General features: G+C 46.4%; 3 protein-coding genes across 6 annotated transcripts in view; 2 read left to right on the top strand and 1 right to left on the bottom strand.

Moving 5' to 3' along the window:
- Positions 1–27,606, top strand: part of LOC115098233 (dual specificity protein phosphatase 10-like) — a 42,096-nt gene extending 14,490 nt beyond the window's left edge. For 2 of the 4 annotated variants that reach the window (XM_029614691.1, XM_029614690.1), the window contains exons 2-4: positions 13,495–14,711; positions 25,015–25,308; positions 25,757–27,606. In XM_029614691.1, the coding sequence (XP_029470551.1) occupies positions 13,508–14,711; positions 25,015–25,308; positions 25,757–26,022 (1,764 nt within the window). In that variant the 5' untranslated portion in view covers positions 13,495–13,507 and the 3' untranslated portion in view covers positions 26,023–27,606. Of the gene's footprint in view, positions 1–5,997; positions 6,250–7,411; positions 7,929–13,494; positions 14,712–25,014; positions 25,309–25,756 lie in introns of those variants that run through there. The other 2 variants (XM_029614692.1, XM_029614689.1) reach the window with 2 other exon arrangements.
- Positions 27,607–83,089: 55,483 nt separating this feature from the next.
- LOC115098231 (spindlin interactor and repressor of chromatin-binding protein-like) lies at positions 83,090–245,591 on the bottom strand. Its single transcript, XM_029614688.1, has 10 exons — positions 245,510–245,591; positions 235,612–235,654; positions 181,684–181,861; positions 151,166–151,528; positions 143,437–143,550; positions 142,660–142,806; positions 142,219–142,326; positions 121,628–121,702; positions 95,622–95,752; positions 83,090–83,799 (listed from the first exon to the last, which is right to left on the bottom strand). Exons 3-10 carry the CDS (start codon positions 181,838–181,840, stop codon positions 83,320–83,322), a joined length of 1,575 nt encoding a protein of 524 aa, XP_029470548.1. The 5' UTR covers positions 181,841–181,861; positions 235,612–235,654; positions 245,510–245,591; the 3' UTR covers positions 83,090–83,319.
- A 14,375-nt stretch (positions 245,592–259,966) lies between these two features.
- On the top strand, positions 259,967–280,300 carry LOC115098230 (uncharacterized protein C11orf95 homolog). The gene is made up of 6 exons (XM_029614687.1): positions 259,967–260,091; positions 273,605–274,126; positions 274,591–275,037; positions 275,268–275,792; positions 276,708–277,145; positions 277,868–280,300. The coding sequence occupies exons 1-6, from the start codon at positions 260,019–260,021 to the stop codon at positions 278,398–278,400; spliced, it is 2,538 nt and encodes an 845-aa protein (XP_029470547.1). The 5' UTR covers positions 259,967–260,018; the 3' UTR covers positions 278,401–280,300.
- Positions 280,301–288,358: the final 8,058 nt, after the last annotated feature.

Genomic DNA, 288,358 nt, shown 5'->3' with positions numbered 1-288,358 from the left:
GCGTTGAGTCGGGCCGCTATGTGGTCCAACTGGGGAGTTCCCCATCGGGCACAAATGAGGTTCCACGCCTCTCCGGACAGCTCTCACTCTCCTGGGTCCAGCTGTTGTCTGCTTAGGAAGTCCGCTTGGACGTTGTCAACACCCGCCACATGTGAGGCAGCAATGCCTTCCAAATGGCGTTCAGCCCAGTTGAAGAGGAGATGGGCTTCCTGGGCTACGGCTGGGCTCTTGTTTCTTCCCTAACGGTTGAGGTTTGTCACCGTGGTGGCATTGTCCGAAAACACGCAAACCATCCGCCCCTGTACCAGATCCAGAAAAGCCTCCAAGGCCCTGTGGACTACCCTGGCCTCCAGGCGGTTGATAGACCAAAGGCGTTACGATTCCAACCATTCACCTTGTGCCGCTCTGCCTAAGCTCACCACACCCCAGCCTCGCAGGCTGGCGTCCGTGGAAATCACCACCCAGTCCGGGGTTTCGAGGGACATTCCTTTCTGCAGATTGGCGTCTACTAACCACCACTCCAGGCTGGATCTGGACTGTGAGGTCAGGGGCAGGCGCACCTGATATTGCTCCATCACTGGACTCCACCGGGACAGGTGAGTCCGCTGCAACGGTCTCATGTGAGCAAAGGCCCACGGGACGAACTCTAGTGTCGAAGCCATGGATCCCAGAACCTGCAGATAGTCCCAGGCCGTTGGAGTCTGCGGTCCCCGAAAACTGGTCACCTGCTGTTGTAGTTTGCCCTCTGGTCCTCCGTTAGAAACACCCGGCCCAGGTGAGTGTTGAAGCGAGCCCCCAGATATTCCAGGACCTGAGAGGGGAATCAAGTGACTCTTGGGAAGGTTGATCACCCAGCCCGACTGCAGCATGTGAGTCACATGAAAAATAGTCTGCTGACAATCTTCCTCCGACTTTGCCCGGAGGAGCCAGTCGTCTAGGTACAGGTGCACCAACACCCCTTCCTGCCTGAGGGCTGCCGCCATGACTATCATAACCTTGGTGAAGGTGCGGGGCGCCGATACTAGACCAAAGGGGAGCGCACGAAACTGGAAATGCTGCCCCAGGATCAAGAACTGCAGAAACCGCTGATGATTGCTCCAAATCGGGATATGGAGGTAAGCCTCTGTTAGGTCCAGGGAGGCGAGGAACACTCCCTTGCGCTCCACCGCAATCACCATGTACAGGCTTTCCATTCGAAAACGTGGTACCTTCAGACACCGGTTCACTTGCTGGAGGTCCAGGATGGGGCGAAAGGTTCCTTCTTTCTTTGGCACTACAAAGTACACGGAGTACCGACTGGCTCCTTGTTCCGCCCCTGGAACTGGAACAGTGGCCTGCAGGCTTAACAGACGGCGTAGGGTGTCCTCCAATGCAGCATGCTTGTTTCGGGAAGAACAGCGCGACACCAGGAAAGTGTTCCTGGGAGGGTGTGAAAATTCTAAGGCGTAGCCTGCGTGGATCACCCGGAGAACCCACTGGTCAGTCATGGTCCTTGCCCACTCCTCGTAAAACTGGGACAGTCATCCTCCTACTGCTATTTCCGAGGAGTGGGTGATCCTAATTTCATTGTGAAGCTTTTCCGGCCCCAGAGCCCTGGCCGGCACCTCCCCTTGCCTCTTGGTTGGCTCCCCGAAAGGACTGTTGTCGCCTCTCGAAAGGTCTGGATTTATAGGAAGAGGAGGAGCCCCCCCTTCCCAACTTAAATCTCCTGGAGTCTCTAATCCGGCTCCTTGGGGCAAATGCTTTCCGGAAGGGCTTTCTATCCTCCGGGAGCCTATTGCCTTTGGACTCTCCCAGCGATTTCACCAGCTGGTCCAGGTCCTCGCCAAACAGAGGCTTCCCCCTGAAGGGGAGATCGTACAAGCGAGCTTTAGAAGAAGAGTGAGCCGACCAATCCCGGAGCCACAGCAAGTGTCTTCCCGCAACCGAAGATACCATGGAATGCGCCAATGTTCGTACCAGGTCATACAGGGCATCTGCCGTGTATGCCACCCCTCGCCTCCAGGCGAGCCTTCTGCGTCTGGGACATGATCCCTGCGGAGGCCAGGTCCTGTGGCTGCTGGATCCAACACAGGCAGGCGCGCTGCATCATACTGGCACAGACCGCCGCTCTGAGGCTCAAAGCTGAAACTTCAAAAAGGTTCTTCAGGTGGACCTCCAATTTGCGGTCCACGCACCTCCATGGCTCCCTCGTGCCCGAGGGCCCGGAGAAGGTAGAACCTGAGACTTCAGATGCTTGGCCTGAGACCTCCTCTTCGCAGCCTTCCTGGCCAGGAAGGCTTCATGCATTAGTAGCACAAACTCCAGGGAGAAACCTCAGGGACCCACATCATCACTACTGAAAGCTGAAGTTGTATCCTTCAGGTCTCCCTGGCCAGGTTTTACCACTGCCGGGGAAAGCAGGGGGGGGGGGGGAACACTTCCTGACCTTCCTTTCCCTGGGTATCCATCGACCCTGGGGGTTTACCTTTTCTTCCTGATTGTCCCCCAGGCACGCGCTTAGGCTTTCTGGGCTTCTTGCCCTTGGCAGATTACCCCTCCCCCCCCCCCCCCCCCCCCGCAGCTCATGAGGCACAGAGAGAAGGAGCATCCAACTCTAAAACCAGGCCACAGGCCCTACAGACCTCCACCAGGGCACTTTCAGACATGGCAGTCCTTCACCCAGCTCCCCTGGAGTCCCAGAAGGAAGAAAATCGGTTGGGCTGAGCACTTGCGCGGGACCCGCAAAAAAACAAAATGGCGCCCGTGCCAAAAATAGCCTGGGCTCAGCGCCCCGCGGAGGAGGAAGGAAGCAGTTAAAAATGACTGCAAACCTCCGATTTGACTGCCTCAGGACGCCTGCCCTGAGGCCAAAAATGCCCAGGAGCTGCTTCCCTGACTCGAGGAGGCTCTGGGCACTAGGATGCTCCTCCGCCCCCCCCCCCCCCCCCCAGCCGAGCACTGCTTGAAATGGCAAGCCTCAAAGAAAAGCCCCTGCAGAGAAAAAAACTGAAGGCAAAAATCCTTTTTCCCTCTACGGACCCGGTTCAGTTCAGGACAGCTGGGTTTTGCTTCCCCTCCAGCAGATGGAGACAGAAAAAGACTTCGCGGACTCTGTCCTATACTCCTGAGGTGCCACCTAGTGTTTGCCAGTATTTTTCTGTCTCCAGCTGATGGTGGAGGTGCAAAGCCTAGTGTCTGGTGTTAGGTTTGAATTTGTCTGATTTTGGTTTGGTTGGCACAGGTATTTTTCAGAGGAAAGTTTAGGTTGCTTTAGCCTCTCATCTGGACGTGGCACATTTTTTAAGAGGAGCTAATCATCTACATCCTCTGGTTAGGAGCCCTTGTCCCTCATGGAAGTTGAATTTGGTGCTGCGGGCACTTTGTAATGCCCCTTTTGAGCCTTTGAAGCGAGTGACCCTGAAGGATCTGACCTTGAAGACAGTTTTTCTGGTGGCTATTTCATCCGCGAGGCGGGTGTCCGAGCTACAGGCCTTGTCCTGTAGGGAACCTTTCTTGAGGATTTCTGACGCAGGAGTTTCCTTGAGAACAGTTCCCTCCTTTCTTCCGAAGGTCGTATCCTCTTTTCATTTGAACCAGTCCGTGGAACTCCCTTCCTTCGCAGGTTTAAATTCTTCATTTTCCGAGTCTAAAGATTTGAGGAAGTTGGATGTGAAGAGAGTGTTGTTGCGTTACTTAGAGTTGACCAACACTTTCCGACTCTCGGTTCATCTTTTTGTGCTGTGGAGTGGACCCAGAAAGGGGCAGAAGGCTTCCGGGGCCACCATCGCACGCTGGTTGAAGGAGGCTATAGTGTCGGCTTACTTGGTTCAGAGTCACCCGATTCCATCTGGTCTTAAGGCTCACTCTACTCGGTCACAGGCGGGTTCTTGGGCTGAATGTCAGCAGGTGTCGCCACAGGAAATTTGTAGGGTGGCTACCTGGAAGTCTCTGCATACCTTTGCCAGACATTATCGACTGGATGTCTGGGCCCCAGAGCCCGGTTCTTTTGGAACCAGTGTACTCCGAGCGGGACTCTCTCAGTCCCACCCTGGTTAGGAAAGCTTTGGTACATCCCAGCTGTCCTGGACTGATCCGAGTACGTACAGGGAAAGGAAAATTGGTTCTTACTTGCTAATTTACGTTCCTGTAGTACCACGGATCAGTCCAGACGCCCGCCTGGGGGCAAAATGGAGAGTCTGCTCGGCCGGGAGCTGATCAGTTTTACTGACACCCCCTCCTTTTTAGGGAAAGGTTTTGGGCATGTTTCATTCATTCATGTCGTTTCAGGTGTTTTCATCTCCTCTGCTGTTCAGGGGGAGGTTGTTTTCTGGTTGCCGTTATGGTTTATATAATTTCTGCTTGAGTACAGTATAATACTGGCACTAGGTGGCACCTCAGGGGTATAGGACAGAGTCCATCTTTTTCTGTCTCCATCTGCTGGAGGGGAGGCAAAACCCAGCTGTCCTGGACTGATCTATGGTACTACAGAAACGAAAATTAGCAGGTAAGAACCAAATTTCCTTTTTTTTTTTAACTCTGTAAGTAACAAAAAAATCCCCACAGGGGTACTTTCCTTTAGGAGGCGCTGGAAGAGGGCTTGGGGGCATGTAGGGAACCTGTCCCCTGGCTATCCAACTCCCCAGAATACGAGGGCTCTATAGTCGGAGGTGTCCAACTCCCCATTCGCCCTCCTCCACCCAAGGGATGGCCTGCGATTGGAACCTCACACCTCGGAAAGCCCTGCTAAAACTCAGTCCAGAGCTGCAGGATGCACGACCACCATCTGCTGGAGACAGAGAAATACTGAGGAGCTGCAGGTGGCACTAGTGGTATATAATAGCAGTGCCTTGAAGTTTTTTTTCTCTGCCTCCATCTGCCGGTGGGAGTGCATAATCCACTGGTCTGGACTGATCTGGGTATGTTCAGGAACTGAAGTTATTCTATGGAAACCTCAAAATGATCGTTTTTATAAAATTATATACTGCAGAAACTTATGAGAAGAAGTGGGGAAGACTCAACCAAGTCACAAATTTAAAAAAGCTAACACTTCTCCCCTTTGAAATCTCCAGTTTAGAATAGTTGTCATATCAGGTTGTTCCACAGGCTGGGAGGGGGGGTTGATGGAGAGATGTGGGCAGTGCTGCCCAAGCTGTGGAGAGGGACCACAAGGAGTGAGCTGCAGGGTTTGATACAGAAAGAGTAAATAGAAGCAGCGCATTTCTAATGTTTTATCAAAGATGTAATTAACAGTTTCTTTGGGTGGATTTTTTAGGCTGGGCTTCCAAGCTGAGGCCAGTGGCGGATTATTACATTTTGAATTGTGGTCCCTGGAGTTTTGCATATTTCCTCACTGGTTCTCATTCATTGACAGGCTTCCCGCTCCAACCCCTGCCTGGGGATCTGTGTCCCCTCCCTTGCTGGCTCTCGCTCACTGACAGCCCCCCAACCCTCTAGGGACTCCATGTCTCTCACCTCTACCTAATGAGTGTGTCCCTCTAGGGCTCTCACTCACTGACAGGCTTCCCGCTCCAACCCCTGCCTGGGGATCTGTGTCCCCTCCCTTGCTGGCTCTCGCTCACTGACAGCCCCCCAACCCTCTAGGGACTCCATGTCTCTCACCTCTACCTAATGAGTGTGTCCCTCTAGGGCTCTCACTCACTGACAGGCTTCCCGCTCCAACCCCTGCCTGGGGATCTGTGTCCCCTCCCTTGCTGGCTCTCGCTCACTGACAGCCCCCCAACCCTCTAGGGACTCCATGTCTCTCACCTCTACCTAATGAGTGTGTCCCTCTAGGGCTCTCACTCACTGACAGGCTTCCCCCCAGGGCACTGCACTCCTCACCAGCTCTCACACACTGATGGGCTTTCTCCCTCTCTCCTCACTTGCTTTCATCACAAATTGATGGACTTCCCTCTGTGCTACACCTCTCCTCACCTGCTCTCACTCACTGACTGATGGGCTTCCCTCCTCCCCCTGACTCATTTTATTTCTAGGGGCCTGAGAAACACAGGTCAGCCTAACTTCTCACAAGCAGCTATGCACCATAGCTCTGCGTGGTCTGCTGTCCCATATCCCTGTTTTGGATTGGTTTTCTCTCACTTACTAGGACAGTAGAAATGATTGGACATTTTGCCAGTTTTATTATTATTGATCATATGTCGTACAAGGGCTAAAACTATCCCACAAATATAACTATCAGACATGTGGCAACAGGGTGAAAGGAAGGTGAACAGCATTGCTCTTTCATCTATAATTTGCAGTCTCCAGGTATGGTCCTATGCAGGGCTTAATTTGTGGGGGAATGGGGTGGAACACAGATCCAGCACTTCTTTTCAGGCTAGAGAGGCAGAGCAGCAGGGGTATCCTGCTCCAGTCCCTCGCCTCTAGGGAAGAGAAGGGGGAGGGGTTGAGCCTAGAGCACAAGAGAAGAGAACAGCCACTCTGCTCCCTTATCCAACCCCCTCCCCACCTCTCCTGTATTGCAGGGAAGAGAAGGAGGGAGGAGTTAAGCCTGGAGCACAAGAGAAGAGAACAGCCACTCTGCTTCCTTATCCAACCCCCTCCCCACCTCTCCTGTATTGCAGGGAAGAGAAGGAGGGAGGAGTTAAGCCTGGAGCACAAGAGAAGAGAACAGCCACTCTGCTCCCTTATCCAACCCCCTCCTCTCCTGTTTCCCCTCCCCCACCTCTCCTGTATTGCAGGGAAGAGAAGAGGGGAGGAGTTAAGCCTGGAGCACAAGAGAAGAGAACAGCCACTCTGCTCCCTTATCCAACCCCCTCCTCTCCTGTTCCCCCTCCCCCTCCTCTCCTGTATTGCAGGGAAGAGAAGGGGGGAGGAGTTAAGCCTGGAGCACAAGAGAAGAGAACAGCCACTCTGCTCCCTTATCCAACCCCCTCCTCTCCTGTTCCCCCCTCCCCCTCCTCTCCTGTATTGCAGGGAAGAGAAGGGGGGAGGGGTTGAGCCTGGAGCACAAGAGAAGAGAACAGCCACTCTGCTCCCTTATCCAACCCCCTCCTCTCCTGTTCCCCCTCCCCCACCTCTCCTGTATTGCAGGGAAGAGAAGGGGGGAGGAGTTAAGCCTGGAGCACAAGAGAAGAGAACAGCCACTCTGCTCCCTTATCCAACCCCCTCCTCTCCTGTTCCCCCTCCCCCACCTCTCCTGTATTGCAGGGAAGAGAAGGGGGAGGGGTTAAGCCTGGAGCACAAGAGAAGAGAACAGCCACTCTGCTCCCTTATCCAACCCCCTCCTCTCCTGTTCCCCCTCCCCCACCTCTCCTGTATTGCAGGGAAGAGAAGGGGGAGGGGTTAAGCCTGGAGCACAAGAGATGAGAACAGCCACTCTGCTCCCTTATCCAACCCCCTCCTCTCCTGTTCCCCCTCCCCCACCTCTCCTGTATTGCAGGGAAGAGAAGGGGGAGGGGTTAAGCCTGGAGCACACAGAGAAGAGAACAGCCACTCTGCTCCCTTATCCAACCTTCTCCTTTACCTCTCCTGTATTGCAGGGAACAATTTTATGATTTTTTTAATGCCTCTTATTTTTGTTTTATTATGTATGTTTTTACTGTAATCCGTATTGAACAATATGGAAATTGCAGAATATAAGATGGTTTAAATAAATATAGAAGGGGTGATACTGAAGCAGACTTTGCAGAGCAAAGAACAGACTCAAAAAAAGTCCGGTTCAAACTTGATAGTACCAATTAATAAGGCCTCAACCTTGCCTTGATGGTGTTAATGCTAATAACTTTCAAATTTGTGCAAATTCAGCCCCTTTTTATGTTCAATATTGAGAGCTTACTTTCTGTCAGAACCGTGTTTTCCCAACTTTTTTCTGGGACCCAAGAAATCAGAGCAGAGCCAATAGTTACATGGAGGAAGCAGAGAAGAATAGAGAGTGTTGGAGCTGCTCACCCTAAGACAAGGGCTGCCACATGGCTTTCATTCAGGTATGTGTGTGTGTGAGGGAGTTCGCACCTGGCCCTAGTCCTGCCTTTTTGCACAGGTCACAATTGACCCTGGCCCCACCCTTCTCCCCTCCCCAGTTCCATTTCTTTTTTGTCTACAAATTAAGCCCTGGTCCAATGCAAGATGAGTTGCACACTCACTGGTCTCACGTGACAAAATGATACCATGGGCAAGGATTGATTTTTGGTGCCAACTCCTTCCTTCCCATCCTTTTAAGGTTCACAGACTGACTCAAAAGGGCAGTGTGGTTATCCCCTCTGGCTTGGTGCCTAGGGTCATCCTTGCTCATCCCTTGGGACAACCCTGGTACCTTGCCTGGGAGCTTACTGGGTAGAATCGAAGTAACTTGCTGAAGGTCAGGCAATGAGTGTGAGGCAGGAATGGGATTTGAGCCAAATTCTTTGCCATAATTAGAAGGCATTTTAAATAGATTTTTGAGTCTTTCCCTTGCAGCAGTTTTATCTTTGTCCATTCCCTGTACATACCAGGATCATTCCAGATGGTGGGTTATGTTCCCTGTCCAGCAGATGGAGTCAGAACACAAAATTCCCAGGCGAGGAACCATATAACCACACCTCCCCTGTAACAGCTCTCAGTAACGTTCTGACTCCAGCAGATGTGAGCAGGGGACTTGTGGTCCCCAGCTTGTTAGCTTAGGGCTACCTCCTCAGGGGGATCAAGTTTAAAAAAAAAAATAAAAAAAAAGGAAGTTTTAAATTTACAGTTTAGGTCACTTTGCTAAGGCTCCTCTTACAGCAGGGGGAGAGCTCTCCGCTGGTGCTGGCTCATCGCTCTCTAGCCTGGTGACTTGCTGACAGGCTGTTGCCTGTTTTCTTTCTTTCTTTTCTCATTTTCCTCACTGAGGGCTCAGTTGGGGTAAGTGTATTTTTGTTTCATCTTCTTTTTCAGCAGAAGACTGCAATTTTTGGACTCCGTTCGGCTCTCTGAGGTGAAAGTCGGTAGCGCCGGCCTCTCCCTCCTGACCTAGGTTTTCCCCCCCTCCCTTTTGGGGAGCGACAGACGTCCCGACCTGCGGCCCCGCGAAGCACCATTCCCTGGGGCCGCCTGCTGGCGGGAGGTTAATTCCCCGTCAGTTCTTCTTTAAGTCGGTGGGGGACCGCGGCAAGCGTCCGTTGCCGGGTTGGCGCTCATTTTAGGCGCGAGCCACCTGTAGAGCCTCCCCCCTCTCTCTCTCCCTGCGGCGATGCAGTCCGCGGCGCCTTGTGAGGGCTCTGACAGGGCCGTATTATTTTCTGAAGAGGGTCTGTGCTCAGGCTGTTTCCCCGAGGTGGAATGTGCGCCAGCTACTAGCAAGGACGTTCGAGCTGCAGACCGCGTGGGAAGGAAGCGCCAGGCCCCGTTCCCTCTCAACGCGGGAACGGCGGCCATTTTGTTGCAAGATTCTGATGCCGCGCTTTCTGAGGAGGACACGGATAATCCGTTCCCCACTTCTAGGCCTGTTTTGGACCCTTACTCCGAGTCTAATCCTGATAGGCAGAGGGGGGGATCTCCCGGGGGGGTGACCCCTCAGGATGCCAGGCCTTTTCCCCTGAATTCATAGTCCTGATGCACAGGGCTTTTCTTCAGAGCAGAGACACGACCTTCGGGACCTGGGGACCCTCTCCCCCCAAGATACCATGTCCTGCCCCCCTCCTGGGTGGGACCCTCCCTCAGGCTCGCCCCCCCTTTAGTAGGCGGGGGAGCGGGGACATCTCGTGGCCCTACCGGGACACCATCGATAATACAGACTTCGCCGGGGGAAGGACAATCCCAGGACCCTGACGTGGACGACCCCACCATGGTGGCCCAGGTGGAGGGCGACGACCCTAGGGTCCTCCGCATCTTCCAAGCGGCGGAGTTAGACGACCTCATTCCCTACATCCTCCAGGAAATGGATATTGTTCCTTCTCTGGAACCGGTGGGGCCTGACCCGGCTCTCAAGAAGGGGGACCCCCTCCTAGCAGGACTGCGGCCTCTAGCCAAGACTTTTCCCACTCATCACAAGATCTTGCAGTTGATCACTTGGGAATGGGATTCCCCGGAGGCCAACCTTAGGGTCGGTAGAGCCATGGAAAAATTGTATCCTCTGCCGGCCGATTTTTTGGAAATTCTCAAAAGTTCCCGCCGTAGATTCTGCGGTATCAGCGGTCACAAAGCATACCACTATTCCTGTCACTGGAGGGACGGCGTTGAACGATATGCAGGATCGGAAGCTGGAGGTTTACCTCAAGCGTATCTTTGAGGTCTCGGCCTTAGGGATGCCGGCGGCTATCTGCAGTTCCCTCGCACAGCGAGCGGGTCTTCGGTGGGTGCAGCAGCTTCTCACCTCCCAGTCCTTACCAGACACTGAGGCTCACCAGGCGGACAGACTGGAAGCCGTGGTTGCCTATGGAGCGGATGCTTCATATGATCTTTTAAGGGTCCTAGCCCGAACCATGGTGGCGGCGGTCTCAGCGTGTCGGCTCCTTTGGCTTCGCAGTTGGTCGGCTGATGCCTCTTCCAAGACACGTTTGGGGTCCCTTCCTTTTAAGGGTAGGTATCTTTTTGGTGAAGACTTGGATCAGATCATCAAGTCCCTTAATGAGAATGCGGTGCACAAGTTGCCCGAAGATCGACCCCGTTCGTCAAGATCATATAATTACTCCAGAAACCGTTATCGTAACCAGCGGAGAGTGCGTCCTCAGAGGCAACAGCCACCTTGGGCTCCCTCTTCTCATTCGCACTCCTGGAACCGGCCCTTTCGTGGGCGCCGCCAGGGTAAGGAAGTGCAGGGTGCTGGTACATCCGCTAAATCTACCCAATGATGCCAGACGGACCCTCGAGGTGGTCCCTCGACTGGGGGGTCGCCTTGCTCTCTTCTACGAAGAGTGGGTCCAAATCACGTTGGATCAATGGGTTCTGGATATTCTAAGACGCGGTTACACTTTGGATTTTGTTTGCGCTCCTCGGGACCGGTTCCTGTTTTCCCCTTGCGGGTCCTTAATCAAACAGGGAGCCGTGTGGCAGACCCTTGATCGGTGCCAGCCGCCGAACTGGGCCGGGGGCATTATTCAATCTACTTTGTGGTTCCCAAGAAGGAAGGTACTTTTCGTCCTATCCTGGATCTCAAGCAGGTCAACCGGTCCCTCAGAGTCACTCGTTTCCGCATGGAGACACTCCGTTCAGTGTTAGCGGCAGTTCATCCGGGAGAATTCTTGGCTTCGTTGGATCTCACGGAGGCGTATCTCCACATACCAATTTGTCAAGCTCATCAGCGTTACCTACGCTTCAAAATTTTGGGTCAACACTTCCAATTTCATGCTCTTCCCTTTGGCCTGGCCACAGCTCCACGGGTTTTCACGAAGATCATAGTGGTAGTGGCGGCAACCTTGCGCAAGGAAGGCATCCTTGTGCATCCTTACCTAGACGATTGGCTCATCCGTGCAAAGTCACGAGCGCAGTGTATCCTCACAGTCGACAGAGTGGTACAACTTCTCCAATCTCTGGGATGGATTGTCAACTTCACCAAGAGCAGCCTGGTCCAGTCCCAGTCACTGGATTTTCTGGGAGCTCACTTCGACACCAAGAATGCCAGGGTTTTCTGCATCCGGACAGAGCTCATTCTCTGCGTCAGCAGATTCAAGGATTTATGGCACTCGAGACGCCCACTGCCTGGGACTACCTGCAGGTACTGGGGACCATGGCCTCGACCATCGATCTGGTTCCTTGGGCATTCGCGCATCTGAGGCCTCTGCAGAGATCCCTACTCTCCCGGTGGCAGCCGGTGTCGAGAGATTTCCAGGCAATCCTTCCGATTCCGAGAGGAACTTTCATCAGTCTCCATTGGTGGCTGGAACCGCGGCACCTAGCTCAGGAGGTGTTGCTGGAGGACCCGGATTGGGTGATTATCACCACAGACGCCAGCCTCACAGGCTGGGGAGCAGTCTGTCGGGACAGCTCAATCGAGGGTTGATGGACGGAGGAACAGTCGAAGTGGCTCATCAACCGCTTGGAGACCAAGGCGGTCCGTCTGGCGTTACAGGGTTTCTTCCCCATAGCACGCCATCAAGCAGTCAGGGTGCTATCGGACAATGCGACTACAGTGGCGTACATCAATCGCCAGGGAGGCACGAGAAGTCGGTTGGTCTCTCTGGAAACCGACAAATTGATGGAGTGGGCAGAGCTTCACCTCCAACGACTAGCGGCCTCGCATATAGCGGGAGTGGACAACGTACAGGCGGACTTTCTCAGCCGACAAAATTTGGTTCCCGGAGAGTGGGAGCTCTCGCAGCAGGCGATGCGGATAATAGTACGGCGATGGGGGACACCGCACGTAGACCTAATGGCAACCGCTGGAAATGCAAAGACCTGCGTAGACTGGATGTACGGCGGTCTCTGATACGCTATCTGGAGGTGACTAATGATTTTCGGCTCTCCGATCATCTGTTTATCTTCTGGTCTGGACCCCGGAAGGGTTGCATGGCCTCCAAACAATCTATAGCGTGGTGGTTGAAGGGAGCGATCATAGCAGCATACCTTGGCTTAGGTAAGTCCCCTCCACTGGTTGTCAAGGCTCATTCTCTTCGAGCCCAGGCGACATCTTGGGCGGAGAGCTCCTTCGTCTCCACTCAGGAGATTTGTAGGGCGGCCACCTGGAAGTCGATCCATACTTTTGCGAGAATTATCGCCTGGACGTCGGTGCTCCGTCGGGCGGTCAGCTTGGAGACAAGGTAATACGAGCAGGACTGTCTGCGGCCCACCCGTGATGGGAAAGCTTTGGTACATCCCACCGTCTGGAATGATCCTGGTATGTACAGGGAAAAGAAAATTATTCTTTACCTGCTAATTTTCGTTCCTGTAATACCATGGGTCATTCCAGACACCCTCCCTTGGTTTGGGGGTTTTCTTGTGGGACATCCCTGCCTACCTCTCTTAACAATCTTTTACTCTGTATTTCGAATACTGCGCGTCTTTTTGTTCACGCACTGCTGTTTGCAAATTCACTGTTCAGAATTTAGTTGCTGTTTATTTGGACAGCGGTTATTTCAATTCCTTCTTTGATTACTTGATCCCTCTGTATTTGGTCTCTCTTTTTTGGGCTTTGTTAGTCTAGTTACTGAGAGCTGTTACAGGGGAGGCGTGGTTATATGGGTCCTGCCCTGGGAATTTTGTGTTCTGACTCCATCTGCTGGACAGGGAACATAACCCACCGTCTGGAATGATCCATGGTATTACAGGAACGAAAATTAGCAGGTAAGGAATAATTTTCTTATTTATCTCCCTGTCCATGTCTCTCTTCACATCAGATATCAATTGTGCTTGGCTTCTCTTGTTAATTGAATTCCGTCTCGGCTTTCACTGTGGGGTCACCAGGTTTGGCTTTCAGAATTCTCTTTGTGTAAATGCAGGTGCTGCAGCACCCTCTGGTGGCAGAGGGAGAAAGGTGTGCCTTTATAGCACTACTTCCAGTGCTGCACTGGGTGGCAGGATAAGGGCAGTGCCTGGTGATAATCAGGTTTTTTTTCAGAAGCTCTCTGGTCCTGATAACTTTCTCTCTTGTTTCTGCAGCTCTTGCCTTCCAATGCCACCCTCACCCCTGGAAGATCGCATTGTGGTACTCCAGAGACCCAAGACCTTGGCCCTGCACCTCACTCCTGCCTTTGCCAGAGAACATCTTCCGTGTCCAAGACCCAGGAAGGACCACCACCAGGACCCTTGGGAGGAGACTGACAGTAGCATCCTGCAGGAGCAGAAGAACTCTGGCCCAGGTCACAAAACTTCCAATCCTCCCAAACATCTGCATGCACGAGATGGACTGACACTTCGTACTGCACAGGGGATTTGCTATGAGCGTGGGCACTCTCCACAGTTGGAGCCAAATCAAGGGGGCCAGCAAAGAGGTGTGAAGCAGAAGATCTCTGTATGCCAACAACTCAAGTTTTTTCCATTTCAGCCCAAGGTCAAGAAGAGTTCCTCAAAGGAGAACACTAAGCCATTATACACCCAAACTCCCCCAGTTGATTCTTCCCAACTCTCTAGTCCAGGCATTGGCTGCTTCAAGGACACCATGCACCCATTGAAGTGTGGCTGCAGAGGGTGCTGGAGGTTGGTGCATTGTGAGGATGTAAGCTTGGCCAGCTGCTTTTCCTGTAAGCCCAGCCTTGGGTCCCTGAGTTGCTTCTCATTCAAGCCCAACCTCAGGTCCCCAAGCTGCTCCAGCTGCAGCCCTGCATCTGTGAAGAAATGGGGGTGGCTGCCATGTACAGCTGTTTTGAAATCCCTGGCCTGTATTGCCTGTAATCCTTCCACCAAGTCTATCAGCTCTTCCTGTAGCTTCTGCAGTAGTGATCCTATTGTGACCTATGATCCTCGGGGCTCCTCATCCAGCTGTAATTATGAGGATGACTACAGCGTCCGCACTATCTGGCCAGAGGAGCTGGCCAAGAAGATAACCAAATCAAAGGTCCACCAGCAGGCCCCATTGACTCTGGATTGTCGGAACCTGATGGAGTACACCAAAAGTCAGTTCCAAGGTGCCATGCACTTCACCTACTCTGATGGTGCAGGTAGGCGGCGCCTCCAGCAGAGCAAATTGGCTGTCCTGGATTTAATCACATCCAAGGAGAGCAGGGATTCCCTGAAAATGTTCTGTCCCAAAGAGCAGACGGATGGCAGTGATACTGCTGCTCCAAGCAGTGACCTCCAGGCAGCCCCAGCCAGTCAAAACCTGCAGTTCATGCTCAGTCCTTTGAACAAGGGCTCGGAGGATCCACTTCCAAGAAAAGGTAAAGTTACAAAGTTTATTTATGCTTTTAAAGAACTTCAGAGAAAAGGTAAAGTTACAAAGTTTATTTATGCTTTTAAAGACGCCACAAAACAGATAAGGCACAGTCAGTGGCAGTGCAAGCTTCACAAACATACCCTTACCCTCCTCCACTCCTACTCACCACAGCACAAATAGCACAAGTTTCTCTCATATACACACAGGTTCAGCACAGGCAGCAGCAAAATCTTCATACACTCACGTGCATGCACATAAACAGCCCCACCACAGAACATACAGCACGGATATCTTCAGTGTAAGCCTCTTCTACCCATGCCCACTTATTGACAACATGGACAGCAGCAGTGGAAGCTTCACACACTTCCATACACATAGAGCTCCAGCACAGAACAGATACAGCCCGAGCAGCTGCAGTGTAAGCTATGCGCATGCACAAACACATCTACTTAGTACAAGCACACATATCCTCGCCCCCCCCCCCCCCCAACAGGTACAGCATGAGCAGAAGTACAAATCCTGTCTGTCAGCTGGATGTGCTACCCCAAAGAACATCTCTTTCTGATTCAGTTTCCAAATAAAGTTAAGTAACATGTAAGATGCCGTTTCACATCCTGACTCAAATTACTGAGTCCTTTCAGTAAACTGTCACCGTCCTCCCTTTATAAAGAATGACACAGTGAGGACCATGAGCCTGATTCAGTCAGGGACATTCTCTCAGAATGGGGTAATCTGTCAGAAGACCAGGACTGGAGAATGCTGTCTTCCTTGCATGGAAGCCAGGCAGAGCCATGAGGCTCTGCTTCTCCATATGTGATTTCAGCTGCCAGTTATGCAGCTGAGGAAGGCAGGAAGCCAGCCAAAGGCATTTCAGTGCTTCCTGACTCTATTCCCTGTATAAAATAGTGTGGTTGCCATGTAAGTCCACTTAAATGCACAGAAATATGTCAACAAATAGAAACAAAAAAATGAGGTCCCTTTTTATTAATTTAACACATTTCTTGACTCACTTTCGGGAAGTCAGAACAGAATGAGAAAAAGATAACATTCCCTATGAAAGCAATAAGCAGACTCCCTGGGGGTTCAAATCCTGACCCTGCCATTGAGTCTGTGTGATCGTGGGGAAAGAGACATTTTACTCCTGCTTTCTCAGTTCTAATCCCTAGTTCTGCCATGGTCTCTTTGCATGTGATTCTGTTGCAAGTCACTTTGTCTCCCTCTGCCTTAGTTTATCTCTCTTTAATTTTACAGTAGTTACAGTAATAAAGCAGAGTTGCTTACCTGTAACAGGTGATCTCACAGCACAGCAGGATGTAGTCCTCACATATGGGTGACCTCATCAGGATGGAGCCCAATCACGGAACACTTTTGTCAAAGTTTCTAGAACTTTGACTGGCACTTACTGGGCATGCCCAGCAATGCACTGACCCAGTATCCAGGAGGGGTCCCCCTTCAGTCTCGTCTTATAGTAAAAAGTACATGCGAAAAATAAAATAAAACGTAAATGAACCCAACTCCGCGGGGTGGCGGGTGGGTTTCTTGAGGACTAACATCCTGCTGTCCTGTGAGAACACCTGTTACAGGTAAGCAACTCTGCTTTCTCACAGGACAAGCAGGATGGTAGTCCTCACATATGGGTGAGTACCAAGCTAAGGATGCCTGAGCAAAGCACCAAATGCACCCAAAGATGTGCAACAGGCACAGCATCTGGGGTGGAAATTTGGTTAGGAAGGCATCTTGAACCCTGAACGGGTTGGTGGAAGGATGTTGGGTAGTTAAACTGAAAACAAGTTGCATAGAACAGACTGGCCAAAGATGGAATCTTTCCTGCCAGCCGTATCTAAGCAGTAATGGGCTGCGAAGGTATGGAGAGAACGCCAGGTAGCAGCCTTACAAATATCAGCAAACGGCATCGAACGGAGGTGCGCTACTGATGTTGCCATGGCCCTGAGCGAGTGTGCTTTTACATGGTCTTGTAGCGGAATGCTTGCTTGCTGGTAGCAAAAAGAAATGCAGTCCGCTAACCAGGAGGAGAAGGTCTGCTTACCCACAGGATTTCCCAATTTGATGGTATCAAAAGAAACAAACAATTGAGTGAAATTCCTGTGGGCAGACGTGCGGTCCAGATAGAAAGCTAGAGCACGTTTGCAGTCCAGGGAATGCAGAGCCTGTTCCCCTGGGTTGGAATGGGGCCTGGGAAAAAAGGTATGTAGGATAATAGATTGGTTAATATGAAATTCTGACACTACCTTTGGCAAAGATTTAGGGAGCACTACCTTGTCATGCAGAATCTTAGTGTAAGGTGGGTAGGTAACTAATGCCTGTAATTCACTAACTCTGTGAGCAGACGTGATCGCAAGAAGAAAAACTACCTTCCAGGTGAGATAGCGGAGATCACAGGAGTGGAGAGGCTCAAACGGAGGTTTCATGAGCCGTCCCAAAACCACATTAAGGTCCCAAGCAGGGGCAGGAGGGTGCAGTGGAGGTTTTAAATGGAGCAAGCCTCTCATGAAACGTGATACTAGGAGTTGCGTGGAAATGGAAACATTACCTATACCCTTATGGTACGCAGACACTCACTAAAATGCACCCTGATAGAGGAAGTTATTAGACCTAATTCTGACAGGTGCCAGAGATAGTCCAGGAACATTGCAGTGGAACAAGTGAAGGGGTCTATGGACATGGAAGAGCACCAGACCGTAAACCTCTTCCATTTAGAGCGATAAGACCTTCTCGTTGAAGGCTTTTGTGAAGCCACCAGGACTCGGGATACTGACTCCGAAAGGTTAAAAGGTTAGAGTATTAACCTTTCAACATCCAGGCCGTCAGAGACAGAGCTTGGAGGTTGGGGTGACAGATGCCCTTTGTTCTGAGTGATTAGAAGGGGATGTTTCCCCAGAAGAATGTGTTGGCGTACTGATAGGTCCTGGAGGATTGGAAACCACACCTGGCGTGGCCAGTGGGGAGCTATCAGAATCATTAATCCCTTGTCCTGTCGGAGCTTCACGAGAGTCTTTGAAATGAGAGGAAGTGGAGGTATGCATAAAGGAGACCGCTGGCCCAGGAGAGGGCGAAGGTATCTCTTGGTTGTGAGTGGTGACTGCGAATGAGAGAGCAGAAGTTGTCTACTTTGTGGTTGTGGACCAACGCAAAGAGGTCTATGCGAGGGTAACCCCAACATTGGAATATCGTGACTGCTACCGCAGGGTTGAGAGACCACTTGTGCGGATGGAAATTGCGACCAGCTTGTCTGCCAACACATTGTCCCCTCCCGGCAAGTAGGTTGCTTTGAGGGACATCGAGCGAGAAAGGGCCCATGCCTATATCTGTGCAGCTTCCTGACACAGGAGGTAGGAGCCTGTACCACATCGTAATTTGATTGTCGGTTTGAATCAGGATGGCTTTGTTTGATAGCAGTCCTGAAAGGCCTTGAGGGCATATCTGATCGCTCGTAGCTCCAGGAAATTTATTTGGTGTTTGGCTTCCTCTGGAGACCAGGTTCCCTGAGTCTGCAGGTCGCCTACATGTGCACCCCACCCAAGGTTGGATGCGTCTGTTGTTAAGATAATTTGAGGATCTGGAGCCTGAAATAGAAGGCCTTGAATGAGATTGGAGTGGTGCATCCACCAGGCTAGTGACAGACGGAGCTGTTTGGTCACCTGGACAATGCTGGACATTGGCTGACAAGCTTGAATCCGCTGGCCTTTTAAGGTCCACTGCATTACTCTCAGGGCGAGGCGAGCCATCGGAGTGACATGCACCGAGGACGCCATGTGACCCACAGTATGAGGAAATGACGAGCAGTTGAAGACACTCGAGTCTGCAGTTGATGAGCCAGAGATGTTATGGCGAAAGCACGATCCTAGGGGAGGAAGGCTTTCGCCTGTACAGTGTTTAGGTCGGCCCCTATAAAGGATAGGGTTTGGGATGGAACTATCTTGGATTTGGGATAGTTGATTAGAAACCCTAAGGAAATCAGGGTGTTGATAGTGAGATGCAGGGAGGTTAGTACGCCCTGCTGAGTTGGAGCCCTTATCAACCAATCGTCGAGATAAGGGTAGACATGGACATCCTGATTCCTGAGGAAGGCTGCGACCACCACCAGGCACTTGGTGAATACTCGTGGAGCGGACGCCAGGCCGAATGGTAATACACGGTACTGGAAACGACGGGGGCCGACCAGGAATTGCAAGTATTTGCGATGAGATGGAGTAATTGAGATGTGTGTGTAAGCGTCTTGGAGATCTAGAGAGCATAGCCAATCTCCTCTTTGTAGAAGAGGAAGTAGAGAGCCCAAGGTTACCATTTTGAATTTTTCTCTCTGCAAAAATGTGTTTAGGGCACGGAGGTCCAGTATCGGACCTGACTTTTTTGGTATTAGAAAATACCAGGAGAGATCCAAGATGGCGATTGAGCACTAGCACTGTGAGCGTGGTGCTTTTCTTGAGGTTATTCTTTAAACCTTTCTTGCTACAATGCCCCATTCGGCTAGGAAAAGCCGTGCCCGAGAGAAAGCCTTCCCTGGGGCTATCCAGAGACGCCAAAAATCGGCCCGATGGACGCCCACGTTACTCGAGGAAGCCAGTACATTGGGAGGAGAGTCGCGGGAGCAGGGAACAGAGAGAGAGGAGTTGAGTTCCCTGCCGGACTCTGACACCACACTATCCCCGATGCAGAAGGAGGTACCAAGGAATCCAGCGACGCTGCGAGACCCAGATGGTGACCCGGAAGCCCCGCAGGATGAAACTGCCAGCGGGGAGAGCTGGCCAGGGAGCCTACCTCCGGGAGAAAGCGGCTTGGAAGAACAGCCCGGAGGGCTTGAAACGCACCTTGGCAGCCCAGACGGAGGAGAATTGGAGTTGAGATATCCGGAGAACACATTCACGCTGCAACAGATAAGTTTAAAATCTTATTGTCCACAAAAACCAAAACAAATAACCTTAGAATCATTATGGGAAACAATGGTTGAGCATGGTAATTTAATGATTAAACAGACTGAGCCATTAAAAATAAAAACTGAAGACCCTGAAGTCAGAATTAAATCCTTGGAAAATACTGTGAAAGTTATAAATGGCCAAGAGACTGAGAGAAAAATATTTTTCGACTTGGTGAAATATAAGCAAGAACAATTGGTCAAAGATAACCTGGCTTTGTTAAACAAAGTTGAAAATAAGGAAAATTTATTAAAAAATAAGAATCTTTGAATAATTAATTTTCCCAAAGTCCCTCACATAATGCCAAGAGAGATGTTTAGTAAATATATACAGGAAATTTTGAAAATACCTCTGGATCAAATTCCATCACTCACTTGAGTATTTTATGTACCAGTGAGAGATGAGTTAAAAAAAGCTTCTGGAGGAATATTTGGTCTTCAGAAAGAACCATCTAAGGAAAAAAATGGAACTGCAGGATTGAATCTTACGGACTTTTTGGAGTCTTCTGATCAGGCCCAAGCTGAACCAGCTACTTTGATAGTAAATTTTGCCCTTGAGATGGATAAGGAATGGATTTTGAAATCATACTTTAAACATCGCCTTGAGAAATTTATGGGGATGCAAGTGAGAATGTTCCCAGATGTGTCTAAATCCACGCAGAAAAGGAGGAAGCAATTTCTGATATTAAGACCCCAGGTCCTACAGATGGGGTCATCTTTCACACTAAGATTTCCTTGTCGTTGTATAATTAAGTTTAGAGATAAATCTTTCCTCTTTTTCTTACCATCCCAATTAACATAATTTCTGTGTGAAAATCCAGTAACATAGCATGCCTGTGCACCCATTACTTAGCTCCAAATACCTTGGAAAGTCTGTGTTTGTTCTACCTCATACATTAGATAGCTCCTGCCAGTGCTAAGTTTAATTTAAACATGATTTAAGATTATTAGATCACTAAGATCTTATATAGTGGACTTTGATTGTATTCATGGTTTCTTGATTTTTGTGTTTCTTTTATGAGTATTATGAATGTATGCAATGATTTATTGTCAAGAGAATTTATCTTGATATGAATGTTAAAAAAATTAATAAAGATTAAATTAAAAAAAAGAAGAAAATAGCGGGAATAAAACCCTTGCCCCTGCTGGGAGAGGGGCACTGGTTCTATTGCTCGGGACTTGAGGAGGAGTGAGACTTCCTGTTTGAGCGAGGGAGAGTGGTCGGACGTTCCCCACGTCAGCCGTGGCGGAGAGTCCGCTGGAACAGTCAGGAAATTTAGGTGGTAACCCTGAGTGGCTACTGCCAGTACCCACTGGTCTGTGGTGACAGTATGCCAAGCGCTGTTGAAGTGGCAGAGCTGACTGCCGACCGGTATGGATGGAAGAGGAGGTTGGCTTACACTCTCTAGGAAGGAGTCAAAACCCTGACGCTGGTCCAGGCTGAGACTTTTGAGGCCGAGTCTGCCTGGATTGACCTTTTTGGTAAGGTCTAGAAGAGTGTCCTCTAGAAGCCGGAGGATAAAACTTCCTTGGCTTGTAGGCCGGCCGCTTAGAGTCACGTCTGAAAGTTCTCTTAGGGGCAGACGGGAACTCAGACAGAACAGAAGAAAGCTGGTGCAGAGTTTCATGGTGGTCCTTCAACTGCGCCACAGTCCCTTGGATCTTTTCCCCGAAGAGATTATTGCCCACACAGGGTAGATATGCTAACCTGTCTTGGACTTCTGGTCTTAAGTCCGATGATTTGAGCCAGGCCCATCTTCTGGCACTAATTCCCGCTGCAGACACTCTAGAGGCCGTGTCGAAGATATCATATGCAGTGCGGACCTCATGCTCTCCAGCATCCAGACCTTTCTGAGCCAGAGCATGAAGTTGAGTCTGGAGTTGCTCTGGTAAAGAATCAGAGAAGTCCTGGATCCTTTTAAAAAGATCTCTGTTATATTGTGTCATGTATAACTGGTAAGATGCGATGCGAGATATGAGCGTGGAGCCATGGAAGACACGCCTGCCAAAAGCATCCAGGGATTTTTGTTCCTTCCCTGGAGTTATGGAGGAATGAGGTTTTGAACGTCGTGCCTTCTTCTGGGCTGATTCAGCAACCACAGAGCGATGATCCAACTGTGATTTTTGGAACTCCGGAGCTGACTGCACCAGATAGGTGGCATCTGTCTTGTGGTTGACCGGTGGGACCGAACATGGGTGTTCCCAGTTTCTCTTCAGGAGATCAAGCAGGATTTCATGAATGGGTATAGACATGATTTTCTTAGGGGCATCTAGAAATTGGAGTACTTCCAGCTTCATATGCCTAGAGTCCTCTTCCGTCTGAAGCTGAAAAGGAATGGTTTCAGACATTTCCTTGATGAAATTAATAAAAGACAGACCTTCTGGTGGAGAGCATCATCTTTCATCTGGGGGAGAGGGCTTTGATGGTAGATCATCCGAATCCTGGGACGAATCATCAGTCCAAGGATTGTAGGGCTGATCTCCAGCACCTAGTGGGTCTCCCTCAGGGAGAAATGGTGCTAATCCTGAAGGACCAGGCCGAGGCACCGACGGCATGGATGGAGGAATCGATGGCACCGGTGATATCAATGGACGAGTCGGTGGTAAAATTCCAGACGGCAGAATGGGTAACGGTGTTTCCTCATCATCCGATGATATTGGAATCGGTGTGGAAGGTACTGGACCTACCGGTGCTCTTGGTTCCATCGGTGGCAGGGCACCGATCAATGATCCAATCTACCAAGTAGTGGTGCGAGCGCTACGGGAATCGGATCGGTGACCGGCTCGGGGACCGGTACCGGTGTCGATGGAGGTTGGAAACCCTGAACTGCTTTTCCAATGGCCTCTTGGATCATCTGATCCAATTCCTCGCGGAAGCCTGGGGCATGGAACCCCGGCACCGGAGTAGGAGGCAGCAGTGGCGTAGCCGGAGGGTCCACCAGTGAAGGTGGAATCACAGATCCCGGCAACACTGAAAGTGGGGAACGCCTCGGTGATCCGGTCACAGAAGAGGATGGGGCCTTTTCTGGACGGGGCTTCTTTGTCGGTGGCTCTGTCGACGTCGATGCCAAGGAAGTGCCTGGATCGACAGACTGAGCCTTCCGATGCCGGTGTCAACGCTTTTCACGATGTTCTCCTCGGTCCTTTTCTTGAGGAGGCAATCGACACCTTTGGCATCGTTGACGCCGGTCGAATAGCAGTGGTGGCCCGGTGCTGGCGAGAAGTCGATGGCACCGGCTTGGACGATGTCGAAGCTATTGATGGAGTCAGGGTTTTTAACTGAAAGAGAAAGTCCATCTTCTCTAAACGAGCCTTACGTCCCTTAGGTATCATTTGGGCACATTTGGTGCAAGTAAGGACATCGTGGCCAGGCCCCAAACACATAACACAGACCCCATGCAGGTCAGTGATGGACATTGTTCAAGTACAGTCGGGGCACCGACGAAAACCCGATGCCATGACTCTGACAAAAATTTAGCTGTGGTACGGTCGATGGCCGGTAGGCCCCAAAGGGATAACTCGACGGGAATCGACCCCCTTTCGACCGCGGAGTATGGATATCGATAGGGGGACCCCTATGGGGTAGAATTTTTTGAAAATTTTTGAATGAAGTTCCGTGAGGAAAATTCCTGTCAGGAATCTCCAGAGAGCTCCTTAACCCGTGTGGCTACTGCTGTGCGGAAAACAAAAGACTGAAGGGGGACCCCTGCTTGATACAGGGTCAGTGCATTGCTGGGCATGCCCAGTAGGTGCCAGTCAAAGTTCTAGAAACTTTGACAAAAGTGTTCCGTGATTGGGCTCCATCCTGATGATGTCACCCATATGTGAGGACTACCATCCTGCTTGTCTTGAGAGAAAAACTTAAATCTTACTTGACCGAACAGCAGTTCCATGTCATTCAGTGCAGTCTGCTCTGCTATGATGTCTACTATGTTCAATGGTTTTCCCTGTCCTTGCGTGGATTGGGGCAGGGGCTTTAAAATTATTGGTTTATAAATACAGGCAAGGTTTCTCTACTGGTTGCTAACAGCCTCTCTCACCTCTTGTCATGTTCTTGTTCCAACTATCACATTTGCTGTCTTCAGATCAGCTTTATTTTAAGTGTATGTGTGTGTTGGGGGGGGGGGGGGCAGTGAGGTAGAGAGGGAAGGGTTCCCTCTCTACCTCACTGCCCATGGGTGAGGAGCCCTCCCCCCACCCATGGGCCTCTGGTGTTAGCCCAGATGGAAGGTCTGCTGCTATGTACTGCTCCTTTGCCTTTTTCTTCCATGCCTGGAACACATGCTTAGTGTGATGGCTTCAATCTGCCAGAAGCAGAGCAACAGATGCTCCCAACACAAAAGATGTGCAACAGAGGGGTGGGGGCGGGAGGTAGGATTCTAAAGTGACTGGTGAGTGGAGAGATGTGGGTGGGTATGTGGCTTCTATTGAGTTAGCATTAACTTCCACTTCCTGTTGGAGGGGTGGGAAATCTCTCTGGGGAGAACGGTGCATTGCACCACCCAAACTGTGCCCTTGTGGCATTAGGAGTGGGAGATCCCCAGAGAGTCCCCTTTCTCTTCCATTTTGGTTATGCATATAAGTTTCACACAAAACCCTTCCAAGTGGATCTGAGTCCTCATCATGTTCCTCCTGACATATCCTGAAAATCTGGTGCAAGGACACTACACAAAATATTATTGAGGTTGGGGACACACGCACTTTCTTTTCCATTTGAAAACAGGCTAATAAAATGGTATCCTGAGGGCTCAGAAGCCCCCTGCTTGCATTGTTTGGCATAGATTTGAAGATTTAGGACAGGTTTGATGGCCCCCTCAAGAACTGAAAATGCTACAGGAAAATGCAAAGATTGCAGGCAATAGAAATGCAGAAGTAGGAAGGAATGGTTTACATATTATTAAACTAGATTTGTTCCTTATGAAATGTAAGTTTGGGATTCATGATTTGCCAGCTACTTGCTGTATCCCTCTTTTGAGTTTCAGGATTTACTTTGTTGGGTGGTTCAGACTAGTGTGGGATTAGCCCTTCTGTAACTCAACCTGCAGCCTTCTGACTATAGGACTGCAGCTAATTTCTCCCCTTCTGCATGTAGATATAAAATAGAGACCGGGCCATAGACAGAGTGTTTGCAGCTCGTGTAATTGTAGGCTTGTCCTCCGCTTGCTTCTTGCCTTTTTTGACTGGGATCCAATTGCGGAATCTGTACAATGTATTGAGAGTGGTTTCTTCTTGGCCTTTTTGCTGAGATTGAGAACCTGAACAAAATGAATTAACACCCTTCCACTAGACCCCATTGAGGATATGATGATGTAATGACCAAAGGGGATTAAACCTACAAAATTAAAAAAAAATGTTTTTGCTCTTATTGTTGAAGGGTTTAGCTGTGAAGCTGTGGAGGAGCAGCAGGAGGGCAGCAGTGGTGGAGCCAGAACCCCAAACCTGGAGGATGCAGAACTCAGCACTATCCTGCCCTTTCTCTTTTTGGGCAATGAGAAGGATGCACAGGACCTGGAGCACATGGCCAGTCTGAACATTGGCCATGTCATCAATGTAACCACACACCTGCCACTGTACCACCCTGGCACCCTGTGCTACAAACGACTGCCTGCCACAGACAGCGGCAAGCAGAATCTGCGCCAGTACTTTGAGGAGGCCTTTGAATTCATTGGTGAGTGTTGGGGAAGTTACAGAACATGGTGCAGGAATGGGGCCAACTACGTTATCTATACTGCCAAGAAAGTGAAGGGTGGCAGTGGGGTGTTTAAAAAAAAAAAAAAGCAGGTGCTTGTTTGAGATCCAACATGCACTGCTTCTCCTCATACTCCTTTCAATCTGGCTCTCTTCAAGGTTCCATCATGACTTATCTTCTTCCACTTGGCTATTATGTTCAATTTTCCATCTTTTGTCCCACATTCTCCCTTATATCATGCACTTAGCACCCTTATGAGTACAGAAAATGGCCATCTCGCTACAGAGTGACTTCAGCAGTTATTCTTTGACAAGCCAGTAAGGCCAAGACTTCCCCTTATGTTCTTCATTGCTGTCTTTCTTAGACTTAGGTAGTCAGATGCTCAATACAGACCAGTGGTACTAACTTTTTAATACTTTGGTTACAGAAGAGGCACACCAGTGTGGGAAGGGTGTGCTGATCCACTGCCAGGCGGGTGTCTCACGCTCTGCCACTATTGTCATCGCCTACCTGATGAAGCATACACTGATGACCATGGGCGACGCTTACAAGTATGTGAAGGGCAAACGGCCAGTTATCTCCCCCAACCTCAACTTCATGGGCCAGCTGCTGGAATTCGAAACAGACCTTAACTCGGGTGTCACTCCCCGCATCCTCACGCCCAAGCTTACTGGGCTGGAGACGGAAGTGTAGGGGAAAGGTACAGCAATAGTGTCAATATGACTGATCTCAGGGTAAGGGAAGGGCAAAAAGGTTTCAATTGGTATTTTTAGTAGAGGACAACATGTGCAATATAAGAAAACTGAGCCATCTGACACTCCCACCAAAGTTAGTGACCAAGAGTGCCCACAAAAGGGCCAGAGCTTAAAGCTCAATCCTCCCCAACCAGGGACGGAGACTCTGTTCTGCAAACAGCTGCAAGTGGGACTCCAGGAGACAAAAAGGAATAATTGTTCCCAAGTACTGACCCTTCCTTACAAGGGCCAGTCATCTATAAGCCACCAGTCTTTAAAATTATCAACCCCTGCATTTTGCCAGTATCTCCTCGGGCATTTTCAGTGCTCGTCTCTTCTGGAGTTCTCAGCATTTGAGATGCCTCCTTTTACTACGTCTTCCAACAAAATATGAAATCTTCCTTGAAGGCTCCAGCAATGCACTGGTTGGGGTATATAACAGGGAGTGGACTAGTTATAAAGTGCTGCATTATCTTCCGTCTGTGTCCCTGTATTGGAGTTGGATGCTTTTTGGGCTATTGCTGCTGCTTTCCTCCTTAGTCCCACAACCTACTCTGAAAACTGCAGGAGAAAAAAAAAGTACTGATTTGTACTGTACTCTACAGGACTACAATTTCTTCCTGAGAACACTGTGGACAGCAAATGGAGAAAATCCAGATAAGACTGTATGCCTGTACAAAACGGAGCACAACCACAACGACCTCTTGCTGCTCTATGCCCTGAAATGTTCTGACCGGGGACAGCCTGTGAATATTTTCTTGCCTTGTGGTTGGGGAGCAGTGGGGTCTTAGAAAAGACCTGGGGATTTCTATTGTTAATATTCATTTTTTTTCCAGAGCCAGGGTAACAGATTATGCAGACCCAGCAATAATCCTTATATAGAGGAGAGAAGTGGTTTCCAGGATTTGGGAATGTGGATGGACTGTGGCTTTAATCCAGCCCCTCAGACTAAAGAGGCTACTGGGGTATCAGAACAAATGGCTACTGGTACTACCAGGTGAACTAATCCACGTCACGCCATTCACACTGCCTCAAGGACTGGGTGAGCCTCTTCCTCTTACCCACAGCTATACAAGGCCCAGGGAATTTGGGGGAGGGGATACCAAGTGCTAAAACTTGTCCTTTTAGAGAACAGGGAAAAGCACAATGGAGGACTGGTGAGTAATAACTGCAGCAATCTACATCTGGTGAGGACTGGCTTCAATCAGCCCTCCCCCTCATCCCCCAAATTCAGAATGTCACTCAATCGGAAAACTACCCTGCTTCACTGCTGGCCTCCCGCTTTAGCTGACATTAAATGTATGGTAGCAAGGGGGTGGGTAGACAGAACTTGACTGTGGCAGGCCTCTCCTCCCAGGGTCACACACTGCCCTTCTTAAATAAATGACCATAGAGCTCTACCAACCCGAGGAACCAACCTCTTCTTTATTTTTTCTGCTTTTAAGGTATCTTTGTGTTTGAAAACTCTCTGCTATTTATTGAGCAAACATCAGTGAAACAAATCTTATATTCAACTAATAAAGAGCCCTTTTTTGTACTGTAACACTATGTGGTGTGTGTGTGAGCCTTGTTTTGCTGACATTTGACAGGGTAGATGGGGCAAGGGACTTGGAATGGAGTCTGTGTGCAGTGGTTGGAAAGTTCCCGAATAGCCACGGTTCTGGATAATGTTGTTGCTAGTCCAGTAAACAGGATCCTGGCCATAAAAATGCGAACTCCAGATAAGAGATGAGCAGAGGGAGCCAAGCAGGCAACTACAAAAGCAAGGGAGCTTGTCTTGCTTTTAATTAGGGGGGTAGTCAGGCAGTTTTCCACCTTACACCAAGTTCATTACAGACAACCAGTAAAAGCAAACTCTGTTAATGAAACTACTCCATTTTTGACCATGAAACTGGTCATGAAAATAATTTATTGCAGCAAACAGTACAGGCAATTCCACTATGTTAGTACATGTATTTGTTTTGCATTCAGTTTATTAGGTGAACTGCTCTGATTTTCTGAAAGGCAGTATATATAGCAAGCAGCTGCAGCCTAGGAGGCTGCCTGTGCAGACTTTCGGAGGCAGGCCCTGGGGGGCCTCTCTCCTTCCCCTCTTCCCTCCTCCAAAGCTTTGCTTAGGTGACATTTCAGGGATGGGTCCAGATTAACTTTGTAATAGAAGGTTGGGGGAGATGGAGAATGGAGAGGCCTTTGTGGCCAATGTTCCTAACCCGCCCCCAAAAAACTTGCACACATCACAGATCAAACAATGACATGAATCAGTGTTCCCTCCAAGGAGTGACTAGATGTGTGCACATTTTTGTTCATGTGAGCAACAATTTTTTTAAACCAACAATTTTTGAGTGCCAGTATTAGCGTTACATTTCTGTATATAGCACAAAGAAAAAATGTGATCGACCATTTAAAACCTGTGAGCGACGCTCCGAACTGTATGAGCAATCGCTCACATGCTCAGCTTAGAAGGAACTATTACAAGAATACAACTTAATCCTGTGGATCAGGAAACTTTCACAGAATGGGAACAGAGGTAAGCCTGGCTTGGGTTCAACGGTTACAAGTGTTAGGGGAGGGAATCATATAGCCCCTCAGTGGACCAACACAGCTAAGAGTCCACTGAATACACAGCACTTGTGACTCTCAAATTTTTAAGTTCTCAGTTAAAATTTTATGATTTTCTTGAACAAAAATGGTTTGTCAAGTTGAACTCCACTGCCCTGTGCAGAAAATCAAGCACCAATGCTAGCTGCATCAGGCCCCTGAACTAGAGGTGGTGTCAGTGTCTGGGTGAGTGTGTAGTACACAAGTATATAGTGCTGTATAACAGCAAAGAGAAGGCAGCCAAGGGCCCCAGCTGTGGCTCCTGGTCTTTGGTTGTATAGAGTGGGGACCTGGGGGATAACAGCAGAAGCCTGAATGAACATTCACTGTAACAAGATTATATTTAAAAAAAACCCCAGACAAAATCCTTGTACTATTAACCTTTGGCACACATGGCTGAGCCAGAACAGCTTTTAAAATTGGTTCAGTGCAAAGCTGCCAGTCGGATCAGGAGTCGCTGTAAAGGCATCACTAGCTGGAGCCCACCCACTGTCCTCCATGTCATAACTTTTAGGTTGGCTATAATTATTGTCAAAGCCAACCAGCCAAGACTGCCAACAAGTATCTGTGCCCGGACAGGCTGAGCTAGTTCTGGTTTTAGCCCCCTTTTCATTTTATGCTGACTTGGTGCCTGCCTTTCCTTCAAGAAAGTGGAACTGTAAGCATACAGATATTATGGTAGGGAAAACCAGGACTGGCTTGGCTCAGGCTCTCACTCCTGTCCTGGAGCTTGTAAGCCACCCTACATGTGAACAGCAGCATTAATGACTCTGAAGTTTCTAACCTCCCACCCTACAGCATGAAACAGGAGATGTGTCATCTAGGCACACACATTTTTCAAAAGGAGAGAAAGAACAAGGGGTCCAACATTGGCACTGTGCTGAAAAGAAACACCAGGTCCTTGCACAAACACAAACCAAGTGGAAATCCCTTTAGCGCATAGGACAAAATACTTCTAAATAGTGAGCTAGTTGCCTGAACAGAAGAGAAATGGGAGATCCCTGAAGAGGTGCATAAGTGCCTTGCCATCAGCAGCGCAGTTAACTCAGTGAAGGCACCTCAGTTAAGTGAGTAGGGGTCATTTTTCCGCAGTCGAGCAAACACCAGCAGATGTGACGCAGGCTTTTGTTGGCTGCTGCAGTGCTCTCCCCGTTTTAACTCCCAAGCACAAATCAGTGCATGCAATGAGGTGAAAACCAGGGCAAGCTTTACCCATCCCAAGTGACAAAGACTTGCCTGCAAACCCAGGACCCACAAGGTTATTTTATAAAACTGTTAACATTTTTCAGTTCCATTTAATTTAATGGATCCCCTTTGCAAAAATGTGGGGGGAAAGGGAAGGGGGGAGGGCTGAGCCACATTGTCAAAAAACCCCAAACCCTTTTTTCCTAGCGTGTAGCAGATGGACTCAGGGGTATAGTGTACTCCTGATAGCAGTTGGAGACAGATCAGATTTCAATCTGACGTCAGCCCTAGTACATATACCCCTGCAGGAAGAGCAGCTCTCCAGTATTTTCCTTCTCCATAGCAGTTCGGGACTCTATGCACGCTAGCACAGCGTTAGAGTATTTTAGCAAAGAAAACCAAAATAAGAAGAAATCTTACCTCCACATACGAGCCCCGCTCTCCTGTGGTGACACCCATTGGGTCCCTCCCCCAGTTGAGAATTCCTGAGGTGATTTCCGAAATCCCTCGGAGGTAAGCCTCGGCCGGCGGCCGACCCTCGGCGGGTACCTAGCCCCCAACATCGGGTGAGACAGAGGCAGTGGGTGCAACTTCGAGTGCGGCGGTGAAGGTATTTTCCTTCTCCCCCCGCAGCCGGAGACCGCCCGGAACGAGACCAGGAAGCGCCGAGACAAGGTAAGGTAGAAATCTATTTAACAGTCTCCGGCCTCCGAAGCTCGAGGAGTCGCACAGGTCGCCAGCCGGGACCAGTGCCACCGGGTTGATCCGCCCCAGCAGGGCTAGACCCCGGTCAGATCCGAGGGTCCTCCGAAGCTCGAGGAGTTGCACAGGTTGCCAGCCGGGACCAGTGCCACCGGTTTGATCCGCCCCAGCAGGGCTAGACCCCGGTCAGATCCGAGGGTCCTCCCATGTGGAGACCCTATGAGGTTGCCATATTGTCCACGTGGTCGCCGGCACCATTTTGATCTGTTTGCCGCCCCGTTCGCCGCCCCAATCCGTGCGCACAGAGGCAAGCCATGCATACAAATACCTTGTGCACACAACGTCGTGCACCCAAGTACCATGCGCACAAGTGATGCGCATAGCCACCTGAAGATTCCTTGCTTCCGCATGGAAACCCTACGCTAGGTAATAAGGGCGATACAACCGGGAGAGTTCATTACATCCCTGGATCTGTCAGAAGCCTACCTACACATTCCGATCCATCAAGAGCATCAGAGTTTTCTACGCTTCACGATCCTGGACCGTCACTACCAGTTCCGGGCACTACCATTCGGGTTAGCCACAGCACCCCGGACGTTCACCAAGATCATGGTGGTAGTGGCAGCAACACTGAGGAAGGAAGGAATCCTCGTACACCCTTATCTAGGCGATTGGCTGTTCAGGGCGAAATTCCCAGAGGAAAGCCACCAGGCGACCAACAGAGTCAGAACTCTACTGGACAGCCTCGGGTGGGTGGTCAACACAAACAAGAGCTGACTGCAGCCCTCCCAATCTCTAGAATACTTGGGAGTCCGGTTCGATACCAAACAAGACAAGGTCATCCTGACACCGACAAGGAGATCAAAACTGATAAACTAGTTGCGAACCCTGTTGAGCGAGCTTCACCCCACGGCATGGGACTACCTCCAAGTCCTCGGCCTCATGGCATCCACACTGGAAATAGTGCCATGGGCAAGAGCTCACATGAGACCCCTACAGCGCTTACTACTATCAAGATGGAATCTGCTGTCCCAGAACTACACCGTATGTCTTCAGCTCCCGGGCAAAGTTTGGACCCAACTACAATGATAGCTACAAGAAGGCCATCTGAGCCAGGGAGTGAGACTATCTTCACCAACCTGGATCCTGCTTACCATGGACACCAGCCTATGAGGATGGGGAGGACACTGCCAAGAGCTAACCGCCCAGGGGCAATGGAACAAAGAAGAGTCGGGATGGAACATCAATCGCCTAGAAGCCCAGGCAGTCAGACTAGCCTGCCTACGGATCGGTCACAGACTCCTAGACAAATCAGTCAGAATAATGTCGGACAACGCCACAACAGTGGCCTACATCAATCGTCAGGGAGGAACCAGAAGCCAACAGGTGTCTCTGGAAATAGACCCCCTAATGTCATGGGCGGAAGCGAACCTTCAAGAGATCTCGGCCATACACATCGCAGGGAAAGACAACATCACTGTGGATTACCTCAGCAGAGAAAGTCTAGACCCAGGAGAATGGAGGCTGTCAATCACAGCATTCCAATTGAAACTGTTGGGGAACACCAACCACGAACCTCCTGGCAAACCGGTCCAATGCCCAAGTGCCCAGCTTCTTCAGCCGCAGGCGGGAACCCCAGTCCCAGGGAATCGATACCCTGGTACAGACCTAGCCACAGGAAACTATTATACGCCTTCCCACCGTGGCTCCTATAGGGCGCAATCATCCACAAGATAGAACACCACAGGGGACCAGTACTTCTAGTGGCCCCGGACTGGCCAAGAAGACCGTGGTACGCAGACATGCGAAGGCTGCTGACAGGGACCCCCCTCCCGCTACCTCCACACAGAGATCTGTTCCAACAAGGATCCACGAGGATCCAGCTCTATTCTCTCTTACGGTCTGGCCATTGAGAGGACTCGCCTGTGGAAGAGCGGATACTCAGGGGCAGTAATTGACACCCTGCTCTGAGCACGCAAGTTCTCCACATCCCTAACATACATAAGGATTTGGAGAGTATTCGAAGCCTGGTGTGAGGACTGCAACACCATTCCACGCTTGGTCAAAATTCCTGCGATTTTGGAATTCCTGCAGAATGGACTACAGAAGGGATTGTCTCTCAACTCCAACAAGGTAAAGGTAGCCGCATTGTCATGCTATGGAACCAAGAGCGAGAGTGGCAGCAAAGCTTCTCACCCGGATGTCTCCCGCTTTCTGAAAGGAGTCAAGCAGTTCCGACCACCCCTAAAGTGGCCGGTGCCTCTTTGGAACCTCAACCTGGTCCTAGATTTCTTAGCAGGAGCCTCCTTCAGACCTCTTTGCGGCCTGTCTCTCAGACTATTAACATTGAAGATAGCCTTCCTGGTGGCAGTCTGTTCGGCCCGTCGTATTCCGAGCTACAAGCACTGTCCTGCAGGGAGCTGTTCCTCAGACTCACCCCGGGAACCATTCAGTTACTCGTGGTCCCGTCCTTCCTCCCCAAAGTGGTTTCTCACTTCCATCTCAACCAAACCATCTCGCTACCATCGCCAGATGAGCATAAGAATTCGGAAGAGTCTCACAGTCTACGCCACCTCAACGTCGGCAAACTCCTAGTCCGATACCTGGAAAGGTCGGAATCCGTACGAAATCGGACCATCTATTCATCCTTCACAGTGGGAAGAAGCAAGGGGAAGTGGCTTCGTGAGCAACCATAGCCCACTGGATCAAAGAAGTCATCAAGGCAGCCTACGTAGAAGCAGGCAAGCCACCGCCTTTACAAGTCAAGGCCCATTCCACTAGAGCCCAGGCAGTGTCCTGGGCAGAAACCAAGATGCTGTCACCCGCCGAGATCTGGTCCTCCATCCACACCTTCTCCAGGTTTTACCGCCTAGATGTTCAGGCTCGATAGGACACAGCATTTGCAAGGGCAGTACTAAGTGAGCCACGGGCAGCCTCCCACCCGGTTCGGGAGTAGCTTTTATACATCCCATTGGTCCTGAGTCCATCTGCTACACACTAGGAAATGGAGAAATTACTTACCTGATAATTTCGTTTTCCTTAGTGTAGATAAATGGACTCAGCATTCCACCCACGACTGCCGTTATTCATGGAATCCTCGAGTGACATCCCCGAGAGTGAGTGATTCACGGGTAAGCCATGCTTTCCTCCAGCTAGGACACCCATCCTTCCGGGTGTCGACATTTCTCGGTTGAGGGCACTGGCGGTCTCCAGCTATAACCAATTCAACTGGTTCAAATTAATCAAGTTAGCCAAGTTATAAAATTAATCAAGTTATCCAAATTATTCAGTCATACATATATCCACAATTGCTTTTCGAGGAGAATACTGAAGAGCTGCACTTCCTGCAGGGTTATCTGTACTAGGGCTGACGTCAGATTGAAATCTGATCTGTCTCCAACTGCTATCAGGAGTACACTATACCCCAATGGTCCTGAGTCCATCTGTCTACACTAAGGAAAACGAAATTATCAGGTAAGTAATTTCTCCATTTTATATATATCTATATATATCTATATATATATATCCACACAATGTATACCTACAATTAAACATGAACACTCGTAACAAAATGCACTAAATTTAATACAAAATATCTTAATGAAATTGTACAAAACAAACATACTGAATGAGAACAGATAATAAAATCTAATAGTCCTTAGAAGTTTCTAGCAAAGCAAAATGACCTAGAACTCTGGAAATGTGCATGCAAATAGTCCAATCCACTGTTTGAAAATCTAGATCAATTGCTGCCATGCACATGAACATCTCAATAGTACTCTTACAGTCTTGTGAGCAAAAAACTCCTCCCTCTGTTGTAAACTCCATTAGTTCTTCAATACCAAAATGGCTGCCGTGTGAGAGCCAAAGGTGCAGGTGGGCCGATTTAAGCTGGAACCCAAAACAACATAATGTCCACCTCTATATTATTCCAATATATACTTATGCCACAACTTGATGCCTCAATGTGAATGACATCAAGAAACCAGTTATAGAAACACTTCCCACTTTATATTGAGATCTAACCTGGCATTGTGAGCAATTTTATATTTATACCTGACATACTGTACGGCCAGCAGGCTTAAATCTCAATATAGAGTGGGAAGCATTTCTCTAATTCGTATTCAGCTTAGATTGCCTTATACTGTGGAATATTTTTTGGGATTTAGTAAGAGGCATCTTGTACATTCTATTATTTAAAGGCTGTTAAGACAGCATTGTGACAACCAGACTGGTTTCTTGATGTCATTCACATCGCAGCATCATTCAGGAAAAGTGCACAGTACCTTCCATCAGCTGCATTTATGCATACTTACAAATACCGGTTAGATCCTGTCCTCCTGAGCCTCGTTACTGTGTTCCTGTTTGAAACACCGAGGGAAGGCAGGCTCAGGTAACGCTTGTGCGATTGAGTTCATTCCCTTTCTTAGTTTTCTTTAGCTTGCTTTTTGAGCTCTTTATGGATATTTATTTTATAAATTTTAGAATGTACTGATTGCAGTGCTTACTTTTAGGTTTTTGTTTAAATATCAAAGAAGAAATCTCATACATGCTATGATCATATACAATGTTGTGGATAAACTGTTTCAGGGACATAACGGTAGGTGAGCTACGTATGAGTTTATATAATAGGTATTTATTGGAATAATATAGATGTGGACTTTATGTTGTTTTGGGTTACAGGTAAAATCAATCCACCTGCACCTTAGGATTTCCTTCTGATGATGGAGCCCATATGTGGCAAAACAAGGAAACCTTTGTCAAGGGGAGATTTTCACACAGCAGCCATTTTGGCATTGAAGAACTAATGGAGTTTACAACAGAGGGAGGAGTTTTTTGCTTACAAGACTGTAAGAGTTGACTATTGAGATGTTCATGTGCATGGCAGCAATTTATCTAGATTTTCAAACAGTGGATTGGACTATTTGCATGCACATTTCCAGAGTTCTCGGTCATTTTGCTTTGCTAGAAACTTCTAAGGACTATTTAAGATTTTATTATCTGTTCTCATTCCGTATACTTATAAGTTTGTTTTGTCCAATTTAATAAATAAAATATTTTGTATGATGGATTAACTTTAGTGTATTTTGTTGTTCAGGAGTGTTCCCGTTTAATTGTAGGTATACATTGTATTAGGATCGAACAATTAAGCATACATTTTCTAGACAACAGATATATATATATATATATATATATACACACATATATATGTGTGTGTGTATATATATATAGTAGAGATTAAATCAAAAAATGGGAATCTGGGGGAAGGGGAAGAAAAAGGGCTAATTTTTGGGGGCTGGGCAATGTTGTAGAGCCCATTTACCACTGCCACCTTCTCACTTTACCCAGAGGACACCAATATAGTCCCCAGAATTCTTTGTGAGGAAAATTTAAAAGAACTTTACCAAATACAGAAAACAGTCAGAGCTAACTAGCCATAGGGTCCATGGGTTCTGTGATTCTTCAGATGGCAGCCACACTCTAGCCTGAGACAGTTTAGGGAGCAGGAGCCCATGCTGGAGCTGAAATCCAGTTCACTAATCTCTATAGTGCTCTCAGTTTGGGAAGCATCTCTCTGGGTCCTGTGCTGCCACAGAACTCTAGCCTTTACCACTAAGCACCAGCTCCTTACATTTCAGTCTAGTGCTGTTCAGGGGTCTCCCATGCCCTTCCCATCCCTAGTGCTAGATAGCAGGTGACTGGTGTCCCCACTCAGGCATTTCTCCAGCAGCTGCTGCTTCTCTGTGATGAAGGTCAGTGAGCTGGGGTGATGTCTCTGGGCATGGTGCTTGATGGTATAGATCCTCATGGAGCCCATAATGAAACCACAGACCAAACAGACCATCCTGTCACTATGCCAGTCATAGTTCACCAGGTACCGGATGCATGAGAGGTCTTGAAAGTAGCGACGGTGGAGCACTGAGGGGGTTCTCGGCTGCGGGCTCGCCTGCTTCAGTCCAGGGATGCTTTTCTCTTTCACCCAAGTTCTATCAAGTGGGTGCCTCTGCTTCCCTAGAACAAAGGACATGTAAGTGTGGACTAACAGCAGCATAGACCCACCCCTCCCAGGAGAGCATTAGCACACTCTTTCCCTCTACATCTCACTGCAAGACCCTCCAGCCACCCATAATGTAGGCTACCTCAAATGAGTAGACAAGGTTTATTCCTCCTTTTGCAAAGGGCAGAGGTCTCCGGTATTACACCATATGAAACCATGAGCACTAATGGGCAAGCTCAGGGCTCCACCCTCTGCCACAACAGCTGATACTAAGGGCCAGATTTTCAAAGGGGTATGCGCGTAAGATACGCGCATACCCCCCGAAAACATGCCCGAGGTTCCCCCTGCGCGCGCCGAGCCTATATTGAGTAGGCTTGGCGGCGCGCGTAAGTCCCGGGGCTTTCCTGGGGGGGGGGGCGCGTGTTGGGGGGGGGATGTCGCGGCAGCGCGTCATTTGGGGGCGGGGCCGCGGGTGTGTTTCCGGCCTGGGGGCGATTCGGGGACGTTGCCGAGGCCTCCGAAACGGCTCCCGGACCTGGGAATCGCGCGCCGGCGGCTGGCCCGGCAGGCGTAACTTGTGCAACAAAGGGTAGGGGGGGTTAGGTAGGGGAAGGTGCGGAGGGGTGGAAGTAAAGTTCCCTCCGAGGCCGCTCCGATTTCGAAGCGGCCTCGGAGGGAACAGAGGCAGGCTGCGCGGCTTGGCGCGCACAAGCTGCCGATTTTGCACAGCCTTGCGCGCGCCAATCCCGGATTTTAACAGATACGCGCGGCTACGTGCGTATCTATTAAAATCCTGTGTACTCTTGTTTGCGTCTGGTGCGCGAACAAAAGTACGCGTGTGCGCAAATTTGTAAAATCTACCCCTAAAAGTAGGGAGGTGAACAAAGAACATAGGATGGCCCTAGCAGTTTCTCCTCCATTCTGGGTCTTCCTCAATTAATATGTGGATGAAACAGGTTTGGATTTCTGTTCCTGTATAATGTAGAACTAAAAGCAAGCACAGAAAAATGCAGAGAACTCCCTTATTACTGTACCTGTTCTCTTAGGCAAGGCCTTTCTGTCCGTGGGTCTCTCAGCAGCTGGGGCCTCTGCAGCTTCCAGCCCTCAGGCTAGCCTAGCACACCTGCTGGGGCAGGCCGAGGGTGTCCGAGTAGCAATGCAGGATAAGACACTTCATGGTTGCCAGGCGCACCGTGACCAGTGTCTTCTCGCACACAATGCACACCATCTGGCCTGTGCTGGTGTCATAGTCCATCAGATACTCCTCCTGTCAGCTAGAATTAAACTTCTCATGAGGTGCCCACTTCTATGGGAACTTTTCTCCCTGCCTTTTCTCTGTTTCAGAGCTTCTGAGGTGCCATGCAATGCTGGTCACCCTCCCTGTTGTTGCATTGGGGTTTCTAAGTTGCTGTGCAAGAAAACCTTTTTTCTTTCAGTACCAGAGGCTCTGTGTCACTGTAAGATGGTTCTTGTAGCCTCTGCATTGAAGCCTCTGCATCATCATGTGACTTACCTCTTTCTCCTCTTCCATATAGAGCTAGAGACTTTGTGTTGCCATATGCAGTCTTTTCCCATCCCATTTCTCTGTGCATCAGAGATTCTAGATCATTGTGTGGTCGATGCTCTCCTTCTGGCTGTGCGTCAGTGCATGCGTTTTACTGCACAGCTGCCACACACAGTTCTGGGCAAGAAGCGAAGCTTGGCATAGGTTCTTGCCATGCTGGTGATTTGGGACGATGCCACGAGTTTTCCAGTATCTCAGGATGTAGTGGATGGTAGAGGTTTTCTGGCGCAGCGTCTGTGCAATGCTGCAATAAGAGTGCCCCTTTAGGTGCAGACAGACCACTCGAAAACCCACGTTAACTTGACAGGAGTAAGCCGTCCTCTTATCTGCAGCAGGAGTAGGGGTGGAGGTAGTCAAAAGTTCGTAGTTGGAATGCTAGAGTTGTTTTTACCACCACTAAAGGTTTCTAGCTTGCTACAAAGACCTGTGTTTTTTTTGTTTGTTCCATGCTTTTCCAAGTCCTAGTGCCTGATTTTTGCTAGTTAAATAGCACCTTTATTTTAACCCCCCTAACACAAAATGCTCTGCATTACAGCAGAGAAGGAATAACTTCTGAAGCTCAAGCTGTGTTTCCTCTCTGTCCCCTACTCACGACACCATCAGGCTATCTGTTGATAGTAACAGACAAGACAAAGAAAAGTGAAATAAGCACTGCAGATACATGAAAGTTTAAAACAAAATGAAAAAATTAGCATATATACATACATATATATATATATATATATATACACACACACAGTATATAGTAAAAATATACAACAGCAGAAAAAGACCAAGTTGGCCCATCCAGTCTGCCCAATTGCAATTCTTCCACTTTGGATAGATGAGCATATTCATTTTTCTATGCAACACAAAACTGGCTCCACAGTCCCCATGTTTTTTACCTGAACTTTCAACTGTTTCCTCCTACTGTCCTCCTTAATCAATCCAAGCATGTCCAGGATGTGCTAAAGTGCTGGCTTCCACCACCTCCACAGGTGTTATTTTATTCTACAATTTTCACAAGATTGACAATAAATCCAACAACACCCAGATGCCCTTTCACGTTTTAGTTTAAATCTGTTTGTTTATAATTGTTAAAATTTCAATAAAGGGATCGCATACAATTGGTCCTTTTACACACCATACAATATGCAGCATAATCAAGTGAAAATACCTTGTATCACTTCCCACCCCTCTTTTCCCCTATTATTCTGTATCACAACCAATTAAATAGGTAGTTAAAAGTAAAAAAAAAAACAAAAAACCAACCCTAAAGAGAAAAAGAAACTGTTAGGAGAATAAGTCCAACAATGCAAAGTACAACAAAAAGTTGTTTAGGATCTGACTTCTGGTCACTTAAAGTAACGAAATATAGCGGAAGCCAAATAACCAAAATCATCTTTCTGCAAGGATGTAAAGATTTACTAGACATCTGCTCCATAATTAATAAACGATGTATTTTGTTTTTCCAAAAAGTAAGCGAAGGCGAAGTCGGTTGCCTCCAGAAATGTAATTTGTAAGTCTAGCCAACAAAAGAACTTTCTTAATCCAGGACCTCTGAGGAGTAGTGCAAAGGGAGGAAGAGTGAATATCTCCAAACAATGCAGAAGAATCATCAAAAACCAACAATAGTGAAGTAATCTTTTCCAAGTAAGAATACATCTTCCTCCAGAAGGGACGTATTTTGGAAAAAAACCAGAAAGAGTGTCTAAAATTTCCCACTTCAACATTTGATACATATTTCTGAATCTGCTATATGTGCTAAGAAAGTTCTATTTAGAAATGTATATTGTATTTCCTGTAATTGTACATGGTTTGATATCTTAAATACCTGAGCAAATCAATCAATAAAATTTTTATAGATTTTTGCATATGTAATTCTTGTTACCATTTATTCCACAGTTTTGTAAAGTCCCATTTGTCCTCTAGTCAAATTACAGATTTATATAGAGAGGATAGAGTAGACCTTCTGGGATCCTCGATATCAAACCATTCCTGTAAAATTGTCCATTTGCCCATAATTCATTCAGAACGATCCAAAGCCCCACATAATAGTCCTTTGCCCTTTCCCCGAAAGGGCAAAGGACTCCTGAAGTGTTACAAAAGAAAGTATCTTCCCAGTCTCATCCAGCAACTATCCCACTAATGTTAGCTGAAGTTCACAGGTTAGCCAGTGCCATATCCTTTGCGAAGGGACAATTAAACAATGATCTTTCAAATCTATAGGCAACTGACCTTTAGTAGCATGGATAACAAATGGTAAAGAAATAGGAGAAACCAACATTGTCTCAAATGGAAACAATGTATAATAGTTTGTCCCTTGAAGCCAATCATATATGTGGTATAAGTCTCAAAACAGCTCTTATCCCAAGGTTTCATAAGTTGAGAAAATGGAATCCGGGATCTCTTACCTCTCCATAGATATTTCCTCACCTCTCTTGAAAAATGTACTAGTGAAGTTTTATCTAAATAAAGAGGAAGAATCCCAAAAACATAAAGCCATTTGGGCAAAATAACAATTTAAAAAAATATATTCTGCCAATTAAAGAAAGAGTTAAAGGTAACCATACTCTCAAATTTAATTTAGTGGTATTAGCAATCTTTGTATATTGACAACATAAAGAGACCCCTCAGGTCCTTTGATAATAAAATCCCCAAATATTTTATAGCCTTAGCCCACATAAGAGGAAATTCTCCCATCCACATATGTGATTGCCAGTCCCTAACTGGAAGGCCTCAGATTTATCAAGATTCAACTTAAACCTCGCTACTGCTCCATACCGCAAATGCTGATAATTTAAATTGTTGGGATCCAATATTTATACCTTGTACATGATTACTGTTAACAATAGCTCATAACAGAGGATCTAGAGAGAGGAAAAATAGGAGGGGAGACTATGGGCATCCCTGTCTAGTTCCTCTAAGTAAGAACTCTTCAGATACATCTTCATTAACAAAAATTCTGGTTCTTGGATTTTTATAAAGTGTGTCCAAAAACTGTAAAAATGGACCTTCACAAAAAGGATTGTTCAAGGATTCAAATAAAAAAGCCCAGTTTACTCTATCAAATATTTTGGCGTCGAAACGAATAAGCAGAGATTGCAATTTCTGTCACAAAAACCTGTTCAATAGTTGCTAAAATCTTTCTAATATTCACGACAGGAACTCTATTTTTAACAAACCCTACTTGTTCTGCTGATATCAAGGAGTCCAAAAAAGAAGCCAACCAATCTGCCATTATTTTAGCAAAAAGCTTGACATCATAATTTAAGGATATGAAGCGACAAGAACCCAGGATTGTAGCATCTCTTCCTGATTTGGGAAGAACTAAAATAGTAGCCTTATTAGACCCAAAAAGCATTTCCTCAATCTGTGTGAGAGCCTCAAAGACCTTCCCTAAAGGGTGACATGCTAAATCAATCAAAATTTTATAAAATTCTCCCAGTAAACCATTTGGGCCGGGAGAGAGAGTTTAGATAGCTAGCTCCCCAAATTTCCTGGGTTTTTAAGGGGGAATTTAAGACCAACAACTGGTCCGCAGTGAGTCTGGATAATGATAAGGATTCTAAATATGGGGCAGATTTTCAAAGGGTTACGTGCGTAAGTTACGTGCGTAACCCCATGAATCCGCTCCTGCGCACGCCGAGCCTATTTTGCATAGGCCCGGCGACGCACACATGTCCAGGGGCTGGAGCCTTCAGGCACAGCGGCCATTTGCCACTGTGCCCGGAGGCAGGCGCAACTTCTAAGTTAAAGGTAAGGGGGGTTTTTAGGTAGGGCTGGGGGGTGGGTTAGGTAGGGGAAGGGAGGGGAAGGTGGGGGGGAGGTGGAAGGAAAGTTCCCTCCGAGGCCACTCCAATTTCGGAGCGGCCTCGGAGGGAATGGAGGAAGGCTGCGTGGCTCGGCGCGCGCAAGTTGCACAATTGTGCACCCCCTTGCGCGCGCATGTTATAAAATCGGGCGTAGATCTGTGCGCACCGGGTTGCATGCACAAATCTACACCCGTGCGTTGCCGGGCCTATGTGAATAAATCATTAACATTATTTACCTCAGCAGTGCACCAATTGTTATAAAAACAATAAAATATATTGGGGCAGATTTTCAAAGGCTACATGAGTAACATGAGAAAATATGCCCCTGTGCGCATGCATGCATGTCCCGGGGCTTGCAAAAAGGGGCATTCCGGGGGCAGGGCTGTGGGCGGGGCGCCAGCGCAAGGGCGTGCTGGGGGTGGGACCGAGGCCTCCGGCACAGCCGCCTTGCCGAGGGATGGCGCGCCGGCAGCTGGCTGGCGCGCACAAGTTACACCTGCCCATAGGCAGGCGTAACTTTATTTATTTTATTTAAGAACTTTTACTATACCGACGTTCGTAGGGCACATCACGCCGGTTTACAAAAAACTGAAGCAGGTAGAAAATACATTGAACAAGGGGGGGCGGGTAAGGGGAGCAGGCGAGAAAAGGGAAGAGGGGGTAAGGGATAAAGACAGCTGGAATTATAGAGGCAGCCCAGCGAAAAATGAACTTTCAAGATAAAGGTCAGGAGGGGGTTTTAGTTAGGGCTGGGGGCGGGTTAGACAGGGGAAAGGAGGGGAAGGTGGGGGGGGGGGGGGCGGAGGGAACGGGGAAAGCCATCGGGGCTCCCCTAGGGCTCAGCACGTGCAAGATGCACAAGTGTGCACCCCCTAGCGCGCACCGACCCCGGATTTTATAACATGCGCGCGGCTCCGCGTGCATATTATAAAATCCGGCGTAGATTTGTTCGTGCCGAGTTGTGCGAACAAATCTACGCTCTCGCGCTGTTTTTAAAATCTGGCCCATTATTTATTTCTTTAGTGGAATGTGGAATGTGCCTGTCTTATTTCTCACTAAGGGCTAGATTCATCAAAATATTGCATGCGATAGGAAGAGGGGGCGTGCTTTATGGTAATAGCCTATTTATCACAATGTGCGTTATCTTAGCGCTTCGCAATAATACCACAATTATACCACCTGCAACCAGAGAGAGAGAGAAAGAGAGAGACTGACTGACTATCTATAAGGCCTTTGTAGTCGTTAGCTATTTATGCTACTATAGGAGGCCCACCTAGTAACTCGAGGTGAGGTTTAGGTAGTAGTGTAGGGGTTAGGGGCCACTTTGACATGCAGAGTGAGACGTACGAACAGAACAGTGTACTCTTGTGAAGGATTTGATGTCCTTCCGAGTGAGGACTCACACAACGATGAGATTTGTACAGTGTTCTCTCAACCTAGCTTGATGGACTTTCTATCTGGGTAACATCACCTCGAGTTACTAAGTGGGCCTCCTATAGCAGCATAAATAGCTGCTTACTATGGTGCCACCTCCAGAGGCGCTCTCTCTCTCCCTCCCCTCCCCCTCTCCCCAATCTCAGGCCCTTCCCCCAATCCCCTCCCACATCTCAGGCCCTTCCCCAGCCTAAAAATGCCCAAAACAGATTTTGTGAAAAAAATCACAATGGGCCAGATTTTCAAAGGATTTACGTATCTGTATCGCTCCATAGTGAGACCCCACCTTGAATACTGTGTACAATTCTGGTCGCCGCATCTCAATAAAGATATAATTGTGATGGAGAAAGTACAGAGAAGGGCGACCAAATTGGTAAAGGAATGGAACAGCTCCCCTATGAGGAAAGAATAAAGAGGTTAGGACTTTTCAGTTTGGAGAAGAGACGGCTGAGGGGGGGATATGATAGAGGTGTTTAAAATCATTAGAGGTCTAAAACGGGTAGATGTGAATCGGTTATTTAGTCTTTCAGATAATAGAAAGACTAGGGGGCACTCCATGAAGTTAGCATGTGGCACATTTAAAACTAATCGGAGAAAGTTCTTCACTCAACGTACAATTAAACTCTGGAATTTGTTGCCAGAGGATGTGGTTAGTGCAGTTAGTATAGCTGTGTTTAAAAAAGGATTGGATAAGTTCTTGGAGGAGAAGTCCATTACCTGCTATTAATTAAGCTGACTTAGAAAATAGCCACTGCTATTATTAGCCACAGTAGCATGGAATAGACTTAATTTTTGGGTACTTGCCAGGTTCTTGTGGCCTGGATTGGCCACTGTTGGAAACAGGATGCTGGGCTTGATGGACCCTTGGTCTGACCCAGTATGGCATGTTCTTATGTTCTTAAGTATTATCCACTATGATGCCTAGATCTCTTTCCTGGGTGGTAGCTCCTAATATGGAACCTAACATTGTGTAACTACAGAAAGGGCTATTTTTCCCTATATGCAACACCTTGCACTTGTCCACATTAAATTTCATCTGCCATTTGGATGCCCACCACAAAAGATCAACAATTTTGCGCACGTTATCCGCCGCATGTGACCAGGGATAAATCCAGCTTGATCCATATGTACAAGATCTGATAAAACCTTGGTCAGCCTTTCTGCTAATACTTTGGCTAAATTTTTTTGGTCTAAATTAATGAGATAGGACGATATGAACTACACAGTGCTGAATCTCGACCCGGCTTCACTAAAATAGTAATACCGGCAATATTAGTATTAGCAGGTAACAATTCGCCCTCCCCTAAAGAGTTAAATACCTCCTCAAAGGCACTACTAATAGATGTGAAAACTTCTTATAGTAACCACTAGAGTAGCCGTCCAGTCCCGGAGACTTTCCGGCTTTAAGTGTTTTAATTACTTGGAACACTTCCGAGGTGCTGATTGGACTGTCCAGAAATCGCTGCTGGTCTGCACTGATGCTAGGCAAGGGGGTTTGATCCAAATTTAAGACTATTTCAGGGTCCTTTATAGAATTATTGCAAGAATATAAATTAGTATAGAACTGAGAAAAACACTGTCTTATTTCAGTGGAGCTAGTAACCAGCTCCCCATGTAGGTTTTTAACCTTAGCTATTATACCCTGAACTATCCAGGCCTTTAATCTCCTAGCAAGTAATCGTCCCATCTTGTTACCCCCTTCAAAAAAAACCTGCCGAGTAAAGTCTAAATTATGTGCTAATCGATCGTCATCTAATGCGTGTAGTTCAGCTCGGACTTTAGAGAGTTGGTGAAGAGTATCCCCTGAGAGGGATAGCATACGAGACAAAGCTAGCTCAGCAATTCGATCTGTCAACTGAATTTGGTTTTTCTCTTTCTCCCTCTTGCAAAAGGCCACATGTGAAATAATCCCCCCCCCCCCCCCCCCCCGATAACCGCCTTAGGGGCTGATGCAATACAGTGTGCTCAGCCGAGCGCACTGTATAACCCGCACTCGGACGCGGGTTAAATAGGTGCTAATCAACCCCCTAATGCAATAGGGGGATTAGCGTTTATTTAACGCGCGTCCGACGCGGAGTGAATGCGATAGCGCTCATCACATGCAAATGCATGTGAATGAAGCAATTACTCATTCACTCCGCATTCAAAAAAAAAAAAGTGTGCTCTCAGACGCACATTTAGCTCTCAGATATTAATGCCTGTCTGGAAGCAGGCGTTAATAGCTGAGCGCATGTAAAAGAAGTACTGAAAAGCAGAAAAAACTGCTTTTCTGTACTTCTTTCCTTAAGTAAAAAAAAAAAACAAACCTCGGCAGACCGCCGAGTTATAAAGACCGACGCCGGTAAACTCGGCGTCCGTTTTCATTACTGGCAGATGGCTGGTTATGAAAACCGATGCCAAGTTTACTGGATTTGGTTTTTGTAACCGGCAGCCGTGGCGGGGTTGCGTTAGCAAGAAGGCGCTAAGGTCACACAAGCGACCCTAGTGCCTCCTTGCTAGCGTGACCCTCTAATTTGTTTATAGCATGGCGCCCCCCCTTGCGGGCGCTGAAAATTCAGCGTGCACTTTCCGCGTTTAATATTGCATCGGCCCCTTAGAGCATTCCCAGAGTAATCCTCTAGAGATAGATGGAGTAGCGTTAAGAGAAAAGTATTCTCGAAGCTTATCCTGTACTGTATGACAAAAAGCCTTATTTTTAAGGAGGCTTTCATTTAACCGCCAATCTCTCTGGCCTATATCTGTTTCAGAGAGGATTAAGTCAAACCATACCGGCACATGGTCTGACCCTGTGATGTTACCAATATCTGTTAGACTTACTCTATTCTACAGAAGCTTATCTATTAGAAAGTAATCTATGCGTGAGTAAAAATTGTGGGGAGGAGAAGAAAATGTGTAAACTCTGGAAGTAGGGTGTCTCTGTCTCCAGATATCTACCAGGCCCCATTGTGATATTATAAAAGAAAGCGCATTCCTCACCCCTTCAGCTGTGCTGCAGCCCGGTTAGAAGAATCTGGTTTAATATTCCCGGGGAATCAGGGTTCCCTCCGCATGTGTCAATATTAACTTCTCTACATTTTGCAAAAAAGATACTTGTTCCATATTCGGTACATATACATTCACTAACAACATAAATCCTTGAGTCTCAGAGCCTTCTCTTCAGCAGGTCCAGCTCTGTGGAACTCTATCCCACCTGATTTGAGACAGGAGCCATGCGCTCTAACATTTAGGAAAAGACTAAAAACTTGGCTTTTCAAAAAAGCATTTCCAAGCCTTGAATAAAACCTCCACTCATCAACACAAACTCGTATGCAATAACTGGATCTAAATAAGAATCCACCTACCATAAACTTACACTCATTATTACCTGCTGAGTTTTTATCATATCATCACCATGCACTACTGTGTCATATTTATTCTCTTGGTTACTTATTTTACCGTTTCATATTTATGTACCGTCACATTTATTCACATAGGCTTATTTATTTACTCTGCTATACTATTACATTAATTGGATGAAATGTAAATATTGCATTGTTCAACCTCTCCCCTCTTCCAGTTCCAAGTTAATTTTCCCTGTTTTATTGTAACTTTCTCACACCCTGTAATTGATTCACTGTATTTAAAGTTCACAGTTTTATTGGGAATATTGTTTATTACGTTATGCTATGCTTTACACACATTGTTATTTGTAAACCGGGTTGATGTGATGCCTGTCATATAAATAAACAAACAAACAAACTATATTAAATATCTCTCCCCCTCCTTTTAACTTGAGAATAAAGAATCTCCCCTAAGGGTCTGGTACCTGGAGGATCTTATCATAAGTTAAATGTTTGGAGATCAAAATTCTCACTCCAGCATATCTTCCCCACCCCTAGTACTAGCTGCTAGAAACTGTACTGGAAAATCCTTGGACATTAGAAGCCTTTCATGCCTTTTCCTGAGAGGTTTCTCCTGTATTATGGCTATTGACGCATTTAGGTGGACTAGCTCGCGATGGAGAAGATTACGCTTTCTATGAGCATTAAGGCCCCTCACATTAAGAGATAATATCCTAATCTTCATTGCTGCTATATAAAACAACGAAAATGACTACTATATTATGTCTCTTAGCTGCTAACAGCAGTAATATCCATATCATCAAATACCCCAAGCATACCACTCCAAGCCAGTAACACCACCTCATTTGAGAGAGTTTTACCACACCTATAACATTTTAATATTAATCACCTCCCCATCAATTGTGATCTACTAATCCCTCTAGTAGATCTCTCCTCCCTAAGAGGGAGCTGGTAAACTGGCATGAATGGGGACCCCATTGCTCCCCCCCCATTGTAGTTTTTCAAAACCAAATAGTGCTTCCCTGTAGCCTTCTCAAACCTGTAAATATATTATCCAAACCCCAACACTAATAAACTGTGAGGGCCAGATTTTATAACATGCGCGTGCTGCCACATGCATGTTATAAAATCCAGGGTCGGCGCGCGCCGAGCAGCCTGCCTCCGTTCCCTCCGCCCCTTCCCCTATCTAACCTGCCCCCCAGCCCTAACTAACCACCCCCCCCCGACCTTTATTGAAGAACTTACGCTTGCCTCCGGGCAGGCACAATTTGTGCGCGCCGGCTCTTCATTTCCCGGCCCGGTGGTTGTTCTGGAGGCCTCGGTCCCGCCCCCGGGCCAGTGCCCCGCCCGCAGCCCTGCCCCCAGAACGCCCATTTTTTCAAGCCCCAGGACTTTCGTGCATCCCAGGGCTTGCGTGCGCTGCCGAGCCTATGCAAGATAGGCTCGGCGCGCGCAGGGGGAGGCAGGGGGAGATTTTTGGGGGTTGAGCGCGTATCTTACACACGCAACCCTTTGAAAATCTACCCCTGTATGTTTACTACTAAACAACCATCATCCAAATGACAATAATGCATTTCTTTTCCACCATTTGTAACTCAAACCCACAGCTCCAGCAGTTTATCCTTCCATCTAAATAAGTTCAGTGTGCCTTCAGCCTTGATCTGAGAGAGTAGCTCGCACTTCCTCTGATTGGCGCCTCAACCTCTTTCTGCTCTTCCTGGCGCGCCTCCATCTTGGCTGTGTTTCCATTTTCTGGTCTCCTCTTGCCGATTTGGATATTGCGAAGGGGCACTTATATTAGCCCATTGAAAAATGTCCGCAGCTTCCGCCAGAGTTTTTAATTTGTAGGATACCCCATTCCTGGAGAACTGAACGCTGAAGGGGAAGGCCCATCTATATCAAATATTCTCAGCCCTCAGAGCAGCTGCGTCTTCCTTTAACTCAAAACGTTTGTGCAGTGTAATCGGAGCCAAATCACTGTATATATATATATATATATCATATGACCCTCCCATTGCCATGCTTGCTTTTTTCTGGCTGCAGTGTAAAACTGCTCCTTAAGGGCATACTGTTGCGGGCAAAAAAATTATGTCCCTAGGTCGGCCTTCTTGCCACGGGCCAAGAGCTCAGTGCGCCCTTTCAATTTCTATATCTGTAGGATTTGAGACTTTCAGCGAATTGTCTGCCATATCTGTGTTCAGTATCATCTCGCAAATTTTCCGAGCCATTTGATGAGCGTCCGCATATTCAATTAATTCAAGTACGCCCCTCACCGCAAGTTATAGCATCTGGAGCGATTTTCCAAATCCTCCAGTTTTTCTTCTAGCAGCTCTTGTTTTGATGTTCTGTGAGCGAAACGGTTAAATCTGCCTGCCTGTCTAGGCGCATGTCTAGGTCATCCACCCGCGATCCCAGTGCAGCCAAATCCTCGCGAATCTTGGTGATTGTTGCCAATAATTCTTGCTTATATTGCTTCATGTTTGCCCTTAATTCCAAAAACCCAACCTCTCATCTAGTCCCGGGAGGGCAAGTCCACCGTCTTATTCCCATGCAGGGAAGCGGGCTGAATGCTTCCCAAGAGCAGATCTTCTGGCAGTTCCGCGGCCTGGTTGCCATTTTCCTCTGCCGGGTCCATGGAGGTTTTATTATATGAAAACTGCCATTAAGTCCATCATTTTCCTTTTATCCGCCATAACTATTCAATATTATGGTTATAGATGTTCGGATGGCTGAGCTATCAAGCGGATTAGATGGGGTTGTTGTGGGAGCTCAGCAGCTAAGCATCCTCTCCAGCTGGTGACATCAGCACCCCGAAAAAGATAGTCATTTTAAACAAATGGACACTTTCATAGAGGGAAAGGGATAAGGGCATCTAGCTTCTCAAGCAGAATCATGAAGCTTATAAATATTTACATCATAAAATTTAGTTAAACCACCTAGCCACAGAATACACAGGCATTTTATGAACTCCCCTGCCCATTTGAGGGGGAAATATCCTTCCCACTCCCTATTATGCCAGTTGCCTATCGGCAATGTCTCCAACTTGTTGAGATTTAATTTAAGTCCTGAAAGTTGTCCATAATTAAGAGATCACTTGCAAAACAGCTCCGAAGGAAAACTATCTTGAAACACTGATTTCCAATAGGAATCCCCTGTACATAGCAGAGTTGCTTACCTGTAATAGGTGTTTTCCGAGAACAGCAAGATGTTAGTCCTCACACATGGGTGACATCATCAGATGGAGCCCTGATACGGAAAACTTATGTCAAAGTTTCCAGAACTTTGACTAGGCACATTGAACATGCCCTATACCACATGTCCACATGTGGTCCTTCTCCAGTTTTGTAATATACAATTATGATTATAATAAAAAATAGGAGAAAGCCAACTCTGCGGGATGGCGGGCGGGTTTCATGAGGACTAACGTTCTGCTGTCCTCAGAGAACATCTGTTTCAGGTAAGCAACACTGCTTTTCTCCGAGGACAAGCAGGATGGTAGTCCTCACACATGGGTGAATCCCTAGCTAGGGGCAGCTTCCCAACTCCAAGGGGACCAAAAGACACCCAACCAAGTGCCAACGGGCACACCACCACTGGTGCTGTTGGTAACAGAGGGGGAGACTGCCTGAACCCAACCATGGGCCCTAGGTTGGGTGAGTTGGGTTCTATACCTCAAATAGGTTCCAAAGGACAGACTGGCTGAACCTACTGTCGCGTCGGCCATCCCTATCCAGACAATAATGAGATGGGAATGTGTGGAGAGATCTTCTCCATGGGAATTGCTCACAAGTGGGCCACTGACGCTGCCATGGCTCTGACAGAATGAACCTTGACATGACCCCCAAGATGCAGTCCCATCTGGGCATAACAGAAGGAGATGCAATCTGCTAGCCAATTTGAAAGTGACTATTTGGCAATGTCCAACCTATTCTTGTCAAAAGAAATAAAAAGTTGGGTGGACTGTCTATGGGCTTCTGTCAACTCCAGATAGAAGGCTAAGGCTCACTTGCAGTCCAAACTTTGCAGTCACTAAGGCGTGGAGCTCGCTGACCCTGTACGTTGAAGTGACCGCCACAAAAAATTTGACTTTCCAGGTCAGGTACTTCAGGTCACAGGTGCGCAGAGGCTCAAAAGGAGCTTTCATCAGCTGAGCTAACACCACGTTGAGGTCCCAAGACACAGTGGGACACCTTTGGGGAGGCTTCAATTGAAGCATGCCCCACATGAAGCAAACAACTATAGGCTGTACAGAGATGGGCTACCCTCTACACCTTGGTGGTATGCGCCATTTGCACTGAGATGAACTGTAATGGAGTTGGCATTTTATTTATTTTTTATTTATGCATTATATCAATTACATATCAAGAACAAACTTGATTAAAGAATATGTTCAGAGGTACTAAATAACATTACAAGGTCATTACATAAATCACTCACCGGGACGCCCGAGCTAAGACCAGGCAAGGCCGGCCCTCTCTCCATGAGAGGACCGTCCCACCGCTGATGCCACCGCCAACGTTGTTTCCGGCCCTCCTCCAGCCTTTAAGGCAAGGCCCCGACCGCAGGCGATCCTCTTCCTCGCCGGACATCACCCTCGCCGGACTTCCTCCACCCGTGGTCGACACCAGAGCTCCGCGCGGCCGGCGCAGAGACCCATCGGGGTCTGGAGCCCTCCCCGCGGCCCTCTGCCTACTCACCGGGATGCCTGAGCTAAGACCAGGCAAGGCCGGACCTCTCTCCACGAGATGATTGCCCCACCACTGACGCCACCCCTGACGTTGTTTCCGGCCCTCCTCCGGCCTTTAAGGCAAGGTCCCGACCGCAGGTCATCCTCTTCCTCGCTGGATGTTGCCCTCGCCGGACTTCCTCCACTTGCGGTTGACACCAGAGCTCCGTGCGGCCGGCGCAGAGACCCATCAGGGTCCAGAGCCCTCCCCGCAGCCCTCTGCCTACTCACCGGGATGCCCGAGCTAAGACCAGGCAAGGCCGGCCCTCTCTCCACGCGAGGACCGCCCCACCGCTGACGCCACCGCCATTGTTTCCGGCCCTCCTCCGTCCTTTAAGGCAAGGCCCCGACCGCGCGCGACGCAAGGAGCCTGCCCCTTGGTGCACCCTTTGAGCACCCCACCATACTGTCTCATCGCTGTACGAAAGGGCCTAACCACTGTCTCCTTCCGATTGCTCTCTGCACCCCACGGTCCTCCAACCTCTCTGTGAAACCAAACACCTGCACAAGGTAACCTTACTCTTTCAGCGACAAGACTTCTCTCTTTCAGCAACAAGACTTCACGACATTCCTTGTATTACAGCTAATCTTTTTCTTGCCATTAGTGTATGCATCTCTCTAATTTTGTTCCTGACTTCTTGATACCTGTGACATACACCTGATACTGCTGTGATTGCTATGACCATTGATACCACTGTGTTACTCCTATATACCGTTGTGATTGCTTATTTCCCCTGCCACCTTGCCCCCGCCTATTTCTCCTCCCATGCCTCCTCAGCCTTCACAATGGTCAGCAACTCAAGCCTCCCCATCCCACGTATCCATTACCCATCCTGCAGAGCTCATCACCCCACCCTATTCAGCCCTATCACCCAGCGCAAATCCCTCCTCCCCATCCTCATTTCCCCACTCTCTCAGTTCCTAGGACTCACTACCCTATCTGTCGTGCTTCCAAATGCACAGTCCCTATCTAAAAAAACTGTAATACTGAATGACTTACTAGTCGACTGCAAGCCAGAAATCTGCGCCGTCATAGAAACCTGGCTCAAAGATTCAGATATTGTCCTTCTCAATCAGCTCCCCACCGTTACCTATGATATTTTCTCCATCCCGAGACCCAAGAAACGAGGCGGAGGCCTCCTCTTAGCTGTCAAAAAGCACATGAATCTCAAACTTGTGAAAACCGACACCCCACACAAACTAGAGATTGGGCTATACAAATCCCAGGAACTCCAGATCTGCCTAGTTTATGCCCCCCCTCCCCCTGGCACCTTAGAACATAACCCTTCCCCCCTTATTGAATTCATTTCCAATAACATCAACAGTGGTGCCCCTGCCATTATCCTGGGAGACTTCAACCTCCACATAGACGTCACCCCCCGCTCCGCATCCTGTGAAGCCTTCTTCAGCGCACTCGATGCAATCGGCTTTACCCAAATAATCTCATCCCCCACCCACAAAGCAGGGCACACCCTGGACCTCATCTTCATTAACTCCAGTATCCACTCCTCCACTAAGTCCTCCTGTACTCCTGTCCCATGGTCTGACCATGCCATCATTAAATCCTCTCTCTCCATAAAGACTCCCAAATTGTGCCACCCCCCCCTCCAGCACCTCCATTGTTTACAGAAAATCTTGCCCTAGTGAGGACCTCACCTCAGCCTTTGCCAGTTGTTCGATGAAACTCGACTGCTCAACTCCTAACTCAGCCCTCGAATCTTGGAGCAATATCACCTTAGATATAGCAAATAAACTGTGCCCCATCACCAGTCGAGAATTTAAACCATCTGTGAAAAAGCAAAACCCATGGTACTCCTCAGATCTAAAACAAATGAAAAATTAGCTCAGACAAAAGGAACGGACCTGGCGTAAAGACCCCTCCCCTCAAAAAGCGTCCATATTCAAATCCTCCCTACATCTCTACAGGCTGGCCACCCTCAAAGCTAAATGCGACTTCTACGCCCTAAGAATCCATGACTACAAATATAACCCTAAAGCCCTCTTCTCCTATGTGTCTACCCTTACTAAGCATACTTCCCTCCCCATTCCCGACAGCGAACTGGCGCGCTATTTTCACAACAAAATCGCAAACATTCTCCTCAGATTTCCCCCTATACCCCATTCGCTCCCTGTTACCACAGGCGCGATCTCAACATCGGCCTCCTTTAATGAACTTGACCTTGTCTCATCCACAGAAATTGCATCAATCCTTAAAAAGATTAAACCGGCAACACACCCCTCAGATACCATCCCTACCAAAGCCCTCCTCACCATAGCTGACACCATCTCTAAACCCATTGCTGATATCATCAATTGTTCCCTCTCCTCAGGCATCGTCCTCGACTCGCTCAAGCATGCTGTGGTTAAACCACTGCTCAAAAAATCCTCACTAGACCCCAAAGACCCTGCCAACTTTCATCCTATCTCCAATCTCCCTTTCATCTCAAAAGTCATGGAGAAGGTTGTCAACTCGCAAGTAACAGACTTCCTTGAAACTAACAACCTACTCCACTCCTCCCAAGTCGGCTTCTGCAAATATCTCAATACCGAGACTCTCCTTCTTTCCTTAACCGACCACCTACTCAGGGGTATGGATCAAGGCCACAGCTACATCCTTGCTCTGCTGGACATTTCGGCGGCATTCGATACTAAAATCACAACCACCTCCTTTCCCACCTAAGCGACATTGGCCTCTCCGGCATGGCCCTTAAGTGGTTCTCATCCTCTCTCAACAATAGGCAATTCACTGTGAAGATAGGCAATGCTGAGTCAGCCTACTATGCTCTCTCCCAGGGAGTCCCTCAGGGCTCCTCCCTTTCCTCCACCCTATTTAATATCTACCTTACCCCTCACTCTTATCGGAACTCGGCTTCAAATTCTTTCTCTACGCTGATGATGTGCAAATCATCATACCCATTCAAGGCTCTCTATCCAACGCCCTTGAATCCTGGGAAAACAGTCTTGCCGCCATCAACACCTTACTTACCAATCTCCATCTGGCTCTAAACACTACCAAAACTGAACTGCTCCTCATCTCCCAACATCTTCCTATTAATCCTTCACTCACAAATGACCCCGCCTACAAGACTCTTCACACGCAGCACTGCGCAAGGAACCTTGGGGTTCAAATTGACCAGCAATTGAACCTCAAAAAACATATCAACGCTATACTCAAAGAGGGATTCTACAAACTAAATGTCTTAAAAAATCTGAAACCATTACTTCATGCCAGTGACTTCCATACTGTTATCCAGGCCACACTCACGTCCAAGATGGATTACTGTAATTCCCTCTTTCTTGGCTTACCCTACTCCTCCATAAAACCCCTCCAAATGCTGCAGAACGCAGTAGCAAGAACCCTCTCCAACGTACGCAAATATGACCACATCTCCCCGATCCTTAAAGACCTGCACAGGTTCCCCATCCCTTCTTGTATCCTCTATAAATCCCTGACCATTATCCACAAAGCCTTATATACACACAATTCCAACTGGCTTGTCAACCCTCTCTGCCTCACATGCCCGAATCGGCCCACAAGGACCACAAACAAAGGGACCCTCCATGTGCCCTCCTTAAAGAAAGCACACCTCACATCTACGAGAGAGTGGGTGCTCTCCATTGCTGGACCCATGCATTGGAACTCACTCCCGACCCACCTCAGATTAGAACCATGCATTATAAAATTCAGATCCCAACTAAAGACTTGGCTCTTCAAACAAGCCTTCCCCCAAAACCCTTAACAACCCCCGTAAAATTGTTATGTTATAATGTTTTGAACTGACTCTGCTTTTGTCATCTAGGCTCTCAAGTTCACCTGTTGATTTGTTCCTGCGCTTTCCTTGCTTTCCTATTGGTTCATTGTACCCCCTCCCCTCTTGTTTGTAATTTCCTTCCTATAGTTCGATATAAACCGATATGATGTTTCGACTAATATCAGTATAAAAGACTCTTTAAATAAATAAATCAAAGTAAACCATACTTCGAAGCTTTAAGTCCATAATTAGAGGGTCCAATACCACAATAATATAATATACACAACAAATACAATAGGTAATAATATACCTGCACCTCTACAAGGGGGTTTTAATTATAATAAGGAGAGGTTAATTACTCAACATTATCTTGAATGGAAACATTTACTACTTTATCACTTAAAAATTGTACCAGTTGAGATGGCAAAAAGAAAAGATATGAAGCTTCTCTATACTTTATGTAACACTTGCAGGGGAATTTTAATAGGAAAGAGGCCCCTAATTGCTGGACCTTAGGTCTAAAAAGTAAGAATTGCTTCTTCTTCTTCTGTGTCATCTTAGATACATCAGGAAATATCCTAACCTGCAAGCTCAAAAACGATTCTAATCTATGTCTGTAAAATAGCTTCAACACCCAGTCTTTATCAGGTTCCAATGCAAACGTCACTATTAATGTCGCTGAAGTAGCTTAAGACGTATTCGATATCTCCAAAAATTCTGAGACGTTTAAAGCTGAAGTAACAGGCTCCACCACATGCTCAGGTAGATTTGCCTTGGTAGTCTCCATCTTATTTTGTTCCAAACTATTTTTTTAAAGAGGCAAATAAAATGCTAGTGTCAAAGGTGGGACAGCTTTTTCAGGAATATTAAGAATTTCTGTAACATATCTTTTAAACATGTCCTTTGGTGGTATATATGATATGTTTAGAAAATTCACAAAACAAAGGTTTTAACCCTTCACAACATTCTCTAAATTTTCAATTTTACTTAATAACAATGAATTATCTTTTACTAAAGATTCCTGAAACAGCTTACTAGACAACAGTGTTGAATTAACCTACTTAACAGACTAGATGAAATAGGATTAAGTAACAAAACTATCAAATGGTTTAGATCTTATCTAAGTAACAGATATTTTCAAGTACAAATCAAAGAAGTAATGTCAGAAAAGATAAACCTTCAAACAGGAGTACCACAAGGCTCGGCCCTATCGGCCATACTATTCAACATATATCTCTTACCACTATGCCACCTACTGGCGGGTCTGGGCATCACACATTACATATATGCTGACGATATCTAGTTAATACTACCTATTGACGACACAATCGAAAAAACATTAAAAATAGCAAATATGTATCTGGATATCATCAAACAACTGCTAAACCAAATGGAGTTAGTAATTAATAGGGATGTGAATCGTTTTAGGACGATTAAAATTATCGTCCGATAATTTTAATATCGTCTTAAACCGTTATGGAACACAATACAATACAGATTCTAACGATTTATCGTTATAAATCGTTAGAATCGTGAGCCGGCACACTAAAACCCCCTAAAACCCACCCCCGACCCTTTAAATTAAATCCCCCACCCTCCCGAACCCCCCCCAAATAACTTAAATAACCTGCGGGTCCAGCGGCGGTCCGGAACGGCAGCGGTCCGGAACGGGCTCCTGCTCCTGCATCTTGTCGTCTTCGGCCGGCGCCATTTTCCAAAATGGCGCCGAAAAATGGCGGCGGCCATAGACGAAAAAGATTGGACGGCAGGAGGTCCTTCCGGACCCCCGCTGGACTTTTGGCAAGTCTCGTGGGGGTCAGGAGGCCCCCCACAAGCTGGCCAAAAGTTCCTGGAGGTCCAGCGGGGGTCAGGGAGCGATTTCCCGCCGCGAATCGTTTTCGTACGGAAAATGGCGCCGGCAGGAGATCGACTGCAGGAGGTCGTTCAGCGAGGCGCCGGAACCCTCGCTGAACGACCTCCTGCAGTCGATCTCCTGCCGGCGCCATTTTCCGTACGAAAACGATTCGCGGCGGGAAATCGCTCCCTGACCCCCGCTGGACCTCCAGGAACTTTTGGCCAGCTTGTGGGGGGCCTCCTGACCCCCACGAGACTTGCCAAAAGTCCAGCGGGGGTCCGGAAGGACCTCCTGCCGTCCAATCTTTTTCGTCTATGGCCGCCGCCATTTTTCGGCGCCATTTTGGAAAATGGCGCCGGCCGAAGACGACAAGATGCAGGAGCAGGAGCCCGTTCCGGACCGCTGCCGTTCCGGACCGCCGCTGGACCCGCAGGTTATTTAAGTTATTTGGGGGTGGGGGATTTAATTTAAAGGGTCGGGGGTGGGTTTTAGGGGGTTTTAATGTGCCGGTTTTTCGATTTTTCGATTTTTCGATTTTTTAACGATTTTTCACGATATTTTACCCCCCCAAACGGCAACAATACGATTCCCTCCCCCTCCCAGCCGAAATCGATCGTTAAGACGATCGAGGACACGATTCACATCCCTAGTAATTAATATTGAGAAAACAGAATTTATACATTTAGAACGAAAAAAAACGGAGATCGTTCGAAACCCAATTATACTCAATAACAACCAGAAAATAGAGTTAGCAGATAAAGTACGGAACCTAGGCGTAATAATAGACTCAGAACTAAACTTAAAACAACATATATCTCTAAAAGCAAAGGAAGGATACGCCAAACTAATGGTACTAAGGAGACTTAAACCGCTTCTAACAACCACCAATTTCCGATCAGTACTCCAAGCGCTGATATTTGCGAGCACCGATTACTGTAACACCCTGATGCTAGGCCTACCATACACGTCACTAAGACCGCTACAGATATTACAAAACACAGCTGCTAGAATTTTAATCGGCAAAAGCAAAAGAGACCACATAACAGAAACCCTAGCAGAATTACACTGGCTACCCATTGAACAAAGAATTCAGTACAAAACACTATGCACCATACATAAATTAATACACAATGAAAAAGCTGACTGGCTGAACACAGCCCTTCGTGTACACGTCCCAAATAGGAATCTGAGATCTGCCAACAAAGCCCTCCTCACTATTCCATCGGTCAAAACAGCCAGACTCTCACAGGTAAGAGAAAGAGCTCTATCCTTGGCAGGACCCATACTTTGGAACACCATGCCCACACCATGCCTACAAAGCAACAACAAAACCTTCAGAAAAAATCTAAAAACCTGGCTTTTTAAAAGAGCTTACCAAAAAGAAAAAGGAGAATAGTACTCAAGGGAAAGAAGGTACAAACAAACAATTGAACAACAAACACATAACCAAAATCAATGTGTGTAATTTTAATCAGATTAAGTTTCATCCTTTTAAAAATCAGCAAAAGGGTGAAAGTACAATGATAGAGGTAATCTAGTAACCTAAACTGTTAAAATGTGAATTGGAAATGACTCATTACACTTACCATTTGATATCATTTACAAACTATGTTACCGACCCTAAAATGGCACCTATGTAACTTAAGATACGTTAGCATCATTTATGTGCCTAAATGTAAACCGTTGTGACGGTTCTCACCAAACGACGGTATAAAAAATGTTAAAATAAAAAAATTAATTAATTAATCTGAGTATTTGAATTTACAAAATTATCTAATATTTGTAAACGTGTTTCATGATCATTACTTCTGTCTACCAAGGAGTTTAATTGACTTGAAAGCAATGAAAGCAAATCCCCCAGGCCTTCTATAGCCTCCCACAAAGAATCCCCCAGGCCTTCTATAGCCTCCCACAAAGAATCCCATTTTGGATTCTTTGTGGGAGGCTATAGAAGGCCTGGGGGATTTGCTTTCATTGCTTTCAAGTCAATTAAACTCCTTGGTAGACAGAAGTAATGATCATGAAACATGTTTACAAATATTAGATAATTCGCCGTCCCTTCCCAGTACGAGGCTCCCTGCCTGGTGGTTACTGATGCCTGCAACATCGGTAGGTGTCATCATCAGATTCCCTTCTGGGTTTCGGCATGTGGCAGGGTTTGCTGGTGCTTCTCTCCAGATCGGGGACAAAGATGTTTCCGAGTCAGGCAGGGAAACCTGCATCTCCTCAGCGGCTCCTGGCTGGAGTGACTCCTTTCCCGACTTCAGACCCCCTCAAATCACATGCATCGGGCCAGTTACCGATGCATCCGGGGGAAGCCCAGGGTAAGCTTTCTCCCTTGCTCATCTTTTCCTGGTTGAATGGGGCATTTGAGGCAATTTTTTGCAGGAATTCTTGAGTAAGAAAAGCCACGGCATTCAGATTGAGAGAGTAGGCACCATCTTGGATCCCCCTTGCCATGGCGTTCAGATCAAGAGTGCAGGCGCCATCTTGGATCCCCCCCTATGGGGTTGGTATTTAAGCCAGCCTCTGATAGGTATAGGAGATAGTCAGTTTTTGTGAGGGGCAGGAGAACGGATCTAGGGCCTTCTGCTCACACCACATGGAAAACCTCCTCCACTTCAGTCTATAGGACTTTCTAGGGGAAGGCTTTCTAGAAGCCACTGTAGGGGGATATGTCCTGTTTACCAATCATGTGCCTATTATGAATTATAATAGCATGTACAGGCCAAATTCTGACAGGCTCCAGGCACTGTCACATACAGCAAGAGAAGGAATTTTGCCCAGGTGAACTTTAAACCTTGTCACTGTGGAAAATCAAGAGGCCTTGTCCTGATACACTGAAGGATACCTTATCAGATGTGCCTATTTGACAGTTCCTGTGCAAATACAAAGCAGACAGAGAGGAAACTACTTAAGATCCTAAGCAAGTGTCAGGAACAGCAAGCAAGCAGAAAGATCCTCATCCTTAGAGGGAGGGGCAGCCTGAGAAGGAGGAAAACATTCTCACAGCTTGGCATTAGGGATGTGAATCGTTTTTTGACGATTTAAAATATCGTCCGATATATTTTAAATCGTCAAAAAATCGTTAGGGCCACGATACAATACCAATTCCCCCGATTTATCGTTAAAAAATCGTAAATCGGGGGAAGGGGGAGGGCAGGAAAACCGGCACACTAAAACCCCCTAAAACCCACCCCCGACCCTTTAAATTAAATCCCCCACCCTCCCGAACCCCCCCCCCCAATGCTTTAAATTACCTGGGGATCCGGCGGTGGTCCAGAACGGCGGCGGTCCGGAACGGCCCCCTCAATAGAATCGTGTTGTCTTCAGCCGGCGCCATTTTTCAAAATGGCCACCGCAAAATGGCGGCGGCCATAGACAAAAACAATTCGACGGAGGAGGTCGTTCCGGACCCCCGCTGGACTTTTGGCAAGTCTTGTGGGGGTCAGGAGGCCCCCCCAAGCTGGCCAAAAGTTTCCTGGGAGTCCAGCGGGGTTCCGGGAGCGATTTCTTGCCGCGAATCGTTTTCGTACGGAAAATGGCGCCGGCAGGAGATCGAGTGCAGGAGGTCGTTCAGCGGCGGTCCGGAACCCCCGCTGAACGACCTCCTGCAGTCGATCTCCTGCCGGCGCCATTTTCCGTACGAAAACGATTCGCGGCAAGAAATCGCCTGAAGTTGGAATCAGGGGTAAGTAAGTTAGCCATACGTATTAATATCTTAAGCAAGCTAAGGTTTATGACATGTGTGAAACTACCCATGATACAGAACTTAAGGGAAAACTGGTGCTTAGTGGCCAGGATGTTAAAGATAGGAATTGTTGTTATTTTCTAAATGCTATGACCTGCCAAATCTGATAAATAAAAAAGTCTATTTCTGAGGAGAATACACATTGTCTTTTCCCTGACTTAGGATCATAAGTAAGGTGGGGGGGGGGGGGGGGGGCAGCTGGCAGTGTCTTGTAGCAGACAGATCCCTGCACCCCTAAACCTGCTTACACTACCAGGACCCGAGACACATCCTCTGAAAGGTCAAGCGGCTGTAAGATTAACCTCTCAACATCCAGGCTGTGAGTGACTGGATCTGGATGTTGGGGGATGCCACAGCCTGCCTTGATCTTGCCTGATGAGATCTGGTGAAGTCCCCAGACTGATCGGTTTCCGGATGGACAACTCCCATAGAAGTGGAAACCAGACCTGACTCAGCCAATGAGGGGCTATGAGGATCATAGTGCCCCTGTCCTTGCAAAGCTTCAAGAGAGTCTTTGCCATTAAGGGAATCGGAGGATACGCATATAGAAGACCCTTATCCCAATGACGGGTGAGGGCATCCGAGGCTAGTTTGCCGTCTGACCTGTACAAGGAGCAGAACCGAAACACCTTCCTGTTGCAGGGGGACATGTCGGTGTGAATCAGTACAACTTTGTTGGACAGCCGATTTCATAAAGCCTATAGCGTGTACCTGATCGCCCGAAGCTCCAGGAAGTTGATTTGACACGAGCATTCCTGGGTGTACCACAGACCCTGAATGCAGAGCCTATCTACATGAGCGCCCCACACCAGGGTGGATGCATCTGTGGTTAGGACAATTTGGATAGTGGGACTTTGAAACTAGATCCCCTATTCCAGATTTGAAAGTACCCACCACAAGGACAATGAGTCCCGGAGAGACGGAGTGACTTGGATGCAATCCTGGAGGCTCTGAGTGGCCTGCACTAGGGATGTGAATCGTTTTTTGACGATTTAAAATAACGTCCGATATATTTTAAATCGTCAAAAATCGTTAGGGCCACGATACAATACCAATTCCCCCGATTTATCGTCAAAAAATCGTAAATCGGGGGAAGGGGGAGGGCAGGAAAACCGGCACACTAAAACCCCCTAAAACCCACCTCCGACCCTTTAAATTAAATCCCCCACCCTCCTGAACCCCCCCCAAATGCCTTAAATTACCTGGGGGTCCAGCGGCACACTAAAACCCCCTAAAACCCACCCCGACCCTTTAAATTAAATCCCCCACCCCAAATGCCTTAAATTACCTGGGGGTCCGTAGCGGCGGTCCGTAGCTTAAATTACCCCCGGGTCCGTAGCTAAATCGGGGGAAGGGGGAGAGCAGGAAATCCGGCACACTAAATCGTGGTGTCTTCAGCCGGCGCCATTTTGCAAAATGGCTGCCGCAAAATGGCGGCGGCCATAGACCAATACGATTCGACGCAGGAGGTCGTTCCGGACCCCCGCTGGACTTTTGGCAAGTCTTGTGGGGGTCAGGAGGCCCCCCCAAGCTGGCCAAAAGTTCCTGGGGGTCCAGCGGGGGCCCTGGAGCGATCTCCTGCCGCGAATCGTTTCCGGACGGAAAATGGCGCCGGCAGGAGATCGACTGCAGGAGGTCGTTCAGGTCCTGCAGTCGATCTCCTGCCGGCGCCATTTTCCGTACGAAAACGATTCGCGGCAAGAAATCGCTCCCGGAACCCCGGTGGACTCCCAGGAAACTTTTGGCCAGCTTGGGGGGGCCTCCTGACCCCCACAAGACTTGCCAAAAGTCCAGCGGGGGTCTGGAACGACCTCCTGCGTCGAATCGTATTGGTCTATGGCCGCCGCCATTTTGCGGCGGCCATTTTGCAAAATGGCGCCGGCTGAAGACACCACGATTTAGTGTGCCGGATTTCCTGCTCTCCCCCTTCCCCCGATTTAGCTACGGACCCGGGGGTAATTTAAGCTACGGACCGCCGCTACGGACCCCCAGGTAATTTAAGGCATTTGGGGTGGGGGATTTAATTTAAAGGGTCGGGGTGGGTTTTAGTGTGCCGGGGGTGGGTTTTAGGGGGTTTTAGTGTGCCGCTGGACCCCCAGGTAATTTAAGGCATTTAGGGAGGGTGGGGGATTTAATTTAAAGGGTCGGGGTGGATTTTAGGGGGTTTTAGTGTGCCGGTTCACGATTTTAACGATACTCTAAACACCCAAACGGCATCGATACGATTCCCTCCCCCTCCCAGCCGAAATCGATCGTTAAGACGATCGAGGACACGATTCACATCTCTACCTGGCACCAATGCGACCTTAGGGTCCATTGACTCTACGCATGCATAAACGTGCCAAGGGAGTGACATGGACAATTGCGGCCATATGGTCCAGCAACCTCAACATTTGCCAGCCTGACACCTGCTGGCTCTGTTCGATCTCTGCTGCGATTGTCTTCAAGGTGATGGCCCTCTGGTGAGGCAGGAGGGCCTTGGCCTAAGCCATGTCTAGCAGGGTTCCTATGAAGTCCAATTGAAATGTTGGGCTGAGATGGTATTTTGGGTAGTTGAGAATGAACCCTAGTGTCTCCAACACCCGGATGGTCAAGTGTATGGACCTAGTGGCCCCTGCCTGAGACGTGCTGTTGACCAGCCAATCATCCAGATGTGGGAAAACATGCACTCCCAGCCTGCGGAGGTGCATCGCCACCACGGCCAGGCATTTTGTTAAGACCCGTGGGGCTGACACGAGCTCGAAGGGAAACACCCGGTACTGGAAATACTGTTTTCCCACAAAAAAATCAGAGGTACTTCCTATGACCGGGGAAGATCTCAATATGAGTGTATGCATCCTTTTGGTCAAGGGAGCATAGCCAGTCCCCTTTTTGCAAAAGGGGGATCAAGGTGCCCAGGGAAACCATCTTGAACTTTTCTTTTCTTAGAAACGTATTCAAGGCCCTTAGATTTACAATGGGACAGAGTCCTACTGTTCTTTGGAATCAGGAAGTACCTGGAGTAGAATCCCCGCCTTCTTTGCCCTGGTGGTATGGGCTCAACCACTCTGGCCATTAAGAGAGAGGAGAGTTCTCCTAGTAGTACTTCCTGATGCGCTACCAGCCCCCAAAACAGGCACGGAGGGCAATTTGGTGGGACACCCAATAGGTTCAATTGGTACCCCTGATGGATGATGAACAGAACCCACTTGTCCGAGGTACGGGCAACTGGTGTACACTCCCTATGACCCAGTTAAAACCCCGACACTAGAGTTGACTGAGGAGCCGGCTGGAGCTTGGGGGCTCTCTGCTATCTAAGACCGCCACAGGAGCCCTGATGGAGTTGACAAGAGCAAGGCAGCGAAGGATACTATTTCCTTTGGCGAAAGAAAGACTTCCTTGGCCCCAGTCTTGCTGGCCTCCTAGAAGAGGATGGGTCCGGAGTACTGGCAGAGAGTTGTTGGAGGGTTTTATGGTGGTTCCTCACCCTATCTCCAAATCAATTCTCTCCAGTATACAGCATGTCAGCGAGTCGTTCCTGTACCTCTGGTCAGAGATCAGAGGCCCGCAGCCATGCCATTCTGCAAGTGCCGATTTCTGCTGCAGAGACTCAATGCAGTCTCAAAAACACTGTAGGTTGCACAGACCTAGTGTTTTCCACCCTTATGCGACATGAGGGTGTCCTGCTGCTGTTGAGGCAGCTGTGTGGCCACCTTCTGCAACTGCTTCCAGATGTCCCTTGCGTACTGGCTCATGTACAGCTGGTAGGCACCATTGCTCTTCCCAAGACCATCCATCGCCCTATGGTCCTTCCCCAGGGGCGCCAAGGAATGAATCTGAGCGTGCTTGACCCTCTTGAGGGCAGATTCAACCACCACTAACTGGTGGGGCAGCTGATGCTTATTGAATTTAGCAGCCTTTTGGACAAGGTAGACCTTGTCCAAAAGTGCCTCTGTCTTATTAATCAGAGGCACTGTGAAGGGGTGTTCCCATATCCTCAGCAGCAACTCCTTAAGGATCTCATGTACTGGGACCACCACGATCTCCTTAGAAGGCTCATGAACTGGAGTACCTGAAGCATTTTGTGCCTGGCATCCTCCTCCATCAATAACTTAAACAGGATGGCTTCCGCCATCACCCTCACAAAACCTGCAAAGGCTAAGTCCTCAGGCAAAGACTTCCTTTGCTCCTCTGGAGGAGAAGGTTCTGAAAGGAGACCCTTGGAGCCTTCGGAGGACTCCAAAGTGTCATCCACCCAGGGGTCATAGGGCTCCTAATCCTCACTGGAAGCCACAGGAGATGGATCCCTAGGAGCTTGGCCTTCATTCAGAAGTGCAAGCACCGCTAGAACTGGATAGGGGGTGGCAGGCCTCTGTGGTGCTTCCTCCTCCTTGGAACCAGCAACGACCACATATCAGTAGGAGTCCTTGGTGCCCTGCCGTGCACTGATGCTGTCTCGGAAACCACAGCCAGCTGGGTCAGTAACGCACCGATGAGTACATTGAACTTCTCCAGAAACAGTACAAAGAGGGCGGCACCTTAGAACACTGAAACACCCTGTAGTGCCACTGGCCAGAAAGCTGTTAATATTGTGTGCCCTGATTGGCCCCAGAGAGAAAGATCTCACCCTGAGGGTTTTGGAACTCTCTAGTCTCGGCTGGAAGTACAGAGGGAGCAGATTCATCTCCTGTGTTCATCTCTTGTGGACAGTCTTTTTCCTGACCTCCCCAGGCACTATTAAGTAGTGAAAAGTGTTTAGCTAGGTTCTGCTGTTTAATCCTTGTTGTTTTACCTGTTTCTGTTTGCAATTTAAAATGTTTAGCCATTCACTGTTCCTACTTTTTCTTAATAAATGTATTAGTTTGTTAGCTCTGCTAGTCTTGGACTGACTAATGATCCTGATATTGTGTATATTTGGTCTGAGGTGTATTTCTAGGAAATGGTGACCCTTGGCTGTGAAGGGCCTCAGTGTCCCTAGAAACCACAAGGGGATAGCTTGCGGGTGGGGAACATGCCCAGAAGCAATCTGAAACCCAGTTGGCGGGTGGGAGGTTGCCAGTGTAGAAGCATGTGTGCAGTGCAGGCGGCCTATGCAGTGCTTTGTAGGACCCTCCAAGTGGCCACAGGGTTACCTTGCATGGGTATTAGGGGTTGCGCTGCAGTGTTGCATGACATTTATAATATAGGAGCCCTTTCTTTGTTTTTTAATCAGCAATGTATTTAAAGATGCTTGTGTCACAATAAATTGTGCTTTAACTCTGAAGGATGTCTCCCATAATTTTATGTATTTTCAACTGTTTCGCCAACAACAAGATTTCCCTCGCCAACATTTGTTTTTTCCTAGTCAGGCAGGCTACAATGTCACTCTCTGCTGTGCTTTAGTACTTGCCCAAAATAAGGGATCCCATTTATGTAATGCATTACACTCTTCATACTCTTTCCATTTCCCCATCAGGTAGTCATGAAATTTCTTATCCTGATATAAGCAGGTTGGGAATCTTCAATGATCAGTAAGGTTGTTTGAGGAGAACCCTTCCACCGTAACCAATACTGGTGCATGGTCCGAAATTTCTAAGGGGCCGATCTCAGAACTCTCCACTTGGAAAAAAACATGTATCAGATAGCAAAATTTAAGCAAGGTATGAGAACCATGGGTCCTTGAATATGTGTATAATCCTGCTCCATAGGATGCATTCTTCTCACATCAATTCCACATAAATGGAATACCTTGCTGATTATCAAAAGAAGTCGGGGCCTTAGCCGGAAGTCTATATTAGGAGCTACCACCCAAGAAAGAGATCTAGGCGTCATAGTAGATAATACATTGAAATCGTCGGCTCAGTGTGCTGCAGCAGTCAAAAAAGCAAATAGAATGTTAGGAATTATTAGGAAGGGAATAGTTAATAAAACGGAAAATGTCATAATGCCTCTATATCGCTCCATGGTGAGACCACACCTTGAATACTGTGTACAATTCTGGTCGCCGTATCTCAAAAAAGATATAGTTGCAATGGAGAAGGTACAGAGAAGGGCAACCAAAATGATAAAGGGGATGGAACTGCTCCCCTATGAGGAAAGGCTGAAGAGGTTAGGGCTTTTCAGCTTGGAGAAGAGACGGCTGAGGGGGGATATAATAGAGATCTTTAAGATCATGAGAGGTCTTGAACGAGTAGATGTGACTCGGTTATTTACCCTTTCGAATAATAGAAGGACTAGGGGGGCATTCCATGAAGTTAGCAAGTAGCACATTTAAGACTAATCGGAGAAAATTCTTTTTCACTCAACGCACAATAAATCTCTGGAATTTGTTGCCAGAGAATGTGGTTAGTGCAGTTAGTGTAGCTGAGTTCAAAAAAGGTTTGGATAAGTTCTTGGAAGAGAAGTCCATTAACTGCTATTAATCAAGTTTACTTAGGGAATAGCCACTACTATAAATTGCATCAGTGCATCAGTAGCATGGGATCTTCTAGGTGTTTGGGTAATTGCCAGGTTCTTGAGGCCTGGTTTGCTCTCTGTTGGAAACAGGATGCTGGGCTTGATGGACCTTTGGTCTGACCTAGCATGGCAATTTCTTATGTTCTTATGGTGGGGTCTGAAGCAATATTAAAATACCTCCCTATAAGTACTGGAACATAGAAATATAGAAATTAATGCAGAAAAGGACCAAATGTTCCATCAAGCCTGCCCAGTAAGCTTATGGTAGTTTGTGCTGTGCCGTGTAGGTTACCCTATGCTTATCTGTTTCCCAGACCATAAAAGTCAGGGCCCTCATTGGTTGCTGTTTGAATTCAATTCCCCATTACCCCTGTGCTTATCAGTTTCCCACACTAGCCCTCGTTGATTGCTGCTGAATCCAATTCCCTATTATGCCTTTCCGTTGAAGCAGAGAGCAATGTTTGAGTTGCATCAAAGTATCAGTTTTATTGGTTAAGACGCCAGCACATCCACCAATTTAGTGAAAAATGTATGCATGTAAAGAATAGGAGCATAGACACTTCCAAGTAAAATAGATTTAGCAAATATTTGCTCCTCCACAAAGACATAGCTGCCCTCTGGGTCTTAAACCTTCTTAAAATTGGCAGCCTTATGTATTAATATGACTACCTCCGGCTGGCTCGAAGAAGCAAAGAACACCTCTCCTACCCACTGCCCTGTAATTTGGATGTTCCACATCATTTAATTGGGTTTCTTGTACCAAAGCAATATCTGTGCAAAACCCATTTATAGCTTGGAAAAGCTTGTATTTTATGACCACAGTTAACACCATAAACATTCCATAAAGAGACATTTCAATTGTTTACCCCTCTGCACAAGAATTCTGGAACAATTGAACTAAGATATAACATAGTAACATAATAATGATGGCAGAAAAGGACCAAACAGTCCATCCAATCTGCCCAGCAAGCTTCTTATGATAGCATCTGCTGTGCAGGATACCCCCATGTTTCTCTTAAGGGTAGCAACTACCGCTCTGTAAGATTATCCCTAAGCCACATGATAAACCATACAAAAATTTACTGCTAGCAATATTTTTATTGGGTGATGAGCCTTTTTGAAAATTCAGACAGTGCTGCTCGACATGCTTTGCTCATGGACTTGGCCGTAGAAGCAGTGCTGTGCCTTTTCTCTTATGTCTGCATATCAGTACCCCAAACCGTGAAAGCCAGGGCACATGTTGGTTGCCATTTGAATCTAATTCCTTCTCCCCCATCCCTGCCTTCAAAGTGGAGAATGATGTTGCAATTGTGTTAAAGCATCAAGGTTTCTGTTAAGGATAATAACTGCTGCTCTGTGCAGGTTACACCCATGCTTATCAGTTCCCCAGACGTAAAAGTCAGGGCCCCTGGTTGGTTGTTATCTAAATCCAATTCCCCTTTTTCCCCTGCCACTGAAGTTGAGAGCAATAGAGAAATTACCACTTATCTGATAATTTCCAGTCCTCTAAGGAAGGCAGGCTGATCTACACCAGTGGGGTAGGTACTCCTACCAGCAGATGGAGAAGGAGTTAAATTAATTCGCCATCACTGAAATATAGCCCTGGTCCAACATCAGCCTGCCAGTATCTCTAGAAAAGCCAAACTGTGGACAAACTGATTATACTTGAACTTGACTATTAACTGTCAACCACTCATGCATCCAACCAAACGGGAAATAGTGAGATCTGCAAAAAAGTTATCTTAGGGACTGGTTATTTCATTTACTTCAAACGAATCAAAAGAATAATACTGCATCATCCGCAAAGGTGAACTAAATGCAAGTAGGCAGCCCAGGGTGGGTTGTGGATTGGCTTACCTTCCTTACAGGAAAGGAAATTATCAGGTAAGTAGTAATTTCTCCTACCTCTGCTCTCAGACAGGCCAATCTACACCAATGGGATGTACCAAAGCTACTCCCAAAAAGGGTGGGAGGCAGCCTGAGGTCTTGTGAATATCGCACGTATGAAAGCAGAGTTCTCCTGAGCCTTAACAGTCCAAGCGGTAATGCCTGGAGAAGGTATTTAAAGATGACTGTGATGCTGCCCGGCAAATCTCGACAGGAGACAACAACCAAACCTCTGCCCAAAAGACTGCCTGAGCTCTAGTGGAATGTGCTTTGACCTATCTAGGTAATGTTACATCCGCATCCACATAGGCTGCCGTAATGACTTCCTTCACCCAATGGGCTACCATTGCCTGAATCGCCATTTCCCCTTGTTTACTTCCATCATGGAGCACAGACAGATGATCTTTCGAGAGGAGCGAGTAACCTTCAAGTACCGCACCAGATGCCACCTGACATCCAAGGCATTGAACAGACAATAACCCTGCTCATCGCTATCCCTGTCCAGAGTGGGCAGGGAAATAGACAAACTCCAAAACCACTTTCAGTAAAAAGGAAGGTACAGTCCATCCCCCTGAGTCATTCACAGAAATGGCTCACTGCAAGAAAGAACCTGTAGCTCAGAGTTTCATCGTAACAAACAGATTGCCACCAGAAAAAACATTTTCAAGGTAAGCAGCTGTAAGGAGAGATCACATAGCGGCTGAAATGTAGGACCCGCCAAAAAACCCAATACAAGATTAAGATCCCAAAGAGGCAATGGTAGACATAAGGGCAATGTAGATACTAGACTCCCTTCAAGACCCTGGACACATCTAGATTAGAGAACAAGGGTCTACCATTGACCCACCCTGTATAGCAAGCGAGAGCTGCTACCAGTACTTTCAGAGTGATAAGGGTATTTAACCAGCCCTACCTGCAAAAATTCCAAAATCAATGGAATTTCAACTTTAAGAGGGTGAGAACATCACACCCCACACCAGCTCTAGAACACTCTCCAAACCCTAATTTATTTTATTTGAGTGTTTTATATACCATCATTCCATGTGAAAATCACTAGATCATAACGTATACATGTTTAACATTCACAGACAAAGGATGAGTTACAAAGGCAGGCATACATGCAGGCAAACATTCAAGGTAAACATTCCAAATCTAAGGGTATACTTCAAAGACAGACATAAGATGCATATAAGCTAGAGATGTAGAATGCTTCCTGGCACAAAGCAATGTGGAAATCACTGCAGAAGAATTACCATACTTCAAGTATCTGAGCCCTCTCAAGGGCCAAACCGTAATATAAAACCAACCCGGATCATTATGTAGTATTGGCCCTTGATGTAACAGATCCTTCCCGAGGGGCAACCTGAGAGGACTGTCCACCAGGAGCTACTAAAGATCGGTGTACCATGGTCTCCGGGGCAAATCTAGAGCCATCAGACGTATGGTGTCGGTCTGATTTGCAGTCTTCCAAAGCATCCTGCTGATCACTGACCAAGGCAGGAAGGCGTACAACAGCCCTCTCTGGGGCCACACCTGGTCAAGAGCATCGATTCCCAGCATTCTTGGATCCCTTCTGAGACTGTAAAACCATGGTACCTGGGGGTCACGTGATGTGGTGATCTCAGTCAGACGTTCGTTGACTGAGCTCCAGCCGTCTCAACCTATTATACAGCGTGGTGAGTTTTTTTGCGGACTTTATCGATCTAAGGTAGCAGAGACTTAAGCTTCCACATCTCAGCAGGCTGCTTTTTACGGGCATAGCGACTCAATGGCGACTAAAATTCAAAGAAAAGACAAAGAGAAAGCTGAGCAACCTGAACCTAAGATGGCGCCGGTTTCCCCGGACGTCGCTGAGGGTGTAACGGAGGAATCGTTGGAAGAACGGATCTCGCAGGCCGTAGTTCTGGCTTTAGACGGGAGACTCCATCAAATTGCGGAACAAATTGCTGAAGTAAGATCCTCCTTAGGGGAAATCGATAATCGCGTCAAGAGAGTGGAAGGCCGCACCACCCTTCTTGAGGACGACGTCGGCGCGCTGGAGAAACGGATCATCGACCTGGAAAAAAAATTATAAAATACAAAACGAAAAAGTGGACGAACTGGAGAACCGTGCAAGGCGCAATAATTTGAGATTTGTAGGATTCCCTGAATCGATTTTGGATGTCGATGTGATGAAAACGCTAGAATCATGGTTGTCAGCACAGATCTCGGCTCTGCAGAGTGTGTCAGGGGGCTTGATGGAGCGCGCGCATCGCATAGGCCCCAAACCAGCAGAGGGTGCAGCTCGTAATCATTGCTCGTTTTTTGAACTACGTCCACAAGTCCCTTGTTTTACAGCATTCGCGTAAGGACAAGGATCTAAAATATGGCAATCTCAAAATCCTAGTTTTTCAGGATTTTTCTGCGAATGTTTCCAGTTTGAGGAAGACATACACTCCGATTTGCTCGGATCTCGACACCAAGAAGGTTCGTTTCTCGCTGTTATAGCCAGCGAAGCTGAAGATTTGGCACCAAGGAGGGCAGCAAACATTTGATAATGCCTCGGCGGCTCGGGAATTTGTTGACAAGCTCCCGCACTCTGTGTCAACCATGAATGACTGAGTTGTTCTCGGTTCCGCATTGTTCGTTGTTCCCGGTTGGTACCTGGATCCCGGATGGGAATTTTTGTACTCATAACCATATTGCGGATGGGCTTCTACTCACTGGTTTGCGGGAGCTCCATTGGATTAAGGACGGGACACTTGCCAGCACGTTATCCCCTCGAGCTTTTGCCTTACAGAATGGATTGACGGTGCGGTGCAGAGTTTTCCGGAGTGGGTGATAGTAGAAACTCGTACTGTTTCCCCAAGGTTTTCTTTTTTTGCGCCCAGATATCGGCGACCTTTCTTTCCAGGTTCTTCTGGTGTTTGTACAGTAAAGTCCTGCTTGTGAACTGTTTCTCTTATTACTGTTTGCCATGTCTTTTTGGGGTTTTTTACCAGTTGCTCCTCGTTTTTTCTGTGTTGAGACGGCTGTACACGTCAATAGATGACCACCCAGCCCTTTGAAGGGGTTCTGACCCTGCAGGGGTGTTTAATCATATATGGTGGGACGGGGTTTCGGGAGGGGGGTAGGGATGGGACTGGTTTGGGAGGGAAGGGGATGCTGAGTCGTTCTGGGAATCAAAGGGATCCTGCTGTTTTATTTTCATCAATAAGCATAGTGCAGTAGACCATCCATCTAAAGTTCCATTCAGTTTGTGGGGGGCCTTTTGTGCTGGAGTGGGGAGGGTATGTTGTGTCTTTTCATATCTGTGTGCTCTATATAAGTAATCTCAGATGGCAGGAGAAATAGTAACATGGAATGTGGCTGGTCTTGGTACACCCATCAAACGAGAAAAAGTTCTCACCCGTCTCACTAAGTTAAATGCCAGGGTAATTTTTCTACAAGAGACACATTTAGTGCCCAAGGAAATTTGTAAACTTAAAAAGAAGGGCATTGGGCAAGTATTGGCAGCGGCAGGTACCTCTAAGAGTCGTGGTGTGGCGATATTAATCCACAAATCTTTTGATTTTCAGTTAAAAAAACAAATTGTGGATGCTAAGGGGCGGTATATCATAGCACATGGTATATTGATGGGAATGAAGGTGACACTTGCCTCCGTCTATGCGCCGAACCAATACAGTCACCCCTTCTTTTTGGAATTGACAGCTCACCTTTTTGAATTTAGGGAATATCCGTTAATCATTGGAGGTGATCTAAACTGTACTGTGGATCCAGCTTTAGATAAACAACCAAGTCAATCAGGAAAGCCCATGGGCGAGAACAAGGGCCCGCCATTTCTTTGCACACAGTTGAGCCTGTTGGATCTTTGGAGAACTTTGAATCCTGGGAGTCATGACTATACTCACTTGGCTAGGGCCCATGGCACTTGGTCCAGAATAGACTATCTCCTGGTTTCTGAATCTCTGTTTCCCAAATTTTCCAATGCACAAATTTCTGAGTTGCTCATATCTGATCACTGCCCTGTGACAGGGCATTTGGACATACTACCGCCCTCTGGGCCAAAGCAATGGCGACTGCCGGTGTCTCTCTTTTCTGACAAGCAGTTCCCCAGATTTTTACAAGATAAATGGGCGGAATACGCTGGGGAAAACAAACAACATACTCATCAGCCTATACTTTTCTGGGAAACCGCTAAAGCGGTTTTGAGAGGCCATATAATCGGCTATGTGTCCCACAAAAGGAAAAGCCAAGATGCCCAGATTATTAATCTCACTAAGATTCTTAAAGATTCAAAAAGAGCGCTTAGTGGGCTCCCCAATGACCCCGCGTTGGAGGAATTTAAAGCAACTCAAATGGCCTTGAATAATTTACTTCATGAAAGAGCGAAGCGGTCAATACAATATTATAAATTTCACATGTTCCATCAGGCTAACAAGGCAGGGAAAACACTAGCCAACTTGTTACGAAGCCAGGATTCGAGTAAATTTATACCAGCTATCAAAGATACTCTAGGAGAGGTACACACACATCCTACTGATATTGCTAATATTTTTTCTCACTTCTATAAAACGCTCTACTCATCTGAAAATCCATCCCCGGAGTGCATAGCAAGATTTCTGGACCAGGTGTCATGCCCTCAGATTTCAGAGGATCAGCGACTAGTCTTAAATCGTGACATAACTGACGAGGAAGTGAAGGAGGTAATACAATCTCTCCCGGCACACAAAGCCCCGGGGCCGGATGGCTTTGATTCCACTTTTTACAGGGCATTAAGGGTGGAAGTCTCGCAGGCTTTAAGTAAAGTCTTTGTGGAAATGAAAGACAGTGGGTCAATGCCTGAAACCATGCGAGCTGCTCATATTGTAGTCTTGCCTAAACCTGGTAGGGACCCTCTTTCCACGGGCTCCTATAGGCCAATATCTTTATTAAATTTAGATATAAAAATTTATGCGAAAGTCTTAGCTAACAGGCTTAACAACATTCTGCCTCAATTAGTGGAAAAAGACCAGGCTGGGTTTGTAAAGGGTCGTAGGGCGACTGCGAATATTCATAGGGTATTATGTGCTTTAGAAGCCTGTGGGCAGCGCAGTTTGATAGACCCTCTGCTCGTAGCCTGTGATGCCGAAAAGGTGTTCGATAGGGTTGAGTGGCCTTTTTTGAAACAAGTATTGGGGAAGTTCGGAATTCAGGGAGACTTTTTCTCTTATATTATGATATTATATAGTAATCCTTCAGCAAAGATTATGGTGAATGGGTCCCTCTCTGAAGCGTTTCCACTATGTAGGGGTACACGGCAGGGGTGCCCGCTCTCTCCTCTTTTATTTATTTTAACAGTTGAACCCCTGGCTATAGCTCTCCGCTCGCACCCAGATATAGAGGGTATCCCGATAGGTCATCACACACATAAGACCCTGCTTTTTGCAGACGACTTATTACTGCTTCTTACCAATGCTCGGAAATCGCTCCCGGCTGCTATCCTTCTTTTTAATGTATACCAGGAAGCGTCGGGCTTCAAGTTGAATCTCGATAAGACAGAAGCATTGGACATCTTGGGACAGCTGACAGCTGGCTGGACGGATTTTCTGGTTAAATGGGCGGGAGATAAAATCAAATATTTGGGCGTCCTAATTCATAGAGACCCGAAATTATGGTACCGGATTAATTTCCCCCCATTATTAGACAAGATTCGGGGGAAAATGGTAGCCTGGCAACACTTCCCTCTATCGTTGCATGGTCGAGCGGCCGTAATTAAGATGGTACTCGCACCCAAGTTACTTTATTTATTGCTTATGCTGCCTATGTATTTGTTGGGCAAAGACCTAAAGCGGCTTCAAAAAGATTTTACATTTTTCTTATGGAAGGGTAAGAAGGCACGTTTGACATATAAGACATTGGCTGCCCCAAGAGAAAGAGGAGGTTTGAACCTGCCTGATTTTAGACTTTATGCTTGGGCGGCGAACCTCCGATTTCTAGGGGACTGGATTTATGGGTCATCAGAGTTCACTGATTATACCCTAGTATAAGATATCTGCCATCCAATAGATCCCAGGTTGATACTTCATTTACCAGAAAGGGAGGTCCTAAGATTTGGGATTAAGTCACAGCTGATTTCTGTAACACGTCGTGCATGGGTGACGGTACGGAAAGCCTTGAAATTGCCTGTCCATTTTTCGTCTCAATATCTGATCTATAAGAATCCAGCACTCCCTACATTTGCTCACATTTATAAACAAGTTGGCCCTTCAAGGGAATATCAGACATTGGGGGGGTTGCTGGACCCTGTTTTGGGGAATATGAAGTCATTCGAAGAATTGCAGACACAGATGGGTTTGACATCCGCACACTTCTTGTCATATGCACAATTAAGTGCCTTTGTATCACGGTTAGTGCCACAGTTGACAGGAGCAATGGATTCTCCGGTCTTTCTTTTTCTCCTTAAATTGTACCAGGTGAAACAAGGATCACTATCCTCATTGTATAAATACTGTCTCAATATAGCGCAATACTCCATTTTGGAGAGTCTGGCCCATAAATGGCAATCTGATATTTCAGAAGATTTGGACGACATGCTGCTTCGTGATGGGTACATGTCCAATTTCAAGATCACTAATAATATAGCCTTGAGGGAAATGCAAGGGAGGATTTTTCATAGGGTGGTTTACACTCCACAAACTGCATTTCATATGGGTTTGTCTTCTGTCAATGTTTGCTTGAAATGCAAGCAGGGTCCGGCCACTCTTATCCATGCTCTATGGGATTGTCCCTCCATTCAGTCCTTTTGGGAGGAAATTCGGCTATTAGTGTCTACTATGTTTTCTCTGCAAATCCAGTGGTCTCAGGCTTTTTGTTTGTTGAATGTGGAAAGTGGGGACTCCTCGGTAAACCATGATAATACTGTGTTTTTTTTCTAAAGCTTGTTTAATTATAAAAAAATGTATTCTTTTAAAATGGGTTGAATCTGTTCCCCCTGAGAGTTCTCTGTGGGTTTCCCAAATGTCCAATTTATTTCAAATGGAATATGGCTCTCTGTATATCCCTGCGTCCAACAGAAAGAAAAAGCTCTTTGGTGATATATGGCAAGTCTTTTATGTCACCCTTCCAGAAGGTACACGGAACCTATTCCCCTTACCTGGAGTGGTTGCCGAGAGGAGCGCAGGAACGCTATCATAGGTCTTTACGTTCGTTTGCTTATTTTTTGTGGGTTGCCGCCTGCTCTCTTCGACGGGATGGTGGGTTGGTTGAACTGTCTATCCTTCTCTGTATGTGTCTAATTTACAGTATAAAATCATGTGCAGGAGACCCCTCATGAATACGTATATTTATCATCTTGTTGGTAGGAACGACTCAGCATAGGGGAGGGAGGGAGGATGGGAAGGTGGGCGGGTAGGGGGGACTGTCCCTGGGTCACACTTTAGGGGAAAAAGGTAAAAACATGATGACAGACGATGTCGTTGGCAGTGTTAACGAGGGGCCTGTACTGTTTATTATATTCACGTTTTCTGTATAATAGATGCCTTGTTGAGATGTAATACATATCTGTCCAATAAAATATTTGTAAAAAAAAAAAACCATGGTACCTGCTCATTTTTGGGAGTTTGCCATTAAATCCAGATATGGTCAATGCCAACGCACCACTTAAAGTCGAAAGGCCTCGTCCACCACGTTCCACTCTCCTGGGTCCAAGAACCATCTGCTGAAGAAGTTGGCCCATATATTGTCCTTCCCGGCAATGTGGAAGGCAGATATATCCTGAAGATGTTGCTCTGCTCATACTATGAGCACATCTACCTCCACCAACACCAGTTGGCTTCTGGCTCCACCTGAATGATTTATGTAGGCAACCATCATGGTATTGTCCAACATTAATCTTACCACTTGAGATTTCAGCTGCTCTGTGAACGTAAGAATGCCAAGTGAACTGCCTGTGCTTTCAAGCGATTGATGGTCCACTGCCGCACCTTGGCACACTGACTCTTGACAGTAAGCCTTCCAACCCAGACGGCTCGCATCTGTTGTGAGCACCAATCAGTCTAGTGTCTCTAAGGGTACTCCCTTCCTGAGACGATCTGCTTGCAATCACCACTGCAGCTGGACACATCTCCAATGGCAAGTGGAGTTTCATCCTGTACACCTGTAACTGTGAATTCCACTGGGAGAGCAACGTGTGCATGTGTGCCCTCGCCCAGGGAACCACATTCAATGTTGCCGCCATAGACCCTAGAACCTGCAGATAAGACCACACTTTTGGGTGAATAGTCTTCTTCAAGAACTGAACCTGAGTCACCAACTTCTGAATGCTACTCTCTGGCAGAAACACTCTGCTCACTCCGTATTGAATCACATGCCGAGGTACTTCAGGGTGTGAGCCAGCTGTAACCTGCTCTTGGCTAAGTTCACCACTCAGCTTAGCTCTTGCAGCAAAGAGATCACTTTGTGAGATGCCAATTGACTCTCTTCCACACTCTTGGCCCGAATCAACCAGTCATGCAGATATGGATGAATCAGAATACCTTCCTTCTGCAGAGATGCTGTTATCATCACCATGACTTTGAAGGTGGTTCTGGAAGCATTAGCCAGACCAAAGGGTAGGGCCTGAAACTGATGATGACATGCAAGAATGGCGAAATGCAGGAAATGATGTTCCGGCCGAATGTAAATAGGACTCCGTCAGATCTAGAGATATAAGAATCATCTAACAAGTCATGATCCACATCCTCCTCAACGTCTCCAGGGGCAGCCTCCCTTCGGTGCTTGCCTGAAGTGGATAGCAAGCTTTGCCTCCACTAGATGCCCTTTCAGAAACGCCTGAAAGCTCTGGAAAAATTCCACCCAGGAAAAGGAGGTTGAATCCATACAGGGGCCCACAGACCCAAACATGGCACTCTCTGATCCCTCCCCCAGTGATGTCTCTCCCATTGGTACAAGGAGAGTGGGGAATTGTCTGCCACATTGCCTCCTGTGCCTCTTCCCTCCAAGTTCTGAGGGGATGTCCCAATGTTGGCAAAATCCCTAGTAGGCAAATCACCCTGAGCATCCAAACAGCACTGACACAGATGAAAAGAGAGAAATGGCTGGATTGCCCTTATTTATTTATTTATTGGGTTTTATATACCGGGGTTCCTGTATGAGATACAGATCACCTCGGTTTACAGTAAACGGTAAACTTGCTCATGAGCTGTACATAGAACATTGATCATGGGCTATACATAGAACAGTAGATAACAATGGAAAACAAATAACAGTAGAAAAACTTATATGGCAAGCCGCACTAACAGCAAGGCACTTGGACTTCTTTGTTCCCAGTGCCATTTCTCCATGCAGTCTTAAGCAGCCTCCTGCTTGCACAACAACGGCATCTGGGTGTACCTGCACAATTACACAGGGGACCAAGTACACCTGTCCATGCATGTGCGTGCCTTTGGCAACACACCGCCACACTGAGAGCACGTGCACACACAGGAAAGAAGAAATGGTCTACCATGTGGCTGACTGAACCAAACCTGTAATGTGTGGCCTAGTGAAAGCTGCTCAACTCACTGACCCATGCTGCTTCCACTCTCCACTAATTCCCCAGAGAGAGGGAAAAAGGAGGAAATGCTGAGGGAGAGACTGATCCTCAAGGAAAAAAGGAAGGGAGCCCTAACACTTACTTCCCTCCTAACTCTTTTTTTTTTTTTTTACTTGAGGTCAGCCATTCCCTGGCTTGGGGGTGGGGGCGAGGTGGGGGAGGGGGGAGAAGGCACAAATCTTCACTGCCAATCATTCCCTCGGTCCTTCTCAAGTCTATGCCTGGCCAGGCCTCAAGACTTAAATCACTCAACTGAGGGAGGACCAATTGGGAGTCACCTCAGGAACTCAAGCGTCTTATTATTCTCCTAATCTTCTATTCCTTTTTTTTTTTGTTTAATTTTAAACTCTAGTAATCCCCATAAGGGAAATGCATGTCACATTCTGCTGGAGACAGAGAATACTGGTAGGCTGATATCGGGGCAAGGATATATGTCAGTGACGTCAGCGAGTCAGTTTTACTCTGTCTCAATCTGCTGGTAGGAGTGCATAACCCACTGCTGTTGATTGGCCTACCTGAGTACAGAGGAAGTTGCAGTTGCATCTAAAGCATCAAGGCTTTTTGGTTAAGGGTAATAACCATCACACCAGCAAGTTATCCCCATGCACCCTTTTCTTCATTTCCATCCTCTAGCTTTTAGGTATCCAAGTGTTAATCCCATGTCCCTTTGAATTCTTTGACTGTTTTCATCTTCAACACTTCCAACGGAAGGGCATTCCAGGCATCCACCATCCTCTCCATGAAGAAATACGAAGAGAATAAATCCTCTCAAGAACTTCCAGGTATGGGGTTCACAGGCTAAACCCACATCCAACCATCTCATAAAACATACACTCAGATGATTACCACTGTATAGTGCCCAAAGCAAAGAGTTAACTCCCCTATTTCACCTATCCAGGTCCTCTTCCTTCCATCCCCCAACTCTCATTACTTTCCCCATTTCAACACCTGCCTCCATCCCTTACTCCAACTACTCCAACCCTCTACATCCTAGGAACCTGAACCCCACACAGCCTACTTACCGGCATCAGTCACTCAGTGTTATCTTCTGCTAAGGACCTTTCCCTAAATCACATTCATCAAAGCCCAATCAGTACAAACACAAATAATACAGTGAACACAGAACAGAGCAAACAAGAAAAACAGCAGCAATTATGATAGCAAAACATTCTAAGTTGCTTATAAACTATCAAATCTATTATGGTGTTCTACAAATTGGCATCATAAAATAAACAGAAGAAAAAGAAAATGGCCTTCTGTGCAAAAGAAATAAAGAAAGTCAAGCAGAGCTCAAATTTTGTAGAAATAAGTGTGCTACCCAATTGTATCCAGCATAACATTTTTCCTCTGTGAAGCACTTTGAGTTGGGCTGGGAAGAGAAGCGTGATGCACAACTTTTTTTTTTAACTAACTGCGTACAGACTGGTGCAAAAGCTTTCTGTTTTGCAGCAAAAGCTGCTGAGTAGTCATAAAAACATAAGATATGCCATACTGGGTCAGACCAATAGCTCAGTATCCTATTTCCAACAGTGGCCAATCCAAGTCACAAGTACTTGGCAAGTACCCGAACATTAGATAGATCACAAGCTACTATTGCTTATTAATTACCGTCATAGCAGTTTATGGATTTATCCTCTAGGAACTTATCCAAACCTTTTTTAAACCCAGTTATACTAACTGCTGTAACCACATATTCTGGCAATGAATTCCAGAGCTTAACTATGTGCTGAGTGAAATAGAATTTACTTTGATTTGTTTTAAATGAGCTACTTGCTAACTTCATGGAGTGCCATTCTAGTCCTTCTATTAGCTGAGAGAGTAAATAACAATTTACATTAACTAGTTCAAGTCCTTTCATGATTTTGTAGACTTCTATCATATCTCCCCTCAGTTGTCTCTTCTCCAAAGTGAACAGCCCTAACTTCTTTAGCCTTTCCTCATAGGGCAGCTGTTCCATGCCCCTTATCATTTTGGTCGCCCTTCTCTGCACTTTCTCCAGTGCAGCTATATTCTTTTTGAGATGCAGTGACAAGAATTGCACACAGTATTCAAGATGCGGTCTCACCATGGAGCGATACAGAGGCATTATGACATCCTCCGTTTTATGTTTCATTCCCTTCTTAATCCTAAAATTCTGTTTGCTTTTTTGATCGCCACAGCACACTGGGCCAACAATTTCAATGTATTATCCACTATGATGCCTAGATTTCTTTCCTGGGTGGTAACTCCTAAGATAGAATCTAACATTGTGTAACTACAGCAAGGGTTATTTTTCCCTATATGCATCACTTTGCACTTGTCCACGTTAAATTTCATTTGCCATTTGGAAGCCCAGTCTTCCTAGGTCTTCCTGCAATTCATCACAATCCGCTTCAGATTTAACTACTCTGCATAATTTTGTGTCATCCACAAATTTTATCACCTCACTCGTTGTATCCCTTTCCAGATCATTTATAAATATATTAAAAAGCACCGGTCCAAGTACAGAGAATCTTCTTGCCTCATAGAACAATTCACCATATAATCTGTATGTTTTAAGGACTTCCATTTTATGGACAAAATTCAAAATCAGAGATACTACTATGTTTGCTCGGGTCACATTTTTTTTGGTGGGCCCACCTTGTGTACACTCTCTACCCATAGCCGGTCAAGCTGGGAGTGCAGATCCAGAGCCCTTGATAACCAAGTTTCAAACAGCAGCACTAAATCAGCATCAATCATTTTGTCAGACATGCCTATCAAGCAGATGTTATTCCTTCTTGTTCTGTTTTCTAAATTATCTACTTTCTCCTTCTGACTTGTTTCAAGAGCTGCTTCCAAAATCTGCACCTAATCTTCCAAGTCTGACGCATGAGATTCGGCTGCACGTACAATTCAGCTGTAAGCTGAACCATTCCATGTGCTCAAGGATCTGCTTAAACTTGCCTTGCTTTTGTAACAGTCAACAACTCCACTATAAGCTGATCCCGGGTCAGGCCCGCTTCTGTTGGCTCCAACATCTTGCCTTCATCTCTCTTCCACTTATCCTTTCCTTTGCACAGAAATTGTGTCACCATCACTGTATCCCTCAGTTATAAATTGAGGCGATAATGCTCTACAGGACAATGTCTCCTGTCAGCTAGTCAATAAAGCATTGGGTAAAGAGAATATTTGCAGCCTTTTATCGTAAACTGGGAGAGGGCCCACGGAGAGAGTCCAGCACACATCCGTCCTCTCTCAGTGCATCACATGACCTTCCCCCCCCCCACACACACACATTATGAATTATAATTGAAATTGGGCTCTCCACTCTATGTGGAGCCAATGTAAATCATGTAACATGGAAGTGACATGTTCAAATATCCTACTACCAACTAGCAATTTAGCCGCTGCATGTTGAATTAGCTGCAATACCTGAAATTGGGTCTTTGGTAGCCCACATACAAATTGTTACAGTAATCCAACTGTCCTAAAATTAATTCCCGCAACACTGATCTAAAAATGTCAGTTGGGACATTCCATGTCACATGGACCAATTTAGAAAATCATCCATGCTTGACCTCCTTTCAAATTAAATAAAATTTTGTGTGGATGTTCACTAGGGCCTCAAACAAAAAACTAAGCAAAATTTTTCAGCTGGATCTCAGTTGGTTCAAGAGCTAGAGGCAGATGAATGAAGGTCACTCAGAGTACTGTGCTCTGTGCAACTGAAAATGGCCACTTTGATCAGGCACTGCACAAAACAACTCATTAGGGGCCTGAAATTCTGAGGATTACTACAACCTCTGCAAAGTTTGGAAACTAACATGAACGTGCGATCCTTCTTATAGGCAGCAAAGTACGTGAAAAATTTTACACAAGAAATTTAAGGCCTATTTTAACTTCTCATTGCTCCTGATATATACTTTGATTAAGGCCATAACTGGATCAGTAGTCATAGCACATTACGTACATCTAGGATTTTCACTAAGAGGCTCTGCAGCCAACTGGAAGCAAAGATATAGTTACATAGACGTCACCTTTTTATGCAAATGTTTGCCATTTTTGGGGTTCAAATAGCTCTACTGGGTAGCTTTTACTTTTTTTTTTTATTTCTTTTTTATTTCTAATGTCATTTGAAAGAGCACTTTTTTTGCTACAAGATTTACCTTGTTTTGTTTTCAACCCAGCCTTGCTTTGGTCAGAATTACAGTCCCAAAGACAAGCATCATTTGCATGCGTATTGCGCTATGTTAAAAAAGTAATCTTTGGCACCCAGCTATGAAACATGCAAATGTGAAATTTTACAATGCAGCTCAGTTTACTGTGCTTACCACAGTTTTAGCTTTTGACACATTTGTTTAGGCATTTTCATAAATTAGTCAAAGTCAGTGCAAAACTTTGTACACTGATTCCTTGCATTGGTCAGTGGTGGCTGAGCCACTGCCAATTCAGCAAAACTGACAACCCCATCACTTAGGGACCACTCCAGACATCAGACAAGGTACCAGCCGCAGGTTTCCAATCTTTTATTTAAGCACAAATCAAGAAAAGGCAAGACACTACATACGAGAGTTGCTTAAACTGCAGATTTCACAAAAATTCACTTGTCTTTTTTCCTGCCTTGTAGATGCTTTTTAATGTCCCATCAATGCGTTTCAAAGTGGCTTATGAATTTTGCCTGCTAACCCATTGAATCTTTAAAGGAGAAATGCCAAGAGGTGTAAAGCTGGTATTGAGATGTTTAGCAACATTGATAGGGGTCATCATTACCAGAATCAGTTTGAGGACCTTCTGGTTCTTGTAACTTTACATTAAGGTCTTGCCTACAACGTGGACAAAGCTTTTGGCCTGGTTTAAAGTCTTTTTTTGTAATAGCTTTCAAATGATCAGCTGTAGCACAGTCAATTGACCTCAGACCTTTGATATTCCTGTGATTCTGCTTCTTGAAGGGATTACAGCAGTATTTCTGTAGAAATACAAATTTGGTCAGAATCAAAGCTTCATGATAGGAGCAAATACTGGATTCCACAGACAAACTAAAAAGTCCAGAACGCCTTTTTATTAATTCTTGATCTTCTGAAGAGAAATTCTTGATGGACTTTAAGCCACTTCTTCCAAAATAAAAACCTGATGGCTTATGGCATTCAGAACCATCATAAATTCCAATACTACAGGGACCTAATTCGTTGGTAACCTCCATGTGATCAGAATAAATGGTCGCCTAAAGATAAAAAAAATACATAAAACGAATCAAGGAAAACTTGCAAGAACACAACAGAAACAACAAAAACATCTGTTAAGCAACAGAAAAAAATCAGCTACTTTGTAGACAGGAACAGATAGAAATGATATATGGAAATTGACAGTTTCATCAAGATACATAAAACATCAGGATGGGCCAGGACTTGTCTATCAAGAGCATAATGGTGTCACAGGTCAGGGCATGTTCCCAAAATCTCTGCCACAACACAACGTTAACATATTACCATAGGTCCTTGTGAATGTGATACTTTTGCATATTCAGGCTTACAAGCAGTAAACAACATAGCACAATAAAATGTTCATTCTGAGGGGTCATTTATGTCGAAGCAAGTGCAGGAAAGCTTTTTGTGCTTACCATGCTTGTAGCAAGCATGGTAAGCACAAAAAGCTTTCCTGCACTGTAAAATTTCATATCTCTAGCTCATTTGCATGTTACAGTGCAGGGTGCCAAAGCTGCCTCTTTTTAACATAGCCCACTCACGCATGCAAATGATGCATATCGTTGGAGCCTTAATTCTGAGCAAAGCAAGATCGGGTCCAAAATGAAACAGGGTGACTTTTGTAGAAAAGATGCTCTTTCAAAGGACAAAAAAAAGAAAAGATTTAAAAACTACACAGTAGAGATATTTGCACCTAAAAATTTGCTTTAAAAAAAGTGACATTGTGTCTTTATGTAATTATATCTTTGCTTCCAGTTGCCTGTAAAACCCTAGTGCAAATCTTATATGCATATGCCATTGGCCATGACTGCTGGTCCAGTCAGAACCTGAATCAAAGTATAGGTCAGAAGCAATGAGGAATCAAAGTAGGCCTTATATTTCTTTTGTAAAATTTTTCACATACTTTGCTGGCCCATAATAAGGGAGGCAAGGTGATGTTATGTTGAAAACTTTGCAGTGGGACTTACCACCAGGGGTTGTAGTAATCCGCAAAATTTCAGACCCCTGAGAAGTGTTCTTGGGCTGCAGCACCTGAACAAAATGGCCATTTTAGGTTGCGCAGAGCATGGTACTCAGAGGTGACCTCCATTCAACTGCCTCTAGCTCTCCAACCAATGGAGATCCAGGTGAAAAATGTAGTACGGTTTTGTCTGATACCCTAGAGAACATCCATGCAAAATTTTGTTCGATTTGGACATTGTAATGGCCTCAACATTTTCAATTTGTAAAATGCTATTTTTACCTTAAAAGACAGTTTAGAATCTAAAATAATACTCACATTCATTGTCTCTGAAGAGATAGACAAAAATACCCCTTCACAAACTATCCTTTGGGGGGATTCTTCCCTATTCATAAACTATTTTTTGCAAGTTCAAAATCAGCCTATTACTCCTTAACCAGCTGCTTATGATTTCCATATAGCTATTAAAATCTAACACTGGAAAGTACCATCTTTATTGCAAGGACTATACAATTGAATAACAGCATATGAAAATACATGAATCCAAGCGATTTCAATAATTTCCCCAATGGGCACAAATACATGTTAAACAGAATACAGTGCAGATCCTTGAGGCACTCTAGATATTAGAGTCCGTCACATGGAGCAAGAATTGCCAATCTGTACCCACTGTCTTCTGTTGTGCAAAGAAGAAACAAACCATGATAGCACTACCCTAGCAACACTTATCTGACACAAAAGGCTAATCAATAGACCATGGCTCACAGTGTCAAATGCCATTGTTAGGTCTAATTGAACTAAAATGCCAGATTAACCTGTTACGTTCTGTGTGTTAAACTAGGCAGTGGGCCCTTGGGCCATGGGAAGAGATGACGCCACCCACAGGGAGGAGCCCTATGGGGACTCACCACGACAGGCGGGATCTCAGCAGTGATAGACAACAGAGGCAATAGCTTTATTATGCAGCAAGACTAATCCGAGGAGCGGGTTAATAGACTCAGTCCAAGTAAATAGCCTGCAAGCAGGCTTCTCCAATAGTGGTCCGCAGAGTGGGGTAACCTGGGAAATACTTCCTCTAGATGAGAGTTGTGCAGATGGTCTCCGGTAGTGGTCCGCAGTGTGGGGTAGGCCGGAGGCTGAAGCTGGAAGTTGCACAAGGTAGTACAGATCTGGTAGTGGCCCACACCGCGAGGTAACCCGGGGAATACCTTCTCTTGATGAAGCTTTGTGCAGGCGATCTCTGGTAGTGGTCTGCAGTGCGGGGTAGGCCGGACGCCGGTGGTAATGGTTGCACAAACAGAATGGATCCGGTAGAGGTCCGCAGAGCGGGATAACCCGAGAATCCACACAATGAAGGAAGAGGAAGGTGAAGAGCAGGTCCAGTACTCACTCAGAGTCAGAGGAAGCCAGTTGTAGAGTAGGCACAGAGGAGACCCGAAACAGGAGCACTGGATGGTCGTCCGAGGAACAGTGATGAAGCTCACTGGAAGGAAGGTGAGACAGGTAGAGATGGCTCTCCGAGGAGCGGATAGCCCTAGGTGCGACAAGGCCCCCGAGGAGCGGGTACCGAAATCACCCAGACAGGAACAGCAAAGCAAAGTCCCAGAATGGCGGAATTAAGCAGGACAGGAATCCTTGCTAACTCATAGCTTGGATAGTCAGTTGAGCTTAAGTAATGTAGGCAGATGACGTCATGCGGTGGGGACGCCCCCGAGGTTCCCGCCATGACACGTACAAGAAGGGGTCAGGCGCGCACGCACGCGTGTGCGCTAGGTTACCCCGGATGCAATATGGCTGCCGGGAGCATACACGCCGTCCCGGGCATGCCATGGAGGTTGGCGTGTGGAAGTGGAGGTGGCCATCCTCCCTAGACTCGGTGCTATAGGAAGAAAGGAGGTAAGCAACAAAGGTCGCAGCCGTCTGCAACCGACGGGCGCAACATAACCATGTTCTAATCTACAATAAAGCAAGCCCAACAATGACAATAATAAGTCTCTGTACTGTTAGCTTTCCTGAATCTATATTGCTGGTCATCCAATAAAGCATTCTCCATCAAGAATCAATGCAACTGTGTCAAATCCCTTACACTTTACTCAAAAGACAGAAGATTTGACACTGGCCAATAATTTGATAACACTTTCGGCAAAGGGCTGAATTCTTTTGTAATGGCCTAACAGTTGCCATTTTTAATTGATGAGGCACATGATCTTCAACAAGCGACCTGTTTACAATCATTCTTATAATGCCAAAGGAGACATCTTTCAGATTTTTTACAATGTGAAACAGACATGGATCTAACCTAGAGTAAGTAGACTTCAATTTCCTTATTACTAAATGACTTTCTATAAGGGTAATCTGTCTAAAAGTAGACTCGTTATCATCCTGTGTTGCCACGTGTGCTCATTCATAGATGCACTAATTGCTGAATCCAGCTGTGAATGCATAGTTAGGATCTCATTCTCAAAATAATTCTATCACAGATAATCCCTAATATGCAATGCTGATTTCAATGTAAAACCCTTAGCAATAGAGAACTCAAGTGGTTGACATTGTTTTTCCAACTTCAAAGCTACATGATCACATTTTACTGACAGTTAATCCTATATTTCTGCAACAAATAGGCATAATGACCTTTAGAAGAATTGTCCTGTTAGCTCTACTTTTTTTCAACTTTCCTAAGCATCTCCCCTGAAAACCAAGAGGCATATTTAAAAAACATCATGTTCTTACCTCTTTTAGCTCCCTTATTATAAGCTTCTGCTAAGGTGGAAAAGCATTGGTTGGTCAGATGTTCCAGGAATAATTCTTTACTAGTACCATCAGCAGCCCTTAAATTACAGACCTTACCAAATTCTTGCAACTCGATAACAGATCTAATTTGCTTCTTACACTGATGCTTACAAAGGTCCTGTTTTAAGTCAACAGCCACATTAAATAAAATTAAGGAATGATCTGATCACAACACTTCGAAGTCACGAAGCTTAGTGAGTAATTTAGCCCAATCTACATACCAAAACAGCAGGTCCAGAAAACTTCCTTTTGAGACATTTAGGAGTCTAATCAAAGACCTTTCTTCACATCATACAACAAACATCAATTTTACAAAAAACTTCATGTAATGATTATGCAACAGTACTAACAGAAAAAATCAAGATGCTGAATCAACAAGTCACTTATTCTTACCCTCTAATAGCAACAGTAAATCTATCTGCACAAGATAAATGGTCATCATTTGACAGAGTTTACAAACTAGAGATAAGCTAAATTATAGCCAAACTAAACTAAAAACGCATTCCTTGACCCGATACCAGCCACCCTACTAAAGCAAGTAAACCAGACAATGACCACAACAATCACAATGCTAGTCAACCACGCCCTTGAGGAAGGTTATATGCCCAAAGGTCTATAACAGGCAATTATAAAACCTATTTTAAAAAATAAATCTGGAAGTCCTGTTGATTGGAATTACTACCATCCGATCTCCAACTTAACCTTCAATGCGAAAATGCTTGAAAAAGCTGTCCTTACCCAACTGGAAAATCACCTTGAAGATAATAAAACACTTTATCCTAACCAATTTGGATTCCGGAAAAACCACTCAACTGAAACTCTTCTTCAGTCCTTAACTGATCCTATTTTACAAGGTTTTGACTTAAACAAATCATACTGCCTAGTGTTAATTGCTCTAACAGCTGCCTTAGACACTGTTAACCATAACCTGTTATGCCAACAATTAAAATACATCAGAATAAATGGAAATGTACTAAAATGGTTCATCTCTTTCCTCACAGATTGATCATGCCAAGTAAAACTTGATAATTACTTGTCCGACACCTTCCAAAGCACAACTGGAGTTCCACAAAGATCAGCATTATCAGCAACTTTATTTAATATATACATGCTGCCAATATGCAAATTACTAACTGACATGGGTTTAAACTTCTTTCTATGTGCAGATGATCTTCAGTTCTATATCCCTCTATCTAAATTGTTTGAAAGAACAACACCTCGAATTTCTGAATATATGATTAAAACAAAAGAAAAACTAGCTCAATGGAAACCCTTAATGAACCCCCCAAAAACTGAAATAATTTGGTTAAACTGCAGCCCACAAAAAACTATACCCCCAGGGATAGATTTCAGATGTTGCCAATTAACCCCTGCAACCCAAGTGCAAGATCTAGGGGTCCAAATCGATGAAAAGACCACACCCCGATTCCAGCCTTTCTGCTTCTCACATAGAAACACTTCCAGAAGACTCACCTACCAGAAAATGCTGTACCCAACATAAGCAAGCCCATGACATGAAACTGTTGAAAATTACCTGAAGAGCAAGAACAGCTACTTCAAAACACTATTTCAGGACTCTCTCTATCCTTCGGTCCAGAGCATCCAATGGAATGGTTGTTTTCTTTGCAACTGCCGAAACTAAGGCATCAATCTTTGGGTATTTGAACAACTGTAATTCCTCAACTGGCAGTGGATATAACAGACATAGCTCTGCCCACACATAAACCAGCCTCTGGCGAGACTCATTCCGTTTTAACCAGAACTCTTACTATTCTGTGAAAGGGAAAAGTTCTAACTGGTCTATGAAGACCCTCCAAAATAGGATCCTCTTCTTCCACTCTGTTTCCATGGGAGCTTCTTTTTACCTAGGTCTATGAAGGCCTGGGCTCACCTTTCCTGAAGAACCTGACAATTCAAGGATCATCTCCTTCCACTGGAGAAACTTCCCACTCCCTCCAAGGATCACCCCCACTCTGGGTCACTATATCCCTCCAGAAGGTCTCCCATGGACTCCACTTCTGAAAATACAGCTCTAGCCACATCATCTTCCTGCTCTAACCTTGATCTTTTTGCCTCACTGACTTAAAACATCTTTTTTTAGTGAGCTTAGGATTGAAACAGATTTCCCAGAGGTTTGTCTCACTTAAGAGAAAAGGTCTCATTCATAAGCAAAAAAAATTAGGCAGAAAACCCAGAGGATTCAGAAATATTCTCAGAAAATTCAAAGCTGCTGATGCCTTCCTGAATCCTGGCTTTCCCTCTCCCCACTGGGGACAAAAATTAGAGAATTCTAATTCAACCATGCTGCGCTACTAGCTTGAGATTTTAAAATGGCTGCCACCATTTTTCCTGCTTGCTCAGCTCCCCCAGAGGCACTGCTTTCAGACCCAGGAACAAATGATATGCTGGGTCCCAGGGCTCCATCCTCCAACACTGAAATTGCCACAGGAGACTCTCCAGTAGCTGCCTCAGTCCTTGCCAACCATACATCTAAATAACTGAAGCACACTCCTACCATTGCTGAGCAGCTGCAGTGACTCCTGCCCACACCACATGCTTCCTGTGCTCCACAGGAGTTGCCATAATAATGGCCCGCCAAAGAAATTCAGTACCACAGTTCGCCTCTACTTACCTGCCAGGGATAGGAAACTGCAGAGTCAAGGCCCCTTCGGAATGCTAGCCAGGAGAATAAAGACACCCAATCCCCTGTAATTATGTTCACCCCTTTTTTTTGAAGCTTTAATAAAAATCTCAGAGTATACGTCCCAAAAAGGGGAGGAATTCTGCCCAGCTGCAAGACTTCAGATTCAGTCATCCTCACAAGGAACAGACTCAAGTCCCAAGCCAAGGGAGGAGAAGAAGCCAGACTCCATGCTGAAACAGGAGGGAAGCAGCACCACTGGCTTTATCATCCTGTCTTAATCCGAGGACCAAGCTAAGAGAAGGGCCACCAACCCCCACCCCTGCTCCTAGGAACTCTTATAGGGCACAGTGAAGCCTGCAGGACTTTTTAGTATTTCTCTATCTCCAGCAGTTGTTAGGGGTGTTGAATCTTGCAGCATAGTTTAACTGTATAAGGAGTAAAAATAGCGCGTCGAAAACACACGGCCAAACACGGGCTAACAGTGCGCTCCGCTGGAGCGCACTTTACTGTATCGGCCCATTAGAGAGTAAGCAACCCAGATTTCACTGTGGAGAATAGACTATTATGAGAACAAACTGCCTGTCTGAATTTGCTGTCAGTCCTTGAGAGGTTGCCCAGATAGTAATGGGACATAAAGGTATGAACTGATGACCAAGTCGCAGCTTTGCATATGTTTGAGAGGCACTTTTTGTAGATGAGCAATGGAAGAGGCCATAGCTCTTACTTGATGAGCTTTTTCAGTCTGTGATTTCTAAGGCTAATGGTATAGTAGAGCTGTGCTTCAGGTTAGAATTTCGTGTTGGGGGGCCCCCCCCCCCCCCCCCGGGGATTTCTTTTTTCCGCGGTTTGGGATTTTTTTTCGGGGGCCCCGATTTTCGGGTTAGTGCGCACTAACTCCCAATAATTCACTAATGGGGAGTTAGCGCGCACTAACCCAAAAATGAAAATCGATTTTCGGTTCTCCCGAACCATTCCGAATTAGGTAATTTCGTTGAAATTGCCTAATTCGGGAAATACGATTGTACATTCCTAATGTATAGTAGTGTTGAATGCAATCTGCTATCTAGTTGTTAACTGCTACACCAAGTTTGTTGGGGTCATATGACACAAAGAGCTAAAACTTGGTGATGTGGTTGAGTTCTTTTTTTATAGTAAGCCAAAGCTCGATGGACTGATCAATATGGAAAGCAGAGACAACCTGTGAAAAAAATGTCAGGTGAGTGCAGAGGACCACTCTATTGTGAAAGCATTGAACATATGGAAGATAGTGAATGAGGGCTTGGAGTTTGCTAACTTCTGGCCGATTTCTTTGCCATAAGGAATAGTACTTTCCAAGTCAAGAATATGAGAAGCAAACTCCAAATGGTTCAAAAGGTGGCTTCATCAGCTAAGAGAGGACAACACTCAGATCCCATGACACTGGAGGCTTTTGAACTGGCAGTTTGACATTCCACAATCCTTTCATGAATCTGAATACCAATGGGCAAGTTGAAACAGGTCTATCATCAAGAGGTACATGGTACGCTGCTATGGCGCTAAGAGATATCCTTATAAAAGATGTAACAAGGCCTGATTTAGAAAGGAAGAGCAAGTACTTTAGCAAATTCTTGGGCTTGCAAGAAAATGGGTTTGAGGCATGTTAACACCATGTGGAATATCTTTTCCATTTAAGCTGTAGGCTTTTCTTGTTAGAACATAAGAACATAAGAAAATGTCATACTGGGTCAGACCAAGGGTCCATCAAGCCCAGCATCCTGTTTCCAACAGTGGCCAATCCAGGCCATAAGAACCTGGCAAGTACCCAAAAGCTAAGTCTATTCCATGTTACCATTGCTTATGGCAGTGGCTATTCTCTAAGTGAACTTAATAGCAGGTAATGGACTTCTCCTCCAAGAACTTATCCAATCCCCTTTTAAACACAGCTATACTAACTGCACTAACCACATCCTCTGGCAACAAATTCCAGAGTTTAATTGTGCGTTGAGTAAAAAAGAACTTTCTCCGATTAGTTTTAAATGTGCCCCATGCTAACTTCATGGAGTGCCCCCTAGTCTTTCTATTATCCGAAAGAGTAAATAACCGATTCACATCTACCCGTTCTAGACCTCTCATAATTTTAAACATCTCTATCATATCCCCCCTCAGCCGTCTCTTCTCCAAGCTGAAAAGTCCCAACCTCTTTAGTCTTTCCTCATAGGGGAGCTGTTCCATTCCCCTTATCATTTTGGTAGCCCTTCTCTGTACCTTCTCCATCGCAACTATATCTTTTTTGAGATGCGGCGACCAGAATTGTACACAGTATTCAAGGTGCGGTCTCACCATGGAGCGATACAGAGGCATTATGACATTTTCCGTTTTATTCACCATTCCCTTTCTAATAATTCCCAACATACTGTTTGATTTTTTGACTGCCGCAGCACACTGAACCGACGATTTCAACGTGTTATCCACTTCCTGGCCAACACCATTATGTCTTCCATGTCTTTGAGCAGAAAGATTTGCAATCACTGTTTGTTCAGCATTCAAGCTATCAGGTTGACAGCTGGAAGGTATGAGTGAAAGAGGGTGTTGTCCTGAGTTAGCAAGGCAGGTTCTTTTCCCAGATGGATTTGAGGACTGCTGGAAAGCTGCACGAGATATGCATACCAAATCTGTCTGGGCCATGCTGGAACTATAAGAATCAGCAGAACCCGATTCTGCACTGTTCTGGAGATCAATGGTATTGGTGAAAAAACATTCATGAGACTGGTGTTGTAGTTGAGTGGGAAAGCATCCTGGGCTAGTCTCAGCTTTCTGTTTTGTTCTGAAGCGAACAGGTTTGATTGTTAAGAGACTCCTAAAATTTAACAGCACGTCGACTGCTGCACAGATAGAAAACTCTGGTGAGACGATCCACTATCATGTTCAATATTCCTGCACGATAAGTGGCTTGTAAGAGTGATTCTCGCAGGCTGACTGTTAAATTCTCAGTGCCTCCTAGCAGAAAGACCATGACCCCGTGCCACCCTGTTTGTTGATGTAGCACATGGTGACCTAGTCATCTGGATAAGAATGCTTCTCCCTTGAAAAAGATTTGTGAAAGGTACGAGAGCGTAGCTGATTATTCTCAGTTCCAAAAAACTGATTTGAAGGAAACGTTTTGCGAGAGATGAAGTGCCTTGGTTTCAAATGGATCCTGGGTGCGCGCCCCCTCCCTTCGTGGTGGCATCCATCGCCAAGGTTACCTGATATAAGAGAACGCGAAACGGTGCTCCCTGTTGAAGAATGACAGATGTCAACCACCAGCATAATTCCTGTCTCATTTCTTCGGACAACCTTACTGTCATTGACCAGGATTGAGTCAGTTGACCATATTAAAAGCGCAGAACCCACTCTAAGTGGCAGATTTGAAGGCGGGCTAGTGGAAGTACATGAACAGCTACCGCCATATGACCTAAAACAACACTTTGGCTGTCAAGCATCATGAGAATAGCAGGTGTACTGCTACCACCATGAGGCATTTGGTGAAGACTCTCAAAACTGGCAACAGGCCAAAGCAAACACCTTGTATTGGTAGTGGGAAGAATCCACCTATAAGTGAAGGTAACACCAGTGGGATGGATGTATGGATATTTTACCATATGCGTTCTTTAAGTTGAGGGCACATATCCATTCCTCCTTCTGTCTATAAGAAATTATGATATTCAAGGAATTCATTTTGAATTTCTCTCAGAGAAGAGATTTATTTAGGATTCTTAGATCCAAAATGGGTTTCACTCCTCCCAATATTTTGGGGCTGAGAAAGTACCGGGAGTAAAAACCCTTTCCACGATGGAGTGTAGGGACTGGTTCTATCACTTTCTGCTGAAAAAGCGAGTCCACTTCCAGAAGGAATTCATTCAAGTGAGCCTGATCTAGATTAGAGATCAAACAATGCGGAAGAGATGGTAGCCAGGAGAAACGCAAACAGTACCCAAACTCCATGATTTTGAGGACCGAAATGTCCTTGGTTTTGTGGCACCATTCCTGTAAAAAGGATTGGATTCTGCTTTCCACCCAACTGGTTGGATGCTGAGTTTTTCTGAGGATCATAAAATACACCAACACTTTGGTAAGGCCTGTTGTGTTGTTGTAGGCTGATAGTGCTTGCGTGGTTGGGATCTGGTCAGAGGTTGTTGTTGCTGAGCCAAAAGGGGTAGGAGCTGATACCTGTGAAAAGGTCTGAAAGGATACCTTTGAAAGTACAGTCTCTTGTACAAGTAGAAGGAGTGTCTCGAAGATGGAGGCTGCTTGGGTCCCATCGAGAGAGATTGGACCACTACATTTGTTCTTTTATTTGGGCCACCGTTTCTATGAGCTTTTCTCCAAACAATTTCTCCCCTGAGACATGGCACATCTAAGAACATAAGAACATAAGAAAATGCCATACTGGGTCAGACCAAGGGTCCATCAAGCCCAGCATCCTGTTTCCAACAGTGGCCAATCCAGGCCATAAGAACCTGGCAAGAACCCAAATCTAAGTCTATTCCATACTAATTTCTGATGGATATTGTCACGAATACTGCTGGCTCTGAACCAGTCCTTACGTCGAGCTTCAACCAAGGTTGAGGTAGTACGTGATACAGTATCAAAGAACTAATAGAGTGAAGGAAGTGTCATATACACTCTTCCACTCCTAAAAGTGGCTGAGCCTAGTAATGTCCTTTGTCAGCCTGTGGTGGGGAAGGTTTTAATTTCTGTATACAGTCCTGCAAATACTGCATCATATAGAATTGGCAAACAAAGATGCAAGTTAACATGGCGCTCTGAAAGACTTTCTTCTCAAGTATCCAAGTCTGATCTTTTCCTGGGGTGAATTTGAAAAAATTCTTGTTTACTTTGCCTTCTTCAGGGCCAATTCTACAACCATGGATTGATGAGGTAATTGAACTATTTCAAACCCTAAACTTTTGAACCCTAAACTTAAGGTCTAACTTTTTTTTGTTTTAGGCATACGAAATATAGAGTTTTCCCACATTCTCATCTATAACTGATTCAGAATGTTGTGAACTGGTAAAGCCACTGGTTCTGATGCCAGTTTTTCAATAAACTTTGAATAAGTTAGGTCCTCCGGAGGCGATGTATGGTCCAGAAGCGGGTCAGAAGGGGGCGCTAGAGATGTTGTGAAGTAAATGGACATGTTTTCCCTCAGCTCCCACAACCATGTATTATATATATCTTTTACTTTGTAAAATCCTTTAAAAAAAAGTAAACTGACTGATGAGTAAAACACAGTCAAATGCTCTCTCCCAGAAATGTGGGCAGAGCAGGGGTCTCCTGTCAAGAAACTGGAAAAAAGAACAACTAGATAAAGTAATTCAGGAGCTGCAGGAAGCTGAAGGAGAAGATAGTGATGGAGACACTGGTATTTCCTTGGTGTTAGTGGCCACCAAAGGGGTTATGGAAAGACTAGCAACTAAAATTCATACCTCGGTGGATGCTCGGCTTGGCCCAACTGGTGTCATCTGTGAACGAGATCTCAGAGCGCACGGATGCAGTCGAGGAACAGGTGGAGAAACTGAAGCAGTCTCTGATGGATGTCTGCCGCAAACTATACGTCCTGGAAAGAAACCAAAAGCAGATATTGGACAAAACAATTTAAAGAACAGGAGCTGGAGAAATAATATCTACGGGAGAAAACTGAAGAGTCAGATATGGGAAACATTTTTGCCATATGGCTGCCACAGCTCCTTCACATGGTGATCAGGCTCTCAGGCCTTAAAATTGATCATTTGGCCTAGGCAGGACGTGCCAGCTTGGCCTACAGCAATCATAATTTGCATCCATAATTTTGCCGATAAAGTGTGCCAGGCTGGCCAACTACAATACCAACTCCAAGATTTATATATTTCAAGACTTCTCTGCAGAAGTGCAAAGGAAACAGCAAGTGTTTCAAGCAGTTAAGCAAGAGCTGCACTTGGTTAATGTGACTTATGCTCTGCTATATCCTGCTACAAGTAAACCATGATGGAATGACACGCATTTTTAATTCTGTGTGCAAAGCTGAATATCTCAAAGCGAAACAATGGGATTCAGAAACCCCTTGCAACATGCTAGTACCTGCTCCACTGAACTTACCTGCTGATTTTCCTGCTGCCTTGCTCTACTATGGCTCTGTAAGGCAGGCTAACTGTGCAGAGTGGACAGAATGAACTTTTTGTGAACCGAGGGGCAAAGCAGGAAGGACTGGTCTTTTTCATATTTCTGTTTTAAATCCATATTTACCTTTTCATTTTTTTTTTAAATCTTTATCCTCTCTCATCCATTACAGGCCTGGAATGATTTACGCCATTGCTAGGATGCATGCATGTCGATTGCATCTAACCTACTAAATATAGCTGGGACTCAGCACACAGTCTAACATTTTCTTTACAGTTTTTTTTTTAACTTTATTTCTTTTTGCCTTCTGTCTTTCTTAACTGTTTGAAAATTGAAGGGGGCTGCAGTGAGGGGGCAGTGAAGTGGGGGGGGTGAGGTAGGGAGAGATAGGATGGGTGGGTTATTGATTTTCTCATTCAGGATGGAGGTTGCTCGGAGGGAGTTTGAAGTTTTGGGGGGTTTTGGATGGTACAGGGGAGGAAAAAGGGGAGGGATAGCAGAGTTGCTTACCTGTAACAGGTGTTCTCCCAGGACAGCAGGATGTAGTCCTCACATGTGGGTGATGTCAGCAGAAGGAGCTCTATCACGGAAAACTTTTCTGTCAAAGTTTTTAGAACTTTTGACTGGCACACTGAGCATGCCCAGCATGATCCCTGTAGCCACAGGGTCTCCCTTCATTCTCATTTGTAGCAAAAGGTGCGAGGCCAGGACAAGCAGGAGGGTAGTCCTCACATGTGGGTGATTAGCAAGCTACAGGCTGACTCATATTTTTCTGGACCAACAGCGTACAACTTGTGCAACAGGCACAGCAACTGGTGTACTGTTGGGAAAAATGAGGCAGCCTGAAAATCACAGCAGATTGAATGTGGAAGGAGTTGGGATTATACTGGAAATAAGTTTGTCAAGATGGATTGGCCAAAGGCAGAGTCTTGGCGTCCTTCCTTGTCCAGGCAGTAATGTGCTGCAAATGTGTGAAGAGAGCTCCATGTTGCAGCTTTACAAATCTCAGCAATTGGTACTGAACAATAGTGTGCTACTGAGGTTGCCATGGCTCTCACTGAGTGCGCCTTCACTTGTCCTGGAGAGGAAGGCCTGCTTTGTCATAGCAGAATTCAATACAGTCTGCTAGCCAATTGGAGAGAGTTTGTTTGCCCACTGCAACTCCTTGTTTGTTTTTATCAAAAGAAACAAAAAGTTGGGTGGATTTCCTATGAACTGCAGTGCGGTCTAGATAAAATGCAAGTACACCTTTACAGTCCAAAGTATGTAAAACCTTCTCGCCCTGGTGAGAGTAGGGTCTTGGGAAAAATGTGGGCAAGACTATAGACTGATTCATGTGGAAGTCAGCAACCACCTTGGGAAGGAATTTAGGGTGAGTATGGAGGATCACTCGGTCATGTAACCAAGCTGCTGGCTCTAACTTTCAAAAAGGAGATAGAGCAGCTTTTAAACTAGAACAAGGGGGAAAGCCGACAGTCATTCAGCAGTGCATGGTTTGGAGAAATGTATCCTTGAAGGATACTAATGAAACAGGAGAGTTAGGGCATCCCAACAGAGAGGTTCCAATAAAAGCATGTGCCCATTTGTAAAAAATCACCAAAGCTAATGATTTCCGAATTATCCCTAACAACTGAAAAGCAGGTTGTTAATACAAACAAAAACACACTTTGAAATGTCTGTATGTCAATGCCAGAAGTCTAAGAACTAAGATGGGAGAGTTAGAGTATATAGTAGCAAAGGATTAAATGGGCAATTTTCTCAGTGGAAGGGAGTGGACAGTGGAGTGCCTCAGGGATCTGTACTGGGACCCTTACTGTTCAATATATTTATAAATGATCTGGAAAGAAATACGACGAGTGAGATAATCAAATTTGCAGATGACACAAAATTGTTCAGAGTAGTTAAATCACAAGCAGATTGTGATAAATTGCAGGAAGACCTTGTGAGACTGGAAAATTGGGCATCCAAATGGCAGATGAAATTTAATGTGGATAAGTGCAAGGTGATGCATATAGGGAAAAATAACCCATGCTATAATTACACGATGTTGGGTTCCATATTAGGTGCTACAACCCAAGAAAGAGATCTAGGTGTCATAGTGGACAACACATTGAAATCGTCGGTGCAGTGTGCTGCGGCAGTCAAAAAAGCAAACAGAATGTTGGGAATTATTAGAAAAGGAATGATGAATAAAGCGGAAAATGTCATAATGCCTCTTTATCGCTCCATGGTGAGACCGCACCTTGAATACTGTGTACAATTCTGGTCGCCGCATCTCAAAAAAGATATAATTGCGATGGAGAAGGTACAGAGAAGGGCTACCAAAATGATAAAGGGAATGGAACAACTCCCCTATGAGGAAAGACTAAAGAAGTTAGGACTTTTCAGCTTGGAGAAGAGACGACTGAGGGGGGATATGATAGAGGTGTTTAAAATCATGAGAGGTCTAGAACGGGTAGATGTGAATCGGTTATTTACTCTTTCGGATAGTAGAAAGACTAGGGGGCACTCCATGAAGTTAGCATGGGGCACATTTAAAACTAATCGGAGAAAGTTCTTTTTTACTCAACGCACAATTAAACTCTGGAATTTGTTGCCAGAGAATGTGGTTCGTGCAGTTAGTATAGCTGTGTTTAAAAAGGGATTGGATAAGTTCTTGGAGGAGAAGTCCATTACCTGCTATTAAGTTCACTTAGAGAATAGCCACTTCCATTAGCAATGGTTACATGGAATAGACTTAGTTTTTGGGTACTTGCCAGGTTCTTGTGGCCTGGATTGGCCACTGTTGGAAACAGGATGCTGGGCTTGATGGACCCTTGGTCTGACCCAGTATGGCATTTTCTTATGTTCTTATGATGAGATTGACATAATTGGCATCACAGAGACTTGGTGGAAGGAGGATAACCAATGGGACAGTGCTATATCAGGGTACAAATTATATCGCAATGATAGGGAGGATCAACTTGGTGGGGGTGTGGCACTTTATGTCCAGTAGGGTATAGAGTCCAACAGTATAAAGATCATACAAAAGACTAAATGCTCAGTAGAATCTATATTTATTTAAATTTTATTTAAAAGCTCTTCTATACCGTCGTTAAGTTAGATAACCATCACAACGGTTTACAGCAAGGCACTATAATGAATAAAGTAAGTGGTATAGATTATAATTAATCATGTGCCATCATAGTACGGTAACAATTCACTTCAATAAACTATGTGTGTACATTAATTTTGTCTGTATGGAGCATATTAGACGGAAAGAATTTAACCTTAATGTGCATTTGTAGGTTACAAATAACAATTTCTAGTTTGGTGCATCCTAATCAATCAACTGTTTTTTTCCTTCTCTTTATAAAAAGCTTGTTTAAATAGCCAGGTTTTCAGATTGGTTTTGAATATTTTGAAGTTTCTCTGCAGCCTTATTTCGAGTGGCATGGTGTTCCATAGCACGGGGCTAGCCAGAGATAGTGCTCTCTCCCTAACTTGCGTGAGGCGTGCTGTTTTGACAGAGGGAACAGTTAGTAGAGCCTTATTAGCAGATCTTAGGTTTCTTTGTGGGACATGTACGTGCAGAGCAGCGTTAAGCCAGTCAGCTTTTTCATCATGGATTAGTTTATGTATTATGCATAAAGCCTTATATTGAATTCTTTGTTCAATTGGGAGCCAGTGTAGATTGGCAAGTGTTCCTGTAATGTGATCATTCTTTTTTTTGCCAGTCAAAATTCTAGCAGCTGAATTTTGTAATATTTGTAGTGGCCGAATTGTGGATTGTGGTAATCCTAAAAGTAGGGAGTTGCAGTAGTCTGTACTTGCGAATATCATTGCCTGTAAAACTGTGCGGAAATTGTTTAGTGTAAGTAGAGGTTTAAGTCTTCTTAGGATCAGTAGTTTCGCATATCCTTCCTTTATTATCAAGGAGATGTGTTGTTTCATGTTTAGTTCAGGGTCAATTATTACTCCTAGATTTCGTGCTTTAGTTGCTAGCTCAATGGTTTGGTTATTTTTCTTTATGAGTGTTGGTTGGATGTGGTTATTTATTTATTTTATTTATTTTTAATTTTTATATACCGGAATTCCTGTATACAATACAAATCAGTCCGGTTTACATGGAACGAAAAGATAGCCCTGGTCTGGGAAGTCAGATCAGGGTTTTTTTTACGTTCAAGGTGTAGGAATTCCGTTTTGTTGATGTTTATTACCAGTTCCATCTGATTTAAGAGCTGTTTAATTATCTCAAGATACATATTAGCAAGTTTCATTGTTTCTTCAATGGTGTTTACAATTGGTAGGAGTAGCTGTATATCATCTGCGTATAAGTAGTGTATGATTCCAAGTCCTGCTAGTAGGTGACATACCGGGAGGAGATAAATGTTAAAGAGTGTTGCCGATAGGGCCAATCCCTGTGGGACACCAGTTAGTAGTGTAACTTTGTCCGAAAGTGTATATGGGTAGAAATCCCATGTGTGTTGGGTAAGAGTATAGTGATAGGAGTATACTACCGTCCACCTGCACAAAATAGTCAGACAGATGATGAAATGCTAAGAGAAATCAGGGATGCTAACCAATTTGGCAGTGCAATAATAATGGAAGATTTCAATTACCCCAATATTGACTGGGTAAATGTAACATCAGGACTTGCTAGAGACAAAGTTCTTGGATGTAATAAATGACTGCTTCATGGAGCAATTGGTTCAGTAATCAACAAGAGAGGGAGCGATTTTAGATTTAATTCTTAGTAGAACGCAGGATTTATTATTTATTTATTTATTTATTTATTTAAGTTTTTTTATATACCAACATTCAAGACAGTAGTCCCATCATGCTGGTTCACAAGAAACAGGGGTGCAATAAACTTTACAATTTGAACAATGGTGCAGAAAAGCAGTTACATGTAACAGGGAATCAATAACTAGGAGTAAGAAGGAAAATGAAGAGGTAATGGTGATGGTAATGGTGAGAGGTAATGGTGATGGTAATGGAGAGAGAGGTAATGGTGATGGTAATGGTAATGGTGATGGTAATGGTGATGGTAATGAAGAGAGAGGTAATGGTGATGGTAATGGAGAGAGGTAATGGTGATGGTAATGGTGAGAGAGGTAATGGTGGTGGGGCCACTTGGCAACAGTGATCATAACATGATCAAATTTAAACTAATAACTGGAAGGGGCACAATAAGAAAATCTGCAGCTCTAACACTAAACTTTCAAAAGGGAAACTTTGATAAAATGAGGAAAATAGAAAAAACTGAAATGAGCAGCTGCAAAGGTTAAAAGTGTTCAACAGGCATGGACATTGTTTAAAAATACAATCCTAGAGGTGCAGTCCATATGTATTCCACACATTAAGAAAGGTGGAAGGAAGGCAAAACGATTACAGTCATGGTTAAAAGATGAGGTGAAAGAGACTATTTTAGCCAAAAAAACATCCTTCAAAAATTGGAAGAAGGATCCATCTGAAGAAAATAGGATAAAACATAAGCATTGTCAAGATAAGTGTAAAACACTGATAAGACAGGCGAAGAGAGAATTTGAAATGAAGTTGGCCATAGAGGCAAAAACTCATAATAAAAATTTTTTAAAATATATCCGAAGCAAGAAACCTGTGAGGGAGTCGGTTGGACCATTAGATGACCGAGGGGTTAAAGGGGCTCTTAGGGAAGATAAGGCCATTGCAGAAAAACTAAATGAATTCTTTGCTTCCGTGTTTACTAATGAGGATTTTTGGGAGATACCAGTTCCGAAGATGGTTTTCAGGGGTAATGAGTCAGACGAACTGAATTAAATCACTGTGAACCTGGAAGATGTAGTAGGCCAGATTGACAAACTAGAGAGTAGTAAATCACCTGGACAGGATGGTATGCATCCGGTCCAAGGAACTAAAAAATGAAATTTCTGATCTATTAGTTAAAATTTGTAACCTATCATTAAAATCATCCATTGTACTTGAAGTCTGGAGGGTGGCCAATGTAACCCCAATATTTTAAAAAGGCTCCAGGGGCGCTCCGAGTAACTATAGACCAGTGAGTCTGATTTCAGTGCAGAGAAAAATAGTGGAAAGTATTCTCAGGATCAAAATCGTAGAGCATAAATAAAGATATGGTTTAATGGAAAACTGTCAACATGGATTTACCCAAGGGAAGTCTTGCCTAACAAATCTGCTTCATTTTTTTGAAGGGGTTAATAAACAAGTGGATAAAGGTGAACCGGTAGATGTAGTTTATTTGGATTTTCAGAAGGCGTTTGACAAAGTCCCTCATGAGAGGCTTCTAAGAAAACTAAAAAGTCACGGGATAGGAGGTGATGTCCTTTCGTGGATTACAAACTGGTGAAAACATAGAAACATATAGAAACATAGACATGACAGAAGACGACCAAACAGTCCATCCAGCCCATAGCAGAAGAAGACAAAACAGTCCATCCAGTCTGCCCAGCAAGCTTTCACTTTTTTTTTCTCCCCCATACTTATCTGTTACTCTTGTCCCTTGTAAGTGACTTTTTTGTTCTATTTCCCTTCCACCCCCGCCATCGAAGTAGTTAGCAGTGCTGGAGCTGCATCTAATTGAAGTATCTAGCTAATTGGTTAGGGGTATCAGTGCTGGAGCTGCATCTAAGTGAAGTATCTAGCTAATTGTTTAGGGGTAGTAACCACCGTCATAGCAAGCTACTCAGTCCTTGTTGGTTGTTGTCCGAATATAAATAATCTTTTCATCATTCCCCCTGCCATTGAAGCAGAGAGTTTTCATTATTCCCCCTGCCGTTGAAGCAGAGAACTATGCTGGATATCATTGAAAGTGAAGTATCAGGCTTATTTGGTTTGGTGTAGTAATGGCCATATCAAGCAAGCTACTCCCCTGCTTTTTTGTGGATACAAATCCTTTTTTTTCACATTTCCTCTTGCCGTTGAAGCATAGAGCAATGTTGGAGTCGCTTTAACCATGTGTATGTTTATTGAATAAGGATATTAATCTCCAGGTAGTAGCCATAATTCCCGCAAGCCGCCCCCATGCCTCTTCACTTCATTCACATCCTCTAGACCAGGGGTCGGGAACCCATGGCTCGCGAGCCAGATATGGCTCTTTTGAGGGCTGCATCTGGCTCGCAGACAAGTTTCGCCACACTTTCTGACCCAGCTGCTGCCCGGTCCTCCTCCGCCCGGGCTTAAAATGCTGTCAGCCCGGGCGGAACGTGGCAGGACAGCTGGAGTCAGCGGCCCCGGCGTGCTCTCTTCTTCCCGCCCCCGCCCCCCCAACCCCGCGGCCCGGAAGAGGAAGTGGAGAGTATCGGGTGCGTGCGCGGCAAGAAGAGGCCACGCTAGGGCGCTCGGCATCGGCCCAAAGAAAAGAAGACTGCAGCGCGACTCGGAGGAAAATGAAGAGCTTCAACCGCTGCCGATGGGACTCCGCCTCCGCGAGGGCTGAAAATGAAGAGTTTAGCGTTGGGAGAAGGCTGTTGCTGCTGCCGCGAGTTCCTGGGGTGGGGGAGAGTGTGAATGAGCGAGCACTCTCTCTCTCCCCCACCCCGGGAACTCGCGGCAGCAGCAACAGCCTTCTCCCAATGCTAAACTCTTCATTTTCAGCCCTCGCGGAGGCGGAGTCCCATCGGCTGCGGTTGAAGCTCTTCATTTTCCTCTGAGCCGCGCTGCAGTCTTCTTTTCTTCGGGCCGATGCCGAGCGCACTAGCGTGGCCTCTTCTTTCCGCGCACCCACCCGATACTCTCCACTTCCTCTTCCGGGCCTCGGGGGGGGGGGGGGGGGTGGGGGTGCTGTGTGTGTGTGTGTGTGTGAGAGAGCCTGCCTGTGAGAGAGAGAGAGCATGAATGCAAGTTTGTGATTGGGAACCTGTATGTGTAAGTTTGTGATTGAAAACCTGTTTGTGTGAAAGAGTATGTGTGTATGATTGAGATCCTTTGTGTGTGAGAGAAATCATGTGTATGTATGATTAAGAGCCTGTGTATATAAGTAAGAGAGAGAGCATGTGTGTCTGTGTGATTGAGAGCTGGTTTAGGTGATGGAGCATGTGAGTATGTGATTGAGAGCCTGTGTTTAAATGAGAGAGAGAAACCATGTGTGTCTGTGTGTGATTGAGAGCTGATTTAGGTGAGGGAGCATGTGAGTATGTGATTGAGAGCCTGTGTGTAAATGAGAGAAAGAGAGGACACGTTTGTAAGCATGTGAATGAGAGTCTGTGTGTGAGAGAAAAAGACAGCATGTATTTATGTGATTGAAAGCCTGTGTGTGTGTGTAAGCGTGAAAAGATAGACAGCATGTGTGTAAATGTGTAATTAAGAGCCTGTATAAGTGAGAGAGAAAAAGCATGTGTATATGTGAGTGACTGAGAGCATGTGTGTATAGGTGTGTCATTGAGAGCCAGTGTGAGAGAGAGCACTGGTATGTGACTGAGAGAGGAGAAAGTTCCAAGCAAACCACCCCGCCTCCTGCTAATTCAGAACAATCTCAGGACACCTGGATATCAAACGTTCCCAGGTATGCAGAGCAAAGAAATGTTTGTATCCTTATTATTTTTCATTATTGGGTCTTTGTGTCTGCTATTTTGAAATATTTTGTTGGTATCTGGAAATGTTTTATATGAGTTTTTAATTATTGGATATTCCACTCATCAGCTGTTTCGAAATATGTTCTTTTTGTTAGTACAGTTTTACTGCTGATGATTTTATATTTCTTGATTTGTTTTATAAGGATGGGTGATGTTTCTTTTTTCCTTTGTTAACACTGCATACAAAGACTCTGGCTTGTTGCAGTTTCCAATTCAGTTTTTTCTGCATGCTTCTTGTTATGCCTTTTGGTCTCTTTATTCTATGTTAGGTGAGGGACAGCATGTGATTCAGGTGAGGTTTTCTGCTGGCGTGTAGTTTCTGTGTAGGACTCTATAGCAGCCTGACTTGGTCCATTTTCCTAATAGGAGATGTATTGGTGTCTTAAGGCCTGGTGTAATTTTCAGAGACTTATTGTACTTTAAAAGTGTGATCTTACATAAAATGCACACATTTACTTGTATTTAGTTTTAAACATATTGTATGGCTCTCATGGAATTACATTTTAAAATGTGGCGTTCATGGCTCTCTCAGCCAAAAAGGTTCCTGACCCCTGCTCTAGACTTTATGGATCTACAGTGTTTATCCCACGCCTCTTTGAAATCCTTCACAGTTTTGGCCTTCAACACTTCCTCCAGAAGGGCAATCCAGGCATCCACCACCCTCTCCATGAAGAAATACTTCCTGACACTGGTTCTGAGTCTTCCTCCCTGGAGTTTTAAATCGCGACCCCTGGTTCTGCTGATTTTTTTGCAACGGAAAAGGTTGCCATTGTCTTTGGATCATTATAACCTTTCAAGTACCTGAAAGTCTGTATCATATCACCTCTGCTCCTCCTTTCCTCCAGGGTATCCATATTTAGATTCTTCAATCTCCCCTTTTAAGTCATTTAATGAAGACCCTCCACCTTTTTGGTCGCCCTTCTCTGTACCGCCTCCATCCTGTCTCTGTCCCTTCGGAGATACGGTCTCCAGAACTGAACATAGTACTCCAGGTGAGGCCTCACCAAGGACCTGTTGTTAGGAATATCCGTGAGGAGTTAGCAATCTGTTATTATCTGCTTAGCTGACAAGCTAGGAGTTAGCAATCTGTTATGAGTCTGCTGTCTGGTGGGAGGAGCAAACTGTTATTAATGGCTCCTAGAGTCGTCGTCAGCAATCTTGTAGTGTCTCAGATATTGTCTTACTAAGGAGTAGCAATCTGTAATGAATCTGATATAGTTGTGGGTGGATCCCTGGGTCGGTGGCAGATGACCACGCCCCCGGGAGGATATCCCGAGAGGGACCACCGGCTAGGCTTGAGTATGGAGACAGACACACATTAGTTCTTTTATTAAACAGGTTTTTGAAACAACCAGAGGTGGCAGTAGTGAGCTGATATGCCTGGCAGGGCTGTAGTCCCTCAGATACTGGAACAGCGATCCAGGATGGCTGAGCTGTTGAGAAACTGTAGAAAAGTGAGTAGGCAGAGTTCATGAACAGAACTAGATGACCAAACTCACATAAGGTCTCAAGGAAGCTCAGGAACTGGAAAGGTTTAGGCCCTCAAGGAGCGAATACCTGGCTCCAGGGAAAGCTCTGAGAGAGTGATGGTAACTCACAATTGTTTGTAGCAGTGATAGCTTCCAAACAGTAGAAGATCTTCAAAGTGTCCAGGAACATGTATGGAGTACCGGTTCCTATCTGTAATCTGAAAGTAAAGAAAATGAGCGAGGCCCCCGAGGAGCGGGTACCTCTGGTAAGTCCGAGGAGGCAGAGTAGCTTGGGGGGAGTAGCCCGTAGGTAGCAAGACACATTCCCAATCCAACCCCTTGCTAACTCAGTTAGATAGTGAAAATAGAGACCTTTAAATATTGGAAGTGGATGACATCATCTCAGGGGGACGCCCCTGAGGTTCGCGCTCTTGCTGGTACTTCAATCAGAGCGCGCGCGCCCTAGGTCTTCAGGCAACATGGTGGATCTGCAACGTCTAGCCGGTCCGGGGACGCCGGAGGGAGATGGCATGGAGACGCTGCGGCAGCCAGCCGTCCATCAGACCCGGAGGGAGTCGCCAAAGAGGGCGGAGTGAGAACATCAAGCAGCGACGGTCGCAACACCTGTTCAAGGGGATAATTACATGCCTTTTCTTACTCGATATTCCTCTCTCTCTATGCAGCCCAGCATTCTTCAGGCTTTAGCTATTGCCTTGTCACATTGTTTCGCCAACTTCAGATCATTAGACACTATCACCCCCAGGTCTCTCTCCTGCTCCGTGCACATCAGCCCTTCTCCCCCCATCGAATACAGTTCTTTCATATTTCCACACCCCATATACATGACTCTGCATTTCTTGGCATTGAATTTCAGCTGCCATATCTTCAACCACTCTTCCAGCTTCCTTAAATCCCGTCTCATTCTCTCCACTCTTCCGGCGTGTCCACTCTGTTGCAGGTCTTAGTGTCATCCGCAAAAAGACAAGCCTTACCTTCTATCCCATCTGCAATGTCGCTCACAAAGATATTGAACAGGACCGGACCCAACACCGATCCCTGCGGCACTCCGCTCAACACAGCTCCCTCTTCAGAGTAAGTTCCATTCACCACTACACATTGTCTTCTGTCCGTCAACCAGTTTGTAATCCAGACCACCACCTTGGCACTCACTCCTAAGTTTCTCATTTTATTCACCAGTCTCCTGTGCAGGACCGTGTCAAAAGCTTTGCTGAAGTCCAAGTAGATGACACTGAGCGCTCTTCCTTGATCCAATTCCTTGGTTAGCCAGACAAAAAAGTCAATCAGATTTGTCTGATAGGATCTTCCCCTGGTGAATCCATGCTGCCTCTGGTCCAGCAATTCTCCCGACTGTAGATAGTTCACTATTCTTTCTTTCAACAGCGACTCCATTACTTTTCCCTCCACCAAGGTGAGGCTAACCGGTCTATAGTTACCAGCCTCTTCTCTGTTCCCACTCTTGTGAAGCGGGACCACCACCACTCTTCTCCAATCACTCAGCACCACTCCCGTTTCTAGGGATTTATTGAACAGGTCACACAGCGGACCTGCCAGCACATATCTGAGCTCCCTCAGTATCCTGGGATGAACCTCATCAGGCCCCATGGCTTCGTCCACTTTCAGTTTCCCCAGCTCTTCCCATACATTCTCTTCTGTAAATGGAGTTTAATCTACTCCATTTCCCTCCAATTTTTTGTTAACTAGCGACGGTCCTTCTCCGGGGTCCTCTTTAGTCAACACAGAACTTAAGTATTCATTTAATATTTCTGCCATTTCTTCATCTCTCTCCACACATTGATCATTTTCACCTTTCAATTTCACTATACCACTTTGAACTTTTCTCCGTTCACTGATGTATCTGAAAAATGTTTTGTCACCTCTCTTTATCTCTTTGGCAATCCTTTCTTCCGCTTGACTTTTTGCCGTCTTGATTACTTTCTTTATCTCCTTCAGTTCCACCAGATATTCTTCTTTGTGTTCTTCCCTTTGGGATCCTTTATATTTCTTGAACGCTGTTCTTTTAGCCTTTATTTTGTCAGCCACTTCCTTTGAGAACCAGATAGGTTTCATTCTTCTTTTGCTTTTCTTACTTTTCTAACATATAGATTAGTTGCAATGGTAAGTGTTCCTTTAAGTTTTGTCCACTGTTGCTCCACTTCTCTCTCGTTCTCCAAGCCTACTAGTTCTTCCTCCAGGTATTTCCCCATTTCATCAAAGTCTGTGTTTTTGAACTGCAAAATTTGTGTCTGTGTGCTTCTTCTCTGTATCCTTTTTGTGATATTAAACCATACCGTTTGATGATCACTGGTGCTGAGGTGGGCGCCCACCTGGACATCAGAGACATTTTCTCCATTATTAAGCACTAAATCTAGTATAGCTCCCTCTCTCGTGGATTCCATTACCATTTCTTTGAACAAAGCTCCTTGCAGGGCATCCACTATTTCTCTACTATTATTAGATTCTGCAGATGGGATTCTCCAGTCTACATCCAGCAAATTAAAGTCTCCAACGATCACCACTTCTCCCTTCTTTCCCATCTTTTGGATGTCTTCAATCAGATCTCTGTCAATCTCTTCCATTTGGTTTGGAGGCCTGTAAACCACTCCAATAAAAATGGATGCCCCATCTTTTTTTAGGTTGGCCAATAGTGCTTCTTCATTGCCCCATCTTACTTGCAGCTCAGATGCTTGAATATTGTTTCTGATATAAAGAGCCACTCCTCCCCCTTTCCTATCCTCTCTGTCCTTTCTTAACAAGTTATAGCCTGGAATTCCGTATCCCAACCATGAGATTGCGTGAACCACGTCTCCGTGACAGCAACAACATCCAAGTCCGCCTCCACCATTAGGGCTTGCAGATCTGGGATTTTATTGCCCAAACTACGAGCATTTGTGCTCATAGCTATCCAGCTTTCCTGGTTCAGGTTACTGCTGTTCCTGGACTCCTTTTGTGACCTCTTTAGTTGAGTTTTGTTATCCACTTCTCCCTTTCCCTTTGCATTTGTGCAAAGGAAAGTATTAGTGCCTCTGATGACAGATTCATCCAGTACAATGAGCTTTTTCCTTTGATTATTGATCTGGAATTTCTGTATGTACTGGGTTTCTTCTTCCTTTTCAGTTAACACTTCAATCTTTTTCTCAAGAACTTCTTCAGTATTTAATACAGAGAAGGCTTTTTGTGCTTGTTGCACTTGATGCAGTGTATGTCTCTGCATCACAGGTCTAATTCTACCAGAGCCCACGGTATTCCTGTTGTTTAATGAGTTCCTTCTTGCCCTGTGTGAGTGGGGGGCAGGGGTAGATTTGTGGGCTGCACAGCTATCAAGAACGGGTGCCTGTGGGTCACAGGTCTTATCCTACCTGAGCCCACTGAAAATCTCTTTTTCCTTGACTTTTGTTTTTTTTGTGGTAATGGGGAATTAATTCCTGAATATTGTAAAGTGGGTGAAATTTTCTTCATTGAAGCTAATTCAGCTTTAACTTCAGCCAGCTCCTTTTCCAAGGAAAAGAGTTCTGAACAAATGGGGCAAGCCCTACGTTTCCAGATGATTTCCCTCAGAATAAAGGCTCCACAATAGTTACATTGGATTGACCTCATTTTGGTAATTTATTTGATGGATAACACTTAGGGAAATACTAATTTACTAATTTATCTTGTTGCAAATTATGAATTTAGGCAGACTATATTAGAAAAACAAACCTAGGGATGGGAGGGAGTTAAACAGTTAACCCTTGGTCAAGCTAGGTACAACTGGACCCTTCTGGAAGTTTAGTTTGTTCTTTGTTTTAATTTGTTTACCCAGCTCTTTATGCCCCAATATTCTTATCTAAACAGAGATTATTAGTGACACTAAATCTAAATAAGAGATAGATTCTAACAGATAAAAAAGCTGTAATGGTTTTTTTTAAAATCTTGAACACAACAGCAGAGAAACCCAAAAAGCTACTTAATATACACTGTTTATAATCTGACTATAATGAAATGAAATCAGCAGCAATGGAGAAATTACTTATCTGATAATTTCGTTTTCCTTATTGTAGACAGATGGACTCAGGACCAATGGGTATAGTGTACTCCTGATAGCAGTTGGAGATGGATCAGATTTCAATGTGATGTCAGCCCTAGTACATATACCCCTGCAGGAAGTGCAGCTCTTCAGTATTCTCCTCGAAAAGCACTGTGGATATATGTATGACTGAATAACTTGGATAACGTGATTAACTTTATAACTTGGTTAACTTAATAAATTTGAACCGGTTGAATTGGTTATAGCTGGAGACTGCCAGTGCCCTCAACCGAGAAACGTCGACAGCCGGTAGGATGGGTGTCCTAGCTGAAGGAAAGCATGGCTTACCCGTGAATCCCCCAAGAAGTCCATGGGTGGGATGCTGAGTCCATCTGTCTACACTAAGGAAAATGAAATTATCAGGTAAGTGATTTCTCCATTTCCTAGCATGTAGCAGATGGACTCAGCTACACGCTAAGTGGGTCACGGGTGGGAGGCTGCCCGTGACCCACTTAGTACTGCCCTTGCAAATGCTGTATCCTCCTGAGCCTGAACATCCAAGCGATAAAACCTGGAGAAGGTGTGGATGGAGGACCATGTCGCCGCCCTGCAGATCTCGGCGGGTGACAGCATCTTGGTTTCCGCCCAGGAAACTGCCTGGGCTCTAGTAGAATGGGCCTTGACTTGTAAAGGCGGTGGCTTGCCTGCTTCTACGTAGGCCGCCTTGATGACTTCTTTGATCCAGCGGGCTATGGCTGCTCGCAAGGCAGCTTCCCCTTGCTTCTTCCCGCTGTAAAGGACAAATAGATGGTCCGTCTTTCGTACGGATTCCGACCTTTCCAGGTATTGGGCTAGGAGCCTGCCAATGTTGAGATGGCATAGACTTCGAGCCTCTTCCCAATTCTTATGCTCATCAGGCGATGGTAGCGAGATGGTTTGGTTGAGATGGAAGTGAGACACCACTTTGGGGAGGAACGATGGAACTGTGTGTAACTGGATGGTTCCCGGGGTGAGTCTGAGGAACGGCTCTTGGCAGGACAGTGCTTGTTGCTGAGATATACGACGGGCCGAACAGACTGCCAGCAGGAAGGCTGTCTTCAGTGTTAATAGTCGGAGAGACAGGCCACGGAGAGGTCTGAAGGCGGTTCCTGCTAGGAAATCTAGGACCAGGTTGAGGGTCCAAAGAGGCACCGGCCACTTCAGGGGTGGTCAGATCTGCTTGACTCCTTTCAGAAAGTGGGAGACATCCAGGTGAGAGGCTATGCTGCTGCTCTCGCTCTTGGTTCTGTAGCATGAGAATGCAGCCACCTGTACCTTGATGGAGTTGAGAGACAATCCCTTCATTAGGCCATTCTGCAGGAATTCCAAAATCACAGGAATTTTGACTGAGTGTGGTATGATGTCGCGGTCCTCGCACCAGGCTTCGAATACTCTCCAAATCCTTATGTATGTTAGGGATGTGGAGAACTTGCGTGCTCGGAGTAGGGTGTCAATACTGCCCCCAAGTATCCGCTCTTCCTTAGGCGAGTCCTCTCAATGGCCAGACCGTAAGAGAGAGTCGAGCTGGATCGTCGTGGAGGATCGGTCCCTGTTAGAGCAGGTCTGTGTGTGGAGATAGCGGCAGGGGGTTCCCTGTCAGCAGCCTTCGCATGTCTGCGTACCACGGTCTTCTTGGCCAGTCCGGGGCCACTAGAAGTACTGGTCCCCTGTGGTGTTCTATTTTGTGGATGATTGCGCCCAATAGGGGCCACACGGGAAGGCGTATAATAGAGTCTCCTGTGGCCAGGTCTGTACCAGGGTATCGATTCCCTGGGACTAGGGTTCCCGCCTGCGGCTGAAGAAACTGGGTACTTGGGCGTTGGACCAGTTTGCCAGGTGGTCCATAGTGGTGTTCCCCAATGGTTCACTATCAATTGGAATGCTGTGGTCGACAGCCTCCACTCCCCTGATCTAGACTTTCTCTGCTGAGGTAGTCCGCAGCGACATTGTCTTTCCTGGCGATGTGGACGGCCGAGATCTCTTGAAGATTCACTTCTGCCCATGACATTAGGAGGTCTATTTCCAGAGACATCTGTTAGCTTCTGGTTCCTCACTGATGGTTGATGTAGGCCACTGTTGTAGCGTTGTCTGACATTACTCTGACCGCTTTGTCTCGGAGTCTGTGAACGAACCTTAGGCAGGCTAGTCTGACTGCTCGGGCTTCTAGTCGATTGATGTTTCATCCCGACTCTTCTTTGTTCTATTGCCCTTGGGCAGTTAGCTCCTGGCAGTGTGCTCCCCATCCTCATAGGCTGGCATCCATGAGTAGGATCCAGGTTGGTGAGGATAGTCTCATTCCCTGGCTCAGAAGGGCTTCTTGTAGCCACCATCATAGTTGGGCCCGAACTCTGTCTGGGAGCTGAAGACGTACGATGTAGTTCTGGGACAGAGGATTCCACCGTGATAGTAGTGAGCGTTGTAGGGGGTCTCATGTGAGCTCGTGCCCATGGCACTTCTTCCAGTGTGGATGCCATGAGGCCGAGGACTTGTAGGTAATCCCATGCTGTGGAGCGAAGTTCGCTCAACAGAGTCCGTAACTGGGTCATCAGTTTTGATCTCCTTGTCGGTGTCAGGATGACCTTGTCTTGTTTGGTATCGAACCGGACTCCCAAGTATTCTAGAGATTGGGAGGGCTGCAGGCAGCTCTTGTTTGTGTTGACCACCCACCCGAGGCTCTCCAGTAGAGTTTTGACTGTTGGTTGCCTGGTGGCTTTCCTCTGGGGATTTTGTTCTGATCAGCCAATCATCTAGATAAGGGTGCACGTGGATTCCTTCCTTCCTCAGTGTTGCTGCCACCACCACTATGATCTTGGTGAACGTCCGGGGTGCAGTGGCTAACCCGAAAGGTAGGGCCCGGAACTGGTAGTGACGGTCCAGGATCGAGAAGCGTAGAAAACGCTGATGATCTTGATGGATCGGAATATGTAGGTAGGCTTCCGACAGATCCAGGGATGTAAGGAACTCTCCCGGTTGTATCGCTCTTATTACCGAGCGTAGGGTTTCCATGCGGAAGCGAGGAATCTTCAGGTGGCTAGCCGCTACCGCTGCGTACCTCCGGGCTCTCAAGACTCCTCTTGGCGGCTGGGATGCCACCGACCCACACATCGACTCCAGGCCTTCCTAGGTTCCCAAGCGCTGCCAGGCCTCCCTTTAAAGGCCATTGGTGGGAACCTCAGGGGTGTCCCCAACTGATGACATCACAAGTTTGGGATTTATAAGCACATCCCTTGGCCTACGCTGACTTGGCAACGAGTTCCTTCGCCTCACTGGTGCTTGTTCCTGTCTCTCCAGACCCGTGGTTCCTGCCTTGGATCTCCACCTGCTGATCTGGACTCTGGCTCGGGTACCCGCTCCCCGGGGGCTTGCTTGCACTTCCTCCGGGAGACCTGGTCTCCAGGCTTCCCCGCTCCTCGGGGTAGCTCCTGCACTCCTCACCAGAGGTCCTGCTTGCTCGCTTCTCCACTCTTATGGGTTGCCTCAAGCACTGCCTATGAGAGATCCCATCTCCACGCTTCCCTGCTCCTCAGGGCAGTCTCTACCTGACCACACCGGAGGCTAGTCTTGGGGCAGCCTCTAAATCACTTTATCTGAGACTCGATTCTATACTTCCCCGCTCCTCGGGGCAGTTTCAACGTCTTTACACCAATGGCTTTACTCTATGCTTCCCCGCTCCTTGGGGCAGCCTACATCAGAGACTCGACTCTGCGCTTCCCCGCTCCTCAGGGCAGCCCCTATGTCAACCCACCAGAGACTCTGTTGCTACACTGTCCTGCCCCTCGAGACAGTCTCTGCATCAGTCCTCCAGAAGTTTCTGTCTGCATGCTCCCCGCTCCTCGAGGCCTGCCTAGCGCTCCTCTTGTCTTGGAGGTTCCTGCTCTGGCTTCTAGTCGTCTCTTCAGTCCTGCCTAAGTACTGTGACTCCTCTGAACTGTGCATCTTCGCCCCGCTCCTAGGGACGCCTCACAGTATCTCTCAGTGCAGGTACCTGCAATCACGTGGCAGTGACGCAGGATGTTTTCATTCTACTGAACTACAGTCATGTCCCCTGCTGCAGCTGCCCTCGCCTCCCCAAAGTGTGGACCTGTGGGGCTCCACCTCTCAGGTAGTATCAACTTCCACCTCGGGCAAAGGGTCCACGAAACCCACGAATCCTAACAGGTATAATGTTATACAGAGAAATTTTGGGGATACTGGGATGGTATCAGATGGTTCTCTCTCCTCACTGCTTTCAGTACTTTAGGGTACTGTCTACTCCCTGGATGCTGTATTCACTTACATCTATGCAATGATTTGTCATTTTGCTTTTTTGTCATAACTAACAGTCTTTTTGTATTTGCCGATATGTGTATTACTTGCTTAAATACATAGTTTGAAAATAAAGGGATTCATATTGAATCTTCTTTGGAACTCAAGGAAGTATGGACACTGACACAGGATTCAAATGATTTAGATGGCAAAGTGGGGAAGTCCTCCAGTTGTCTCTGAGGGGATAATCCCTGGTCAACAGCCTCTGATTGATTTGACCCCACTACAATTGAGTGGGATGATGATAAACCTCTCAGTAAGGGTTCTGATGATGTGTTCACTCTGATTGTGAAACTGGGACTCCACTCTGAGGTATCGCTGTAGCAATGTTACAAAGGAGAGGAGAGAAAGTTTTCATCAACTTCATTATCTGGTCAAGTAATGATCGCATCCTCTGATCTGGTGTGGGTGGTGGTATATCTTCTTCGAAGATGAGAATGGGTTCTTGTTCCTGAACAGGAAACCTATTGGAGGTAAGTATAACTAGAGAACATATGGGGTCTGGCATCTAAGCACTAGCCCTGTGCTATAGTTTGGAGGGTGAAAACACTCTGGTAATAGGAAGAGACATAGCTTTCTTCTGGTATGCCCCTGGTATGCTGCGTTGGCAATTCTGCCTGCTGACCATGATCTGGGGCTCGATGTGATGACAGACATGGGGGTTTAGGCTTATACATTGATGGGGCAGATAGCTTTGAAGTTTTAGAGGAGCTGTGCTTTACTGCATTGAGCCCTCGGTTTGGTAAATGAAGTTGAAGCTAAACGGTCACATGTTTATGCTGGATGTGTCGACTGCATCTGTGTTGCTTGGATATGCACGAAGTATCAGACTTTCTCCCCTGCCGTTGAAGCAGAGAGCTATGCACCATGGAAAGCATCGTATTGAGCTTTCCATGGTGGTATACTGAAATTGAAAGGTGAAAAGGATCAATGGGTGGAGACAGATGAAGAAATGGCAGAATTATTAAACGAATATTTCAGTTCTGTGTTTACTAAAGAAGACCCTGGAGAAGGACCGTCGATAGTTAACAAGAAAATAGAGGGGAATGGAGTAGATGTAACTCCATTTACAGTAGAGAATGTATGGGAAGAGCTGGGGAAACAAAGTGGACAAAGCCATGGGGCCTGATGAGGTTCATCCCAGGATACTGAGGGAGCTCAGAGATGTGCTGGCGGGTTCGCTGTGTGACCTGTTCAATAGATCCCTAGAAACAGGAGTGGTGCCGAGTGATTGGAGAAGAGCGGTGGTGATCCTGCTTCACAAGAGTGGAAACAGAGAGGAGGCTGAAAACTACAGACCGGTTAGCCTCACCTCGGAGGTGGGAAAAGTAATGGAGTCACTGTTAAAAGAAGGAATAGTGAACTATCTACAGTCGGAAGAATTGCTGGACCAGATGCAGCATGGATTCACCAGGGGAAGATCCTGTCAGACAAATCTGATTGACTTTTTTGACTGGGTAACCAAGGAATTGGATCAAGGAAGATCACTCGATGTCATCTACTTGGACTTCAGCAAGGCTTTTGATACGGTCCCGCACAGGAGACTGGTGAATAAAATAAGAAGCTTAGGAGTGAGTGCCAAGGTGATGGCCTGGATTGCAAACTGGTTGACGGACAGAAGACAATGTGTGATGGTAAATGGAACTTACTCTGAAGAGAGAGCAGTGTTTTGCAGAGTGCCGCAGGGGTCGGTGTTGGGACCAGTCCTGTTCAATATCTTTGTGAGCGACATTGTGGATGGGATAGAAGGTAAGGTTTGTCTTTTTGCGGATGACACTAAGATCTGCAACAGAGTGGACACGCCGGAAGGAGTGGAGAGAATGAGACAGGATTTAAGGAAGCTGGAAGAATGGTCAAAGATATGGCAGCTGAGATTCAATGCCAAGAAGTGCAGAGTCATGCATATGGGGTGTGGAAATCCGAATGAACTGTATTCGATGGGGGGAGAAGGGCTGATGTGCACAGAGCAGGAGAGAGACCTTGGGGTGATAGTGTCTAATGATCTGAAGTCGGTGAAACAATGTGACAAGGCGATAGCTAAAACCAGAAGAATGCTGGGCTACATAGAGAGAGGAATATCGAGTAAGAAAAGGGAAGTGATTATCCCCTTGTACAGGTCCTTGGTGAGGCCTCACCTGGAGTACTGTGTTCAGTTCTGGAGACCATATCTCCAAAGAGACAGAGACAAGATGGAGGCGGTCCAGAGAAGGGCGACCAAAAAGGTGGAAGGCCTTCATCGAATGACTTATGAGGAGAGATTGAAGAATCTAAATATGTACACCCTGGAGGAAAGGAGGAGCAGAGGTGATATGATACAGACTTTCAGATACTTGAAAGGTTTTAATGATCCAAAGACAACGACAAACCTTTTCCGTCGAAAAAAATCAACATAACCAGAGGTCACGATTTGAAGCTCCAGGGAGGAAGACTCAGAACCAATGTCAGGAAGTATTTCTTCACGGAGAGGGTGGTGGACGCCTGGAATGCCCTTCCAGAGGAAGTGGTGAAGACCAGAACTGTGAAGGACTTCAAAGGAGCGTGGGATAAACACTGTGGATCCATAAAGTCTAGATGACGTGAATGAAGAGTGGGTGGCTTGCGGAATGATGGCTAATACCTGGAGATAATACCCGTATTCAATAAACATACACATGGTTAATTGGACTCCAACATTGCTCTAAGCTTCAACAGCAAGAGGAAATGGGGAAAAAAGGATGTGCATTCACAAAAAGTGGAGAGTAGCTTGCTTGTTAAGGCGGTTACTACCCCAAACCAAATAAGCCTGATACTTCACTTTCAATGCATAACCAGCATAGCTCTCTGCTTCAATGGCAGGGGAGAAAGTCTGATACTTCGTGCATATCCAGCATGGCTCTCTGCTTCAACGGCAGGGGAGAAAGTCTGATATTTCGTGCATATCCAGCTCAGCTCTCTGCTTCAACGGCAGGGAGAAAGTCTGCTTCAATGGCAGGGGAGAAAGTCTGATACTTCGTGCATATCCAGCATAGCTCTCTGCTTCAATGGCAGGGAGAAAGTCTGATACTTCACATTCAATGCATAGCCAGCAAAACTCTCTGCTTCAACAGCAGGGGGAATGAAGAAAAGTGGATCTATATACAGACAACAACCAACAAGGACTGAATTACATAGTCTGGGTAAACAAATAAGCATGGGTGTAGCTTGCTTTTTGCGGCGGTTACTACCCCTAACTAATTAAGCTAGATATTTCACTTAGATGCAGCTCCAACACTGCTCTCTACATTAATGGTGGGGGTGGAAGGGAAATAGAACCAAAAGGTTACTAAGAGCCAAGAGTAACAGATAAGTATGAGGAAAAAAAAAAGTGCGAAGCTTGCTGGGCAGACTGGATGGGCCGTTTGGTCTTCTTCTGCCGTCGTTTCTATGAGCGTTCTGTCCAATAACTCATTGCATCACCTACAAAGTTCTGTCCATTATCCACAACCTGCTTTACAACTCAAACTCCGTGTGGCTCTGCTCCCTGCTGCGAATATATAGACCACCCAGGCAACTTCGTTCTATGGACAAATGCACACTAGAAATTCCCTCAATCAGAACAGTAAGCTTGGCATTAACCCGTAAACGGGTCTTTTCTGTTGCGGGTCCGACTTTGTGGAACTCTCTTCCGAAACAAATTCGTCTAACAGCAGATTCCAAAGATTTCAAGAAAATACTGAAAACCTACCTATTTAATAGTGATACAATATACAATAACCACAGCTATATACTACCATTTCTGCAATGTCAGTAAGATTAAATTTTAATGTAATTGCAATGTATTTTAATTGTTGTTTTGTCATAGTAATATGAATGTATTCTTGTAAACCGCCTAGATGGACAGACACATGTCTTATCGTACGGTATATAAAAATGTTTAAATAAATAAATAAAAATAAAAATAGTGGGGTCAATGCAGCGAGGCTCAAACTCTATGCACTGATGGTGTCAATGCACCAAACATTGACAATGCTGATTCACCACCTTTGGATTTGTATTTCTTCATTGCTGACAGATGTTGAGTGATGACACGCCGGAGGAGGGTCAATGTCCATTTCCTGGAGGATGTGGGGGATGAGATCATCCAATTCCGCTGCTTGAAAAATACGGAGGACCCTCGGGTCGTCACCTTCTACCTGGGCCGCCAGGGAGGGATCATCCGCATCTGGATCTTGCCATGGATCCCCCGAAGGTTGTTGCAGCGGTAAAGGAACCACGGGGGGGGGGGGGCTGAGTGGACCCCACACCCCCTGTGGGCAAAGAAGCCCTCCCTAAAGGAGGGTCTGCCGTCGAAAGCTGTGTCAAGCAGGCCAGTTTGGGGGGAGGGGGACCCCAAATTCCAAGATTCGGATCCCTGCTCTGTAAAAATGCCTTGTGCATTAAAACAATGAATTCTGGCGAAAAAGCGGGAAGTGCTGATGAGGGGCCCCCCGAGACATCGTCCCCTTGCCTGCCTTGGTCCGTTGCGCTCCGAAAACGCCATACTGTTAGAGGAAACCTGGAGAGGAGCGTTGACGTCCTCCTCAGCGAGAGCTGCCTCCGAGTCAGCTGAGAAAATGGCCGCCGTTCCCGCGCTGAGGGGAAACGGGGCATGCCGCTTCCTGCCAGCGTGGTCCGACTCTCCTCCAAGCTGCCTACCAGGTAAGCCATACTCCCCCTCAGGAAAAGCTGAAGAAAATCCCTCTGAGGTCTGCTGAAGCCCTTGCCGAGCTCCGGAGCCGTTCGGCGATTTTTGCATCGCGGCGGGAGGGAGGGGGAGGGGTGGCTGTGGCGCGCGGCAACAACTGAAGCGGCGAATTAATAAAGCTCTTTGGCCTCCGGACCCCTCACCGTCCCCAAGAGACCGTCGGGAAAAAACGCCGTCCCGATGGTGAGCAGCTCCGGGGAATGGGTCGTCGCAGAGCTGCAGGGCGGGAACTCCAATCACTCCCTGAAAGGGAGGAGGGGAAAAGGAAAACTCCGGGGCTAGGGGGAGCGGTCGGCACTACAGACTTTCACCCCTCATAAATTCCTGTTCCTACCAACGACTGTAAATGAAATAAAAATAACACTTACCACACTCTAGCCAGGCAAGGAAGAGGAAAAAACAAAGAGATAGGAAGAGAGAAATAAAGTGACAGGCAAAAAACACAGCCTGTCAGCAAGTTCCTGACTGGAAAACAGTGTCTCTCTTTGAACGGAGTGGTCCTGTCAGAACACTACAGAACCTATCCCTTAGAAGAAAACCTTTATCTAATATTATTTAATTGATTCCTCAAAGAGAAAATAAAACTAGAAATGTGCTGGGGACCACCGTGTCCCCTGCTCAATCTGCTGGAGTTAGAACTATACTGAGGATTGAGGCGAGGGAGGCGTGGCTATATAGGTCTTCCCCTGGGAATTTTTGGTTCTAACTCCATCTGCTGGACAGGGAACATAACCCCCAGTCTGGAATGATCCTGGTACGTACAGGGAATGACTCTCTCTCATTGGGCCAGAAGCCTTGTTTTGAATGTTCTTTAAGGTGGCTAGCAACAAGCTATATGTTTCATCAGGGGGGAGGAGGGAGGGTGGGTAGGGGGGGGGGCATGGGGTAGAGAACTGTTAATCTCTTAGCTGGGTGCACCAGAGTACGGTGCTCAGCTATGCGCAGAGTTCAAGACACAAACTAATAGCCATGGTGGGCTTCTGGGTTGTGGTTAAATGTACGAGTTTGGATGTTTTCTGTTTAATTGAAACTGACATGTATAGTTGGTATGTATACTATGAAAATCAATAAACAGTTTTGAACTAAACCTGGTCAAGGAAATTTTCTTTTTGCTGGACATTTTGAGGCAGAAAAGTGAGGGGGGGCGTCTTCCCTTCTTATTGTGTTGGTTTTTTTTAGCATTGAAAAGTGCTATTTGAGGTGCTGCAGAAGCAGGGAGGTAGTTAAATAGTAAGAAAGTGAAGAAAAAATAGCAAAAATACTAAAATATGTAAAATTTATTTGGAGAGACTGAATACACATCTTAAGCTATGTTTGGACAAAAAAATTACTGAGGATGTTCAGAGGCCACACCTGCTTGGGAACTCCTACACATGCTCAGTAGAGCCAAAAACTCTATTAGCTAGAAGAGGAGTCTGTTCGGTGCCACTTGATGTTGTCACCCATATCAGGGCTAATTCAGCCTGCTTATTGACGAAAACCACCACCATCACTGATTCAAATGTTTCCTATCAAAACCAACTTGTTAAACACAACTAACAAAATTCGAACATACTCACACACACCAAAAAAAAAAAAAAAAAAGGACTGCAATATAAAATCCCGTGCCCAATATCCAATGTCCACAAAGGGGACCACAAAAGGGGCCAGCCCTTCGGCAGAGGCCCGCCTAAATTCTTCCTCTTTATCCATCCTCACTGTCAAAACTGGATGACGTCACACAGTTGGGTGTGTTCTCGGCACATTCAGTGGCTGATCGGGAGAAACTGCAATAGGTAAAGTATAGAGTGTAAAACGCTTTCTGGTAGGCTTCATAGCAAAGAAAGAGGCAAAGACTCACTCTTTAATGGCCTATAAGACCTCCTCTTTATGCTCATTCCAGGAAGCATGGGTAAGAAATCTGATCAATCAGGAAATTGGGTTCTCTTTAAATTTATGGATTTGCCTTTAATCACAGCATATTACATTACATATATTCACGGGTAATTTAAAGTGTCTCTGATAGAGGATCCAATAGTAGCTGCATCAGGGGTTTGGTGCAGCTGCAAGGCTAGAGACTGGAGGTAGTTCTACTTTAAATGGCTGGAGATGTTATCTGGCCCTGGTGAAGCCATTCATGCAGCAGCATGAGAGGATGTGTTCATGACTTCCTCACCTTACTGCCAGTGGCACTGCATGCTCTTTCAGGCCAACATACATGGCAGGTCAACAGGTTGTGCCCTGGCATGCAATGATTGCAGCTTACCTAGTTTCCTCGTTTTCTCCGCTGGGCGCTTGACACGAACTGACAGCCCCTTCCTTTTCTGGTTTTTGCTTGGCTCTGTAACAGCAGCAGCAAAGTTCTCATCATCGACATAAGAAATACATTACTGAGTCAGATTAAGGGCCATCAAACCAATCCTGTCTCCAACAATGGCCAGTCTGGGTCACAAGAACCCAACAGATGCCAAAAAGAAGATTTCTTATTACTCACTCCCAGGGACAGCAATACCTTTGTTTAGTCTACCTGGCTAATATGTTATGGATTTTTCCTCCAGGAACTTGACCACATTCTCTGGCAACAGAGAAAAAGTACTTTCTATGATTTGTTTTAAATCTGCTGGCTGTTAACTTCATGGAAAATGGAAAGTATATCTCCTCTGTATTGATCCATAGTGCGACTGCACAGAGTATTGTGTGCAGTTCTTATGGCCCCATCTCAAAAAATAAACAGCAGAACTAGAAAAGGGGCAGAGGAAGGCAACAAAAATGATAAAGGGAATGGAACAGCTCCTCTATGATAGGCTACGCAGGTTACAGCTCTTCAGCTTAGAAGTGACAGATAATAGGGGACATGATAGACGTTTATAAAATGAGTGGGCTGGAATGGGTATGTAAATGTGAAAATACTTATCTGAGAATTTTCTTTCCTTTAATACAGTCAGACCAGGCCAGACCAATGGGTTATGCATGTCAATCAGCAGATGGAGACAGAGATCAGCAGGCTCGCTAATGTCACTCCATATATACAAGAGTAATACATAATATACTCCATATATACCTCCATGCTGACACCAGACTGCCTGTATTCCTATAACAAGCTAACTATGGACAAGCTCAATACCAACCACTATCAACCATAATAATGGTTGTTTTTTGTTTTATTTCAAACCAGTGGACTTCCAGAAGAACAAAGAAACAGAAATGAAGAAAGAAAATAAGGAAAAGCTCCAAACAGAAAATCAGAAACAACTCACCTGCCATGAAGTACCTATATTCAATCTTGGCTTCAACTAAGTTTACCTGTCTGCAAGTAAATTTCCCTGAAAGAGACAGAGTGTATAAACACCCAACAGACACTGGAGGGCCTTGGTCTGGTCTGACTGTATTAATTTCCTTCCTGTATTAACAGGAAGGAAATTAACATAGTATTATAGCAATGATGGCAAAAAATGACCAAATGGTCCATTCAGTCTGTCCAGCATGCTTATGATAATAACTGCCACTCTATGCAGGTTACCCCCCATGTTTCTGTTAATGGTAGTAACTGCCGATCTGTTCATGTTACCCCCATGTTACTGTTAAGGGTAGTAACTGCTGCTTCATGCAGTTATCACCAAGCCGTATGATAACCCAAAAAAAAAATTCTGGTAGCAACATTTTTACTGGGTGATGAGCCTTCTTGAAAATTCAGACAGTGCTCTTGACGTGCTTTGCTTATGGACTTACTTATTCCCTTATGTCTGTGTATCAGTACTGCAGTCTGCACAAGTCAGAGCCCATGATGGCTGTCATCTGAATCCATTTTTCCTTTCCCCTCCCCGCCGTTGAAACAGAGAGCAATGTTGCAGTTGCGTCAAAGCATAAAGGCTTATTGGTTAAAGGTAGAAATTCCCATGCTTTCAGTTAAGAGTAGCAATTACCGTTCCATGCAGGTTACTCCCATGCTTATCAGTTACCCAGACTGTAAAAGTAGGGGCCGTCATTGTTGTCTGAATCCAATTTCTCTTTTCCCCCACTGCCATTGAAGCAGAGAGCAATGTTGCAGTTGCAATAAAATCATCGAGGCTTATTGGTTAAACGTAGTAATCTCTATGCCTTCAGCTAAGTGTAGAAACTGCCGCACCAGCAAGTTACCACCATGCATGCTTTTCTTCATTTCCATCATCTAGGCTTTAGGGATCCACAGTATTTATCCCATGCCCCTTTGAATTCTTTCACTGTTTTTGTATTCACCACCTCCTCTGGAAGGGTATTCCAGGCATCCACCAACCTTTTCATGAAAAGCAAGTTTGCTTACTGTAAATGGTGTTTTCCGTAGATAGCAGGATGAATTAGCCATTCTGTCTGGGACGTCCTCTGGGTGGCGGAACCTCTCTCAAAGATCACTGAGCTTTGCCTCTGTGCGCCTGCGCGGCTCTTCCCGTGCGATACCAACTCTCCTCAGTACTGTGATCATGGAGAGGCTGTCCAGCCTGCTATCTAAGGAAAATACTATTTACGGTAAGCAAACTTGCATTTTTCCTGTCGATAAGCAGGTTGAATTAGCCATGCTGTCTGGGAGTCCCCAGCTTAGGGTTGTGTCCCGCACACTGATATACTCTGAAGCAGAATGTGGCCACCCATTGCAGGCATAACTGATCTGGTGTGCTCAACCCGCAATGGTCGTGGATGGACTCATCTCCTTGCTGAGTGGCTTAACACCGCTGCACCCAGTGCTGCGTCCAAAGATGCCTGCTGGTCAAGACAGTAGCGTGATGTCAAAGTATGCAGAGATGACCACGTGGCTGCTTTACAAATGTCCAGCAACGGTACCCATGTGGAGATGTGCAATTGAAACCGCTACAGCTCCTCCTTGATGCACTTTGACTGGGTTAGAAAGCTCTGCCGAGCACTTTGTGTAACAAAAGTGAATGCATTGGGATATCCAGTTTGACAGTCCTCTTTGCTACCGGTAGACCTGGCGCAACTGGGTTGAAGGATACAAACAGTTGAGAGATTCTATTCTCTGTAAACACCCTTCATTTGTACTAAGCCACAGCTCTTTTACAATCTAAGGTGTGAAAGAGTCTTTCCCTGTCATTATTTATTTTATTTTTATTTCAGAACTTTTATATACCGAGGTTTAGCAATAAACCTTCACCCCGGTTCACAGAAGAACAATTTGTTACATCGAACTGACACATTAGTATGTGGCTTTGCGAAAAAGGTTGGTAATGTAATGGTTTGGTTCAAATGAAATGCCGAAACTATCTTAGGCAAGAAGGAGGGATGACTTCTCAAGGTAACCGTGTCGTGGTGAAACTGTAAATAGGGAGGGTAGTGAATCAGGGTCTGCAGCTCACTAACCCACCTTGCCGAGGTTACTGCGATCAGAAACACCACTTTCCAAGTCAGATATTTCATATGGCTACTATCCATGGGTTCAAAGGGTGGAAGCATGAGCTGCTCCAGCACCAGGTTTATACCCCAAGGGACCAGAGGCGTGACCTCAATTTCAGGATCCCTTTCATGAATATGGACACCAGAAGATGGTCAGAAATGGGCAGGCCATTGAATGGGTGATAAGTCATTATAGCGCTCACATGGATCCTGATGGATGCTGTAGCCAGCCCTGCCTGGTAGAGTGTATACAAGTAGTCCACCAGAATTTCTGGTAAGCAGGAGAATGGGTCGACACCCCTCTCACCACATTAGATCATATAACGCTGCCATTTACCCTGGGAGTTTTCCTTGTGGAAGCCTTTCTAGCTGACACCAAGATGTCTTGGATCCCTGTTGACAAGTGAAGGTGGTCTAATACTCTCCTTTCAATCTCCAAGCTGTGAGATGAAGTGAGGAGTACATGGGGTGTAGCAGTGTGCCTCCCTCTTGAGTTAGCAGATACACACTGTTTCCTAAAGAGATAGGAGGATTGATGGATAGTCGAACTAGACAGGCATACCAAGGTTGTCTTGGCCATGCTGAAGTGATGCTTATCAGGTCCGCGACAGCCGCAATGCATTTCTGAATTGTTCGGAATATGAGCAGTATCGGGGGATAAGCATAGTAGAGTCCCTCTAGCCAAGGAATGATGGGCGCATCGCTCCTGACTCGGATAGACTGAGCAAAAAGCTTGAATTTTCCTATTGTGTACTGTTGTGAAGAGGTCCATGGATGGGAGGCCAATGTCAAAAAGAGGTCATCTGCTATCTCTTGGTTGAGAGCCCATTCGTGGGGATGGAATATTATGCTGAGTCTGGCTGCCTCACTGTTCATGATCCCTGGGAGATAGATCGCTTGTAATGAAATGGAATGGGCTTTTGCCCATTCCAGGATCTGGATCGCTTCCCTGCAGAGTATCCAGGAACCTGACCCTCCTTACTTGTTTATGCAAAACATAGCCACCTGGTTGCCTGTATGGATCATTATGCCCTTTCCCCAAAGATGGTCTCAGAACATATGGAGGGCATTCTTTATCGCTCTTAACTCTAGAAGATTTATTTGTTGGGATCTCTCTGATGGGGTCCAAAGACTTTGAGTCTTTATGCGCCTTAATTGAGCTCCCCAATCTCTTGTTGAAGCATCTATGGTCAGAAGCAGTTGGTGTACCAGGCTGCGGAACAGGGCTCCCTTAGAAAGGGTTGGTGGGGACAACCACCATGTAATGTCCCGCTTCATTGCTCGGGTCAGTGTCACCTTTCTAGATAATGGCCAAGGAAACTGGATCCATTGGAATATGAGACCCCACTGTAGGCGGCGCATATGCAGACAAGTGTGCAGTACCACATATATAGCTGCCACCATGTGGCCCAGAAGGGTTAAGAATTAATGGGCAGAGAAGTGTGCAGTTCTTTAACTGTGTTGCTGTAGTGCAAAAGGTTTGAGCTCTTTCTTCTGGGAGGTAAGCCTTCCCAATGATGGTGTTTATGGTGGCTCCTATGAACTGAAGATTTTGTGTCGGATGAAGGCTGGATTTCTCATAATTTATTATGAATCCTAGACCATCCAAACAATTTATCGTGTCCATCCTTAAAGAACTACACTGGCTGCCAATCCACTACAGAATCATTCATAAGTCCATTACCACTATCTATAAAGCCATCCATAACCATACTCCACTTAACCTTCAAATCCCATTCAGAAAACATACCTCCTCTAGACCCATTAGAGAAGCGTACAGAGATTCATTACATGTATTACATGTATATTCTGTTAAAGCCAAAACTTCTCATCATATAATATTTAGAGACCGGGCTTTCTCCACAGCAGGGCCGGCTCTATGGAACTCCATCCCTCCAGATCTACATCAAGAACCGTGCCTCCTAACTTTCAGAAAAAGGTTCAAAACATGGTTGTTTAAACAAGCCTTTCCAGACACCAACAAAACCGCAAGTCAACGACATCCACAATCAGACGTTCCTAGAACTTTATAAATAATTGCTCTCTATGTTAATTTTCCTATAGACTTTCCTCCTCCCAGTTCGAATCTCCCCTGATTTATTGTAACTGCAGAGTTTTTTTCTTTTCACTTGCTACAATTTGTTAATATATTCTCTTATGTATTTTTTCACCCCCTGTTAAATGTAAACCGGCATGATGAGATTTTATCTTGAATGCCGGTATAGAAAAGTGCTAAATAAATAAAAATAAATAAATCTCTGACTTTGCTCGAATGAGCCAATCATCCAGATACAGATGCACTAGTATCCCTTCCCTTCTGAAGACTGCCACCACCACTATCATCTTCGTGAATGTTCTTGGTGCGGTAGCCAGCCCGAAGGGAAGAGCTCAAAACTGAAAATGCTCTCCTAGCACCGTGAAACGAAGAAACTTCTGATGGTCTGCTCAGATGGGAATGTGGAGGTATGCTTCCATTAGATCCAAGGAGGTGAGAAACTCCTTGTGCACAGCTGCAATCACCATCCGCAATGTCTGCATCCAAAAGTGCGGCACTCGTAAGGCTGCATTGACCTTTTGCAGATCTAGAATGGGCCAAAAAGAACCCTCCTTCTTGGGAACCACGAAGTACACAGAATATCTTCCTCAACCTTGCTCCTCCTGCAGCACTGGGATGATGACTTCCAATCGCTGCAGCTGTAGAAGGGTGTCCCGCACTGCCGCTCACTTGCTGGGCGAAGCGCAATGGGACACCACAAAGGCCTCCACTCCTCGTAAAAACAGAACAACCTTCTTCTGACGGCTTCCAGGGAGGAGTGGAATAGCTCACCTTCATTGGATGGATTTCACACCTGCGGTACCCTGTCCGGATCTATCTCTGGCTGGCCTATGGGTCCCTCAAAAGGACTGCTGTCTTCCTGAACCCTGATTCTGAGTGGATCCAGAAGAACTTCTTTTGGAGCGAAATCTCCTCATCTCATGAAAGCGAGTGTGCAGCAGAAAGATCTTCTTACTTCCTTTCTTACCTTCGGGCAATTTCTTCCCTTTAGAATCCACCAAATGCTTCATTGGCTTCTCCAGCTCCTTCCCAAACAACAACTTTCCTTTGAAGGTGAGATTATAAAGCTATGCCTTTGACCACACATTCGTCAACCAATTACACAAAACAGTCTAACTTCAGTTAGTCAGCCAGAGTGACTCACTGCTCTCTTGATTAACAAATGTTGGTACCTATTCAAACCAAATCACACTACCTCAACACGTTTCCAAGGTGAGTAACTGAGCTGAACTTTTCAACCTTTTTACTTAGGTATACACTGCTCCTAGCTTATTTCTAGCTTCTGGCTACTTTTTTTTTGTGTGTGTGTGGGGGGGGGGGGGGGGGGGTTGTGTTTTTAAAAAAAATACAAGCACTCAGTTCCTGCTTACTAGCTGCCTTACAGACTTTTAAAAATAAACACACTACCTACTGCTTACTAGCTCCCTTATTGACTGACTATTTAAAAATACAGTCTAACTTGTTTATTCACTGCCTTACTGACTATTAAAAGCACAAACACACTAAATAATATTCCCAAATACTTAACAGCAAGGTGATCCTCTCCTCTCAGTGCTCCCACTGGGAATCTGATGTCTCCAGTATTGCAGAAAGATCAAGTGGCTGTTCCCGTACAGATCTTATGGGATCCATATCCCCTTCTTGTACCACAGGTGCTCTTCTGAACTTGGGTAGGTAGAATATCTTTGTTATAGGTGGAAGTGCAGAATCTGAGATTTTAAGAACTTCTGTTAAATATTTCTTAAAGACCTCTCTAGGAGATTTTAAGGGTATCTGAGGAAAATTTATAAGCCTCAAGATTTTCAATTTTCAAAGCAGTATTATTTTTATCTTTTATCATCAATACTTGAGTCTGTTGAATCCCCTTTAGCTCAGTCCTGATAGAGGAAACCTGCTTTTCCAATTCCAAATAATTATTAGAAACAACTTCAATTTTAACTTCCTGTTTAACTTGCTCTGCAACTGGAATCAGTTGTTGTAGAATAGATTGTCTCATTTCATTTATAGCCTCCCACAGCATTTCCAGTCAGAAAATTTGAGGTCTTACCATGGATGGTATTTCTATTGTGGGAGTTCTCCCAACCGCTCCTGCAATTACCTTCCTCGACTCTCCTCCTTCCATTCTGGCTTGCCCTGATATATCTCTTGGGCTTGAAGTTGTCACCGTCACTCCTCCCAGCCCCACAAGGTAAGCCTCCTCAACACTTCGGTTGTGGATTTCCTGCCCCAGTTGTAGAGCTCCTCTTGTGGCAGCTGGGTTCGCCAGAGGGTCCTCTCAACGGAACTGAACAATGATATTGAGCCAGGGAGAGAGGGGAGCTCCAATTCCCCTCCTCCTCTCTCCAGCGGCTGCAGTCCCACACCTGTGTCGCTGCGCCGAACGTGGGCGTCCATCGGCCCGGTTATGGATGTCGCTGAGGTCGTCGCGGGGTATGGGGTCCTTAGCTTTCGTTTCCTCCCCATTCAGAAGAAAAAGTTATCTTAGGCAAGAAAATAGAGACTCTCAGCCAAGAGTGCTCATGCCATGCTAAACTGTTTGGCGGCCATATTGGATCAGTTTCTTCACTTTCTTTGACAAAGGAAAACCCTTCAGCGGTCCACGCAGAGCATCCAAAAGAAAACTGGTTCTTACCTGCTAATTTTTGTTCCTGTAATACCATGGATCAATTCAGACTCCTGGGTTATGCATCCCTGTCAGCAGATGGAGACAGAGAAAGTTTAACTGACACTGCCTCATAAACCCCCAGTGCTACCTGCAGTTCCTCAGTATAGATCTGTACCAAAGCATAAAGTAGAAAATTCAATAACCTAAACAAGGAGGCAAAAATTATTGAAATGAAAACCGCTTCAAACAAATTTGTAATCATCTGTATTTAAAAGACATTAGAGCTGAGTGGGCGACTCTCCACCTCAAGATAAAAACGGGCGGGTTCTGGACTGATCCGTGGTACTACAGGAACGAAAATTAGCAGGTAAGAACCAATTTTCTTTTCCCTGTACGTACCCGGATCAGTCCAGACTCCTGGGATGTACCAAAGCCCCCTATTTAGGGTGGGACCTGGAGAGTCGTGCTCGCAGAACACTCTCGCCAAAGGAAGGAGAACCCAAAGCTCCCACCAAGTTGCTGCCCTGCAAATCTCTTGAGGAGACACCAGCTGTGCCTCCGCCCAGGAAGTCGCCTGCGACCGCATAGAATGAGCACGCAAGCCCTCTGAAATCTCTTGACCAGCAGGAATGTAGGTGGAACCAATGGCCTCTTTCAACCAACGTGCAATAGTAGTCTTAGAAGCCTTGAAACCTCACTTTGCGTCACTTCACAAAACAAAAAGGTGGTCGGACCTTCTGAAATCATTCGTCATCTCGAGATAGCGCAATAGAGCCTGCTGAACATCTAACCGCTTGAGCACTTTCACAGGCGGAATGGATGCATCCACCGTTGGGAAGGCTGGAAGTTCCGCCGACTGGTTGACATGAAAACTGGAAACCACTTTAGGCAGAAATGAAGGCACCGTCCTCAAAGAAACCCCCGAATCCGGAATTTGGAGGAAAGGATCCCGACAGGACAAAGCTTGCAACTACGAAATACACTGAGCAGAGCAAATCGCTACTCGAAAAACTACCTTGAGAGTAAAGTCTTTCGGCGTTGCTTTCCGGAGAGGCTCAAAAGGAGCCGCACACAAACCGCGGGAGGGAAAAAAAGGAAAGTAAAAAATTTAGAAAAAGAACAGTCGTCCCCCCCCTGAAACGGGCCAATCTTACCGGCGAGCTGAGGAGGAAGTTGCTTACACTGCTGAGCTGCTGCCTGTTTTTGTTTTTCAAAACTTTCTCAAAGAAAGATACTGAGACTTAAAGCCTGAATAAAAAGAAACAGGCGGTCTCAGGAAACAGGTGGAACTGAAATAAAAAAAACCCTATTGGAGCCTGCAGCAGCCTGAGGGGCTTTGTGAGGGGAGGGATCTGGACAACCAGATGTACACCCCACGGGCACACAGACATGCACACAAAAGGGTGACGACCCCCGGCCCATCCGCCTCAACCGGACGGGGTAGGTATTACAGGAAAACCTGAAGTAACCAAAAGAAACCCCCGGGAGGAAGGCTCAAAAGCATACAATCCTAAAAAAAAGGTTCTACAGTCTCTGCCATCTGCTGGAGTCAGAGAAATACTGAGTAACTGCAGGTGGCACTGGGGTTTATGAGGTAGTGTCAGTTTAACTTTCTCTGTCTCCATCTGCTGGCAGGGATGCATAAACCCAGGAGTCTGGACTGATCCGGGTACATACAGGGAACTTGTGGCAGCTGGGTTCGCCAGAGGGGTCTTCATTGTCGGAATCCTCCTGCGCAACCTTGATCCCCAGTTCTTCCAGGACCTGGGGGATGAGAGGCCGCAACTCCTCCTTACGGAATAACCTGACCACCATAGGGTTATCCCCTTCCGCAAGAAGAACATCATCCACATCCGGTCAACACCCACCGGGCCAGACGTAGGATACGCACCCTGACCAGCGCCTTGGTCAATATGCGGATCCCCCTGAGGATTATTGCCAGAGTCTTCAGAGGAGTTCTCCTCCATTTGCGATCGATCCAAGCCTAAGAGGCAAAGAATGTCCCCTGACCTTGAAGGCGACTCAGCTTGAGGCTTCTTAGCCATGCTTCGGGATTTCTGGATGGCTGACCGTTTACCCGCCACTTCCTTTTTGGTGAGGTAGGCCTCATGCAATAATACAAAATCCGCAGAAAATCCATCATGCTCCCCATCTTCTGCAGCTGCCAAGTCCTCTCCTGGTTCCCCTGGCACTTCTCCACCTTCTCCAGACTCCTGCTGTACTGGTGCACGTGGAGGAGGGGAGTCCCTGTACTTCCTATCCATGGCAGGCCTCCTGCCATGTGCAGCCAAAATGTCCGCCGTCTCCTTCACTGCCCCCCCCCCCGGCAGGATCTGCAGAACGGGTGCAGAGTCTGCTTGCTGATCCCTCTGCTGAGGCTTCTTCACCTCCAGAGGTACAGCTGATGCAGAGAAGGGCTGCATTGAGGCGGAATTGCCTCCCCTCGCAGGCCCGACAGACTTTCCCCACGCACCGCAGGAGGCAGCATGTCGAGCAATGTGGCCCATGACTAAAAATAACCCCGGAGTGGGAGAGAAAAAAGCTGATGCTATGCAGACATTGTCCTGGCCCTGTGTGCTGAAAAAACAACAAGAGCTGTATGTGCTTCCCTGCTCAACCCAATGCCAAGCTGACTGCTGCTGCTGAGAGAAGGCCTACCCAACACTTTTTTTTTTTTTTTTAAAGAAACAGTTCCCGACCATTCCAGAAAAACAATGTTGAGATTACTTACCTGATAATCTCCTTTTCCTTAGTGTAGACAGATGGACTCAGAACGAATGGGTATAGTATCCGCGTGCTAGCAGTTGGAGACGGATCTGACGTCAGCACGGGTGTATATATACCCCCACAGGAAGCGTAGCAACTTAGTAATCTTCCTTGCAAAAGCTGTTATGGATGTGTGTACTGACGCTCAGTGAAAAGTGAAACAGGATTCCCCTGACCGATTGATAGTAGCTAGAGACCGCCAGCATTCCCAACCGGAAGGCGTTGACACCTGGTAGAGTGTACGCTCTTATGGAAAAGATGACATGGCTTACCTGGAATCGGTGAAACCCATGTACACAGGCAGCTGGGCGGGATGCTGAGTCCATCTGTCTACACTAAGGAAAAGGAGATTATCAGGTAAGTAATCTCAACATTTCCTGGTGTGTAGCCAGATGGACTCAGAACGAATGGGATGTACAAAAGCTTTACTCCCAGCCTGGGCGGGAGGCTGCCTGAGGACCATGTAGTACCGCCCTCGCAAATGCTGAGTCCTCCCTAGCCTGGACATCCAGACGGTAGAACCTGGAGAAGGTATGGAGGGAGGACCATGTCGCCGCTTTACAGATTTCTGCAGGCGACAGCATCCTGGATTCTGCCCAGGATGCCGCTTGTGCTCTGGTAGAATGAGCCTTGACCTGTAGAGGCGGAGACTTCCCGGCCTCCACGTAAGCTGCTCTGATAACTTCTTTAATCCAGCGGGCAATGGTGGGCCGAGAGGCCGCTTCACCTTGCTTCTTCCCGCTGTGCAGGACGAACAGATGGTCTGTCTTTCGTACGTCGTGTCACTTCCAGATATCTGGGCAGCAATCTGCCAATGTTGAGATGACGTAATAAACGCCCTTCTTCAGATTTCTTCAAACCCGCCGTGGTAGGCAAGGATATAGTTTGGTTAAGGTGAAATTGTGAGACCACCTTAGGTAAAAAGGAGGGAACCGTGCGAAGATGGATAGCCTCTGGAGTGATTCTCAGAAAGGGATCCCGGCAGGACAGTGCTTATAGCTCTGAGACGCGGCATGCTGAACACACCGCCAATAGGAACACCATCTTCAAGGTTAGAGAACGAAGAGACAGGCCCCGAAGGGGTCTGAAGGTGGATCCCGCGAGGAAATCCAAAACAAGGTTGAGGTTCCACAAAGGCACTGGCCACTTCAGTGGCGGACGAATGTGCTTGACTCCTTTCAGGAAGCGAGAAACATCTGGGTGTTTGGCAATGGTCTTGCCATCCCTCCTGGGACCATAGCAAGACAGTGCAGCCACCTGCACTTTGATGGAGCTGAGGGAGAGACCCTTCTGAAGCCCATCCTGCAGGAAATCCAGAACAATAGGAATTGTGCCATGAGCATCCCACCATGCTTCAAATACTCTCCAGATCCTTACATAGGTGAGGGATGTGGAAAACTTGCGAGCTCGGAGGAGTGTATCTATCACGGGCTCCGAGTAACCTCTTTTCTTCAGTCTAGCCCTCTCAATGGCCAGACCGTAAGAGAGAATTGAGCTGGATCCTCGTGGAGGATGGGACCTTGACGCAGAAGGTCCCGGAGAGGAGGCAGGGGAAGGGGCTCCCCTGCCAGTAGTCTTCTCATGTCTGCGTACCAGGGTCTTCTTGGCCAGTCTGGTGCCACTAGAAGAACTAGGCCCGGTGTTTCTGAATCTTGTGGATGATGGCGCCCAGCAGAGGCCACGGAGGAAAGGCGTATAGCAGAGTCCCTGGAGGCCATGGCTGCACCAGGGCATCAATTCCGTGGGAGAACGGATCGCGCTTGCGGCTGAAGTATCTGGGTACTTGAGCATTGGACTTGTCCGCCAGTAAATCCATGTCCGGAATCCCCCAGTGATCCACAATCATCTGGAAGGCTGTGGGTGACAGCTGCCACTCTCCCGGATTTAGACTTTCTCTGCTGAGGAAGTCTGCCGTGGTATTGTCCTTCCCGGCAATGTGGACGGCGGAGATGTCCTGAAGATTCGCCTCTGCCCAAGCCATCAGTGGGGCGATCTCCAGAGATACTTGTCGACTTCTGGTTCCGCCCTGACGGTTGATGTATGCCACCGTGGTGGCGTTGTCGGACATCACTCTGACTGCTCTGTTCTTCAGTCTGTGAGCAAATCGAAGGTATGCCAATCGGACTGCTCAAGCCTCTAGACGGTTGATGTTCCACGCTGACGCTTCTCTGTGCCACCGCCCTTGTGCGGTGAGTCCTTCGCAGTGTGCTCCCCAGCCGCTCAGGTTGGCATCTGTGGTGAGCAGAGTCCACGTGGGGGATGACATCCTCGACCCCTTGCTCATGTGGTTGGACTGCAGCCACCACCGTAACTGTGTCCGGACTCTGGCAGGCAGAGGTAGGTGCGTGGAATAGTTCCGTAGACGAGGGCTCCAGCAAGAGAGCAGGGAGTGTTGTAGAGGTCTCATATGGGCCCTTGCCCAAGGTACCACTTCCAGGGTGGATGCCATGAGACCGAGAACCTGCAGGTAATCCCAAGCTACGGGCCGACTGGTGCCCATCAAGTATTGGATACGCGTCTGAAGTTTTAACCTTCTCTTGGTAGTGAGACTGACTGTGTCTGGTCTGGGTGTCGAACTGTACTCCCAGGTATTCCAGTGACTGGGAAGGCTGAAGGCAACTCTTGCTGAGGTTGATCACCCAGCCCAAGCTTTCCAGAAGGGCGATCACTCTGTCGGTTGTCCGATGACTCTCCTCTCGTGATTTCGCCCTGATCAGCCAATCGTCTAGGTAGGGATGGACCAGAATTCCTTCCCGTCTGAGAGCCGCTGCTACCACGACAACCACCTTGGTGAAGGTCCGCGGTGACGTGGCCAATCCGAAGGGCAGAGCCCGGAATTGGAAGTGGTGCCCCAGAACCTTGAAGCATAGGTAGCGCTGATGATCCGGATGGATCGGGATATGCAGGTAGGCTTCCGACAAGTCTAATGCCGTGAGGAATTCTCCTGGCTGTACTGCGGTCTTGACGGAGCGCAGAGTTTCCATGCGAAACCTCGGGACCCGTAAGTATCGATTGACTGGCTTGAGGTCCAGCACAGGCCGAAAGGTGCCCCCTTTCTTGGGTACCATGAAATAAATGGAATATAGTGTCCAGAATTCACTTCCCAGGCAGGTACTGGGTTGATGGCTTTCAAGGACAGGAGCCTCGCCAAGGTAGCTTCCAATGCCGCCTTCTTGTGTATGGGACATGAAGATTCCACAAACTTGTCCGGAGGGAGATGATGAAAGTCCAGATAATACCCCTCTCGGATGATGGCGAGGACCCACTGGTCCGACGTAATCTAGACCCATCTAGGGTAGAAGAGGGTTAACCTGCCCCCTATAGCTCCGTCCACCAGATGAATCGGCGGATTCTCATTGTGAGGCGCGGCCGGGACCTGAGCCCGGACCTGCTCCCCTCTTGCGCTGCTTGGTCCGAAAGGACTGATTCCTGGCCTGAGGACGAGGTGCCTGGTAGCGACTCCTGTAGGGAACGAAGCGCTGTGAACTTCTGCCCCTGGAGGGCCTTGGCAAGGCGCGCTGGCTCCTTCTGAACCGATCTTCCGGCAGTCTAGGCACTGGAGAGGCGCCCCATGTACTGGCCAGTTTATCAAGGTCACTGCCAAACAGGAAAGAGCCCTTAAAGGACAATCTGGTGAGGCGTGTCTTTGAAGGCGCATCAGCTGACCATTTCCGGATCCAGAGCTGCCTCCTGGCGGCTACGGAGGATGAGATCCCCCTTGGATGTTGTCCGGACTAGATCTGATGCAGCATCCGTGAGGAATGAGAGAGCGGACTCCATGTCAGCTGCTGGAGCGTTGTTCCTGACCTGTGACAAACAGGCACGCGTCACCACTGTGCAGCAGGTTGCAATCCGCAAAGAGAGAGCTGCCACCTCAAAGGTCTGTCTCAGAATGGCGTCCAGTCGCCGGTCATGAGGCTCCTTGAGGGCCGTCCCCCCTTCAACTGGAATGGTAGTGCGCTTGACCAAAGCGCTAATCAAGGCGTCCACCTGAGGGCACGCCAGCAGGTCCTGGATAGCCGGTGCCAATGGGTACATGCCCGTCAGGGCCCGGCCCCCTTTGAAGGAAGCCGCTGGTGCCGCCCATTCTAAATCTATCAGTTGTTGCGCTGCTTGCAAGAATGGAAAATGGTGGGCTGTAGGACGAAGACCTTCCAGCAAGGGGTTCTGCGCAGAGGTTACCGTAGCGCTAGGACCTGTAATATCCAACTCCGCCAGACACTGAGACACCAGGTCGGAGAGATCCTCCTTAGGGAAGAACCGCCTCATGGTTCTATATGGCTCAATCCCAGGGGGAAGTTCCCCCTCGTCCGGGAGTTCGGACTCGTCCGGTTAAAACTCCTGGTCTGACTAATCTGGGCTGTCCAGCGGCGGGAGGTCCCGCTCACGATAAGGGCGTGAGGGGCCAGGAACAGGGGCCGCAGGGGCCGCCACCGCAGCAGCCGCCGCAGTCGCAGCCACCGCAGGAACAACAGGAACAGCAGGAACAGTGGGAACAGCAGGGCCTGGACGGGAAGCCGTTTGCATCTGTACAAAGGCATGAATCCCCTTAAAGAGATCCACCCAGGAAATTGAAGCAGCCTCTAATCGCCGGGGTACAAGATCCCCCGGGATTCCCGACTGGTCGAGACTGCCTGCTAAATCCGGGGTAGCCCCTGGGGAACTGTCAGCAAATCGTGGCTGAGACTGGTCCTGGCCCGAGGGTCCCACGGCCTCCTCACATTGGGCACATAGGGAGTCTGGCTCTTCACTGTGCGTGGCTCGAAGCTGACATGCAGAGCAGAGGCCGAGGGCTTTAATGCCGGAGGCAGGCGGCGCCCCCGCTGAAGACGCTGAGGCGTTCTGTTCTATTGAAAAGTATGCGCTGAATGAAAAGCGGCCACAATATACGCTTAAGAGAACATGCGCTCAATAATATGCGGCAGCAATAGGCGCTTAATACAACAGGTGCTTAATAATATGCGGCAGCAATATGCGCTTAGTACAACAGGCGCTCAATAATATGCGGCAGCAATATACGCTGAATACAACAAGCGCACAATGAGAATATGCGGCAGCAATAGGCGCTTAATACAACAGGCGCTTAATAATATGCGGCAGCAATATACGCTTAATACAACAGGCGCTCAACAATAACAACAATATGCGGCCAATATTGCCCACAGGCGCCTAGCCCAATGCGGCTCACAATATGGCTCACAATATACGCACAATGATAAGCAATAGGCTCTCAGCAATATGCGGTTAGCAATACACGCTCAATGGCATTCAATAGGCTCTCAGCAATATGCGGTTAGCAATACACGCTCAATGGCATTCAATAGGCTCTCAGCAATATGCGGTTAGCAATACACGCTCAATGGCATTCAATATGCTCTCAGCAATAGGCGGTTAGCAATACATGCTCAGTGGTATGCAATATGCTCTCAGTAATAAGGCAATATATGCACAAGGAGGAATAGAGCTGCGCCTATTACGGGCGCTCAATACCTGAACAAGGCCCACAAAATGGCGCCCTCCATGGCGTGCCACGCCGCCGATCCTCTGTTCCTCGGAGACCAGAAATAAGAGATGTACGCCTTACCTGATCCTCGGCGCTTCCCGGCTGGAACCCGGGCGGTCTCCGGCTGCGGGGGGAGAGGGCAAATACCTTCACCGCCGCGTTTGAGGATATGCACCCGCTGCCTCGTCCACGCCGGGACCGAGGCGACTCGTATGCCTCACCCGAACCTCGCCCGGGGGCTATGTCCCTGCCGCGATTCGGCCACCGGACCGAGGACTTAAACCTCCGGGGGACCACGGAAATCACCCCCGGGAAACTCTACTGGGGGAGGGACCTTAGGGTATCACCGCAGGAGTGCGGGGCTCGATGTGTAGAAGTTGTAGTTGAAAGAAAGTAGAAAATAGAAAGTAGATTTGGAAAACACGCTCAGCGAGCGTGCAGGCTCTCCAAACTGCTTTGGAGACGGAAATTACTAACAGATCGATACAGTAAAGTGCGGCCGCGGTTACCCTGCTCCTAACTCGCCTTCTACTCACTTTCCGGCCGCGTTAGCCCTTCCCGCGATACACTATCCCCTTTAACTCATCCCTACCGCCCCTTAAAATCCCCGGGTGACCCCTTCCGCCCGTGGCATGTATATTAAATGTAAACGAGCGAATTAGCTATTCCCTCCCAGACAGTAACGCGCGCCCCGACTATCGCTTTTTTACCCTGCCGTTTTGCCGCGCGTTTACCCTGCTAACTTACTGCCTACCCTTACCCCAGCATTAGAGGCAGGGGTAAGGGTAGACGGCAAACTTTCCCCCAGCCCCCTCTCACCTGGCCACGTCCGGTCTCCGGTGCAGCCCCAGTCCTGTCCCCTCCTCCCGAAGCAAAAAAAAAAAAAAAAAAAAACCCCCGAAAAAAAGTAGCAAGAGAGCGAGGGGAGAGACGGGCAATCCTACGATCGGGCCTGCTAGTCCCTTCTCCTCTCCTCTCGAAGCAGGGCGCGAAAAGCAGCCTTGCTCCGGGAGGGGGGGGGGGGGCAGTTTAAAGCGACGAAGCGACTTACTTTTGCAGCCCCCCCTCCTCCGGACATCGGTGACGATGACCGGGCAGTCCTAGGCTCGGGCCTGCTAGTCCATTCTCCTCTCCTCCCGAAGCAGGGTGCGAAAAGCAGCCTTGCTCCGGGAGGAGGGGGGGGGGCAGTTTAAAGCGACGAAGCGACTTACTTTTGCAGCCCCCCCCCCCCCGGACATCAGCGACGACCGCGGCTCCTGCCTCCAGCTGTCAGACAGACGTATCGCACGTGGGAAAGCGGCCCCTATGCGTGCAATTGGCTGCTCAAGACGTGACGTCACATCAAACGTCGTGACGTTACGTCTTGAGCAGCCAATTGCACGCATAGGGGCCGCTTTCCCACGTGCGATGCGTCTGTCTGACAGCTGGAGGCAGGAGCCGCGGTCGTCGCCGATGTTCGGGGGGGGGGGGGGGGGGCTGCAAAAGAAAATCGCTTCGTCGCTTTAAACTGCCCCCCCCCTCCTCCCGGAGCAAGGCTGCTTTTCGCGCCTTGCTTCGGGAGGAGAGGAGAAGGGACTAGCAGGCCCGAGCCTAGGATTGCCTGTCTCTCCCCTCGCTCTCTTGCTACTTTTTCGGGTTTTTTTTTTTTGCTTCGGGAGGAGGGGATAGGACTGGGGCTGCACCGGAGACCGGACGCGGCCAGGGCAGGTGAGCGGGGGCTGGGGGAAAGTTTGCCGAGCATCGGAGCACATAACTGTCCACTTCCTGGTACCTGTCATTTGAAATGACAGATACCAGCGTGGCCGTGAAGCGTTAGGCCCGCGCACCCAGGATACTGTATAGGCGCTCTATACAGTAAAATGGGTTGCGCGGGCCTAACCTTCGCCTAACACTTCGCAGACGCGGCATGCATTTGCATGCAATTTGAAGAGAGTATCGAGCGGTAGGTGAAGAGAACTGTGCGTGCGGGGAACGAGGGTGCGCCTGGCACTGCCGCACTCTAACGCGGCATAACTGTATCGACCTGGAAGTTGCTACGCTTCCTGTGGGGGTATATATACACCCGTGCTGATGTCAGATCCGTCTCCAACTGCTAGCATGCGGATACTATACCCATTCGTTCTGAGTCCATCTGGCTACACGCCAGGAAAAGGGAAGTTATACTTCCCTGTTTCCGGGTGCTCCTGGCTGCTGCAGATGGCTGGACTGGGTGAGGTGGTCTCAGGGAGAGAGAGGGAACCAAGATCCCTGGCTTTCCCGCCTCCTGAAAATCAAGGGTCAAGCCTGGCCGGGGATTTCCATCCCCCTGCTCAACCAGAAGGATAGCCCACGAAGGAATCTAACACTTCTGGGAGCACCATCTTCCCTTCTGTTTTCTTTCTAAACCTATTCTATACTAAAACTATATATATATATATATATATATATATATATATTTTTTTTTTTAAACCAAGTTCAGACTGCAGATTTTCACCTCTACCATCTGCTGGAGACAGAGAAATACAGGTCAATACAGAAGGACTGCAGGTGGCATTCTCGGTTAAGTAGCAGTGCCCGAAAAGCTTTTATTCTCTGCCGCTATCTGCTGGTAGGGATGCAAAATCCACTTGTCTGGAATGATATGGGATATGAGAGCAGGAACTGCAAATTTGATCACCTTACTTGTTATTCCCTTTTCCAGATTATTTATGTTTACATTAAATAGCCCAGGTCCCAGTACCGATCCTCATTGTACTCCACTAACGACCTTTCACAATTTGGAAAACTGACAGTTTATTCCTTCCCTCCTGTGTCTTTTAATCAGTTACCAATCCACAATAGGATACTGTCTCCTATCCCATGAGTTTTTAATTTCCTATGGAGTCTTTCATGGTGGACTTTGTCAAATGCCTTCTGAAAATACAAATACACTATCAAGTGGTTCACCTTTATCTACACATTTATTTATACCTTCAAAATAATCTTAAGATTGGTAAGGCAAGACTTCCCTTTGCTAAAACCATTCTGACTCTGCCCCATTAAGCCATGTCTACCTATATGGCTAATTTTTTTGTTTTTAATAGCAGCTTCAACTGGCATCATCAGGCTCACCAGTCTATAGTTTCCTGGATCACACCAGAGCTCTTTTTTAAAATTGGTGTTATGTTGGTCAATCTCCACTCTTCAGGTATTGTGGGTGCTTTATATAATAGGTTACAGATTACTAGTAATAGGTTAGCAATTTCATGCTTGAGTTTTTAGGACTCTGGTGTGGATGCTATCCAGTCCTAGTGATTTGTTACTCTTCAGTTTGGCCATTTGCTCTATTATCTTCAATTATCACATAGATTTGTTTTTGCTTCTCAGAATAATCATCAACAATAAATGTTTCAGGTATGGATATATTCCAAATATTTTCTTCAATAAAAACTGAGGCAAATAATTAATTTAGTTTTTCTCATTTCTTTGTCTTCCCTGAGCTCCGTTTTTGCCTCTGTCATCTAGCATACAACTGACTCTCTCACAGGCTTTTTGCTTGAAATGTATTTGGAAAAAGTTTTTATTTTATTAGATTATGCCTCTAAGACAAGTGTCTTCTCAAATTCTCTCTTGGCCAATCTTATTACTGTTTTACATCTAACTTGCAAGTGCTTATGATGTTTGCTTATTTTTCTCATTTGTTTCTGCTTTTTATTTTTTTGAACAATGCTCTTTTGGCTTTCACCCCACCATTAAACCAGGCATCTTGTCTTCCTCTGACTTTTTAAAATGCATTGAATACATTTTATCTGGTCTTCAAGATGGCATTTTTAAATAAAGTCCATACCTCATGCACATTTTTAACCTTTGTAACTTGCTCCTGTTAAAGTTTTTCTAATTATCTCATTCTATCATATGCTACTGCAATAATTTTACTTAATATGCACTCCAGTGATTATGTCAAATTTGACTGCATTATGATTACTATTGCTTAGCAGCCCAACCACAGTAATTTCTTGCACCAGGTTATGCAATTCACCAAGGGCTAGATCTAAAGTAGCTGCTCCTCTTGTTGGTTCTAGGAACAGTTTCTCCATGAAGCAGTCATAGCATCTAAAAAGTTAAACTCTCTAGAATAACCCGATGACACTGACCCAGTTAATATCAGGGGAACTGAAATTTCCAATTATTATTATGGTTTTCATTTCTAATTTCAGCTAGCATTTCACATTCTGTTTCTTCATCTTAGGTAACCAATCACACAAGGAATTTCTATCTGACCCATCACATATGTAATTTCTATCCTTAAGGATTCCAAAGAGCATTTGGATTCCTGCAGGATTTTTATTGCGACTCTATACCATCATTTACATATAGTGCCACCCCCTTTACCAATCCGATCTGCCCTGTCACGTCAATATAATTTATACCCTAGTATAAATTTAAAACTTGGCATGAGCTTGGCACAAGAAACCTGCAGCAGAGGTGAGTTGGGGATAGGGCGTCTTATGGATCACAGACAGCTAAATGAGATATAAACTCTGGACCTTTTCTGCTTTAAGCTTCCTCCTTACCCACACTACGCACCTGCCTTGCCCCTTGAGTACAATCGGAAAATGAATCCCTTGGGGAAGCTGCCATCTGTGAACACGCGGATCTCGGCAGGTGCCAGGTTTATGGGGACGTACTTTATGCCTGTGGGGTGAAAGGGAGTAAAGTGAGGGTGTTTCTGCATCTCCCTGACCCTGATTTTGCTGCCCCCTACCCCCCAAAAAACTGAAATGCACATAAGAAGGAAGCAATTTTCCCTGCCTGAATGCAGACCCTCTACCTCTAACCTCCCCCCAATCTGAGACAGGAGATTTTAAGATCACTGTGAAAATGGTATCTAACTACTCCTGCACTCACTAATGCTGATGCCCATCCCCCAAACCCATCACCTATTTAATTTCCCTTGGTGTGCTGCAGGGGCCCTCCTCCTCAAGTGAGGAGGAAGAGAAGAAAAGGACAAACTTCAATTCTCCCTACCTTGACTGGGGTTTCCAGAGCCTTGGCAATGACGGTATTTTTGGGCTGAACTGGGCGACAGGTTCCTCTTCCCTTTATCTTTGGCCACTGTCAAACCAGTCTGTCTTGGGCTCTTCACAGGAACTTTCTTGCTCTTCTCCTTTGTTCCTGCAATAAGTGAGCACAGCTGTTCTTCAGCTCACTGGTCAAAACAAGTTGGACATAAGCAGCACAAAACAAGCTTCCAAGCAGCACATTAGGGCTTTGATTTGTCCTCAGACCTGCCAAACTGGGTCAGACCACAGGACCCATTTGGCCAGCAACCCATTTCTGATGAGAACAAGCAAAGGGTACTTAGAAGCATATAAGAAACAAGGCATGTGTAAGGTTGGCCATCCTCTAAGGGGCAGGAACATAAGTCAAGGATGGCACCTAGATCTCCTAACCTGTGCAATATATTTCAAGTGGTGCCTTACCATAGTTAACATCAGAATGCTTCCTTCCTCCATGTCTTACTATGCAAACAAAATGCAAGCAAAGTGACTCAATTTCAGCAATTAACCCTAACCCTTCCAACATATAGAAAACACTCTTCCCGTCCTGTGATGTACACACAGCTAGACTGTCCTTGTAACATGAGGGTTGAGAACTAAGAAAATGTCTGTAGTACAAAACATGAGAATGATAATGGCTGTGAGAGAGTACATGGGCATGTGATTACCCTAGTGTCTTACCCCCTCTGCATGTGTACCAAAAGCCCCCAGCTAGCTCAAGAGCAGGGAAAGAGGCAGCACTCACCAGGGCGCTGTGGGGCTCTTCCTTTAGCCTGAGTGCGCTTGCTGTTCACTGGCTGCTCCTCCGGGTCGATGGACACCTCAATTTCTGCAGGTGCAGAGTCATCATGAGCACAACCTGGAAAGGGAAAGTGATTATTCCGTTATTTTGTCTTCCCACAGTTAAACGTGTGACCGGATTCACATGGAGAGAAAGCAAAATGTTGCTTACCTGTAACAGGTGTTCTCACAGGTCAGCAGGATGTTAGTCCTCACATATGGGTGACATCACAGGATGGAGCCCAATCATGGAACACTTTTGTCAAAGTTTCTAGAACTTTGACTGGCACCTACTGGGCATGCCCAAGATGGCACTAACCCTGCAATCAGCAGGGGTCCCCCTTCAGTCTCGTCTGAAAGCTAAAGTATGTGCCAAAAATAAAAATAAGAAAACGTAACAAACCCAACACCGCGGGTTGGTGGGCGGGTTTCATGAGGACTAACATTGTTACGATTTCCGGAGGTGGACCCCTGTTCCGAGGTAGAGTTGGTGCTACCCAAACGGACAGAGAACCCGTTAGGTCTCTACCGTCTGAGGGCAAGGCTCGGTGAGATGAGTGTTGAAAGACGACTTCACCCTGGAAGCTCGTGATCCCCCCCCAGGAGGAGCCTGTAACGATCCGGCCGCTGGGACTTACGTAACTCCCTGAAGACTACTGAAGGTCTGGATGCGGGCGCCTCCTGCAGGTTGTGGATTCCAGGCGGCTGGCACCTCCAGCTGGTCGTAGGTAGTCCGAAAGTAGAAGTCTAAGGAGAATCCAAAGCTGGTCCAGGGGTCGAAGTCCAGAGAGCGGTCCAAAGCCAGTCCAGGAACAGATGGGAGAGAGGTCCGAAGCCAGTCCAGGAACAACACAGGAGAAGGGTCCAAAGCCAATCCAAAGTCAACGCCAAGAACTCACCACAGCCGGTCCGAAGATCAGGAGCCAAAGAGTCAATCCAGCGAGGAAGGAGGAGCAGAAGCGGGGCGAAGAACCAAGCAAGTCCAGAAACCAGGCACGAGCCACAACACCAAGGCAAGGTCTGAGGAACAGACCTTGCCTTAAAATACCTGGACCTGAGGGAGGAGTTTCAGAAGGGAGCCATGACACTTCCTGTCGTGGCCCCTTTAAATCCTATCTTCAGCCGCACGCGCGGCTCTAAGGCAGCCAAGAAGGGGGCGGAGTCATGCAGCTAGCAAGGCCCTGCGAATGGCCAAGCAGCGGCCATAGCCACGAGGAGAACGCCGGCAGAGGCTCCCCTGCCCCTGCAGGAGCCTCCAAAGCAACCCAACGCCGCGGGTGAGTGTTTGGTCCTGGCTGCAGACCGCTGCGGCCGGCGGCCATGACAGTCGGCCCCGGTCGCGGCTTGCTGCGGCCATAGCAAACATCCTGCTGACTTGTGAGAACACCTGTTACAGGTAAGCAACATTTTGCATTCTCACAGGTCAAGCAGGATGGTAGTCCTCACATATGGATGAGTACTGAGCTGAGAATGTCCGAACATGCACCAAATGTACCCAAAGACGTGCAACAGGCACAACAACTGGGGTGGAATTTGGTAGAGGGCATCCTGAACCCTAACGGGCAGGCGGAAAGGTGTTGGTACATCAAGTTGCAAAAAGGTTGCACAAGACAGATTGGCCAAAGATGGAATCTTGACTTCCAGCCTTGTCTAGACAATAATGGGCTGTAAAGGTATGGAGAGAACTCCAGGTAGCAGCCCTACAAATATCAGGAAGCGGCACCGAGCGAAGGTGCGCGACAGAAGTTGCCATGGCCCTGACCGAGTGTGCTTTAACACGGTCTTGAAGTGGAATACCTGCTTGCTGATAGCAAAAGGAAATGCAGTCCACTAGCCAGGAGGAGAGAATCTGCTTACCCACAGGTTGACCCAATCTGATGGAAGCAAAGGAAACAAACAATTGAGTATTTTGCCTGTGGGCAGCTGTACGGTCTAGGTAGAATGCTAGAGCCCGTTTGCAGTCGAGGGTATGCAGAGCCTGCTCCCCTGGATTGGAATGGGGCCTGAGAAAGAAGGTGGGTAGTATAATGGATTGATTAATGTGAAACTCCGATACCACCTTAGGCAAGAACTTCGGGTGAGTGTAGAGTACCGCCGGTCATGCAGAAGTTTTGTGTAAGGCGGATAGGTAACTAGGGCCTATAACTCACTAACTCTGCGAGCGGATGTGATTGCCAAAAGAAAAAACACTTTCCATGTGAGAAAGCAAAGATCATAGGATTGGAGAGGCTCGAATGGTGGTTTCATGAGCCGACCCAAAACCAGACTGAGGTCCCAAGAAGGGGCCGGCGGGCGCAGTGGAGGCTTGAGGTGGAGCAAGCCCTTCAGAAAACGTGTTACAAGGGGTTGTACCGAAATAGGAACATCCCCGACACCTTTATAGAAGGCAGCTACCGCACTGACATGCATTCTGATGGAGGAAGTTTTTAGACCTGATTCTGACAAGTGCCAGAGATAGTCTAGAAACTTTGTGGTAGAACAGGTAAAGGGATCAAGGGACTGAGAAGTACACCATGATTTAAACCTGTTCCATTTGTAAAGATAAGATTTTCTCGTGGAAGGCTTTCGTGTAGCAATCAGGACACGGGAAACTGGCTCCGAAAGGTTGAGAGGCTGCAGGATTAACCTTTCAACATCCAGGCAGTCAGGGACAAGGCCTGAAGACTGGGGTGGCGTAGGCACCCACTGTTCTGCGTGATCAGAAGCAGGTCCTTCCCCAGGGGAATGTGCCTGCGAATGGATAGGTCCTGAAGAATCGGAAACCACACTTGATGTGGCCAGTGAGGTGCTATCAGGATCATGCTTCCCTTGTCCTGACGTAGCTTCACGAGAGTCTTCGAGAGAAGTGGAAGTGGAGGGAATGCATATAGGAGACCGACGTCCCATGAGAGGGAGAACGCATCTCTTGGTTGTGAGTGTTGGCTGCGAGCGAGAGAGCAAATGTTCTCTACTTTGCTGTTCTGAGGTGACGCAAAGAGGTCTCTGTGAGGGTAACCCCAACGTTGGAATATCGAGTCCGCAAGTGTGGGGTTGAGAGACCACTCGTGTGGTTGAAAGGTGCGACTGAGCGTGTCTGCCAACACATTGTCCACTCCCGGCAAGTAGGTGGCCCTGAGGTACATCGAGTGAGAGAGGGCCTCTGCCCATATCTGTGCAGCCTCTTGACACAGAGGTGGGAGCCTGTTCCTCCATTGTTTGTTGATGTACCACATGGCCACCTGGTTGTCCGTTTGAATCAGGATAACCTGGTTGGAGAGGCGATCCTGAAATACTCAGAGCATATCTGATTGCTCCTAGCTCCAGGAAATTGATTTGGTGTTTGGCTTCCTCTAGAGACCAAGACTCTTGAGTTTGTAAATTGGCAATGTGTGCTCCCCAACCGATGTTGGAGGCATCTGTTGTAAGGGTTATTTGAGGGTCTGGAGCTTGAAAAGGCAGGCCTTGAAGGAGATTGGCCTGATTCTTCCACGAAGCTAGAGATAGACGAAGTGGGTTGGTTATGTGGACAACAGCTGATAGTGGTTGAGATGACTGAATCCACTGTGACCTTAGCGTCCACTGTAGGATCCTCATGGTGAGACAAGCCATGGGAGTGACGTGTACTGAGGACGCCATGTGTCCTAGCAGGACTAGAAATTGACGTGCAGTGCAGCGCTGTTGAGACTGTAGCTGATGGGCGAGAGAGGAGATGATGAGAGCTCGTTCTCGAGGAAGAAATGCCTTTGCCTTGAGGGTGTCCAAGTCTGCTCCTATGAACGACAGGGTTTGCGATGGGACCAAGCTGGACTTTGGATAATTGATGAGAAACCCCAGAGAGATCAGGGTGTGCAAGGTGAGACGTAGAGACGTCAAAACAGCTTGCTGTGTGGGAGTCCTGATCAACCAATCGTCGAGATAGGGGTAGACATGGACACCTTGAGTTCTGAGGAACGTTGCTACTACTACGAGGCACTTGGTGAAGACTCGTGGAGCAGAGGCTAGGCCGAATGGTAGCATTCGATATTGGTAGTGCTTTGGGCCTACGAGGAATTGCAGAAATCTGCGATGAGACGGAGTTATTGCGATATGTGGTAAGTGTCCTGGAGGTCAAGAGAGCAGAGCCAGTCTCCCCTTTGTAGAAGGGGGAGGAGGGAACCCAAGGTCACCATCTTGAATTTTTCTCTTTGGAGGAACTTGTTTAAGGCCCGAAGATCTAGTATCGGGCGAATGCCACCTGACTTTTTTGGGATTAAAAAATACCGAGAGTAGAATCCGAGGCCCTGTTGGGAGTAGGGCACTGGTTCTATTGCTCTGGACTGGAGGAGGGGGGGAAATCTCCTGTTCCAGGAGCGGTGAATGGTCTGATGTTCCCCACGTCAGCCGAGGTGGGGAGTCCGGTGGAATGGCCAGAAAGTTGAGATGATAACCTTGAGTTATTATGGTGAGCACCCACTGGTCTGTGGTGACTGAGTGTCAGATATGGCTGAAGTGGCACAATCGGCCTCCCACTGGTACATACTTTAATGGAGTCTGAATGCTGCTCTCTAGAAAAAAGTAAAAAACCAGATGCTGGACCTGGTTGAGGAGTTGTTTGCGGCTTTTGCCTGCGAGGTTGCCTGGACTGGCCTTTTTGATAAGGCTTAGTAGAGCGACCTTTGGACGGAGGAGGATAAGATTTCCTTTGGCGGTAAAAGGATTTCTTGGTCTCCTTTCTGAATGTTTGCTTAGCAGGATATTCAGAAGGTAGCAAGGAGAGTTGGCGAAGAGTTTCATGGTGATCCTTGAGTTGCGCCACTGTCTTTTGTATTTGCTCACCAAAAAGATTATCTCCAGTGCAAGGCAAATCAGATAGTCTATCCTGGACATCAGGCCGTAGGTCGGACGACTTTAGCCAGGCCCATCGCCTTGCAGAAATGGCTGTTGCTGAAACCCTGGAAGCGGTGTCAAAAACGTCAGAGGCAGATCTTATCTCATGCTTGCCTGCTTCTAAACCCTTTTGAGCTAGGGCATGTAATTGATCTTGAGACTGTTGAGGTAGGGACTCAGCAAAGTCCTGTGTTTGTTTAAAGAGGACCCTGTTGTACTGGGTCATATAAAGTTGATAAGAGGTGATGCGGGATATAAGCATAGCCCCTTGAAAGATACGATGACCTATAGCATCCAGGAATTTTTGTTCCTTTCCTGGAGGATAGGAAGAATGAGGCTTGGATCTTCAGGCTTTCTTTTGGGCTGACTCAACAACTACTGAGTGGTGGTCCAATTGGGACTTCTGGAAACCAGGAGTTGACTGGACTAGGTATGTAGTGTCAGCTTTCCGATTGACTGGTGCCACAGAACCAGGATGTTCCCAATTTCTTTTGAGAAGATCCAGAAGGACATCATGGATGGGAATAGATGTTAGCTCTTTAGGAGCATCTAAAAACGGAAGAAGTTCCATCATCTGATGTCTATCATCTTGTTCTGTCTGAAGTTGAAAAGGAACCACTTCAGCCATTTCCTGCACAAAATTAATGAAGGACAAGTCCTCTGGCGGAGAACGCTTCCTGCTTTCAGCTGGAGAGGGTAGCGATGGCAAGTCATCGGTATCCTGGGATGAATCGTCAGTCCAGGTATCGTAGGGATCATCTCCAGCACCCCCAGTGTCCTTGGAGGGACGAAAAATTGGTATACTTGAAGGTCCCGGGCGAGGCACCGAAGGCATCGATGGTGTCACCGGTGTCACCGATGGTGGCACCAAGGGCATCGATGGACGGGATGGTGGCACCGATGGAAACAAAGATGCAATCGGTGAAACCGATGATCTAGGCATCGGAAGGACTCCCGATGGCGGAAGGAACGGTGTTTCTCCTTCGTCTACCAATGAAAGAGGAATCGGAGAGGAAGGCTCAGGGTCCACTGGAGTCGTCTGATCCCTCGGAGGAAAAGCAGCAATCAGCGCTTCCATTCTCGCAAGTAATGGTGCTAGAGCTACTGGAATGGGATCGGCTATCGGTTCAGGCATCAGTACCAGTATCGGCGTCGATGGAACCTTGAAGCCTTGCATCGCTTTGCCGATGGCGTCCTGAATCATCTGATCCAGTTCCTCCCGGAAACCTGGAGCCCCGATGCCGGAGGAGGAGGAGGTGGAGGCGTAGCCGGAGGGACCACTGTTAGAGGTGGAATCGCGGCTCCTATCACCGGTCCCGGTGAAGGTTGCCTCGGTGACCCTGAACCAGATAGGGACGGTGCCTTTTCTGGATGGGCTTTCTTTGATGGCGGTTCAGACGATGACGACGACGAGGCCTTGCCTGCGTCAGTCTGAGACCTGCGATGTCGATGCCGATGCTTTTCTCGACAGTCACCTCTGTCCTTTTCATGAGGGGGAGCAGAGGATGTCGATGGCCGTGGAGTCGTCGATGCTGGTTGGGCACTGGCCGGTGCCCGATGATGGTGCGACGTAGACGGTGTCGGTTCAGACGACATCGATACTATGGACGGCGTCAGAGTTTTTGACCGAAAGAGAAGTTCCATTTTCTCCATTCTAGCCTTGTGACCTTTAGGTGTCAAGGGCACATTTGGTGCAAGTAAGGACATCATGCTTGCTACCCAGACACATTACACATACCCGGTGAGGGTCAGTAATGGACATTGTACGGGTGCAGTCCGGGCATTGATGGAACCCCGACGCCATGGCCTGTGAAAAAATTTAGCTGCGGTGTGGTCGACGGCCAGTCGGCCGTGAAGGCTAAACTCGATGGGAATCGACCGGAATCGGGTAAAAAAAAACTTACCGGACCACTGCAGACGTAAAAATGAAAACGGGGGACCCCTGTGGGGTAGAAAGTTGTATAGTAATTCCGTGAGGAAAACTCCTGTAAGGAATCTCTGTGGAGCTCCTTAAGCCGCGTGGCTACCTCTGCGCAGAAAAAAGAAGACTGAAGGGGGACCCCTGCTGGTTGCAGGGTTAGTGCTATACTGGGCATGCCCAGTAGGTGCCAGTCAAAGTTCTAGAAACTTTGACAAAAGTGTTCCGTGATTGGGCTCCATCCTGTGATGTCACCCATATGTGAGGACTACCATCCTGCTTGACCTGTGAGAACATGAAATGCATGAAGAGATACAAGAACAGAGGAGGCAGAGGACAGCAATTGTCTAGATCTATCAGCAAAACAACAATCAGGGAGATATATAGTTACACGCCTGATGAGGAGGGATGGGAAATACTGCATATCACTGTCCGTTGTTTAGAGTACTGCCCAAAATAACACAAAGGAAGAAGGGTGAGTTGAAATACATTTATAATTCCAGAAGGAAAGTGTTCAAGTATGTATGTGTGATGCTTGCCCTGCACCTGGTATGTGGTGCAGCAGTGTGTGTGATGGTAGCTTGCACCTGTTCTGTGGTGTAACAATGTGTGTGTGGGAAGCTTGCACAGTCACTGCCTGTATAGTACTTGTTCTATGCTGCTTGGGCAGTGCGTGTATGTATGTGTGTGTGTAGAAAGCTTACATCACTGCTCCCTCTGCTGTGCCCTGTCCTGTCACGGGCAGTGTGTGTGTGGGGGGGGGGGGGCAGAGGGGGAGAAGGGAGAAGCATGCAATGCCACTTCTGTACTGTACCTATTCTGTAGTAGGGCAGTGTGTTGTATGTTTGAAGGAAGCTTGTACTTTTGTCTGTCCTGTACCCTTTATGTAGAGGCCCAATGCGGATTGTACATAAAGAATCTGCAGTAGTACCTGCATCACAAGAGGTGCCATGTGAGTTGGAGAAGCACAGCAGCGACTTGTCCTCAGTCTCTTTTGGTAGTACCAGGTCCTCTATTGAGGCATCCAAGCAGCAGCGCTTCTGCTCAACACTGAAGCTCAGGACACGCGAGTGACACTGCAGCACATGTTCCCTGACCCCTCCGAGAGTGCAGGCTTCCACCACTTCCCCACACATCCTGCACATCAGCTCCTGGCCTCCATTGTGCTGCTTCCAGGCCCAGGAACCTTGGGGGATTAGAACAATAGGGAAGACCTCAAGCTTCTGCTCTGACACCTCCCAGGCAGCTTCTGTCTTTAAGATGCTTTCTTGAGCCTTAGGACAAGCTGCTGCACCTACCAGAGATAACAAAAACAGGAATGGTGCTTAAGTAAGTATTAGGTAAAGGGGCACTAGAAGTGCCTAAATATTGTATGGCAGTCCCTGGAGATGAGAGAAGAAACATTACAATATCCAGTGACAATTTGCTAAGCACAGCCACAGGCATCTTTTCACTGTACCTGAAGAAAGGTTTAAAAGGACTACCTCAGGAGGCACTACTGATGCCCCCGCATGCTGCCTTCTGGGACCTGGAATGGCTGTTTCTTGCTCTGATCTTGGCTCCTGCTTCCTTCTACAGCTTGAAAAGGTACTGGGCTGCAACCTGCCTCAGAGTTTGGTGGGCTTTTTTCCCCTCTGCTCTTCATCTTGACATAGCCCCCCTTCATTTTTAAATCTTTTTATTGAATTTTAAATACAGTACACAGCAGTAATGCATCACATGCATGCATACACATCATACAACAAAACAGAGAGAGCACACATCTTATCAAGCATGTGTGTACAATGAGAACTTAACTAAATAAACAGATGGAGGTGTTAGTTCCCCATATATCCCTCCCCCAATCTCACCCTATCTTAATCAGTCAGAAATAGAAGAACATCATAAGGAAGCCCCAGACATGTTCCAACACTGAGATTATTGTTTTGTGATTAAATACTTTTGATCAAAAATAAAAAAGAGAACTAAACTTTGTGCGTTATGGGGCAGTGCACTGATACAGGGTAACCATGTTCCAAAATATTCTCTCTCTGAATTGCTCCATAAGCAGAAGTTATGGACACTATTTCTCAATTGCAGATATGTTGGAGGGACATTCTGTCTCTAATTCGGCAAGAAGGAGTTTTTCGCCAAATGGAATACTTTCGCAATCCATGGCTTCTTAAGAGCTGTTCCTGCTGGACAAGATGTGACAACGCCAAACAGAGCAGCTTTAACATTAAAACATAGACTAATATCATGACCAGACATGACCAGAATTGATGTCCCAGTGTTCTTCCCATCTCTCTACATTTAATACATTGATATGTTTGTGCTATTTGAGCCGAACAGACTTCCTACAGTGAAACATATGCGTGTGACAAGAACTTATATTTCCTGCAACGGTACATTATTAGAGATTGTCTGGATCTGTGTAAAATATCTAGTAACGTGTACTAGTGATATCTAAATATTCAGTTCCTGTGACCATTTATTGTGTTAGGGTTATTCAACTTGGAGAAGAGACAGCTGAGGGGGGGATATAATAGAGGTCTTTAAGATCATGAGAGGTCTTGAACAAGTAGATGTGAATCGGTTATTTACACTTTTGGATAATAGAAGGACTAGGGGGCATTCCATGAAGTTAGCAAGTAGCACATTTAAGACTAATCGAAGAAACTTCTTTTTCACTCAAAGCACAATTAAGCTCTGGAATTTGTTGCCAGAGGATGTGGTTAGTGCACTTAGTGTAGCTCGGTTCATAAAGGTTTGGAGAAGTTCTTGGAGAAGTCCATTAACTGCTATTAATAAAGTTGACTTAGGGAATGGCCTCTATTACTGGCATCAGTAGCATGGGATCTTCTTGGTGTTTGGGTACTTGCCAGGTTCTTGTGGCCTGGTTGGGCATCTGTTGGAAACAGGATGCTGGGTTGATGGACCCTTGGCCTGACCCAGCATGGCAATTTCTTATGTTCTTATATGCCATGGAACTTGAAATAAACAATGATCTATACAAAACAGATAACTGTTTTATATGCAACATCTTCAATAAACCAAGTATTAAGAATCTCCATAAGGAGTGACTTTATGTAATGTCTAATTTGTAGATACCAAAAAATCCTTCTGTGGAATGCCATAAATCTGTTGTAAATCTAAAAAGGATCTCATGTCTAGTGATATCTAGAAGATGATCAATAAATCTTATTCCCCTCTTCCCTCCTTCATTAAATGTATTGGAGTGAAGGCCTGGTTCAAAATTCAGATTATGTTTTATAGGTAAAAATGGAGAAATGCAATAATTCAGTTGCAATTTCTTAGTCAATGCCATGCCTTCTTTAAGAGCGAAATTAAAATATGGTGCTTAGGATGATTGGGTAATCGTATATTCTCAGCATGTAATACATAACTAACAGATATGGGTACAACCACAGTCTTTTCTAAATCTACTGCTGATTAATGGGTTGTGTCTATTAATTGATCCCCCAAATGACTGAGGCATGAAGCTACATTATATAACCTCATGTCTGGCAAGCCCACTCCTCCAACCTAATCAATTGCTTTAAACTAATCCTTGTTTTTTTAGCTCGCAATAAAAAAAAAAAAGGAAAATTGGTTCTTACCTGCTAATTTTCGTTCCTGCAGTACCCAAGATCAATCCAGACTCCTGGGTTTTGCCTCCCTGTAAGCAGATGGAGACAGAGAATGTTTTACTGACACTGCCACATAACCTAGTGTGCCTCCTGGAGTCACTCAGTATTGACCTGTACCCAAGCCAAGATGATAACCAAACTAAAAAGGTTTAAGAGCAAACTCCCCAATGAACAGGAGGATGGCGATGCTGTGACCAACTGGAGCCCCCGACCCAGACATTAAAATAAACAAAAGCATGGAAAATCAGTAACAACTCTACATTACATACAAACTATCAGAATGAGTGGCCAACTCTCCCACCCTCACTGGGTGGGTTTCTGGATTGATCTGTGGTACTACAAGAATGAAAATTAGCAGCTAAGAACCATTTTTCCTTTCCTGTATGTATCCAGATCAGTCCAGACTCCTGGGATGTACCTAAGCACCCCTAAACTGAGTGGGATCTGGAGAGTTCTGCTCGCAGAACAATCTCACCAAAGACTATGGGGGCCAGAGCCCCAACATCCAAGCGATAGTGTCTGGCAAAACTGTGCAATGACTCCCAAATAGCCACCCCGAAAATCTCCTGCAGAGATACCTGCTGAGCCTCGTCCCAAGAGGTTGCCTGAGAAAGTGTTGAGTAGGCCCTAAAACCCTCAGATTCAGGGTGACCATCGCCTTAAGCCAATGCGCAACTGTACCCTTCTACGATGCGCCATAGTAGGCTTAGAAGCCTGACACCTCTTCTTTGGATCATTCCAAGAACAAAGAGGTGATCTGATGTACGAAACTTATTAGCAACATTCAGATACTTCCCCAGTGAGCGCCTAACATCCAGGATCCTTAGTTCTCTTGTATGAGGTGCGGACGACTCCAAATCTGGAAAGTCTGGAAGTTCCACAATCAGATTAAAATGGAATGCCGAAAAACACCTTAGGCAGAAAAAAAGGCACCAAGCACAAGTCACCCCCGATTCTGAAATCTGCAGAAACAGACCATGACACGACAATGCCTGGAGCTACGAAATCCTCCTGGCTGAACAAATAGCCACCAGGAAATACCTCCTTGGGATGAGTTAAGCTTGCCCTTCTCAGTGGTTCCCATGGAGCCGCAGTTTCCTCTAAACACCAGATTAAGGTTCCAAGAGGGACAGATCTTTCGCACTGGAGGATGCAAATTCTTTGCTCCCTGAAGAAAACGCAAAAATACCAGGATGCACAGACAGAGGATATCCCAGCACGCTACCCCGAAGACAGCCCAAGGCTGTTATCTGCACTCTCAGAGTTAAAGGCCAGAACCTTGACCAAACCCTCCTGCAGAAAAGTCAAAATAGGCTGCATTCCATGAACAATACAGCAGGACCCAAAGACCCTTCAAATCCTCACATATGGTAAGGATGTGGAAGATCCTCAGACTCAGACTATTTCCATCTCAGCTGTCCAAAGTGCATAAGCTAGAGGACAAACCAAAAGGCAGATTTTTTTCCTGCTCATGCTCACTTTTGGGACAATAAGGGATTTCACCAGAATAGAGGCTTGTCGGGAACTCAGAGGCAGGGCTCAGGCAGAGCACCATCCTGGGGACAGCCTATCCTGGGTAGGCACAAGCCATCCTGAGACAACTGCGGCCTGGGAACTGGTGGTACAAAGTCCTCACAAAGAGAAATACCATGCCCTGCTCCTGCCAAGATACTATAGTGCCGGAGACAGCTGTAGAATTCTCTTGGCCAAGTTCATCATCAATCTCCTAAAACAAGGAAACAACCTTGCCAGACGCTAAGTGACTCTCTTCTGTCCTTTTGACGACCAGCATCAACCAGTCGTCCAGACACAGATGGACCATAATGCCTGCCTTGTGCAGAGAAGCCACTACATGATCTTGAAGGTGGTCCTGGACGTAGTAGCCAGTCCAAAGGGTAGGACCTGAAATTAAACAACACCCCAGAACAGTGAAGCATAGGAAACATTGATGCTCCTGTCGAATGGGAATAAATAGATACGCTTTTGCCAGGACGAGAGGTGAAAAATTCCCCTGCTTGTACTGACACTATTACGGAACAGAGTTTCCATTCTGAAATGAGCCTCACACAAGTTGATTGATGCATTTCAGATCCAGGATGGGCTGAAAACACCCCTTTTCCTCCTTGGGAATGACAAAAGGAACAGCGCCATATTTTCATGAGATCCAGGAACAGGACTATGGCCTGGAAATCCAACAGCCTCCTTAATGTAGTCTCCACTGCTGCTCTCTTCTGTAGAGAGTTTTTTTTTTGGAGAAACCATAAATGCGTACAGAGGAATCTGAAAAGATTCCAGAGTTTGGCTGTCTCTTACAACCTCCAGAGCTTACTGATCTGTTGTAATCTGGGTCCACCTTTGATAAAAGCAAGATAGACACGCATATTTCCTGATCCAGTAGATGAGCCCTCCTACCTTCATTGAGAATATCGAGATGCTCTGGCGCCCCCATCCTTGCAAGGCTTCTTAGGTCAAAAGGACTGAAATCTTTCGAACGGATGACACTTGAGTAGTTGCTCCTCTGTAAGGATGACACTGCCAGGAATCCCTGAAGCGGCTCTTCGCTCCAAAAGGATGCAACACAGCCTTCCTATCCTCCAGGCAATTAAGGATCCTTGGATTCTGCCTAGTTATTCCCCATTTTTTCCAACTCACTACCAAATAGGCAACCTTGTGAAAACTGGACTTGGAAATAGTGTCCACTGACCGATTGCGTAGTCATAAATGATACCTAGCTGCTATCATGGAAGTTACACCTCTGGTGGCCGTCCTCACCAAGTCACAGCCGCCTCGGCTAATAATGTGGCTCCCGGTTCCAACAGCAAACTGCCAACAGAATCTACTCCTTGTGTCTCCTGAGAGAGACACAAAGCAGCTTGAACTACCAGGCAGCAGCAAGAAGCCATTTGCGAATTTATTGCCATTGCCTCCAGAGAAACACAAACCAGCTTGAGTCACCAGGCAGCAGCAAGAAGCAATTTCAAATATATTGTCATGGTCTCCAAAGCCTGCTTAAAGATAGCCTCAATCTTCCTATCCTGATCATCTTTTAGAGCTGCCTCTCCTTTCACTAGTATGGTAGTTCACTTTATACCACTGAATACCAACGGATCTATCTTCAATTGTTCCCTTGCCTTTGGGTCCAAAAGGCAAAAACTTGCCAAAGCACATCCCATCCTACCCCACCCTTTTTTTTTTTTTTTATTTGTCTCCAGGGCATTCCACTCAAGGTCAACTGACTCGAACTGGATAAAGGAGGGGAAGAAACAGGACGCTTTAATTAAAGTGATCAATATGGGATCTTTCGATCACAAGCCCGCCGCTTCATCCCCAGCCAAGGGTCCATCAAGCCCAGTATCCTGTTTCCAACAGTGGCCAATCCAAGTCACAAGTACCTGGCAAGTACCCAAACATTAGATAGATCACAAGCTACTATTGCTTATTAATTACCGTCATAGCAGTTTACGGATTTATCCTCTAGGAACTTATCCAAACCTTTTTTAAACCCAGTTACACTAAGGGGCAGATTTTAAAACCTGCGCATGGGTGCAGATTTGTTCACGCAATGCGGCGCAAACAAATCTACGCCTGATTTTATAACATGCGCGTGTTGCCACGCGCAAGGGGGTGCACAATTGTGCAACTTGTGCGTGTCGAGTCGCACATGCTGCCTCCATTCCCCCCCACCTTCCCCTCCCTTCTCCTATCTAGCCCACCCCCCAGTCCTAACTAGATCCCCCCCATCTTTGCTTCAGAAGTTACGCCTGCCTCTTGTGCGCGCCGGCGCACCATCCCCTGGCACAGGCCGCTGTGCCGGAGGACTCGGGACCGCCCCCGGACCACCCCCGGACTGCCGCCATGCCCCCAGACCCGCCCCTTCCCACCCCTTTTTCGAAGCCACGGGACAAACGCACATCGAGGGGCTTGCTCGGCGCTCGCAGGGGCAGATTTTCTCGGATTACGCGCATAGCCTTTGAAAATCTACCATAACTGTTGTAACCACATCCTCTGGCAATGCATTTCAGAGCTTAACTATGCACTGAGTGAAAAATAATTAACTTCGATTTGTTTTAAATGAGCTACTTGGTCCTTGTATTATCTGAGAGAGTAAATAACCGATTTATATTAACTTGTTCACGTCCTTTCATGATTTTGTAGATTTCTATCATATCTCTCCTCGGTCATCTCTTCTCCAAACTGAACAGCCCTAACTTATTTAGCCTTTCCTCATAGGGCAGTCGTTCCATGCCCCTTATTTTGGTCTCCCTTCTATGCACTTTCTCCAGTGCAGCTATATCCTTTTAGAGATGCAGTGACCAGAACTCCACACAGTATTCAAGGTGCGGCCTCACCATGGAGCGATACAGAGGCAATATGACATCCTCCGTTTTATTTTTCATTCCCTTCTTAATAATTCCTAACATTCTGTATGCTTTTTTGATCACCATAACATACTGCACCGACGACTTCAATGTATTATCCACTATGACACCTAGATCTCTTTCCTAGGTGGTAACTCCTAAGACAGAACCAAACATTGTGTAACTATAGCAAGGGTTATTTTTTCTATATGCATCACTTTGCACTTGTCCACATTAAATTTCATCTGCCATTTGGAAACCCAATCTTCCAGTCTTGCAAGACCCTCCTGCAAGTAATCACAATCAGCTTGAGATTTAACTACTCTGCATAACTTTGTGTCATAAGAACATAAGAAAATGCCATATTGGGTCAGACCAAGGGTCCATCAAGCCCAGCATCCTGTTTCCAACAGTGGCCAATCCAGGCCATAAGAACCTGGCAAGTACCCAAAAACTAAGTCTATTCCATGTTACCATTGCTAATGGCAGTGGCTATTCTCTAAGTGAACTTAATAGCAGGTAAAGGACTTCTCCTCCAAGAACTTATCCAATCCTTTTTTAAACACAGTAATACTAACTGCACTAACCACATCCTCTGGCAACAAATTCCAAAGTTTAATTGTGCGTTGAGTAAAAAAGAACTTTCTCCGATTAGTTTTAAATGTGCCCCATGCTAACTTCATGGAGTGCCCCCTAGTCTTTCTACTATCCGAAAGAGTAAATAACCGATTCACATCTACCCGTTCTAGACCTCTCATGATTTTAAACATCTCTATCATATCCCCCCTCAGCCGCCTCTTCTCCAAGCTGAAAAGTCCTAACCTCTTTAGTCTTTCCTCATAGGGGAGCTGTTCCATTTCCCTTATCATTTTAGTAGCCCTTCTCTGTACCTTCTCCATCGCAATTATATCTTTTTTGAGATGTGGCGACCAGAATTGTACACAGTATTCAAGATGCGGTCTCACCATGGAGCGATACAGAGGCATTATGACATATTCTGTTTTATTCACCATTCCCTTTCTAATAATTCCCAACATTCTGTGTGCTTTTTTGACTACCACAGCACATTGAACCGACGATTTCAATGTGTTATCCACTATGACACCTAGATCTCTTTTTTGGGTTGTAGCACCTAATATGGAACCCAACATTGTGTAATTATTGCATGGGTTATTTTTCCCTATATGCATCACCTTGCACTTATCCACATTAAATTTCATCTGCCATTTGGATGCCCAATTTTCCAGTCTCACAAGGTCTTCCTGCAATTTATCACAATCTGCTTGTGATTTAACTACTCTGAACAATTTTGTGTCATCTGCAAATTTGATTATCTCACTCATCGTATTTCTTTCCAGATCATTTATAAATATATTGAAAATTAAGGGTCCCTATACAGATCCCTGAGGCACTCCACTGTCCACTCCCTTCCACTGAGAAAATTGTCCATTTAATCCTATTCTCTGTTTCCTGTCTTTTAGCCAGTTTGCAATCCACGAAAGATCACCACCACCTATCCCATGACTTTTTACTTTTCCTAGAAGCCTCTCATGAGGAACTTTGTCAAACGCCTTCTGGAAATCCAAGTATACTACATCTACCGGTTCACCTTTATCCACATTTTTATTATCTCCTTCAAAAAAGTGAAGCAGATTTGTGAGGCAAGACTTGCCCTGGGTAAAGCCATGCTGACTTTGTTCCATTAAACCATGTCTTTCTATATGTTCTGTGATTTTGATGTTTAGAACACTTTCCACTATTTTTCCTTGCACTGAAGTCAGGCTAACCGGTCTGTAGTTTCCCGGATCGCCCCTGGAGCCCTTTTGAAATACTGGGGTTACATTTGCTATCCTCCAGTCTTCAGGTACAATGGATGATTTTAATGATAGGTTACCAATTTTTACTAATAGGTCTGAAATTTCATTTTTTAGTCCTTTCAGAACCCTGGAGTGTATGCCCTCCGGTCCAGGAAATTTACTTCTCTTCAGTTTGTCAATCAGGCCTACCACATCTTCCAGGTTCACCGAGATTTGGTTCAGTTGATCTGAATCACCACCCATGAAAACCTTCTCTGGACCAGGTATATCTCCAATATCCTCTTCAGTAAACAGTGAAGCAAAGAAATAGTTCAATCTTTCCACGATGGCCTTATCTTCTCTGTGCCCCTTTAACCCCTTGATCATCCAATGGTCCAACTGACTCCCTTGCAGGCTTTCTGCTTCGGACATATTTTTTAAAGTTTTTATTGTGAGTTTTTGCCTCTATGGCCAACTTCTTTTCAAACTTTCTCTTAGCCTGACTTATCAATGTCTTACATTTAACATGCCATAGCTTATGCTTTATCCTATTTTCTTCTGATGGATCCTTCTTCCAATTTTTGAATGAAGATTTTTTGGATAAAATAGCCTCTTTCATCTCACCTTTTAACCATGCCGGTAATCGTTTTGCCTTCCTTCCACCTTTCTTAATGCATGGAATACATCTGGTCTGTGCTTCTAGGATGGTTTTTTTTTTTTGTTTGTTTTTTTAACAATATCCATGCCTGTTGCATACTTTTTACCTTTGTAGCTGCAGCTTTCAGTTTTTCTAACTATTTTTCTCGTTTTGTCAAAGTTTCCCTTTTGAAAATTTAGAGCTAGAGCCATGGATTTACATAGTCCCCCTTCTAGTCATTAATTGAAATGTGATCATATTATTATCACTATTGCCAAGCAGCCCCACAGTTACCTCTCTCACCAAATACTGCACTCCACTAAGAATTAGATCTAAAATTGCTCTCTCTCTCGTCGGCTCCTTAACCAGTTGCTTCATAAAACTGTCTTTTATTCCATCCAGGAACTTTCTCTCTCTAGCATGCCCTGATGTTTCACTTACCTAGTCAATATTGGGGTAACTGAAATCTCAGGAACACTGGTGCAGGGAAAAGTTCAATTCCATCCAATAATCAAAATGTTTTTTATTGTTGAAAGTTACAGGAAATTCAGTACGGCAACTCCATTCAAGGTAGCAATGAGTAATTTAAAGTCCCCCGACACGGTCCCGTGTTTCGGGGGACTTTAAATTACTCATTGCTACCTTGAATGGAGTTGCCGTACTGAATTTCCTGTAACTTTCAACAATAAAAAACATTTTGATTATTGGATGGAATTGAACTTTTCCCTGCACCAGTGTTCCTGAGTACTTGCTTATGTGCAAGGTTTGCTTCTGTGGACTATCAGTAACTGAAATCTCCCATTATTACTGCACTACCAGCTTGGTTAGCTTCCCTAATTTCTCTTAGCATTTCACTGTCCATTTCACCTTTTTGGCCAGGTGGACAGAAGCATACTCCTATCACTATTCTCTTCCCCAACACACAAGGGATTTCTACCCATAAAATTTGATTGTACATTTAGTCTCAAGGAGGATCTTCATCCTGTTGGACTCTATGCCACCCTGGACATAAAGCGCCACCCTGCCACCAAAATGCTCCTTTCTGTCATTGCGATATAATTTGTACCCCGTTACAGCACTTTCCCATTGGTTATCCTTTTTTCACATTGTTTCTGAGATGCCAATTAAGTCTAGGTCATCATTCACTGTTATACAATCTAATTCTCCCATCTTACTTCTTAAGACTTCTGGCATTATCATACAAACATTTCAAAATGAGATTTTTGTTTGTATTTACATTCTGCTTTTCAGTTGACAGGGATAAATTGGAATTGTTTAGCTCAGGTGAGTTTTTAATTATAGGCACTTGGACTACTTTTCTTATTATTGTAACCTCTCTGTCAGGATACCCTAACTCTAATGTTTCATTAGTATCCTTTGAAGATATCTCCCTCTGAACCATGCGATGCTAAGTGACTGTCGGCTTTTCCCTTTGCTCTAGTTTAAAAGCTGCTCTTTCTCCTTTTCAAAGATTAGCGCCAGCAGCCTAGTTCCACCCTGGTTAAGGTGGAGCCCACCCCTTCGGAAAAGACTCCCCCTTCCCCAAAAGGTTCCCCAGTTCCGTACAAAACTGAATCCTTCTTCTCTGCACCATCGTCTCATCCACGCATCGAGACTCAGGAGCTCTGCCTGCCTCTGGGGATCTGCGTGTGGAACAGGGAGCATTTCAGAGAATGCTACCTTGGAGGTTCTGGATTTAATCTTTCTACCTAAGAGTCTAAATTTGGCTTCCAGAACCTCCCTCCCACATTTTCCTATATTGTTGGTGCCCATATGTATCACGACAGCCGGCTCCTCTCCAGCATTGTCTAAAATCTTATCTAGGTGACGCATGAGGTCCGCCACCTTCGTACCAGGTAGGCATGTTACCAGGCGGTCTGCATGCCCACCAGCCACCCAGCTATCTATATTCCTAATAATCGAATCACCAACTATGACGGCCGACCTAACCCTTTCCTCCTTGGCAGAAGACCTGGGAGACACATCCTTGGTGCGAGAGGACAATGCACTACCTGGAGAGCAGGTCCTTGCTACAGGATCATTTCCTGCCGCACCAGGTTGATGCTCTCCAATCATGAGACCTTCCTCCTCCAAGGCAGCACCAGGGGTGCCAGACTGGATATGGGACTTGGCTACTATGTCCCTGAAAGTCTCATCTATATACCTCTCTGTCTGCCTTAGCTCCTCCAGGTCTGCCACTCTAGCCTCCAGAGATTGGACTCGTTCTCTGAGGTATAGGCACTCTTTGCATCGGATGCACACATACAATTTCTCACTGGTGGGTAAAAAAATCATACATATGACACTTTATGCAAAAGACTGGGAGACCCCGTCTTGCTGATGGACTACTGCCTTCATCTTAAATTTGTTCAGTTCTTAGTTAAGTTTTAGGTTGCTATGGGTGTAGGATTGCATAAGATTAGGGTCCTTTAAATGTATATCTGGTAGTGACCTAAAAGGGAATGATAAAACTCTTTATAAGTTGTACATAGAAACATAGAAATGATGGCAGAAAAAGACCAATCGGCCCATCTAGTCTGCCCAGCAAGCTCCCACACTTATTTTCCCATCTGTTTCATCAACCACCAAGTTCAGGGCCCTTGTTGGTAACTGATTCAAATTTCCTGCCATCCCCTGTCACTGATGCAGAGAGTAATGTTGGAGTTGCATCAAAGGTGAGCATAAGGCTTAATGGTGAAGGGTAGTAACTGCCACATCAAGCAAGTTACCCCGATGCTTGTTTACCCAGACTGCACAGATCAATGCCTTGTTGGATGCTGTCTGAATGTAAATCCTGTTTTCCACATTTCCCCTTGCCGTTGAAGCAGAGAGCAATGTTGGAGTTGCATTAACCATGCGAAGGCAAGAGGAAATGTGGAAAAGAGGATTTCATTCAGGCAACAACCAACAAGGTAGCACATGGCAACCTCTCCCCACTGATTATGTGATCTATTACGAGCGCGTCCTCCAGCAGCTGTTACGACCCGAGGGCTTGGAGGCCTTCAGCTATTGTTAAGGGCACAGAGGTGCGGTTGTCTCTAAAGCAGGTGATGTGAGCCTTTGGGCCACGGCATGACTCAGGGAGGAGCCCCAAGACACACCGCGGGAGGTGAGCTGGTGTGAGCACGGGTAGCAAAAGCAGGACAAGGCTGAAGCAAGGACAAGGATACTAGGTCTGACCCTCTACCGGACCTGCGCACCCCAGGATGACCAACAACCCAATGTTGATCAATGAACAGTCCTCCGACCATTCCAAGCCCTTTAGGACCTGCCGCTGGGTATGGCAAGAGGCGGCAGGCCGGACAGAGGACGAGGGCAGACTGAGTCCTTAGAACACAGAAGACTTAGACAAGGACTGAAGCGAGGACACTGTAGACGGAGGACTGAAGTGAGGACACTGTAGACGAAGGCTCAGGAATGAGGTACTTGGGTGCACAGACAAAGACTCAGGAACGAGGTACTGCAGGCAAGGTATTCAGAAGCAGGATCAAGGACTGGGTTGAGACTGCGACGCAGCACGCCCTACACAGCCACTAGCCATGGGCTGGTCGCGGACCACGCTTGCATGCAAAGCAGGCTCTAGACAAGGTGTGGGACAACTGAAGCTGGAACATGGCAAAGATACTGTAGAAGCCTGTACCAAGGAGCGCCCTACACAGCCCATTCTAGGCTGGTCGCGGACCACGCTGGAATGGCACAGATTCAGTCAGAGTCTTAGGCATGGACAGACACAATGCAAGAAACTCCGAAGACCGGGACGGAAGCAAGTAAGGATTCAAAGAGGACTGAAGCGGGAGTCTTCCGGAGGCTTGTACTTGCGCAAGTGAAGATGGACTTGTACCATGAGCGCCCTACACAGCCACTACCCATAGGCTGGTCACAGACCACAACATGGCACGCCAGAAAGGAGGCAACGAGGAACCTGGGGTACAGGACATCAGGAACAGGCAAGGAACATCAGGACTAGATCACATACATCAGGAACAGGCAACGGACATCAAGACGAGACTTGGAGACCTCTGATGACACGGACGAAGAACATCAGGAACCTGAAGACATGAACGAAAGACATCAGGAACACGGAGACATCTGAAGACACGGACATCAGGATCAGGAACAAGACGAACATGAAGTCGTCATATCAAGGATACCACGGAGGACCTGGATCGACGAAGGAGCACAGGCAACTGTGAGACTCGATCCGAAGGCCAGGAGTGACTGAAGAGGAATCCCTTTTATAGGGCTAAAGCAGGAAGAGTCATCAGGTGGGGCCAGCAGCACTTCCTGTGGTTGGCCCTTTAAATATTATGAAGAGGTGTGTGCTGGTGCCTAAAGACAGGCAGAAGAGGTAACATAGGACCATGGACAGAGGCAAGCTCCTGCGCGCAGCTGAGAGGAGCAGGCAGGCTTCAGGGCAGACTCCAGCCGTTGGAGGAGAACCCCGGGGATGATGTTGCGGCTCCCTGCCGCGGAGGCAGGCCGGCAGCGGCTCTAGACCACGGGTCTCGGCAGCGGATCAGGGCCACAACAAAATGGCGCTGGCAGCGGCCCTGCCGCATGGACGTCGACCCTGACACAGAGAACGGAGTCAGTGGCGTCCTGCCGCGTCAAGGAAACAGGTGGGTGGAGAGGTCTGCTCGCGGAGAGTAGCTCCTCGGGCAGGAATCGTAACATGATCTGCTTCAACCCTTTAAAACATAGTAATATTATTGGCAGGACCAACATCTTGCTGACTTGACCTATTTTTTCCTAGCTGCTGAGCTTCTTATAAAGAATACTCTTCACAAAAATGTTTTTAAAAATTCCCCCTCCCCCCCCCGATTTACATTCACTTGAAAAGGTGGGCTGAGCAGATCAGTTTCATTCAAGCCTATAGATAATTTTTCAGCCAGGGACCAGATGTTGACAAGGGTGCACTAAAAAAAAACAAATCCAAACAAACCTCCCCAAAATCCCAACAAGCTACCTGCACGAATAGGGCTTTCCCTTGCCATTTCAGAGGCCCATATCGCAGTAGAGATTCACCTGCTGAGGTTCCATAACTCTGCTCTTTCAGCAGGATGTCTCTTATTAAATGGATTACAGTCACAGCCTCATGCACTCTCAGAAACATTCAAAAGAACAATGTGGTTTTCATCTGTCTGTGCATTTTTGTACTCCATACTGTGGTCCATCATGGTGATCACAAAGACCATGACCACCACCAGGACTCAGAACAGCATGACCACAAAATAGCTCACCACAAAATATCCCCTAGCAATGCTGAGTTTGCATTCATTTTATATCAAGTTACTTCAACTGGAGATTCCAATGTTTTCTTCTCTCTTGCGAGTTATCTCCACTTTTTTTGTCATGCTCTCCCTAGGTGCCAAGTCTGAAATGCTCAACAAGATTATTGAAGGATTAGGCTTTAACCTCACTGATCTCATGGAAGAAGAAATACATGAGTGTTTTCACCATCTGATCTACGTGCTGAACAATGTTGACAGCAAGCTTCAACTAAGTACAGAAAATGCTCTTTCCATTCAAGAAGATTTGAAAGTCCTAGAAATGTTTTTAGAAGACATGAAACATGATTCAACACAATTTACTGCTGACTTCAAGAATACAACTGAAGCTGTAAAGCAAATCAATGATTATGTCAAGAAAACACACACATGGAAACTGTTGATTTGATAAAGAATGTTGATGACAGAACATCTTTGTTTCTTATTGACTACATATAGTTTAAAGGGAAAAGCATATGAGGTTGATTGTACAAAGTTAGGAGACTTCCATGTACATGAGAACACAGTTTTACAAGTTCCTATGATGTCCCAGAGTGGCATGTATGACATAGCTTATGATGAAGAAGTAGGCTGCAAGATAGTGCACTTGCCATACCAAGCAGATGCTTCAGCGCTCCTGATTTTGCCTGACGAAGGAAAACTGAAACAGGTGGAATACACTTTGTCAAAGCCAACAGTGAAGAAAGTAGACGTCCTGCAAGGTGGTGACAGATTTCCATCTTAACCAGTCAATCGTCCTGCCCACCTATTTTCCTAAGTCTCATTCGCACCACTGCAAACGGGCTCTGCACAGTCTGGATTACAAAAGAGCCTTAGCCTTCTGCTTGGCGCATACGGCAGGCCATAGGCAGTCTACACAACTCTTCATCTCTTTTGACAGGAATAGATTAGGAATTGCGGTTGCTAAGCAGACCCTGTCCAACTGGCTGGCAGATTGCATCTTCTTCTGCTATTCTCAGGTGGGACTGCAGCTTGGGGGCCATTGTCAAGGCTCATTCTGTCAGAGCCATGGCAACTTCAGTGGCCCACTTGAGGGCAGTCCCTGTGGATGAGATCTGCAAGGCTGCAATGTGGCGCTCTCTCCACACTTTTGCCTCTCACTACTGCCTGGACAAGGATGGCTGACGCGACAGCAGCTTCAGTCAGACTGTCCTCCAGAATCTCTTTCAGCTGTGAAACCCAACTCTTCCAGCCTGAAGCCCTTTTTTCAGGTTCAGGCTGTTCCCCTGTTACCAACAGCACCGCTGTTGTTGCGCCATTAGCACGTGGTTAGATGCCTGTTGGTTGTTTTGTCTTCAGGGCCAGCCTGTAGCTAGGTATTCACCCTTGAGTGAGGACTACCATTCTGGCAGGAGAAAGCAGAGTTGCTTACCTGTAACAGGTGTTTTCCTAGGACAGCAAGATGTTAGTCCTTACGAAACCTGCCTGCCACCCCGCTGAGTTGGGTTTCTCCTATGTTATTTTATTTTTTCATAATTCATAATTCGAGACTGAAGAGGAACCCTGTGTGGATAGTGGCATGCTGGGCAAACTTTGACATAAATTTGCTGTGCCAGGCTCCATCGGATGATGTCACCCATATGTGAGGACTACCATCCTGCTTGTCCTAGGAGAATCCAAAGTTTTCCATTTCTTCAACCCTCGATTTAAGAGAGACATTAACAAAGCATGGTATGTCTGATGTCTTCTCCAATGTGGCTGATCTCTCTGGAATAATTGGACAATGTAATTTGATAGTATCAAAAGCTGTTCATAAGACATAGTGAGCGCTGACAAGACAGGCACAGTGGCTGCAAGAGTTACTGTAGAAGTAATGCCAATGTCTCTTTGTCCCACTGTAAAATGTAAAAGGCATTTATTTCTATGTACAATCAGAAGAGAGAAATTACTTCTTACCTGAATGTCCTCTTTCAGTCCAATCAGACCAGTCCAGACGTGGATTGTGCTCACTGACCAACAGGTGGAGACATCATAACCTACCCGTGCTGACCTCAGCCTGGCATTATTATCTGCAACAAGCTAACTGTGAAATTTTGATTTAAACAAATTTAAGGTATTATGCTTTCTATTTTTTTTAAACCAGGGGGCTTCCAAAGAAATAAAGTAACTAGGAAGCAGAAAGAAAAACTATTAAACATGAAAGCACTCCCTTGCTCTGTAAATAAAACTGCAGAAGCAACCACTGTCTCAGATCTTGATTGAAAGGTTTCACACTTTTGGCAGTACAGGTGTGGGGTGATGGGGGAGATGATTTCTTTGATTTCTTGTATTTTTGATGCTGCATCTGATACCAAATTGAGCTAGTGCAAACAAAAGGCTGAAGATTTGGGAGTTTCTATATTTGCTCAGATACAATGGACAGTGATATGCTGGAGATTGAAAAGAACTGCTGAGGATCTGAAATAGCATGCAATATGCTGCTTTCAATCAGACAAAAATGCAGTGACTGTTTAAAAAGACTGCAGATGGACATCTGTTGCTATGTGCTATGAAATACCAATGCCTATAGTCATGACTGTATCTGGCTAGTAGCATCATATTGCTTCGCTATTCATATAGAATGTTCTACATGAAGTCCTTTTATTAGAAAAAGAACTGGAACATATATCCAATCTGAAAGAGACACTTGTTCTCAGCTGCATTTTCAAGCTATTGAGGACTTAAAGACATGGTTAATATTGCATCAAGAGGGAAAATCACCCACAAGAAATTCTGCATTTCAGTGTTGTATGTGAGGTAAATGTCAGTGACCCTGAACAGGATGTGCATCATGAACTACACACAGACTGAGTATAAAATGCAGGCCTAAAGCAATGCACACTTGGAGTTTGCAGCCATGTGATGATGATTTTGGCAACTTTGAATGAGACTATTTTTGACACAGAGGAGAAAAGACTGTGTTGTCATCACTTCCAAAATGAGATGAGAACCTTGGACCAGAACTGAGAACATGTCCTTGGTAAAACTTTGTATCCAGTCTGAGACCAGCTATGAAATGGGTATTGCTCTAACATTTCTTTTGCTGATGGACTCCCCCAAGGAAAATTGGTTCTTACCTGCTAATTTTCGTTCCTAAAGTACCACGGATCAGTCCAGACTGCTGGCTTTTGCCTCCCTTCCAGCAGATGGAGACAGAGAACAACTTGTAGAGCACCTCCTCTTAGCCTGGTGTGCTACCTGCATCTTCTCAGTATAAACAGTATCAAAGCAGAAAACAATAAACATTGCAAATCAGCCTGTTACATGTAAACCGGCATTATGTTCCGACGAATGTCAGTATATAAAAATCAACAAATAAATAAAATAAATAAATAAAAGACAAAACAGGGAATTGTCAAAATAAGCACAAAACTAGCTAACGAAAGAGCCAAAAGCAAAATAAGAATAAACCTGCCAGAGGAAGTGGTTAGTGCAGTTAGTGTAGCTGGGTTCAAAAAGGTTTGGATAAGTTCTTGCAGGAGAAGTCCATTAACTGCTATTAATCAAGTTTACTTAGCTAATAGCCACTGCTATTAATTGCATCAGTAGCATGGGATCTTCTTGGTGATTGGGTACTTGCCAGATTCTTGTGATCTGGTTTGGCCTCTGTTGAAAACAGGATGCTGGGCTTGATGGACCCTTGATCTGACCCAGCATGGCAATTTTTTATGTTCTTATGTTCTGTAACCTTCTTCTATTTTCTTCAGCAAAAAAACAATCAGAGCGGACTCTCAAGAAAAAATCTGAGGAGGGCGTCTGGACTGATCTGTGGTATTACAGGAATGAAAATTAGCAGGTAAGAACCAATTTTCCTTTCCTTGTATGTACCCAGATCAGTCCAGACTGCTGGGATGTACCAAAGCTTCCCTTTGCAGGGTGGGACAATGAGAGTCCTGCTTGATTAACACCGCTGCCAAAGCTGTTGATGTCTGGAGCCTGGATGTCCTAACGGTAGTGATGAGCAAAAGTGTGTAAAGTCTTCCAGGTCGCCGCCCTGCATATTTCTTGCGGCGAAACTAGCTGACAATCAGCCCATGAAGTGGCTTGAGAGTGCAACAAGTGCGCCTTCAACCCCCTCAGGGATAGGCTGGCCACGACAAATGTAAGCAGAAGAAATAGCCTCTTTCAACCATCGGGCAATGGTCGCCTTGGATGCTTGGTGCCCCTTTTTAGCGCCATTCTACAAGACGAACAGATGATCCGAAATCCGGAAAGAATTTGTGACCTTCAGATAGTGCAAAAGGACCCTTCTGACATCCAAACGCTTTACCTCCCTAGCGTGCGGTACCTCTAGAGCGATATGAGAAAAGGCTGGAAGCTCCACAGACTGATTCAAATGGAAGGTAAAAAGGATGGAACCGTCCTAAGAGAGACCCCAGAATCAGAAATGCACAAAAAAGCCTCCCTGCAAGAAAGGGCTTGAAGCTCGGACACCCTCCGAGCTGAGCAAATAGCCACCAAAAACACTGTCTTCAGGGTGAGGTCCTTTAAAGTAGCCTGCTTAAGGGGTTCAAAAGGGGCTTCACACAAGACCTAAAGCACCAAATTAAGGCTCCAGGATGGACCGGTGGATTCAAATGCTTCACCCCCGAAGAAAGCGCACCACATCCAGATGCGACGCCAGAATCCTACAATGAATCTTGCCTAGGAGACACCCCAAGGCTGCAAGCTGGACCCGAAGGGAATTGAAGGACAACCCTTTGCTTAAGCCTTTCTGTAAGAATGCCAGAATCTGTGGCACAGAGGACTGACAGGGAAGAATGTTATGCTCCCTACACCATAATTCGAATACCTTCCACACCCTAACGTATGTCAACGAGGTAGAGGGCTTTCACGCTTGCAGAAGAGTAGTAATCACGTCCTCCTGATAACCTCTCTTTCTCAATTGCCGCCTTTCAGAAAGCAGGCCGCTAGACAAAAGCAATCCGCCTGGTCGAAAAATATAGTGCCTTGACGCAGTAGATTCGGAAAACGACCTAACCTCAGGGGACTGTCCACTGCGAGATTGACTAGGTCCGCAAACCAAGGGCGCTGAGGCCGCTCCGGAGCCCCCAGGATTACTTCCCCTGGGTGGACCTCTATCCGGCGAAGAATCTTGCTGAGGCCAAGGAGGAAAGGCATAGAAAAGTACCGTGGTCGGCCACGGAAGCACCAGTACGTCGACCCCTTCTGCGACTGAAAAATCGAGGGGCCTTGGCATTCCTTTGAGTTGCCATCAAATCTAGGTTGGGAAGACCCCCTTCTGCGAGCGACGAGATCCATCGCCTCGTCAGAAGGTTCCCACTCTCGGGATCGATCCTCTGCCGACTCAGATAATCCGCTTGCATGTTGTTGGTTCCCGCAATGTGCGATGCTATCAGAAGGGTGAGATGCCTCTCCGCCCAGTCCATGGAGTTGCTCCACTTTGGTGGCAACTGGCCTACTTTTGGTGCCACCCTGATGGTTGATGTAGGCCACCGTCGTCTCACTGTCAGACAGGACTCGGCCAGCTCGGTTGCGCACCATTGGTAGAAAGAGCAGTAGCGCCTATTGCGTCCGGTCTCAGACGGCTTTGACCCTTGTGCCTCTCCTTTTTCTCTGCTCTCCCCACTAGCCTTGGGAAGATGGCTACCACCGCGTCTGCAAGCCGCTCTCTCCGGCATCCCTATGACGGTGCCTCCCGCCATGTTTCTCCCAAGGGCGCGCTACCCACGACTTTATTCCAGCTATGGCGCGAACCTCGGGGGTGTCCCCTCAAGTGATGTCATGCACCTGTACTTGTTTGCTAGCTCATTGAGTTAGCAAGGATTGGATTCGTCCAGTCTAAGCTACTCTGCTGCTTCCGTGCTGCCACTGGAAGCTCTCTCTCTGCCCTTCTGGGTATTCTCTAACCTGGGTACCCGCTCCTCGGGGGCCCTCTGCTTTATTTCAGGTTCCTTACTGGGATCATGTACTCGCTCCTCGAGGGCCTGCTCTCCCTGCCTCAGTGCCTGTAACCATCAACTTCAGCCTGGTGGAATCACCAACCTTACAGCTACCATCTACTGAGTAGTCTAATTCTCAGTCTGTCTCATCTACAGCATTGCCGTGCCTGGAAACCTTCACCGGACTCTCCCTATACCAACTTGGTGAGACAGGTTCCCTCTGCCGAGGGCCCCGGGACTGCTACCTCTGGATCACCTCACTACTGCCATCTCTGGTGGTATACATCAGCTGTACAATAAAAGATCTAACTGTGTTTGTGCATCCTGAGTCTAGCCCAGTACTGTGGCTCCCCACGGGGCTCCTTCCCTTGGGTGTGGTCATCTGCCACAGTACCCATGAATCCACCCAAACACCGCTAAACCATAACAACGCCACACAAACTGCTCTTGTTTCCAGGCAATTGATGGACCGCCTCCTCCGACGACCACTGTCCTTGGACTGCTCGTGACTGACAGACCGCTCCTCAACCGGAGAGGCTGGCATCCATGGACACTACCACCCACTGAGGAATCTTGAGGTCCACTCCACGACCCAAATGCTCCGGAATCAGTAATGGGACCTGAAACTCCTCCAACTTCGGATCCCAATGAGAGAGTAACGCTCTCTGTAATGGTCTCATATGAGCAAATGCCCATGGGACTAACTCTAGGGTGGACGCCATGGAACCGAGGACCTGCAAATAGTCCCAGACCTTGAGGAGAGTAAGTACAAAAGACGCCGGACCTGCTGCATCAATTTGGAGATCTGGTCCGCCTGGAGGAACACTTTCCCCACACAGGTGTCGAACCTGGCTCCCAAGAAGTCCAGCACCTGAAACGGGAGAAGGTTGCTCTTGGCCTGATTGACGACCCATCTTAGAATTGCAGGAGACTCACGATGCTGGTGACCGCTGCCTCGTAAAGGACTTTAGACTTCGCTCGGATTAGCCAGTCATCCAGATATGGGTGAACCAGCACACCCTCCCTCCGAAGAGCTGCTGCCACGACCACAGACCGGGCACAAAATTGGAAATGCCTGCCGAGGATCACGAACCGAAGGAATTTCGGGTGATCCCTGCAAATGGCTATGTGTAAATTCACTTCTGTCAAGTCCAGGGAAGCCAAGAACTCACTGCTGCGGACCGCCACGTGACTGAGCGCAGGGTCTCCATCTGGAAATGTGGAACTTTGAGGGACCTGTTCACCTTCTTCGGGTCTAGAATCGGTTGGAAGGACCCCTCCTTTTTCGGGATGATGAAACAGATGGAGTAGCATCTGCCTGGGGGACAGGGACTATAGTCCCCAGACAAATCAGCCAGTCGAGAGTCTGTCGAACGATGTGTTCTTTCATGCGAGATCCACAAGGGAAGACTAGAAAGAGGTCTCGGAGAGGCTGAGCAAATTCCAACACGTAGCCGTGTTTTCTGATGTTTAGAACCCACTGGCCAGAGATTATCTTGACCCATTCCTCGTAGAAACTGGACAGCCGTCCTCCCACCTGGGGAACCAAGGCATGGGCCGACCGCATCTCATTGAGTGGACTTGGCTCCAGGCAGCGCGGAAGTGGCACAGTCACGAGCGGGTCTCCCGCCACGAAAGGAATGAGACCAGGCTGCGACCTGCCCACAGACTGCCTCTGACCTGAAACCGGCGCCCTGCTCTGCTGGAACCTCTGCTGTACCCAAAAATGAGAGTGGGCCGGACAGAAGCCTGTCGAAGGTTTAGGCTTGTCCTCTGGAAGCCTGTGAACCTTGTTCTCCCCCAGCGACTTGATCAACTGCTCCAAGTCTTCACCAAAGAGAAACTTCCCCTTAAAGGGCAAAGCACTCAACTGGGCCTTGGAAGAGACATTGGACAACGAGTTGCGTAGCCACAGGAGCCTCCTTGCTGAGACTGCCGACGCCATGGTCCTGGAGGAAGTACGCAGGAGGTCATATAAGGCATCCGCCCCATACACTATTGCCACCTCCAAGTGCTCCGCCTGAGCTGATTCCTGAGGCGGGAGGGTCCTGGCAAGTTAACAACTGCTGAACCCAGCGGAGGCTCGCCTGGAACATAAAGCTACTTCAAATGGCCGTGCAGATACCCAGAGCTGAAACTTCAAAAATCCTCTTCAGAAGAACTTCGAGCTTCCTATCTTGGAGGTCCTTAAGGGCTGCTGCTCCTGCCTCTGGGATCGTGATCTTCTTTGTGACCGCCGACACGGAAGCATCCACCTTGGGAAACCTCAAGATCTCCAAAGTCTCTTCGGGCAATGGATAAAGCTTGTCCATCGCCCGTCCCACTCTGAGGCCTGCCTCCAGCACATCGCACTCCCAGGTCATCAACTGTTAAACCATGGGATGAAAAGGAAAGGTCTTGGATGGGCCCCCGCAACCCCGCCAGGACTGGATCCACCGAATCCTGGGGAAGGACTTCTTGCGGAAGCTCCATGCCGAGCTTCGTCTGGGTCCACCCCAGGGAGGGGCGGAGGGACTGATAACACATCTGAAGGACCAGTGCCTGCGGCGACCAGGATGGGGGTCCCGTCCCCGGGAAGGGAAGAGCCCCAAATCTTCTTGATCCGGAGAGATCCCTGAGACTCCTGACATCTAGGAACCTTCCTTGGGGGCCCTTCAGGTCGCCCCTGCAGAGAGACCCCACTCTGCTGGGTCTGGGTAGCCAGAAATGCTTTGTGCATTACAAGCACAAAGTCTAAGGAAAGGCGTTAGGACTGCCCCCCTCCCCCGCCAGGGGATCGGGCTCACCATCTGAAACCTGAAGGTCCTCAGGACTGCCGGGGTCAGGTGAAAGATTGGGCGGGAGATCTCCCCCTGCCGTTCTTGTCCATGCATCGGCAATTGTTTCCAATATGTCCGCCGTTCCCGCGCCTGACTGCCCTAACTAGTTGCACATTTGAAAGCCCCATGGGACTTAGGCAGCCAATCTGAGGTGCCTTTCCCGCCGGGAAGGCACCGAAGACAGAGGCCAGAGTGGGAGAGTCACAAAGCGGACTCCCCGCAGGCCACACAGCGTGCCGGATGCGGCATGTAAAGACAGGGGGGAGGCGCCAACGGACCAGAGAAACGTACGCCCTTGCAGACTGATCGCTCCCGCAGGTAAACGCCGCTGCAACAAAATTAACCTGCCCTGTCCACTCCTGCTGTTTCCCTTTCTATGTTTTTTAATGAGAAAACGCAGCAGCAGCCCACAGCATCAAACCAAAAGAAGGCTAACAGGCTGCTTCTTCTTTTTTTTTTGATCGGACCGGGACTGAGGGGGAGGGACCGGACTACCGGTAATCACCCCTGGTGCCTTACAGTCCTGGAGCCCCACGGGGTCACCAAGCCCAGCTTCTTAATCCCTACGTCTCTGGAGACAGAGAAATACTGAGGAGATGCAGGTAGCACACCAGGCTGAGAGGGGGTGCTCTACAAGTTTTTCTCTGTCTCCATCTGCTAGAAGGGAGGCAAAACCCAGCAGTCAGGACTGATCTGGGTTCGTACAGGGAATGAGCGTATGAGAATATTCCTATGCATTGGGACTTAGATGACATCATTTGCATCCCATCCATCCTGTCTATAGAAGGTAGCAATATCTAATCTGGATCAATGGTGGATTCCCTTATGGAACTAAATATTCAAGAGAGACTCTGAATTACCCAGACTTTGACATCTGATATTATCTGAATGGACATTATCCTGGGAACATTATCTAAAAAAGCTTTTGCTAAGGCTTTTTCCATGGATTCCCCAAGCTCTGCCAAGAGTGCTTTGTTAACAGAACTTAACTGTTGCAGTACATCTGCAAGCTAAACTGAGTTTCAGGTACTCGCACAGTCTGCTCTGAAATGTGATTGCAGCTGTTTTTGCCAATTATTCCCTTGAAAGACTTTGGTAGGCTAGTAAAGTTACCCTTTTTCTGCCATCATATCTCACGGAGACATCTGTGAGAACATTTTGGATTTTATATGTCATCCACCAAAAGGGGCTTCGCTGGATTAACCCTTGGTATCAAGACAGTGTCCTAATACAGGAGTGACCCTGGACTTGTGCAGTACCTTGGAGGGTAAGAACACTGGCTTAATTATCTTTCAGCTGGCCTAATTCTTAAGTGCAAAGTTGAACTTAAAGATAAAATAAAAGTTCTGATTGTCTTACATGACAGTGCTTGTGCTGTAAAACTAAAACTGTAACAAAACCAAAGAAACCAAAGAAATTGCTCTGTATTGAACTTTGCTTTGCCACATGCAGCTAATAAATTGACTGACTACCTCACAAAAGTGTCTGTATCTGCTCCCTAAAACTAATGAATTCATATCATAAGGTTATTGGTTAAATCTGATAATCTACTGTAAGGTTATCCTCACTAGATCTTCCTACAGTCCAGAGCAGACTCCTCGCTGATTCTAATCTGGCCAACTAGAAAAAGCTATAATAGTTAGTATAGATGCAGGATTAAGGATATAGAAGTCTGTGTGATGTTTATTTCCCTTAAAGATCCTGAGATAATATTATAAGGAACTATACAAATATTACTGTTAAATTGCATTATGTAGTTTATTGTAAAAGAAATATTAATTAATTAAAACTTTTGTAGAGGTGAAAAAACATGTTTTTCATCTACTGTAATTGTTTGGTGTGAAACAAGCACCATCTAGTGTCCCAAGAAAAAATAGCAAGTAATTTTAAATCATTTCAATAAAGACATATTACAATTTGATTCTGTGAGTTATTAAAAATTAATTCCTCTACTGGACTGGTCTGACTGGCCTCAAGGAAAGGAAATTATAAGGTAAGAAGTAATTTCATCTTCCCATTCATCCAGTCAGTCCAGTCCAGTCCAAAGCTACTTCTAATTAGGGCTGGATATGCAAGAAAGCACCTGTAACTCAAAAATTCTTCAAGCTTTACAAATAGCCACTAGGAAAACAGCTTTCAAAGTAAGGAGCTTAAAGGAATAGGATCAAACTGCAAGCCTGACAGAAAAGTCAATACCAAATTCAGATCCCAAGATGGAATGGGAATTCTCAGTGGAGGCCTCTTAAAAAAACAGGACATCTGGATGGGAAGACAAGGGTCTACCCAAAATGTGCCTCCTGTAGCATGCAAGAACTGCAACTTGAACCTTCAAAGTATTAAGACAAATCCTTTGAAAGGTCTTCCTGCAAGAAATCCAGAATTACTGGCACTGATGCCTTACTAGGTACAAACTGCCTTTCAGGACATCAGTAGACATAAGTAGACCAGACCCACATTCCCCGTCATAGGACACTGAAGACCTGACAAATGATCTCTTGTCCGGCTGAAATCTCTTTCCACCTTTGCATTCTTAAAGGTTACCATGAGATCCTTTGTTTTTCAGGTGACAGTCTGGAACCGGTACTCGCTCCTCGAGGGCCCTTGTTCTCAGACTTGCTTCATATACTCTTCTGCCTGGAAGTCATCATTAACAACTTTATCATCTACATCAGTGAGTTACCATCGTTCTCTCTGAGCTTTCCCTGGAACCAGGTACTCGCTCCTCGAGGACCTATACATTCCAGCTCCTGGGCTTCTATTGGGACACTGTGTGAGTGTTACCATCTGCATACCCTGCCTACTCACCATATCTCAGTTTCTCTATAGCTCAGCCTCCAGGGATCGCTGTTGCAGTATCTGAGGGACTACAGCCCAGCCGGGCTTTCCAGCTCACTACTGCCATCTCTGGTAGTTCAATATATTGTTTAATAAAAGAACTAGTGTGTGTCTGTCTCCAAACTCTGAGCCTGACCGGTGGTCCCTCTCGGGATCTTCCCCTGGGTGCATGGTCATCTGCCACCAGCCCAAGTATCCACCCACAACTATAACAGAGGCTGCTAACTCCCTAGCAGATTCTGAACAGATTGCTAACTCCTATCTGATTGCTCCTCCCAATAGGCATCAGTTTCTGAACAACTAGAAGCACTAAGTCAGGCTACCCTGTGCATTCTTGTGGAAGGCATTGAGTCCTGACAGTATCAAACCATCACAGGTTGCTCTTAAAAGGTGCTTGCTATATTCCTTGCTATCTCAGATGAGTGGGGATTTCCTGCAGCTTTGCTTCCTGGGAGATGCTTGGAGCCCTTGTAATTTTAACTGTACTGCACCATGAGCAGCTATCAGGACGGAATGTGTACTAAATGCATGGTGAACTGGAAGACTTCTCCCCTCCCCCTAAGGAAAAGGAAGCAGTGGTGTCTTTGCCTAGCCTTGCCAACTGAAACACTATTGATTGACAAGATTTAGAGGCTATAAAGTCAGGGATAGATTGGGCCCTATATTTTGTATCCGTTTTTTTATCTATGGGGGATGAAAATGGTATTTCCCCTCCCAACCCCCATCTTTTTTTTTAAACCAGATATTAAAGGATATGGTAGACCAGGACAACATCGTATTGCTAGTTAAGTTGTTGCTCTGGAGTATGCCTAGCAATAAGGCTGTCAGCTCTGTCTCCGTCTGCAGGATACAGATGGCCTGAGACATCCTTTTAATAACAGATGAAAACATTTCTTCTTTACAAGAACCCTTATCTTAGTGATGGATGGGATGGCTCAGATGGCAATAACCAAGAGAGTTGTTTTCAGACTGGATTCATAATCCACCTCCACCACAGCTGAGAGTCTGGCCCAGAATCCTTGGAGTGAGGGGTCTCAATCAAGTCTACTGGTCAGCTTTCTCGCAGCAGAAGAGATTACTTGCACTCAGTTCCACTAGGGGTCTGCTCATGAGCAAGCTGTTTCACTATCACCTCTTGAATTATTTTAATTCTGTCATCTGGTTAAGGACTCCCTACACTTGCGCCACAAATAAATGTGAAAAAAAACCTTTGCCTTGTCACCAATGGATAGGGTGGTCTCCAGGTGACAGAAGAGACTAGGCAATCCTGAAGAAAGCCCCACAGGAGCCTCTTGCGGCAAAAAACTGGTGTTATGGAAATTTGACACCAAAGAATTCTGTTATGATGTTGAGAGCTCCTCCATCAATGACAATGTGGGCTCAATGCACTTTGTCGAGCCTTTTTTTGGAGGGTAAACCTCTAGACCTCATCCTCAGGGCCAGCGTACATATCCAATGAGCTAAAATGAGTAAGCTGAGCCCGTAGCTCTCACTTTCTCTTATCTGTTTTCTGAGGTAGGTAAGAAGTTAGAGAACCAATGTTTTTTGGCTTTGTTTTACTCAAGGTATATGATTATGAATTATATTCAATAGAGGGAAAAAGTGAAGTTGACCCCCTTGAAGAAGCCAGATAGGTGAAAAGGCAGGGCCCATTGTTGGGGTAGATCTGTTACTTTTTGGCTACATTGTGAATTAAAAAATTGTGTTTAAATTTGAAACACAATAGGAGTGTGGTGTTCACATAGGAGCAATACCGAGCGATTTTTATGTATGAATGTTTAGGATGAGTGGAAGAATGGTGGGTTGTGATCACTTCTGGGTTTTGTTTTTTTTTAAATTTTAGATGGGAAATGTTTTGAGGTTTGTAATGTATACGCGCGTGTGTATATATATATATATATATATATATATATATATATATATATATATATATATACACACACACACATATTTTGTATTTTGTGATGTAAATTTTTCATTTGTGTAATACAATTTTACAAAAATACCAATTTATTTAAAACAACTATTCCTTTATGTGTTTATATAGTTTTGGTTTTTTTTTACTCAAGTCAGTCAAACAAAAAAGGAAGCGGATAAACTGGAGTATTATTTACTAAAGAAAACTGATACTTTTTAAAGTCACTATAAACTGGTATCATACATATTTAGGTCTGCCATGAAAAGACTAAATACCGTGTTTCTCCAATAATAAGACAGGTCTTATATTCTTTTTTAGCTCCAAAAAAATGGTTAGGGCTTATTTTCGGGGATGTCTTATTTTCGGGGAAAGACAGTTATATCATGTGGCTGACTGGGCCGATTTTATTTCGGCTGCCCCCCCCCCCCACCCGAAACAATACCCGAAACCCGCCCCAACCCTTCAAATTTACTTCATTGCACCCCCTCCCAAAACTTGCCGAAATTCCCTGGTGGTCTAGCGGGGATCCTGGGAGCAATCTCCAGCTCTCGGGCCGTCAGCTGCCAGTAATCAAAATGGTGCCAATGGCCCTTTGCCTTTTCCATGTGACAGGCTATCGGCGCCATTGGCCGGCCTCTATCACATGGTAGGAGCAATCGAGAGCGGGAGATCGCTCCTGGGACCCCTGCTGGACCACCAGGGAATTTCGGCAAGGTTTGGAGGGGGGGGGTGCAATGAAGTAAATTTGAAAGGTTGGGGTGGGTTTGGGATTTTTTTCTTTTACAACCCCCGTCTGGCCCCCCCTGGGTTTCGGCCCCACCCCCCAGGGACTTTCGGTAAGTCTTGGGGGGGGTGGGGGTCAGGCAAGTCTTGGGATGGAACCGCATGTCTTCTTAAAAGCTAGGGCTTATTTTTGGAGTAGGGTTTATTATCGGAGAAACACGGTAGCACTTATATATAACTAAGCAGGTTGTTTTGCGCCTTACAAAGGGTCTTCTCAATGTCCCCTCAATTCGTCAAGCAAGATTAGCGCATATGTCAGAGCAGGCAGTCTCTATTGTTGAGCTGATGTTGTGGAACAATCTGCCACACAAGAATTACAGAATGCACTAAGAGCTTCAAGTTTATGGCATAAACTTCCTTTTCAAGCTAGCATTCTATTAAGACAACATCTAATTGCACAGTCATGATGTTCTTCTGATTTTTTTTGTCTGCTTTAAAACATGTCCTTTTATTTTTTCTGCTTTATCATATATATGTAATGCTTTTTGGTTTTGATTTTATGTATGTTTTATTGTACACCACCTAGGACTTTGGCATAGGCGAGAAATAAACAAACATAATATAATCATATACCAGTTATTATATTGTCCCATTAACAAATTCCTTTAAAGTCCACTCTTAGAAAATAATATTTTTAAAGTTCTTTTGTATTAATGCATTTAAAAACACTTCTCATATTGTCTGCAAGCCCAATTGTCTTTCATAGGATGAGAACCCACTGTTCCATTGACTGCTGTAAAAAGAAGCTGAATGGAGAAAGCAGTTCTCCAAGCAATTTTTGCTGTATAGCCCACCAAATGCCAAAATAACAGAAAGGCACTAGCTCTAGATGATAGCCCAATACTGCAGTGTTTTGCCACCCTTATGCCTGCATCAGGGACCAAGTTTTCAACTTCACCATACTTTCAACGGATTCATGTCTTAGTGTCTAATTAAAAAAAATCAGTTGACCTCTGCCCACCTAAATTTTGAACTTCAACCAGATTAGTGAGAATAATTTTTGTACACTATGAAATAGATCTTGCAGGTGAAACCTGCATTATCTAACATTCCTGAAAGGCTACATGAGCCCCATGAACAACTCACAGTATCATAGTCCACTCCCAGCCAGCAAATACACTGCATATGATTATCCACCAGGTACATTTTTATTTACAGGCTGAACATCTCTAGAAACCTGAACCCTTTTTTCAATAAAGGAACAAAGGAATTTAAAAGAAAATTTTAGAAGATTAGAAAAGAAAACCCAAGGGATCTTGTGTGAAGTGAGTAGCGACTGCTGAGCGATTGCTGAACACTGCTATCTGTTCTATGAATGAAAGAAGACTAAGGGAGCTTCACGGAGGGCTTCTTGGTGCAGCACCTGCTGCATATGTGCAAAGCCTCTTAGGCTTCCAAGCCAATAAGCTGACATTCTCCATATATGGTGTCATGTGATTACATCACCCATATGTGGGACTGCTCAATCTGCTTATTCATGGAGATAGACTGGATTTGGTCATACCTGTTTCCATGGTTTCCACACTTGCAGACTCCTGCATTATGGGCTGTGTGGTGGGAAGAAGCGGCAAACACCAAGTCTCAATGGGAACCTCTTCTTCCTCTTGCTTCAGAGTGGTGGATGCCCACTCCAACACCTGTTCCACTTTCACATCCATCATGCATGCAAAACTACATCCAATCTGCAACAGAAGAAAAGGAGGGGGAAAAATGTTGAATCTTCAAGGTCTATGAAAAGAGTTAGCTACAGGACCACTGATCGCCCAGTGCAGGTGGTCATTTGTTGCTGTGTATATGTGGGCTTACAGTACTAAGCACGTGCTATTATCCTGCACATGTGCAAGTATCTGCAGCACTTCCTCATCCCCCTAGTAGAGGAAGTTACGGCCTCAAGAGGTGCTGCTGCTGAAAATTAACAGGCTTTTATCAGTTTTAACCAATACTCACCAGAAGCCCTAAATATAATAATGTTACAACCAGACCATTAAGTCATTATGATTCAATTAGAGCATTATTCCATTAAAATGTTACAGGATTATGTTACACTATTACAGTACAATTATTAAGAACATAAGAACATAAGAAAATGCCATACTGGGTCAGACCAAGGGTCCATCAAGCCCAGCATCCTGTTTCCAACAGTGGCCAATCCAGGCCATAAGAACCTGGCAAGTACCTAAAAACTAAGTCTATTCCATGTAACCATTGTTAATGGCAGTGGCTATTCTCTAAGTGAACTTAATAGCAGGTAATGGACTTCTCCTCCAAGAACATATCCAATCCTTTTTTAAACACAGCTATACTAACTGCACGAACCACATTCTCTGGCAACAAATTCCAGAGTTTAATTGTGCGTTGAGTAAAAAAGGAAAATTAGTTTCTTACCTGATAATTTTCGTTCCTGTAGTACCAAGGATCAGTCCAGGACACCTGGGTTGTGACTCCGCACCAGTAGATGGAGACAGATTAAAACTTGTGGGCGGAGCCATATATAAGCCCCTGTGCCAGTCACAGCCCCTCAGTCATACGTAATGTCAAAGTAGAAAATTCAAAAGCCAACATAGCTAACCATAGAAACTTACTAAGTAAACGAAAATAATTCCAACACCCCTACAGGAAAAAACAGACTCTCCAACCGGGAGAGCAAAACAAGGGGTCAGCGTATTATAAAACAACAATGAGCGGACTCTCCGTTACTATAGCGCAACACTGCGGGCGGGATCCTGGACTGATCCTTGGTACTACAGGAACGAAAATTATCAGGTAAGAAACTAATTTTCCTTTCCCTGTACGTACCAGGATCAGTCCAGGACACCTGGGATGTACCAGAGCTAAGTTATCGAGGGTGGGAAGCAGAGAGTCCCGCTCGGAGTACCCTCTCTCCAAATCCCCCAGCATCAGTAGCTTGAACATCCAAACGGTAATGTTTAATGAAGGTATGCAACGATTTCCAGGTAGCCGCCCTGCAAATCTCTTGAGGCGACACCTGAGAAGATTCCGCCCAAGACGCAGCATGAGATCTCGTTGAATGAGCTCGAAGACCCACTGGCGGTGTTTTACCGCGCATAATGTACGCGGAACCAATGGCCTCCTTGAGCCAACGGGCGATCGTCGTGCGGGACGCCGCAGAACCTTTCTTCGGACCCGACGTCAACACAAACAGATGATCCGTTAATCGAAAAGAATTTGTGACCTCTAGATAGCGAAGAAGAGACCTCCGCACATCTAGTTTTCTCAAATCCCTTAACTTCGGGTCGGAAGATTCCCCCACCGCGAAAGCGGGAAGTTCAACCGATTGATTCAAATGAAAAGGTGATACGACCTTAGGCAGGAAAGAGGGAACGGTCCGCAAGGAAACCCCTGAATCGGAAAAGCGCAAGAAAGGCTCTCTGCAGGATAGAGCTTGCAACTCAGAAACCCGGCGAGCCGACGCAATGGCTACCAGGAATACAGTCTTTAACGTGAGATCTTTGATCGTAGAACGCTTCAGAGGCTCAAAAGGAGTTGAGCATAAGGACGAGAGCACCCAGTTGAGGTTCCAAGAAGGACAAGGGAGCCGCAAAGGAGGACGGAGGTGTTTCGCCCCCCGAAGGAAACGAGAGATATCCGGGTGGAGAGCCAGGGAGACACCCCGAATCTTACCACGCAAACAACCAAGCGCCGCAACTTGGACCCGTAGGGAACTGCACGCTAAGCCCTTGGCCAGCCCAGACTGGAGAAAAGCCAAAATATCGGGAATAGCAGCTGAAGTGGGATGAAGACCCCGCTCCACGCACCATTCCTCAAAGACTACCCAGACTCGAACATAAGCCAGAGACGTAGACTGCTTCCTGGATCTCAGCAGCGTGGCAACTACCGCGTCCGAGTAACCTTTTTGCTTCAACCGATACCTCTCAAAAGCCATGCCGCGAGACAGAAGTGATCCGCATCCTCCAAACAGACGGGGCCCTGACGAAGGAGCCCTGGAAACCCCTGTAGACGAAGGGGTGCTGTCACCGACAACTGGACCAGATCCGCAAACCACGGACGGCGCGGCCACTCCGGCGCCACCATGATCACGTCGGACGGGTGCAATTCTATGCGCCGCAGTATCTTGCCGATCATGGGCCATGGTGGGAACACATACAGTAGCACCTCCGCCGGCCAGGGAAGAGCTAACGCATCAACCCCTTCTGCTCCTCTTTCTCGGCGTCGACTGAAAAATCTCGGAGCCTTTGAGTTGTTCCACGTGGCCATCAGGTCCATGTGGGGTGTTCCCCAAGTCCTGCAAATGAGAAGAAACGCTTCTTCCACTAGCTCCCACTCTCCGGGATCCAGGTGGTGTCGGCTGAGGAAGTCCGCCTAGACATTGTCGACTCCTGCTATGTGAGACGCAGCAAGATCGCCGAGATGCCGCTCTGCCCAGGCCATCAAGGAACGCGCTTCCTCCGCTACTTGAGGGCTTTTCGTTCCGCCCTGGCGATTGATGTAAGCCACGGTGGTAGCGTTGTCCGACAATACTCGGATCGCCTTTCCTCTTACAAGGGGTAGAAAAGCTTGCAATGCCAGACGGACCGCCCTGAACTCTAGGCGGTTGATAGACCACTGGGTCTGATCTTCTGACCACAGACCCTGAACCGATTTCCCTTGGCAAACTGCACCCCAACCGGAAAGACTGGCATCCGTGGTCACCACTGTCCAGTTGGGAAGAAGAAGAGATACTCCACAGGAGAGATGATTGGGATCCAGCCACCAGCCCAGGCTGGAGCGCACTTGACTCTCGAGAGGCAGTGGAAGATAATATTCCTCTGAAATCGGTTTCCAGCGGGACAATAATGAAGACTGCAGTGGCCGTAGGTGAGCGAATGCCCAAGGGACTAACGCCAGCGTGGAGGCCATAGATCCGAGAACTGTCAGGTAATCGCAGACTCGCGGACGGTGCAGAGACAAAAGACGTTGCACCTGAGACTGTAGTTTGCATATCCGATCCTGAGAGAGAACCACTCTGCCCTGTTTTGTGTCGAAAACGGCTCCAAGGTACTCCAAGGACTGAGTGGGTTCCAGATGACTCTTGTTGTAGTTGACCACCCAGCCCAGAGACTGCAAGAATTGTAGCACTCTGGCTACCGCTTGCCGACACAGGCTCTCTGACTTCGCCCGAATCAGCCAATCGTCGAGGTAAGGGTGAACCAGGAGGCCTTCCCGACGTAAGTGCGCCGCCACTACCACCATCACTTTCGTGAACGTCCGAGGCGCTGTCGCCAGGCCGAACGGAAGAGCCCGGAACTGGAAGTGTCTTCCCAGAATGCAAAACCGCAGGAACCGCTGGAATGCTGGTTGGATGCCCACATGAAGGTATGCTTCTGTGAGATCTAGTGACGCAAGGAATTCGCCTGGCCGCACTGACGCGATCACCGAACGAATGGTTTCCATCTTGAAGTGAGGGACCCGAAGGCATCTGTTGACTCCTTTCAGATCCAGTATGGGTCGGAAAGTGCCGTCTTTCTTGGGAACTATGAAGTAAATGGAGTACCGGCCTTTGCCGTACTGATCGGACGGAACTGGAGAGATGGCCCCCAAGGTTTCTAGTCTTCGGATGGTGTCTAGCACCGCCGCCTTCTTCTTGGGATTCTTGCAAGGCGAGACCAGGAACTTGTCCGCTGGGATGCGAGCAAAATCTAACTCGTAGCCGTGTCTTATCACGTCGAGGACCCACTGATCCGACGTCATGTTGGCCCATTCCTTGAGAAATAAGGATAGACGCGCCCCCACGTTTGGAACAGCGTGCTGAGGACGCGACAAGGGATGGGCCGGCCGAACTTCATTGCGAAGGCTTGGAACCCGCACCCGACGGGGCCCCTCCTTGCCTGCCAAAGCGTTTGCCCCGAAAGGACTGCTGCCAGTGAGTGTTTCGAGAAGAGGCCGGCCTATACGAGGGTCCGGTGGATCTCTGCGGTCTAGACTTCCGGGGACCCCGGAAACGAGCTCTGCCGGAAAACGAAGAGCGCGACCGGGTCCTATCCTCTGGCAGCCTAAACGCTCGGTTCTCACCCAGGGAAACCATCAAGTCATCTAACTCCTTTCCGAAGAGCAACTTCCCTTTGAAGGGTAACGCCCCGAGGTGAGCCTTGGACAAACCATCCGCTGCCCAGTTGCGTAGCCAAAGGAGACGGCGTGCCGACACAGCCGAAACCATGGACCTAGCTGAAGTGCGTAGAAGATCATGGAGCGCATCAGCCCCATATGCAATAGCCGCTTCCAGTCTATCTGCTTGGGAAGACTCTTCCGGAGAGAGACCTGCATTAGCCTGCAGAACCTGGGCCCAGCGCAGACTAGCTCGCATAGCGAAGTTTGTGCAAATGGCGGCTTGCACTCCCAAGGCGGAAACATCAAAAATCTTTTTGAGATGTACCTCCATCTTCCGGTCTTGAATATCCCGGAGGGCCGTAGCTCCCGTGACCGGGATGGTAGACCTCTTCGTGACAGCGGACACCGCCGAATCCACCTTTGGAAGTCTGAGGAGATCCAGCGCCTCCTCCGGTAAAGGATAAAGTTTATCCATGGTCTTGCTGACTTTCAAACCCAGCTCCGGAGTATCCCATTCCTTGAATAGGATATCCGTGGACGAGAAATGAAAAGGGAAGGCGACCGCCGGTCCTGTGAGGCCAAGCAGAACAGGATCCATATTTGCCTCCTGGCGGACCACCACCGGAGGAGCTTCAATTCCCAATTCTTGGAGAATGGCCGGGATGAGAGGTGCCAATTCCTCTCTGCGGAATAGCCGCACCACCTTGGGGTCGTCCCCTTCTGCAGCCTGTGCAGGTTTCTCTGCAATGGGCTGTGCAGTACCATCCACTGCTGCGTTCCCGGCCCCCGTCAGGGGCTCCTCGGAGGACTCAGTATCATCCCCAGGAGAATCCTCGGTATCCGATTCTTGCGGCACCCCCCTGGGAGGCCGCTTCCCCCGGGACGCACCGTGGGCGATCTCTGCGCCCTTTCTGGCTTTCTTTTTCCGTAGAGGGGACCCGTGGTCGGTCGCACGCGAGCCAATTCCCCGGCTGCGCCTGCTGCGCTTGTATCTGAGGACTTTGCGCAGTAACAGCGCAAAATCCTCAGAAAAATCCCCAGAATCCGAAGAATCACTTTCGGAAGCCCCCCGGGACCTAAGCCCCTCCGAGGGAACCTCCCCCGCCGTGACACGCTGCGGGGAAAGCGCGGGAGGAAAGGAAGAAGCCCCCACCTTTTCCTGTGGAATTTCCCGGCCGGTGGCCAAAATGGCCGCCACTCCCGCACTAACTGGGAAAAGTTCCTGAGGCCTGTTAGCGGAGCTACCACCGCGCGACGGCGAACGCGCTACCCGGGAACGAGCCCCCCGCGGCGCTACCGAGGGTCCCTCATCACCTGGGACGCAGGCCGAACAAAGGCTGTCCCTAGAGAGACGCGCGCGCGCCGAGCCGCAGGCCCTGCACTGTGCAGCACGCGGCATGCCGGCGAGAAACGCGGGAAGAAAAAAACGGGGCCGCGGCGAAAAAATTACCTCAGGCAGGAAAAAATTGAAAAGAAGCAAACGGCGCAATTCGGCGACCTCCCCCCTGTCAACGACGCCCCCCCACCGAATAAAATGGAGCGGCGACGCCAGGCAACAGAGAGCCGCAAAAACAAAAGTAAAACTTTTTTTTTTTTTTTTTTTTATAAAAAATCGCTGTCCCTGGTTCTGAAAAGCCCTTATTCCTGCAGGGGTGAGTGAACCAGGCTCCCTGGTGTCACCCCTGACGCTGCCACTAGTTCAGCCGGGTCCTCAACCCTGGCAGCGGCCTCAACCGGGGGAGGGTAGTCCCCTCAGGACCTCTCAACTCCCCTGGGAGGCAGGGCAACCGGGAAAGAATTAAAAGAAAACCTGCTGTAACTGCTGTAAATACTGCTGTAAAAACTGCTGTAAAAACTGCTGAAAAGTTACCTGCTGTAAATACTGCTGTAAAAAAGTTACCTGTAAAAAAAGTTACCTGTAAAAAAGTTACCTGCTGTAAATACTGCTGTAAAAACTGCTGAAAAGTTACCTGCTGTAACTGCTGTAAATAAGCTAATACTTTATATATATGTGTTTAATTGTTTAATAAGTTATCTATATAATCCACCATAACTGCTGTAATTAAGCTTTAATATATATCATTATATAATCTATTTATTCCTCATTAACCGCTGTAAAAAATCAACCTTGTTCTAACCTCATTAAGCAACCTATCCTGTAAATACTGATATGTTCCTTGTACCTTTCTCAGCTGCTGTCTTTCCTCCTTTACCTCTCTCCCCCCTCTTCCCCCCCCCTCTTTTCGCTCCTGCTCCACTCCCCCACTCCCTGTTTTTTGTAATTTCCTCCTTTCTCAAGTTTATTGTAAACCGGCGTGATGTGCTTGCACGAACACCGGTATATTAAAAGCTGTTAAATAAATAAATAAATAAAATAAAACCCAATTTAGTTAAAAAAACAATCACTAACCAAAAACTAACTCAAAAATCAAACCTGAAAAACAACCAGAATCAGGTCAGGCAGGGCTGTGACTGGACCTGCACCATCTACTGGAGACAGAGTAAGACTGAGGGGCTGTGACTGGCACAGGGGCTTATATATGGCTCCGCCCACAAGTTTTAATCTGTCTCCATCTACTGGTGCGGAGTCACAACCCAGGTGTCCTGGACTGATCCTGGTACGTACAGGGAAAGAACTTTCTCCGATTAGTTTTAAATGTGCCCCATGCTAACTTCATGGAGTGTCCCCTAGTCTTTCTACTATCCGAAAGAGTAAATAACCGATTCACATCTACCCGTTCTAGACCTCTCATGATTTTAAACACCTCTATCATATCCCCCCTCAGTCGTCTCTTCTCCAAGCTGAAAAGTCCTAACCTCTTTAGTCTTTCCTCATAGGGGAGTTGTTCCATTCCCCTTATCATTTTGGTAGCCCTTCTCTGTACCTTCTCCATCGCAATTATATCTTTTTTGAGATGCGGCGACCAGAATTGTACACAGTATTCAAGGTGCGGTCTCACCATGGAGCGATACAGAGGCATTATGACATTTTCCGTTTTATTCATCATTCCTTTTCTAATAATTCCCAACATTCTGTTTGCTTTTTTGACTGCCGCAGCACACTGAACCGACGATTTCAATGTGTTATCCACTATGACACCTAGATCTCTTTCTTCCAATTGCATTGCATTGCTAATGTACAGCAGCTACTTCAGAGTAAAGCAGAGTTGCTTACCTGTAACAGGTGCTCTCCAAGGAAAGCAGAATTTCAGTCCTCACATGTGGGTGACATCTTTTAATGGAACCCAGCCCAGAACTTTTATGTCAAACTTTCTAGATCTTAACTGTGCTTCCCTGGGAATGCTCACCATGTCACTATACCACACATCCACATAGGGCCTCTTCAGTCTTGTTCCTTAGCACTATAAGAAGCAGCCAACTCCAAAGAGAGGTGGGCGAGTTTTGCGATGAATCCCTAGCTAGACTGTCTTGAACGAAAAAAGGGAAAACACCACTAAGTGAAAACAAAAACAACAAATTATTTTGTTGGTAACAAGCCTTTTTTCATTTCATATCTTACCTATAAGGAGAAGCTAGAACAAAGGCAGGCACTAGGAGGGAGTGAATTGGGTTCTACACCTTAAAAAGCAAGTTTGCTTACCATAAACTGTGTTTCCGTAGATAGCAGGATGAATTAGCCATGCTGTCTGGGAGCGTCGTTGCGTGACCGGCAGGCGGAGCTTCTCCTACAGTACAGAGTTTTGAACTCTGTATGGCTGCGCGGTGAGGTTCCCACGCAATTGCCCGATTTACCTCAGTCTCTTGTTTCAAAGCGAGAAGAATATAGAAAGTAAAATGTAGTTAGTACATTTGTGTAGACTGTCTAGGGAGGAGGGAGGGATCGCATGGCTAATTCATCCTGCTATCTACGGAAACACCGTTTACGGTAAGCAAACTTGCTTTTTCCCAGTGATAGCAGGCTGAATTAGCCATGCTGTCTGGGAGTCCCAAGCTCCCGGGTGGTGTCTAGATGTTTGTTTGTAGGTTAGGACGCCACCCTTAAGTCTTTACACTGTAGACAGCCTTATCTTTCTGACATGGTTGACAGGATTGCCGAGCCCATGGCTGCATCAGAAGCGCTCTGCTGTTCTAAGCAGTAGTGCACAGTGAAAGTATGTAAAGAAGACCAAATGGCCGCTTTGCAAATGTCTATCAGTGAAACGTTTCTGTAATGGGCGACTGATGTTGCAGTTGCTCTTATCTGGTGTGCTTTCGGTGTCGTTTGTAATGGCAGATTACGCTTATTGTAGCAAAAGGTAATGCACTGGGACAACCAACTGGCCAGAGTTCTTTTGGAGACAGGTTGGTTAGGAGAGTTTGGGTTAAAAGAGAGTAACGGCTGAGATGGTCTGGATTCCGAATGAGTTCTCTGTTTGTAATAAGCCAATGCTCTTTTACAGTCCAAGGTGTGGAGAAGTTTATCTCTGTCGTTCTGATGAGGTTTTGGCTTGAAGATTGGGAGAGTAATGGACTGGTTGATATGGAAGGCAGGATGAGGACAAAGGGTGACCTTGATATGAAAGAATTCTAAATACGGGGAGTAGTGAACTAGGGCTTGTAATTCACTTACTCTCCTTGCTGATGTTACCGTTACTAAGAAAACTGTTTTCCAAGTAAGGTACTTGATATGACAGGCGTCTAGAGGTTCGAAAGGAGGTAACATTAGTTGTTCCAGTACTATATTGAGATTCCATGGTACCAGCGGCTTTATGACCGGTGGTCTCAAATGTAGAATACCACGCAATAATCTGGAGATTAAAGGGTGATTGGAAATAGGTAGTCCGTTTTGAGTATTGTGAAAGGTTGCAATGGCGCTAACATGTACTCTAACAGAGGCATATGCAAGCCCTGCTGCGAACAGAGTATGGAGGTATTCCAGAAGATGTGTTATCGTTGTAGAGATAGGGTCTAGGTGTTTTGGTCTGCACCATTCTGAGTACCGGCGCCATTTCCCGGCATAGTTACGCCTGGTGGACGGTTTTCTGGATTCAATGAGAATGTCCTCAAGTTGAGATGAGAGTCCTAGGTAGTTTAGTACGTGCCTTTCAATCTCCATGCTGTCAGATGGAGGGATTGACGCATTGGATGAAGAAGGGATCCCCCTTCCTGAGTTAGAAGTTAGGGATGGTTTTCTAGTAGAATTGGTGGGCGAATGGATAGTCGCTTGAGATACGGATACCATGGTTGCCTTGGTCAGGATGGGGCTATGAGTATCATGTCCGCTGCATCTCTGATGCATTTTTGTATTACCTTTGATATTAGTGGAATGGGAGGGTAAGCGTAAAGTAGGCCCTCCGTCCATGAAATGAGGAAAGCATGTGGAGCGTAACGAAGTTTGCTGTGGTAGATGGAGCAAAACGTCTGAGTTTGTCGGTTGCTCTCTGTGGCAAATAGATCTATGGTTGGAGATCCCCACTGATGGAATATGTTGGCCACTACGTCCCGGTTCAAGGTCCATTCGTGTGGATGGAAAATTCTGCTGAGGCGATTCACTGTTACATTGTCGAGACCGGGAAGGTAAGTGGCTTGTATCGAGGCTTGGTTGGATACTGCCAACATCAGTATGCGAAGCATTTCTCGACAGAGGATCCAGGAACCTGACCCTCCTTCTTTGTTTATATAAAACATGGCTACTTGGTTGTCTGTGTACACCATGATATGCTTCCCCTGAAGTGTGGTCGAGAAGGTTTGAAGTGCTTTTCAAATGGCTCGAAGTTCGAGGAGATTGATTTGAAATTTGGACTCTCGAAGAGAGCAAGATCCCTGAGTCTTTAAGTTGTTTAGATGGGCTCCCCAGCCCTTTCGTGAGACATCCGTGGTGAGAGTAACAACAAAGAATAGATGCCCAATGGTCTTTTTCCAAATCTTTAATTGGTGGAGACGTATGTGATTAATTAAAAGTGCCCGACTCGCGCCAAGTTTCGCCACATTCCAGTGGCTGCCTCAGGGGCTTAAATGAGAGCACACTGAATAACTATTAGTTAATTCCAACAATATCCACATTACAGACATATCTTGAATAAATAATGTAGCGCTTAAGCTTCTCCCGGTTCCATTCTCAAATGGCGCCGCATACGTGTTTCTGCTCGTCAGCGTGTGCTCTCATTTAAGCCCCTGAGGCAGCCACTGGAATGTGGCGAAACTCGGCGCGAGTCGGGCACTTTGGTTGTGGTTGGTAATATTGGTGTTGATAATACTGAGACCTATACGGGTTAAACGGTCTAAAGGTGCCTTTGCATAAGGTCTTCTTCGGTATGAAGGATAAAATCGTTTAGAAGAAGAATGTGGGTCAGACGAAGTCAGGGATTGAACTGCTGTATTCTGTTCTTTCCGAAAGGTAACTGTTTCACCAAACTTGTTACCAAAAAGATTGTCCCCCAAACAAGGAATATTCACCAATTTGTCATGGACATCGTCCCTTATGGAACTAGCTCTTAACCATGCCATGCGACGTGCTGTTATTGCTGTCGCTGAGGAACGAGCCGATGATTCAAAGGACTCATAAACTGAACAGAGTAAGTGTCTGAGATCTTCCTCCATGTCTGTGAATGGTTGTGGTAAGGAATTATCAGAAGCCACACATACTGGATGTAATCTCTGTAAACATTCAAAGAGATACTGTATTACATAAAATTGATGGTATTGTATCTTCGTGGCCAGCATGGAGGAGTGATAAACCTTACAGCCAAAATCATCCAGTGATTTATGATCCTTCCCTGGTGGTGAATTTGCATGGAGTTTTGATCTTTTGGCCCGTAATAGCGCCGATTCCACCACTACCGAGTTGTGGGGTAATTGGGTGGAGTCTTATATCATGGAATTTCGCATCCTGTATTTTAAATCTGTTTTCCTTGAGGCCGCCGAGGTAGTAAAGGGTTTTTCCCACATCTTATGTAGAACTGCATCTAACACAGCATGTGGTGGTAAGGCAGTTGGTTCAGGCGGCATTTCAAATATCTTCAGGATTCCGAGAACCTCCGCCCGAGGATCAGGAACCTTTCCTGTTTCAATGTTTAGTAGAGATCCTACTTTTTCTATAAATTTAGCGTAGGATAAATCCTCCAGAGGAGAATATGGTTCGGGAAGGCCCTCATGGGGAATCTGTCGGAAAACCTGTAGACAACAAAGGAGACGGTGAAGTCCATGGTGAATCTGGATTGTCCGGGACTGAATGTGATTTTTCTCTCTGCTTTGGTGGTGGGACCGTTGGAGGATGTGGAAGAGAAGGTGGATCCGAAATCTGTGGATGTATTTCTTCCAGATCATGGAAAAAAGAAGTCAAAGCAAGAGAAATTTGTGACATCGCTTTTGATGCTAATGAATGATGTGAAGGCGTTGGAAGTGGTGCTGCAGGAGGAGGCAGCACTCCCAGAGAGAAATCCTGAGAAGGGTGGCGTGGTTCCATATGGTGGCTTGATTGAGATCTCAGAGAAGAGGACCAATCAGATTGAGAACTCTCCCCCTCTGATGATTGATTAGTAGACAGGTGAACTATTTCTACATCAGAATCTGTACGTGGTGATTCTGCCATTTGGAGATGTTTTCTCTTGGCTTTCTGTTTGAAATGGTGCTCTCGTTGAGGTGGATCTTGGGGAGAGGTCAAAAGTGGAGCTATAGGTGAGTCCTGATGTTTTGTACGCTTTGCATTACCATGATGGTGATGGCTAACGTGTTTTCGTTTTTGAACATCATGTTGGGATGACCCAGATAGCGAAGCAGCTCTCCCCGAAGCACCGTTCAATGCACCTAGCACCAAAGCGTCGTCTTGAGGTGCTCGTGGCATCGATGCGCTGTGAGATGCGCCATGCGCCGAGCTTCATGTGGCTGCTCCGTTTGCTTTTCCCGTGCTCCAAGTGCTTCGGCGTCGAGGAGCGGGAACGAGGGGGCACAGAGCCCTGTGCCCCCAACGGCGCAGCTGACATCTCCCGAGGGAGTCGAGGCCTTGACCTCTCTTCGCGGCCCTGGTGGTGGCACCGACCTGGCAGAGTCCCCTTTCAGCGAAGTCGATCTTCTTGGCGGCTTCTTCTTTATTTTCTTTGCCGGGCCCGGCGAAGAATGAGGGGACCATAGGAGCGTGATTTTCTCGGCGCGCTGTCTTCGGGCCCGGGGCGACATCCGACCACAGTCTCTGCATGAGCCTGTGTCGTGCTCTGGGCCCAAGCAAATGTAGCAATAATTATGTCCATCAGTTATGGACATAATTTTGCCACATTGGCAATATTTAAAGCCAGATGGCTTTGGAGCCATCGCTAAAGTTTGAACTCGAAAAATCAAAGAAAAATCGAAAAAATTCAAAAAAGTGAAGAGACGAGGAGAGAAGAAAAACAGCCTGTGTGCAGTCCTGCTAGCGGTAAAAAAGAGACTGAGGTAAATCAGGCAATCGCGCGGGAACCTCACCGCGCAGCCGCACAGAGTTCAAAACTCTGTACTCTAGAAGAAGCTCCGCCTGCCAGTCGTGCAACGACACTCCCAGACAGCATGGCTAATTCAGCCTGCTATCGCCGGGAAACAGATTCTTCAGGACCTACTGGCCAAAGCTACTGTTGTGTCATGAGTTCCTGTCCAAACAGTAATGAGATGTGAATGTGAGGACAGAACTCCATGAGGCAGCCTTTCAAATTTCCTCTATGGAGACTGATCTTAAGTGAGCCACAGACGCTGCCGTTGCTTGGACAGAGTAAGCCTTGACATAGCCTATCAGTTTCAGTCCTGTCTGGTCATAACAGAAGGAAATACAATCTGCTAGCCAAATGGATAAAAACTGTTTGGCGACAGTAATTCACAGTTTGTTGGTATAAAAAGAAACAAAAAGCTGGTTAGATTTTCTTTGGGCTCCTGTCTGCTCCATATAGAAGGCTAAGGCTCTTTTGTGATACAAGCTGTACAATGCTTGTTCACCTTGATGGATGTGTGGCCTGGGAAAAAATGTAAGAATGACTGACTGGTTAAGATGAAATTCCAATACCACTTTAGGTAGGAACTTAGGGTGGGCACACAGAACCACTCTATCATGATGAAATTTGATATAAGCTAGATAAGTTCCTAGGGCCTAGAGCTCACTGACCATGTGCTCTGAAGTGACTGCCACCAAAAATATGATCTTCCAGGTCAGATACTTCAGGTCAGAGGAGCTGTGGCTCAAAGGGAGCTGGGACAGAACCACAATGAGGTCCTAAGGCACAGAGAGCCTGATTGGAAGTTTCAAATAAAACAAACCCCTCATAAATCGACAACAAAAGGCTGTACAGAGATGGATCTACTTTCTACATGCTAATGATTATTTATTTATTTCAGCATTTTTTATATACCGAACATATCGTATACACTTCACGTCGGTTTACATAAAAGTTGGACAAGCCATTAATACTTTGTCCCAAAAACTCATAATAAAATAAAATTTAAATGGAACATAATTGAATTAAAACCCCGTAAGGGTCTATAGATTTATGTCTCCTGATAACATACTTAACTATAAATTACAAAATAATAAAATACAATTTAAAATTTAATAAAACCATACATGATGGTCCTATCATATAAAACTAAAAAAATTAATACATATTAAATATTTTTAAGTAGAGCTAAGAATTCCTAGGAGGAGTCCCTGAAGGTGTTAATCTGTCTTAATGAAAACCTGCTCAAACAACCATGTTTTAACCTGTTTCTTAAATGTCTGTATGCTAGCCTCTAATCGTATATTGGGTGGGAGAGAATTCCAGAGTTTTGGCCCGGCCAATGAAAGTGCCCTTTCCCTTTACGTGTGCTAATTTCAGTGATGGAACTGTGAGTAATTCCCTTGCCCGAAGATCTCAGATTACGAGCGAGGGTGTGAATATGGAGAGATGCATTCAACCATTCTGATTTGTCACCATAAATGGTTTTATGAATAAGAGTCAGACATTTTTACTGGATTCTTGCCTGTATAGGGATCCAATGTAACTCCTTCAAAATGGGAGTAATATGATCAAACTTCTTGACATTTGTCAGCAGGCGCGCGGCCACATTCTGCAGCAACTGTAGAGGGTGAATAGATGATGCTGGAAGGCCCAAAGGGAGGGCATTGCAGTAATTCAACTTAGTCAAAAGCAAGGCTTGGAGAACTGTATGAAAATCGTTATGACGTAATAAAGGTTTCAGTTTCTTTAAAATCTGCAATTTATAAAAGCCATCTTTTACTATGGATTTTATATAGGCCTTTAAATTAAATTCACTATTGAATATAACACCAAGATCCCTAGCTTCCTGCTTGATGTTAGAAGAAGCTTGAACTGATGTCTAATGCAATTTTTTCAGTCATTTTATTGCAGATGTAAAGGGTCTTGTTTTTTGAGTCATTTAGGGATAGTGACATCTGAGTAAGAAGTTTCAGTGTGTTATGTAACAAATCTTTGATTGGTAGGAGAATCTGAACATCATTGGCGAATATATAGTGGACTAATCTTAAGCCGGCTAGATGCCTACATAGTGGGGCCATATAAATATTAAACAAGGTAGGGGAAAGGGAAGATCCCTGAGGTACTCCTGATTGGCACCAAATGCACAGAGGTGAACTCTTGTTGGAGTTAGTTTTGATACCTGACTTGGATAAAGGTATGAAGGTACTCGAGCAGTTTTTGTGTGGAGCTGAAGAAAGAATCTAGGATCTTTTGCTCATACTACAAAGCAAACCTCTTCCATTTAAATCCATAGGACTTTCTAATAGAATCCATTCTTGAAGATAAAACCTTGAGACACCCGCTGACAAGTCAAGTAATTACAAAGTCAACCTCTCAACATCCAGGCAGTTAGAGACAGAGGTCTGAAAATGGGATTGCACTACCTGCTTTGATCCTGAATGATGAGATCTGGGAAAGTCCCCAGCCAGATAAGTCCTCTGATGGACATCTCTAGGAGGAGTTGGAACCTAATCTGTTTCGGCCAAAATTGGGCTATGAGAATCATGCCCCCCCCCCCCCCATCTTCTTTCAGCTTCAGAGTCTTCACAAGTAGTAGAATCAGAGAATATGCATATAGTAGACCCCATCCCCATCTGAGGGGGAAGTGTCTGAGGTTAGTTTGCCCCATGTCCATTTCCTGGAACAGAAGAGAGGAACTTTTCTGTTCTGATGATATTAGGATTAGGGGTAGACATGAGCATTTAGCATGAAGTCTAGTCAATGAGGCTTAGTTAGGTTAGGTTAAAGAACGTTGGCCTATTCCCTGCTTTAAGTTAATGTGCAGAAAAGACTTCTGGATGACATCATGAACACAGTTATACCTTCCTACAGAAGAAAGACATTGTGCCCAGCATCTTCAAGGACATTTGATACAGAACATGGAGATTTAATAACCACGTGCAAAAAGATATTTCCTCCAACATGACTAAGGAGAAACTACTACTTACCTGATAATTTCCTTTTCTTAGTACAGACAGGTGAATCAAAAACCAGTGGCTTATACACCTCTACCAGCAGATGGAGATGGAGCAAAGCTGACATCACGGTATATATACCCCTACAGTGACATCAGCCAACTGTGGACAAACTAGCAAAAAACTTGATTAACAGATGACCTTCCAGGACTGGGCAAACAGGAAAACACTGAGCTCAGGTAAGGAGTGTAATAACACAAATCTAGGGACTGGGTTGACACCAGTACTCCCTGGAACACAGCCCCACGCAGGAGGACCATAGCACAGCATTCGGCAGCCAAGGGTGGGAAGTTGGATTCACCTATCTGTACAAAGGAAAAGGAAATTACAGGTAAGTAGTAATTTCTCCTCTCTTAGCGTACAGACAGATGAATCCAAAACCAATGGAACGTACCAAAGATATTCCCGAATAGGATGGGAGGCTGCCCATGGTCCAGTCAAAACTATACGTGCAAAGGTTGCATCCTTCCAGGCCTGCACATCTAGGTGATAATACCTGGAAAAGGTATGTAAGGAAGACCTCATCGCAACTCGGCAAACGTTGACGGGAGACAACAATCTAACTTCCGCCCATGACATTGCCTGTGCCCTAATTGAATGAGCCCTAATCTGACTAGGCAACAGTCGTTCAGCAGCCGTGACTACCTCCTTAATCTAGCGGGCTATTGTAGCCCTCAGCATCAGCTCACCCTGCTTACTCCCACCATGGAGTATAACCAGCCGGTCCATCTTCCTGAGAGGTTCAGAAACTTATAAATACCTCAAGATATGCCTCTTGACATCCAAGAGCCATAACAGGCGATAGTCCTCTGCATCTCTTTCCGTGTTCAGAGACGACAGAGAAATGGACTAATTCAAGTGAAAATCCAAGACTACTTTTGGCAAAAGGGAAGGAATAGTACACAGCTTGGTATCACCCCCGGAGTCACTTGTAGAAACAGCTCCCAGCAAGACAAGGCCTGTATTTTGGATACTAGACGTGCAAAGCAAATTGCCACAAGAAACACCATTTTCAAGATCAGTAGCCTCAGGGAAAGGGTACACATTGGTCAAAAGTTAGGGCCCGCAAGGCTCCATAAGGACACAGGTAATCGCAAGGGAGGATGAAGATGCTTCACTCCTTTTAAAAAAACGGGCCACATCTGGATGTGGCAACAAGGATCCACCATTCACCTGACCTCAGAAACAGGCAAGAGCCACCACCTGAACTTTAAAGGAATTAAAAGGGTCAACCCTTTACTCAATCCATCCTGCAAAAATTCCAAAATAAGTGGGATCTTAACTGAACAAGGAAGAACCCCTCGATCTTCAAACCCACACATAGGCTAAGGAAGTAGAGGACTTTCTCACTCGTAGCAAGGTGGCAATCACCACAGTAGAATATCTATGCTTCAGCAACCGAGCCTTCTGAAGGGCCATACCATACGTCAAAATCGATTTAGATCTTCATTAAAACAGGCCCCTGCCATGGCAGATTCCTTTGCACCGGAAACCGGAGGGAAGAGTCCACCAGATGGCTTTGCAGATCTGCATAACCCGGTCTCCTGGGCCAATCTGATGCCACCAGAAGCACCACCCGTCTGATTCAGAGGGTCGAGAGTCACATTCTGCCCAACAGGAGCCACAGAGGAAAGGCATACAGCAGCTCGCCCTCTGGCCACTCCTGCACGACAGCATTGATACCCAATGACTTTGGATCTCTCCTGCGACTGAAGAATCGAGGAACCTTCACATTGCAAGAAGTTGCCAGCAGGTCCAGAAATGGACGGTTCCAGCAATTACCTTGTCTGACAATTCTCTTTCTCCTAGATCCAAACTGTCTGCTGAGAAAGTCTGCTCTTACATTGTCTTTTCCTACAATGTGCGAGGATGAGGTGTCCTGAAGATGCACTTCCGCCCTTTCCATAAGTTGGTCTATTTCCTGTGACACTTACTGGCTCATGGCACCCCCCTGCTGACTGATGTAGGCCACTATGGTTGCATTGTCTGACATTACCCAGACTGCTAGACCCTTCAATCTGTCACCAAACTGCAATTATGCCAACCGAACTGCACAGGCTTCCAGTTGATTGATGTTTCAGAGATACTCTTCTGCACTCTAGCGCCCTTGTGCTGTCAGCTCCTGAAAGTGAGCTCCCCAAACTTGGAGGCTTGGATCTGTCATGAGTACTAGACAGTCTGGTGATCTTACGGAAATCTTCTTTCTGAGATGATCCGCTTTCAACCACCACTGCAGGTGACAGCACACCCCCCATTGGCAGGTGGAGCCGAATCAAGTAGTCTTGAGACTGTGGGCTCCAACGAGATAGCAGAGAGGGCTTAAACAAACACATATGTGCCCTTGCCCATGGCACCACTTCCAGGATTGTCACCATCAATCCGAGTTTCTGAGGACAGAACCACATTGTCGAGTGTATCATGTTCGACAACAGATGCACCTACGCCATCAGCTTCTGGACACGGCCTTCTGGCAGGAACACCCTGCCCTGCTTAGTGTTGAACCGTTCACAGAGATTCTCCAGTGACTGTGATGGCTAAAGATTGCTCTTGGCTAGGTTCACAATCCAACCTAGCTACTGCAACAAGGAGATCACCTTGCATGAGACCTGGAGGCTCTCTTCCAGACTTTTGTCCCGAATCAGCCAGTGGTCCAAGTACGGGTGTACCAGGATCCCATCTTTTCTCAGCTCCACCGCCACCACCAACATAACCTTGGAAAAAGTTCTGGGTGCGGTGGCCAAACCAAAATAGTGCTCAAAACTGATGACGTCCTAAAACCGCGCAACGCAGAAATCACTGATGCTCTAGTTGGATGGGAATATGCAGGTAAGCCTCAGAAATATCCAGAGATGTCAGCTACTCCCTTGACTGCACCACCATTGTCACTGAGCACAAGGTTTCCTTCCAAAAAAAAAGTGTCACACTCAAATGACAGTTAACTCCTTTGAAATCCAGGATAGGATAAAAAGAGCCCTCCTTTTTGGGCACCATGAAATAAATGGAATATCGGCCCGTATTTACTTGAGTCATGGGCACTGAAACCACAGCCCACAGGCTAAGAAGTCTTGATAACATAACCTCCACGACCTGTCTCTTCTTAGCAGAGTTGCAGGCAAACACCATGAATATGTCCCGAGGAACACTGCGAAACTTCAGCACACTTCCAACACCCACTGGTCTGTTGTGACCTCGACCCACCTCCAATTTAAAAAGAGACAGACCTCTTATCTCCATATCCTGGGGGAGGGGGTGGCACACCATTATGAGGCTCAGGGTGTTCCACTACCTGATCCTGCACCCCATCTGGGCTGCCTGGGACGAAAGGACTGAGATGTACCCAAAGGTCAAGTCCTCTGATAGGGTCAAAAAAGCCTGAACCCTCCAGTATGACCTCCTGTGCTGAAGAATCGTGATGCCTGGTAAACGAGGAACCGGGAACTCACCCCACTTATTTGCCTTTTTCTCCAGCTCACTCTCAAATAAGTACGAGCCTTTAAAGGGCAACTTCATAAGGTTAGACTTCGAGTTTGTATCAGCCAACCAATTTCTCAGCCATAGCTGACGCATAGTCGCTATTACCGAAGCCACCCCTCTGGCCGAAGAGCAGACCAAATTACAGTCCGCATCTACCAAAAAGATGGCTTCTGGTTCTATCACTGCCCTAGAATTCATGCCAGATTCATCAACCTCCTGAGAGAGCAGTAAACAAGAACCAGCCACCAGGGAACAAACAGGAAGCTATCTGCAAATTCATTGCCATTGCTTCAAAGGCCTGCTTAAGGATAGCCTCAATTCTCCTAACCAGAGCATCCTTCAAGTCCACTGCCCCCCGCCTACGGGAATAGTCATCCACTTGGCAACAGTACACACAAGCGCATCCACTTTCAGAAAACATAAGAGCTCTCTTGCAGCTGGATACAGGGGGTACAGTCCATCCAAGATTCGTCCCCTTTAAAATTAGCTTCTGGGGTGCCCCACTGAAGATCAATTAATTCTTAAATGGCTCCCATAATAGGAAAGAAGCATGAAGCTTTACGCAAGGAAATTATAATAGAATCCTTCTTTTGCACAAACATGGAGTTAGCCAGAATTCACAGCATCTTCAATGTCTGGGAAATCAGGGCCAGTAACTCATCTCTATGAAAGAACCTCAACACAGTTCCACAGTTCTATATGGTTCCAATGCCAGAGGAATTTCCCTATTCTCCAGGGAGTAAGGATCAGGCTTATCATTCGTATCATCTGGGTCCTATCAAGAAGGCCAGATCCAGGCATACCCTGGCGCTTACCTGCAGCACCAGGCATGTGGGATTTCCCGCTTGCGATCCTGAGTTGTTAAGATTGATTGGGGCCGGGGACTGTGCCTGAAGGAAGGAATGCAGTCCTTGAAAAAATTCAACCCAAGAAAAGGCAGAAGGATCCATGCCAAAACTAGGGGCCAACTGACCTGTGCCCACTGAACTACCTTACCCCTCTAAGGAACTAGTTAGGGGAGCTCCAAAATCAGGAAACCCAGTGGCAGCTCTTTTTCCATTCCCACACTAGGCTGGGAAGAACCAGGCTTAGTAAAATTAGAAGGAGATAATGCTCCTTGAGCCTCCAAATTTGAGAGAACATCAGATTGAGATGCCCGAATATGACAAGCAACACATAGGGCAAGGTGCTTGGGGTCCTTCCCTATGGGCACTATAATCTGCCAAGTCACCTGACAATACCGTGCCTAAATAAGTGCCCAATCTGAGCTCCCTCAGGACACTCAGAAAATGCATGCAAAAATGGCACGTGTGTACACAAAAAAGAACATGTGCAAAAAAGACGTGTGCGGGCATACACAAATGGGCACCCTGGTAGGTGCTCCTATGTGCCTAACTAGGCACCCAACCAAACGTACAGTTGGGTACACTAGCATGATACAATGGAACTGAAGAGGGCAGTCTGCGGCGCACAAAAAAAAACAAAACGCTGCAGCCTATCACGTGGCGAACCAGCAGAGCCTTGGAGCGGGGCTTAGCCGCAAGGGCTGCTCAACCAGCCAAGCTACCCCCATCCACAGAACTCCACCGGAGGAGGGAATGACTACTGAATCGTCGAACACGGAGGACCGGGAGGTGGGGGGGGGGGGGGGGGGAAATCCCTACTCAACGCCCTTTTTTTTTTTATAGTACTCTTTACCTGAGCTCAGCCCATCTCGGCTGAGTACAAGGTCGGTCTCCGGCTGTGGGGAGAGAGGGCATAGACTTTCACCGTCATGCTTGGCTTCCTGCACCCAGTTGCCTTTCAGTTGTTTTTTGGGGGGTTTTTTTTACCACTCAGTCCAAGCCAGTTGAAAAACCAGCTATCAGACCAAAGCACTCATCTGAGGGACCACAGAAATCACCTCAGGAATTCTCAACTGAGGAAGGGACCATATGGTATCACCACAGGAGAGCAGGGCGAATTAATTTTTCATTTCTTTTCTCCTTCAAAACTTGAAAGCAATCCCCAGTAGGGAGAAGCACATCCACCATCTGCTGGATATGGAGAATACTGGTGTGCTGTCACTACAGGGGTATATATACTGTGATGTTAGCTTTGCTCTGTCTCCATCTGCTGGTAGAGGTGCATAACCCACTGGTTTTGGATTCACCTGTCTGTACACTCAGAAACAAGGATAATGTATTTCTTGAGCAAGAGAGGTGGTCTCCCACATATATCTCCAAAGACATCTTGACCCTGTTTCCTGAAGACAATAACCAACTGCTGAAAGCACTCAGCCAAGCATGAATCGAAGAATTTATACTGCTAATTGGAAAGATAAGAAGAAAAACTCCAGACAAACACAGCGCAGCCTGTGAAATAAAGGACTATAATAATGTGTGAAAACAACACACAGTACAGCAGCATCAGAGTGTGCAGCAGCACCATCAGCAGCAACCAGGCACCAGTATCCTGCTTCCTTCGTTTCTGGCCAAAGTGGGAAAAGACTGGCTTGGGTGAGAGATAATGTAGAGATTACTTACCTGATAATCTCCTTTTCCTTAGTGTATGCAGATGGACTCAGAACAAGTGGGTGTAGTGTGCTCATGCTAGCAGTTGGAGACGGATCAGACGTCAGCAAGGGTACATATACCCCCACAGGAAGTGAAGCAACTTAGTAATCTTCCTTGCAAAAGCTGTTATGGATATATGTGTACTGACCGATCAATTAATTAATGAAACAGGATTCCCCTGACCGATTGATAGTAGCTGGAGATCGCCAGCGCTCCCAACCGGGAGGCATCGACACCTGGTAGAGTGGACGCTCTCGTGTAAGAAATGACATGCCTTACCTTGAATCGGTGAAACCCATGTATACTGGCAACCGGGCGGGATGTTGAGTCCATCTGCATACACTAAGGAAAAGGAGATTATCAGGTAAGTAATCTCTACATTTCCTAGCGTGTAGCAGATGGACTCAGAACAAGTGGGATGTACAAAAGCTACTCCCGAACTGGGTGGGAGGCTGCCTGAGGACCGCATAGGACTGCCCTCGTAAATGCTGTGTCCTCCCTGGCCTGGACGTCCAGACGGTAAAATCTGAAGAAGGTATGGAGGGAGGACCACGTCGCCGCCTTACATATCTCCGCGGGCGACAGCATCCTACATTCCGCCCAAGAGGCCGCCTGCGCTCTGGTGGAATGAGCGTTGACCTGCAGAGGCGGTGACTTCCCGGACTCTACGTAGGCCGCTTTGATAACTTCTTTGATCCAGCGGGCGATTGTGGGCCGAGAGGCCGCCTCCCCTTGCTTCTTCCCGCTGTGAAGGACGAACAGATGGTCCGTCTTACGTATTGTTTCTGTCATTTCCAGGTATCTGGACAGCAATCTGCTGATGTCGAGATGGCGGAGCAAGCGCCCTTCTTCCGACTTCTGCAAACCTTCCGTGGTAGGCAAGGATATGGTTTGGTTGAGGTGAAACTGTGAGACTACTTTGGATAAGAAGGAGGGAACCGTGTAAAAATGGATCGCCTCAGGATTGATTCTGAGAAAGGGATCACGGCAGGACAACGCTTGTAGCTTCGAGATGCGGCGTGCTGAACACACAGCCAGCAAGAACACCATCTTCAAAGTTAGAGAACGGAGAGACAGGCCCCGGAGGGGTCTGAAGGTGGATCCCGCGAGGAAATCCAAAACTATGTTGAGGTTCCACAGGGGCACTGGCCACTTCAGTGGCGGACGAATATGCTTGACTCCTTTCAGGAAGCGGGAGACATCTGTGTGCGTGGCAATGGTCTTGCCATCCCTCCTGGGACCGTAGCAAGACAGCGCAGCCACCTGAACCTTGATGGAGCTTAGGGAGAGACCCTTCTGAAGCCCATCCTGCAGGAAATCCAGTACAATAGGGATTGTGGTCGCATGTGGATTGGTGCCATGAGTGTCGCACCAGGCTTCAAATACTCTCCAGATCCTTATGTAGGTGAGGGATGTGGAAAACTTGCGGGCTCGGAGGAGTGTATCTATCACCGGCTCCGAGTAACCTCTTTTCTTCAGCCTAGCCCTCTCAATGGCCAGACCGTAAGAGAGAATTGAGCTGGATCCTTGTGGAGGATGGGACCTTGACGTAGCAGGTCCCTGAGAGGAGGCAGTAGTCTTCTCATGTCCGTGTACCAGGGTCTTCTTGGCCAGTCTGGTGCCACTAGAAGATCTAGGCCTCTGTGCCTCTGAATTTTGTGTATAAGGGCGCCCAGCAGGGGCCACGGAGGAAAGGCGTATAAGCAGGGTCCCTGGAGGCCATGGCTGAACCAGGGCATCGATCCCGTAAGAGAACAGATCTCGCTTGCGGCTGAAGTATCTGGATACTTGAGCATTGGACCTGTCCGCTAGTAGGTCCATGTCTGGAGTCCCCCACTGATCCATAATCATCTGGAAGGCTGTGGTGGACAGCTGCCATTCTCCCGAATTTAGGCTTTCCCTGCTGAGGAAGTCTGCCGTGGTGCTGTCCATTCCGGCAATGTGGATGGCGGAGATGTCCTGGAGATTCGCCTCTGCCCAAGCCATCAGCGGGGCTATCTCTAGGTACACCTGTTGGTTTCTTGTTCCGCCCTGTCGGTTGATGTATGCCACCGTGGTGGCATTGTCGGACATCACTCTGACTGCTCTGTTCCGCAGTCTGTGAGCAAATCGCAGGCAGGCTAACCGGACTGCCCGTGCCTCTAGGCGGTTGATGTTCCACCCCGATTCTTCTCTGTTCCACCGCCCTTGGGCGGTGAGCTCTTCGCAATGTGCTCCCCATCCGCTCAGGCTGGCATCTGTGATGAGCAGGGTCCACGTGGGGGAGGACATCCTCGACCCCCTGCTCGTGTGGTCGGACTGCAACCACCACCGTAGCTGGGTCCGCACTCTGGCAGGTAGAGGTAGATGCACGGAGTAATTCCGGAAGCGTGGGCTCCATTGAGAGAGGAGGGAGCGTTGCAGTGGTCTCATATGGGCCCACGCCCATGGTACCACTTCCAGGGTGGATGCCATGAGACCGAGAACCTGCAGGTAATCCCAAGCTATGGGCCGGCTGGCTCCCATCAAGGACTGTAGCAGAGTCTGAAGCTTTAACCTTCTCTTGGTGGTTAGGCTGACTTTGTCTGCCTGGGTGTCGAACCGGACTCCCAGGTATTCCAGTGATTGGGAAGGCTGTAGGCAACTCTTGTTTAGGTTGACTACCCATCCCAGGCTTTCCAGAAGGGAGATCACTCTGTTGGTTGCTCGATGGCTCTCCCCTCGTGATTTCGCCCTGATCAGCCAATCGTCTAGGTAGGGATGGACAAGGATTCCTTCCCGTCTGAGCGCCGCTGCTACCACTACGATCACCTTGGTGAAGGTCTGCGGCGCCGTGGCTAACCCGAAGGGCAAAGCCCGGAATTGGAAGTGGTGTCCCAGAACCTTGAAGCGTAGGTAGCGCTGATGATCCCGATGGATCGGGATATGCAGGTAGGCTTCTGACAAGTCTAAGGCCGTGAGGAATTCCCCTGGCTGTACTGCGGTCTTGACTGAGCGCAGAGTTTCCATGCGAAACCTCGGGACCTTTAAGTATCGGTTGTCTGACTTGAGGTCCAAGACGAGTCGGAAAGTGCCCTCTTTCTTGGGTACCATGAAATAAATGGAATAGTGCCCAGAATCCATTTCCCATGCAGGTACTGGGATTATGGCTTTCAAGGACATGAGCCTCGCCAGGGTAGCTTCCAATGCCGCCTTCTTGTGGATTGGACACGGAGATTCCACAAACCGGATGTGATGGAAGTCCAGATAATACCCCTCTCGGATGATGGCAAGGACCCACTGGTCCGACGTAATCTCGATCCATCTGGGGTAGAAGAGGGTTAACCTGCCCCCTATGGCTTCGTCCCCTGGATGGATCGGCCGATTCTCATTGTGAGGTGCGGCCAGGACCTGAACCCGAGCCGGCTCCCCTCTTGTGCTGCTTGGTCCGAAAGGACTGGTTCCTGGCCTGAGGACAAGGTGCCTGGTAGCAATTCCTATAGGGAGTGAAGCGTTGGGAGTTTCTACCTCTGGAGGGCCTCGGAAAGGTGCGCTGGTTCCTCTTGGACCTATCTTCCAGCAGTCGAGGTACTGGAGAGGCGCCCCATGAGCTGGCCAGTTTATCCAGGTCGCTGCCGAACAGAAGAGAACTCTTGAACGGCATTCTAGTGAGGCGTGTCTTAGAAGGAGCATCGGCTGACCAGTTCCGTATCCAGAGCTGCCTCCTGGCTGCTACTGAGGATGATACCCCCTTGGCTGTCGTACGGACTAGGTCGGAGGCGGCATCCGTGAGGAACGAGAGAGCTGACTCCATGTCCGCTGCCGGGGCATTGTTCCTGACCTGTGACAAACAGGAACACGTCACCACTGTGCAGCAGGTTGCAATCCGCAGAGACAGAGCTGCCACCTCAAAGGTTTGTTTCAGGATGGCGTCCAGGCGTCGGTCATGAGCCTCCTTGAGGGCTGCCCCCCCCTCCACTGGAATGGTAGTGCGCTTGACCACAGCGCTAACTATGGCGCCCACCTTGGGGCACGCCAGCATATCCTTGATTGCCGGGTCCAGGGGGTACATGCCAGACAGGGCCCGACCCCCTTTGAATGAGGCCTCCGGCGCATTCCACTCCAAATTGATCAGCTGTTGTGCCGCTTGCAGGAAGGGGAAATGGCGGGCCGTTGCACGAAGACCCTCTAGCAGGGGGTTCTGATTGGATGCCTCCATGGTACTGGGGCCTGGAATAGCCAACTCCGTCAGGCACTGAGAAACCAGGTCAGAGAGATCTTCCTTGGGGAAGAACCGCCTCATAGTTCGATATGGCTCTATCCCCGAGGGAAGTTCCCCCTCCTCGGGGAGTCCGGACTCGTCCTCCGAGACATCAGGATCCGCATGAGCCAGACTGCCCGGAGGCGGGTGCCCGCGGTAAGGGCGAGAGGGTCCGGGGGCAGGGTCAGCCGGGGCAGCAGGGCCTGGACGGGAAGCCGACTGCATCTGCACAAAGGCGTGAATCCCCTTAAATAAGTCCACCCAGGAAATGGAAGCGGTCTCTAGCCGTCGGGGTACCAGGTCCCCCGGGATTCCTGGCTGTTCAAGACGGCCCGCTAGATCCGGGGTGGCCCCTGGGGAACTGTCGGTAAACCTCAGTTGAGACTGGTCCTGGCCCGAGGCTCCCACGGCCTCCTCACATTGGGCACAAAGGGAGTCTGCCTCCTCGCTCTGTGTGGCTCTAAGATGGCATGCTGAGCACAGGCCAAGAGCTTTTACGCCGGAATCAGGTGCCGCCTCTGGAGACGCCGGGGCGTTTAAGTGTTCCATCGCGTCTTGCGAATGCAGGGCGCCGGCGCTTATGCAATAAGCTGCCAATAATATGCGCTCAATATTATGCAATATGCACTCAATAATATGCGCTCAATAATAAGCAATATGCGCTCAGCAATATGCGCTGAATAACATGCGCTCAATAACATGTAGTACGCAATATGCGCTCAGCAATATGCGCTCAGCAATATGCGCTCAATAATATGCGCTGAAGACTATGCGCTGAAGACTATGCGCTTAACAATAGCTCAATAGCATACGCTTAGCAAGCTGCGTTGTGCGCCTATCAACAGGCGCCTAACCTTGTGCGCTCAATACCTGAACAAGGCAGACAAATGGCGACCTCCACGGCGTGCCGCATGCAGGCAACGCCGCCGATCCTCGTACCTCGGAGACCAAAAGTAAGAGATGTACGCCTTACCTGATCTTCGGCGCTTCCCGGCTGTAACCTGGGCAGTCTCCGGCTGCGGTGGGAGAGGGGAAATACCTTCACCGCCGCGCTCGAGGAAGTGCACCCGCTGCCTCTAAGCCGCCGAACTCGTCTCGCTCGGGGCTAAGTCCTCGCCGGGACCGAGGCGCCTCTCAGCCATGCCCGAGCCCTTCTCGCTCGGGGGCTAGATCCCTGCCGCGATTCGGCCACCGGACCGAGGTCTGTACCTCCGAGGGACCACGGAAATCACCTCGGGAAACTTAACTGGGGGAGGGACCCGAGGGTATCACCGCAGGAGTGCGGGGCTCGTCTTCTGGTATCTTCTTAGAAATTTAGAAAGTAGAAAGTAGTATTGGAAAGCACGCTCAGCGAGCGTGCAGGCGCTCCAAACTGCTTTGGAGACGGAAATTACTAAGTTGCTTCACTTCCTTTGGGGGTATATGTACCCGTGCTGACGTCAGATCCGTCTCCAACTGCTAGTACGAGCACACTATACCCACTTGTTCTGAGTCCATCTGCTACACGCTAGGAAAAGCCTGTTTATTTAGGTAGCTAAGCATGGAAAGCAGAGTTGCTTACCTGTAACAGGTGTTCTCCAGGACAGGAGGATGTAGTCCTCACATATGAATGATGTCATCAGTCGGAGTCTTGTCACAGAAAACTTCTGTCAAAGTTTCTAGAACTTTTGACTGGCACACTGAGCATGACCAGCATGCCATAATCCCTGTGGCCACGTGGGTCTCCCTTCAGTCTCATTTGTAGCAAAAGGTGCGAGCGAAAAATAAAATAATAACACGGTTTCGGACCCAACTCAGCGGGGTGGCAGGTGGGTTTCGTGAGGACTATATTCTGCTGTCCTGGGCGAACACCTGTTTCAAGTAAGCACCTCTGCTTTCTCCCAGGACAAGCAGGATGGTAGTCCTCACATATGGGTGATTAGCAAGCTACAGGCTAACTCATATTTGTTTGAGCCAACAGCGTACAACTTGTGAAACAGGCACAACAACTAGTGTACTGTTGGTAAAAATGAGGCAGCCTGAAAATCACAGCAGATGGATGTGGAAGGAATTGGGATTATACTGGAAATAAGTTCTTCAAGACGGATTGACCGAAGGCAGAGTCTTGATGTCCTTCGTTGTCTAGGCAGTAATATGCTACAAATGTGTGGAGAGAGCTCCATGTCGGTCACACCCCCGAAACGCCCGCAGTTCCGCCCGCAGGTGACGCGCCGCCGCGACACGCCCCCTCTCAGGAAAGCCCCGGGACTTACGCACGTCCCGGGGCTTGCGCGCGCTGCCGAGCCTATGCAAGATAGGCTCGGCGCGCACAGGAGGGGTTTGGGGTAGGTTTTCGGGGGTTACGCGCATAACCCTTTCAAAATCTACCCCTCAGTGTTTACTAATGAGGATGTTGGGGAGATACCAGTTCCAGAGATGGTTTTCAGGGGTGATGAGTCAGACGAACTGAACGAAATTACTGTGAACCTGGAAGATGCAGTAGGCCAGATTGACAAAACTAAAGAGTAGCAAATCACCTGGACCGGATGGTATGGAACTAAAGGAACTAAAAAATGAAATTTCTGATCTATTAGTTAAAATTTGTAACCTATCATTAAAATCATCCATTGTACCTGAAGACTGGAGGGTGGCCAATGTAACCCCAATATTTAAAAAAGGCTCCAGGGGCGATCTGGGTAACTATAGACCAGTGAGCCTGACTTCAGTGCCAGGAAAAATAGTGGAAACTATTCTCAAGATCAAAATCGTAGAACAAATAGAAAGACATGATTTAGTCAACATGGATTTACCCAAGACAAGTCTTGCCTAACAAACCTGCTTCATTTTTTTGAAGGGGTTAATAAACATGTGGATAAAGGTGAACCGGTAGATGTAGTGTATTTGGATTTTCAGAAGGCATTTGACAAAGTTCCTCATGAAAGGTTTCTAGGAAAAGTAAAATGTCATGGGATAGGTGGCAATGTCCTTTCGTGGATTACAAACTGGTTAAAAGACAGGAAACAGAGAGTAGGATTAAATGGTCAATTTTCTCAGTGGAAAAGGGTAAACAGTGGCGTGCCTCAGGGATCTGTACTTGGACCGGTGCTTTTCAATATATATATATATATATATATATATATATATATATATATATATATATATATATATATAAATGATCTGGAAAGGAATACGATGAGTGAGGTTATCAAATTTGCAGATGATACAAAATTATTCAGAGTAGTTAAATCACACGCAGACTGTGATACATTACAGGAGGACCTTGCAAGACTGGAAGATTGGGCATCCAAATGGCAGATGAAATTTAATGTGGACAAGTGCAAGGTGTTGCATATAGGGAAAAACAGCCCTTGCAGTAGTTACACGATGTTAGGTTCCATATTAGGAGCTACCACCCAGGAAAAAGATCTAGGCATCATAGTGGATAATACTTTGAAATTGTTGGCTCAGTGTGCTGCAGCAGTCAAAAAAGCAAACAGAATGTTAGGAATTATTAGGAAGGGAATGGTTAATAGAACGGAAAATGTCATAATGCCTCTATATTGCTCCATGGTGAGACCGCACCTTGAATACTGTGTACAATTCTGGTCGCCGCATGTCAAAAAAGATATAATTGCGATGGAGAAGGTACAGAGAAGGGCAACCAAAATGATAAAGGGGATGGAACAGCTCCCCTGTGAGGAAAGGCTGAAGAGGTTAGGGCTGTTCAGCTTGGAGAAGAGACGGCTGAGGGAGAATATGATAGAGGTCTTTAAGATCATGAGAGGTCTTGAATGAGTAGATGTGACACGGTTATTTACACTTTCGAATAATAGAAGGACTAAGGGGCATTCCATGAAGTTAGCAAGTAGCACATTTAAGACTAATCGGAGAAAATTATTTTTCACTCAACGCACAATAAAGCTCTGGACTTTGTTGCCAGAGGATGTGGTTAGTGCAGTTAGTGTAGCTGGGTTCAAAAAAGATTTGGATAAGTTCTTGGAGGAGAAGTCCATTAACGGCTATTAATCAAGTTTACTTAGGGAATAGCCACTGCTATTAATTGTATCAGTAGCATGGGATCTTCTTAGTGTTTGGGTAATTGCCAGGTTCTTGTGGCCTGGTTTGGCCTCTGTTGGAAACAGGATGCTGGGCTTGATGGACCCTTGGTCTGACCCAGCATGGCAATTTCTTATGTTCTTATGTTCTTAAAACTGTAGAAGAAACAATCTATCCTGTGGCCTTGCCTGCTATTTGCCTTCCATCCATTTCTCCACCTTCCAGGTCTTGTTCTTCACTCCCAGTTCCCATGGCAATTCCCGCTCCTGCTTGCATAGAACACATCGGGTCTATTTCGGCACTCACCGGGCTTAAGAACTTCTGGGGTACCGGCGCTGGAGGAGTACGTGAGTCCAGAGGGCTTAAGGTTGTTTCCCCAGAATAGGCTGCTGCTCCTCCAACAACCGACTCAGCAGGGTTTAGCTCCTCCGTCTTCAGGCAGAGTGCTGCTAGCTCAGTAATAGTTCGCTGTCCAGAAGGAAGGGAGGGGATCGCGAGATAAACCCTTACCCTTCCTTTTCGGAGCCATGATGTCCAAAAATCTCAGAGAAAAAACAGAAGAAACTCCAACAGCAATTCGAGCTATGCTGCTACACCGCCGCCATTTTGGATCCTCCTCCCCTGATGCTGGTTCTGAGTCATTAAAATTTGTGTGTATGGGACAGTCTTGCGGATGTATCAGGCAAAGGGTTACTTTTGTCCCTTATGAGAGAGAAATACTGTCATGTAGTTATGATTTGTTTATAATGAGTTACAATTATTGCATGCAGTTCTGTTTATTTATTTATTTGTATACATTTATATACCGAAGTTTGGTACAAGCCTTCACTCCGGTTTACGGGTATAACAATGGTCTACATGAAAAAGCAACGGTTTACATTAATAACTATAGTAGAATGGTATAATAACTATCACGGCTAATCTTTTACAGCGTTAACAGTAATGTAATGTATAACATTGTTTACTGAAAAACATACTGTTATAGTCCTTACTTCACAGCCCCCGCCCCCCCCCCCAAGCTCCCACCTTTTCTCTTCTAGTATGAGTTAGTTAAGATGGTGGAAATGGAGAAGTAGGATATTAGAAAGTACAACTTAGACTCCATTATTATGTACAAGGTCAGCACATAGCTTGTTGGAAAGATAATGGACAGCACTGCTTAAAGAAATGTACAGTCTTCTAGGCTGTTAGGTAAACCCCCCCCCTTACTAGAAGTAGCCTGGAACACCTCACAGCCAACAGTACTCCTCCCCCCCTCCCTTTGCTTAGCTTGAAGTCTGATAGCTTCAAGGACACACACACAAAATGGAGAGATATGACAATTAAAAGTATAAGAACACCACTTATTTAAAGTCAGCTAGCAGATTAAGAGTTAATTCTTGATTCTGAAGCACAGCACAAGACACTTTGCAAAGGTTAAAGCTCAAAATACCTGGCATATACCCAGATTAGGTTTGATAAAATTTGTCTATTAAGAAGTAGATTATAGACAGGTCCTTTTTACAGTGATTTAACAGTAGTGATTACTTACTGCCTAAGACAACATTAGTGATACATATGCTGATTTCTGAACATAAGAACATAAGAAATTGCCATGCTGGGTCAGACCAAGGGTCCATCAAGCCCAGCATCCTGTTTCCAACAGAGGCCAAACCAGGCCACAAGAACCTGGCAATTATCAAAATACTAAGAAGATCCCATGCTACTGATGCAATTAATAGCAGTGGCTATTCCCTAAGTAAACTTGATTAATAGCCGTTAATGGACTTCTCCTCCAAGAACTTATCCAAACCTTTTTTGAACCCAGCTACACTAAATGCACTAACCACATCCTCTGGCAACAAATTCCAGAGCTTTATTGTGCGTTGAGTGAAACAGAATTTTCTCCGATTAGTCTTAAATGTGCTACTTGCTAACTTCATGGAATGCCCCCTAGTCCTTCCATTATTCGAAAGTGTAAATAACAGAGTCACATCCACTCATTCAACACCTCTCATGATCTTAAAGACCTCTATCATATCCCCTCTCAGCCATCTCTTCTCCAAGCTGAACAGCCCTAAGCTCTTGAGTCTTTCCTCATAGGGGAGCTGTTCCATCCCCTTTATCATTTTGGTTGCCCTTCTCTGTACCTTCTCCATCGCAACTATATCTTTTTTGAGACGCGGTGACCAGAATTGTACACAGTATTCAAGGTGTGGTCTCACCATGGAGCGATATAGAGGCATTATGACTTTTCCATTTTATTAACCATTCCCTGTTGCTGGAATAAGCCCTTGATAAAGGACATTATAAAGTCCGAAACACAACACTGTGTCGGGCATGGATATCGCAATGAACATGGAGACCGCTACTTATTAACAACACTGCATTGCAGAAGAATCGATCTGAGCATGAGTATTGGAATACAAGATAAGTAAAGTTCAAATTGACCATTGACAACAAGTTTGGTTGGGAACATTTTATTAGCACAGGTGAAGAAGCACAAAAAAAAAAAAAAAAGATTGTTCTGGACAGTAACACTGACCTATGATTATATAGAAGACAGAGTGCTAAATGCTGGAGAGCACTACACAATGATGCCTATTATGATGGTCATTATCCAAGCGTCATAAGAATTGGTGATATGCGAAATTAGTTACCTTTATATTGTTAGTCAATATGGCAACCATACATGCAATAGTTTTTCCTTATCAATTATTTTGGCAAAACTTCAGGAGTTAGAATAAAGGAAATGGTTCTGAGCATACTCCAGGCCAAGGATAAAATATACAGATGCAAGATGGAATGGGCGGGACTACTGACCAGAGCTGAACTGAAAGAAAAGATCCAGTTTCTGGTACTGTATTATAATTTGTTTTATTTGTTCTCAAGCATTCTCATAAGTGTTTGGGTTTGTGCATATATTATACAGAAAATATAGCTTTTCATAGTTTCACAGTGTTATTATTTTCCTAGTGTATTTTGTGTGATCCAGACAAATACCTCATTCCAGAACCCATTATAGTCATACCCCCTGACGTTTTATATTGTGACCCCTAGTTCTATTAGTTTTCCTACAGAAAAGGTTTGAGGAATATGCATTATTAAAACCTTTCAGGAACCTGAAGGTCTATATCATATCTCCCCTGCACCTCCTCTCTTCCAGGGTATACATATTCAGATCCTTCAGCCTCACCTCATAAGTCTTCCGATACAGATCCCACATCGTTTTGGTTGCCCTTCTCTAGACCGCCTCCATCTTGGTCTTTATCCTTTTTGGGATATTGTCTCCAAAACTGAACACGGTACTCCAAGTGAGGCTTCACCAAGGAGCTGTGCAAGGGCATTATCACTTCGTTTTTCTTACTGGCTATTCCTCTTTTTATGCAGCCTAACATTCTTCTGGCTTTAGCTATTGCCATGTCACATTGCTTCGCCACCTTCAGATCGCCAGACACTATCACCCTAAAGTCCCTCTCTCCCAGTCCGTGCACATTAGTCTTTCACCGCCCCCCCCCCCCCCCCCATCACATACAGTTCTTTTGGATTATTGCACCCCAGATGCATGATGCTGTACATCTAGGCATTGCATCTCTGCTGCCAAGTCTTCGACACTTTTCAAGTTTTCTTAAATCACTTTTCATTCTCTCTGCTCCTTCAGGTGTGTTCACTCTGTTACAGATCTTAGTATCATCTACAAATGGACAAACTTTACTTTCTATCCCTTCCGCAATGTTGCTCACAAAGATATTCAACAGAACTGGTCCCAAACCTGATTCCTGTGGCACTCCACTTAACAAGATTCTCTCTTCAGATCATGTTCCATTTACCATTACACACTGACTCCTGTCAGAAAACCAGTTTATAGTCCAAGCTACCACCTTGGCACAGAGTCCCAAGCTTTGGATTTTATTTATCAGCCTCCTATGCGGGAACGTATCAAAAGCTTTGCTGAAATCCAAGCAAATCATATTGCGCGATCTTCTTTGATCGAATTCTTTAATCACCCAATCAAAAAATCAGATGTGTCTGACAGGTCCTTCCCCTGGTAAATCCATGCTGCTTCGGCTCCAGCATCCCACCGGATTGAAGATAGTTCACTATCCTTTCTTTTAGTAGCATCCCCATTACTTTTCCCACCACCGAGGTGAGGCTAATCGGCCTGTAGTTTCCAGCCTTCTCTGCATTACCACCCTTGTGAAGTAGGACCACAACCACTCTTTTCAGTCTCACAGCATCACTTCCATTTCCAGGGATCTATTAAATAGGTCTTTTAGTGGACCTGCCAGCACATCTCTGAGCTCCCTCAGTATCCTGGGATGTATCTCATGTAATGCCATGGCCTTGTCCACTTTCAGTTTTCTGAGTTCTTCCCATACATTCTCTTCTGTAAATGGGGTTGCATCTACACCACTTCCATCCATGGTCTTGTCTACTAGCAACGGTCCATCTCCAGGATCTTCTTTAGTGAACACCAAATAAGTATTTGTTTAATATTTCTACTATTTCTTCATCTTTCTCCACACATTGTTCCTTGTCACCTTTCAATTTCACTGTACCACCTTGGGCGACCTACCCTCTTTTCTTTCTGAAAAATGTTTTGTCACCTGACTTGACCTCTTTGGCAATTTTTTCTTCCACTTGACCCTTTGCTTTCCTGTTTTCATCTCCCTCACTTTCACCAGGTATTCTTCCCTGTCTTCCTCTTTTTGGGATCCTTTGTACTTTCTGAATGCTGTTCTTTTTACATTTTTCAGCCACCTACTTTGAAGGATCAGATTGGTTTCTTTTTCCTCTTACCTTTGTTTCATTTTCTGACAGGGATTTGTTGCCTTTTAATTTGGCCCACTGTTATTCAACCTCATCCATTTTCTCCCAATCTTCTAGTTCTTCCTCCAGGTACATCCCCATTTTGACAAAGTCCACATATTTTAAATCCAAAACTCAGACTTCTCTGTATGCTATTTGCTATATCAAACCATACCGTCTGATGATCACTGGTGCTCATCATCAAAGACATTATCCCGTTAGTGAGCACTAGACTGAATATCACACTCTTCCTCATGGATTCCTTTACCATTTGTTTGAGCAGAGCCCCCTGAAGAGTATCCACTCTCTCTCTAATTCTTGAAGATTCCGCAGAAGGGATACTCCATTCCATATCCAGCAGATTAAAATCTCCAATGAGCAACATTTTGCCCTTCTTTCCCACCTTTTGGATGTTCTGGAGGCCTGTAGTCCACACCAGTGTAAATGGAAGCGCTATCTTCTTTTTGGACAGCCCATAATGCTTCTTCCCTACCCTACATCCCTTGCAATTTAGTTGCTTGGATATTGTTTTTGACATGAACAACTACTCCTCTTCTGTCTTCTCTGTCCTTCCTTAAGTTATAGCCCAGGATGGCTGTACTGTTCTCACCTCTCGATCTGTAGCTTGAGTGCCTAAACAGTCAGTCAAACCTTACTTCCAGCTTCAAATACCAGACAAAAGTTAGTCTTGAATATCATACAACATTTATTAGAATGATAAACAGTTCAAACACTCACAGAATGAAGAGGCAAGAGGAGAAGCTGCAAGGAAGGAGAGCCTGTCACAGCTGTGATAACATCTATCTGGAAGCTCAGTAGACTAAAGGAGGCAACTCAAGCAGAGACAGAAGTTATGAATAGTGAAAAGCAATGCCTCTGCATAGCTTGAAACAGGAGTGGGAGATGCTGCTAGCCTGCAGGGAGCCCAGTTCCAACTGAAATAAGACACAGGAAGTAAACAGTCCCAAGCGTTCCTAGTAGCAAGGGACCAATGAGAGCAGACAAGAGAAAGCAGTTGGAGAGACATCCAATAAGGAGATTCTATCAAAAGACAAAAAATCATGAGAGAGAATTCTACAAGCAGCAGAAAACTCAAGCTGTGCAATATCAATAAAATAACAGAGTAACAGCATAACAGGGAAACGAACGGTATATACATATTTTTAAATATACTGAGAAGGCAGAACTCTCCCCGTTTGGTATCACATGCCATATTCACAATTTTATTATTTTCAATCTAATAAACAAATACTAATTTTGCTTTAAAAATTGCAAAAGGATGTCATAGGAACAGTCAAATCACAGTTGATACTGGTGAAAGATCAATACAAATTATTCATATATGTAAAAAGTGTTAGGAAGCCGGGCAAATGTGTAAAGACCACCTAAACAGGTGCTTTTTTTTTTTTTTTTTTAAATCTTTATTTTACACGAGAGGTAAAAAAAAGTAAACAGAACCAGTGATTGCCCATAGGCCACCAAAACAAATATGGCACAGCGCAATACAATATAAGGATACAAAACAAAATCTCTATTATTATCAAGTAATGTCCCAATCCTGTATTAAAACTTTTTTTTTTTAATTTATACAACCCACACATACCATTCATATTAAAAAAAAACACAAAACCACAAGCAGCCACTCCACAATCACACCACCATTCACCATGCTGCACTGTGATGCAGTCCCAAATCTAAAAAAGGAGAGCAATATAATACAGAAATATAGAAAAAAAAAGTTGGTAAAAGGATCGTCTTATTAAACACTATTTACCAGACAGTAGTATAACCACTAGTCAATAAGGACTGTCTAAGTGCCTCAGGTAACAGAGTATACGTCAACTCCCAAAGTTTCAAGTATTCTTGTGATACCCTTCAGCTGGTAAATTTAACATCCAGCCGTTCTATTGCATCCAATCTGTGAGTGTCTGAAACTACATTAAGGAAGTAGGGCTGGTGGGTTTGAACCAATTAAGTATACATACTTTAGCCAAGAACGTTACAACATGCAGATATTTCACTACACTTTTAGTGGGGGTAGATAGCCAATATGTAGAACCTAGTAGAAAAAAAAGCACCAATAAGCGGAGGCTTTTGCAGGATAACATGTTCAATAACTCGAAGTAAGGCATCCCAAAATGGAAACAGAACTGGGCAAAGGATAAAATTGTGAATTAAAGTATTATGATTCATAAAATGGTATCATTTCAGCAACAAAAGACAATTAATTATAGACCCCAACGGGAGATATATAATTATTGAGTGACTCCTATATGGTAAGGCCATTATTTTAGCTTCAATATATGGTCAAAACCAATATGATCACCACTTTTTCTCTGATATTGTGACCAAAATCATGACTCTACAGCGCATCCCCATGGTGCTGGGAGGGGATTTTTATTGTGTGGCTGATCCTGCTCTGGACTGCTCCTCCCCCACACAGGGGAGACCTCTGGGTCTGCATAAAGGTATCCCCTTCCTGTGTGATTCCTTACAACTACTTGACTCATGGAGGATGTTAAATCCTGGAAGCAAGGACTTCACTCACCAGGCTCAAGCATCAGATGCCCGGTCTCGGATTGACTATATTTTACTATCTGAATCCTTATTTCCTCAACTCCAGAGCTCAGCAATTGAACCCATGGTCATCTCATACCATAGCCCAGAAACATGTGGCATGCATAAAAGTGGAGGATACAGGGACCCGACGACCTGGAAAATGCCAGTGTGGCTAGTGCAGGATAAGAACTTTAGAGACTTTTTAACCGCTAAATGGAAGGAATACGTACATTTTAATGCTAATCATCAAGCCACCTCTATTCTTTTTTGGGAAACAGCCAAAGTAGTATTGCTGGGTAACATTACCGAATACTCCATCTGCCGTAAGAAGGAATTAGATAGACTGATCCTAGAGTTGACGGCTAAATATAACCACGCAAATCAACTTTACTACACAATGCCACAGCATCACAAAAAACAGACTTTAATCTGATTAGGGCAGAACTTAACGAGCTACTACATAAAAGGGCAACTTCCTCGTTGTTCTCTTTAAAACACCGGCTGTACCTCTATAGAAACAAAGTAGGTAAAATGCTATCTAACCTTGTAAAGGGGGAGAGGAAATCGACCCATTTTACCCATCTTAAAGACCCCACCGGAAAGCCGGTGACCAAAGCCGACGAAATAGCTAATTTGTTCCATAACTACTATCAGGAGCTTTATAGCGAGGATAGAGAGGATTTGGAGGTCAGAGACCGATTCATGCAATCTATAACTCTCCCTAAACTTACCAACAAGCAGGTGTTACAAATGAATTATCCAATTCAGGATGGCAAGATTCTAAAGATAAGATAATTCAGGGCCTTCAAAGTCTCAAGGCTCCAGGGCCGGATGGCCTTTCTCCATTTTTCTATAAGACCCTAAAACATGAGATCTGCAGTAGTATGTCCGCATAATATAATACCATGACTCAGCAAGGTTCGATGCCAGACTCGCTTCGTACGGCTACTATTATAGCATTCCCTAAGCCGGGGCGAGCCCCAGACTCTCCTACGGCTTACAGGCCGATATCACTCCCAAATGTAGACATCAAAATTTTTGCTAAATTACTGGCCAATCAGTTAGTAGACATCCTACCAGCACTGGTGTCGCCAGGGTAGGCAGGTTTTGTAAAGGTCAGAGATCCAGTATTAATATACGAAGGCTAGCCCAACTGCTCCACTTGTGTCATCACCAGGTGTTTACTGATCCAGTGCTGGTGGGGTTCGATGCCAAAAAGGCTTTTGATAGGGTGTCTTGGTCCTTTCTCCGGTATATATTGGAAAAGATGGGCTTTGCAGGCTTTTATTATCAGGCAATCCAAGTTCTCTTTTCAAACCCGGGGGCACGGGTCATGGCGAATGGTTGCCTGTCAAGACCCTTTGCCTTAACACGGGGGACTCGCCAGGGATGTCCTATGTCACCTTTGTTGTTTATACTTTCATTGGAACCCCTTGTGCATATGCTACAGCAGATCTTAGATAATCACACTACCCAAAATGGGTTTCAATTGCCAAACACATTTCTTTTCGCAGACGACATTCTGTTGTTTGTCCCACAAACGCCTATTCTCCTCCCGAAAATATTGAAGGTATTTGCGGACTTCGGATCCTTTTCGGGCCTCAAATTGAACCTGGACAAGTTCGGGGTCTTGGATAATCATGGGTCATCTCCGAAATAAATGGCCTGACATTCCCCTCCGATGGGTGGAAAAATCTCTCAAGTACCTGGGAATTTATGTTACAGGCAATCCTGCTCATTGGTATGCAGTGAATATCCCTCTAGTCATAAAGAAGATAAGAAAGTTGATGTTGAGCTGGATGGAGTTGCCTCTGTCTTTGATGGGTCGGATAGCACTATTTAAGATGGCACTTCTTCCTAAGCTTCTTTACGTTCTCCAAATACTGCCCCTGGTTATCTCCAGAGCAGATATACGTAGCCTACATCGAATTTGCATAGCATTTCTGTGGCGAAATCGTAAAGCGCGGATAGCATTGCGCAAATTGATGATTCCCGTTGCACAAGGAGGCTGGGGGTTCCCCAGTATCTTTCTTTATAAAATGGCATGTGGACTCTGATCGGTTGGGGACTGGCTATTTGGTAGTTTGTGTTTCTCAGATACCAATTTGGACTCCCAGCTGGCATAACCATTAGACTTACATTTCGTACTTCATGCCACATAGAAAGATCTTACTATGCAATTGAGGGTTAATATACTGGCAACGTATCTGACCCTACCATGGAAAGTATCTTTAATGCTGCCAGTATGTGGGAACACTAAATTTAGCCCGGGTCAAGGGGGGAAATTTTATCATAATCTGAGACAGAGGGGTCTGGAAACGCTTGCTGATCTCATAGATCCGCAAACCCGAAAATTATATACATTCACTAAATGCCAGGAGTTGTTTAGCTGGAGACCACAAGATGTTTTCTGGTACCTTCAATTGGCAAGTTACATGTCCAAATCGTGTAGATCAATGGATTCGGGAGAAAGGATTGGACCCTTTCAGAGATTGCTGACACTGTTCAAATCCAAGAAACAATCACTAGCAACTCTCTATAAACTGATGCATGAAGCGGAGTCTTGTAAACTTATGGGGGTGTTGTCTGAGCTCTGGAGCCGGGACCTGGGTCTTACAATAGCAGAAGATGATTTAATAGAGGTGTATCAGCTCTTTAATAAAGCAATGCCTGCTGTCAAAGGGAGGGAACAATATCTGAGGATAATACACAGGGTTATAATATCACCAGGGCGAGCATACCAAATGCATATTGCTTCCAGTCGAGCATGCCCCATATTCTCTCAATCGCCAGCATCCCTGGCCCATGAACTAGTCCTATGATACAGGAATTCTGGACTCAAGCGGGGTGATATATGGCCACAATGCTGGAAGGAGAGTCCACTATAACGGCAGCGATGGCTATCCTGGGGGTCGGGGAGAGAGACAATGACTGGTGGGAACATAGTGGCTTGCTAGTCAGTAAAGCCATGGGAATGGCGCGGAAATGCATACTTACCCACTGGATACAATCAACAGCACCGATATACTTTTGGCACTCCGAAATGTTCCTTCTGCTACAATTAGATTACCATACATGGCTCTTGTCGACAGCCAAGAAGAAAGGGGCTTTTATCAAGATCTGGGGCCCTTTTGTACGACATTTGCCCAGTGACTAGCAAGACAAATTTCAAGAACTCTCGAGTTAAATGGATACTTACTGACTAACTTTTGTTTCTACTGACTTTCCATTCCTAAACCTGAAGTGGCTTCTTCTTCTATAACATGACGGCTTGTTGGAGCAACAGGATGGGAAAGGAGGGGAAGGGGGAAGGGACAGGTTTCATACTATGTAGGGATATATGCTATCGATATATGACTACTGTTTGTGGTTCCTCTGCTAAATTTGGTTGAAACCAATAAACATAAATAAAAAAAAAAAGAGAGTAAAGGAACTGAGGATTTAACTAAACTCCAAACCAAATTATATTCTATGCAGATGAAGGAATGAAATAAGTGAAAAGAGGAAGAGAAATGTAAAATTTTTCTAGATAAAAGAGCTGCTGAGAAAGTATCTGGGATAAACGGGGTTACAGTGGTTTCAGATGATGTTGACTAAGGAATAAGTGGGGGTGATGCTTGGTATCTCCAGAATCAATTAATAGGTGCAGTAATTATACCTAAAGGGAATAATGCTTGTGGAAGAGGGATAGCAAGAGATAGAAGGGGAATGAATGGCAGAGAGGTGTTTGATAGCCCTTCACAAGGAGCTGGTTTTGATCCTGATAGGAGCACAGGTATAGAATGTTGGTATTGTGGGGAAATTTGGACATTTTACAAATGAATGTAGAGCAAATCCTGAAAGAAATTCCTCATATACAGTCTTAGATTTGGCTAATGCATACTACTGTGTGCCTCTGGCTGTGCAAAGTAGGGAATTAACAGCGTTTCAGTATAAAAAAGTTATCAATCCCACAAGGTTTTGTAGAAAGCCCTTCTATCTTTTCTAAAATCTTGTCCCAAGACCTTCAGACATTTCACACCCTACTCCCAGCTGGTGTATCTTCGATTATGTAAACAATCTGTTAATTACAGCACCTACATGATCTGTTTGCATGCACCCTACAGAGCTTTTACAAATATTAGCACAGGAAGGAATAAAATAATTTCTAACAACGTACAAAGTTGTCAGTCACAGATTTCATTTCTAGGAATTAAGTTAGGGGTTGATGGTAAAAATATTGGCTGTGCATTGCATGACCAATTAACAGAGGTGGCAGGTTTTCAGATTTTGAATTACAAAGCACTAACATAATCACCTCAGAAATGGAACAAAAGGGGTTTCTGAGCTGCAGAGGGAGAACAGCTCTCACACTACAACTTGTGATAGTGCCTCCTAGTGGCATAACAAAAGAGACAAAAAAGTAGCTTCATGACAGTTATTTGCTGAATTAAGGCATATCAGAATGTTTAGTTTCAATGAAGCTGCAATTTCACTTTAACCATTACCTTAATTTTATTGTATGCCAGATTTTATATCTTTCCAGGTTGAAAACACAAAGCCTTCTCTGCCATGTGAGCTAAAATACTTGAAGATTACATTTTTTCTCAGTTTGCTTTTTTCATTTTTAAATAGATCTATTTTAATTTTTGTTTTATTTTGGATCGATCCAAACACTTTATGGTCTAATTTTTTAGCTCAAATGTGTGTTAATTGTTGTTTGTCTTTTTTGTGTGACATGACACCTGATGAATGCAATGAATGAATTCATATGTCACTTCAGTGAAATATATGTTTTTATGTAATGTCTGAGCACTTAAGTTGTTTGTGGTTCTAACTACGGCATGTCACCTAATAATAAACTGGGAATATTATGCAGATGTAGGGATTACTAGATGCAGGGAAGTAAGGCCATGATGGAATTTTCTCATTGATTAATTTGAATTTGTTTTGCTCTTATAATAGGCTTTAATCTGTAACATATGAATCTAATAATGAGTTAAGAGGCTATGCTCCGATGTCAGAAATCCACCATGCTGAGAGAACTGCATATATCATGTGTCATAAGAACATAAGAAATTGCCATGCTGGGTCAGACCAAGGGTCCATCAAGCCCAGCATCCTGTTTCCAACAGAGGCCAAACCAGGCCACAAGAACCTTAGCACAGAAGTCATCTTGCACCCTTCATTATATGAACCTTTATTTGACATGTGATAACTGATTGTCATAACAAAAATATTTTTATGATACACCTAGTCAATATTTTAGTTATGTACCCATTTGAAGATGCCACTATTTAGGTTTTCAAGTTAATAATACACTGAATTAATGCAGTTTTTATTAGTCCCTACAGTCCAAGTATTTTGTAGCATTTTCCAGTCCTATACCTTTATAATGCATTTACTTGCTGAGTTAGCTGGATGATTATTTGATATGTTCTCTTTTATTTTTATCTATGAAAGCTAGTCTGAGCACACTAACAATCACCCTATCCCACTGCTTGCCATTTTACAGCGTGATATCTTGGTGTAAATCAAATATTCCTTCAAGTTAAATTCTGCCTTACTGCGGCCTCTGCATAAATATTTTCCTTTATTTCTTATTATACACATTATCACATTTCTGGTCTTTCATATTCTATTCCCCCTGCTCCTAACCTTACCCAATATACTGAATTTGGTTAGCCCCTTTTTGAACATTTCTTCCTGTAACACTACCTATCAGGTTATTTACCTAGAATTTGTTTACAACCTCTCACAGTTGTTCTCTGGTAGTGTGACACTTCTGTTTACCTATAGGCTCACTTCTGCCTATAACCAGAACATGTCTCATGCTTTGCAAACACCATTATAACTTGTCTGATATTATATATGCACAACTCAGTGTGAGTCCTTCTGCTGACTCTTAGTTTTCCTCTTTATTTTCCTGGCTTCCTTCACTCTTCTGATTATGTGCATTGCTTATATCCCTGTTTGCCATTTTAGCAAATATTATCCTGGGTTGTTGTTGTTGTTTCCAATAGCAGTACTCCTTGCAGAGATTCGCCCAGTATAAATAGTATTATATGAGAAAAAATAATACTTTCATACTAGTCTCTCTTTGTTCTTCCTATCTTTACACTCGTTACAACACTATTGTGTAATTACTTGACTGTGAAAGATAACATATGTGGTCTTGCTATTATAGGTTTCTCTTCTTTATAATGCAGCCACCCTTGCAGCTCAACTATTGAGCTAACGAATATCTATTGGAAGTCATACCGCTATTATTTATTAACTAGAGAATGCGTGTCTATCTATGAATCTCATTTACTTTAGTGGAGATCTACAGGGATCACAATGCACACAAAAGGTTAGTTGGTAGCCTACACCCTTTAGCCCATTTGCCATAATCACTGTTTACGGTTCTGTTCTCCCCTCTGGTACTTGGGTGTGCCACTCTTGCCATTTGTAAGCGGCACAAGAGGGAAATGATGAGTGTGCCTGAACAGAAAACCAACATGGAGAAAGGCAACTGACCCAGAATCCTCTGCTTTCTTAGCCTGTCTTGACTGTATGAACTCTAAGTGACTTATTGAGACTGACTTGCAGAAATTCCAGGGACACCTGGACAGCATTTGAAGCTGGCCCACGTTATGATGCCTAATTATAGGGTCATAAAAATGAGAAGGCAATGGAGAGAACTTCAGGCTATATAGTCACAAAAGAGGCACTATTCTCAGGAGTATCTGTAAACACAGCCTCAGATGTGTTAATTGCCCTGACCAGCAAGATTCTAACAGAACAAAGGACTATCTAGAGCAGAGCTTTCCAAACTTTTCATGTTGGTGACACTTTTTAGACAAAAATAATTTCGTGATACAGTAATTCAGTCTACTAGCAAACCAGAGGTTAAAGGTTAAACGAAAGAAATGTATTTCGACAATTTATAAGGTTTATTGACGTTTATATACCGTTGTCTCAGCATAGCCTTCACAGCAGTTAACATTACATTAAATATACAATAAAAGAAATTACAATCAATTATAATAATAAAACAGGTACAATTTTAAAAGTAGTTACAAAAGAAAGAAGTTAAGAAAGAAGCATCTGAAGCCATAAATATTAAACCAATAAAATACTAATGTATGTATGATTCCTTAAATATATACATAAATAAAATGTTTCATGACACAACCTCTCTTGTGAAAACCCTTCATTTTTATTAAAAATATATAATATTCCAAGATTAATGTTACTGTTATAATTTATGAGTAACAATAATAAAACAAAGTTATTGTGTTATTCAATTTACCTCTTTAATGAGATGTATGAGCTTGATGGGATGAACAAAGCTTTTGAATATTTGGTGTTAATAAAAAAGCCCAAAGGATCTTCTGCGTAATTTAAAAAAGCTGGCCAGTTTCACACTATAAAATGATTTGATCGCCTCATTCAACTAATTCTATGGCTAGGAGAGTGAAGTCTGGAATATATAGGAAGGGACAGAATGTCAATATAAATCCTGCACCTCCAGTTCTGTAACTCTTTGCATCCACTGAAATTCCCTTTGCAGCTCATCATACTAAAAGATATTTCAAATTCTGGTGTCACCTCACAGTAACAGCAGCACAAACACCTTCCACTGCCAGGCACATTGTGAACTAACACAAAACCCAGCAAAAAAGACACTTAAAATCTATATTGCAATCCCATTGTAACATAACAGTAATAACACCAAGGACTCAAACAACAATAACCCTACCTGTGAAAAAGCAAGGGTAAATATTACACTGGATCCTAGAATACCAATACACCACCTACTGAGAAAACAAAACAAACCAGATTGCTATAGATCCCTATGCTAGCAGAATCTCTCATCATGGTCACACACGCTGGGGTAGATTTTATAAATTTACGCAAGCGCAAACAAAAGTACGCTGGATTTTATAAGATACACACGTAGCCGCGCGTATCTTATAAAATCCAGGGTCGGCATGCGCAAGGGGGTGCACAGAATAGTGCCTCTTTTGCCCGGCGCACGCTGCCTGTTCCCTCCGAGGCCGCTCCGAAATCGGAGCAGCCTCGGAAGGAACTTTCTTTCCACCCCCCCGCACCTTCCCCTCCCTAACCCACCCCCCCGGCCCTATCTAACCCCCCCATTACCTTTGTTGGCAGATTTACGCCTGTTGAAATCAGGTGTAAATCTGCGCGCGCCAGCGGGCTGCTGGCGCGCCATCACCCGACCCGGGGGCTGGTCCGGAGGCCTCGACCACGCCCCCAGGCCGGTACCACGCCCCTGGTCCCGCCCCGAACCGCCCCCTGACTGCAGGCACGCCCCCTCCCCGCCCCTTTTACGAAGCCCCGGGACTTGCGCGCGCCGGCGGCCTATGCAAAATAGGTGGCCGGCGCGCGCAGGGCTTTTAAAATCTGGCCCACAGAGTGGAGACTGACCCTCACCAAATATAGAATACAAAATAAAGGAGCACAAATTAGACACAAACTGAAATGGAAACCCCAAGAAGCCAGACTCTGTGTATTAACAATGGAAAAACAGAACCACCATTCCTCAAAAAACAAATAAAATCAAGAAACATAAAGCATCAGTTATAATAGTAAAACATACTAATAAAAGAATATTTTAAAACTACTGATAAATAGAATTTCTATTAATTAAAATCATATACATTTTTACAATTTCACAAACACCAATAAAATATTCCAAAACAGCACATATATCAAATAACACCCAATAATTAAAACTAATAAGGATTTTAAAAAGCTCCTGCTGTCCATAGCATGAATGTTGCCTATTCTGGTAAGCTTTTGTGCTTGCGCTTTTTGGAGCATTTAGGATTAGTGAGCTCGTGGCTAGAGCTACTAATGGGTCTGAGTCTTAAGGCTTATTAACTCAGCAGGTGGCTTTGAGTGGCGATTCTCTTATACTTCATGTCCCTATGTCTAAAATTGACCAAGGGGGTAAGGATGCGTCGGTGGTTTTGCGTGAGGTGCTGGGGTTACGTACTTGTCCAGTTGCCAATTTCATTTCTTTCAGTAGGATTCGGCCGGCGTGTGCCTCAAGATTCCTAGTTCATTATGATCTTCGGCCTTTGACCAAATATCAATTCGAGATGGTGTGTGGTCAGGGATATCTGCTCTCAGTTTGTATGTGAGTCGTTTTAGGACTCATTCATTCAGAATAGGAGCCACTATGTCGGCAACCCGCTCGGGATTGTCTGGTAGCATGATCCAGAGGATTGGGCAGTGGAAGTCCAATGCCTTTGAAGAGTATGAGCATCCAGGCCCCTTTTGATGGGTCTGTTGTCATGAATTGTGTTCTCTTTACAGGTTTTGCATGCTGGGGCGGAGTGCATGGATTATTGGACATTCTTACGTTGTCTGGGCTTATTTGCATACTCGAAATCATCCTTTCGGGGCCCAGCTAAATTTGTCACAGCGTGATACAACTGTCCATTGGTTGGGACTTAGAGGGATGAGTTGGGTTGAACTGATCCCTTCTTTGCATCATGGGCTGGAATGTTCTGGACATGTGTTGATAACACATTTAGGTGGGAATAATTGGGGTAAAATGTCAGGGTGCAAATTCATCAGCATGGTCAGGAAGGATTTTATGTCCATGTCTGTGTTGTTACCTGCTGCTGTAATTTGCTGGTCTGACATAATTCCAAGGTCTGCTGAGATGGACAAGAGGATTTGGCAGCATAGTCGAGCCAAGGTCAATCAACAGGTTGGCTGTATGGGGGGGGGGGGGGGGGGGGGGGGTGTCAGCCTATTAGGCACAAATGGTCCTGGGATTTAGATAGGGGTTTGTTCCAGGATGATGGGGTTCACTTGTCTTTCATTCGTTTAGATTTGTTCTTGAATGCATTTCAGGAGGCCTTGGAAGATTTGTTTTGATAGAGATCTTGGTCGCATCTTAGGGGGGTCACAGGATAGCTACTACCTGTGCCTGTGGTGGGTTGCCCAAGCCAATCAGGGTTTCAGCCTTGTCCTGATTGATTGCTTGACCTGATGGGGGTCAGGTCTGGATCTTCGGTGGGGACAACTGGGTGCAGTTGGTCCATGTGCAGCTCCTTGCTGGGCTGTGGCGGGGGTTTGCATGCACGGCTCGTTGCTGGGAGGTGGTGTTCATCTTGCTGGTTTGTGGCGAATGTTCACTGTGTAGGGTTATTGATTTCCTACTTGTATTAGGCTCAGGCACTTGTTTATGTAAATAAAGCTGTGGCCTATTTGATCCCATTTTGGGTGTCTGTGTATTTTATTACACTTGTTACTGTAAAAGGGCAGATGCTGGGAGAAGTGTTTGTCCTGGCTCCCGATATTATATCCCTCTGGTTCCTTGAGATAAAAGTGCACGTACATCTCTGCAGGTCTATTTCACCCCTTATTACATTAGTCTTCGCATGTGTCAATCTTTAACTTGTATGTTATAGGATCTCATTAAGTCAATGTACATATCGATCTATAATACGAATGTCATGTTGTAAACCGTTGTGATCTTCATTTGGAAGAACGGTATATAAAATGGCTAAATAAATAAATAAATAAATGTCTGATGCTATAACTCAAGGGTAGCCAGCTCCGGTCCTGGAGTGCTACAAATAGGTCTATTTTTCAGAAAATCCACAATGAACATGCATATTTGCATACATTGGAAGCAATACATGAGGATTAATCTAATGCTTATTCATTGTGGAAATGCTGAAAATCAGACCTGGCTGTGGTACTCCAAGACCAATATTGCCTATCCTTGTTATAACTCCTTAGCTAAATTCTACTGGTGGTTTTCTAAGACCAATTTGGAAACTGGTCTTCCATACTGTTCTCTGCCCAGCTAAGTGGTAGCACTTACCACATATTCCTCTCTCAAAGGTAGGGGAGCCCATGTGCAGAGTTTGCAAACCCAAGATCTGAGGTCTTCTAAAGAAGCCCTAAGAACATAAGAACATGCCATACTGGGTCAGACCAAGGGTCCATCAAGCCTAGCATCCTGTTTCCAACAGTGGCCAATCCAGGCCATAAGAACCTGGCAAGTACCCAAAAACTAAGAAGATCCCATGCTACTGATGCAATTAATAGCAGTGGCTATTCTCTAAGTAAACTTGATTAATAGCCATTAATGGACTTCTCCTCCAAGAACTTATCCAAACCTTTTTTGAATCCAGCTACACTAACTGCACTAACCACATCCTCTGGCAATAAATTCCAGAGCTTTATTGTGCGTTGAGTGAAAAAGAACTTTCTCCGATTAGTTTTAAATGTGCCACATGCTAACTTCATGGAGTGCCCCCTTGTCTTTCTACTATCCGAAAGAGTAAATAACCGATTCACATCTACCTGTTCTGGACCTCTCATGATTTTAAACACCTCTATCATATCCCCCCTCAGTCGTCTCTTCTCCAAGCTGAAAAGTCCTAACCTCTTTAGTCTTTCATCATAGGGAAGTTTTTCCATTCCCCTTATCATTTTGGTAGCCCTTCTCTGTACCTTCTCCATCGCAATTATATCTTTTTTGAGATGCAGCGACCAGAATTGTACACAGTATTCAAGGTGCGGTCTCACCATGGAGCGATACAGAGGCATTATGACATTTTCCGTTTTATTCACCATTCCCTTTCTAATAATTCCCAACATTCTGTTTGCTTTTTTGATTGCTGCAGCACACTGAGCCGATGATTTAAATGTGTTATCTACTATGACGCCTAGATCTCTTTCTTGGGTGGTAGCTCCTAATATGGAACCCAACATTGTGTAATTATAGCATGGGTTATTTTTCCCTATATGCATCACCTTGCACTTATCCACATTAAATTTCATCTGCCATTTGGATGCCCAATTTTCCAGTCTCACAAGGTCTTCCTGCAATTTATCACAATCTGCTTGTGATTTAACTACTCTGAACAATTTTGTGTCATCTGCAAATTTGATTATCTCACTTGTCGTATTTCTTTCCAGATCATTTATAAATATATTGAAAAGTAAGGGTCCCAATACAGATCCCTGAGGCACTCCACTGTCCACTCCCTTCCACTGAGAAAATTGTCCATTTAATCCTACTCTCTGTTTCCTGTCTTTTAGCCAGTTTGCAATCCATGAAAGGACATTGCCACCTATCCCATGACTTTTTACTTTTCCTACAAGCCTCTCATGAGGAACTTTGTCAAACGCCTTCTGAAAATCCAAGTATACTACCAGTAGAACACTTTCCACTATTTTTCCTGGCACTGAAGTCAGGCTAACCGGTCTGTAGTTTCCCAGATCGCCCCTGGAGCCCTTTTTAAATATCGGGGTTACATTTGCTATCCTCCAGTCTTCAGGTACAATGGATGATTTTAATGATAAGTTACAAATTTTTACTAATAGGTCTGAAATTTCATTTTTTAGTTCCTTCAGAACTCTGGGGTGTATACCATCCGGTCCGGGTGATTTACTACTCTTCAGTTTGTCAATCAGGCCTACCACATCTTCTAGGTTCACCGTGATTTGATTCAGTCCATCTGAATCATTACCCATGAAAACCTTCGCCGAGAGCTATAAAACTGGCTCTATTAGCATTCCAGCACAAGTTATCCAATAAACCGATACTAATTTAAACAGACAACCAAGCTGCCATCTTTTATAATCAACAAGCAGGGTGGATTGAGCTTGTACCTTGTAAATCAGGAAGCAATCAGAATTTGGCAATGGATGATAATTCATGCAGCTTTTTTTCAGTGTTTGTGGACAAACTGCACATCCACCAATTCGCTAATTTCTAAAATCCTGGCATGCAAATCAGGGAATTTCAATTCTGATAGCCCCTACAGGAATAGTTTTCACTTCTCCTTCAGCTCTCTGACATGACACACATTTGTCTTGCTCCTCTCCCAAAACTGATCTCCCAGGATCAAGAATTCTCTTCCATCTCAACATTGTCGTGCTGGCTCTAAAAGCATGGATGTTGAAATGACAATTATTTCATGGAGAACTTCTGAACAGGTATCGTGCATGGTTCTGCAATCAAGAAAGCAAACCACCATACAACATCTTACACCCACAGATGGAGGCTTTCCAGATTCTGGTTTGCCAGAATCAACCAACTTTCCCCATTTCCTGCACAAGTAACAAGCTACTGGAGTGCTACTTCATTTACCTACAGCAGGCCTTAAACAAAGCTCCATAAGGGTCCACATTAGCGCTACTGCCATTAGTAACATGGTTCCTAAAAGGCCTGCTTCATATTTAGCATCCTGATGAAGCTGTCAGCCACTCAATGGGATCTAAATGTTGTTTTGACCCAGCTTAGAAAACCATCTCTCTCATCCACTCATGTAACAATCAGTTTACTCACACCTTTCTGCAGGCAAGCCCACATCCGTGTTACAAAATGCTTAGTAACATACATAGATAACATATCAAATACAGCATCATGAAATATAAATACACAGTACATAAAAATACAAAATGTCCCTACTAAAATTCATGATATGGGTGATTTACCTGGTTCAAGATGGCTGCTATGCAGCATAATGAGCTCCTCAGCTTTGCAATGGGTTATTTTTTTCCTGGCTTTATAAAATTTCCTTAATATGGGACATAAACAAAAGACAAAGTCTGGGGCTTACCCTGCATTCCCAACCGAGCCTCCATCTACAGGGCTGATGGATGCTCATGTTTGTGGTCCAAAGGTGCTGCAGGAGAGGGAGCTGTTGGAGTTTGAGAGGGGAAATGAAGCTCCCGTCTCTCCCTGGCTCGTCTGTGTCATCTAATCCAGCGCTTAGAACGTCCCCATTGGATCCAGCTGCCAGCTATGTGCCTGAACAGTGCAGGGATAGTCACTGAATGAGGTTCTTGTGATTGCCATGAGGCCAGGGAGTGTGGACAGATGCACTGCAGCAGAGTTAACCGGTGATCCTGGCCCAATCAGAGGTTTGTATGGAAGAAGCTCAAGTTGCTAATTGTCAGATTTTTTTCTTCCTTGGTGGATGCTGCTCAGAGTTCATTCTGGTGAGACCCACACATTTTACTCTTAAAGATATATGGGATGTCATAAGAACATAAGAACATAAGAAAATGCCATACTGGGTCAGACCAAGGGTCCATCAAGCCCAGCATCCTGTTTCCAACAGTGGCCAATCCAGGCCATAAGAACCTGGCAAGTACCCAAAAACTAAGTCATAGATAAATCTGGCATTACTATAGTATCTCAACTAACTTCTTTAATGGAAAAGAGCCAGTTAATCTTGAATGTATTTCAACCTTGAAAAGTTTGTAAATACCAATCATCAGATTCAGGATTTACATACCGAGCTGTAACAAGTTAACTTGTAAAAATCTGTGGTTAAATGGAACACCTTATGTTAGTAAAAATGGAGAACCTTGAAAATATGATTAAAAGTAGGAACCTGGGGGAGAGGAGCGAGGTAGTTCCTGGCACTACTGGATACTTTAATTACCTGAATTTTTCATCCCTCGAGTTTGGAGAGAGCTGGTGCTGCGACTCTGTGGCGGCAGATTCGAGCCGCGCAGGTGACGTCATTTCAAGGCCCCGGAAGAGCTATAAAAGCGGCCCCTCCTGCGGCGCGCGTAGGAGCCGCCAGCGCGCGGCTTTGTTTGAACCCCTCTCCGAGTTGAGACTGAGAGAATTTCCTGGTTAAGCGGAGGTCTTGTAAGTAACTTTTAATTATATTAATCGCTCCTCAAGCCCCCATCAAACCAAGGATTTGGAAATTAAAACAGAGTTACATGAAATAAGGAGATTTGAATTAATTACTTTCAAACTATGCCTCATACTAAAAGAAAGGCACGATTGAGGGAGAATCAAACTTCAACTCCCTCAATCACTCCATCTCAGCCTCCAATTTCCTCCTTTTTCATGGCTACAACTGATAAGCCGGAGGAAGGTGCCGCAGTAGACGGAGCTTTAGAGCGAGAAGCAGGTCTACAGGCAGAAGCCATCTCTCTAAGTCCCGGCGCACCTATGACTCCCTCCCCACCCGGTATTAATATGGAAAATCTTATTGGCCCTCTCGAGTTGGATGAGGGTACAGTAGAGACAAAAATATGGAAAAATCATTGAGGAGTGGAGACCTTCCTATGGGGGGAAAGGAAGAAACCAGGAAAGAGTTGGAGATTATTATACATCCAAAATCCTCTGAGGTCACCATGGACATTTTATGGGATGCAATTAAAGCATTGGAGCAAGCAATTGAAAAACTAACTGTGAATACTAATAATTTTCAACAGAAAATATTAAATATTGAAAAATCAACCTCTAATTGTAATAATAAAGTGGCTATAGTTGAAGACAGGGTGGGGAAAATGGAAAAGATACAAAACACTATTGTAAAAGCTGAAATGGTTAATGGGAAAAAACTGGAATTTCTTGAAAATTCATTAAGATACTCTAATCTTAGGGTATTGAATTTTCCCTTTCAAAAATTAATTACAGCTACTGAAATGTTTAAGGAATATATGCAATTTGTGTTAAAAATTCCTCAACAATCATTACCAGCTTTAGCGAAAGCATACTATATACCCCAGATCAAGTGGGTAATTTACAATCAGAGGAGTCAATAAACTTAACAGGAGTAATAGAAACTTCTATTGATACTGATATATCCACAAGGTGTACTCTCCTTGTATCTTTTCTGTTTTCAACAGAGAGAGATACTGTACTCCGGTTATTTCTCAGGCGTCGTCTTGAGAGATTCCACGGACAAGTCTGGATTTATCCAGATTTGTCTAGGACTACTCAGTTAAAAAGGAAAGAATTTCTAAAGTTAAAATCAGAAATCATACTAAGGGGGGCTACATTTATATTGAAATATCTTTGCAGATGCGAGTTAAAATATCAGGAACAGAAATATGTGTTTTATGAAACATCTCAATTGCAATCTTTCCTGGAAGCCCATCCCCCAAAGATGGGAAATGGTTAATAGGGCAATTATTAAGGATTAAGTTGTTAATCTCTGAATTTGAAGTGAAAGTGTAAACTTCCTCTTTAGGAACATGCCAGTATGGCATGTTCCTCTTTAGGAACATGCCATACTGTCGTTTAGAGTCGTTATTCTTTTGAAATCGCTAATGTTAAATTCCTTTTCCTTGGAAATGCCTTGAGAAAAAACAGTGAATGAGTAAAATTATTACTTCAGTAAATATTTACTGTATAATTATAAGGAATATCATTAATAATTCATCACGGGTATCATGATCTGTATACCCGTGATGAATTATTAATGTATGATCCTTATTGAAAATTTAGAAAAAAAAAAAGTGGGAACCTAAGGTTTATTAATTTTCCTAAACTGCTTTTAGTGTCACCTAGGGAAATATTCAGACGATTCTTAGTTGAGGTATTAGGAGTACCTGAATAATATATACTGCCAGTGTCCAAGATATATCTTCCTCCCTTGAAAAGAAAAGATGTCCTCTTAGTGGACAGACAACATTCTCCAACTGGAGATAATCTTGATTTAAACTACTGTTCTTAAGAATTCTGTTAGCACATTAGCAAAACCATCTACACATTGTTTCCCTTGCTCTTGAACCTGACAGATGGGCCGAGCGCACTGTTTAACACGTTGTTGGACATGCATCCACTACCGCTATACTGTAAGGGGTTTAGCACGTTGACAGGGCAGGTGTTAATTTCTAAACAGCCCAAAAAACCGTATAGAAAAGAAAATACTGCTTTTCTATACACCCTCTGACTTAATATCCTAGCAATATTAAGTCAAAGGAACCAGCGTCCGTTTTCCTATCAGTGGGTTCGGAAAAATGACGCTTGTAAAATTGAGCGTGTTTCCTGAACCCGCTGACAGCTACCTCTCCTGGGTTTCTGCTAATAAGGAAGCGCTAGAGATGAGTAATTGTCCCTAGCGCCTCCTTTTTAGCGTGCCCCCTCGTTTAAATACAGGATTGCGCACCCAGGAAAGGTGGCTGGGTGCACGTTGGGAGAGCGGGCGCTCAACACAGAGCGCCCATTTTCCCAAGCTTCTTCTTGTATCGGCCTGAGAGATTGGCTATTGAGACTATTTCTGGCACCAAAGTGATACCTTTTTGCAGCTCAAGATTAAGCTGTTTCCAGAAGTCACAAAACAAACTCAAAAGGAGCATATGCAGTTTTTTCCTTTTTCTTGTTGCAGCAAGGAGGGACTTTTTTCCTTAAACTTCCTTGAAAATGCTGTACCAGATATAATGATGCTTCATATATATATATATTTTTTTTTTTTTAAGTCTTTATTAAAGTTTTCATCTGCAATACATTGTCAAACAGTTGTACAATACATATTTGTAAAAAAATATGAAAAACATCACTAACATGTACAATTTATCCTGTGCTGAGGATTTACTTTCTGCGTCTTTTATTCCCATCTCATCCCCTCATCCCTCCCTTCCCCCTCCCCAAAAAGACATACACCTTCTTCCATGTTTAATATACATCCACAAAGTTTTAACCATTAATGACAATTATTATGATTAGTTGTTGACTAGATCTCGGATGTTGAAATGACCGATGCACGATCCATATACCGTAGGTGTTACTGAGCTCAGCAGAATGCTGGTGGCTGGGGATGAGTTTTCCCATCCCCCCACTGAATGTGATGGTCTAGCAAGGTTATTATTGCGAGATATCAAACTATGATTCCTCATAGAGGGTATCCTCTTGAAAGATATAGTGGGACCTGAGAGTAAAATAAGTTTGTAAATTATGAACTTATAGACTGCTGCCTCTCATTCATAGGTTGTCAAACCTTATGGTAACAGGCTAAATGATTATGTTTGGCAGCTGTTAAATAATCTAGTCTACGATACTCTTGTAATTTAGCCATTACTTCAGAGAGTGTCGGAATTTTGGAAGATTTCCAATGTTGGGCAAGTACCATACGAGACGCTATCATAAGGAATGTACAGAATTTTTTATGGTAATGATCCATCCCAACTAAGGGGTGCATTTAAAAGAGCAGCTATGGGTTCCCACGAGAACTGAGTTTTCAGTAGTTAGCCTAACCACAGTGCTATAAGCTTGCCAATACGGAGTTATCTCGGGGCATTCCCACCATATGTGAAAATAGGGACCTATCCTGCCACAATCTCTCCAGCATAGAGGCGATATAGTGCGGTAAATCCTATGTAATCTTTCAGGATCTAGATGCCATCTGTACACCATCTTATAACTATTTTCATGTAGTCTGGCGGAGATAGCACATTTACTAGCTCTCTTAAAGATGACATCCCAAGTTTTTGCTGGGAGCGGTCCGCCCAGATCCCCTTCCCACTTCATTATGTGGGAGATAGGTTTCGATCCTGGGAAGCTAAGTAACCAGTATATCTGTGAAGTCCCCTTAGAGGTTTTGTCTGCATTAGTACATAAATTCTCAAAAAGCGATCTAGCCCCTCTCTCAGTTTCTGGGTGTTTCTAATGAATTTAATAAAATGCTGAAGTTGCGCATGAGCTAGGAAGCTAGGTGATTCTAAGGCATATTTATCAGTTATCTGGTCTAGCGATAATAGTTCCCTCCCCTGAAGCAATTGCCCAAAAGTAGTGATACCTGCATTCTGCCAAGCCCGAAATGCATGCGACTGATAGCGATTGCAAACTTTTTATTATGGAATAGAGATGTTTGGTAAAAGTATGAATGGTCCCCCACTAGTTTAATTTTCCATTTAGCCCAAATCTTTAAGGTGGTTTGTAAAGACCATGGTATACTCTGAATAGGCTGCCAGGTGTCTTGGGGTTGCCAAGGCAGGGCCCCAATGGGCATGGTACCAATCATAAGCTGTTCAGCAGTCACCCATTGTTTAGGTGTGTGTACCCGTGCAATATCCATTAGTGCCCTCAACTGCGATGCTACATAATACACTTGTAGATCGGGAACTCCCAGCCCCCCCTGAATCTTGGTTTGAAACAGTATATGTCTTGCGACTCTAGGAGGTCTGCGCTGCCAGATAAAATCAAAGATTTTCTTCTGGAGTCTATGGGAAAGATTTGCTGAGAGGAAGATTGGCAATGTAGAGAACAAATACAAATACCGAGATAATACGTTTATTTTAATAATTGCAATTCTCCCCAGCCATGTAAATGGACCTTTATGCCATTTGTCTAGATCCTTGTCAATGGATCGGATTAAAGGTAAATAATTGAGGGTAAATAAATCCTCCAAAGTTGATACCCAAATATTTCAGGGACATTTTAGCCCAACGAAAGGGAAACTGCCTGGAGATGTTTGTTAGATTTACATTTAGTAACTCAGATTTTTCAAAATTCACCTTTAACCCTGATTCTTTGCTGAATGATATCAATTCCTGTTCAACTCCAACAAGTGAATTTCTAGGTTCGGCTAAGGTAAACATGATCTCATCAACGAATAGTGATAGCTTAAAGCTATAATCACCTAATTGAATCCCTTGTATGGCTTGGGATGCTCATATACGCGTTGCAAAGGGTTCTAAAAACAAAGCAAACAGCAGCAGAGAAAGTGGGGATCCCTGCAGACTCCCTCTACCAATCAGAAAACTATCTCCGTAGCCCCCATTCACTTTCACCATTGCTTTCGGCGCATTATATAATTGTGTTATCTATTGTATAAAGAAAGGACCAAAATTCATTTTGGCTAGCGTTTGAAACAGGAAGGGCCAATGAACTAAGTCAAATGCCTTTTCTGCGTCAATAGAGAGAAGAGCAACTTTTATGTTCTCTCTCTTTGCCCACCATACTAAATCCAGGATTTTCCGCACATTGTCTATGGCCATTCTTTGGGGAACAAAACCTACTTGATCAGAGTGTATCATGGAAGGTAGGTACCGTTTCAGCCGCAGTGCTAATATTCTGGCCAGGATCTTTAAGTCTTGATTAATCAGAGATATTGGTCTATAAGACCCACACAAAGTGGGGTCCCAGCCATATTTAGGCAATACAGTGATACCAGCTACATTAGATTGCACTTGAAAAGATCCCCCATCCCGAATAAAATTAAACAGGTCAGTAAGATGAGGGGCTAATGCGTCTGAAAGGGCTTTATAATATTCCCTAGGGAATCCATCAAGTCCTGGAAATTTGCTATTTTTGAGAGTTTTAATCACCATCTTCACTTCCCCTATGGTAATAGGGCTATCTAGAGTAGCCTGTTGCTCCAAAGATAAAGAGGGTAACTCCATAGTGGTTAGATATGTCTGGATATCAGAGTCTTGAGTTTGGGTGTTAGTGCTATACAGAGTGGCATAAAAATCAGTGAAGCATTTCCTAATTTCAGTGGGATCTGTGGTAATATTTCCACTTTGGTCTTTTATTTTTGTAATACTACTTTGCGCCATTCGTGCCTTTAATTGGTGGGCGAGAAACTTGACCGCTTTATCACTCCCCTAAAAATGTGTTTGTTTGGTGAGCTCTAACTGGTGTAAAATGAGGTTATCATCTATGGCATGTAATTTAAGTCTAACTGCGGACAGTTTTTTATAAATCGTTGGGGACTGAGACTGAAAGTGTTGTTTTGATAAGAGTTCAATTTCCCTTAATAGGGAGGTTCTGCGGCTTTCCCTCTTTCTCTTAAGTGCTGTTGCCTTCGCTATACAATGCATGCATTCCCATAAGCAACATTCCCATAAGCAACTGATCGAAGACATGGTGGAACTATTTTGTTGATAATATTCCTGCAACTGTTTTGTCAATGTGATAACAAATTGCTCTTCTCGTAGCAGTAATGCATTGAGGCGCCAATAAGTCTGTCCTCCATGCCCTCCCTGAACTGATAGATCCATCCAGACTGCTCCATGATCGGACCAAGTGATGGGTTTAATCTCAATTTTTTGTGTTTTGAGTATTAAGCATTTATCTACTAAAAAGAAATATATGTGAGAGTAAGAACTATGGGGTTCGAGTAGAATGTATAGGCCCTTGTGGATGGATTACATTGTCTCCACAAATCCACTAAGTTCCACTCAGTCATGATAGACTTTAAAAAGGATCTAGCACTTTGGTGATGTGATTTCTAGTTGTCTAATGCATGGCTTATAGTGAAATTAAAATCCCCTCCCCAGATTATAGTGCCTTCCCCATGCCTGTCCAGCAGCCGCTTAATTTGTTGTAAGAAGGACTCCTGACCCTGTGTGGGAGCATAAACGGACAATAGTGAAAATATGTCCTCCCCATTCTGATCTTGAGAAACATATACCTGCCCTCCTCATCTGCGATGCTCAGCAACGTATCAAATATTATAGCAGAGGAGATGAGAACTCCCGTGCCAGCATACCTGGAGGTTTTACCTGCAGCAGCTAGGAAGACATGGGGATATTCTCGAAATGAAATCAGGCGCTCATACCTTTTCCTTAGATGGGTTTCTTGTAAGAATACAATTACTGCGTTTAACATTTTCAATTCCCTATGCAATAAGTAACGCTCCCTGTGTGAATTGAGTCCCTTGACATTAAGTGTGACAATACGGATCATTGCTGAGGTCAGTGTCCTTGTCAAATATCAGGATGCTGTTATGCCATTGAAACCGGAATTCCCTTCCCTGAATAGGTTGTAGATCAGGTGTAATTCTTATGTCCAGATACCATAATGTATATGGTATTGGGCTGAGTTGTAGTGGCAATGTCCCTTTCCTTGGGGTAAGTATCCCCCCACATTTGATCCACTTAATCATCCCAGCAGATCCCTGCCTTAGGGAGCAGATCACCCTTGGCAGTTGGATACCCAGCCCTCCCCCTCCCCCACCTCAAATACTAACTTTCAAACACACAACTTTTATAACTTTCCCCGCTTTCTATTCAAAATTTTTAAACATTCACGCAGAGCTATGTAATATTAAATATCTGAGCAATAGCTCATGCAAGGTTAATCAGTCAGTTTCAGCCTTGGTCAGACAGGTTATCTTGTGGCTTGCGAGATCTGCTTGCAGCACTGCATTTTGCTTTTTCTATGCGCCGCCATTTTGATGCTGGTGCCCTGCTGGAAACCCTTGATGCCGGTGGCTGCGTTGGTAGATGAATCTCTAGGCCAGCTTGCTGGAAGATGGAGCTTGCTTCTCCCGTAGTGCCCTCATGTTGAAAAGATAATGCGAATGCAAAGTTCCATCGGTATCGTATGGCAGTGTGGCACAGCGCTTCTGTCACAGCACGTAGGTCGTATCTCTTCTTTAAAGTATTGGAAGCCAGGTCCTGACACACTGCGACCTCTAAATTATTCCAAGCCCAAGTTTTTTTTCATATGGTCAATATGGTGTCTTTTTGGGCATAGCTGTGAAAATGTATTATGATATCTCGAGGCCTGCCTTCCCGATGCACTCGAGGGCCCGGTGTGCTCTCTCAATTTTTATTGCTACATTTCCAGTCTCCTGGTCCGGGTCATTCTCAGCTGCTGCCTGGGTAAGAAGAAATGAGCAAAAAGCCGAAGTCTTTAAACAGAATATTCAGCTGTTTCAGGTACCCCTCTGAGCCGAATACTTTGGCGCCAGGACCTGTTTTCCATGTCTTCTAATTTCTCAGATAGTGTAAATATTTCTTCCTCTAGATCTTTTTTATCTTGAAGTAATCCAGCAATAGCGGTATCGTGGCAATCGACGTGATTGTCGATTTTGTCTACTCTCTGCCTGAGCGTCATGAAGTCTTCTCATAGCTCAGAGAAAGATGTAAGTCCTCCTTATGTTGTTTCATGTCGGCTCTAAGCTCCATGAACCAGTCTCTTAAGACTGCCTTAGTGGGGAGATCAGCTAGGCTTGCGGTAAAGTCGATCGCAGCTTGAGGAGATAGGATAGGAGCTTCTGCTTCTAAACCCTCCATTTCCCCCGCCATGCAGTTAGAGATATCTGGCCCTGTTTTCCTCCGTTCCGACGCCGTCCTTGTAAACAAAAACTTTTGCAGATCTACTCCTTGCTTTTTCATGGACATCAGGCCTCATAGATGTGAGAGATTGGAGAGTGAAAATGTATTTTTTAGCTCGCATTGCTAATTAAAGCAGGTTATTGAGGTGGAGGGTTTCAGGAGCTTTAGGCAAAAGCGTCCATCTTACCTCGTGGCGAATAGCGCCCCCCCCCCCTCATATATTTTTTTTTAACCTAGCCAGCTGTCTTGCTTCCTAAGCAATAAGGTAGTGCAGCCAGAGTATGACCCAGTATGGACTATGTGATGTTATCATCGCCTCTGTCCAGTTTATCTTAAATTATTGGGCATTGTCAGCTACTAGTGATTTTTTTGAAGGCCATTTTTGCTGTATGTATTTTCTTTATTGAATGTTTTTGGATAGTGTAATTGAAAGCCCTCCTGGTTTTGAGAACTTGTGTAAGACTTGGATATGTTATTAATCTTGAATTGTGTTTATTAGTTCTTGTTCAACTCATTTTCTTCAAGATTTAATATTTTGATTTTATTTGAAAAGCATATATAAAAGTTAAAAAAAAAAAATTCATGATATTAAAGTCACCTTCCTAATGGCAATCACATCCACTAGAAGAGTAAGCAAAATTCAAGCACTGATAATTTACCACCTTTTACCAGGTTTTTCAAAAACAGGGTAGTGCTTCATACACAAAGATTCTGCAAAAAGTGGTCTTACAATTAGGCCTAGACCAATCGATTGTCCTTCCAACATTATTCCCTAGGCCTCACAAAAATCAGGCAAAGGCTGTTCTCCATGCCTTGCATTGCAAGAGACCCTTTTCCTAGGCAGATCTTGGCTTCCTGAGTGCATCTCGCACCTGGGATAAGCTACTATATAATCAGTCTTAAGTTCTGTACATACCTTAACTGCCTGGACATGGATTCCAGAAAATAACCTTTTTTAAAACCTGAACTCTTTGATAAATGTTACCCATAATTGTCAACAGCAGGTTGTCAGGAAGGGGGGAGACTAAGGATGCTTGGGAGTCCCCAAATGTGTGACTGACTTTGTAGCTTTCCCATGGAGAAAAATGAGTTGCTTACCTGTTAATAGTTGTCCAACAAATCAGCCACAAAACTCCAGTGGGAGGATATATCAGCTTGTCTATTAACTATCAATTCTGTTAGCTAAGATATTGAACTGAGGGGACCTCATGTACCTACTGGGTCTGTGCTGCACACCGCACATGCTAAAAACTAGGGCACTTCTGTCCTCGGTGCCATCAATGTCAACCAGTTGAGTGACTGACTTGACCTGCTGTTCAGAGAACAACCATTACAGGTAAGCAATTTATTTTTAATCCATGACCAATAATTTTGTTCTCAATAACTTCCACCATTTTACCTAACATCAATATATTTTTATATATATTTTCAGATTCACCGATCTGTGAATATATAGGACACCCAGAGTTTTTTGAAAATTGGCATTACATTAGCTATTATTTCTTTATTTAAACATTTTATATTCCACTGATCCACAAATCTCAGCAGATAACTAAATATACAAAATAACTGTCACAAAAACAACTTAAAAATCAATTATAAAAACAAAGCAACATATTTATATTTATCATTAGCTATCCTCCAGTCCTCAGGTACAGAGACAGATTTGAATAATAGATTACAGATTACCAGTAGCAGGTTTATAATTTCATATTTGAGTTTCTTTAGAACCTGTTAATAGGAGAATACATAAGAACATGCCATACTGGGTCAGACCAAGGGTCCATCAAGCCCAGCATACTGTTTCCAACAGTGGCCAATTCAGGCTATAAGTACCTGGCAAGTAACCAAAAACTAAGTCTATCCCATGCAACTGAAGCTAGTAATAGCAGTTGCTATTTTCTAAGTCATCTTGATTAATAGCAGGAAATGGACTTCTCCTTCAAGAACTTATCCAAACCTTTTTTAAACCGAGCTACACTAACTGCACTAACCACATCTCCTGGCAACAAATTCCAGAGTTTAATTGTGCATTGAGTGAAAAAAAGCTCTCTCCTATTAGTGTTAAATGTGCTACATTGCTAACTTCATGGAGTGCCCCTAGTCCTTCTATTATCCGAAAGAGTAAATAACCAATTCACATTTACCAGTTCTAGACCTCTCATGATTTTAAACACCTCTATCATATCCCCCTCGGCCGTTTCTTCTCCAAGCTGAACCATCCTAACCTCTTTAGTCTTTCCTCATAGGGGAGCTGTTCCAACCCCTTTATCATTTTGGTCACCCTTCTCTGTACCTTCTCCATCACAACTATATCTTTTTGAGATGCAGCGACCAGAATTGTATGCAGTATTCAAGGTGCGGTCTCACCATCGAGCGATAGAGGCATTATGACATTTTTCCATTTTATTCACCATTCCCTTCCTAATAATTCAATTCTGTTTGCTTTTTTGACTGCGGCAGCACACTAAGCCATCAATTTCAATGTATTGACACCATGACACGTAGAATACCATCAAGTCCCAGAGATTTGCTACCTTTTAAGAAAGAACCTGATCTCAAGCGTTCAGATAATGGGAAGTGGCAGAGACTTTATAGATAGCTTGGCTCATGGGAAAAAGAGATTTATTGGTCATATACTGATAAATTCTAATAATCTAGTTAATCTTGTACTAGAGGACATATAAAGCAAAGTAAACAGCAGTCTGAGGCACAGTAAAAACAAAACAGTCAAGATCTGGGAATCTGGGCAAAACAAAGGAAGCTCCATTCAGAGAAAACTGGCACACCATAGTTGAAAACGATAAATGAGGATGACCATGGTCATCTCTACAGGAAGGCAAATCAAAACACCAACTAACCCAAGCCCCATTTTTTTTTTTTATTAGTGGGGGTTGTGGGAGGCTGTGCTTCTAGTCTCTTCCTGCAGGAGGAAAGCAGTTTTTCTTACCAGCAGCTACTTCCTCCTTTGCCACCTTAAACATATAGGAGGATTATTAAGACCACCCAGTTGCACTCTAGGTGCAATGCCACAGACCCCAGTCGATTTTTGGATCCTCCCCACCCACTCATATCCTAGCAACTAGGGCTCCTCTGTGCTCATCCCAGAATTTCAGCAATTCTTGTTACTGTTTTTGTCTCCACCCCCTCCCCCTGGCAGGCCTTTCAATACACCAAGTTCGCTTCAATTATTTTAAAAGACTAATATAAACAACTTAAGTCAAATATAATTCAAAAGCAACATTCTGATATCCGAATTGCCCAGACCCCAACCCTCTGATGTTCGTATCATATTATACCATAATTATAATTATCACTATTACACTTCAGTCACGTTACCATTCCTGTGCTATTCTATAACGCTAAACATGTTATAACAGCTACGCTCTTGGCTGCTAGCGAGGGCCGCCAGCTAACTAAACTCCGCCGATGACCGACCTACCAGCACCGCCCCACAAGGCGCCAGGCCCGACCGACACTCCGCCTTCCTCGCACGCGACTCCGCCTTCCTCGGGGCACGCAGGCGCGCGCACACCCCCACCCTCTCCACCTCACGGCCGCAGCAACTCCCACTCCGCAAAGGGAAAGCGCCCACGGGTTTTCCTCCTCGTGCGCATGCGCAGAACCATACCCAGCCCGCGGAGGCGAACTACTTCCGCACCGTCTAGCGCACGCAAGGTGCATGCGCAGAGCAGGGCCCAGCCTGAGCTTTTCGGCACTTGCAGCCTCCTGAAAACAACGAAGGTTGCCTGTATTGGCGCCATTTCTGAGAGGATTAAAAAAAAAAAAGGTTTTCGAGACGTTTGCATGAAAATGCTGTCTAACAATGTAAAGGCAGGAAGGATTCGTCTCTTCAGGCTGAATCTCGTTCCTTAAACAACCGAATTAATTAGCCTTCCCTTGTCCAAAGTGTGCCCTGAGCGCTAGTGAAGTAAGAAAGATTTCTAAAACTCCGGTGACCTGGTTTGTTTTTAGCTCAATTACAGACCGATACCGGCATTTGGACGCGCTAGCTTTACCCCTTATTCACTAAGGGGTAATAGCGCGTCGAAAACGCGCGTCCAAACCCCCCTCCCCCCCAGACTAACAGGCCGATACAGTACAGTGCGCTCTGGCGGAGCGCACTGTTAACCCGCGATTGGACGTGCATCTTTGACACCTAGCTTTACCCCTTATTCATGGCGGTATTAAGTTGGAGGTCCTGAAAGTTAAAAAAAAAAAAAAAGTTGAAATCGGCTTGCGGGTTGAAAACCAGACGCTCAATTTTGCTGGCGTCTGGTTTCCAAACCCGTGGCTGTTAGTGGATTTGAGAACCGATGCCGGCAAAATTGAGTGTCGGCTGTCAAACTCGCTGACAGCCACAGCTCCTGTCCAAAAAAAGGCGCTAGTGTCCCTAGCGCCTCTTTTTGCCACAGGCCCTCATTTGAATACAGAATCGCACGCACAGGAGCATCGCCTGTGCACGCGCCGGGAGAGCGGGCATTTGCCTGCTCTCCCGCATCTTTTACTGTAGCGGCCCATAATAGCGCCTGCAACATGCAAATGCATGTTGATGGCCCTATTAGTCATTCCCCTGCGATACAGTAAGTAAAACGTGCAGCCAAGCCGCACATTTTACTTTAAGAAATTAGCGCCTACCCAAAGGTAGGCGTTAATTTCTGCCGGCACAAGCTACTATAAACCAGGTTGCTGCCCCCACGAGCTTAACATGCGTTGGAGCCTGCCAATGTAGAGAGAGCCGTGTCTGGATCTGACATGTTTTGGACCTGTCAAAAAAGGGTTTTCAACCTTGAGACTGCAACCTGCCGCAGCCAAAGTGAAGAATGGTGGTATTGGGGTGACTGGGACCTTCTCTCATCCCCCCCACTCAGGCTACGAACAGGAAGATAAATTAGTAAATATTTCTCCTGTGGTACTCCCCAGCCCAAGCATGGGGGTAATTCATAATCGCGGGGGGGGGGGGGGGGGGGGGGGGGTATAAAGTTGCCATGTTGTTACAGAAGCTCTTCTTAACTTTACAAATGTTGCCATGAACAAATATGATACTCCAGGTAGATGAGGCAGTAAGAACTCAAGATCTTCGCAAAAGGCACTTGATTTTCCTCCCATTAAACAGGCAAGGCTTCATGCCACTCCAGAACAAGCTTTCTGTATGCCAGCACCCAGTCTTTGGAATTCCCTTCTTTAGGAAGTTATGATAATTGGGTACCCCAATTTGTACTAAAAACTTTTGTAAGCAAACTTTTTACTAATTTTAATTTGGATTACACCTTTTGGGATGCAGTTTTATGGTTTTTGTTAACATTTTAATCTTTTGAGCAATTAAATAAGAAGTCAGTAAACTACATCTTATTTAGAATATATTTTGTTTTTTGGATTTTTTTTGTAGTTTTAGCATTTTATGTTGAATTGTGTATGCTGAGTTGTAAACTGCTTCTGGCTACGGCATTAGCGGCCTATAAATGCAAATAAATAAAATAAGTCACCTATTGCAGTGATAATCCATGGTTGGGGACTACAGACTGCAACTCATTCTAGAACCAGGTGCATAAGCACTCTATGCAATGGTGACACCTACTGACCAGCTGTAAAGGCCGAGACTCCGCTCCTGCCTTCCTGTCCCATATTGCATAAATCCTTTCATCTTTCCAGAAGAAGAAATAACTCCTGCCCTTGTGGAAGGAAGGTGGAGTATGGCACTACCCTATTGAAAATGATCTCAATCCACTAACATATGAGGTTATTTGAACAAGGACCAGTGTTGAAAAACACCCTCCAATGTAACTTCAGATCCAAGAATACTTATTTTGGTTTCATTATTGCATCCATTCCCCCCACCCCAACCCTGCAAACTCCATGGCCAAAAGGAGACCAAATGGAGAGCAATATCACCCTCATTCTATTTATGTATTTACTTATAGTCATTTGATATTCTTTTACCAAGAATGGCATCAAGGCACATTATAATCCATTTAAATCAACAATTGCAAATAAAATAAATTTGCAGTGGTGATCAAAGTCACAATAGGGTAAATAGCTCAAGGTACTTGATCAGAAGCAGGGGGAGTAGGATCAGGGAGAAAAGGGTTGCTGCAGGGAAGACCAGGTTGCCCTGCCTTGACTTTCTTTCTGAAGCTAAGGCAGCAAGGTTACTAAAACCTTAGTACACCAGCCCCAACTTACTATGAGACAAATCACTGCTTTCCAACTATTGGGCCGATACAGTTAACCCTCTACCGGACGCGCATTTTCGACGCGCTAGCGTTACCCCTTATTCAGTATGGGGCCGAAAATATGCATCCAACCCCCCGAACGTAATAGCGCCCGCAACATGCAAATGCATGTTGATGGCCCTATTAGGTATTCCCGCACGATTCAGAAAACAAAATGTACAGCCAAGCCGCACATTTTGCTTTCAGAAATTAGCGTCTACCTTAATTTCTTCGGGCACCAGGAAAATGCACAGAAAAGCAGTAAAAACTGCTTTTCTGTGCACCCTCCGACTTAATATCATGGCGATATTAAGTCGGAGGTCCCGAAAGTTGCCAAAAAAAAAAAAAAGTGAAGTCGGCCCGCGGGTCGAAAACCGGACGCTCAATTTTGCCGGTGTCCGGTTTCCGAACCCGTGGCTGTCAGCAGGCTCGAGAACCGATGCCAGCAAAATTGAGAGTCGGCTGTCAAACCCACTGACAGCCACCACTCCGGTCCAAAAGGAGGCGCTAGGGATGCGCTAGTGTCCCTAGCGCCTCCTTTTGCCTGTTTTTACCTCCGGGCCTAATTTGCATTCTGAATCGCGCGCACAGGAGAGTGGGCATTCGCCCGCTCTCCCGCAGACTTTACTGTGTTGGCCCGTATATTTGGAAAATAATATAGTAGAGAATGCTTTATGGAAAAACTCACCTACAGATGCAAAAGAGAACCAGAAACTGATTGCCTAATCTGGACCCCATACTGTGCATAAGTGAGGCGTACTCTCATACCATATTGACCAATGGTGACTATTGTTTCTGTTTTTAGTATTTTATTTGCAGTACAGATATTATCAAAACTTCAATAATTGTTCAGCGTGTTGCTGTCGAAAGTGATTTGATCACAATGCATGTCTTTAGAAATTAGCCTATTTCTTTAAACAGAGCTATGTTTAAAAAAAAGACACTAAAACCAGTTCATGTTTTTAAAATCTCTCTCCTCTATGCATGTTGTAACAGACAGAAAAAAATCCCAGAAAACACTCAGATGCTTAAACAATATCAACTTGGTTTAGGGGTACTCAACCCAGTTCTCAGGATACACCAAGGCAGTCAGGTTTACAAGATATCCACAATAAATATGCATGAGATTTGATACAATGGAGGTAAGTACATGTAAATCTACCTCATGCATAGCTATTGTGGATATCTTAAAAACCTGACTAGCTAGTTATGTCCAAGGATTGGGTAGAGAACCACTAGCATGTGTTCTCAAGGTTTGGTATCACTTAAGCCAGATCAACCTGGAGCAGCTGAACTAGGGCTGTTCTGTCCCACAGCAAGCATGGAGATGTAGTTCTTGCTTTTCTTAGGACAGGATTTCTCAAACCCAGCCTGGGAATCCCACAGCCAATTGGGTTTTCAAGGTATCTCAAGCATATGCATACACTGGAGACCCAATCTATGCAGATTTGCCTCATGCACAATTATTGTGAATGTCTTCCAAACCCAAGTGGGGGCCCAAGGACAGTTTGGGAAGCCCTCTATTACAAAAATCCAAAAGAATTTCCTTCATGCAGTGTGGCAAAACCAGAATGAGATTGGCCTCTTCTGTTTGAGCTGGGTGAAGCTGAAACCTTAACTGGCATTAGAGTTAGCAAATGGCTCCATATTTTTGTCAAAACAGGATTCCCCAAGCCTGGTTCTATCTCCACATCATGAATGGCGAAGCAGAAATACAAGTCCAGGGACTGGATCAGCCTGTCCAGAAAGACAGCTGGAAACTACTGTGCAGTCTGCATTCACATAACAAGGCTGAAAATACATGAAAGACTTATAGGGACTGAACAGTAACAAGAGAGCCTATTGCCTAATTTATCCTGGTGTTATAATCTGTAAACTCATAGTCTTAACAACATATTTCCAACAATAGAGTCCTAAAGATGTAAATAAATAATATGCAGTCATTCCTTCAGCACAACCCAGCTTGTCCTATCTGCTGACAAGGTATAGACATGGGGGACAGGGCCCTGCAAAGTCCCTGATTTATGTCCACATCTGTCCTTTTCTCTTCCCACACCCTGGGCAAAACATTGCACTGACAACAAGCATCAGCTAGCTCCTAGAAAGAACATGCTTTCATTTTCCCTCTAGCTACACATCATGGGGAAAAAGAAGACAGAGGAAAAAAAAAATGTTTGTGTAAATATAGAGTAATGGAAATCTGGTCAAGAGGTTAAAAAAAGGAGAAACAAAATCTTCTGATTGCAGACCCCAAAGGATTATGTCCAACTGGGGGAAGCTGGAGGGGAAAGTGCCCGCACCTCAAGGCGCAGGTGAGCGTCCCAGCTGGCAAGGATGTCTGCCTTCTCGCGTGGACTCCAGTCAACTGTGTCTGGGTGTTTCTGGCGGATGTGTCTCTTGATGGCACTGAGTTTCAGGGTGACCAGGGTGCTCCCACATACCATGCAGATAAGGCTGTCACGGGTAGTAGTCAGGTCCATCAGGTACACCCGCCGCCACTCTTCCAAGCACCGTGGTTCCCGGCCAGCAGGGGCACCCCTGGCAGCCCCATGGCTACCATCCACCACATCATGGGAGCTCTGCGAAACATCTAGCCCCAGTGACACAATCCTCCCATTGCTACCTTCTGTGGACGTATCATCACCCATATGAGGTTCTTTTCCTATTGAAATAAAAGCAAACAAATTCAGTAAAATTTCCAAGAAGGAATGGGAGTAACCTGCATAGAGGGACCATGGATAAAACTCAAACATCAATAAGCATGAATTTTATTTTATTTATTTAATTTTTACAACAGTCTCACTAACCTTGACTTTCAGCATTAAACAATGGAGTGTTTGGGAAGTTGCACTGGGCCTAGTTTTTGTACTGACAAATTGCATGTCCTAGAAATAAATTGCCATAGAGAGTGCCAACAGTTGAAGAAGATCAAGAAGTTTAAAATGATCTGCGCAGCTACAGAATCTTGCCTGGAAAGCTGTATTATCACAAAAGGCTACAGACAGGAATGATGTACAGAAACAAAGAAACGTGACAGCAGTAACATGCAAGGTAAAAGTGAAAATAGGGTCAGCTTCTGCAGCTTAATTCCTCAACCTCCAGACAAGTGCTTAAATTTAACTCTTGCCCTGACTCAGGTGCTAAAAAACCTGCAGTAGTGCCCTCACAGCTCTCTGCATTGGCCATGAATAGTTAACTGCCTCCTTTGCATGGTGTTAGCATGGGCTTGCAGTACACCAGCCATGGGCTGTTTTGAGCACGCGTTTTTTCATATACACATAAGATTAACACAGGAAAATGTGCGCAATACCATGCGCAAACACTTGCAGCAGGTCTACTGCAGCTTATTACACTGCCCCACCTATTGAGTCTCCCAATCCATACCAACTTTCAGCTCTACAAACCCTACCACTCCCTCAGAGATCCCCTGTGCTTGTCCCATACTTTCTTGAATTCAGGTATTATATAGCATTACATCCCTGTCTACAAGAATAGATATGAGGCGGCAAAAACAAAGTAACAAGACATCTTCATTCTTTCACAAGAGTCCAGCATGGTCAGCTGCCAATTTAAGGGATGTATAGGTATATTATAACTAAATTCAGAGCAGTTTACCTAGGACAAGCAAGCATTAATCTCTAATGCACACTGCTCCCTAGGACAACCATGCATTACAAGCAGAAAGTACTTATTACTTGTACAGTTTAGAAATCACAATAAAGGACATTATTGTTGCAACTATCAAATTAACATTAATGCAATCAAATCACCAACTTACCAGTAGAACAACTTGCTGAAGAGTCATTACATTGTTTCAATTCACAGAGGTTACTACAAATCTTGGTTATAAGACAAGGTGTTAGCTTAAATAATGATTTTTTTAAGAAGCAAAGTCTGAAATGGCCTACCAAGCAATGGTGGTGAAGGCCAGCACTATAACAGATATGGAGTGCAGTGATGGGGAAAGGGTTGCAAGGACAGGTAAAAGACGTGTTTTGGGCTGTGTAAAGAAATTTGGATATTAGATTTAACTACTCTCCATTCTGAGCTCAAGGAGAATTACAATCCTGCCCTAGACCTCCCTTCCCCAGAGGGACAATCTAATAGGGGGATGCATCAAGCCACAATAGGGCTATAATGTGCGTTAAAACCTGTATATCACGGAATACAGCCTTATCGCGATGATATCGCACAATATCTGTGAGATTGTGCACAACCCGGCCAGTTCTCGCTCCTATTACAAGTTGCTTTGCTGGGATTTGCATACATGAATTTTACAAATCCATGCAAAGCAGCTCAAGTGTAGACAATCTGATGGAAATAAAATAACATGGCTGACTTAAGAAATTTGACAGCCACATTAGCCACACCTATTTGAAAAACAATCTAATGAGGGAGCATCAAGACCCAAACGCGAGTCCTGATGCTTCTGCGTTAGATTCTAAAGGGACAAACTAACAAAAAAAAAAAAGGCGGACAAAATGGTTACCTGTGTGCGGCAATCAAACCTGAAGGCCCCCACCCCCCCCCTTTCATGGTGGCTCCAACAAACGAAAGTAAAAAAAAAAATTATTAGCAAATGGTCACAGCCCCCCCAAACAGGCCATTATGGCCAAAGAAACACCCCCATTCCCCTTGCAAAACACATAATTGGCGATAGGTCCCCCTGGCCTCTCCCCCCCTCCAAATATTTAAAACCTTATTGGTCTATAATGGTCCCCCCCAACCTCCAAAGTCCTAATCCATACAGGGGCAGCTCCCCCAACCTCCATGCCGCTACCTTAAAAAAAAAAAAAAAAAAAAAGGCAAAATTTGTCTATCACAAAGGCCCAGGGAGCCCCATAGCCCTAGGCGGTGCCATTTAAAAAAAAAAAAAAAAAAATGGCACAGACCTGAACTTGCCCGATTTCCATGGCTGGGGCAAGGTCTGGGCACCAGACCTTGGCCACATGGTTGTGGTCAGGTTGACGCCATTTTGGAAAATGGTACGACCAGGGCAAGGGGTTGCCATGGGCCCTTGCAATGGACAGATTTTGCTTTTTTTTTTTTTTTAAGACAGCAGGGTGCAGGAGGGGGGGGGGGGTCACTATATTTATTTGATTTATTCCATTTTTTGGCACTTCAAAGCAAATTATATTCGTGTACTGTAGGTATTTCCCTGTCCCCCTAAGGGCTCACAATCTAAGAGGGTCATGTTATCAAAATGTGTTAGGGCCTTAATGCACACGATAACGCCGTAACGCATACGATAAATATCGTATCACAAATTGCGTGTGCAAATTTTTCATTTGTATTCAAATGAGAAGAGTTTGGGTGGAGTAAATGGAAAATCAGGGTCAGTTAGTGTGACGTGCGATAGAGAAATGCACAGCAACGCAGGTTTTAATGCAGGAAATAACCACACCTTTTTCTTGTGCATTGTGCCTGTGTTAGCTGTGCGTTACTGGCCAAAAACATTTTAATTGCGAATTGCAGTTTGGGAAGGGAAAGGGGAAGAGTGACTCTGTGGAGGCTCACATATCTGAACTTTTTATACCGCTGTAAGAGGGTGCACTAGTAACTCGGGGTGAGGTTTGGGGGGGCAGTTTTACATGCACAGTCATATGTATGAACAGCACAGTTACCATCAGAAAGATTTAATGTGATTTGGAGTGATGAAAGTTGAAAGAAGAGTAGATATGGTCCTATTGGATCATATCGAACGCTTTTTCTGCATCAACTGCTAGCAAAACTGCGCGTTTATTTTCCTTTTTCATCCACCAAATAAGATCTATGACTCTATACACATTGTCGGCATAAACCCCACCTGATCAGCATGGACCAAAGCAGCTATCACTTTGCTCAGATGGTTTGCTAATACCTTAGCTATTATTTTAAGATCGATATTAAGTAGTGATATCAGTCTATATGAGCCGCATAAAGTAGGGTCACGCCCAAGTTTTGCTATTATGGAGATGCCAGCTAAGTTGGCCCCTGGAAACAAAACTCCATCTCTGAGGGGCTGATGCAAAAAAAAACAAAGGCACTGAAAGCAGGCACTGGTTATCTGACCGTCCTTTTCCCGAACCTGACTACTGCCACTTTTTTTTTTAATTTTATTAATCTTTCCTTCCTCTGACTTAATATCACCACGATATTAAGTCAGAGGATGTACAGAAAAGCAGTATTTTCTGCTTTTCTGTACTAGGGATGTGAATCGTGTCCTCGATCGTCTTAACGATCGATTTCGGCTGGGAGGGGGAGGGAATCGTATTGTTGCCGTTTGGGGGGGTAAAATATCGTGAAAAATCGTGAAAAAATCGTTAAAAAAATCGAAAAAAATCGAAAAAACCGGCACATTAAAACCCCCTAAAACCCACCCCCGACCCTTTAAATTAAATCCCCCACCCCCAAATAACTTAAATAACCTGCGGGTCCAGCGGCGGTCCGGAACGGCAGCGGTCCGGAACGGGCTCCTGCATCTTGTCGTCTTCGGCCGGCGCCATTTTCCAAAATGGCGCCGAAAAATGGCGGCGGCCATAGACGAAAAAGATTGGACGGCAGGAGGTCCTTCCGGACCCCCGCTGGACTTTTGGCAAGTCTCGTGGGGGTCAGGAGGCCCCCCACAAGCTGGCCAAAAGTTCCTGGAGGTCCAGCGGGGGTCAGGGAGCGATTTCCCGCCGCGAATCGTTTCCGTACGGAAAATGGCGCCGGCAGGAGATCGACTGCAGGAGGTCGTTCAGCGAGGCGCCGGAACCCTCGCTGAACGACCTCCTGCAGTCGATCTCCTGCCGGCGCCATTTTCCGTACGGAAAATGGCGCCGGCCATACGCGTATGGCCGGCGCCATTTTCCGTACGAAAACGATTCGCGGCGGGAAATCGCTCCCTGACCCCCGCTGGACCTCCAGGAACTTTTGGCCAGCTTGTGGGGGGCCTCCTGACCCCCACGAGACTTGCCAAAAGTCCAGCGGGGGTCCGGAAGGACCTCCTGCCGTCCAATCTTTTTCGTCTATGGCCGCCGCCATTTTTCGGCGCCATTTTGGAAAATGGCGCCGGCCGAAGACGACAAGATGCAGGAGCAGGAGCCCGTTTCGGACCGCTGCCGTTCCGGACCGCCGCTGGACCCGCAGGTTATTTAAGTTATTTGGGGGGGGGTTCGGGAGGGTGGGGGATTTAATTTAAAGGGTCGGGGGTGGGTTTTAGGGGGTTTTAGTGTGCCGGCTCACGATTCTAACGATAAATCGTTAGAATCTGTATTGTATTGTGTTCCATAACGGTTTAAGACGATATTAAAATTATCGGACGATAATTTTAATCGTCCTAAAACGATTCACTTCCCTATTCTGTACAACTTTTTCGGGTGCTCAGAAATTAATGCCTGCTCCGGGTAAGTGTTAATTTCTGAGCGCATTGGATGCACATTTTTTTTGCATTGGGAGGGAATAGATAATAGCCTCATTCACATGCATTTGCATGTGATGAGCGCTATTAGTTTCCCGGTGCTTTGGACGTGCGTTGTGGAGGCGCTAATCCCCTTATAGCGTAAGGGGCTGTGCACGCACCTACGCAACCCATGTCCAACTGCGGCTGAGCGCACTGTATTGCATCAGCCCCTAAATGAATTAAACATATTTGGGAGACCACCAGATTTGAAGAGAAGCATTTATAAAATTGTGCAGTAAAATCATCAAGCCTGGCACTTTACGTTCCTTAATAACTTGCAGAACTTCAAAAGCTGTAATTTCTTGATTCAGCATCCGTTCACGCTCCTCAGATAGAACCGGAAGATTAATATTTTAAAATATATGTCCCAATTTCTTCATTCCATAATGTGGTTTTCCCTAACATGGTCTTTTTTTTGGATTATTGCCAATTTTATGTCTTGCAAGGTGGTTCCTTTGGCTGTAATGGTGAGTGGCAAGTGGCAGCCCCAGGTGAGGAGGGGGTTCAGATTTGACCCCTGCACACTGGCTACCATTTTGGCCACTTTTTTGTTGTTAGATTGGCCCTTTAAGGTGATGATGGCGCCAACCTTTTGGGGGCGGACACTGCACATAAAGGGACCAAGCTCCCTTGTTTTGCTACAAGATAAATCAAAACAATGTTTTTTCAGGGAGGGGCCCATTATTGCAGCTATACTCCCCCTATTATACAGGCCAATACAGTACAGTGCGCTCCGGTGGAGCGCACTGTTAACCCACGATTGGACGTGCATTTTCAACGCGCTAGCTTTACCCCTTATTCAGCAAGGGGTAATAGCGCAGCAAAAACGCGTGTCCAACCCCCCCCCCCCCCCGAACCTAATAGCGCCCGCAACATGCAAATACATGTTGATGGCCCTATTAGGTATTCCCGCGTGATACAGTAAGTAAAATGTGCAGCCAAGCCGCACATTTTACTTTAAGAAATTAGCACCTACACAAAGGTAGGCGTTAATTTCTGCCGGCGCCAGGGAAGTACACAGAAAAGCAGTAAAAGTTGCTTTTCTGTGCACCCTCTGACTTAATATCATGGCGATATTAAGTCGGAGGCCCCCCCCAAGTTAAAAAAAAAGTTACAAATTAAAAAAAAAATAAATTTTGAAATGGGCCCGCGGCTTGAAAACCGGACGCTCAACTTTGCCGGTGTCCGGTTTCCGAACCCGTGGCTGTCAGCGGGCTCGAGAACCGACGCCGGCAAAATTGAGCGCCGGCTGTCAAACCCGCTGACAGCCGCCGCTCCTGTCCGAAAAGAGGCGCTAGGGACGCGCTAGTGTCCCTAGCGCCTCTTTTTGCATCGGGCCCCAATTTAAATAAATTAATTTAGTGAATGGCGCACACAGGAGAGTGGCCCGAGCGGGCGTTCGCCCTCTCTCCCGCGACTTTTACTGTATCGGCCCGATAGTGGGGTACCTCCCATGAATAAACATTGCAGCTTAATGCATCCAGGCCTGTTTGTACTTGAAGCAATGGAGGGTAAAGTGAATTGCCTAAGGTCATAAGAAGCATCAGTGGGAGAAGTGAGATTTGAACCTTGGCTTTCTTGGTTTTCAGCCCGCAGCTCTAACCATTAGGCTTCTCTATCCAAAGTGAACAGATCTCAATGGGACACCTTGGATAGACCATTTTGTATCTGCTATCATTTATTATGTTAAACTAAAATAGCAAGAACTGTGTAAAAGGATCATGTTCTACCATGAGCAGGCAGGGACTGAGCTGAAGGACTACATGTGCTATTTGGGTCATTCTTATAGGGGGGCAAATAGGGGTGACCCCCTGGGCTCTGCACCACCATGGTAGTACCATCTCCCATATTATATTTTCAGCATGCCAGGGCCCACCTGTGGTGGATTCACCCTGGGCTCTGCACCATCCCTAAAGTCAGCCCTGAATGCTATGCAAGAATAATGACTGTGTAGAAGGGTTGAGTTTCCCTATAACATATCCTATCACGAAACCGCAGCAATTATGTAGAAAGACTAATTGCACCTGCAAACATTTCTCCCCAAGAGCAAAGCAGCACTGACCAGGTTGCTGGCCCAGTCTCCCTTTGGACTTAGTGCATCTTGTTTCCTCCAGCTGTTCTTCAAAGTCAATGGAAACTTCTATTTCAGCAGGTGAAGAGTCACCATGAGCCCAGTCTGTAAAAAAAAACAAAAACAAAAACAAAACAGTTTTTTTCTTAATCCCCTGTATGTGTCATTCAAGACACTGGGGTCCAGTTGCCAAGCATACTATACAGCAGTAATGTGCAAGAGCTGCATAGATTCTTGTTATAATCCTACTGCTACCATCAGTACCTCATTGTGGGAGCCTTAATATAGTGATCTCTGACGGCAGAGACTTTGGTACTATCTGCACAGCACTAAATAACTATTTGTGAAGTGAGGATGGAATGCAGGCAACTGAAACAGTAATATCACTTTTTTTTTTATTCCAGTGACCACTACTTAAAAAGTCATAGGTCAAATTGACAAGAAGCACCCTTAACCGCCCCACCCAGAGAATGGAGGCAAATGTAAGCAGTGATGACATCACAGTCCACCTACGTTGGTACCACAACCAGTTTTTAATTTTGTTTAAGAGAACCTGGATATGGGTAAGAGAAAAAAAGGCAACATTTTACATCAGCGTGATATAACCACATCACATGCACAAAAATAATCTACAGAAATTTAAAAAAAACACCCCATGACGTCACAAACACTCAAAATGGCCACCCTTACCTACCCCTGGGCTGGTATCTACGACTAATAGGGAGGAGGTACCATTTGATGCTAAGGTGATGTCATTATACACCCCCACCAACTCAAAAAAAAAAAATCAACTTCAACCGCAAGATCTGAAAAATCCTTTAAATAAATAAGTCAAATACGATGACGTCAGCGACCAACAAAATGGCCGCCCCCGAGGCGCGTTTCTGAAGGGGGATAGTGAAATACGGAACCCCCGTGTAAAGGCAGAGGAGGAGGGCAAAGGAGCTTTAGGACTTCCTCTCCCCCCACTCATTTCCGGTTCTCACCGGGCTCAGGCGGCTCCTCCAGGGCCTGGCGACGGCAGCTCATGGCTGCGGAAGGGAGTCCACGACCCGCCGTCACTCCTACTCTTCTCTGCTCGCTACTATTGCTCCTCCTCCAACGTCTGAAGAAACTTATTCCCGGGCCCCCGGGGTTCCGTCAGGGCCTCCCCACGGGACGAGTTTAAAGGCAGGCACAAGAGGAAAAAAAGATTAATGCAAGCAAGAAAAGGAAGATCTAGTGCGATTAGAGAAGGGGACTGCGGCGTGCGTGCAGAGACAGATCAAAGCAGGGAGAGAGGCCTGCAGGGCGGGGGAGAAATGAGTGCAAGGAGGGAACCAGTAAGCGGAGAGGGAGGGATTTAAGACCGCCTGTATTGGTAAAGAAAGCAACCTGTATTATACTAGTTATAAGCTCTTTGGGGTGGGGATTGCCCCCTTTCGCCCCTCCCCTTGTGACTTCAGTCACTCAGACAATGCGATTGTTGTGGCAAAAGGGAAGCGAGTGGGGTGCAAAGGGTTTATAAAATCCCCTTCTCCGTGGGAAGCAGGAGGTGACCGTAAAGCCTCAAACACTCCTACAGCTGTCGGTAAAAATTCCAATCCATACGAATCTATTTTCTCAAAAAGCATTTTGCAGAGTTTTCCCACTTTTCAACAAGCTGATTTCTTATATGGCAAAAAATAAAGGATTCTCTGCCAAGATAAAGACAATTCCTTGTCGTGTTAGAAATCAACTGTTAAAACTGCAATAATTCTTCTTTCCCTTCTGAACATGCTCCTCTGCCACTCCACTTGCCTTAATCTTTCGTTCTCTCCCTTATTTGCATTAATCTCGCTCTCCCTCTAACAACTTCTGCTTGCGTTATTCTCTCCATCATGAGCTGCACGCTGCTTTCCCTCCCCTACTTGTATTAATCTCTTGTTCTCTGCTTACATTTTTCTTTCCCTGCACACTTTCCTTTCCCTCCTCTGATGTTATTAAATCTTGTCGCCATCCATGCCGCGCTTGCATTAATCGTTCTTTTCCCTGAACGTGTGTGGCTGAGTCCAGCCGCAGCTCATCTCCACTCGCGGGCGCTGCGCCTTTAACTCGTCCCCTGGGGAGCCCCTGACGGAGCCCCAGGGGCCCGGGAATAACTCTCCTCCGACATTAGAGTTGCAGCAGCAGCGACGGCGGTGGCCACAGCAGCACCACCTTCTTTGCTCCGTGCGTCCTTCCGCCGGGCCCCCAGCCGCACGCAGCGCCTCGGAGACCCGCAGCCATGAGTCGCCGCGCCCCGGAGGAGCCACCGGAGTCCGGCTCGGTCGGCGTCAAACTCGAGGAGCCGGAGGATGGTGAGAAGAAAGTTACAGGGCCCGGCTCGGCTTCCACGCCCAGGCCACCGCGCGGCTGCGGCTGGGGCCCGAGACAAAGGCTGTTCCTTTGCTTGAGCGCCACCTGCTGCCAACATAGGGGAAGTTTAGCGTGAATGGGAGGGACGGCAAGAGAGGCAGGGTCTAGGAGCCAGTGCGCCGCCGTCAGCCCCGCGCGCTTTAAAGGGAAGGCCAAAAGTTAAAGGTGCAGGCGCAAAGTGGCGGAAGAAAGTATAGGAGAGAATGCGGTAAATTGCAGAGAGCAGGGATTAAAATTCTACCCGGGATGAGGAATGCAGAAAACGCAGCATTAGTCTGGTTGTACGTTCTCAAGCTAGGGTTGCTACTTCACCCTAGGTTGCTGGAACAGGCTGATCCAGTTCTGATTTTATCCCATTGCATGCATGGAGTTGTAGTTCTGATGTAGATGTAGAATAAGTGTGGCAAGGGGCTGCTAACGTGGCTCTGGCATCCTATGAGGTAACCACAAAGTAATCCATTCTAAATAAACTGTCAGATGGATTCCACTCGATAGACTGATACCCTAGGAGAAAAAACCCTCAAAATTAAGTAATTGATGGGTGATTTATTTTTTTTTTAAGAAAATAGAATATTCAGAACTACAATTGCATGCATATAATGTAGCAAAACTAAAACTAGATCAGCCTGTTCAGCAGGGCCAGGGCTAGCTTTTATGCTTCCCTGTGCAAAAAAGTTTGCATGCGTGACTGCATAATTGCGCGTGTTGGGCCCTAACGAACACGATAACGCCCTAATACATTTTGATAAATGACCCTGTATATTTTGAGAAACTAACATCCCCCCCCCACCCAACCCAAGGACAGGGAAGGGGATTAGGTAGAGATGTGCTTTGTTAAGCCCTATTGTCTCTGGCTTCGTTCCCCCCCCCCCCCCCCTGTGGAAATTTCGTATTTCCCGCGGTTCATGGGGGGGTTTTCGGGAGGGTCCCCAATTTTCGTGTTAGTGTGCACTATCTGGAATTTTTCAGAAATTTTCAGAAATAGAATCATTACACTCAATAATTAAAACTAATAAGGATTAAAAAAAATCTACTGCTCTCCATACATGGGATCTGATTTCCAGTCACCCTGAGATTGTCGTGGATTGGGGGAGGTAGGGGGACACATGCACAATAACACATTCCTGTACATACCCAGATCAGTCTAGACCAGTGGGTTATGCACTCCCACCAGCAGATGGAGTCAGAGAACAAAGCTTCGAGGCACTGGTATCCCAAGTGTGCCACCTGCAGCTCATCAGTATTTCTCTGACTCCAGCAGATGGTGGTCGTGTATACCTGCAGCTCTGTGTGAGATGGATTTTTCTTGCTACCTGAGGTGTTAGGTTCAGTGTCTGGGCCATCCCTCAGGTAGAGCCTGTGTGGTTCCAGGTCCCCTGATAGCCAGGGGACTGGCTCCCTCAGCAACCCAAAGGTTCCCCCTCAGTGTTTGCGGTACAGAGAAGTAGCCCCTTCGGGGATTTTTTTCTATTATTCTTAGCTTAGGATTTATTTTTTTATGTTACTAGAAGTTAAAGTTTTTGTGTAAAAAAAAAAAAAACAACAGCTCTAAGTTCCCTGTTCACAGTGGCTCCCGGGGTAAATCAGTCTGCCTGGTGGTGCAGAGCCAGGCAGACCCCTGAAGAGCAGGGGAGAGTGTTTCAGCCCTGGTAAGAACCTCCAAGGACGTTTTTAGGCCCCCTGCCTCATTTTTACCACCAGCTCCGGAGCTATTTTTACCGTAGTGGCCATTTTGTTTTTCCTTTTTTGACCTTCCTGGGACTGATTTTCATGGCGTTTTTGGTAGGGGTCACCAGGGCTGGGTGGCAGCACCTGTTTTCTTCCAGGGGGAAGAACAGTCATGGCAGCGGTTTGAAAGGGAGAGTTCCTCGCCTCCTTGGATCTCACTGAGGCTTATCCACACATCACAATTCTCAGCATACACCAAAGATTCCTATGATTCAAGATCCTGGTTCAGCATTTTCAGTTCCAGGCGCTGCCGTTTGGACTGGCGACGACCCCGCGCACCTTTACCAAGGTGATGGTCGTGTTGGTGGTGACCCTCCGGAAGGAAGGGATAATGGTCCATCCTTACCTTGACAATTGGCTGATTTGAGCCAAGTCGGAAGAGAAAGGCGAGCGGACGGTTCTTTGTGTGACCCCTTGTCTCCAGTCCCTAGGCTGGGTAATCAATGAAGCGAAAAGTCATCTGACTCCATCACAGTGTCTTAAGTATTTGGGAGCTCGTTTTGACACCCTCCAGGGCAGGGTGTTTCTCACGAATGACAGGAAGTACAGCAACCAGGACATTTCAGCTTGGAGAAGAGACAGCTGAGGGGGGGGATATGATAGAGATGTTTAAATCTTGAGAAGTCTAGAACGAGTTAATGTGAATCAGCAAATGTTGCTTACCTGATGTAACAGGTGTTCTCACAGGACAGCAGGATGTTAGTCCTCACAAATGGGTGACATCGAGGATGGAGCCCACCACGGAAAACTTCTGTCAAAGTTTAACAGAACTTTGACTGGCCCCTACTGGGCATGCCCAGCAAGGCACTGACCCTGCAGCCAGCAGGGGTCTCCCTTCAGTCTGATTTTCAAAGCTACAGGCAGTGCCTAAAAAAGTAAAATTAAAAACGAACCCAACACCGCGGGGTGGCGGGCGGGTTTCGTGAGGACTAACATCCTGCTGTCCTGTGAGAACACCTGTTACATCAGGTAAGCAACATTTGCTTTCTCACAGGACAAGCAGGATGGTTGTCCTCACAAATGGGTGAGTACCGAGCTGAGGATGTCCTGACTTGCACCAAATGCCCCCAACGACGTGCAACAGGCACAACAACTGGGGTGGAATTTGGCAAAGGGCATCCGCACCCTACCGGGAAGGTGGAAGGGTGTTGGTACATCAGGTTGGAAAAAGGTTACGCAAGACAGACTGGCCGAAGATGGAGTCCTGTCTTCCAGCTTTGTCCAAACAATAGTGGGCTGCAAAGGTATGGAGAGAACTCCAGGTTGCAGCTTTACAGATGTCAGGAAGCGGCACTGATCGAAGGTGTGCTACTGAAGTCGCCATGGCCCTCACAGAGTGTGCTTTTACACGGTCTTGAAAGGGAATGCCAGCTTGCTGATAGCAAAAAGAAATGCAGTCCGCCAACCAGGAGGAAAGAGCCTGCTTACCCACAGGTTGTCCTAACTTGTTAGGATGGAAAGAGACAAATAATTGAGTGCTCTTCCTGTGTGCAAGTGTACGGTCTAGATAAAAAGCTAGAGCTCGTTTGCAGTCTAGGGTATGCAGAGTCTGTTCCCCGGAGTTGGAGTGGGGCCTGGGAAAAAAGATAGGTAGTATAATGGATTGATTTATATGAAACTCCGAAACTACCTTAGGTAAGAATTTAGGGTGAGTGCGGAGTACCGCCCGGTCCTGCAGGAGTTTAGTGTAAGGCGGATAGGTAACTAGGGCCTGTAATTCACTAACCCTGCGAGCTGAAGTGATAGCCAAAAGGAATAACACTTTCCATGTGAGATATTTTAGGTCACAGGAGTGCAGAGGTTCGAAAGGTGGTTTTATAAGGCGACCAAGAACCAGATTAAGGTCCCAAGATGGGGCCGGCGGACGTAAAGGTGGCTTCAGATGTAGCAAGCCTTTAAGAAAGCGTGTTACCAGGGGTTGTACTGAAATAGGAACACCCTCTATACCTTTATGGAAAGCGGCTACCGCACTGACATGCATCCTAATGGAAGAGGTTTTAAGACCGGATTCTGATAGATGCCATAAATAGTCCAAGAATTTAGAGATTGGACAGGAAAGGGGATCAAGGGACTGAGAAGTGCACCATGATGTGTACCTTTTCCATTTATATGAATAGGATCTTCTGGTGGAGGGCTTTCGTGAAGCTATCAGGACACGAGAAACAGAATCCGAAAGGTTAAAAGGCTGAAGGACTAACCTTTCAACATCCATGCCGTCAGGGACAAGGCCTGGAGGTTGGGATGGAGGAGGCATCCGTCGTTTTGAGTGAGCAGATGCGGATCCATTCCCAGAGGGATGTGCCTGCGGATGGAGAGATTCTGGAGTATGGGAAACCACACCTGGCGTGGCCAGTGGGGTGCTATCAGGATCATGGTTCCTCCGTCCTGGCGAAGCTTCACGAGAGTCCTTGACAGAAGAAGAAGTGGAGGGAATGCATAGAGCAGACCTGTCGTCCACTTGAGGGAGAAGGCATCCCTCGGCCGAGAGTACTGGCTCCGAATGAGAGAGCAGTAATCGTCCACTTTGTGGTTCTGAGGGGATGCAAAGAGGTCTATGCGGGGAGAACCCCACTTGCGAAACAGAGAGGTCGCTACCAGAGGGTCTAGTGACCACTCGTGCGGCTGGAAGACATGGCTCAGCTGGTCTGCCAATATATTGTCGACTCCCGGTAGGTAAGTGGCCCTGAGGTACATGGAGTGGGAGAGGGCTTCTGCCCAAATCTGCGCAGCTTCCTGACACAGAAGGAAGGAGCCTGTGCCTCCCTGCTTGTTTATGTACCACATGGCCACTTGGTTGTCTGTCTGGATTAATATTATCTGATTCAAGAGATGATCTTTGAAAGTTCTGAGCGCGTAGCGGATTGCTCGAAGTTCCAAGAACTTTATCTGGTGTTCGGCTTCGTCTGGTGACCATAACCCTTGGGTTTGGTAATCGTCCACATGGGCTCCCCAACCGATGTGGGAAGCGTCGGTGGTTAGGATTACTTGTGGATCTGGTAGGAGAAAAGGTAAGCCCTGAAGGAGGTTGACCTGAGTCGTCCACCAGGTTAAAGACAGACGTAGCGCTTGTGTAACTGTGACTATGGAGGACAGAGGCTGAAAAGCTTGAATCCATTGGTGTCGCAGAGTCCATTGTGTTACTCTCATGGCTAGTCGGGTCATGGGAGTGACTTGAACCGAGGATGCCATATGTCCTAGGAGAATGAGGAATTGGCGAGCCGTGGCAGTGTTTTGAGACTGGAGCTGGCGGGCCAGGGACATGAGAGTTTGGACCCGTTGAAGCGGAAGGTAGGCCTTTGCCTGTAAGGTGTCCAAGTCTGCTCCAATGAAGGATAAGGTTTGAGATGGGACTAAGCAAGATTTCTCGTAATTGACAAGAAACCCTAAGGAAAGGAGTGTGTGAATTGTCAATTTTAGGGAGGATTGAGCAATCTGAGGGGTGGAGGCCCTGATTAGCCAATCGTCCAGGTAGGGGTAGACGTGGACACCTTCCTTCCTGAGGAATGCTGCTACCACTACGAGACATTTGGTAAAGACTCGTGGAGCAGATGCCAGACCGAAAGGTAGTACCCGGTATTGATAATGGTCGCGGCCTACCAGAAACCGCAGATACTTGCGATGGGATTGTGTAATCGCAATGTGGGTATAAGCGTCCTTGAGGTCGAGAGAGCACAGCCAATCCCCCTTTTGCAGCAGAGGGAGCAGCGCACCCAGGGTTACCATCTTGAACTTTTCTTTTTGAAGGTATTTGTTGAGGGCCCGAAGGTCCAAAATGGGACGTAGCCCCCCTGATTTCTTTGGTATGAGGAAGTACCTGGAATAGAATCCCTTCCCTCGTTGAGAGGAAGGGCCGGGTTCTATAGCATTTGATTGCAGAAGAAGGGATACTTCCTGTTGTAATTGAGTCAAATGGCTGGTTAGACTCCATGCTTGAAGAGGCGGGGAGTCTGCCGGAAGAGTTATGAAGTTGAGGTGGTAACCCTGTGCGATAATTGCTAGCACCCACTGGTCTGAGGTGATCTGTATCCAGCGTTGTAAAAAGTGGTACAGTCGACCCCCCACAGGGATGTCTGGGAGTGGGATGTGGCATGTGCTCCGTACAGGGAAGTCAAAGGCCCGCCGCAGGCCCAGGAGGTGGGGCTACAGTAGGTCTTTGTTTCCTAGGCTGAACAGGCTGAGGTCTGTTGGAGGATCGAGCAGGACAAGGCCTGGCCGATGGAGGATAGTAACGACGTGGGCGAAAGAACGACTTTTTAGAGTCCTTCTTAGGTGGTTGTTTGGAGGACACCTCAGATGGAACAGATGAAAGTTGTTTCAACGTCTCGTGGTGATCTTTTAATTCTGCCACAATCTGCTGAATTTGTTCTCCAAACAAATTGTCCCCTAAACAGGGTAAATCAGCTAGACGATCCTGGACCTCTGGGCGAAGGTTGGATGACTTTAACCAAGCCCAACGTCTGGCTGAGATGGCAGTAGCTGAAACTTTTGTGGAAGCGTCAAAGATGTCATAGGCCGTTCTGATCTCGTGCTTCCCTGCCTCAAACCCTTTGTTAAGAAGGGCTTGAAGCTGTGGCTGGTATTGGTCCGGCAATGTGTCAGCGTAGTCTTTCATCTGTTTAAGGATGGCTCTGTTATATTGAGTCATGTAAAGTTGGTATGAAGCTATGCGTGAAATCAACATAGCCCCATGATACACTTTCCGTCCCACACTATCCAGGAATTTATTGTCCTTGATAGGTGGAGTGGAAGAGTGCGGCTTCAGACGCTTGGCCTTCTTTTGCGCGGACTCAACCACAACAGAGCGATGATCCAGTTGAGGCTTCTGAAACCCTGGTGCTGACTGGACGAGGTATGTGGAGTCAGCCTTCTTGTTAACTGGAGACACAGATGAAGGAGATTCCCAGTTTTTCTTTAAAAGGTCAAGAAAGACTTGGTGAATGGGGATGGAAGCGATGATTTTTGGAGCATCCAGAAATTGGAGCAGTTCCATCATCTGGTGTCTGTCATCGGTCTCAGATTGCAGCTGAAAAGGTACAATTTCTGACATCTCCTTTACAAAATTAATAAAGGAGAGATCCTCAGGAGGAGATCATTTTCTACTCTCTGTAGGAGATGGTGGTGAAGGTAAATCTGTGTCAGAAGATGTATCATCACCCCAGGTATCGTAAGGATCATGTGGGGCTTGAAGCCCTGAAGGACCTGGTTGAGGATCCGAAGGCATCGAATGAAACCTTGATGGAATCGGTGCTGCAGGCGGAATTGGGAATGGCATCGAGGGCTTCGGGGCTGCCGATGGAATCGGTGCCGGTCCTGGAATCGATGGAGCCGAAGGATAGATCGGTGGAGAGATATGCGAAGGCACCGATGGGACCACCCCGGACGGGGGAATCAGAAACGGTGTTTCTCCTACCGATGAGAATCCTGTCGGAGACGATGGTGTTGTCGGTGCTACTGGAATCACCGATGGAAGGGCCGTCATAAATGCCTCCATGCGGCGCAGTAGCGGTGCTAGAGCGTCCACCAAAGGCTCGGTGATCGGTTCCCTCCTCGGTGGCGGAGTCGGTGCCGGAGACGGTGCCGGAATCGATGCCAGAGACGGTGCCGGTGGAGATTGGAACCTTTGCATCGCTTTCTCGATGGCCTCCTGGACCAGCCGGTCCAGTTCTGCCCGGAGACCAGGGGTAATGATACCCGGCTCGACGGGAGAGGGAGGCTGAGGCAGAGCCGGAGGGACCACCATAACCGGTGGGATCACGGCTCCCACACCCCGAGAGGGTGAGGGTTTCCTCGGTGCCTGGGAACGAGACGTGGACGGTGCCAGGTCTGACCGAGGCTTTTTAGTCGGTGGCTCGGCCTGTTCATAGGTCGATGGTTGTGGATCCTCGACGGGCCGAGACTTGTGCCGTCGATGGCGATGCTTGTCCTTCCGATCTCCTCGCCCATCCGGGGAGGGGACAGGAGTCGACGGCCGGGAAGTCATCGATGGTGGACGGTCACCGGAGGGTTGACGGTGGTGGTGCAACTTCGACGGTGCCGGTTCCGATGACGTCGATGCTATCGATGGCGTTGGGGTGGGTGCATGGAAGAGGAGCCCCATCTTCTCCATCCTGGCTTTGCGACCTTTAGGTGTCATTAAGGCACATTTGGTGCAAGTCAGGACATCATGCTCACTACCCAAACACAAAACACAAACCCTATGGGGGTCTGTGATTGACATAGTCCGGGTGCAATCCGGACAACGACGGAACCCCGTCGCCATGGCCTAGGGCCAAATTTAGCCGCGGGATCGGTAAGTGCCAACGGGCCTCGAGGGCCAAAAATCGACGGTAGTCGATAAAAAACGGCAAAAAACTTACCGGATTCCGCGAAGGTGACAAAAATTTGTCGAAGGGAGACCCCTGAGGGGCAAATTTTCTTCGGAAAGAAAAACCCGAATTCCTGTCAGGAACGTGGTAAGAAGAGCTCCTTTCACCGCGTGGCAACTGCTGCGCGGAAAAAAGAAGACTGAAGGGAGACCCCTGCTGGCTGCAGGGTCAGTGCCTTGCTGGGCATGCCCAGTAGGGGCCAGTCAAAGTTCTGTTAAACTTTGACAGAAGTTTTCCGTGGTGGGCTCCATCCTCGATGTCACCCATTTTTGAGGACAACCATCCTGCTTGTCCTGTGAGAAAGTTATTTACTCTTTCGGATAATAGAAAGACTAGGGGGCACTCCATGAAATTAGCATGTGGCACATTTAAAACTAATCGGAGAAAGTTCTTTTTCACTCAACGCACAATTAAACTCTGGAATTTGTTGCCAGAGGATGTGGTTAGTGCAGTTAGTGTAGCTGTGTTTAACAAAGAATTGGATAAGTTCTTGGAGGAGAAGTCCATTACCTGCTATTAATTAAGTTAACTTAGAAAATAGCCACTGCTATTACTAGTAACAATAGCATGGAATAGACTTAGTTTTTGGGTACTTGCCAGGTTCTTAAGGCCTGTATTGGCCACTGTTGGAAACAGGATGCTAGGCTTGATGGACTCTTGGTCTGACCTTGTTCTTAACACCTTGTTCTTAACAAGTGCGTCTCTTGTTACAGCTTCCAATCCCCAGAGTGTGGGATTACCTACAAGTTCTGGGGTTCATGGCTTCGATGTTGGAATTGGTGCCTTAGGCTTTCGCTCACCTGAGACCGTTGCAGGACGTCTGTCGCGGTGGGACCCAGTGTCGGAGCAATACCAGTTGCCCCTGCCTTTGTCACAGCGAATCAGTTCCAGCCTGCAATGGTGGCTGTTGGAAGACAACTTACAGAAGGGGATGCCCCTTGAAGTCCCTGATTGGGTGATCATGACAACAGATGCGAGCCTTCAAGGCTGGGGAGCAGTGTGCCTCGGTCATATGGTGCAGGGAACCTGGTCCTTACCCGAACGGTTGTGGTCTATCAATCGCCTAGAGACAAGGGCAGTCTGCAAAGCGTTGTTGGCATTCCAGTCTCTGGTGCAGGGGAGAATGGTTCAAGTCTTCTTGGACAACGCCACCATGATGGTATATCTCAATCGCCAGGGAGGAACCAGGAGTCTGGCAGTGGCACAGGAAGCACACCTCCTCTTCGCTTGGGCCGAGCTTCATCTGGAAGGCATCGCAGCCTCTCACGTGGCAGGCGTGGACAACGTGCAAGCGGACTTCCTCAGTCGTCAATAGCTGGATCCCGGGGAGTGGGAACTATACCAAGAGGGTTGGAATCACATTTGTGCCTGATGGGGAGTTCACCAACTGGACCTCATGGTGACCCGTGTCAATGCCAAGACGGACCGGTTTTTCAGCGGAAAGAAGGAAATCGGGGCGGTAGGAGTAGATGCCCTGTATGCCTTTCCTCCATTGCGCCCTGATTGGGCGCATTCACCAGCGCATAGAGGACCATCCCGGTTCAGTAATTCTGGTGGCACCGGAGTGGCCGCAGCGGCCGTGGTTTGCAGACCTGGTACGGTTGGCGACAGATGGCCCGCTACGCCTAGCTCATCTGCCGAACCTCCTGTGACAAGGGCCCGTTTTTTGGATCGGGAAGATCACTTCTCTCTCGCAGCCTGGTGTTTGAGAAGCAGCGGTTACGGATGAAAAGTTATTCGGAACAGGTGATTTCTACCCTGCTTCAGTCCAGGCGGCCCCCGATGTCTATGGCATACGCTCGAGTGTGGAAGGTGTTTGGTGTGACCAGCAGGGTGTAGTGCCGTTGTCGGTGACCATTCCTCAGATCTTGGGGTTTTTGCAGCAGGGATTATCTAAAGGTTTGGCTTATAGTTCCCTGTGTGTTCAGGTTTCAGCCCTGGGATGTCTCCTAGGGCGGGTAGGTGGCAGGTCTCTATCCAGCCACTCAGACATTGTCTGTTTCCTGAAAGGGGTGAAGCACCTTTGTCCTCCTCTTCATAAGTTATGCCCGGAGTGGAATCTAAATCTGGTGTTGAGGGCGTTTCGTGATCCCCCTTTTGAGCCTCTGGGACACGCTTCCTTAAAGGACCTCACCTTGAAGACGATGTTCTTGGTGGCCATCTGTCCCGCAAGGCATATTTCAGAATTGCAGGCTCTTTCCTGTAGGGATCCCTTCCTTCGCTTCTCAGCTGATAGGGGTCCTTGCGCATGGTCCCTTCCTTTTTGCCAAAAGTGGTGTCTGCCTTTCATGTTAATCAGTCCGTGGAGTTACCCGAATTCCCTGATTGGGCTCGTGACCCCGCTATGGGAAGAGATCTTCATTTATTAGATGTCCGCCGGGTTGTCCTTCGGTATTTGAAGGTCACTAACTCTTTTTGAAAATCGGATCACATTTTTGTGCTCTTTGGAGGTCCACAGAAGGGTGAAAAGGCATCTAAGGCATCCTTGGCTCTCTGGCTAAAGGAAACAATTTGCTTGGCCTACATCGGGAAGGGTCGCCCTGTCCCGACTGGTTTGAAAGCTTGCTCGATAAGAGCGCAAGCAGCTTCTTGGGCAGAGTGTCAGTTGTTGTCACCTGATGAGATTTGTAGAGCCGCAGTCTGGTCTTCCCTGCATACCTTCACAAGGCATTATCATCTGGATGTTAGGGATCCGGACCAAGCGCTTTTTGGGGAGAGTGTCTTGCGAGCGGGTCTTTCGGGTTCCTGCCCGGTGTAATGTGGCTTTGGTACATCCCACTGATCTGGGTATGTACAGGAAAGGAAAATTGGTTCTTACCTGCTAATTTTCATTCCTGTAATACCACAGATCAGTCCAGGATCCCGCCCGGGTGCTACTGATTTACCTAACGGTTAGCTGCTGTACATAGGGAATCTATCAGAATGATTGTATAATATTTTGGTTTTTGTTATGAACCGTGGTTCAAACCTGAGTTTCAGGTATTGGGGTCGTTTGTTTCAGACCCTTGAGGGAGTTTTTTCCTGTTCGCCCTTGTTTCGGGAATTAGATGGTTTTTTGTCAATTATACTTTGCTTGGGTATCGATAAATACTGATGAGCTGCAGGTGGCACACTTGAGATACCAGTGCCTCGAAGCTTTGCTCTCTGACTCCATCTGTTGGTGGTCTGGACTGATCTGTGGTATTACAGGAATGAAAATTAGCAGGTAAGAACCAATTTTCCTTTCATTCTCTCACACCCTCCCTCTCTTTCTTTATTAAGATACTAGCTGTTAAGCCCGTAACAACGGGCTACATTAAAAAAAAAATTTTCGGTCCATTTCCTTCCCCCTCCCACCTCCCCCCTCATTCTCATTCTCTCTCTCCCTCCTCTCCCTTTCCCCTTCCCCTCATTCTCCCTTCCACCTCATTCTTTCTCCCTCCCCCTCCTCTCCCTTCCACCTCCCCCTCCCCCTCCTTCTCATTCTCCCTTCCACCTCCCCCTCCCTCTCATTCTCCCTTCCACCTTCCCCTCCCCCCTCATTCTCCCTTCCACTTTCCCCTTCCCCTCATTCTCCCTTTCCCCTTCCCCTCATTCTCATTCTCCCTCCTCCTCCTCCTCCTCTCCCTTCCACCTCCCCCTCCCCCTCATTCACCCTTCCACCTCCCCCTCCCTTTCCACCTCCCCCTCATTCTCCCTTCCCTCCACCTCCCCCTCATTCTCCCTCCCCCTTCCACCTCCCCCTCATTCTACCTCCCCCTTCCACCTCCCCCTCCCCCCTCTATTCTCCCTCCCACTCCTTCTCACCTCACTCTCTCCTCCCTCCCCTCAGTCACTCCCCTCCTCTCCCAGCTCATTCACAACCCCTTCGGATGGCGCGTGCGCCGCCACCACTACGGGTCCTGGTCCTCGCCGCCGCCGCTACGGGTCCTCCCAGCACCATTTTTGTAAATTGGCAAACTCTGGCCGACGTGCTCGCCCGCACATGCGCGGTAGAGCTGCTCTCTACTGCGCATTTGCGGCACGTCGGTCAGGGCTCCCTTATCTAGTAGATATGAATCTCTTATATCAGTACACTAGGCAATGTACAAATAAAACAGTCCCAAAATAATTCAAATAAAGACAAACACAAAACAATTGATGTCTAGTCATACAAATTCACAAAGGTACCATAACAGTCCTTAATCAGGAAAATGAATAGTGCCTGCAAATGTCCAAAGTCCCAAAAAGTAGGCCTCGCTAACATACACAGGCTCCTTCTCCCTCACAGATACATTATGTGTGTGTGTTCGCCTCTGAGAGCCTATATGTTACACTTAGGCTCTCACAGACCACACACACACACATACAGGCTCACACACATACACACATGGTCTCCTGTTGTCATTGGGCCGTGGTAGGATGAGCTCCACCACAGCCCAGCGGGCCTCCTGCAGTCTTTTTTTTTTTTGGGGGGGGGGAGGAGGAGGAAGATTGCACGGGCATGCAGCACACACACATAAACAGAAGATGGGCCTCTCCTTCAGCTGCCGGCAGGTTAGGCTCTGCTGGCGGCCCTGTGGCCTCTCCTGCTGCTACCGGTTTGCTGTCTCGTGCAAATGCACAGTATGCACATCCGGTCGTGCCGGGCCTGCTGTTCAATTGACTTGGTGTGAGGTGACTTTTATATCCCCCCCCACCTTGGCTGATGCAGGCCAAAGAGATACAGCCAAGGTGGGGGGCAAAGCAGGGGTGATCATGGAGATCCCACAGTAGCCCCACCCCCTGCAGTCAGCCACAGAGTTAAGTCACAGCTTGATCTTCCCCTTTCCTGTCCTCCCTCCTATGCTTTCTGCTTGTGCCCCCTCTGCCGACTGCTACCTGATGTCTCCCTGTTTGGCATCTGCTGATAGCAACCAGCAGAAGAAGCTGCTATATGCCTGCATGTGGGAAGGGTTAGGATTGGACGGAGTGGGGGTCGGAGTGGGAGTGAAACAGAGATGGAGGAAGGCACCAGTGGGAGAGGAATAGAAAGAGAAAAATACCAGTTGGGGTGGAGAATGAAGGTACCAGTGAGATTAAAAAAAAAAAAGCAGCAGTGGTGCCACTCCCTTCCACTGGTGCTTTTCTTCCTCTTTCCGTCCTTCCCGCACTAGTGCCTTTTCCATGCCATGATGGCGGCAAAGAAGGCACCATTAGGTAAGAGTGCTGTTCACTTAAATCTCTTTCCGGCAGGCGGTAAGGGGGAGGATCATGCCATGGCTGTGCTCTGCAGCCAGTTGTAGGGTAGGGTTACCTGAGGTAGTCCCCACCTTTGCTCTCCCTTAAGGACAACCCTGCATTTGAGTACCAGCATTTTTCTTTCTGGAAAATAAGCACTGTAATTTATCGTTTCTCTCCACAGGAGAAGAGCTACTGCTGGATTGTAGTGGCCTGTCCTGCTCGCAGGGAAGTGGCAGCCAGGACAGTGATCTCCTCCCAGGTCAAGACCTCTCTTGGAGCTCCCAGGACAGCAGCAGCAGCCTAGGGCCCTCTGGGGAGGGAGGGCTGCTGCTATTACAGCCTGCCACAGGATGGCGGCATGGAGACCACTGTGAGGACCGTGCCTCTCGGCCTGGGAAGAGCCGCATCCCTGGTCGGGACCATCGGCGTTACTACCACAGCCATTGGCGCATGGAGCACCTGATGGACTTTGATTCCCGATGCCATGGCATGATCTGCATGGTGTGTGGTAGCTCACTCGCCACCCTGAAACTCAGCACCATCAAGAGGCATATCCGCCAGAAGCACCCCTACTCTGTTAACTGGTCCGTGAAGGAGAAGGAGGTCATTATTAACTGCTGGGATGCCCATCTGTCCATGGAGGCCCCAGCACCCGGAAGCAAGGAAACAGAAGTCATAGCAGATGGACTCCACGGAGGCCCGGGTGCGCTCTCCTCCTGCTATATTACTCTTTTACCTCTCTCTTTTTACCCTCCCTCTTCTCATCTTTCCTCACACTCCTTTATTTCATCACTTTTAAGTTCATGGACCCTTACCCATCCTAGTCTCTGGCTGCTCTTATGATTTTGAAGTTTTCTTTTTTCTTCCCATTTGTATCTTTGGGGAAAAGTCAGCAGTAAGTTGGGTTCTTTGTCAGGTGTTCCAAGGGCCTGCTCAGGAGTGTGTTGCCTCTGATTTAGTTTTGGTTTAGTGGGGAGAAGGCTGAAACAGAAATCCTTTAATCTCTGCAGCATTCTCAACCTGAAGAGCAGGAACCAAAGCTAGGATTTGAACCCAAGGTTTTGGCCAGAAGAGGGGTGGAAAGGGATGGTCCGGCCTTCCATTGGGTTCCCCTTCTAAAGCCATTAGGGGTTGGTTACCACTAACAAGCTTCTGTTACCTTTTCAGACCTTTTCGAATTACCCGGGGTGCGGCGGAGACGGAGGAGGCTCCCCCCCATAGCCAAGCGCCTGCGGCAGTCCAAGGGGCCTCAGGACACCAAGAACCTGGAGCAGTACCTAAATGAGTCCCTGCAGAGCTGGTTCAGGGTGGAGTTCCTGATGGACTATGACAGTCAGAAGAACAAGCTGTTTTGTATGTTGTGTGGGAATGTGCTGCCCACCCTGAGCCTAGATGACATCAAGCAGCATGTACTGGAGGCCCACCCCACCTCACTCAACTTCTCAGAGGAGGAGAAGTGCTGCATCCTGGGGGCCTGGAATACCAAGATGATGTTGGAGGAGGTACAGCGGGCTGAGCAGCAGCAGCAGCAGCAGCCACCGCCACAGGAACAGGAGCAGGAGCAGCACGCAGTAGAAGGGCAGGAACCTCCCAGCATTCTGGCAGTTTATAAAGGTGGGTGCCTTTCTTTCTACCCTCTCTCCTGTCTCACGTGTTGTGGGTATTGCACTGGTTGAGTTACCTATGGTCTTAGTGTACTGCATAACCTGGAAAAAAGAGGTGCGCTATTCTATTCCGCAGCACAGACACCACAAAAGCCGCTATACTGAAGAACAGGCCACCCTCCTTCCTTGCTATAAGGCACATGAACTCTCTGTGTTTCTCTCTGGCTCTGTTCCTCACAGTTGAGAACCCAGCCCCTGCATCACCCTCAGCTGTGGCCCCAGCCCCAGACCCCCAGGAGCCGAATGATGCAGAGTTGGAAACATCCATGGTGAAACTGGAGAAGGAAGAGGAGCCTCTTTGCAGCACCCCGGAGATGGCGGCCAGCGAAGGCCTTACCAATATGCAGGAAGGGCCGGAGGGCCTTCACTGGGATGGGGTCGAGGACATGGACACCGGGCTGGGTAAAGGTCGCGGGCGTGGCCGGGACCACCGGCGCTATTACCAGGAGCGCTGGCGTATGGAATACCTGATGGACTACAATTGTTTGCGCCATGGGTTGGTTTGCATGGTGTGCGGGAGCTCCTTAGCCACCCTGAAGATGAGCACCATCAAGAGACACATCCAGCAGAAGCACCCAGACAGCAGCTTCCTGAGCGAGCAGGAGAAGAGCATCATCGTGCAGGAGTGGAACCACAAGATCGCCCAGCTGCTGGGCATGGGGGCCGTCCTCCCAGAGTCCTTCATTGCCGAGAATGGCATACAGGGTAAGGGGAGGATAAAGCCCAGGGCCAGGTGCGCTTGTCCCGATCTCCTACATGTCTCTCTCGGAGAGGGTGTCCTTTCTCCGCCCACCCCACCCCCTGCTCCCGAGTAGCATTGGCATGGCATACTGCCACTTCCAGCTGCGGGCTTTATGAACTGCAAAGCGACCAGTGGGAAAGCGGTAGCAAGAGGGTCTCTCCCATAGCAGGATGACCTCCAGTTGCTGCTTGTTTCTTGCCGAAGAACCTTGACTTCTTAAATTTTTATTTTTGTGTTCATTTCTGGAGACCACATTTCCAAAAGGACATTAACAAGGTAGAGGCATTTCAAAGTAGGGCCAGTAAAATAGTGCATGGCCTGCACTGTGAGCGCTGCACAGAGACTGGAGGAGCTAAAGCTGTGTCCTAGAAGAAAGGGAAAGGGGAAATTCAAATATCTAACGAAGGAAGTGTTTTGCATAGCCTGAAAAGCTGAAGGACAAGGGGTCATCATGAGGCTGAAGGGAGGGAAACTCAGAATGATTGAGTGAGAATATTCTTTCACGGGGAGGGTGGTGGAAATCTGGAATAGACCGAGTGGAGGTAATCAGAGCCAAAACTGGCAAAATATAAGCATGCTTGAGACAGATACAAAGGGATCTTAGTTGTGATGGGAGTCAGAAAAACACAGATGGTGTAAGACTTGCAATAGCACAGTAGAGAGGCCAAATGGGCAGATTGGGTGGACCAAGTGGTCCTTTTCTGCCAGCATTTTGTCTGTTGTAAAGAAGTGTGTCACTTAATCTTTTTCCAATGAGTTTTATGCTGCATTTTGCTTTCGCATGTCAGTCACATGTAAGCAAGACATATGCTCTGTGACTGCACAGAAATGTAATGTTCTCTTTCTCTGCTCCTGTCCCTTTCCCTTCTCCCTAACAGTTGAGCCTATAGCTGCTGTTGCTACCCCAGATCCCCCTGTGGCCCCACCATCAGCACAGGAAACAGCACCAGCACCACCACCACGGAGTTGCCATGCAGGCTGGGAGCATGGTGTGGACCTGACCTCATGGGAGATGAGTCTGGGGGGACGGCGAAGCCGGGGCCGGGGTCAGCGTCGTTCTTTCCAGGAGCGCTGGCGGACAGAGCACCTGGTGGACCAGAACCACTCGCGAAATGGGTTGGTTTGCATGGTCTGTGGCGTGGACCTGCCTGCCATGAAGCTGAGTGTCATCAAAACCCACGTGCAGGAGAGCCACCCAGACTCTGCCCTCCTCAGTGCACAGGAGAAGGCTGCTGTGATGGAGAAATGGAACAACAAGCTGGCTCAGATTGATGTGCCTGACTCAGAGCCCCCTAGTGCTGAGATTGAGATGGAAGGTAATCAGTGGGGGTCATGGTTCAGATTTCAGATTCTTTTTTAACATGTTTGAAAGAAACCCTTTAAGTTACCTTCCTCCTTTGAGACCAGTGATATCACGTACACCTAGGTATCTGATTGGTCTATGTTGTGTATGTGATGTTACCTTGACAAAATGGCTGCCCCCACAATAGGGTCTAACGCAGTTTAATGAGTCCCTTGGAATTTTTTTTTTGTATGCACATTTACCCCAGTCCTTACTGTGTGGAGATGTTTGATCTATTACATTTGTAAAGTGGAGGGGGAACAGTGAGTGTAGAGATATTGCTGCCTGTATGCAGAATATTGGTGGATAAATCTTAAAGGTGATTTGGGGTTTACAGGACACATAAGAAATGTCATGCTGGCTCAAACCAAGGCCCATTTTGCCCAACATCCTGTCTTTGATAGTGTTCATTCTGAGTCATAAGTACCTGGTAGATCCCATAAAGTACCTTCCATCTGTGTGTAATTTCTTCCTAATAGTCACACTTGCTACCTTTCTGTGACAGCTTTCACCTGGTCAGGGAATAAACAACATTAATTGTTATCATAATATAGTTGTGTAAAACTCTGGCAAAGGAAGATAGTGACTCACCCCAGGGTCCCACAGAATCAAGAAAAAATGTCACATAATATGTAAGATGGAGCTTCCCCTTTTCTCTCACTAACCTCTTTTCCTCTTTTTGTTCTGCCCTTGCAGTGGATTCTCAAGGTACTTTGCAGCCAGTCCCTGAAAATTCTAGGAAGCAGAAGAGTCCTCCAGCCCCAGCACCGCCGCCTCATCAACCACCAGTCCCCCAGGAGTCCGAGGTCCTGGCCGCTTCTGGCTCAACTCCTTTCCGGAGCCAGCGCCGCAACTACCAGCTGCGCTGGCGGGGGGAATACATGATGGACTACGACTGCCGTCGCCATGGGCTGATCTGTATGGTGTGCGGCGGCACCCTGGCCACCCTGAAGATTAGCACCATTAAGAGGCACATCCTGCAGGTGCACCCCCACTCTATTGAGTTTGGCACAGCTGAGAAGCAACGTGTGCTGGAGGCCTACAGCGAGATGGCACTGCACTACATCCACACAGAAGAGTGCTTTCGGCAGGCCGAGGACCCAGGGCTCCATGCCCATCTGTTGTGTGCAGGGAGGGCGACCGCAGGTGGGGCGGGAGGGGCACACGAGCCTGCCACCCCTGCACAGCCACCACCACAGCAGCGCACAGAAGATGTGATTGTGGTCTAAGGACCTATTTGTTTTTTTTGTTTTGTTTTTTTTGTACTATTTTTTTAGTTGAAAAAAAAAGGACTTATTTATAAGAGCAAAGAATTTTAAAAATGAGAGGAAATACTTGTGCCAGGGTACAGCAAGAAAGAGAGAATGTAGTCCCCTTTTACAACTTTTGTTCTGTATTTTAAGAAAAAGTGGAGGGTGTAAATCTGTGCTTTTTAAATTTTAAAATGAAACTTGTTTCTTTTTCATCTGGAAGTTTGAGGTAGTGGGAGTTGGGATCCAAGGAGTTTACCCTTTTATTCTTGGATTTCTTTCTGCCTGGTGCGAGAGGGAATCCTTGCCACTGAGAGGGGCATGCTATATGCCTGATTACAGAGGAGGAACAGTAAACCTATCCCACACTTGCATCTCTTTCTCAGGGCCAGGAACCACAGAATTTACTACCTAATCTCAACTACAATCTGAGATTGCAGAGGTTTGTCCAAATTTTAGCCCTGGCTATATTCAAGTTGTAATATCATGTATTCAGTTTTTTAAAAATCTTAAAGGCATTTTATCCATTTCACAGTCCTACAGAAGAGCTTGTCTTGTGTTGATGATATCATTCTTCCTGCAATTTTCAAAAGATTTATGATGTCATCAGCCATGAACCATTTGAAGTACTTTTAAAATTCTTTCTTCCCCTTGCCCCAGTTGCTGTCATAGCTAGAGGAAGGTAACCAGTTTCATCCACCTCATTTGGTACGAGTCCGCTCTAATATCGCAAACAATTTCTTCCATTCTATGAACCAGTCAGAAAGCCATGCTTTGCAATGTCATTACAAATGTGGCTGCTCTCCGTGGCTCTGTTTTAACTTGATACAATATACAGAGAAGTGTATTTGCTATAGGACAGGAGCGGTTATAGTACATAATACAGTGGGTGGGGGCTGGGGGAGTTCTTGTTGACATATATAAGCCTTATATTATACAATGGGGAAAGTAAAGAAAGAATTTTAAAAAATGCAACGTAGTGATAATTCATATTTGTAACTTCTGTATGCTACCAATTCCCTTGCTTATGGTTTGGGAGGCACAGATGTGGTGGTTACCTGATAACTCTGGCTTATACAGGATAGGCCTAGTTACATATGTGGGCTTATAGTTCCAATTTTCTCTTAAAGCAGGGATAGGCAACTCCAGTCCTGGAGTGCCACAAACAGTTCTAGTTTGCCAGATAGCCACAATGAATATGCATGAGGTATATTTGTATGTACTGCATCCATTGTATGCAAATATATCTCATGCATATTTGTTGTGGATATTTTGAAAAGCAAACCTGGTATTCCAGGACCAGAGTTGCCTACCCCTGTCTTAAAGCAAAGTTGGAAATACACATACCAACATGCAATGTTGGCACCGACAACAAACAGCCCTTGCTCTCTTAAATCCTCTTTTCCACAGCACAACCAGAGCTACATTTGGAAAGCTAGTTGGGGAAAGGAGTGGAAATGCTTAGAATGTGTTCTTTCTAGTGGGTTCAGACAATGTGCATTTGTCCTCAGGTGACTGCAAAATTAAGATTTAATTTGTTTGGAATTGTTTACTTTTTAATTAGGGTTCCCGTGGGGTTTTATTTATTTTATTTTTTAGCAAATTTCCTATCACTTTTTCAAGGTAAGGTAAACTAAGAAGTCCTCAGACTCGAAGAATGTGAGCCATTATTTCATATGTATGTATGTGTGTGTGTGTCTCTATGCCTGCTCCTGGGCACTCACCGACTCCAGCCTGTAAAATGTTGGCTGTATCCCTCCAGTAACAATTCTGCATCTCCAGTCTGCTTTTCAATTAATCTTGTATTTTGGTGGGATTCCTTTTCCTCCCTTCATTCATTTTTTTTTATTATTTTTGATTAAAAAAACTGTATACAGTTTAAGCCTGGTGCTTTTTCTTTTTAATTCTTTCCCACCATTCCTGGATTAAGGCTACGTTTCATATCCAGTCTGGACAGAAATTGTTTAAGATTTATATATTTTTTTACTGTGCTTAAGCAAATGTGAAAAGTTTTGGCTGCGTTTTAGAGGGCTGGATTTACTGCACTGACCATATATCTTTAGAAGGCAAGGGTTAGGAAGCTTCACTGCAAAAAAGGATAAAATTGTATATTTGGGACACAAATACCCAACAACCACTGATCAGTTAGGAGAGCAAGGATTGGTCCAAGCAAACAGGAAAGAGAGCCAGCAGTTAGAGCTGGAGGACCTGAAGGTTGCCAATGAATTTAGTAAAGCAGCAGGGAAAGTAACAGTATGTGTGGCTGCGACTAAGCAAAATGGCGTCCTCAAACACTGCAGTTCACCAGTCACACAAATGACTAGAAATCTTTTCTGTACACGTGCAGCATTTATTGCCCTCTGCTGGCTTTGCAACTACTCCTAGTTCCTGTTTAGCTAAAAGTTCCCAGTACGTACCAGGATCAGTCCAGAGAAGTGGGTTGTGCATCCCTACCAGCAGATGGAGTTAGAGAACAAAACTTTGGCGCTGTCATATATACTAGAGCAGTGGTTCTCAACCTTTTTTCTGTCTGGACACACCTGACAGATGGTTCTCACATGCATGACACACTGACCCATGATCGTCACGGGGCTAGCTGTAAAAGTACAGTTTGCATCCACGGGAACCCCCCTGACCCACAATAATGGATGTAAAGCAGAATTATGACATTCCCCATACAACTCACCCTACAAAAAAGATGTTCTGGTGTCATCTCAGTAACAGCAACTCAAACTCCTTCTACTTCCAGGCTCAATAGCCCTACTTATGAAAAGACAGCAGTTTACCACCAATGCATGTCCTCTTGAGAAAACACAACAAATAAGACTGATACAAACGCGTACATGCTAGTAAAATATCTCATCTCTGTAACAGACACAGAACCGACCTAACATACTCCCAGGATCTGTAGTAATGCACACAGTTACACACAGTAATGCACACAGTTACACCTGTATTATGGAATACACTCAAACTGGAGCAACCCTATCTATGAAAAGGCAACACTACAAATATTAAATCAGGCCCTAAAAACCAATACACCTCTTATTAGGAAAACAGAACTAGCAAGCAGCTATAGATCCCCACACGGAAATAATTGTAAAACTATACTAATAAGCAGAATAAATGTTTCAAAACAGCTATGAACAGAATAACATCCAACAATTAAAAACTCATAAAAACTATTAAACATTCTCCAAACACCAATAAAATATTTCAAAAAAGCAGGCATCACATAATATTAAATAATTAAAATGGCAGTCAATCAAGAAAAATAAACTTAAAAAGCCACCTTTACTTACCCCCTCCAGCAGCTCTCCTACTCCCCTTCCATGCAGGCCGTGGCACACACCAGAAGCAGCAGTAGAAGCTAAGCTCTATATCATGGTCCTCTTCCTTAGTGCACATGTCTCTCACACACACACCATACCAGTCATGCCCCCATGACCAGTTTCTGTCTCTCACACACCAATCATCTCCCAAACAGTCTTTGACACACACACACACACCAGTCACCTTCCTGAATAGTTTCTCTCATGCCATACACACTCACAGGCTTCCCACTCCCATGTTCTACTTACATATATGGGCTTCTCACTCTCATAATCATTTTCTCTGTCTCACACACACACACACACACACACACTCACCAGTCTCTCACTCCCATGCTTGTTCTCTCCACATGCACAGGCTTCTCATTCCCATAATCACTTTCTTTCTTTCTTTCTCTCACACACACAAACACACACCAGTCACCTGACCTCTCTCATGCATACACACACACACAGGCTTCCTACTCCCATGTTCTCTTTCAGATATACAGGCTTCTCACTCCCATGCTGTGTCTCACACACACCCAAGTTTCTCACTCGCATGCTTACTCTTCACATGCACAGGCTTCTCATTCCCATAATCACTTTCCCTGTACGTACCAGGATCAGTCCAGGACACCTGGGTTGTGACCCCGCACCAGTAGATGGAGACAGACTAAAACTTGTGGGCGGAGCCATATATGCTCCTGTGCCAGTCACAGCCCCTCAGTCTTACTCTGTCTCCAGTAGGTGGTGCAGGTGTAGTCACAGCCTCTGGGTGCCCTGAGGACTGATACTTAGTTTAGTCAGGGTTAGTTTAGTTATTTTAAGCTCAGTTTGTATTTAAGGTAAATTTTGTTTCTAATTCTGGTTAGAGTAGTTAAAAGAAGCTGTCTGTCCTGCCTCCCAGGGGGTTGGGAAAGTTCTGAGAGGACCATCCCCCCTTGGTTGAGGCCGCTGCTGAGGGTCGAGGACCTGAACTACCAAAGCAGCAGCGTCGGGGGTGACACCGGGGAGCCCGGTTCACTCACCCCCAACAGGAGCAGGAACCCCAGGACCCTGGACAGCGGCAGGTTTGACTAAAAAAAAAAAAAAGTGTGTTTTTAATTTCTTTTGTTTGTGCCGGCTCTCCGTTTCTTCTTCGCCGGGGGGGGGGGGGGGGGAAAAGGTCCTCGGTTCGGCGAGGGGAGGGGAGTTTTTCGGCATTCAAATTTTTATTTTTCATTTTACTTCACGTTTCCCGCCGCGACCGCGAGGATGCCTAGGGGCACAATTTGCTGCGCTTGTGGCTCGGCGCGCGCGCGCGGCTCTCGCGTGAGGGGATTTGTTCCGCCTGCGTCCCGGGCGGGGAGGGACCGTCTAAGACAAGCAGGGGGGTCCGTTCCCGGTCGGTGCGGTCGCTGTCGCGCACTCCCGCCGCTTCTGTCACGCCAGCTGACTCCTTCCCGCTCAGTGCAGGAGCGGCGGCCATCTTGGCATCGGTTCACGAAGTTGTGCAGGAACCTGCAGGGGTTTCTGCCGCGCCTCCCGCGTTGTCGCCTCAACAACGGCCTTCGGGGGGGGCTTCCGCTGGGGGGGCTGAGTCCCCGGATGAGGCTGGCGAGGAAACGGACTCCTCAGACTCGGGGTCTTCGTTTTCGGCGGATTTTGCCCTCCTGCTGCGCAAAGTTTTAAAATATAAGGGCCGCAGGCGCAAGGAGCTGCATGGCCACTCTAAAAGGGATACTCCAAGGAAGAAAAAATCCCTGGATGACCCTGCGACAGGAATTCGGACACCAAGAGGTGTCCCGCAGGATACAGAATCAGAGTCCACCTCACAAGATGAGGTAGATCCGCCCGACGAGCCCCTGAAGGGGGCCGATGGCGCGTCAGGGGACAGTTCTGCCCAGACGGGGCTGGGCAAACCTTCAGCAAGCCGGTGATGGGGACGACCCGAAGGTGGTACGCCTTTTCTGAAGGGACGAGCTGTCCCCGCTTATCCCGGCAATCCTCAACGAGTTAGGGGTTGAAGCCCCACTGACAGTCTCGCGCCCCGGAGCAACTATGGACCCGGTCCTGCTAGGACTCACTGGTCCAGCGGTAGCCTTCCCATTCCATTTCTCGGCGTCTGACATTTTGTTTCGGGAATGGGATACTCCTGAGCTAGGTCTGAAGGTATCTAAGGCAATGGATAAGCTCTACCCTCTGCCTGAGGACGCACTGGAACTTCTTCGGCTTCCAAAGGTGGATTCAGCGGTGTCGGCGGTAACGAAACTTTCCACGATTCCAGTCACTGGGGCCACGGCCCTTAGAGACATACAGGACAGGAAGCTGGAGGTGCAGCTCAAAAAGATCTTTGAGGTCTCAGCATTGGGGGTCCGGGCTGCCATCTGTAGCAACTATGCCATGCGGGCTAGTTTGCGCTGGGCCCAAGTTCTACAGGCGAATGCAGGTCTTTCTCCTGAAGAGGCCACGCAGGCGGATCGCCTAGAGGCTGCCATTGCTTATAGTGCGGATGCTCTCTATGATCTACTACATACTTCGGCAAGATCCATGGTCTCTGCAGTCTCGGCGCGCCGCTTGCTTTGGCTTCGCAATTGGTCGGCGGATGGATCCTCCAAGGCTCACCTTGGAGCCCTGCCCTTCAAGGGAAAGTTGTTATTCGGCAAAGAGTTGGATGATCTGATGCTTTCTCTTGGAGAGAACAGAGCTTTTAAACTCCCAGAAGACAGGTCCAGAGCCCAATCCTCCTATTCGTCCAGGTCCCGGTTCCGAGATAACAAGAGATCTCGTCCTCAGAGGTCCTCGGCTCCTTCTTATCGCTCGACTTCTTCCCGGGCCTCTTCGTGGCCACAGTCCTTTCGTGGGAAACGTTATGGCAGACAGGGAGGCACCCCGTCCGGCACGGGCCCCAAAGCACGGGCCCCAAAGCCTCTCAATGAGATACGGCGGCAACAGAGGACCTCCGTTCCAAACGTAGGGGCGAGGTCGACGTTGTTTTTCGAGGAATGGGCCAAAATAACGTCCGATCAGTGGGTCCTCAATGTAATAAGGCACGGTTACGCGTTAGATTTTGCACGGACTCCAGCGGACAAGTTCCTGATGTCGCCCTGCAAGTACCCGAAAAAGACGATGGCAGTGCTAAGCACTCTCAGGCGCCTGGAGGACTTAGGAGCAATCGTCCCCGTACCTCCCAATCAGCAAGGCGCAGGTCGTTATTCCATCTACTTCATCGTGCCGAAGAAGGATGGCACGTTCCGGCCAGTTTTGGATCTCAAAGGGGTAAACAAATGTCTGCGCATTCCACACTTCAAGATGGAAACAATTCGGTCAGTGATTGCCTCAGTTCGTCCAGGCGAATTCATGGCCTCCTTAGATCTCACGGAGGCGTACCTCCACGTCGGAATTCAACCGTTTTTCCAGAGGTTCCTCAGATTTTGCATCTTTGGCAGACACTACCAATTTCGGGCTCTCCCCTTCGGCCTCGCCACGGCTCCACTAACATTTACAAAGGTGATGGTAGTTGTGGCGGCTCACCTTCGACAAGAGGGGTTCCTGGTTCACCCCTACTTGGACGATTGGCTGACGATTGGCTGATTCGGGCCAAGTCCGAGAGCCGTTGTCGTCAGGCGGTGGCCAGGGTCCTCCAGTTGTTGCAGAACTTAGGTTGGGTTGTCAATCTCAACAAGATTCCCAGTCCTTGGAATACCTGGGAGCTCTATTCGACACGAAGCAAGGCAAGGTATTTCTGTCCACGGATCGTGCACGCAAGCTTCAGTCTCAAGTGCGTCGGTTATTAAGTCTTCAACTGCCGCTGGTTTGCGATTATCTGACGGTTCTGGGGTCTATGGCGTCCACACTGGCGTTGGTTCCTTGGGCTTTTGCTCATCTACGACCATTACAATTTGCATTGCTCTCCCGTTGGAAGCCGGTGTCAGAAGAGTTCCACCTACCACTTCCACTCACGGCTCAGGCGCGGGAGAGTCTTCACTGGTGGCTCGATTCGAGCCATCTTACTTGCGGAGTGTCTCTGTTGGTCCCCGACTGGACAGTGGTGACGACGGATGCCAGTCTCTCCGGTTGGGGAGCGGTTTGCCTAGACAAGTCGGTACAGGGCCGATGGTCCTCCGTCCAGTCGCAGTGGTCCATCAACCGTCTGGAAACCAGAGCGGTGCGCCTGGCTCTGCAAGCCTTCCTCCCGTTGGTCCAGGGGAAGGCGGTCCGTGTGTTGTCGGACAATGCAACAACAGTATCGTACATCAATCGCCAAGGGGGGACAAGAAGTCCACTTGTGGCGGAAGAGGCAAAGATTCTGATGAGCTGGGCAGAGTGCCATCTCAACTCCATAGCAGCGTCTCACATTGCCGGGGTCGACAATGTTCAGGCGGACTTCCTCAGTCGACACCACCTCGACCCCGGGGAATGGGAGCTAACGGACGATGCGTTTCGTCTCATTTGCGAACGGTGGGGGCTGCCCCACATGGACCTGATGGCCACGTGGCACAACGTGAAGGCTCCTCGGTTTTACAGTCGACATCGAGAGCGAGGAGCCGAGGGTGTCGATGCGTTGGTTCTTCCTTGGCCACCGAATGTGTTGCTGTACATATTTCCTCCGTGGCCAATGATAGGCAAGATCTTAAGGCGCATAGAGTTGCACCCGTTCAACGTGATCATGGTAGCACCGGAGTGGCCACGGCGCCCTTGGTTTGCGGATCTCGTTCAGCTGTCGGTGGATGCTCCCCTTCGGCTACAGGGGTTTCCGGGGCTCCTCCGTCAAGGCCCCGTTTGTTTGGAGGATGCAGATCACTTCTGTCTCGCGGCATGGCTTTTGAGAGGCAACGCCTAAAGAGAAAAGGCTATTCAGATGCGGTGGTGGCCACGTTACTGCGGTCCAGAAAGCAGTCTACGTCCTTGGCTTACGTACGTGTCTGGGTAGTTTTTGAGGAGTGGTGTGTCAGCCGAGGGCTAGATCCCATTTCCGCTTCCGTCTCTGATGTCCTGGCTTTCCTTCAGGCCGGCCTAGCCAAAGGGCTTTCATGTAGTACCCTTCGTGTACAGGTGGCAGCGATTGGTTGTTTGCGGGGTAAGGTTCGCGGTTCCTCTTTGGCCCTGCATCCGGATGTCTCTCGTTTTCTTCGGGGGGCTAAGCATCTTCGCCCGCCACTACAACATCCGTGTCCCTCCTGGAATCTTAATTGGGTCCTTTCTACTTTGTCTGCGGCTCCGTTCGAACCCTTAAAACGGTCTACTCTTAAGGATCTTACTTTGAAAACTGTTTTCCTGGTTGCGATTACATCGGCTCGGAGAGTTTCGGAATTACAGGCTTTGTCTTGTCGGGAGCCATTCTTGCGGATTTCTGATGCGGGAGTTTCCCTGCGGACGGTTCCGTCTTTTTTGCCAAAAGTGGTGTCACCGTTTCATTTGAACCAGTCTATTGAGCTTCCTGCTTTCACAGGTGCCGAATACTCGGACCCGCAATGTAAGGAATTGCGGAAGTTGGATGTGCGGAGGGTCCTCCTCCGTTATTTAGAAGTCACTAACCCTTTCTGGGTGTCCGATCATCTTTTTGTCCTTTTCTCTGGTCCAAAGAAAGGGGGTCCGGCTTCCAGGACGACAATCGCACGGTGGCTTAAGGAAGCCATCGGCTCAGCGTATGTGTTACGAGGGAAGCCTATCCCAAATGGTCTCAGGGCTCATTCCACAAGAGCTCATGCTGCGTCTTGGGCGGAATCTTCTCAGGTGTCGCCTCAAGAGATTTGTAGGGCAGCTACCTGGAAGTCCTTACATACCTTCATTAGACACTATCGGTTGGATGTTCAGGCTGCGGATTCCGGGGGTTTTGGAGAGAGGGTACTCCGAGCGGGACTCTCTGCTTCCCACCCTCGGTAATTTAGCTCTGGTACATCCCAGGTGTCCTGGACTGATCCTGGTACGTACAGGGAAAGGAAAATTAGTTTCTTACCTGATAATTTTCGTTCCTGTAGTACCAAGGATCAGTCCAGGATCCCGCCCGTGCTGTTGTGAAGAATCGGAGAGTCCGCTCATTTTTTTGTTAACTATTCCGGTTATTGCTTCGCTCCCTCGTTTTGGGGTTCTGTTCCGGTTGGGGGTCCTTGAATGGCTCCCTGTTAAGGTTAGTTATTTAGTTTGGTTGTTCTGTTTTTTGTCTACTTTGACATTACGTATGACTGAGGGGCTGTGACTGGCACAGGAGCATATATGGCTCCGCCCACAAGTTTTAGTCTGTCTCCATCTACTGGTGCGGGGTCACAACCCAGGTGTCCTGGACTGATCCTTGGTACTACAGGAACGAAAATTATCAGGTAAGAAACTAATTTTCCTTTCTTTCTCTCTCTCTCACACACATACACACACCAGTCACCTGATCTCTCTCATGCATATACATACACACACACACACACACACACAGGCTTCCCACTCCCATGTTCTCTTTCAGATATACAGGCTTCTCCCTCCCATGCTGTGTCTCAAACACACCCAGGTTTCTCACTCCCATGCTCACTCTCTTCACATGCACAGGCTTCTCATTCCCATAATCACTTTCTCTCTGTTACACACACACCAGTCTCTCTCTCATTTTCATGCTTGCTCTCCATGTGCACAGGCTTCTCATTCCCTGAATCACA

Source organism: Rhinatrema bivittatum, chromosome 8 (genome assembly GCF_901001135.1).
Source record: "Rhinatrema bivittatum chromosome 8, aRhiBiv1.1, whole genome shotgun sequence".
In the NCBI taxonomy this organism is placed as follows: Eukaryota; Metazoa; Chordata; class Amphibia; order Gymnophiona; family Rhinatrematidae; genus Rhinatrema; species Rhinatrema bivittatum.
This window is presented reverse-complemented; position numbering and strand designations above follow the sequence as displayed.

Excerpts from the sequence above, each read along its gene's own strand:
- LOC115098231 (XM_029614688.1), bottom strand. The coding sequence starts at position 181,840 with ATGATGGATGTGAAAGTGGAACAGGTGTTGGAGTGGGCATCCACCACT. Across the intron at positions 143,551-151,165 it reads TGGCACCTCTTGTGATGCAG|GTTGTGCTCATGATGACTCT; the intron begins GTACTACTGCAG and ends TTCCCTTTCCAG. Across the intron at positions 121,703-142,218 it reads GTACTCAAGGGGCAAGGCAG|AGCCAAGCAAAAACCAGAAA; the intron begins GTGCGTAGTGTG and ends CTGCTGTTACAG.
- LOC115098230 (XM_029614687.1), top strand. The coding sequence starts at position 260,019 with ATGAGTCGCCGCGCCCCGGAGGAGCCACCGGAGTCCGGCTCGGTCGGC. Across the intron at positions 275,793-276,707 it reads TGCCGAGAATGGCATACAGG|TTGAGCCTATAGCTGCTGTT; the intron begins GTAAGGGGAGGA and ends TCTCCCTAACAG. Across the intron at positions 277,146-277,867 it reads TGCTGAGATTGAGATGGAAG|TGGATTCTCAAGGTACTTTG; the intron begins GTAATCAGTGGG and ends CTGCCCTTGCAG.